The 288,358-nt window shown below is 38.1% G+C and overlaps 5 protein-coding genes and 1 non-coding gene across 7 annotated transcripts; 3 read left to right on the forward strand and 3 right to left on the reverse strand.

Annotated features, from left to right (window-relative positions):
- The first annotated feature begins 9,072 nt into the window (after positions 1-9,072).
- LOC149840471 (glucose-6-phosphate 1-dehydrogenase, chloroplastic-like) lies at positions 9,073-20,732 on the forward strand. The gene is made up of 10 exons (XM_090003169.1): positions 9,073-9,400; positions 9,770-10,002; positions 10,171-10,265; positions 10,473-10,587; positions 18,305-18,510; positions 18,584-18,733; positions 18,824-18,944; positions 19,040-19,269; positions 19,389-19,589; positions 20,188-20,732. Exons 1-10 carry the CDS (start codon positions 9,211-9,213, stop codon positions 20,444-20,446), a joined length of 1,800 nt encoding a protein of 599 aa, XP_089859295.1. The 5' UTR covers positions 9,073-9,210; the 3' UTR covers positions 20,447-20,732.
- A 1,520-nt stretch (positions 20,733-22,252) lies between these two features.
- TRNAS-AGA (transfer RNA serine (anticodon AGA)) lies at positions 22,253-22,334 on the forward strand. The gene has a single exon. It is a non-coding gene; the product is annotated as a tRNA-Ser (tRNA).
- A 3,046-nt stretch (positions 22,335-25,380) lies between these two features.
- On the reverse strand, positions 25,381-43,897 carry LOC149840473 (large ribosomal subunit protein bL27c-like). The gene is made up of 3 exons (XM_090003170.1): positions 43,455-43,897; positions 25,685-25,786; positions 25,381-25,604 (listed from the first exon to the last, which is right to left on the reverse strand). The coding sequence occupies exons 1-3, from the start codon at positions 43,749-43,751 to the stop codon at positions 25,428-25,430; spliced, it is 576 nt and encodes a 191-aa protein (XP_089859296.1). The 5' UTR covers positions 43,752-43,897; the 3' UTR covers positions 25,381-25,427.
- A 3,094-nt stretch (positions 43,898-46,991) lies between these two features.
- PTAC12 (plastid transcriptionally active 12) lies at positions 46,992-138,963 on the reverse strand. Its single transcript, XM_090003171.1, has 9 exons — positions 138,518-138,963; positions 104,940-105,608; positions 104,510-104,622; positions 65,414-65,673; positions 65,170-65,291; positions 48,096-48,164; positions 47,914-47,970; positions 47,677-47,775; positions 46,992-47,320 (listed from the first exon to the last, which is right to left on the reverse strand). Exons 1-9 carry the CDS (start codon positions 138,749-138,751, stop codon positions 47,219-47,221), a joined length of 1,725 nt encoding a protein of 574 aa, XP_089859297.1. The 5' UTR covers positions 138,752-138,963; the 3' UTR covers positions 46,992-47,218.
- Positions 138,964-191,922: 52,959 nt separating this feature from the next.
- Positions 191,923-197,638, forward strand: LOC149840475 (F-box only protein 6-like). 2 transcript variants are annotated; one of them, XM_090004447.1, is made up of 3 exons: positions 192,052-192,186; positions 194,438-194,501; positions 196,305-197,638. In XM_090004447.1, the coding sequence occupies exon 3, from the start codon at positions 196,384-196,386 to the stop codon at positions 197,518-197,520; it is 1,137 nt and encodes a 378-aa protein (XP_089860573.1). In that variant the 5' UTR covers positions 192,052-192,186; positions 194,438-194,501; positions 196,305-196,383; the 3' UTR covers positions 197,521-197,638. The 2 variants fall into 2 exon arrangements, with proteins under 2 accessions (XP_089860572.1, XP_089860573.1); XM_090004446.1 differs by lacking the exon at positions 194,438-194,501 and having other exon boundaries at positions 191,923-192,186.
- Positions 197,639-254,815: 57,177 nt separating this feature from the next.
- Positions 254,816-257,230, reverse strand: LOC149840476 (acetolactate synthase 3, chloroplastic-like). Its single transcript, XM_090003172.1, has one exon. It carries the CDS (start codon positions 257,139-257,141, stop codon positions 255,153-255,155), a length of 1,989 nt encoding a protein of 662 aa, XP_089859298.1. The 5' UTR covers positions 257,142-257,230; the 3' UTR covers positions 254,816-255,152.
- Between the last annotated feature and the right edge of the window lie 31,128 nt (positions 257,231-288,358).

The following is a 288,358-nucleotide window of genomic DNA, read 5'->3' on the forward strand; positions in this document are numbered from 1 at the left end:
AATTAGATTTTTGAGTAACACATGTATTTCAATTTTTTATTGAAAAAGGAATTCTTATTTAATGGAAATGATTAAGAAACATATGGAAAACATGTTTTCCAAATATGGGAATCAAGTTTCCCATATTAAGTGAGTAGGTTTCCCATGTGATGTGAAACAAGTTTATTGGTTGATGGAAAATAGGTTTTTCATACATTTTTAGGAGTTTCTCACAAGTTTTAAAAACCTAGCTTTCCAATTTAGAGAACAGTTTCCCACAAGTAGAGATTTTGGCCCACACCTCATTGAAAAATTGTAAATGAAAAGGGGGATGAGATATGCGTGCGACAGGGGTGATGGGAGGTGAGTGGCAGGCCGCTGATGTTGCGGCGATGGGATTAGGTTAGGTGGGAGCAGTGTGACAAATATCGTGAGATTTACGAAAATCTCACTATAATATCGCGAGAAATTGCTTGAGAGTTTAAAACAACAATTTCTCACGAGATTTTCAAAATATCGCAAGATTTATGAAAAAAACATAAATATCGTGAATTAAACACGATATTTATGTTTTATCACAAAAAATGTGTATTTTTTATTAATATTTTCTTATAAAAAATAATTTTTATATTTTTTAATTTATTTTTTTATTGCCAAGATTTTGCCAAAAAATGTGAGATTTATGATTTTTTTTTTTCAATTTCTTGCGAGTTTTTGAAAAACGAGAAATTGTCGATAAAAACATTTGTCACTATGGGTGGGAGGGGGTTTTGGGTCTTGGGCTGGATTCCATTGGATCCAACCCACATGGGTTGCATATGGTGGAGTTGTGGGTTGGATCCAACCCCAACTCATTTGGTTTAGGGGTGATTTGGGTCTTGGGTTTAGTGAGATATATTTGGGTCTCATTAAGCCAAAAACCAATCTATTACTTTATATTATATATATACATATATAATTAGATTCATTTGGGTAAATAGATCCAAAATCCTATTTTACTTAGTGGAATCCATTTGAATCTTCATGTAGATTTAAATCTCATTTTACTTAGTGGGATCTATTTGGGTCTCCAAATAGATCCAAAATCCTATTTAATTTACTTAGTGGAATCCATTTAGGTCTTCAAGTAGATCTGAATCTCATTTTACTTAGCAAGATCTATTTGGGTCTTTAAATGGATCTAGAATACTAATGAGATCCATTTGGATCTTCCAAATGAATTCAAATCTTATTATGCTTTGTGGGATCCATTTGGGTTCTAAATAGATCCAAGTCTCTTTGATGTCTAGTTTAAACCCTGATATGGGTCTAAACTCTACCTAAATTTATTTGGATCGATACAAATTATATGAAGATTCATATATCCAAAATATCGAAACTCACAATGGATTTGTTTGAGTTTTGGATCTTCTCTCATGTCTAAACTCAATAATTCAACTTCGGATTAGGTTCACCAACTGGATCTAGTCTCGAACCCATGGGTTGATCAATCTGGATCTCTATTGAGATCTAGATCTAAATATTTCATAAATTCTTAACTAAATGCCAGATAATCTAAATAAATCTTTAAAAAAATTGCTTTCATTGGATATTATCTGAAGCTAGAATCACTTTTCACAAATCATGAAGTTAGTCAGATTTTTCATAACTAGCAACAAGTGTATAATATGCAGCCGATCAAGTTAAGACGAGTCTTTCACATTTTTTTTTTGTTGATGTTGATGTTCCCTTCTTACCTACCACGGAAATTATGTATATGTCCTATGTGTGCATTTTTCTTTCTTTGTAAATGTGGCATGTATTTCTTAATCCTAGCACTAAAAAACATGCATATACTTTCCAGTGCATTAGTTAAAACAGAAAGTAAGGGTAGGGTAGCTGTACCTAATAGAGTTAGATTTATTTTGTTATCAATTTCCTAACCTTAAAAGCAATCCTAATGAGATGGGCAACCCCGTGTTTATCTGCACTTAAGCTAGGGCTTTCTTTGGATTTCTCGAGTACGGATCCCTCTCTTTGTTCACATTTTCACCTCTTTTTTTTTTATGACGAGAAACCCTTTCCAAGGCAAGAGAAAACCTCGGATGGGGCCCCACGACTACCCTGCCTATGTGTAGGGATGGCAGTGGACAGGGGGAAAGTGGGGCCCCACCTCGCCTCGTTTGAACCGGGGACGAAGGGTATGAAACGGGGATGGAGGCGGGGACGAAGGTTAAAATCCATCCCCGTTCGGGGATGAAGGCGGGGATGGACTTACACTTTTCCCCACCCCATCCCTGCCTACCCCCGCCCTGCCTCATCCCTGTTTGAACCGGGGATGGAGGACATGAAACGGGGATGAAGGCGGGGGTGGAGGTTAAAATCCATCCCCGTAAGGGGATGGAGGTTTTAATCTTTAAGACGGGGTGGGGGTGGAGACCCTGTCCCCCGCCCCGGTCCATTGCCATCCCTACTTATGTAAGTCACCTCTGAAAGCTACAGACATACCTGTGCGCCAGCAGGGTTTGATCCGGAGTCTTCAACTCAACACCTTCACAGAACCCGCGGTGGTCTGATGCTAGCCGTCAGTTGGACGTGGGAGGGAACCCATACTAAGTCAAAAGGATGGGATCTTTTTTGGGGATTTCTTGGGCCAGATGGTCTTCTGTGTTATGAAAAGAAAATGCAGAAAGGAGTATTATAAATAAGAGCAGGCAGATTCAGGTTTCAAGTTCTAACAATGTTGGATTGAGTGAAGCCAATGGGGGTGGGGATTCCTTGGTCTGTCAACGGTTCGGTACCTGACCTATTAGGCTATGCCCGAACCTGCTCAAATAACCAATAGCTGGGATCGGGTTTTGTCGGGTTACAAAAATGAAACCCCAGAAACAAATCCGTATCATTTCAAACAAAATTTTATTAAAAATACATATAAAATACTTGGGTTGTTTACTCGACAAAAATCATGACCCAAACCCGGCCCTGAGTCAACCTTGATAGTATTCGGGTCGGTGTCCATAGCCAAGAGTTTGAGTTTGGGTAGGATTGGATACCTGATACAAACCCCACTTGTTGACAACCAAGGGATGTCAACAAACAACTATATGGCTGGATGCATGCCACCTTTACTATTGTTTTTTTTTTTTGCTAAGCAAGCTGAGGTTAGGCAGCCGCCGCCATTGGGTTTTGAACTTGCAACTTCCCAACACAAGACAACGTGCACTAACAGCTCTTACCAAACAAGCATAGCCCCTTTTGGTTGTACCATTGTTAATATACTGGATCCAACCCTTCTCGGATCAATTTGGATGCAAGTTTGGTAATAAAGAAAGAGACCCAATTAACACTCCAGGTCAAGCACATAAGATCTGATTAGAATATAGAGCCGGGTATCATTTATGAAAGTACACATCAGACCCAGGTTGGGCCCAAGTTCCAAATTCACAAATTTTATATGTAAAAACATCCAAGCCTAGTGTTTGACCGAGTCTGGTTTATTTTGTCATTCTAGGACCTGGGCATGATTTTGGGTAGGATAGGTTCAGTCAGACTTAAACATAAATTGGGTTTGGGTCCAAATCCACCAACATCTGGTAAAGGTCTGACCCATTGACACCCCCTGCTTGTTAGCCTCATGCACTTTCCAAAAGTGGGGCCAGTGTCATGCACACACCATTGTTAGGAATAACAGTGGACCGGGGCGGGGGACAAGGTCTCCACCCCCGCCCTGTTTCAAAATCTGAACCTTCATCCCCGCCTCCATTCCCGCACAGGAATGGATTTTAACCTCCACCCCCGCCTCCATCCATGGTCCAAACGGGGGTGAGGCGGGGGCCCGTTTCATCTCAATCTATAGTCATCTCTTAAAGGATTGGGGGCGGGGCAGAGGAAAGTGTAAGTCCATCCCTGCACGAGGATAGATTTTAACCTTCATCCCCGCCTCCATCCCCGTTTCATGCCCTTCATCCCTGGTCCAAAACGGGGCGAAGCGGGGTGGGGCCTCATTGTCCCCCGGTCCACTGCCATCCCTAGCCCTTGTTGGGAAGAGATTTTGAAGTATCCCAACGAAGGGCGTAGCTAGGATTCATGTGTGTGTGTGTGGGGGGGGGGGGGGGGGGGTGGGGGCAAACAGGTGTGTAGCAAAAAAAAAAAATTTTGTGTGATAGTTGGGGGCGCCCCCAAAAATTTTTTTTGAGATAAAATAAAAAATGGCTATAATTATTAATAAAAATATATTTCTTATGGACGAATCAAACTATTTGCTGAGTCAGGGCTGGGCTACAAAATGGATAAAAATCTATTTCATATGGAATCAGGAGGCTTTAAAAAAAAAAAAAAATTTAATTCCACTGGCGTTTGGATGTTGATTGGTTTCTAAAAATGGAGACTCCTTCCTCTTTTAAATAAGACCATGGAAAGTTGAGTTCTTCGGTCAAGATGCAACGGTATGTCTCACACGTGGGGCGCAACTGTCATCATAACTACTAACAAGGATTAAAATATACTTCAATTATTTTTTAACACAAGCCGAACAGACCTAACAGAGCATGTTTATATATATATAAGAAAATGGGTATGTACTAAACTCATTTGGGCTAAATGGGTTTTTCGGGTTTCTCCGGTGCTTTTTATGCGGTTCCGGCCTCATAAATGTGTTGGGCATGGTTGATTTACTAAGAATCCACACCTGGATCATGTGTTTTGGACAAAAAAAAATGATGTTTGGAGCCTCAAAAATTTACAAAGATTTTGGACCGTTGATTTTTCAAACTTTATAAAAAACCCACCCATGTGTTGGAATCAAACGCTTCAAGATCTGATCCCTCTAAAATCAAGTACATAGATAACATCTGTACTGTTAAAATTTAAAAATAAAATAAAAAAAGCCCAAAAAACTCATTTAGCACACCGTTGATCATCAAATGAGTTTTGCACCGACTCATTATATATATATATATATATATATAAAGTAAGTGGTAGCGGCCTACCACTTTTCTGGCCTACTGTAAGTTTGTGGGGCTTTTAAATGATTTTTTATATTTTCTTTAAATCATCAGGTTTGGTTTGACTAAGATCCAACCTGTACCAAACCCTATAGGGTTAGGGTTTGGTGATAAATAAGGTCCCACTACAATTCGGTCCCATTAATATATGGAGCCAGGTATGGTTTGTAAAATTTCATACCAGACTCCGTTTTGACCTGAGTTTCCACTAAGATCTGCAATTTTTCAATGTAAAAAAGATAAAATATTATTTTATCGGGTATGGTTTCTTTTATGGTGGGTCTGACTGGACCTCAGTTCGGACCCAATACCAACATCTCAAATCAGGTTCGGGTCCACCTGAATCCAAACCAAACCAAACCTTTTGACACCCCATACATAGAATCAATTTATTCAAAGCACGTTTTGCTTACCCTCAAGAGAAAGGCACGTTTTCCTTGCATCTCATGTGATATGAAATTATATCATACAAATCATAGAATGGACAGCATTATTTGAAATCACATGAGAAGTGAGTACAAGGGTTGTAAACGAGTTGGATTTGATTCGCATCTAGGCATTGCTGAGTTTGACCTAATTGGTTTCTCATTCAAATTCAGAGTTAAATGAGGATCAGCTAAAATTGCATCCAAATCTATCTTGATATCCAATGCTTACCTGTATTCAAACTTAGATTTCAATTGTATTTGAATTTTATTCGGAGTCGGGTACAAAACTTGATACTGAAATCCAATAATTAACCAAAGCCAGTTTTGCTACAAAATCCCACTAAACGGATTCGGATTCTGTTGGATCTCCAACTTGAATCCGAACCATTTGCATATGTAAGTGAGTAAAATGTGTCCTATTTTCCCACGTTTCCTTGCACGTGAGAAATGGGACAAAATGAGAATGGTGAGAGAACTATTCTCATTTGTGGCCAAGGTGGCTCTTTCCTTTGTCTTCTCCTCCATTTTCACCCTTTCAGTTAACTATTAGTTACTTCTGATCCTAAGGACCCTTGATGTGGCAAATACCATATCCAATTAATCTGATGTGGGCTAAACGGATTCAAATTCAGATTCAGATTAATTAGGATGGTAAAAAGTGTTAGGTGTAAGAAGGAAGGGAGAGAAAATTCAAAGGAGAAACTGGGTTGTTTAGAGGAAGTGGTCTTGATGAGGTGGAATAGTTCCATATTGGTTTTGCTTGAGTTTTTTGTGGGCTTTATAAGCAACTAGTGAACTCATACACTTGTTCCTGAGAACAAGGGAGTGGGATGACCACCACACACACGCGCGCGCCCGCCTGCCGTGCCGGTTCAGTTCGGGTCATTCAATTATAATTGGACATGATTTTGGCATACCAAACACAACTAAGGGGAATCAAATTCGGGTAAATATCGGATAAAATCATATTTATTGACATAAAAAACGATGCAAACAAATTGTTCAAACTTTTCTCTCCTATTTGTGTGTGTGTGTGTGTGAGGGAGAGAGAGAGGTGTTCATTTGATAGTGTTTTGAGTGTTCATCTTGAGGATGAACCGCATTCACCATTCAGAGTTTTTTGGACATTACTAATTTTAACTTTTTTTTAGTTGTAGATATAAAGATGTGTTCTAAATGGTTGAATTAAGGGTTGAAATCAGCGGTTCACAATTTTGCAAATTTTAAGCATTATAAGATCTTTTTTTTTTTAGTTTTTAGATATAAAGATGTGTTATAGATGGTTGAATTAGTTATATATATATATATTTACACTGAGAAACCACTCTCAAGATCAGAGACTAAGCAGAGCTGGCTTTGCCGGATGTACTTGCGGTCGTTGTCTTGGCAGCGTAAAACTCTGTGAGCTTATCTCTTGTCCCCAAGGAGTCGCCACACTTCGACTTGCACAAGGAGTGACACCCATGAGATGGTTGAATTAGTTGGAATCCACTTTTGAATTATCCAATAACCCTTAAGTAGGTCTTTTAAAAGGATGAATTTGAAGGGTCCGATTATTATATGGAGCCAAGTATGGTTTGTGAAATTTCATGCCAGACTCGAGCCCTACACAAGTTGATTAAGATCCACAAATTTTCAATGTAAAAAAAAAATAAAATGTATTATTTTCATGAGTATGATCAAGGTCTGATTCATATAATCCTTATAATAATTGGGTATGGTTTCTCTTATGGTAGATTCGTTTGAACCCCATGCCAAGCTGATATCAGTACCATCAATCTGATCTGGGTTTGGTCTTACCTGGGTCTGAACCAGATCCAACCCATTGATGCCCCTATTCATGCGTGCAAACCCATCCCCTCTCTCCTAGAGGGAGATGTCCATTGGGAGCCTGAAGGGTTAGCATGTCCATATGAGGCACAAGAGTGGCCATTGGGTGAGGGCTAGGGTGGTTTTGTACTCAACCTTAACAAAAAGTGAGAGAGGGCCCACCTCTCTATTTTCTTATTTGACCATTGGAAGGAATAAAGAGCTACCACCTACTTACCTACATACTTGAAATGACCATAGAAGCATTTATTGTAAGCACAACCATATTGTGAATATTAAAACATATAAATCATCTTTCAAATTATATGAAAAAGCCCAACCAGTTGCAAAACCATGCAAAAGAGGTCACTTGAAGGGCTTTTTAAGTAGGGGTGTCAACGGGTCGGGTTTGATTCTAACTCAGTCAGAACAATTGGGTCCGGGCCTCGGGTCTAATCAAACTCATCATAAGAGAAATCATACTTGAATCTTATAAGGATTACATGAAACAGACCCAGATGATACATGGTAAAATAATATTCTTTTACACTGAAAATTTGCCGATCTTAATTGGAGCCTGGTATGAAATTTCACAAACCATATCTGGCTCCATATAATAATCGGACCCTTTGAGTCCAACCCAAATTATAATCGGACTTTCTTATTTATCACCAAACCTTGACCGTATAGGGATTGGTACCGATTGAGTCCCAATCAAACCTGACTCATTGACAATTAGGACTGCACAACAAGCCAAGCTAGCTCGAGCTCGGCTCAGGATAGACTCATTTAAACCTGATTGGGACTCGTTTGAGTAAGTAAACAAGTCGAGCTTGATCAGGCATTCAAGCATGATTAAGCTCGATTAACCCAATTAAGCTCGTTTAACTGTACCATATGGCGACTATTTTTAGAATATGTATTGTTTTTGTTGACTTATAATCATAAAACCTTTTTTTAGCTAAGTGGGTAAAGTATGCATGCGTGAGGTATTGGGTTCAAATCCCACCCTCTATGCAATTGTTTTTTTTTAAACGTAAGTTAATGCAACTTGGGCCAAAGTGACCCAGGCTCGTGCTCAAGCTTGAACTTGAGTGGAGTTTGTATACAACTTTTCAAGCTCCGCTCAATCTGAGCTGAGTTTTTTTTTGAGCCTGAGCTCGTTCGAGTCCGGCTCGTGTGCACCCTATACTTTTTAAGGCTGCTCTTTACCATTTGACTTACTCAAGTTCAAGCTGCTCGTTCGAGTCCGGCTCCTGCGCGTGGAAGGCCAACACGAAACCTCGTGTACGGATGTGATCTACACAAGCGAGATTTTTGAAAGCTTTCAAATCAACTGCTCAAAATCTTTATAAATAATCAAGCATCCCAAAAATCATATTTTTTTCATCGAAAATATACTACCAAAGAGTCAATTCTTAACACATCTGCATGACTGAGTTTGCGGAGGAGTTAGAAATGCCCATATTTTTAGTAGCCCTACTGTTGATTTGGTTTGATTGAAATTATAGTAAAAGTCATTCATTTTATTGCAAAAAAAAAACGTTATTAACTTAAATGAACCTTTCACCAAGAAAACAACAACAAAAATCAATAGTCAGGAGAAGTGGGACGTTTTGCGTTTGCTCAACAACCCGACCTGACCGACCTCTGCCCTAAATCTAGTCCGTTATAAAAAGAATTATTCTCTTAATCAGATTTATTAAGCAGTTAATCACAATCTTAATAGGCATGGCTCTCTTTCTCAGAAGGGACAGGGTCAGAACAGAAGCCACAAGTGGGTTGCCTTTTACGACTCGGAAAGTAGTGAGAGACAAGGAATCATCTTATTATATTCCAGAGTCACCTATAAAGAGGGGACCCATCTTTTTTGCGTTTTCTTTTAAGCCCCAACCAGTTTGCTGGAATTCCATCGGTGGTGCTCGATGTTTCCGATGCTCTCATCCATATAGTTTCTCTCCCCCATTTTTCTTCGCTCCCCTCTTCTGGTTTATCGCTAAAATAAGCTGAAAATGGCGTCCCTTGCCTCAGATTGCTCGTCTCTGTGCGGTATTCCTTCGTCTTCTTCGACACCATTTTCGCGGAAGCAATGGTGGAGGACGATTACCGGGATTTCTTATCGTCGGAGCGCGTTTTTCACGAAGAAGAACGGTGTCAGATCTGGAATTCCTCCTTGTATTAATGCTCTGTTCATGCAAGAAGGTGGGTGTCTTTAGTTTGTTTGTTTTTTTCTTATTTTCTTGGGTTTTTTTTTTTGTTATGTTTTTCATATTTAGAATGATTGATTGTGAGTTTTTTAGTTTGTGGGGACTCTGGATTTTGAAGGAATTTTGGTTGGTTTAATCTGATTTTTTTTTATTCCTTTTGTTCTTTTAGAATATTCTTTTGATTTAGGCATATTTTCACAGAGATTTGTGGGGAATTGTTCTTTAGATATTGTACCATGGTTCCTCTTCTGGCTTTTATTTATTGTTTATCCCTTTCATATCTTTCATGTTTTACATTTATTGGTCTCTCTCTCTCTCTCTGCGGCTGGTAAGATTGAAAAATAGGTTGGGTGTTTGGTTATAGGAGTGGCCGCGATTGCACCAGAAAAAGCAAACAGTTTGAATAAATCGAATGATGGTGATGGTGCATTTCCTCTCAAACCTTTGGAGCGCAGCCGAGACGCGGTGGCCACCTCGGGTAAGAAGGAGAACGAGCCCACCGTTAGCATCACCGTAGTTGGAGCATCCGGAGACCTTGCAAAGAAAAAAATCTACCCCGCACTCTTCGCTCTTTTCTATGAGGGATGCCTTCCTGAGGTTTCATTTCGTTTCCCATTGCCTTCATTCGATTTCGTTTCTTTCGGTTTCCTTTCGATAAAATCTGCTGTTCTGTTCGCGTCTGTTGGGATGGACCGAGAACAGGAGCTTTTTATTGAATCCTGAGTCTAAAAATGGGATTAAGGTTTTCAATTTGTATGCTGGCAGCATTTTACGATCTTCGGTTATGCTCGTAGTAAGATGACGGATGAAGAACTTAGAACAATGGTTAACCAGACACTTACTTGCAGAATCGATAAGAGGTGCTTATTTGTTCTAACATTGACTATTATTCATGGTGTGGTGTTTCAAAATTTTTATATTGCAGAGTACTGGTATTGCATTAGTTATGATTTATTTTTCAAGCGTTTGATTTTTACGCTCATTTCATCGGATTAATTGTCGGTTTATGTGTGGTTTGAAATTTTGTTCACCAATAGTGACATTTTTGTTTTTGGCTGTTTTACCAGGGAGAACTGCAATGACAAGATGAATCAGTTCTTGAAAAGATGCTTCTACCACTCGGGTCAGTATGGTTCAGTGGATAATTTTGCAGAGCTGGACAAGAAGCTGAAAGAGCATGAGGTAAGCTTTGAGAATTCGTAGTGAAAATTTCTCTGCTTGACCAAAGTCCTTTAGCTTGACTTTTAAGTTTGCGGCAATGAAGTTATTGGATTAAGTTTAAACATTTCTTCGTAATGTTTCATTATGAAATTTGTATAGTGTTATGCTGTAGCATGGTTTGTGCAACAACTAGCTTTAGGAGCAGTTATTATTAGAAAGTTTCTTATGATACATGTGGAATTAATGTTATCCATCACAATGATTTAGGTTAATAGAGAAACTCTTAAAATCTCATGTTGATGGAAATTCCTATGTTTTCCTTTATCGCTTTTACCTTCAAGAAAACAAGATTTACTTTTCATGTGAAAGCTATATTGCGTTCTTCACTGAAAGAATCGGACATTTGTTGTTGTTGTTACACACACACACACACACACACACACACACACACACACACACACACACACACACACACACACACATATATATATATATATATAGATAGATAGATAGATAGATAGAGAGAGAGAGAGAGAGAGAGAGAGAGAGAGAGAGAGAGAGAGAGAGAGAGAGAGAGAGAGAGAGAGTAGGTGGTAGATGCTAACCACTTTTCTTGGATCATGTTTTTTTCATGTTTTCCTCAAATCTGACCTTATGTGTTCTACATGCTTGATTTTATGGGAATAAACTCTTGGATCATTCGATTCCACTACATAGGTAGGTTTTTATAAGGTTTAAAAAATCGACGGTCTAAGATTTTCATAAATATTCAAGGCTTAAAAAAGCATGTTTTTTTATCCAAAAAACATGATCCAAGTGTCGTTTCCTAATAAATCGACCTTGCCGAACACATCTATACGGTCAGATTTAGGGAAAACATGGAAAAAATCAGAGTTGCTAGTCGGAAAAGCGAGAGCCGGAAGCGAGGCACTTCCAAAATTTTATGAAGCGGAAAGCGCGAGACGACTTAGAAGCGAACCAGGAATCATCTTGGAAGTGAGAAGAGAAGCGAACTGGAAGCGACCTAGGAAGCGAGGTGGAAGCGATGGAAAAGCGAGGGAGAAATGAAAAAGAGAAAAAAGAAAGAAAAACAAGAAGAAAAAACAAAAAAAAGGAAAAAAGAAGGGGAAGCGAGTTTTCCCTAAATTGGGAAGCGCACTTGCCAATTTTTTTGGCTCTTCCCAGCACATTTCGGAAGCGCCACATTTCGCGCTTCCGAAATGCGCTTCGGGAAAGCACACTTCAGGAAAGCGTGCTTTCCCAAGTCCTATGGCACTTCTGGTAACCCTAGGAAAAACCCTTCAAAAGCTTAGTTAACTAGGCGGTTAGCATCTCTCTCTCTCTCTCTCTCTCTAAAATCATTGAAACCAAAATCCGAAAGCAAAGAGAGACGAAATGGGGGTCTTTGTTGGCTGTCTTTGCACCACCTTCACTCTCATTGCCTACTTCTTCCTTGTCTTGTCATCTTCTTCTTGAACCTCAAATCCACCTCCACATCCATGTGAACCACCTCCAACAAGGCCTTCCTGGTGAAAGATCATTTTGGAAGGGGAAGGCACATTTAGACAAAACTGCATGCTTCTCTTTGTTATACAAAATCAGTCTTATTTAGCATGCATTAAAGCTATTCTGGATGGAAGCTAGGGACACAACTTATTAGCATATCATATGTTAGACAACTTGAAAAATTGATGACAAGATGGAGATAGTGTTAAGATGGATGTATTCTTTTGTACATATATATACATATATATTAATATAATATATATTTATATATATTATATAATATGTTTATATATAAATATATTATATATATGATTAGTCAACATATGTTTATTAAAGTTTGGATGACTTCTAGTCATTGGACCCTCTCCAACAACTAGAAGGGGCTCTCTCTTCTCCTTTTACTCTCTTCTCCCCTTTATAAATAAGTGGGTGTGTGCATATGTGAGGTTTGAGAGAGTGATGGGTAGTTTTTTATGTTTTGAGTGTCTTGAGTGTTGTAGTGAGGCTCTTTTGTAATTTTTCATTTCTTTTGTATTATTTGAATTTCATATTTAATGAAATTGTTTATTTTTAAGTTTTGTGTTCGATGTGTATTTTCATTGTGAATGAGTGTTTAACTACATTGTATTCTTGGCTCATGGGACGTATTCCAGAGTACATTGGGATCCGTACAATTTCGTAACATGGTATCAGAGCAAGGTATCTTGTTCGTATTTGTGCTTCGAAAGAAAGTTTTGAATTGATTAATGGACTCGAGACTCTTGTATTCCGATTTATATTTTCTTTGGATTCTTTACTTTAAATATTTATGGTATATATTAAAAAAATTATTTTTGAAATATAGTAGATATTTATTAATATGTTAAACATGAATATGTTTTCAAGTTAATTAAAATTAGAACTTGTAAAAAATTATTGACTTTTTGATATATGTTTTTGTGTAAGCATGTTTACATGAAATATATGTTTTGATTATGAGTATGTATATTTTTTAAAAAATGTCATCATGAAAATTATATTTTACAAGAGTATGTGTTTTGTTTAAAATCTTAAATACTATGCTTATATGTTTTTCATGTTGTTCGCAAAATACTAATTTTTTGTTGTATAAATTTTGTTTTATCGTAATGATCATTGGTGCCCTTAAGCATGTATCAAAACATGATTATTAGGTATATTATGTGAATTTTATGTTAAAAATGTGTTTCTTAACAAATTTAGATTCTTGTATAATGTATATCTTGAGTCATCATAATTTTAACATCTTGAGTCATCATAATTTTAACTCTTTGGTAATACCATGAATATCTTGTATGCTCTCATATCGACATGTTCATGTCCCATATTTTTGTGGCTTCAATGATTGACTTTAAGATATTGCTCTCATTGTGCTAAATTAATTCTTTGAAAAACATCCTTGATTGATTATGCTTGTGAATGATCTTGTATATTTTTATATATGACTTGTGTTCATTTCTCTTTGTCATTAGTATTACAAATGACTCTTGCATTGGATGCTTTGTTCACATATACTTGAATGCATTTTGTGTGTCATAATATTAACGTGTTTTCTTCTTATGGATTGTGTTTTGCCCTCTAGTGGGTTCTTGTGCTTGTGCCCTTTAGAAGGTTTATATTTGATGCATTGTGAGTGATATTTAATATGTAATATTAAAATTCATAGTTTTTGTATAGCCTATATGGCTATAAGCTATTAGATTATCTTATTGCTTTGAGTATTCATGATTAGTGATAATTATGTATGCTTTTGGGTTTATAAATAGTTCCTCGAGAATCTCTATATGTGTCATTTCCTTAATGTTACATGTCATTGTTGTCTCATAGTAGACTTATGATTTAAATCTAAAATGTTTCTTTTTTAGATCATATATATTGTTTTCGTCTTCTCTTTGAGAGTTATTGGATCATTTATATATGATGTGTCTTAGTGCACTTATTCCTTGATTGGTGGATTTATGAATTTATTTTTGAAGAATTGCTTATATTAAGTATGATTCTTGTTTGCTTATTAAAGATTGTAAAAATGGTTATGGGACATATTGTTGAGCATATGATTGCACTATATTCATTCTAAGATTTTATCTTTTTTATTGGATTTTTTGATTTGAAACTTTGTCTTTTCAAATCGGTTCTTTTTATGAACTCACTTATTTGGAAAATGATTTACGTGAGTATTTATTGTCTTCTTGTAGCATTTGTTGTGTCTATCACAGAATTTTTTATGATGCATCATTTCTCTTGGCCTTGTTAATTTTTATTTAGAGATGTTGTTAGGGTGAGTTGTATGCACCTCGTTTTATGCCGGTTTAGATTATCAACTTATGGTTTGACTTTAACTAACAGTTGTTTGATCTCTGGATTTGAATGTGTTGTATCACTCATTTGTTCTATGACCATTATTATGGATGATTGTAACTGTGTTTATCTGTGATGATTATCTATTTTTGAAATCATGGTGTTTCGAAATACGGTTAAAATTAATAATTTTATTGATAACATTAGTGTGGTTTCATTACAAGTCCTGTTACCTTTTTTGTTTTCTCCTATTATGTCTCTTATCTAAGTGTCATTATATGTAGACAAGAAATGTTTATTCACACCTTCGTGTGTGGTTTTAGCCCATTGTTGACATTATACTCTTGATCTAGTCGTTGATATACTTGATTTTTTGAGTGTCATTATATGTAGACAAAAGATATTTATTCACACTTTCGTGTGTGATTTTAGCTCATCGTTGGCATTATGCTCTTATTGTAGTCGTTGATACAGTTGTTTTTAAGTGTCATTATATATAGACAAGAGATGTTTATACACACCTTCGTGTGTGTCTTTGGCCCTTTAGTGACATGATGATTATGCTCTTGTTCTAGTTGTTGATACACTTGATGTTTGAGGTCTAGAGGCTTAGGAGGTGATTGCTTGTGGTAGTCAGACTAGTGTCTTAATTTGCAAAATTTATTCATTATGATGTATGAGATTTTTAAAAATCTCTTCATAATTTTTCTAAACTCATTTGCACTTTTATTAGAAATGGTTGAAATTTTTTTATGCATTTTGCATTGTATATGCTTTAGTTGCATGAGTTATTTCATGATTAATTGCTTTGCATAATTTGCATAAGGTTATGTTTTTTCAAGCATATATTCAATAAACAAATATGTTGAAATAATTGTATATGCTTTTGCACTTTATTTTTGTAATTCCGCATATTCCATTGCATGTTTTTTTAAGCATTTCATTAGTATGCTAATAGTGGCTATTGTGTGCACCTGATTGCTCTTGAGATTGATCTCACTTTGTATTACTTTTTGGTAAAGCTGGTGCTTGTACACTCCTATTGTATTTGTGTGGATCTTCATTGGGATCTCTTTTTTTTGCTTGTTTTCTAAGTATGTGTTATCTCTTAAAATTGGTCCATAAGTGTTTTTTTTGTTGTATTGCTAATATTGTTTCTAAAATTAAATTGATCTATGTGTATTTGATTTTTCTTAAATCTTTGATTGAGTAATTGAAATCATTTCTTATCTTCCGCTGTGTAAAAATGATTTTCTATTTAAATATCTTTGTGAGTTACTTCTTCATGATATTAATAATGTTGAAAATTCATGCTTGTTATGCAGTAATATATTTTTTGTGAGAGATATATGTGCGCATGATTTTCATGAATGATTAAAGTAATAAATAACTATCGTGTTTGAAATTAATGATTTTTTCTAAATTAATTCATCTTGTAAATGTTTTTGAAATTTTGTTAAATTGACTTATTTTCTATATATTATATATTTGTGTGTTTGGCCATCCTCTTTTTATAATATATATATAGCTATCTCTTGTTAGATTGTTCTTGTTTTGCTCTCTTTATAGGTTCTCCAAATTTTTGTGGTATTGATGATTCTAAAGACATTTCGAGCATATCGAGAATTAATGATTTTGAAGATCCTCTGTGTAATTGAGCATATGATTGAGCACCCTCTAAAGAAGCACCAAGTTTAAGAAATTACTCAAGTCTATGAAGACATTTTGTGTAATGGGTTTCTCATTTTGTAATTTCAAACTTACAGTGAGATACTATAAGTTTGAGGGAGGGTGTTAAGATGGATGTGTGTGTGTGTATATATATATATATATATACATATATATATATATATATATATATATGATTAGTCAACATATGTTGACTAAAATCAACATTGGTTGACTTTTAGCCGTTGGAGAAGGTGTCCAACGGCTAGATTTCTAGTTGTTGGACCCTCTCCAACGACTAGAATGAGCTCTCTTTTCTCCTTTTACTCTATTCTTCCTTTTATAAATAAGTAGGTGTGTGCATATGTGAGGTTTGAGAGAATGATGGGTAGTTTTCTAGGTTTTGAGTGTCTTGAGTGTTGCAGTGAGACTCTTTTGTAATTTTTCATTTTTTTTTTGTATTATTTGAATTTCATAGTTAATAAAATTCTTTATTTTCAAGTCTTGTATTCTATGGGTATTTTCATTGTGAATGAGTGTTTAACTACATTGTATTATTGGCTCATGGGACGTATTCCGGAGTGCATTTTGATCTGTACCATTGTGTGCATATGTGAGGTTTGAGAGAATGATGGGTAGTTTTCTAGGTTTTGAGTGTCTTGAGTGTTGCAGTGAGACTCTTTTGTAATTTTTCATTTTTTTTTGTATTATTTTAATTTCATAGTTAATAAAATTCTTTATTTTCAAGTCTTGTATTCTATGGGTATTTTCATTGTGAATGAGTGTTTAACTACATTGTATTATTGGCTCATGGGACGTATTCCGGAGTGCATTTTGATCTGTACCATTTTGTGACAGATAGTTGATTTGCAGATAAGGTCAAAATATGGAAGTATTAGTGACCCTGTTTATCTCTGGTTTATTAATTATCGTGGAGATCTCCGGTATGGAAGTTAACTGTGTGACAGTCTCAACATTTTGGGTTGATCACATTAGCAGCGAGTAGGGAAACAGAGAACCTAGAAGAGATTGGCTTTGTGCCGCTACATTGTTTTCGGAAATTGCAAAAATAAAAAGAAATCTGGATTTTTGCCAAGGATGTGATTTGGATGGTAGAAAAAGGTCGGAAGATTGATTTCGTATCGAGCTTTCACAGCCTTGTTGGATTGGCAGGCTCACAAGGTACAGATAAATACAGTCAATGGAATGTCTTCGACAGGGCTTTGGTGTTTTGTAATAGTTTGAGGGTGTTTATGGTTACAAGTTGTGTCCTACTGGTTCTACTGTTTCTGTTTCTATTCTTTTTTTTATTTGCAGGGTATTCTCGTCACCCTATTTTATGCTCTGTTTTGCAATGTTAGAAGCTTAGTTGTATCTTGATTACCTAATAATATTAATTTATTTCTCTCAAAAAACAAAATAAAAAAATTATATCATGCCCACACTGCAAACGACTGATTCTCAACTCCTTGTCTCAATTGTATTGGAAGTTTCTTCCCTATTTTATGCCCAACAACAGATGTTTCGTGATCTTTCACCACCATTTTGAGCAAAAAATTCTGTTGCCTTGTCGGTTATATACTACCACAAGGTGTATCATCATTGTGTTGCATCAGAGCAACATCTTGCTTTGGTTACGGCAGAATTTCGGTGATATTTTTGTGCTCTTAAAACATTAAGAAATAAACCCCTCTTATCAATGCGATGATGCATGGCGGAGTCGGTGCTGGTGGTGGTGTTGGTGGCAGGAGGGAAGAACATTGTGGACGTAACCCTCTTAGCTGTATGCTCTGGTTGTGTTGATACCTCGCATCTCCAAGCCACAACCTTCTTCAACTCATCCTCTCCCCACTTCATTTTTCGGGTGCATTCATGGTGGGTCTCACCCTGAGAGAGAGAGAGAGAGAGAGAGAGAGAGAGAGAGAGAGAGAGAGAGAGAGAGAGAGAGAGAGAGAGGTCGCCTTTTTCTGGCAGCAGACACGGTTCAACAGGTTGGTGCTGCCCACCTCAAGAAACAATGAGATGGGCGTTTGGGATCAGCAGTGCTGCAGGCTCAACCTGCTGAGTCGCCGCATAAAAAGTGCTGTCTTTGTGAAAAGCTGTCTATTATTTATAATTCTTATGATGTTTCTGGGTGTTTAAGCTAGAATGCAGTTTGTGGATGTTCAAAACATATTTCCAATTTTTTCATCAGTATTTTATTTTCATGATATACATCTGATAATAGTTTGCTAATGTATACTTACAGGGAGGCAGGGTTTCAAATCGTTTATTTTACTTATCGATTCCACCAAATGTATTCATAGATGCAGTAAAGTGTGCCAGTCTGTCAGCTTCTTCATCTAATGGGTGGACAAGAGTGATTGTTGAGAAACCTTTTGGACGCGACTCTGAATCATCTGCAGCACTTACAAGAGGCCTGAAGAAGTATCTAAAAGAAGAACAAATTTTCAGGTACATGCTGTTGATATTAGATGTTCACTTCAGAAACTTTACTTTTCTGATTATAGGTAATTGAAATTTGCAGAATTGACCACTATTTGGGAAAGGAATTGGTTGAGAATTTATCAGTGCTTCGCTTCTCAAACCTTATTTTTGAGCCACTATGGTCCAGGCAGTATATTCGAAATGTGCAGTTAATATTTTCTGAAGATTTTGGAACAGAAGGAAGAGGCGGGTAAGCTTGGTTGCTTGTTGAATATGCCTCCATAACACCGTGATCACTTTGAGGTTAATTCAGTGAGCTTAAAATTGTTCTATGGCACAGGTACTTTGACAGCTATGGGATCATCAGAGACATAATGCAAAATCATTTGCTCCAAATATTAGCATTGTTTGCTATGGAAACTCCTGTCAGCTTGGATGCAGAAGATATCAGGAACGAAAAGGTGCCAAATGTGGAAGCTTATGAACAGCTTATGCAAAAGTACTTTGCACAGCTGAAGATTATAGTGTTGCTGAATTATTTCTTTGAATGCATCAGGTAAAAGTTCTACGCTCAATGAAGCCTCTACAACTGGACAATGTGGTGATTGGTCAGTATAAGAGCCATACAAAAGGTGGCATTACTTATCCAGGATACCTTGATGATAAGACCGTGCCCAAGGGCAGTTTGGCACCAACATTTGCTGCAGCTGCTCTATTTATAGACAATGCTAGATGGGATGGAGTCCCATTTCTGATGAAAGCTGGCAAAGCCTTGCACACTAAGGGGTACGCAATTCTATTCCAACTTTTCTTAGTTCACAGAAGACTTCTTCTCATGATTTGTGGGTCAAGTGTGTTGTAAACTGATAATTCTTGTTTTGAAACTGATCACATTTTATTTCCAGGGCTGAAATCAGAGTACAGTTCAGACATGTTCCAGGTAATCTGTATAGGAGAAGCTTTGGTAGGGACCTTGACAGAGCAACAAATGAGCTTGTGATACGAGTTCAGCCCGATGAAGCCATCTATTTGAAGATCAACAACAAGATCCCTGGACTTGAGATGCGGTTGGATCGAAGTAATCTGAATCTTCATTATGCAGCTAGGTATGGGGTGTAGTGTCAATTGGCTATGCCATGTTTGAAGTCGAATGTTTGAATCTTAAGCTATTTTTCAAATATTAAATTATTTACAGTTTATGTAATGTACAATATGTTATGATACATAGTTCCTAAAGAGAAAATGTAACCTGTCAATTTAACCACAAGATCATAAATAAAACAATAACAATAATATTAATAATTTTAAAGGGCGTGTTTATTGTGTCTAAGATATGTTTCATTATGTCCATGAAGTTCTATTCCAATTTCATTGTTTCAATGTTGTTGGATTTTCTCAAGGCTGGTTGTGCATAGGTAGAGTTTTCCATGTCACACAAATCCTGCTAATTTGAGTCCAACTGTAATTCATTTCTTCAAGCTATTTGTCGCACATGTTTTTCCAAACTACTTTCTTCATTGTAACCATTTCTGTTGAAATTTTGTCAAATTAATGCTTTATTGCTGTGAGTTTACTTGTTTGCTATTGATTTGTTGAGTAAACAGAACCATTTTGCTGATCTTTTTCTGTAGCTTTATCATATTTGTTTGAAATGTCTTAGGCAATTAACTAACAATCATCTGAAAATTTTCTTTGTTCTACAAGGTACTCTAAGGAAATACCAGATGCTTATGAGCGGCTGCTGCTTGATGCCATTGAGGGAGAGCGGAGACTTTTCATCCGCAGTGATGAACTTGATGCTGCATGGTCACTCTTCACTCCACTTCTGAAAGAAATAGAAGAGAAAAAGATTGTGCCTGAGCTTTATCCATATGGTAGCCGAGGACCCATTGGTGCTCATTACCTTGCAGCAAAGTACAAAGTCCGGTGGGGTGATCTCAGTGCAGAGCATCAACCAGAGTGATGCTGTTGCCAAGGAAAGTTCTGATCGTATGCCGCATATACTACTACTACAATATTCTTCATGGAAGTGTTTGCAGATATCAGGAATAAAAGGATGAATTCTTTAAATGGGTTAAAGATAACATGAACACATTCACTAATGAGATGCGATTCATGAAAGTCTTGAGGCATTTCTTGTGATGTTTAGGTTAGTGTTATTATGTAATTTCCCATAACATGGTTCAACTGGAAATTCTGAATGCTAGATGAATGATGCTGAAGAATGCAGTTTGTGTTTCCTTATGTTTTTGCTTGTGTGTAGAGGCTCGTCTATGGCCTCCGTTGCACAGGGTAATGTGAATGTTCTACCATGTTCCATCAACACGGATCGTTTGGAGTGGGTACCACACTATTGGGTTAACAGTTTAGATTTGGATCTGGTGTGGTCGATACCAGATTCGACCGTTGGGATGTTGTTAAATGGATCCAGATTCATATTCGAATTCAGATGCCGAAGAGCTCATACCGGATCATGTTTTCTACATGGAATCTGATTCGGATATCAGATGATGGATATTCATTGGATTTAATGGCAAAAAAATGAAATTAGATCTGCATCTGATTATAATCAGATATGGTTTTGGCTTACCAAATCTGTCTAAAGGGTGTTGGTTTTGATCGAATATTGGATAAAATTACATCCATACGTACTATTGTGTTAAAAAGAAGGGCGAGGGGAATAGCTGCCTTGATTTTAGCTAAACAATATGGGAAAACAATTGAGAAACTTGATCCGGAGGATGGTGGGGAGGAAGAAAACACAGCTATATCCATCTACCTTATTTTCTGATCCATGAACCTGAATCTGGAAAAGAAGAATGAATAGTTGAATTAAAATGTGAATCTGACACAGCTATTACAATGTTATGGTATGCAACCAGAGCTGGTAAACAAGCTGAATGAACCAACAGAGGGTGTTCAAGCTTGGCTTATTTTTTTGGGATGAGCCAAGCCAAGCTCGAGCTCATGGCAAGCCCGAGTTAAGCGAGCTGAGTTCGAGCTGGCTCATATACAAATAAATTCTATTTTTTAATTAAAAAATAATAGAATTTGAACTATAAACCTATTGATTGAAGCTCAAACTGCATCATTTACAAAATAACTACATTATTTCAAAGTCGTAATTAACAGGATTTGAACTTAAAGCTTATTGCTTGCAAGCCAAATACTTCAACGATCTACCATTTGCATGCAATCATTTTTGAAATATAAACCTGTTTCATATGGATATACATGAATTGATCACCTATAAACAGTAAAGATTACAAAGAAAAAGCCTCCATGTCTTCTACATTAGTTTTTTGAGTGATATGTCATAATGTCTTCTACATTAGTTCACATAAAGCAAAGTCAAAGTAAGGTAGACTAATTATTCATCAACATATAAGATGCAATAAGGTAACCATGATACTGAAATTACACACAAGATGTCATAATGCCAGGCATTTTACAATGCGTATTTATATCAAGGCACAACTTGGTTCCGTGATCACTTGTTTTTTGTTTTTTTTTATGATGATAAGTATCCTTGCTGAAGCAAGGAAAACCCCCGGTAGGGCCCCACGACCACCCTGCCTTACGTGGCTCACTTATGAAGACACACTCATGTGCCAATGGGGTTTGATCCGATGCCTTCGTCTCAGCACCTTCACAACCACCCCGCTGGCCACTCGGACGAATGATCTTTGTTGATAACGGTAGTGGAGTAGGTCGGACCAGATGTTATATCTTAATTTAAATAAACTAAAGGAACATATCAGCATCACAAGTGGACGTGCCGGAGTGGTTATCGGGCATGACTAGAAATCATGTGGGCTCTGCCCGCGCAGGTTCGAATCCTGCCGTCCACGTAATTTTATGTCTCCTTGTCTTTTTTCGCTTTGTGTTTCTTCGTTGGACAGACTTGATGTGATGGTAGTGGCACAGCGACAGAAGTTTAAAATGACAATTAAATTCAGAAATTAATTTTTTCGTTTTTCTTGCATTTTGTCTCAAAATATTGAAAGAAACATAAACAAAAATTAGGAAGAAAATATGTCAAAAGAAACAAAACATTATTGAAAAAAATACAATAACCTGTTTTTCCCCGGCCAATTTAAGCACAAATATCTTGACAAAATCATGATATTTTCATTAAAATGATAATATTGTAATATTCTGACTCTCTAAAAGGACAACTGAAATATTGCATTTTTCCAAGATATTTAAAAAAGCCTTTTTTTTGTTTTTCTTGCATTTTGTCTCAAAATATTGAAAAAATAAATTAATAAAAAATTAGAAAGAAAATATGTCAAAAGAAACAAAAAAATTATAGAAAAAATACAATAACATGTTTTTCCCTTAAGCAAGGCCAATTTAAGCACAAATATCTTGTCAAAATCGTGATATTTACATTAAAATGATAATAATGTAAATTACTAAAGAGCTTGCACCACCTTAAAATTTGCGTTGGGAGGTAAATTACTAACTCAACAGAGGCTTCAAAGATTGGGGTTTCAATTGCCTAGTAGGTGTGCATTTTGCAAAAAAGAGGAGGAAACAGACAACCATTTATTTTTACAATGTGCATGAGCAGTTCACATTTGGAAGTGGGTTGCCAACTTATTTGGAAGACCTTGGAGGCCGGGATCCAATGTAAAAGATGATCGGGTCAGATGGACAGGGATGAAGTTCAAAGAAAAACAAATCCAAATAAGTTGGGATATTTCATTCCATAGTGTAGTATGGATGCTATGGAGGAAAAGGATCACCCCATATTGGCACCCATTGATTGAAGGGTGACTTCTGTATACCATTAAGATTTTAGTGAAATGAACTGGTAGGGGTCCCCCTAACCCCCAGCTTGACTATAAAAAAAAAAAATATTGTAATATTCTGACAGTCTAAAAGGACAACTGAAATATTGCATTTTTTAAAGATATTTAAAGAAGGCAAATATTTGTTATGAGAATATGCTTAGCTATGTGCAATTTAGTTGAGATCTCATGATGCAAGTCGTTTTGACTCGATCTGCACCATAGGTGTGTTCAGCATGTTTGATTTGTCAGAAATTTACCCTTGCGCCATATTTTTCAATAAAAAAGACAATTTTATGAGTCAATTTGTTCTTCTCTTACCTTTAGTAGGGCGACTTCAGATCTGCTAGTTTAATGGACAGTTGTGTGCCCCCTTTTAAGCAACCAAAGCAACAGTACAAGATTGTTCCTTTCTTATCCTTCAATTTGCAAATCTCAACGTTATTGGAGACTTTGGGGATTTTGCAAACAGGTTTTTATTTTTTTGTTCATGAGAAACGGAAAAACCGCCCTCAGTATAGTTGCGCTGGTTAACCCTGTCATTCTTATGACTGTTCTCTCGACAGTAAACCTGTTGGCACACCCCTTGCTCCTAGGGAGTCACCTTAATTCGAGCACCGGACATAATACCCTTGCTCCTTATATACAAGAAGCTGACGTTCGTGAGAATGAAACCTGACCACCCATCTAGAAGCCAAAGGCCCCCCTCCACTACACCAAACCCCTTGGGGCTAAACAGGTTTTGGTTTGAAGAAATAAGTCTTGACTGTTGGCAATCTCCTATGAGAATTGGAGGTTGTTGATTTTGGAAACCTTATAAAAACCTATTCATGCATAAGAATCAAATGCTCAGATACGTGATTCCTACAATAGATCACTTCTGTACAATCAGAATTTCAAAAAAATACCAAAAATCGAATATCATGTTTCATTGAGCACCTTGCTCATTTTGTAGGTTTTCATTTCCTTATATATATATATATATATATATATATATATATATATATATATATATATATATATATATATATATATATATATATATATATATATATATATATATATATATATATATATATATATATATAGATAGATAGATAGTAATTGGTAGCTGCTCACACATTAGGTGCGAAATGAACGTGCCACAAGTTTTTGCTTGAAACTAGGGCAGCCAATGGGTCGGGTGTCCCCGATCCATCAAACCCGCCCAATCAACAAGCAGCAATTTGTTAAAGCTCAAGTTATATTGGGTGGTGAATATGTGAAATTCAACCCATATAATTTAATGAGTACTTGAAGTACATATTTTTGGCAAGCCAGGCCAAATCAGGTACCTGGTAAAAATCATATAACACAATCCCAACCCACATGTTAGTTTGGATCGACTTCAAACAAATCTGAATAATTTTCAGGTCAGCATTTTTAAGCTCTGTTTGGGAGCCGACTGTTGGAAGGCAATGGAGCGGAAGTGTGGAAATCCCCAGGCATCCACGTGTTTGGGAGAATGGAAAAAATGTATCTGATGGTGTTGGGAGTGCATTTACGGGCTCCAAATTCCATAATCCGGCTACCACATTCACAACAATTTCTCTCTGTTTGGAAACTAGTAGCTGGAGAAGCAACTATGAAATTCACATTCATCCCAAAGAGCTTGAAAATGGATTTGGTAACTACAAGCCAGAATTTTGATGGTGCTTCAGAACAGGCAGGTGGTAAGTACTAAATCCACAGAAATTGTGGATTTCATAGTTCCTTCACTAGCTTACCTCCAACTGCTAGTCTTCAAACAGCCCATACCCAGACATTGAGTTTCGAATCAGGTGCTTGACAGAAGCAGATCCTTCAACATCACTACCTGAAATGGCCCTTACCATTTTTATGGACACTAAAAGCTCCTTTAGAGGGGCGTTTGAATCACACAGATCTCTGAACCAAGGGATCCAAAACTAGAGATCCGAGAATCTCTAATCCGACACTGCCCCTGTAATTGGACTAGAAATCCATGGATTTGGGAGAGGCATGCCTAAAAACCCCGTATGAGAGGGAGTCAGATCATGGATCTAAGAAACTGAAAGCATCATTAACTCGATAACAGATCGAATGCAGTAACAAGGAGAAACATCACCTTAATAAATCAAGTTTAAGTTACTAACAAACAGCCCCATCTTCAGAGGCCTCCTCTTTTGAAGCAAGGACAAGTTGTGGGGTTAAGGTGCCTTCTTTTCTAGCTTTCAGGCGCTCCCGTTGGAGACGGAAATACTCCCTGCGTCTTGCCTTGTAACTATTAGGGTTTTCAGGTTGAACAACACGCGGGTAAACGCTCACCTGTCACACACCATACCGAGTAAGAATGGCACAGAAATCAGTAATTATGTGTGATTTTCTTGATCTTTTATGCAATTTACCTTTTTCCTGTCTGGCCCAAATTTCTCAAATTTGACCAGTCCGTCAATCAAGGAAAAGATGGTATGGTCCTTCCCGATTCCAACATTTTTCCCTGGGTGGAACTGAATCGAATAGCGCATCAGCTAACTCTTAAATTGAATGAATTAAAAGATATTCACACTAAAATTAATGTGCAACAGAACAAAACGATTAACAAACTTTAAACATATTAGAATAATCCAGAAGTACCAACAGAACCATGAAGTTATGATGTGAAGAGGTATACAAGTCAAGAAATGAAGAATAAATACTTATAAACAAATAAGTAGACATTAATGGATAAGCTGAATACTGAAGCAATGCTAAAACTTGCTCACTGATCAAATTTATATACAACTTTAAAACCATAAGGAGCACAACTTCAAGGTTTTTGGTGACTTCATAATACAGGGTATCCCAAGAAAAATAAAGATCTCATTCATGTCGTAACCAGTGTAGTCTTATTTTACTTTCTGTTACCTGCCACAAGTGCACAGATGTAATATTGTTGTTTTTATGTTTAACAATAAGGGCCATGCGATCACTGCTTGCATTGCCCTGTTTTCTCTGTTCTCCTTCTGTTTGCAGTAAATGCTACACATTATGTATTCCTTTTTTCTACAAGGCATCAGAATCCAAATACCTAGTCTATGATTCTGAGATACATGAATATGTCCAGGTGGTTTGACTTGAACAATTTTTTTAGTACAGAACACAGAACTTATAGGCTACCTAAGCACCTTGTATCATCAATTGATGAGGGATCAGTTTCTGACTATGTCACATGGGTGCGGGTGCGGGTGTGCGGCAAAAAAAGAAATTTTATATATATATATATATAAAATTTGTGCAGGGGGGTCGAGCTGATGAGTTGTGGAGCCTGATTCAGAGTTTTTGCCCTTGCAGGGTCCCCCCGGCACGGGTCCCGCTGCGCGGTCAGTGGGCAGGGGTCCAGCGCCCCACAAAACATTTTTTTTTTTAAAAATAAAAAACTGGACACTTTTTTTTAATAAAAAAATTGGACACAAATGACCCTAGGTGCGGTCAACGCACCCAGGGTCGGGTTGACCGCACCCGGTGCCGCACCCGCACCCGCGTCGAGTCGCGTCGACGCGGGTGCAGCACCCTGCTAGCCGAATCCCTGTGACATAGGTTTCTGACAAGATTTAGGGACTGCAAAAGTTGGTCATCAGCACTGTAGGTAGCCTATTTCCTCACATAATCTTAAAAAAGTCTTTTCTTCTAATTAAAAAAATGGAAGTAGATACAGTATCCTAACAAGTGAAGGAACAATCCCATCTTTAGCTAAAACCCGCATGACCAGAGAATTCCCCTTTTTTTTTATGACAAGGAACCCTTGCCAAGAACTGAGTCGCTTAATGGGCCTGCCACCCTGCGAGGTAAACCCCGGGTGGGATCACCAACACCCAAGCCCTTACAGGGCCCACCAGTTAAGACACCTACACATCCAGTGGGAGTCGACCCTGGGTCGAAGCGGTCACCACCTTCGCCCCAGGTACTCCTCACAGCCACCAGACTTTTCATTGGCTCTTTTCTAACTTCTTTTTACTTGCATCATCAAACTTTATCAATACTGTGATAAAACTTTCTACCGCAAGTCAAAATCATCTAGACAACTGCTTAAATTTTCCATTTTTATCAATACTACTCACAAAAGTCTTCCAATATGTACTTCATTCTCTCCTACTTCATATGTCCATCTTAACATATGTGTTTCCTCTACATGCTCTCTCAAAGACACACTCACACACATCATAGAAAAAAGAGTTCTTTAGTTCAAAACTGGTTGTGTAATTTGTACATGTAGAGGTAGCCATCAAAGAGAAAAGAATTCCTTAGTACACAACTGGCAGTGTAATTTGTACATGTAGAGGCAGGCATCGAAGAAAACAAAATTCCTTAGTTCACAACTGGTTGTGTGATTTGTACATGTAGAGGTAGTATCCCCTAGAGCATATGGCTTATGGATAATTATTATTTCTGTCAGTAGCTAATCCACATTATTACTTGTCCTCCTGAACGGACTTCCAAAAAGTCTTGATTGCTCTTCCATCCAGAGATTTCAACTACTGTGGCATCACGCATCTCAAGCAAGTTGGCTTAGGTCTCCATGCTACAAGGTGAATAACATACATGATAATGATCATTCCTTTGTATCTCTTTTAACTTTCGAATTCTAATTCCATTCCTCCTCATTGCACTAGCAGTATGCCTTAACCTCCATATCTCCCCTACACTCGGTTCAGGGAAGAGCGCCAAACACAATTCTCGAATATTATTTCATGAAGTGTATGAAACATGTCATTATATACCATATTCAATAATAAACATTGAAGAGAACTCTTGAACAGTTGAACTTAAAATCCAACCTAGAATACAAGTATTCTAAATGGTCACCCTAAAACAGAGGCACTTCGACAGAAAGTAATAATCAAAATATAAGAATCTTGCGGGAACGATTATTGATCATGTGTATTTTACTCATATTTTTATACACTTTTATGCATGATCTTGTGCATATTCAATGTTTAAATGCCCATGTTTAGCTGATTGCCCATGTTTAGCTGATTTTGATGTGTTTCCATGCAGGAAAGCTTCGTTTCAAATTTCAGTGAAATCGAAGTTAAAATAAGCAATTTGATGGCTTTTGGATCGAATCCCGAAAAACGGATTGGGTAAAATTTTAAACTCAAGATTTGACCCACCTATGTTTTAGAAATAGTTTAGTTTCCAACATGGTCACGCAAGTTGACGATAAAAATTTGTTTGTGAGCAGATTTCATAAAACCGTGAAATTAGTTTTTTGTTAAACCGTGAAACCGAGTTTCACGTGATTTGCGAAAACAGTTTTGACAAAACCTGAAACTGAGTTTCACATGTTTTATGGAATCGTGTTTTGTCAAAATCTGAAACCAAGTTCCATGTGATTTATTAAATCACATTTTGTCAAAACCTGAAACCGAGTTCCACGTGATTTATAAAATTAGATTTTGTCAAAACCAAAACCATGTTTCACGTGTGTTATAAAATCAGCTTTTTAGCAAAACTGTGACAGTGTCCGTATCTGTGTCCTAGTTAAAGTTATTTCTTTTCTAAACTTTAGTCGTAGCAATATGTTATATTTAGATTCATTTTAATTATTGTGTTAGTGGAACTAACTGTAACTAGAATAGATAGTCTACTTTGCCTTTGTTTCCGTATTTGTTTTGTGTTTTGCAGGTGGGTCATGAACTTATTGATTTTAGGTGAAACGCGTATGTTGTAGACATATCTAAGGTCGTAACATTTGTAATAGGATTAATTGTGCATTTGTTTATTTTTGAGGCAATAAGGAGTGCATTTTGTTTGGAGTACAAAGTTTTATCCCGTTCCTTGAGTTCGACCCGAACTTCACCACTAGTGTGAGTCGGTTATTATAATTTGGTGCACGGTTTACACTGACAAATTTTCATAAAAAAATATATATGTTTTGAAAATACTTTTAAGAAAAGTTGCATCAAATTTTTGGCATCGTTGTCAGAGAACAACGATTTAAGACTAAGTACTCACCTTATTGCCTCTATTTTACATATATTTAGGATTGTTAGTTTGCTTTTGCAATTCTTTTTAGGATTGCCTAGTTTATTTTCTATTGATATCTAGGATTGTTTAGTTTGCTTTGGTTCATTAATTAGGATTGTTAGAACCACGTTGAGTGCAAACCATAGAGCCAGTTTAATTTTTCTGCCTGACCTACCTACTAGGGTACCATTTTAGGTAACCGAGCATGTAGTTTGTTTTCAAGTTCTATACTTGCACTTGGGTGGTGGTTGTTTATTTTGTTACTTTCTTGCTAGCTTCGTAGTGTGACTTGATTGTGATTGCACACTAGTGTAGGTAAAAAGCCCCTAAAATGAGTATTGTACTGGGTCTCAACTCAGCGGTGTACTCAAGGGCGATGCATTTCAGGCCCTGAACTTGTTGATCCTGTCGATAACTCTAAATTAATCCTCAGGAAATTTCGTAGAGTTAGACCCATGACGGAAGACCTCGCCCATGTCCATCTTTTGAGAGAGTACTTTGTTCCTACCGAGTACACTATCGTTTCTTGCATCGTGAGACCTGATGTAGGAGCCCCACAATATGAAATCAAGGTCAATGTCATCCAAATGCTATCATCCTTCTATGGCCTTAGTAACGAGGATCCCTACCGTCATCTCGATAAGTTCCTAGAGATCTGTTTCATTATTAGGATCAACAATTTTGGATATGACGCACTTAGGTTAACCTCATTCTCGTTCTACCTCAAAGACAGCCAAGCACTGGTTGAAGTCTTTTGATACGTTTCAAATTACTACTTATGATCGAATGCAAAGAGAATTTTTAAAAAAATATTTTTCAATTGATAAGACGAACCAATTCCGCAAGGCTATCACCAATTTCACTCAAATAGAGGGAGAACAATTCCATGAGACCTCAGAGAGGTTGAAAGATCTTCTCAGAAAGTGTCCCCACCACCAGGTGCCCAAATGACAACTGATGCAATACTTCTACGACGGGATGACAGAAAAAAATAAGCAAATGGTTGATGCAGCCTATGAGGGCACATTTATGCTCAAGAGTGAGGACGAAGTATAAACATTGTTCGATACTCTGAGTGAGAATTCTATACATCATGCTTCAACCTCAAGAGCAGAAAGGGCAACACCTGCCACTGGGGAGCTAAGAAAGCTAGTACGTACGAGCTGGGGACAAACCTTGAGTTGCAAAACAAGGTAGACCTTCTGACCCAAAAATTGGATCAGTTGTTGTCAAATCCCACCCCAGTTATGCAAGTGTGTGAGTTGTGTGCAAGCCCAACACACCATGTTATAGATTGTCCTGCTGCGCCACAATACCCTGAATTTGTGCAAGAACAAGTTCAAGTGGCGCAAGATTTCGCCAAACCCACGAACAACCCATTTTCCAACACGAAACCACCCCAACTTCTCGTGGAGAAATCCACAACAAGTCCCTGCTCCTCCCCATACCCAAGTTAGGTCAGGTAGTTATCAACCAAGTTACTAAAGACCCAATTTTCCTCAAGCTCAGCCTATGTTTAGCCAGCCTATTTTTCAAGAACCTACATCGAGTCAAACTTTTGAAGAGAAAATGTTTCATGCCATTGCAGACATAAAGGCAAATCTGAACTCCCACACACAAACAATAGCAAAGCTAGAGACTCAGATGAGACAGCTAGCTGAGGCGTTAAGTAGGCACAGTGAGGGGACGTGGTCAACCTATGGTCAATCCCAGGGAAAAGGAACCAATCAATGGCCTGCATATAACTAACTCACACCAAGAGCAGGCCAAGTCTATCACCACTCTTAGGAATTGATGCAGTGGTGGGCACGATGAAACCTTCACGGTGTTTTGAATCTAATGTGGCTGCTCTTTGCAGTCACGTGAGAACTCCCAAACAGCCACGTTAAGGGACTGTCACAGGGCAGACCTACCAACTGATGTTGTGTGGAAGGTTGGCTGCAATGTTCCTATTTGCTGAGATGGTTGGCGACGTTGGTGCTCTTTGAAACAACGATGGAATGGATGTTGTCCGCTCTTGGGGTTGACATTGATGTTGATTCTTCAATGCACAAGTAGTTGTGCAACAATAAATAACTTAATGGAAAACGCTGACGCAAAGGATCAATCGATCCGGTCAATAATTTATTATTTGATGAGAAAGACAATGATGAAGAAAGGTGTTTCTCTCAAGTACATTAGTATAATTAAAGATATGTATGAAGGAGTAGTAACCAATGTCCGCACTTGTGGAGGGGTGACAACCAATTTTCCGATAACGGTTGGGTTACATCAAGGATCTGCTTTAAGCCCTTTCCTATTTGCGATAGTGATGGATGAGCTTACGAGATCAATCCAAGAAAATGTACCGTGGTGTATGTTGTTTGCTGATGATATTGTTTTGATTGATGAGTCTAGAACTGGGGTTAATGCTAAGTTAGAATTATGGAGACAGACATTGGAAGCTAGAGGTTTTAAGTTGAGTAAGAGTAAGACTGAATATATGGAATGTCGGTTTAGTAAGCAACGAAGTAGTGATGGGAGTGTAGTGAAGCTTGGTGAGCAAGATATACCGGTGAATGATTATTTCAAATATTTGGGATCCATCATTCAAAAGTATGGAGAAATTGATGGAGATGTAAATCATAGGATAAAGGTTGGGTGGATGAAATGGAAAAGTGCTACTGGAGTGCTGTGCGATCGTAGAATGCCATTGCGGTTGAAGGGAAAGTTTTATAGGACGACTATTAGACCCGCTTTACTATATGGTACGGAATGTTGGGCTGCCAAGAGACATCATATTCAAAAAATGAGTGTAGCTGAGATGCGGATGCTTAGATGGATGTGTGGAAATACAATAAAAGATAAGATTCGGAACGAAGAGATACGTAAGAAGGTAGGTGTTGCACCAATTGAAAATAAGATGCGAGAGAATCGTTTACGGTGGTTTGGACATATTCGGCGAAGGCCTAATGATGCTCCAGTTAGAAGGTTGGAGAAATGGGAAAATATATTAGTTAAAAGAGGTCGGGGTAGGCCTAGGAAGACTTGGATGGAGATGATAGGAAAGGATATGAATGCTTTGAACCTCACCGAGGACATGGCGTTGGATAGAAATGATTGGAGGAAAAGGATTCATGTGGAAGACCCAAAATGAATTTCTTTTTTGGTTCATATCGCTGACCCCAATTGTTTTGGGATGAAGGCGTAGTTGTTGTTTGTTGTTGTTGTTGTTGATGAGAAAGACTACAACGAGTCAATACAACGTAACCAACAAGGAAAAATGAAAAAGTGTTGTATCAACTGGCAAGCAAACAAACAACTTAAATACAGTGGCCAAAAGGCTGCTGCCAAAGCTGACGTGAAACTGAAACAAGCAATGAAGAAAAACCAGTAGGAAAGCAAAGAAGGCAATGACAAAAACCAACAGAGGAATAATAAAATATTCAGGCTGACAAAAGAAAGAACTCAAACAAAAGTGACAAGAAACCAAACCATAAAGGATGTGCGGCTGAAGGAAATGAATAACAACGAAAACTAAAGAAAAAAACAGAAAACCCAAGGTTGCTGCAATCAAAACTGACAGATCTTTTAAGTAATGAAAAGGCTGACAGGAAAGTAATAAAAAAAACACAAAAAGGAAGACAAAAGTTGCTGCCGACTGTGCGTGAAAGAAAGAAACTCAGAAAAAAAAACATAAGGAAAAGGCTGCTGCAGTATTGATATTTTTCCTCCTTCTCACACAACCCTAGAATAGGGTATTTAAAAGGTTGCTAGCAGATCTGGATCTCGGGTCCAATCCTTGGACCTGAGACAAACCCGATGCTGCTGACGTGCTGAAATGTTGTCGAGCTGGAACATTGTTGACATGCGTGGGCATGCTTCAGACTTTCGTTCTGATGAGTCTCCACCGTCCCATTGGTGTTGGCCTGGGTCATTCTGTAGAGATCGGACCCGGTTCTACTCTGCATCATTCTCCCCTAGTTGAGAAGAAGTCGGCTCTTACGACTTATCACTACGATATGCATATAAATCAGACACATTGACGATAGGCAACATGTAGCGATATTCCTGGATGTCTCCAAATCAAACCCTGTAGGTTGGTTTGGAAATTGACCGTCTATACTATCTGCTATGGCACCCCATGGAGGCACAAGCTGAATTTTTGTTTCCCCAGCATGCGGCCTTAGGGTTCGTCCATAGAGAAATCTTTGGATCTCGTCCCCAAAAATAATCCCAAACGGATTCAAAAACTCATGTTAGCAGCTAAACCGAGCAATGTCTAGTGATCGCCCAACAAAACCAGATTTGTAAACCTTCACAAATGTTTGGTCAGGTGGGTTAAGTCCCGAATTTTGGAGAATGCCTAGTGAATCTACAAGACAACCATAACCACTTAGCATAGGATTCCGGAACCCAAAAGTAGTGAATTGCATGGCAGACATGTCAACATGGCCTCCAGCCATCGCAAGGTTGGAAACAACATTAGGGAGTATTAGTGACTGAAAATCAATGTTAGCACCAAACAAGGAATTCTGGCAGTCACGGGTGCAATTTTCTAGTTCCACTCTAGTTTCTTTATCATTTGAATCTGCAAATAGAGGCTTTTGGCATAAGGCAAACAAAAAGGACAATTATGGTTGTTGACTACTTGCAAGATGAAATGACTCACTATCGTTTTGCAACTGTCGTTGTTGTTGTTCACTGAATGGTTGAAACAATTGTTGATGCAAAAGGCGACTCTCAACCTGGTTATCAAACATTGCATGTGCCTCTTGCTGGAGCATCGTGCAGGCTCGCTTCGATGAACTCCGGTGGCACAGCTGATAGTTGGAGGTTCGCTGGGCATGGGTCGACTGCCACCATACTCGGAAGGCCAACAACATCGACGCCCAATCCACCACTCGCTTTCAACGTGGACGTTGGGTGCATCTCTACCGACGACTCGAGGACAACAAGCCGATCTTCGAATCCATCCACACGCTTCGACAGACCGGCTACCTCCTTTTCTAGGCATAGCATATCTTCCTGCATTTTCGTCAACATGTCGAGCATCCGCTTCATGATCTCCTCTCGCATCTTTTCGCTCGTAGGAACGTTCCTCGCTTCTTGCGTCATGCCATTGACGAAGGAGGAGGGGCTGGGCTCTGATACCATTTGATGCAGTGGTGGGCACGATGAAACCTTCACAGTGTTTTGAATCTAATGTGGTTGCTCTTTGCGGTCACGTGAGAACTCCCAAACAACCACGTTAAGGGACTGTCACAGGGCAGACCTACCAACTGATGCTGTGTGGAAGGTTGGCTGCAATGTTCCTATTTGCTGAGATGGTTGGCGACATTGGTGCTCTTTGAAACAACGACGGAATGGATGCTGTCCGCTCTTGGGGTTGATGTTGATTCTTCAATGCACAAGTAGTTGTGCAACAACAAATAACTTAATGGAAAACGCTGACGCAAAGGATCAATCGATCCGGTCAATAATTTATTATTTGATGAGAAAGACTACAACGAGTCAATACAACGTAACCAGCAAGGAAAAATGAAAAAGCGTTGTATCAACTGGCAAGCAAACAAACAACATAAATGCAGTGGCCAAAAGGCTGCAGCCAAAGCTGACGTGAAGCTAAAACAAGCAATGAAGAAAAACCAGTAGGAAAGCAAAGAAGGCAATGACAAAAACCAACAGAGAAATAATAAAATATTCAGGCTGACAAAAGAAAGAACTCAAACAAAAGTGACAAGAAACCAAACCATAAAGGATGTGCGGCTCAAGGAAATGAATAACAACGAAAACTAAAAAAAAACCAGAAAACCCAAGGCTGTTGCAATCAAAACTGACAGATCTTTTAAGTAATGAAAAGGTTGACAGGAAAGTAATAAAGAAAACACAAAAAGGAAGACAAAGGTTGTTGCCGACTGTGCGTGAAAGAAAGAAACTCAGAAAAAAAAAACATAAGGAAAAGGCTGCTGCAGTATTGATATTTCCCCCCTCCTCACGCAACCCTAGAATAGGGTATTTAAAAGGTTGCTAGCAGATCTAGATCTTGGGTCCAATCCTTGGACCCGAGACAAACCCGATGCTACTGACGTGCTGAAATGCTGTCGAGCTGGAACATTGTTGACATGCGTGGGCATGCTTCAGACCTTTGTTCTGATGAGTCTCCACCGTCCCATTGGTGTTGGCCTGGGTCATTCTGTAGAGATCGGACCTGGTTCTACTCTGCATCAGGAATGGAAAGGAATATCATGGTACCAAGGAGACGATTGAAGAGCCTCAAAGACAGAGGAGTGATCAGTCGGTCTCCTTAAATTCACCCTAAGAAAGTGGGAGGGCTCTACAACCTGAGCCTCCCAGATCATACATACCCAAAACCCTCTTTCCTGAAGCACTAGAGAAGTCGAAGTCTTTTGGCAAGCAAGAGGTGAAAATGCAAGAGATGCTTGAGTTATTCAAGCACATGCAAATAAACCTCCCCTTGTTGGATGTCATTCAACAGGTCCCTGCATATGCGAAGTTCTTGAAAGAACTTTGCACACAGAAGAGGAAGTTGAGGTCCAATGTACCTAAAAAAATATACTTGACTGAGCAAGTGCAGTGTTGCAACACCAAACTTCACCCAAGTTAAAGGACCCAGGAGCTCCTATTATATCATGCTTCATAGGAAACATTACTGCTGAACGCGCCTTACTCGACCTTGGGGCAAGTGTGAGCATCTTACTGGGTTTCTTTTATAACACATTTGGGTTAAAAGATATGAAACCCACACCTATGACCCTGCAGTTAGCAGATAGATCAATCAAGGTCCCGCGAGGGATTCTTGAAGGCATGTTGGTCAAAGTAGAGGATTTTTATTTTCCTATTGACTTCATTATTCTGGATATGAAGGGAGTTGACCACATCAGGAAAACGCCCATTATCTTGGGACGACCCTTCTTGGCTACAACCAATGCGTGCATCAATTGTCGCATGGGAGCCATGGACGCGTCCTTCGGCAATAGGAAGATGAGGTTGAACATTTTCAATGCTGCCATGGGCCCTGTTGGCGAGGATGCTTGATTCAAGACCTGGTAGAAGCATAGCCCCTTTAGACGTTAAGTGATCCACCTCAAGATGAGGATGATGAATCACTCAGAGAGGATAGCTTGGGATTAATAGATAGACTTTCAGGTGAGCTTAATTGAACCTGAAACTTCGAGTCTTTCCCGAATCTGGCAGAACAACCTGTCAAACCCTCAATTGAGAGTTCGCCTGAGCTTGAGTTGAAGCATTTACCAACTTCTCTCAAGTATGCCATCTTAGGAAAATAACAGACCTTGCCTGTTATTATTACATCAAACCTGATGAGCACCCAAGAGCGTCAACTTTTGCAGGTCTTGCAAGAGCACAAAGAGGCAATAGGATGGTCTGTGGTGGACCTAAAGGGGATAGATTCCTCCTTTTGCATGCACCAGATCATCATGGAAGAGGGTGTTAAACCCTTTAGGGAGTTGCAAAGGAGGTTAAACCCCCGCATGAAGGAGATAGTCAAGTGGTTAGATGCTGGGATCATATATCCTATCTCCGACAATCAATGGGTGAGTCCAACTCAGGTCGTTCCTAAGAAATCTAGCCTCAGTGTGACCATTAATGACAAAGGAGAAAGTGTCCCCACGAGGACTACCACAGGGTGGCGAGTATGCATTTACTATAAGAAGTTGAATAATGCAATGCGAAATGACCATTTTTCGTTGTCGTTCATCTATCAGATTCTAGAGCGACTCGCAGGTCAGAGATATTTTTGTTTCCTGGATGGATATTCAGGATATAATCAAGTGGTCGTTCATCCTGAGGACCAGGAGAAGACCACGTTCACCTGTCTATATGACACCTTCGCTTTTAGGCGTATGTCGTTCGGGCTCTGTAATGCCCTAACAACTTTTCAACGGTACATGATGGCTATCTTTTCAAATATGGTGGACGACATCCTAAAAATATTTATGGACGACTTCTCAGTGTATGGCTCATCTTTTGATGATTGTCGCCAAAAGCTATCTAGAGTACTCAAAAGATGCATGAAGACTAATCTTGTGCTTAGTTGGGAAAAGAGTCATTTCATCGTTAAACAAGGGATTGTTTTGGGACACATCGTGTCTGAGAAGGGGATTGAAGTCGACAAAGCAAAAGTGGAGTCCATTGCCAAACTTTCCCCGCCGACCTCAGTGCGACAGGTTAGATCGTTTCTTGGGCATGCGGGCTTTTACAAGCGGTTTATAAAGGATTTTAGCAAGATTTCACGACTGCTCTGTAACTTGTTAGCGAAGGATCAACCCTTCAAATTCGATGATGCTTGTATAAAGGCATTTCTTACTCTCAAGGAAGCCCTGACCTCAACGCCCATTTTGAGATCTCCCGACTGGTCATTATCTTTCGAAATCATGTGCGGTGCTTCAGATTATGCGACAAGAGCCATTTTATGCCAAAAGGTCGATTGAAAGTCGTACGTTATTTACTATGCCAGTAGAACCCTCTCTAATGCTCAGATGAATTACACTACTATAAAGAAGAAACTGTTGGTTATGGTGTTTGCGTTGTAGAAGTTTCGATCATATTTATTGGGCTCTAAGGTTGTGGTTTACTCATATCATACCGCCATACGATACCTGATGAGTAAGAAGAACACAAAACTGCATCTCATCTGATGGATTCTACTATTACAAGAGTTTGATCTCGAGATTCGAGATAAGAGTGGATGCGAGAATCTAGTAGCAAATCATTTGCCCAGACTGATAGCGGAGTTAGGGATGGCAGTGGGGTGGGGCGGGGCGGGGGACAAGGTCTCCACCCCCGCCCCGCCTCAAGATTAGAACCTCCATCCCCGGCGGGGATGGATTTGAACCTTCACCCCCGCCTTCATCCCTGTTTCACGTCCTCCAACCCCGGTTCAAACGGGGATGAGGCGGGGCTATTGCGAGGAAAAGTGGTGGGGACGGGGTTGGGGCGAGGATTAGGTGGGGATGAGGCGGGGCGGGGAAAAGTGTACGTCCATCCCCGCCTCCATCCCCGGACGGGGATGGATTTTAACCTTCGTCCCCTCCATCCCCATTTCATACCCTTCATCCCCGGTCCAAACGGGGCGAGGCGGGGCCCCACTTTCCCCCGGTCCACTGCCATCCCTAAGTGGAGTAATCCACTGATCAGGGACAAATAGATGACTCGTTCAGGATGAGCAGATCTTGCACGTTAAGTGTCTTCCTTGGTTCGCTGACATCATTAACTACTTGGTGACTGGAAAGCTCCCTGCGCATTGGAGCAAAAATGAGAGGGAACGGGTTTTGGCGTAGGTAAAACACTATTTCTGTGAGGACCCAGAGTTGTTTAAGTTATGCGCTGACCAGATGATTCGTAGGTGTGTCCCAGAAGAGGAGATTGAGTTAGTCTTGGCCTTTTGCCATTTCCTAGCCTGTGGAGGACATTTTTCAAGTCGGAAGACCGCAACAAAGGTCCTTCAATCTGGATTTTAGTGGCCTACACCGCATAGAGACTCGTATGAATTTTGCAAGCAATGCTTGCGGTGCCAGCAGACAGAGAACATCTCCAAGAGAGCCATGATGCCCCTGCTCCCCATCTTGGTGATAGAGATTTTTAATGTTTGGGGAATTGATTTTATGAGTCTCTTTCCACTATCGTTCGGATATATTTATATTCTGGTAGCGATGGATTATGTATCCAAATGGATCGAGGCCGTAGCCACCCGGACCAACGATCATAAAGAGGTGCTTAAGTTCATTAAGCACAATATCTTTAGCAAGTTCAGAGTTCCTAGAGCGGTAATTAGTGATGGGGTAAGCATTTTAAGAATGTACAATTTGCTGCCCTTCTTAGGAAGTACTCAGTGCATAATAGAATTGCTACACCCTGCCATCCACAAACCAGTGGCCAGGTCAAGGTCTATAACAGGGAGATCAAGCGAATTTTATAAAAGATACTCAGACCAGACTGCAAGGATTGGTCTCAACACTTTGATGATGTTTTATGGGCATACAAGACTGCCTTCAAGACCCCAATTGGCATGTCCCCCTACCGGTTGGTATTCGGGAAGCCATGCCACCTCCTTGTTGAGTTGGAACACAGGGCCTATTGAGCTATTAAGAAATTCAATTTTGACATAGCCCAAGTTGTCAAAGAACGCAAACTTCAGCTGAGCGAGCTCGAGGAGTTGCGTAATGATGCATACGAGAGTACCAAAATCTATAAAGCTTGAACCAAGGACTTTCATGACAAGCATATCTTGAAGAAGCAGTTTGAGCCTGAACAAAAAGTTTGGCTATTTAATTCACGACTCCAGCTTTTCCCAGGGAAGCTTAGGTCAAGATGGGACATCCCGTTTGCAGTTAATGAGGTATTTTCACACGATGCAGTTGATGTCCTGGACCCTCAAATGGGTGAGAGATTCAAAGTCAACGGGTAGAGGCTAAAGCCCTGTATTTCAGATGTCATAGTAAACTAGAACATTGAGGTTATTGACCTCGTTGATGTATAGAGTAACACACATTTGTACATTATATTAGGAGTATGGTGCATTTTTTGTAGTTAAGTAATTTTTGCTGCATTTTTTTTCTTTTCTTATATGAGCATGAATGATAGATCATGTATACATTTCACCACCCGGTTAGTATTTATGAGTTGCAGGTGACAGGACAGCTTGGAGCCTCTTGAGGAGAAACTTCAGAGCCAACTCAGCAGGAAATCATGCATCTGCGTGTGCATGGTGGTGGTGTACTGACGAGGCAGCGCATGCAGGGTTTCATCACATAAATCAAGTGGTATCTATTCATTCTCTCGTGTTTATTTTATTTCTCTGGTGTGCATTCATTCAATTTGCATATAAGCATAGGGGAGTGCCACTGAGGGTCGTGTCATTTAAGCATGGGGTAGAGTATAGTATGCACACCCAATTTTTTTCTGTCCATGTATCTGTTTTTGTAAAATTCATGAAAATAAGGCTTTGAGAAAACAAGTTTAGCATTATATTAGAGAATTCTATAAGACGACATTTTAGAGGATTCTTTTTAGCTCCATGTGGATTTTTTTTTTCTGAAACCAATCTAGAGCTAGTGATTATTTATGTGGAGTTCAATGAAAAGAAATGTACATGAATGTTAAAGTTTGTTTTGAACCATATGTATGCATATGCACATATTTTTTTTGTAAAGAAGAATGAAATAATGAATATATAAAGAAAGAAAAGAGCACACGTGTAGTTTGTTTTGATTGTCTTAGTTGATCCTTAGTAGCTGGGTTCAAATACAATGTAAATTGTTTGCGCTCACGCGAATAGGACAACTAAGATGGTCAAACTTATTGTCTAGTCAACACCTGTGGCCTTTTGGGTTCGAGCAATTAAGTTTGAGGGGTGTTCTACACTTGGTGCCCTAAAGCCACCTAGTTTAGAAGTCACTGGCCCAAAGCTCGCTACATGGACCCATTAGAAAGCTTAAGAGGTGTGGGCATTGCATACGATAGGGAAAAAACTATACGTAGCTATGAAAATCTAGGGCCTAGTAACTCGAGCGATTAAGTCTAAGAGATACTCTCTATCTAGTGCCCTAAGGTCGTCTGGCATGGGAGCCACTGACTCAAAGCTCGCTACATGAGTCAAGAAAGCTTAAAAATTGATATAGTATTCAGTAAAAAAAAGCCTAATGAAAATTCATTGCTTGGGGAAAAATGTGAAAACTGTGTAGAAAGCATATGTGTGAGGATAGATGGGCAATAACATGAATATGCATGATTTTCTGAGAGAAAAACATAAATAATTGCAAATTTTAGAAAGGTAGCAAGAAAAATTTTACTGTTGTGGCGGCGTGATTTGATTCTAATTTGCATGACTGCAATTTTATAAAATATGTGTTTAAGCTAGCTTTCTTGAATGTTTAATAGTTTTGAAAAAAAAAGAAAATTGAATGTATACATGATAGAGATGTTTGTAGGTAGCATCACTGCGAACCCTCACGAGACATCATTCATCCACTAGGTTAACCTAGGGGTTTAAAGGGCTTGTTGCGTATGTTAAATGCAACCGTGATTCCTACGAAAGTGAGTTAGGCTAATCAAGTATTGTACATTAGTTTTTGCATTTAGGCCTTTGGTTTGCATGTTTTATTTTGCTTCCGCTTAATTTAAGAATAAAGTTTGCTCGAGGACTATCAAACAATAAGCATGGGGGAATTTGATCATGTGTATTTTACTCATATTTTTTATACACTTTTATGCATGATCTTGCGCATATTCAATGTTTAAATGCCCATGTTTAGCTAATTTTGATGTGTTTCCATGCAAGAAAGCTTCATTTCAAATTTCATCGAAATCAGAGTTAAAATAAGTAATTTGGAGCAATTTGATGGCCTTTGGATTGAATCTTGAAAAATAAATTAGGTAAAATTTTAAACTCCAGATTTGACCCACCTATGTTTTAGAAATAGTTTAGTTTCTAACATGGTTTTTTAGAAATAATGTTTTAGTTGAGGCATTTTGAAAATTAATGAAATTAGGAGTTTTTTTAGAAATTTTCTAAAACCCTAAGCACCCATTATAAAAAGGAGTTTAAGAGAGAGAGGGACGTTTTTTCCTCCTTGGAATTCACGCTCCCCTCCCTCTCCCCTTATCTCTTCTCTTTCTGTCAGCCCCCCCCCACCCCCCCCTCTTCTTCTCTTTCTTCTTCTTCTATCTCTTCCCTTCTCCCTCCGCCGGCCAGCTGGGTTGGGTTCTTCTCATGATCGAAGGTCAACTCCGGCCACAACGTAGAGGAAAGGATGCTCTTCTTCTCCCCCAATCCGTCGGAGGCAATCCATAGGGTAAGTCTCTTCTCCCTTCTTTCTTTAGAGTAGGGTTTGCATGCATATAGGATTGTTGTTTTTATTTTCTTGCATAGTTTTTAGTGTAGGTTAATTTCTGATTTTTTATCTCCAGTTCAGCATGATTTAGGTTGTTAAAATTCTGGTTTTTTTATTTGGGCTAGATCCGAGTATCAATACCCTAACCGGTGGCCAAAACTGGCAGGTAGAGATAGTCGAAAAATATTCACGCAAGTTGATGATAAAAATTTGTTTGTTAGCAGATTTCATAAAAATGTGAAATTAGTTTTTTGTTAAACCGTGAAATCAAGTTTCACGTGATTTGCAAAATCAGTTTTGACAAAACCTGAAACTAAGTTTCACATGTTTTATGAAATCGTGTTTTGTCAAAACCTAAAACCGAGTTCCACGTGATTTATAAAATCAGATTTTGTCAAAATCGAAACCATGTTTCACGTGTGTTATAAAATGAGCTTTTTAGCAAAACCGTGACCATGACCGTGTCAGTGTCCGTGTCCTAATTAGAGTTATTTCTTTTCTAAACTTTAGTCGTAGCAATCTGTTATGTTTGGATTCATTTCAATTATTGTGTTAGTGGGACTAACTGTAACTAGAATAGATAGTCTAGTTTGCTTTTGTTTTTATATTTATTTTGTGTTTTGCAGGTGGGTCATGAGCTTATTAATTTTAAATGAAACACGGCTGCGGTAAACACATCAAGGTCGTGCATAAGAGGACAGCAAGAGCTAGTTCGCGAGCAGACGAACACCTGCTATTTTTGTTTTTATTTTTATTTTTTATTTTTTTAGGGCATTAAGCCAATTATTTATTCTGGGTTGTATTAATTTTTATTTTTGCTCAAACATTTGTAATAGGATTAATTGTACATTTGTTTATTTTTGAGGCAATAAGGAGTGTATTATGTTTGGAGTACAAAGTTTTAACCCGTTCCCCGAGTTCGACTTGGAATTCACCACTAGTGTGAGCAGGTTATTATAATTTTGACAAATTTTCATATATATATATATATATATTGAAAATACTTTTAATAAAAGTTGCATTAATTATGATAGAACTCAAGGTGTTGAGTTGCACGGAAACTAAACCACAATTCAATCAAAGCTGATATAATTAGGTCTGAGGAAGTGTTAAAACTTAAAAAGCACTCATTTCCACACTTTTAAGCTCTTTAGTTAAAAAAAATACTTTCTTGAAGGAAAAAAACGAATACCGAATTCAATCTAAAGTTTCTGGCAATATGTGTATTATCACGGACCAATTCACCCATATGGAATCCAGAACTTTGTTTCCTAATCTCAAAACCCTAAATCCTTCAAAGAACGAGTGCCGTTACCTTAGTTCCCCGCTGCCTAACGATGATCGCCCCCGGCTTGGCGGCCTGATCGCCGTAGATCTTCACTCCGAGCCTCTGCCCCCTCGAATCCCGGCCGTTCTTCGTGCTACCCGCTCCTTTCTTGTGAGCGGCCTCGATTGATAGCGGAGACTTCAGAGGAAATGAGACGCTGCATCTGTTGTTCAGAGAAGACGATCCGAATTCCCCTTTTAGATACGAAGACGAAGAGCTCGGGTTCACTGACAGCCCTCGGAAGGCTCCGGCCAAATTGAAGCTAATTGCTGCAACAGCACTCATCCTTCTCTTCCGCTTTTTTTTTTTACTATTTCTGCAGACCGATCAAGAACTAGAGCGAAAAAGAGATCGATTTCACCTTGCTAGAGAGAGAGAGAGAGAGAGAATTTCTAGGGTTTTCTTCTCTCCCTTCTTTCTGTATCCTCGAAGAAGAAGAAGAGGGAAAACGATAACCTTATCTCCAGCACTTGGTCCCACTGGACCAGTGAGGGCGAGTGGGCCCAGCCATAGGACACGTGTCAAGCTGAAAGAAACGTTGGGAACTTTAGTACACGTGGCAGCTAACGTAAGGTGATTTGGCCAGTTTTATGTGAGGAAGGGTTGCCAAAATTTGCTTAAAAATAAGGGTGTCAAGAGGTAGGTTGGGTTTGGTTGAGACTCAAGTGAAAAAGTAAACCCAAGCTTGAGTTGAGATCACGGTACCGGATCTGAATCTAAGTCTGATCGGATTCACCATTACAGAAACCATAGCCGGATCATATAACGATTACATGAATCAGACCTTAACCATACTCAGTAAAATAATATTTTTTTATCTTTTTTACATTGAAAAATTATGGATCTTAGTCGAGACTCAGGTCGGGCTTAGGTCTGGTATAAAATTTCACAAACCATACCCAGCTTCATATATGTAATCGGATCCTTTGAGTCCAATCCCGATTTTAATTGGACCTTCTCTTTTATTACTAAACCCTAAACTATATGGTTTGGTACGGGTCAGGTCAGAGTCAAATCCGATCCATTGATAACCCTACTCACAAAGGCTCTGCTCATGAAGAGACTTGTGAATGTCACAAAGTTAAGGAGATGTCACGAGTTGGAAACTCTTGGGGCAACCCTTTGTTATGCAAGGTCGAATCGAGTGTAGTATCGGGTAGGCAAGGAGGACTGGAGGGTTTTACCAACCAAAAGCCAGCCAATGTGCAATCAGTGATGAAGGGTTTTCCATTGACCTAATTAGGGAAGAACAAAAAACTTATCAACGGTTATCTAATTCATAGATTCTGACCAAATCTAAATTTTATTAAGCAAATATTATCCAATTAATGATCAGATTTAAATTCTATAAACATCTGGATCCAAACCTTAAGTTTGAATGATATTAAATCTGATCGAGTATTTGACCCGATTACATATAAAATATATCCAATTAGTTAATCCTATTCGAATTCACTAATACCTTTTCTCTTTTCTCCATCCAAATCTGATTAGGTTAGAACTCGCCTAGGTCTGACCCATTTCCGTACCTACTCCCGCCCTTCCAATGGGCTAGCAATGTCCACGTGCCTTACAGGAGCATGTGCACAAGTAAATAACAACAATTCGAAATTAAAATGATAAGAACATAGTAGGTGCCACTTGTGAATGTCAACAAGTTGACAGGACGTCACAAGTTGGAAACTCACGGGTGGCATCTCATGATACAATGTCAAGCTGGGTGTGTAGGGAAAACCTCATGTGTTTTACCAATCGGAGACAAGCCAATGTGCAGTCAGTGATGGGGGTGCGGGGTTCCCTTAGACTATCCAAATAAAATCGAAATTAACAAAGATCGAAGAAAACTTGAGGCTAGGGGTGCAAATGGGTCAGATTCCAGCAAAATTATGATAGACATGAATCTAAATCTGAATTGTGAACAGTAAATCCGACTAGAGTCTGTATCTAAATCAGATTCAATGAGGCAAGATTGAATCCGAACTCCAAAATTAATAGCAAATTGGATATGGTAAAGAAAGCAAGTTACATGTAGAAAAATGCATATGGATCCAAATTAGATTCAACATAAAATATTGATCTGTATCAAACCTGAATTGGCAAATAATTTGATTTAACAAATCTGAATTCGATTCAAATTCATTTTCAGATCTTATTTCAAAGTTCTGAATCTGAAAATAGCAACGTTTGTACTCATATTGGACAATCTTTGATCCAGCTTAGTCCAACTCATTTCATTTCATGAGGAACTATTTTCATCAACATTTCACATTTAGAGCGTAATTAACAAGAATCCATGATTAAAACCAGAGGTTGTGAAACTCAATAGATTAACATAATTAGATAATTATCAAAAAACAAAATAACATCAACATCGTAGGTAACTTCATTACATCTTCGCTATGATTGTAGAATGGATATTTTTATTATTTTCTGAACATATTTAATATACTCTGTCATTCTGTGACAGATTTAATTTAATCTTTGCTTTCCTTGATGTGCGCTTGACAAATATGTTATATTTTGAAAATTATATTTTTTTTAAATCTATTTTGTGGTGAATATCAAATATAGCAATACAAGCTAGTTTAGTTGAACGTGTTAAACCTACTAATTGATTTTTTTGTTACATGTGCCTAAATATGCCACTTAAATCAATACGGGTTCATTCTCATATTAATCCATTCTAGCAAGATCAGTTTTATATGCTTTGAATACCGACAAAACCCTACTTTGAATACCCACGAGTAGGGGTGTTAACAGGTCGGGTTTGACACATAACCGACCCGGGTAAGGTTTGGTGATAAATAAGAAGGTCCAACTGGGTCAGAGCCGAAGAATTTGATTATCATATGGAGATGGGTATGGTTTGTGAAATTTCATACCAGTAGTGGGACCAACCCGAGTTCCGACTAAGATCCATAATTTTTCAATGTAAAAATGATAAAAAAAATATTGTTTTATCGGAGTATGGTCCAAGTTTGGTTCATGTAATCCTTATAGGATCCAATATCCTATACCTTATGGTGGGTCCGATTAGACCGGGATCTGAACCCAATTCCATCATCTCAAATTAGATCTGAGTCTTGTTTCATCTGGGTCAGAACAAAACCCGAGCCGTTAACACCCCCCCCCCCCCACCCACCACCACCACCACCACCACCACACACACACACAGCCTCCTTTCATCTGGTTAGGGCGCAACTCTAATGTCACCGAGTCGAAAGATTGTCATGAGATTGGATTGGAGGGAAGAAGAGAAGAAAGCAGATCATGGGCAATTACATTGCACACTTTGAAGTGTGCCGCTGCACCTGACTGCCCTTCATTTCTGCGGTACAGCCTGTCAACTGTGGGACCCAACAGAAGATGAATAGCAGAACCACCCCCATCTCTCAAATGCATGTTTCCAAACAGCAGCAGAAGTGAGGTAGGTGGAATTCACTAAATCCTCATCTCCCCTCCGTTCTCTGCGCGCCCCTCCCCCCTCTCCAATGACCAACTTTTACACAAATTTTCAAGTGGATGAGATGAAATCCGTTGGAGATGGGATTGCACGTTTTTATGGATTGAACGAGATTCAAGCTGCTTGTATGCATGCGAGTGTCGGCCTGGGGGTGTGCATGTGCATTCAAAATGCTTGTCCAAGTAATTCTCAAATGAACAGGATTATACAAAGCTGATTTTTTTTTCACAACTTGCAACACTATTCACATTGTCCGGCTGCTGTTTCCCTCGCGAGAGGAGGGGGTCACTCATTCATCCTCGACGTCAAAATCCATTAGGAAGTCTGTCAGATTCTCAGAATCGTCTATAGCCTCTTCTAATGTCAACGCTTCATCCTTCTTCGCTCTATCCTGAAAACATGCAGCAATCTCCATTTCAGTTAAAAAAGAAAAAGAAAGATAGTAGGCATGTTTGCAATGCCCTGTGATTCTTGGATTTTCTCAATATCCTGGGATTGTAAATCACAATCACGACACCTTCTCGAGGTTTGTGAAACATGAAAAAAGTACAATCTATGGTTGTTTTTGCCTTGAATCTTGTGAAAGTTTGTCACAAGATCGACCTTGTGAGCAACAATCACATTCTACTTAGTTGTGATTGTTCATCCTCACCTGTGACCAAAGCAAACATGCCCCATATGTAGCACTCAGTGAATGTGCATAGAAATTAAGACAAATATATCAAATATCGGATAACCATAAAGCACCTTCGATTTACGGAGCTCCGGATTACTCTTCAGAACACTCCAATTTCGTGGAAGTTTCTCGTCGATCTCATCATCCCCATCAATTTCGCTATCCTCCTCCTAAAACAAGCATTGCAATGTTACCACTTAAATCGTACCAGTCACTTGGTAAAAGATCTATCGAAGCTTCAAGTGTTATGAAATAGATAAGATGACAAAAAGATGAAAGTTTCAGACATATCGTATATGCTAACTCACATCGTTTTCGCCTATGTCGACAGCTTGAGCCATTGCTTCATCCATATCGGTGATGCGCTTTTCAAGTAACATATGGCAACAACTCAGTGCTGGTTATAGAATGGAGCAAAATGTAGATTTGATCCATATATAAAGATGACATTTTGGGAACAAGTTCATTAGGTATTATATTTTTCTCATACCTCTAGTTCTTCAGTTTTTTCTTTGGCCAATATTTTCTCTAGTTCTTCTCGTGATATGACCTTTCCTTGCTGAAACATAATGCATGCATGACATTTAGATGATAAACTCTCAATAATAGAAACAGAATAATGATACAATTTGCGCACAAGGAAAATCAGAAGAAAAACTGAAACAAAATATTTAAACATGAGAATGAATTAAACTTAAGCTAACGATAACAAACTATCATCCCCTATGCCGCAAAAAGAAACATCATCAAAACTGTGTTCATAAACTCTTCATCATTAATTTAGTTATATTTTTAATATACACAGAATTAGCCGTGGACCCTTTTTTCTCTTTCTCTACATATTTTCCAAAGGGTGGTTTTCATTTTCTTTAATTTATTTCTTCCCTTCCTTTTATATGTGACATTTTTCTTTGAAGAAGCATGCAAAAGGCTCTTAAGTAACACATTAAGAGAGGGACAGAGACTTGATCCCATGACCTCATGCAGCACTAATCTAACTCTGGCAGTTTATCCCACTAATGAGAGCCCCAAGCCCACATAAAGGAGGGTGGCAACAGCAAAGAATACTTTAGCTTCATCTTATACAAGTGTCGAGAAATTTCGTCAATGTTGGGGTGTCTCTTTCACATGATGTTCTACAGCAAAACCTGGCCTTAGTGAGAAGCGAGAAAGAGTGGAGCATTCATTGCAACTGATGCAATATAGATGGAGACTAATCACAGTGAAAAATAAGCAATGACACATGGTGTTCATTGCAAGCAACACGCCATAATGGAATCCAACCATAGAGAAAAGTAGGAAAAGATACATGACATTCAACATAAGTGATGCAGCAAAAATTGAACATTGGGCATAATAAACAAAGGTCATCAAGCTCTCATGGATCTATGCAAAAAAAGTTTGTTAATAAGATATTAATAGTATCATGGAATATAGGGACATTGAAAACTAAGAGCATAGAATTAGTGAATATAAAGAACAGAAGAAAAATAAATATATTATGTCGATAAGAAGCAAAACGGAAAAGAAATAAAGCTCGAGATCCAAGAGGTGAATTCAAGCTATGATATGCAAAAAGAATAATTCAATAAATGAAGTAGGGATGTAGTTGATAGCGTTTTGCAAGACAAGGTTGTTGAGGCATGTAGAGTAGGTGATAGAAATTATTAGGTTGAAGATTGTCTTATGTAAGGATATCTTTAATGTACTTGGGGGTCGTTTGTTTAACCCAAATTTACACATGAAAATGGGGGTTTATGTACGAAACCCTCCATCTTCGTATCCAGGTGAAACAAACATGCTAACTCCATTTTCCTTTGGGGCCCACAGTCATCATGGGTTTCTTTTCACATTGACTAAATCAATACACACCATCCCCCGTGAATGGATTTAAGTATGCATTTTTTCACACAAGGGATGGCCTGTAATGAATCAAGGATGCACAAATAAAATGCCAAAAGAGCTCATACAAGCACAAGAACTGTGGTCTCTAATGAACCAATTACAATCTCATAAAAGAGAAGAAATACGAACTACAAAATATCAAAAAGGCACAAAAGCTTATTAGAATAAGAAGAGCTTTATAAATACCACAAAAATTCTTCTAAGAGCATTGTCTTACAATAGTAGAGTGAGGCTCTATTTATAGAGCCTCACTTGGAATAAGGGAGGCAGTCCAACAGTCGTTGGACTGCCTTCCAACAGTAAGATTTATGACCATTGGCTGGTAGTCCAACAACCAGACTGCCTCCCAACAGTCAAACTGGTATTAATTACAAAAAATAGAAAAAGAAAGAAAAAGAAAATTAACTCTGTGGAGCTTTAAAAAATATAAACACAGTTTATGAACAAAGGGGTCCTCTACTTCCATCAATGGAGCTTTATCTCTAAGTCAAATCGTGGAAGCTTTTCAACCATTTCTCAAGAGAGCAACTTCCGGGGACGCCATGTCAACATTCTCTCCTCCCGGTAAGACTTCTTGGCTTTTAGATTCGGGTACCGCCTTTCATATGACTCCAAACATTTTCTCTCTTTCTGAATATTCAAAAAATGTATCTTCATCTTTTGTTTCAACCGCGGATGGCACTTCTCTAAATCAAGGGATTAAAATTTTTTAAAATCAAGGTTTTTTTATTCGGCGAAGGCCTAATGATGCTCCAGTTAGAAGGTTGGAGAAATGGGAAAATATATTAGTTAAAAGAGGTCGGGGTAGGCCTAGGAAGACTTGGATGGAGATGATAGGAAAAGATATGAATGCTTTGAACCTCACCGAGGACATGGCATTGGATAGAAATGATTGGAGGAAAAGGATTCATGTGGAAGACCCCAAATGAATTTCTTTTTTGGTTCATATCGCTGACCCCAATGGTTTTGGGATGAAGGCGTAGTTGTTGTTGTTGTTGTTGTTGAAGGTTTTTTTATTCTTAAAATTAGATTTATACCAAAACTAAATTTAAATTTGATTTCAGTCTCTCAACTCTCGGACCATGGGTGTGATATAAAATTTCTATCTAACAAATGTTGGATACAGGATCGCCGGTCCGGGGAGTTGATTGGGGAAGGCTTTAGGAAGAAACATCTATACTATATGGATTTTCTTCAAATACCAAAGAACTCTTTTTGTAATATTGCCCAACATAAAGATATAAATGTTTAGCACAAAAGACTTGGGCATCCCAATGCCATCAAGCTTTCTTATTTACATTTTGTTAAAGATCTTTGTAAAAGTGATTTCAATTGTAATGATTGTATTTTTCGAAAAATGAGAAGTTTGTCTTTTGAACAAAGATCTATGTTTACAACCAAATCATTTGAACTTGTTCATTCGGACGTATGGGGACTGGCACCCGTTATATCAAAAAGAAGGTTTGCATATTATGTTATTTTTTTATGATTACTCTAGATATTGTTGGATATACTTTCTTAAACATAAACATGAGGTTTTGCATCATTTAAAGCATATCACATGATGATTAAGAATCAATTTAATGAAAACTTTAAGATTCTTAGAACTGACTCCGGAGGTATCTTTCAAATGAGTTCAAAAATTATCTTGAAAATTACGAAATTGTTCATCAAAAGTCATGTCCGAAAACACCTCAACAAAATGGTTTAGCTGAAAGAAAACATAAACATATTATTGAAACCACTAGAACCTTACTTATTTCTCAAAACATTCCAAAAAGATTTTGGGCTGAGGCAGCTCTTGCATCCATGTATCTTATAAATCGTCTTTCATCCAAAAATTTAAATAAAATTTCTCTTTTTAAAATATTATATCAAAAAAAATCCGACTATAATAGATTGAGAATTTTTTGATGCAAATGTTTTGTTCTTACGGATAAAAATGACAAACTCTCACCAAAAGTCATTTCATGTGCATTTATTGGATATTCCGAAACTTAAAAAGGGTTTTGATGTTATGATATTAAAAATGACAAATTATATGTGTCTAGAAATGTAACCTTCTTGGAAAACATTAGTGGTTTTGAAAAGTGTGACTATTCTTTCTTGTTTAAATTATTGTCTAGAAATGATGATGTTTCTAGTGATGATGAGTTCACATATAATGATCTTAGTGATAATGAAGTAAAAGAAAATAACAACTTTTCTCATCAATCTATTGATCATCATATTGAAGAAAGAACTAGTGATCCTATTACTTATACACATAGAGATAAAAGCATTTTTAGAAGTGCAATTAAAAAATATAGTGAACCTAGTGAATCTACCTCTTCACAAGAGATAAATCCTCGAAGAACTGAAAGGACTAGAAAAATTTATTCTAGGTTTATATCCTATGATTCAATTTCACCTAGATATAGAGTTTGTCTTAGCGTCACTCACTCATGTGTGGAACCTAAAAACTTTGAAGAAGCCAAGAAGAGTGTTGAATGGAGAGAAGCTATGGATAACGAATTTAAAGCTCTTAGGAAAGTTAAGACATGGGAATTTCAAAATCTCCCTAGTGGAAAGAAAACTATAGGGTGTAGATGGGTTTTCAAAGTGAAGACCAAGAGTGATGGATTTCTTGAAAGATACAAAGCACACTTAGTTGCCAAAGGGTATAGTCAAGAATATGGAATTGACTATGATGAGACATTTGCTCCTGTTGTGCGTATGGTTACAGTTAGATGTCTCATTATTATTGCTTTAATTAAAAAATAGAACATCTATCAAATGAATGCCAAAAATATTTTTTTGAATGGTGATCTTAACGAAGAAGTGTATATGAATGCTCCATCAGGTATGGAGATCCCTAAAGATAAAGTGTTTCGCCTACGTAAAGCTCTTTATGGTTTAAAACAAGCTCACAAGGCTTGGTATGATCGATTTACCAGCATTATGGTAGAAAATGATTTTGTCTCTTGCTACACTGACATTGCTTTATTTATCAAGAACTCTGCTACAGGTATTATAATTTTGTTATTATATGTTGATGATATGTTGATCACAAATGATGATGCAGTAGGAATCAAGAGTATTAAGTCTACTCTAACGAAAAAAATTGAAATGTCGGACTTAGGCTTTCTGACATATTTTTTGGGCATTGAAGTTGCCTATTCTCACAAGGGTTATTTTTTGTCCCAAACTAAACTTGCTTGTGAGGTCATTGACATGTCAGGCATTTCATATGACAAAACTTGTGAAACTCCTGAAGTAGTAGGGACAAAGATGAAGATTAATGATCGGATTCCTCTAGAAAATCCTACTTCCTACAAGCAACTGGTTGATTCATTGATGTATCTTAGCATCACCAGACCAGATATATCTCATGCAGTGCATGTTGCAAGCCAATTTCAACATGACCTACATCAGTTCATATGAGTATTGTTCTTCAGATCATCCGATATGTGCAAGGGTTCATAAATAAGGGAGTATTTTTACCCTTATCTTCTGAATTAAATTTAATTGCCTGTACTGACTCTAATTAAGGAGGTGACCCAAATAATTGCCACTCCACCACTGGTTTTTGTATTTTTCTAGGTGAATCTTTGGTTTCATGGCGAAGTAAAAAACAACAGAAGGTGTCCCTATCTTCTACGAAGGCTGAGTACAAAGTCATGGCAACTACAACCATGAAAATTGTTTGGATGCGACGATTATTGGAAGATATGGGAGTTTGTGTTCAAGAGCCTACCAAGTTATGCTGTGGCAACAAAACTGTAATATATATTGCTAAGAATCACATTTTTCATGAATGCACGAAGCATATAGAGATAGATGGTCACTATGTTAGAGAAGAATATCTAAAGAATGCCATTGATCTACCTTATATGACATCAGAATACCAATTGGCAGACTTTTTCACTAAGGCGCTCTGTTCCCCAAGATTTAAGTTTCTTCTTGGCAAACTTTCGGTCATCACACCGCAATTTTGAGGAGGGATGTTAAAATGTATCCTATATATATATATATAAATACTTGTAATATCCTATAAGGGTAAAATTGTCATTTCCAATTTTATGCATATTCCCCTTGGAATATATATGTAATTTTTCTTTTTCTTGTTTTTCTTTCTCTTTTTTTCTCTTTTTTTCTTTTTTTTACTTTTTGAGCCATTGGGGGGCCCACCATATAGACGTTGGGCTCCTCCAACGATCACAAGGGCTCCAACATCTATATGGAGCCCCTCCAAGGTCTCCTTTTTGTGTGTTATAAATAGGGGTGAACCCCCTTGTATTTCTTAAGCTTTGAGCCAAAGCTCTCACTTCTTCAATAAAGATTCATATTTTTTAAGCCTTTGTGCATTTGTGTTCTCTTGAATGTGTTGTGCCTTTGTGCACATTTGTTCCAAATATTCTTATTGTGCCTTTGTGCACGTATTTCTTATTAAGAACATAGTGTTCTTATGTATGTTGTCTCTTTGAAGACATTTTTACACACTCATGTCTGAAAGTAATGCTCTCATCCATACAACCTTGATGGATGTTGTAGCCATCGCCCTATACTCAGCTTCCGTGGAAGATAAAGATACTTTATGTTGCTTTTGCATCGCCAAGAAATGAGAAAATCACCTACAAACACAAAAACCTATAGTTGAGTGACAGTTATTGGGATCACCTCCCCAGTCAGAATCAGTATAAGCAAATAGATTTAAAGATGATGAAAAAGATAAGAATAGTCCTTTAGATATGGTTTTCTTGATATATCAAACTATTCTTAATACTGCACTCATGTGGACCATCATGGGCGCATGTTGAAATTGACTTGCAGTGTGTACAACATGCGCAATATCTGGCCTTGTAATGGACAGGTACATTAATGATCCAATAAGTTGTCTATAAGGAGTTGGATCATCTAACAACACTCCATCTTCAATTCTCATTTTTGCATTTATCACTTCAGGGTATCAACATATTTTGTGTTAGTGATTCTCGATCGTGTAATAATATCAACTGCAAACTTGATTTGAGATAAAATGTATCCTCTTGGTGAATAGGCTACTTCAATTCCTAAAAAATGTCTCAAAAAACCAAGGTTAGTCATATCAAAAGATTTTTAATCAAAATTTTAATATATATATAATTTTTTTTATCATTCTCAGTGATGATCATATCATCAACGTATAAAAGGAGAATGATAAATGAGATAGCTGTAGATCTAACAAAAAGAGCAATGTTAGTGTAACAGAATTTAAATCCAAGTTTTAACATAGTACTAGTAAATCGATCATACCATGCTTTAGGGGCTTGTTTAAGCCCATATAGAGCTTTTTGAAGACGAAGAACCATACCATTTTTAATAGCCAAACCAGGGGGAGGATTCATGTAAACTTTTTCCTTTAAGTTTCCATTTAAGAATACATTCTTAACATCTAACTGATATATAGGCCATTTTCTGATGGATGCTACTGCAACTAGATCCCTAACTGTGGTCATACGAGCCACTGGGGCAAAGGTTTCCTCGTAATCTGCTCCATATTCCTGAGAGTATCCTTTTGCAACAAGTCTTGCTTTATATCTTTCCAGGGGCCCGTCACTCTTTGTTTTAATTTTAAAAATCCATCTACACCCTATTGTCTTCTTTCCTATGGGAAGGGGTTGAATTGCCCAAGTATGAGCCTTGTGTAATGCATCTAATTCTATTTTCATGGCTTCAACCCATTCTTTTATGTTTTTAGCTTTGTTGCAGTTAGATGGTTCGTGATAGGAATGAATGGCTAGAAGACAAGCCATATAGTTTGAAGAGAAGGATTCGTATGAGACAAACCTATTTGGAGGCCTATGTGTTTGTTTCGATCTTCTAACACTAGTTTCTTCAACATTTGTTAGTTGATTATATCTTTTAAGTGCATATGGATGCTCCCCATTATCTCGCTTAGAGTATTGAAAAAGATTATAAGATGGTTCTCTTTCTTCACTTGAGTTATAAATAAACTCAAAATTTCTAATATCATTACCAACAATTTCATTATTTGATTTGGGTAGTAAATCAAATAAGAAGGCATACTCGGATTCTTCCTTAGGTATTTCAAAATCAAATCCATTATCATTTTCCAAAAAGGTAACATTTCTAAAAACATAAAGTTTATCATTTGTTTGTGTTAGAATGGACCACCGTACACGTGAAGTGCAAGAAGGAAGGAAGCAGGATGAAAAGAAGGGTTGCGGCAGCAAAGGGAGACTCCTTTCACTTAGGAGTCGTGCCATATTCCATGTATGTATTTATATACAAAAAACAGAAAGTGGGTTGGATCAATTATGATTTGGATCCATACCCGAATACATTAAAATTACATATTACATCAGAAACAGAAAACCTGATCCATATTAAAGACCCAACTTCAGTTTTATGATACAATCTTAATACCCTCCCTCAAGTTGTGCATGGTCCAGTACCATGGACAACTTGCCTTTGAGATACCAAAACTGCGCACTCGTAAGTCCTTTGGTAATAAGGTCAACAACCTGATCTCCTGTTGGTATATAAGTTGGGATAATTTCTTTGTCCTCAACTTTCTGTCGAACAAAATGTTGATTGATCTCTATGTGTTTTGTTCGACCATGATGGATAGGATTGAAGGCAATTTGTATGGCACTTTGATTATCGCAAAACAGATTTGCAGTGTTCACCCTCTCTCCTATTTCGGTTAATAAATGTCTTAACCATGTAACTTCAGCAGTAGCGGATGCCATGGATCGGTACTCAGCTTCTGTACTGAAACGCGCAATAGCACGCTTCCGACTACTCCATGCTATTAAGTTTCCATCAACATAAACACAATACCCGGAAACTGATTTTCTATCGTCTGGATCTCCTGCCCAAGTCTGCATCTGCATACACTTCAAGTTGTCCATGTTCTCCTTTTGTCTTTGATTGATGATAAACAAGTCCATCTCCAAGAGTACCCTTCAAGTACCTAAGAATTCTTTTAACAGCATTCATGTGTTCTGTATATGGATCATGCATGAACTGAAAGACTTGATTAACTATATACACAATATCCGGCCTTGTAAAAGTAAGATATTGAAGCATCCCAACTAATCAACGATAATACTTTGGGTCTTTATATGCCTCCCCATCCTGAGCACTGAGTTTATGGTTTAACACGCTAGGAGTATTCAATGGCTTGCAATTCTTCATTCCTGATTTTTCCAAAAGATCCAGAGCATACTTGTGTTGGGTCAACAAGAGACTATTATTTTGTTGATCCACTTCACCCCCCAAGAAATATTGTAGAACACCCAGATCCTTCATTTTAAACTTCTGACTCAATAGGACCTTTGTGGTCTCTATATGCTTACAAGAATTTCCTGTAATAATTATGTCATCTACATATATGAGGAGTAAGATGCTGACCTGGTGTTCTCGAAGGATAAACAATGAATGATCAAGTTGAGATCGAATGAATCCATATTGTTGTACTTCAATGGAGAAATTGTCAAACCATGAACGTGATGCTTGCTTCAGTCCATAGATGGCTCGTCGCAACCTACAAACATGTGTCTCAGGATTGTGTTCTGCATAACCAAGAGGTTGCTCCATGTAGACTTCTTCTTTTAGATCACCATGTAAGAATGCATTTTTAACATCAAATTGTCTTAGAAGCCATCCATGTTGAACCACTAAGGATAACACAAGTCGTATGGTTCCCATTTTTACAACTGGACTAAAAGTCTCGTTATAGTCTTCTCCATATGCTTGTGTGAAGCCTTTAGCGACAAGTCTTGCCTTATATCTTTCAATGGATCCGTCAGGTTTGTACTTGATCTTATATACCCATTTAGACCCTACAACATTCTTATCCGGCGGCCTAGGAACTATTTCCTAGGTCCTACATTCATGCAAGGCTCCCATTTCTTCATTCATAGCATCTGCCCATTTTGATGACAAGGAGGCTTGAGAAAAATCAATGGGTTCTTCCTGTTTTTCAACCTGCGCAACATATAACTGCATTTATGTGGAAAAGTTCTCGTAACTTACCCATCTTTCAATTGGATGTCTAATCATCTCTGAGCGTCTGACCTGCACAGTTGTGTGGGGTGTATCTCTTCTCCTGGCATATACTATCCCTTTAAACCTCCTGTCATCTGCAGTGGGAGACATAACAGATTCCTGAGCAGCTGTCAACATGTTCCCTCTAGATCCTGCATTGGTTTCCATGGGTTCACACTCATTTATCACTGTATGACATGGAGCAGAGTTATCCATCTCCAGTTGATCAAATAACTCATTTGTAAGCCACGGTTGATAGCCTTCTTCTTCCTTAGTGGCCTTTCCTTTCTTGTTTGAGTCTTGAACATTGTTCTCATCAAAAACAATATTTCGTGAGACTTTAATGCGTTGAGTGTCTGGATCATAGCATTGATATCCTTTATATTCATCAGCATACCCAACAAACTTGGATCTACAAGCTTTATCCTGAAATTTGTTACGTTGGGAACTATCAATATGAACATAGCATACACATCCAAACACTCGCAGTTGACTGTATTGAGGCTGGGTACCAAACAATACGAAATAAGGAGTTAAATTATTTAACAACCTCATTGGTAACCGATTTATTACATAAACCGTAGTGTGAAATGCTTCTGTCCAAGGACTTAAAGGAATTTGAGTGTCATGCAACATGCTTAGGGCACTTTCGACGATATGACGATGTTTTCTTTCCGCGACCCCATTTTGTTGTGGCGTATGTGGACAAGATATTCTATGCCTTATCCCATTATTTTGAAGAAATTCAGTAAATTCTTTTGATAAATACTCTCCCCCTCCATCACACTGAAAATGTTGAATATTTGTCGAGAATTGATTGACAACAAGAGCATGGAATAAACAAAAGAATTTGAATACCTCAGATTTGTATTTCATAAAATAAATCCAAGTGTATCTGGTATAACTATCAATGAATGTGACATAGTAACGACTACCAGACAAAGAGGATTGTGGAGCAGGTCCCCAAACATCAGAATGAACAAGTTCAAAAGGAAAAGAAGCTCTTTCATTTATTGAATTAAAAGGAAGCACATGACTCTTACACGACTGACAACTAGAACAAAGGAAACCATCAACCTTATTACACTAACTTGACTTTGAAATAAGACCACTCGACACTAATTTCTCAAAAGAGGAATTATTACAATGACCCAAACAACGATGCCAAATATTTGACTTATTATACAAGGACAGACTTAAACAATCTTTAGATGAATCCAACTTGAATGGTTGACCAATGGACGATTTTGGTCCAGCTCTACGAACAAAAGAAGGAGCTTCTTTTAGGATATACATGTTTCCCTTTCGTTCTCCCTCAACGAGCGTCTTCTTCCTGAGCGGATCCTTGACACAGACAGAAGGAGTAAATTCGATGCAAGAATGAATGTCATCAACTAGTTTAGAAACATAAATGATGTTTTTGACAATATTAGGAGAATGAAAAACATTGGACAATTTTAGGGAACCATCGGAAAGAGGAATATTCACATTTCCAGTGTAAGTTGTTGGATGGAGAGCTCCATCTCTAGTTTTAATACTTGCATTTCCATGATAAGGGATGGGTTTCAAAATCTTACCAATATCGCCTGTCACATGTGCTGCAGCTCCAGAATCAATATACCAAGTTCCTTGATCACCCTGTTTAAAATTTAATCCTGACAAAGCTGATATCAAAAGATTCTTGACACTGTCTTCATCCCATTGATTTCCTCCAGCTCTTCCCCTGCTTGACGATCCTGTCGTATTCATTTTACCTTTGTTTTGAGGGTTGTGCCAACAATTTGCCTTGATATGTCCTTTTTTGTTGCACAAATAACATGTTGGAACATTTTTAAAATTTTGATTTCCAGAAAAGCTCGGTGTGCTAGGCGTGGGTAACAATCCACGCCCCCCTTGATTATTCCTTATTTGTCCATGTCCTCCTCGGAAGTAACCACATCCTCTCCCTGAATTTGTCCCTGCAAACAGTACTTCTTGGTTTCCTGAATTGTTGCCTACATCTTTGCCTTTGATGGAAATTTCATATTGTAGTAATTTCGCCCGAAGATCCTCCAAGTTAGGAAGTGAAGAAAGACACAAGAGAGATGTAACCAGCATGTGATAATCTGACCCAAGCCCGTTTAGCACTTGTTGAACTTTATCCTTATCAGAAATCATACAACCCACCATAACCAATTGGTCTGTGATGATCTTCACCTTGTTCATATACTCTGTAACAGTCATGCTCCCCTTTCTTAGGAGCTGAAACTCCCTCTTCAAATGCATAATTCTTGCTTCTGAAATTTGTGAATATGTCTTTGCAAGTTGTTCCCACAGCTCCACCGCTGAACACTCATCTGGAATACCTACAAGAACCTCTTGTGAAAGAGTAGAGGTAATGTAGGCTACAACAGCCTGATCTCGTTTTCTCCAAGCAGTAAATTCAGGGTTTTGAATCAGCCTGTCAGAAGCCTCTCCTTTATCATCCATAACTTCCTGCACAATAAATTCTGGTGGTGCAGAAATCATTCCATCTAGGTGTCCATAGAGGTCGAGACTCTTAATAAAAGGCAGTATCTGCCTTTTCCAGGTCAAGTAGTTGTTGTTATTCAATTTTTCAGAGATAAGTTGACCTAGAAAACTAGATGGCAGGGTAGGAGAATCCATGAAAACTGAAATTGAATCAAGGAAAATATGACAAATGAACATGTCTGACTGCTGCCAAATACTCAAGGATTAACGTCAGATCTAAGATAGATTCTAACGGATGGAATATGAATGCAGGAGAAGTTTGGAAGGAAAACTCAAGCTGGATTGTAACAAAGGTAGAAGGAATAGAACTAGAAGAAAGAATTCAGATCTGAATTTGGGTTCAGATCTAAACAAAATGAGAATATTTAAACTAACGAAAGAAATCATACCTGGACAAATTTAGGCATCGGGAATCTTCAGATCCAAGACTGATAAAAAAAATCACACACGATCTGATCTAACGATCAGATCTAGAGTCAGATATGCAGTCAAGCAAGATTTGGGTTCAAATCTAAACAAACGAGAATGTTCAAAACTGATAAAAGAAATCACGCCTGGACAGATTCAGGCCTCGGGAGTCTTCAGATCCAAAACTAATAAAGGTAATCACGCACGATCTGATCTAATCGATCAGATCTGGAGTCAGATCTGCAGTCACGCAAGATCTGATTCTAGGATCAAATCTGGAATTGAACAACGCTCAAATCTGTGAACAGACCTACAGTCACACAGGGTCTGATCTAATGATCAGATCTGGGATCAAATCTGTCCCGATCGAGGGTACAAAAATCTATATTGAGATAAGAGAATAACAAGACCTTAAACAGAAAAATATTGGTGAGAAATAGGATTGGGGAAGGATTCAGATAGTAGAAGAGAGAGGAAGAAGAAAACTGGAAGGCACTACTCACCTGGAACGTCGGTCTCACTGGACACCTTCTTTGGAGACGATTCAATGCACAGAGGCCTGGTGCTCTGATACCATGTTAGAATGGACCACCGTACATGTGAAGTGCAAGAAGGAAGGAGGCAGGATGAAAAGAAGGGTTGCGACAGCAAAGGGAGACTCCTTTTACTTAGGAGTCATGCCCTATTCCATGTATGTATTTATATACAAAAAACAAAAAGTGGGTTGGATCAATTATGATTTGGATCAATACCCGAATACATTAAAATTACATATTATATCAGAAACAGAAAACCCAATCCATATTAGAGACTGAACTTCAGTTTTATGATACAGTCTTAATAGTTTGATCATAAGATCGATATCCTTTTTTATTATCAGCATATCCAAGAAAGACACTTTTTATAGCTTTAGGAGAGAGTTTGTTATATTTTCAAGAAGCACAAAACATTTACAACCAAATACCCTTAGCCTTTTCAAATCAGAAGAAATTTTAAAGAGCTTTTCAATAGGAGATTTGTTTTCCAATATTTGAGAAGGCATTCTATTTATTAGATATACTATGATTAGGGTGGCTTCCACCCAAAATTGTTTCGGAATTTCTTTTGAAATAAGTAAAGTTCTAGTAGTTTCAATAATATGACGATGTTTTCTTTCAGAAATCATATTTTGTTGAGGGGTCCTAGGACATGATTTTTTATGAACAATTCTATGATTTTTTAGATATAGTAGAAATTCATTTGAAAGAAACTCTTCCCCAGAGTCGGAGCGGAAGACTTTAATATTTATTTTAAATTGATTTTTAACAAGATTATGAAAGTTTTTAAAACACGAAAAAACTTTGGATTTGAGTTTTAGGAAGTAAATTCAAGTATATCTACTAAAGCCATCTATGAATATAACATAATATGAATAACCACTTTTTGACATAACGGGAGTGTGACCCCCATACATCCGAATGCACTAATTCAAAATTTTCATGTGACAGAGGTTCTAGTTCCAAAAGGTGTCATTTGCATTTTTCCAAGTATAAAATCTTCATATACAAAATTTTTATCTTTACAAAAAAAATTCAAAAATGGAAAATGAAATAATTTGGATATACTTGATTGTATGCCAAAGATCTAAATCAATGTCATTACAAAATGAGTTTTTTGGTAAACATAAGAAATCCATGTAGTAAAGGTCTCTTCCCTGACTGGAGATCCTGCACCCAACAAGCCTTAGATGAGAAGAATACTTTACAATCGTAGTAAAAAATTTGATAGACCAAAAAAAATGCAAATCGAATTTGGAAATAACTCACTTTTAGAACAATTTTTTTTTTAGATATTGTCGAGGATTGCTATGCTTTTGACTTTTAAAGAGGCACCGTCGGCAGTTGACACACATGAAAAATATGATTTAGTGCAATCGGATAAGAGAGACTCATTATGAGTCATGTGAAAAGAAGCACCCGAATCTAAAATCCAAGAAGATTTACCTAGAGGAGAAGAAGAGGAGATGACAACACCAGATGTAGGAGTGGCTTTAAGAATTTGTAAGACGACCTCTACTATTTGAGCAATGTTCAATTCATTGAAGTTGCTCCCTTTCCTTAATTCTTGAGGTTCTTCACTTAAAGCGGACACCTTTTTAAATTTGGGACAATCCGGTCTTATATGTCCTGATTCCTTACAATGATGACAAACAATTTTACCTTTGTATCCTCCTCCATTACGTCATTCCCCGTTGAATTTCTTCTCAAAGTAAGGTGGTTTATATGTTTTTACAAAAAATTTGGGTCTTGCCATGGCACGAACCTCATTATTAGACTTGTGCATTCCAAGTCTTGTTTCCTCTTGACAAATTTGAGCAAAGGCCTCACTTATAGAGGGAGTTGAGGTCCTATGGAATAAGGAATATCTCACTTGCTCAAATTTCAGCTGAAGGCCATAAAGGAAAGAGAAAAGATTTTTTCTTTCAACTTGAGATCTTCTCATTTCAAAAGCCAAACCTTCTCATTTTGGTTCTAACATGGTCAATTCATCCCAAATAGGAGATAAAATACCGTAAAAATCTCTTACACTTTTATCTCCTTGTTTTGAATTACGTACCTTGTCTTGAGGATAATAAAGTCTAGCCATATGTTTTTGGATAAAGGTACTTTTTAGAAAGTTTCATGCCTTCTTGAACTTGATGATGTTGGTGGCGATTTTAAACTCTATGGTATTCATAAATTATGAGAGTATTTGTGCATTGCTTGCTTCCCAATCTTCCATCTTATTTTGATATTCTTGCAAAGTTTTTTCCTTTTCTTCTTCGGACAAGGCTTTGACTTGATTTCCTTCTCTTCTTGTCAATTTGAGTTGTGGTTCACTAGTAGAACCACTAATAAAACCTCACAATTTTTTACCTTTGATGTGATTCTCCATCGCTGTCGCCTACGTCAAGTAATTATTTTCATTGAGCTTGTAAGTGATGAAGGTGGCAGACTCTCTTTCTCCCATAATGAATACTTGGATTTTTTAGTAGAGGAGTTAGAGGAAGACCAAGGATCGAAGTGCACTTCTTCGTGTGGAATAGTCACGTGATTCACCTTCTTCAAGAGCCAAGCTCTGATACCATGTAATGAATCAAGTACAAGAATTGTGGTCTCTAATGGACCGATTACAATCTCATAAAAGATATAAGAAATACGAACTGCAAAATAGCAAAAAGGCACAAAAGCCTATTAGAATAAGAAGAGCTTTATAAATACCACAAAAATGCTTCTAAGAGCATTGTCTTACAATAGTAGAGTGAGGCTCTATTTATAGAGCCTCACTTGGAATAAGGGAGGCAGTCCAACTAGTCGTTGGACTGCCTCCCAACAGTCAAACTGGTATTAATTACAAAAAATAGAAAAAGAAAATTACATCTCAGTCCCTAATGGACTGTACTAAATGCAAATATTTAAAAGACCAAAATACCCCTGACTGATATATGTATATCAGTCAGGTATACAACAAACAACAACAACAACTACGCCTTCATCCCAAAACAACAGTCAGGTATATATACAGTATTTTAACATGGCCTTCCCATCATGGGATGAATTTCCCATGGAGTCTTTTCTTATTGGTGGGAATGAAACAAACAACCCCTTAGTGTCCATGAACCTCAAATGATGGAATTATTAAGCTGATGGAATTATTAAGCTGAAGACTATCTTATATAAGGACACCCTTTAATGTATTTGGTATCCATGCAGCTGAAGCAAGATTAAGTGAAACAGTTAAGACAGAAATTCTGGAACTTGATAGAAGAGGCAATTAGACAAACTCCAAATAATGAAAGCATGTTTATAAGCAGAGACTTGACTGGACATGTAGAAAAAGTAAAAAGTGAATTTGTGAAAATACATGGAGGGTGTGAATTTATAGAAAGAAAGGATATAAGGGAAACGATTCTTGTGTTTGCAATCACATTTGACCCTGTAATAGCAAACTAAAAAAATAATAATCGCCTAATAACACACAAGAAAGGACCTAAAGTGACATGAATAGGTTACTTTCTCTTACAACAAAGAGAATTGGAGTTTTGCAGTAATTGGGAGCATGTCTCACTAAACATACATTACGCTGCTGATTAAACATGGGTTGGACCCAGTTCAATGTTGCAATGTGTCAACAAGGGTAGGTTGGGTCTTCAGAAGCACCTACATGGGAAGTGATCATTTGAAGTTTAAAAAGATTCAAGTAGCGAGAAGCGAAAGGGAAACTACAAAGAGATGTCCAGAAGCAAAATAAGTTTTTTGTGTGAAGTTTGGATAAGGCTCATGATGATGATACTGTAGCATTTATTTCTTCAAAGATAATTACATTAAATTTTTGAAAATACACTTTACAAGTTGAATACATAATTATCTTGTTTGAGCTTGTATACATGATACTTTATGAAAATTGTTCATTTGTCATATAAAGTTGGTTGAACAATCTATTCCTAAATATTTACCTGTGATTTATTTCTTACTTTTTAATAACTTAAATACTCAAAGAAAATATCACAAAAATGAGAACTGCATGAACAGGATTTCAAGATCCTTCAGTCCAAAAGGAACATCAACATGCCAAAAGGACCTGTGGTGCATATGCAAAAAGCTCTAGCACAAACGACATTTTGATGCCCAGAAAATTGTGACAACTATTACCATAGACAATAATGACAAATAAAAAAGTGGGATTACCTCCATAAGATATGCTAACATGTTAGGTGTTGGCTCATGAAATTCTGGACCCCTGTAGTCAATTACTTCATTTGGATCTTGGATGTAATTTATAGTAGGATAAACTGGATCACCTCCCCATACTGCAAAGCAAAACTAAATGATGATATTACATCCTTAAGATTGCATCACACACACACACACACACACACACACACACACACAGAACCAATAAAAACTTGAAGACTGAAAAGAAGGTACATACTCTGTTTGATCTGATCTTCTCTCATTCTCATTGCCAGAGGATCACGGCGGGTACGGATATCAGTTCCCATCATGATTCGATATTCTCTGTCTGTTTGGTACTGGAACATAGTCAACAGTTGTGTGTTCTCATCCTCGCCAGTCTCTTCATAATGTTTCTGAACTGCTTCATGGGATGTGTCTGCCTTCCATGCTTTAACCCATTCTGAATAGTATGCAATAGGACCAATTCTCTCCAATCTTTCGTGTTCAGCTTGTAGCCTGGATTAAGGTCATACATTAATGCTATATGCCAATTGTTTGATGGTTGAACATTATTTTTGCAAAAAGTAGGGTGGAGAAAAGATATCTGAGGAAGTACAGTACTGACGTGTGATTTTTACTGAAAATGTGCACTGGAAATAAACCGACTGAAAACTAAACTCTACGGGTATTAGCAAGCTATGTCACACAAACACTTCGCCTGTTTATTATCAATGCAAAGAGAATATATGGAGCACAAGAGAAGACAAATGAGAGAGCAACAATAAGGCTTTCATTGAGAAGAATTGAAAAGAATACCTCTTTAAAGGGGTGTGCCCTTAGCTATACTACAAGACAAAACTTGCTCATTCTACAACTAACTAAAGTAAAAATACATAAGTGCCCCTATAAATAAAGATATGTACACTTATGAGGGGTAGCACAAAAGAGACATGAAAAACTATATTACATTTCAACACTCCCTCAAACTTGAGATGATGCTAACAGAATCATTCCATGTTTGGAAAGAAATGTTCTAAAGTGAAAAGGAGAAAGGCTCTTTGTGAACACATCGGCAACTTGTTATTTAGTTCCCACATGCATAAGAGAGATAATTTCATCCTCATAGCACATCTTTTAAAATGACAATCAGTTTTTATGTGTTTTGTCCTCTCATAAAACTCTAGATTTTTGCAATATGAACGACACTCATATTGTCACAATAGAGAGGAGTTTTCTCATGAATGTCCATACCAAGATCTTTTAATAACCACCTGATCTATATAAGTTCAGCTGTCACCTGAGCCATAGACCTATACTCAGTTTCAGCTGTGGATAGAGCTACTCTTTGTTGTTACTTGCTCTTCCATGAAATCAATGAGCTTCCAAGAAACACACAAAATCTGAATGTAGATAATCTGTCTTTGGTGGATCCTCCAAAATCAGCATCACAATATGCTTCAAGTTCACATGAAGCAGATGATAAGAATAACATACCATATTGCATGGTGTTTGTAACATACTTAACTATCCTTAGAACTGCGCCCAGATGAATTGATTTTGGTGAGCACATAAACTAACTAACAACATGCACAACATATGATATATTTGGCCTGGCAATGGTTAGGTAAACCAAGCTCCCAACCAATTGTCTATATATCCTAGGATCTTCCAAATTTTCTCCATCTGATGCTCTTAGCTTTGCATTTGCTTCCATAAGAGAATCCACTCTTTGTATCCTCAGCAAGCCTTGCCTTAGTTTCCAATTCAATGGCATATTTATGTTAAGCCAAGTAAATCCCACACCTTGAGTAAGCAACTTTAAGGCCAAGAAAGCATTTCAAAATCCTCAAATCCTTCATTTCAAATATTTTAGCCAGCTTCGCTTTTGTCTTTGCAATCTTTTGAACATCATCACTTGTAACAATCATGTCATCCACAAACAAAAGTACACATTTCTCATGATATGATGATGAGACAAATAAAGCAGGGTCATGATGACTTTGTTCAAAACTCAATGATCTCACAACTGAGCTAAATTTCTCAAACCACACTCTTTGAGCTTGTTTGAGCACATATAATGCCCTCTTTAGCTTCACTCTATCCTCTGAATCAGTCATATAAAGTTCATCTAAATCTCCATTCAAAAAGGCAGATTTCATGTCTAGTTGTCATAATTTTCATGCCTTAAGAGCAGCTACTGCAAGAAGAGTTATAATGGAAGTCATATGTATCATTGGAGCAAATGTTTCTGCATCTATGTCACATAGGTGAGGGTACGGGTGCGGGTGCGGCGATGCGGCACTTTAAAAAAACTTGGGTGCGGGGGTGCGGGGAGGGTATATATATATTGTAATGGAATATTGCGGAAATATAAAGAGTGCTTATAAGCACTTACAATAATGAATAAAAGAGACAATATCACAAATCCACTAAGGGACAATACAAGCACAAGCCTTTAAGAAGGCAACAATATAAAAAGCCTCTTATTGAAAGAGAGAGAGCTCTCAAGAACAAGAAATATACAAGGGGTTCACCCCTATTTATACAAGAGGGAGAGGAGAGAAGGGATGGCCAAAAGGCCTCAAAAGGAGAGCCCAAAAGGGGGCTCCCATAGAGTCGTTGGGAGCCCCAACGGTCACATTTGTGACCGTTGGGGGCTCCAACGACTCTAAGGTTGGAGCCCCTTTTAGTCCTCAAAAGAAATAAAAAAAAGAATTAAAAAATAAAAAATAAAATTATATTTTATCAAAACTCGAAAATAGTTGTTTTCTAAAACAACTATGTGAAATTACAAAAATACCCCTATCGGGTATTGATGTAATATATATATATATATATATATATATATATATATATATATATATATATATATATATATATATATATATATATATAACGCCCCAAAATTACGAACCTTATAATTTCCTTGAAATAGTTGGAAAATTCCTTTTCTTTACAAAGTTTATTTCTAAAATCAGCAGAAACGATTTCTTTAAAAGAAAAAGGACAGGTTTGGCAACCTTGGGCACGTTAGCGAGAAAACAAAGATTTACAATGGACGATCTGCAATAATACTTAGGAAACCATTTCTTCTATTTAAAGAGAGTATCAAGTTTGTACAAAATTTGGGTTTCCTCAAGGGAAAACCGTATCAAAAACCAAAATGTCCAGGAGAAGAACTACGAGCAGAAAGATTGGATCCTTAAATCATCTCGCAGTCGCGCCATCGCCTGATGCACCTAATCGTCACCTGTACCCATGAAATGGGTTAGTTTTGCGAAAAACTAGCATGAGAGTACAAAGACAGAAAGAACTAAATTAGGCATAGATAATTTATGCAGCAGGTAGTAACGAGCAAACTAAGCAGATAGACTAGAGGAATAAGCTAAGTACAACAAACTCAAAAGGGTGTGCATGCTCAATTTAGTTATTACTTGATAACCGGCCATGCGGGTACATACATGACACGTGAGTCGAAACAGTTGAGTCCAAGCCGAGTGTTCATTATGTTAAATATTTTAATATACCTCGGTTGTCTGACTGAATCCTATTCCTATGGAGACGACCGATGGTCGAGAGAGTAAGTCCCCAAGGCCTGATAGGGATGCATCCAACTTCTGCAGAAGTGTTAGGCTAACTTATGTAGCTCCTATCCCTCCCCCTAACCTCCGATGACTGGGGAAAAACGGGTTTTTTGCCCTTTTAAAAAGCCATAAATAGTCTGTCCATCGGAGATGGTACCCTTCGTCCTCTCTCTTGACGAAGCCAGGTTGAATTGAGCGCGACGGGGTTTCTTAGCCGTTACCTCATTCTTCATGCTCTGGTCCATTAGACCGAAACGAGCATCTTGCCTATGAAGGCGATCCCATTTTTTTATATGTGTTTTCAACAACGCGCACAAGGCACTAATCGAGGTCATAAGACTCTCTCATCCAATCGTCGTAGTACTAACATGCATCGCATGTTCAAGAGTATACTTACGAGGAAAGGGATACAGGTCCTTAATAGGAGCCTCGGGAGTGTGTTTCGCAAAATATAATGTTTTTAAAAAGCTATTTTAACATTTCAAATATTTCGAAACGACACACAACTTGCCAACATATGGTATGTGATTTCCTCGAATCTGACAACTGATGATGCAGTGTCTAGGTGCTATGCAAGTCACGACACTGGTTTTGGTAAATGGGCTTCACAAATGAACCCATCACCCAACAACTTGATCTTGCCCCAGATCAAGGGTTTTCCAAAAACATATCGGGTAAAAAGTGGAATAGGTATTCCTCCCGAATACGCTGAGTCTATGGTAAGGCAAAAACGAGAGACAGTAATGCGAAAAGCAAGAGCCTGGGCACGAAGCGCGACGACAAAACGGAAACAGGAAATGCAAAAGCAAAGGACAAGGATCGCGAACCCGCGTCCTTGAATTAAAAGACAGTAAGCAGTAATACGAAAGTAAAAGCCTGGCGCAAAGCGCGACGACAAACTGAAACTGGAAATGAGAAAGCAAAGGACAAGGATCGCGAAACCGCCTCCTTGAATTAAAGACAGTAAGTAGTAATCGCTAAAACAAAAGCCTGGGCATAAAGCGCGACGGCAACAGAAATAGGAAATGCGAAAGCAAGGACAAGGATCGCGAAACCGCGTCCTTTAATTAAAAATGTACTTATATACGTATATGTATATAAATATATCATTAAGTCCTTTCGATCTTTAATTATTTAAGCTTGATTTAATTATTTAAGTCCTTGTGCAACTTCTCCTACCTTGGGGTATTGTGAGAATGAAGTCGTCTACGAGCATAGGTGATCGTCGGCTTAGTTCGCGGGGCGCGAACGGGCTCCGTTGCGTAACACTGCAAAAGTACGTAGTTTAGCATGCATAAAATGAAAATAGGTAGGGAGAAAACTCGGTTTCTCCGCAATCCACTGCAGGGGTCATCGGTCCCTACAGTTGCGAAAGAGAACGGGGTAGGGTCCAATGACCCATGCCGTTAAAAGTGATGGGTGCAGGGGCCATCGGCCCTTGCCGGGTATCTAAAGGAGGGCAGGGGCCATCGGCCCCTGCCGTGATAATAGTAAAAGGGGCAGCACAGGGGCCAAAGGCCCCTGTCGAGCCTCTGCTCGACAGAAAAAGAGACAGGGGCCTCTGGCCCCTGTCGGTTAAAAGAGGGGCAGGGGCCAAATGGCCCCTGCTTGGTTTCCGAGGGGTGAGGTAGGAGCCTTCGGCTCCTACCTCCTTTCTTAAGGAGAAGGGTAGGGGCCATCGGCCCCTACATGGAAAGGGAAGGGCAGGGGCCATGGCCCCTGCCAGAATATTAAAAAGGGCAAGGGGCTCTGCCCCCTGCCTGCTAAGAAGAGGAAAGCAAGGGGGGCGGAGCCCCCTTGCTTGTCGAAAAAGATGAAGGCAAGGGGGGTGGAGCCCCTTGCCTGTCGAGAAAAGGAGGAAGGCTCGGCAGGGGCCACCTACCGGCCTTCCGGCGAATCTACGGAAGAAAAGACGGGGGGGGGGGTGTTTACCTGGGCTGCCGAGGGGAATGAGGTCGCCGGGAAGGTGGTTGCCGAGAAGGGAGCTTGCCGGAGAGGGGAGTGAGGGAACGAGGGAGAGATGGAGTCGGGGAGGGGAGAGACGAGAGAATGAGAGAAAGAGTCGGGGGAGCTTCGCAAGCCATCCCCTCTCGTCTTTTTATAGGGAGGGGCGCACACAGGGCCGGCCCCCTGTGTCGCCGGAGAAACCCCTCCCTCTGCTGGCTGCCAGCCCCTCTGAAAAGGGGTTTTCGAGGGGCTGGCACGGGTTGGATCCGGGTCGGGTCTGGACCCGACCCGGGTCCGATCTCTTTTTTAAATTTTTTTTTTAACTGGTTTTTACAATATATATATTAGATACATTTTAACACCCTCCTTCAAACTTTACGGGGAAATGACGAAAAGTTTGCCAAGAAGAAACATGAAGTGAGGAGCCGGAAGAGCTTTAGTGAAGAAGTCCGCCAACTGATATTCTGAAGTGACATATGTTAGAGCAATGGTTTCTCGTAAGAATTCGTCACGAACATAGTGGCAATCTATTTCGATATGTTTTGTACGCTCATGAAAGGTATGATTGCTCGCAATATAGATGGCACTCTTGTTGTCGCAACATAATTTTGAGGCTTCGGTAATATCAACTCACGTATCTTTAAGCAGACTGCGAAGCCATACAAGTTCCATTGTCGTGGTTGCCATAGTCCGGTACTCAGCTTCAGTAGATGATATTGAAACTTTCTGTTGCTTCTTGCATCGCCAGGCAATCAAAGAGTCCCCTAAAAAGACACAAAAACCAGTAGTTGAGACTCGATCATTGGGATTACCTCTTCAATCTGCATCAATATAAGCAAGAAGATTCAAGGAAGAAGAGGAGGATAGAAATAGCCCTTTATTGATGGTATTCCGAATGTAGCGGATGATTCGGAGAACAACACTCATATGTACAGTTGTAGGAGCATGCTGAAATTGGCTAACTGAGTGAACCACATAGGCGATATCTGGTCTGGTGATGGTTAAATAGGTAAGAGACCCAATGAGTTATCTGTAAGGTGTGGGATCTTCCAGAAGAACCCTATCCTCCAACCATAATTTGGCATTAATAACCTCGGGAATCTCTACTTTCTTGTCATCAGAAATCCCAGACTTAGAACATATATCTGCAGCAAGCTTCATCTGTGACAAAATATATCCTCTAGGAGAATATGCAACTTCAATTCCAAGAAAATATCTAAGAAAACCTAAATCAGACATATCAAAATTATTTTTTAACATATTTTTAACATCAATAATATTATTTTGATCATTCTCAGTGATAATCATATCATCAATATAAAGCAACAAAATTACGATACTAGAACCTGCATTTTTAACAAAAAGAGCAGTGTCAGTATAACAAGAGTGAAATCCTAACTTTATCATGATATCACTGAAATGATCATACCAAGCCTTAGGAGGTTATTTAAGGCCATACAATGCCTTTAAAAGCCGAAGTGTTTGGCCTTGCTTAATATTAATTCCAGGTGGTGGATCCATGTATACTTCTTCACTTAAATTTTCATTTAAAAAAGCATTTTTTACATCAAGTTGATAAATAGGCCATTTTTTGGTTGATGCGACAGCTATTAAGGTCCTGGCACTGGTCATTCGAGCTACGAGAGCAAATGTTTCTTCATAATCAATGTCATATTCTTGGGAGTATCCCTTAGCAACTAATCTAGCTTTATATCGTTCCAAAGAGCCATCGCTTTTAGTTTTCACTTTGAAGACCCAGCGGCAACCAATAGGTTTTTTGTGAAAGGGTAGATTAACTATTTCCCAAGTATTAGCCTTTTTTAAAGCATTTAGTTCAACTTGCATTGCCTCAACCCAATGTGGTATAGATTTGGCTTGATTATAGTGAGCAGGTTCAAAATAAGAATGTAGGGTTATTAAGCACGCCCGATAGTTGGGGGTTAAGGAATCATAGGATACAAACCTATTTGGGGGTATTGATATTCTAGAAGAATGTCTAACTTGTGGTTCTTCAGTAGATTACGAAATTTGAGAGTATTTTTCGAGGGCACTAATAGGATTTTCTTGATTTCTTCTTGAGTAAACATTTATATTTGTATTACTATCATAGACATTTATATTTGAATCACTATCATTTGCAGGTGTTATATCAAGATGGGACACCTCACGAGTATCTTCTATGTTTTCAAGAAAATCTTTTTGTATGTCATCAATAAGATCATATAGGAATATATAATCAATTTCATTTGTTTCTTGTTTTTTATCAAAGTCGTTTTCTTCTTCTAGAAATGTTACATCTTTTGAAACATATAGTTTATTATTCTTAAAATCATAACATTTATACCTTTTTTTATTCTCACCATATCCTAGAAAAACACATTCAATTGCTTTTGGAGATAACTTATCCCTTTTGTGTAATAGGACAAAACATTTGCAACAAAAAATACGAAGACGATTGAAATTGGGTGAAAATTTAAAAAGTTTTTCATAGGGAGAAACATTTTTTAATTTAGAAGAAGGCATTCTATTGATTAGATAAGTTGAGGTTAGAACGGCTTCGGCCCAAAACTTCTTTGGAGTATTCCTAAAAACAAGTAATGTTCTAGCGGTTTCTATAATGTGCCTATGTTTCCTTTCCGCTAGGTCATTTTGTTGAGGAGTCCTAGGACATGACTTTTGATGGCAAATTTCATTTTGGGTTAAATAGTTTTGAAATTCATGAGATAAGTATTCACCACCAGAATCGGATCTTAAAATAGATATGTTATTTTGAAATTGATTTTGAATCTTTTTATGAAAATCTTTAAAGAAAGTAAATACTTCTGATTTATGATTAAGAAAGTAAATCCAAACATACCGAGTAAAATCATCAATAAAAGTAACATAATATGAATAGCCCCCTTTAGACATAACCGGAGAAGGCCCCCAAACATCCGAATGCACCAATTTAAAAGGTCTTGATGAAAGAAAAGTTCTAGTTGGAAATGGAATAGACTTCATTTTTCCAAAAATGCAATCTTTGCAATTAATTTTTTTTTCTTACAAAATTTGTTTCCAAAAGGAAATAGATACATTTTGGAATAACTTGGATGACCAAGTCTTTTATGCCAAGTTTCCATGTTTTTTTCTTAGACATAAGAACAAAAATGATTTGTAGGGAGATCGAGATGGTCCATATAATAGAGGTCTCCATTTCTATGGCCTTGTCCAATCCGCTTCCCGGACCGGAGATCCTGCACAAAGCAACCATTAGATGAGAAAGATATTTCACATCCATGGTCGGCAATTTGAGAGACCGAAAAAAGGTTTAAGTTTAGTTTGGGAACAACTCTTACTTTTGGAACACAAAAATTTTGAGAATCTTTAAAAGAGCCAATACTTGAATTTTTTAAAAAGGTTTCATCGGCCGTAGAGACACAAGAGTCCTTTGTATTGGTGCAAACATCAATAAGTGCATTTTCATAGGGAGGCATATGAAAAGAGGCTCCAGAGTCAAGGATCCAAGAATACGTACCGGGTGATGATGTCGAAGCAATAACCGCACCCGATGTGGAGGAAGAAACTTTTAGAATTTGTTGGAGAGCCATAGATATTTGTCCAAGAGTTTCTTGGATGTCATTGTTCTTGCCTTCATCTTCTTTGGTGGTAGTTTCTTCAAGAGAGGCCACCTTAGGCTTGAAAGTTTCGTTAAGCTTTGGGCAAGCGGGTTTAATGTGACCCGGCTCATAGCAATGATGACAAACAATCATTTTTCTTCCTCCATTGTAGTTTCCTTGTTTTCCAAAATGAGGAGGTTTATAGGTTCTAACATTATTACCCGGTTTTGATACGGCAAGTACTTCATCAACATGTTTACTCATGCCAAGCCTTGTCTCCTCTTGAGTGATTTCGGCAATAGCATCCTCAATAGGAGGAAAAATAGATCTATGGAGAAGTGAGGATCTCACTTGCTCAAATTCGGGACGTAGCCCAAAAAGAAATTGAAACAATCGTTCTTGTTCCATTTGTTTTTGTCTTAAATCAATATCTTCCATAGAAACCCATTTTGGCTCTAAAAGAGACAATTCATCCCATAGTGGGTTTAGAGCACTATAATAGTCTTGAATGCTAGAATCACCTTGTTTGGTGGTTCTAATCTTTTCTTGCAAGAAATATGCTCTTGCAAGATCCTTTTGGGTATACATACCCTTCATAAAGGACCAAGTTGTTAAAATGTATCTCCTAAAATTCGTTATCATTATTGTAGATATAAATATATATATTTATATACATAGAGATATATTTACATATAATATATTATATGTACATATATCTCTATATATATAAATATATATATTTATATACTTTTACCCGAAAGGGTATTTTCGTCATTTCCTGTTTTGCACATATTCCCTTTTGGAATATGTTGTAACTTTCTTTTTATTTTTATTTTTGTAATTCTTTTTTTTTCTTTTTATTTTTTCACATTATTCAATGTGCATTGGGGGTCCCCCAATAGAGTCGTTGGGGGCTCCCAACGACTCTTTGGGAGCCCCCCTTTGCACCTTCTTGCATTTGTATAAATAGGGGTGTTCCCCCCTTGTATTTCTCAAGCTTGAGTCTCAAGCATTTCGTTCTTTCTATGAAATACATTTTCACATGGTATCAGAGCAAGGTTGATTATTGAAGATCGCGAGATTCTCCATTTTTCGAGTGCCTCGAAAAACGTGCCTTCCGATCTTTGAAGTTTGAAGTGGTGGATCTTTCTTCTCAAATATTTTAGAAGAATCTTGTGCAAAGTTGGTGTTGGAAATATTATGTTGGTACGCTTTTTTCTCTACCTCTTTACTCTCTAATGGGGGAAAAAGAGTCTCATTTTGCTCTTGGTTTCAAATTGAATGGGTCCAACTATCATGTTTGGGCCAGAAATATGGAGGCTCATATAAAAGGGAAGGGCCTATGGGGATATGTACTTGGTACAATTCCGGAACCGGAACCCAAGATTACCGTGGTAAATAGAAGCGAAATCAAGGTTCTCGAGGGAGAAGAAAGAATCAAAGCCCTTGAAGAATACTCCAAGAAGCACGATGAATGGGAAATGAAGAATTTCAAGATTCTTTCATGGTTTTTCTCATCCGTGGAGACTAAGATCAATGCCAACATTATTAAATTCAAAAAGGCATCGGAAGCTTAGCATTATCTTGAAAAAATGTACACATCAAGGGATCTCTCTCATAAATACTACCTTCAAAAGAAGGCTATTTCCCTTACCCAAGGTGAAATGACGATTAGGGAATACTTTGCCGATCTTTCCTCTATTTGGGATGAGCTTGCAATGCTTGAACCAAAATGGAGTGGAGAGGTAATTGAGCTTCGTCACAAACAACTTGAAGAAGATCGGTTCTTCAACTTTTTGAATGGGCTAAGGCCCGAATTTGAACAAATAAGGTCATCTCTTCTTTCCTCCTTTTCTCCTCCTTCTCTTGAAGATGTTCTCACCAAATTAAGTGGTGAAGAGACTCGTATGAATTTATGTAAACAAGGACCAAATGTTCTTGCGGTTCCTTATAGTATTGAAGAAAATAGTGAGGTTAATGCCGTGTCAAGACCCAGAAACAATGTAAGAACCTATCGTCCCCCTCACTTTAAATTTCAAAATCAAGGAGAAAATGGTGGACAAAGAGGGAAAAGGGACTATAGCAAAACTATTTGTCATTTTTGTAAAGAACCGGGGCATATCAAACTTGTTTGTCCCAAATGGAAGAAGCTCCTAGCCATGGCTACCACTGGTGTACCACAGAAAGAGGAGGCATCTTCAAGTGGGACCTTCTCTATAAATCAATTAGTGGAAGCTCTTCAACCTCTCCTCAAGGGATCTACCTCCGGTGCGGCCGTGTCCACTTCTTCTTCTCCAGGTAAAATATCTTGGCTTTTGGACTCCGGTGCATCCTTTCATATGTCCCCAAACATTTTTTCACTCTCCGATTATTCTAAAAATGGTTCCCCATCTTATGTTTCCACTGCGGATGGAACCTCTCTTGAAATTAAGGGAATAGGTAATTTTGAAACTCAAGAGTTCTTTATTCCAAAAATCAGATTTATACCTAAACTAAACTTAAATCTCCTCTCTGTTTCTCAACTCACGGACCATGGCTGTGATATTAAATTCTCTTGTGATAAATGTTTAATACAGGATCGCCAGTTCGGGAAATTGATTGGGGAAGGCTTTAGAAGAGGAGATTTATATTATATGGAATCTCTTCAAGTTCCAAAAGTTTTGTGTAATGTTGTCCGACATAAAGATATAAATGTGTGGCACAAAAGGCTTGGTCATCCTAATATCACCAAGTTATCATACTTACATTTTGCAAAAGACCTATGTAAAAGCTTCTTTTCTTGTAATGACTGTATTCTTGGAAAAATGCGAAGTTTACCTTTTGAGCAAAGAACTATGTTCTCTTCTAAAATTTTCGAAATTGTTCATTCGGATGTTTGGGGACCTGCACCTGTTGTTTCAAAAGGAGGTTTTTCTTATTACGTAATATTTGTGGATGATTTCTCCAGATATTCGTGGATATATTTTCTTAAGTTTAAACATGAAGTGTTTTCATGTTTTAAAATTTTTTATTCAATGATTAAGAACCAATTCAACAGTAACATAAAGATTTTTAGAAGTGACTCTAGAGGAGAATATCTCTCTAATCAATTTAAGGTATATCTTGAGGATCAGGGTATTGTTCACCAAAGATCATGTCCTAAGACACCTCAACAGAATGGGTTAGCTGAAAGAAAACATAGGCACATTATCGAGATCACTAGGACTCTCCTTATATCTCAAAATATTCCTAAAATTTTTTTGACTGAAGCAGCTCTTGCTTCTGTTTATTTGATAAATCGCTTACCATCTAGGATATTAGGTAAAATATCTCCCTTCGAGGTGTTATATAAGATCGAACCTGATTATAATAGGTTAAGAGTCTTTGGATGTAAGTGTTTCATACTTACGGATAAGAATGACAAACTCTCTCCCAAGGCTATTCCTTGTGCCTTTCTTGGTTATTCCGAAACTCAAAAAGGTTTTCGGTGTTATGACCTTCGAGATGATAAACTATATGTCTCTAGAAATGTAACTTTTTTAGAAAATGAAAGTGGTTTTGAAAAAAATGTTTCTCAACAAGAAAATTTTGACTACTCCTTATTCGACTTATTGTCTAGTAATGATGACATATCTAGTGATGATGATGTATCATTAAACCATGATGAGGAGAATGATGGAGACATTGGTGAACATAATGAACCTGAAAGTAGAATTCCAAGTGATCCTATAACCTACTCTCGTAGAAACCAAGACACCTTTAGAAGTGCTATTGATCAATATAGTGAGCTTTCCACCCCTCTTGACCATAGAAGATCTTAAAGGAATAGAAGACCTCCAACTCGTTTTGTCTCTTTTGATTCTTTTTCACCCCGATATAGGGCTTGTCTAAGTGCCATTCACTCTTATTTTGAGCCAAGAAATTTTGAAGCTAAAAAATGTATAGAATGGCAAGAGGCCATGCAAAGTGAACTTGATGCTCTTAAAAAAGCCGAAACTTGGGTTTTTCAATCTCTACCTATAGGAAAGAAAACTATAGGTTGTCGATGGGTCTTTAAAGTTAAAACCAAGAGCGATGGTTCCCTAGAAAGGTATAAAGCTCGCTTAGTTGCTAAAGGATATGGGCAAGAGTATGGGATTGATTACGAAGAAACCTTTGCCCCTGTAGCTCGGATGGTTACCGTTAGGTGCCTCATTACTATTGCATCTATTAAAAATTGGAACATTTTTCAAATGGATGTTAAAAATGCCTTCTTAAATGGTGATCTCAACGAAGAAGTATATATGGATGCCCCACCAGGCATGATAATTCCTAAAGATAAAGTTCTTCGTCTTCGAAAGGCTCTCTATGGTTTAAAGCAGGCACCCAAAGCCTGGTATGACAGGTTTACCAGTGTAATGCTGGAAAATGGATTTTCCTCATGTTATACTGACACTGCTTTGTTTACTAGAAAAACTAATGCAGGGATTGTAATTTTATTGCTCTATGTTGATGATATGTTAATCACAGGTGATGATATTCAAGGAGTCAAGGGTATTAAGTCCGTTTTGACTTCAAAATTTGAGATGTCAGATTTGGGTTTTCTGACATATTTTCTTGGAATTGAGGTTGCCTATTCGCAACGTGGTTATTTTCTATCTCAATCTAAACTTGCTTGTGAGATTATTGACAGATCCGGGATTTCTGATGACAAAGTATGCGAAACTCCTGAAGTTGTGGGAGCAAAAATGAAAATTGACGATGGTGTTCCCTTAACTGATCCTACCCCTTACAGGCAGTTGGTAGGTTTGTTAATGTATCTTAGTATTACTCGACCTGACTTATCACATGCTATACACATCGCCAGTCAGTTTCAGCACGCTCCCACAACCGTTCATATGAGTGTTGTTTTTCGCATCATCCGATACTTGAAGGGCACGGTAAACAAGGGAGTATTTCTATCTTCTTCTTCTGATTTAAAATTACTTGCTTATACTGACTCAGATTGGGGAGGTGACCCTAGTAACCGTCACTCCACCACTGGTTTTTGTATTTTCTTAGGAGAATCTTTGATTTCATGGCGATGTAAAAAGCAACAGAAGGTCTCTCTGTCATCCACTGAAGCCGAATACAGAGCCATGGCATCCACTATAATGGAAATTGTATGGATTCGACGTCTTTTGGAAGATATGGGAGTAGTTGTCAAAGAACCAACAAAGTTATGCTGCGACAATAAAAGTGCAATCTACATTGCCAAGAACCACACCTTTCACGAGCGAACCAACCATATAGAGATGGATTGTCATTATGTCCGAGAAGAGTACTTGAAGAAGGTCATTGATCTACCATATGTGACATCTGAGTATCAACTTGCCGACTTCTTCACAAAAGCTCTATGTTCGCCCAGATTTCATTTCCTTCTTGACAAACTTGTGGTTATCACACCGTAAGTTTGAGGGGGGGTGTTAAAATGTATCTCCTAAAATTCGTTATCATTATTGTAAATATAAATATATATATTTATATACATAGAGATATATTTACATATAATATATTATATGTACATATATCTCTATATATATAAATATATATATATATATATATATTTATATACTTTTACCCGAAAGGGTATTTTCGTCATTTCCTGTTTTGCGCATATTCCCTTTTGGAATATGTTGTAACTTTCTTTTTATTTTTATTTTTGTAATTCTTTTTTTTTCTTTTTATTTTTTCACATTATTCAATGTGCATTGGGGGTCCCCCAATAGAGTCGTTGGGGGCCCCCAACGATCACAAATGTGACCGTTGGGGGCTCCCAACGACTCCTTTGGGAGCCCCCCTTTGCACCTTCCTGCATTTGTATAAATAGGGGTGTTCCCCCCTTGTATTTCTCAAGCTTGAGAGTCTCAAGCATTCCGTTCTTTCTATGAAATACATGCCATTGTGCATGTTTATTATTTTTACGCTTTTGCATACTTTGTTCAAGTGTTGTGAGAGTGCCTTCGTGCACATATTTTCTATATTATTTATGCTCGTATGCGTATTGTCTTATCATAGACATTTTCACACAAGTCTCATTGGCTCTACGAAATTTAGCTATATTAGCACATACCTTAAGCTCAACATTGTTCATAAACCACGCAAGGATTTTTGCGTGATTGCTTTCCCAATCTTCCACCTCTTTTTGATGATTTTCAATGGCCTTGAGGCGAGCATCCCCTTCAAGAACCTTTTCTTGACCTTCTTCGTCCTTTGTGAGCATAAGCTTAGGTTCCGGAACGGTACCCATGACATAACCTCAAAGTTTCTTTCCTTTGAGATTATTTTCCATTGCCGATGCCCACATCATATAATTCTTTCCATTGAGCTTGAAGGATAGGTCAATCTTTGCCTCCATGATGTTGCCAAGAAGTGAGAAGAGATCCACCAAATATGAAATACACGAACCACACCTTTCCTTCAAGAATCGAGTGGCTTTGATACCATGTAATGAGATATTGCGGAAATATAAAGAGTGCTTATAAGCACTTACAATAATGAATAAAAGAGACAATATCACAAATTCACTAAGGGACAATACAAGCACAAGCTTTTAAGAAGGCAACAATATAAAAAGCCTCTTATTGAAAGAGAGAGAGCTCTCAAGAACAAGAAATATACAAGGGGTTCACCCCTATTTATACAAGAGGGAGAGGAGAGAAAGGATGGCCAAAAGGCCTCAAAAGGAGAGCCCAAAAGGGGGCTCCCATAGAGTCGTTGGGAGCCCCCAACGGTCACATTTGTGACCGTTGAAGGCTCCAACGACTCTAAGGTTGGAGCCCCTTTTAGTCCTCAAAAGAAATAAAAAAAGAATTAAAAAATAAAAAATAAAATTACATTTTATCAAAACTCGAAAATAGTTGTTTTCTAAAACAACTATGTGAAATTACAAAAATACCCCCATCGGGTATTGATGTAATATATATATATATAAATGGACTTGATTAGGGTTAACTGAATCTACTTTTGGATAGAAATGGACCTCAATATGGTTGACTTCACCTAACACAAAGGAAGTTGTGTCCAAGTGTCGCACCTGCCTGGGTGCGGGTGCGGTGCCCTGTTAGAAGAGTCTGTGTGACATAGTTATGCATAGTTTATACCATATTGTTGACTGTAGTGCTTGGCAACTAATTTGGCTTTATATCTTTCCACTGAGCCATCTGCCTTAGTCTTAGTTTTGTAAACGCATTTGCACCCTACTACATTCTTTCCATGCAGTAATTTCACCGGTTCCCAAGTTTGCATTCTTTCCAAAGCATCCAACTATCCAACTCTTCAGTCATTGCCCTTTGCCATTCTTCCTTTGAAGTTACCTCTGCATAATTGAACTTATCATTATAATGAATCAAGAGCCTTCAATCGAGAACAAAAGTGTCCACCAAAGATCCAAGTGGTCCACTAAGGGCACACCAATAAAGCCCACAAAAGGGAATACACAAGAAGACTCATATAAAATAAATATTTTATTCATTCAACAAAATGCAAGAAGCATTGTTACAAGATGAGGGGGATCACCCTTATTCATATACAAGAGGGAATTGAAAGGAGAGTCTCAAATAGAGTCGTTGGAGCTAGTCCAACGGCTCTATTTGTAGCCATTGGAATAGCTCCAATGGCTATCAAACTAGTCAACAATGTGTTGTTTAGTTTGAATCTAGTTCAAATAGAACTAGACAAAAAGAAAATAAAAAGAATAAAAGAAAAAATATATAAATACATATATAATACATATATATACACACATATATATATATACATATGTATATATGTATATAATACATGTACATACATTGGTATGTACACATATATACCTATATATTATATATATATTATATATATATATACACCACATATATAGATATATATATACAATTTTAATAATCATAAGAATGGATTAAGGCTAAGAATGCATGATGTTTTGAAGAAAAATACTCATATGAAACAAATCAAGTGGGAAGAACATAAACACGAGAACTACAATGTAACTCAGGAATAAGAGAGAGAGTAACTTGAGCTGCATTATCAGAATCAACTGGAAGGAGATCAGGATTGGCCTATGAAGATTCAACCTCTTCTTGCTCTACTCTCTTTAAAAAGGGTACAATCACAACTCCTTATCTCCTTTGATAGATTTGTTCAAATCTGTCAAGTGGCACTTTATTATTATCCTAGGGATCCATTATTACCTCCCTGCCTTCTTTCTCAGGATAAGACATCAAAAAGGATATATCTTTCTTGCTTTTCCTCCTATCTCCAACCTAGTCAAAATATAGAACATGTTCCAAAAACTCAACATGTCTAGAAATCCAGATTTTCTTAATAACACTTGTATCCTTTTTATCCGTCAGAGAAACCCAAGAACCAACATTTCATAGCTCTAGGAGAGAGTTTATCTTTAAATCTTTCAGGCAACATTATATAGCATGTATAACCAAAGACTTTTATCATGTCATAGTTAGGAGAAACTCCACACAATTTTTGGAATGGAGATATAACTTTTAGCACACCTGAAGGCATACAATTTATTTGATATACCGCTATACAAGTAGCATCTCCCCAATGTACATTAGGTATACGACTAGCAAACAAAAGAGCTCTAGTAGTCTCAAGCATATGCCTGTTTTTCCTTTCAACAACACTATTTTGCTCTTGAATGTAAGGACATGACTTTTGATGTACTATGCCCTTTTCTATAAGAAATTTCAAACATGTGACTAATATATTCTCTTCCTGAATATGAGTGGAGAATTTTAAGTCTTGATGAGAATTGAGCTTCAATCATCACACAAAATTTTCTGAATAAATAAAAAAGTTCACTTATATTCTTTATAAAGTAAATCCAAGTGTATCTAGTACTTGCTCCAAGGGGGTTTGGCGTAGTGGGGTGGGAACTTGGCTGCTAGAGGGGCAGTCAAGGTTTGATTCCCATGGCCCTCGCCCCTCTGCGCAAGCCAATGCATAGCATGGTTTTAAAACCCGGTGACTCGTGACTCGGCCAGGTCAACTCAATAACTTTGTTGGGTCATGTTAAGTTTATATTTTATATAAAATATATATATATACTATGTATATTTCTATCACAGGGATTCGGCCAACAAGGTGTCACACCCACATCGAAGCGACGCGACTCGGGTGAAGGTGCATGAGCGGCACCCGGTGCAGTCAACACACCTAGGGTTATAAATGTCCAAATCTGGTCTTAAAAAAAATATGATGACAGGGGTTGGGTGGGGGATTAGGGCAAAAAATTTACACCCCCCCCTTCTCCTCTGAGTCCTCTCCTACTCCTCTTCTCCTCAGGTGACTGCATCCGACAACTACACGTGCAAGGTCTCTCTCTCTCTCTCTCTCTCTCTCTCTCTCTCTCTCTCTCGCTCTCTCTCTCTCTGGGTTTTGCGCAAGTCGGCAACCCAGCCCTACAAGGTTGGGTTTTGCACCGACAAACCCAACCCAGCAAGCTAGGTTCTGCTCACTGTGGAACCCAGCCCTGCAGAGGTGAGTTATGAGTTGGGTTTGGCTCCCATCCCTAGGCTTTCGAATTCAGCCCTTCTGATATGAATTTTATTTTAATATAATATTTTTTTGTTTTAAGAACAAAAATTATGGATAAAAAGAAAAGACTTGTGCCATCCTCATCCCCAAATGTAAGTTCTGCTATTATTGTTGCTAGTAGTGATAGTGGGAGTGTTGATTCAAGTTTGTTAGTTGCATCATGAGATGATGGAAGACCACTATGGGCACATGTGGATAAGCTTGAAAAAGCTGAAGGAGGTGGTGAAAATAAGAGATTTTGATGCAAGCTTTGTAAGAGAGATTATGCTGGGTCTTACATAAGAGTTAAGGCTCATTTGTTGAAGATATTAGGACATGGCATTTCAGGATGTAAAAGAGTTGATGAGGCAATGCGAAGATAATACAAAAAATACAAGATGAACATGAGAAGAGGAAGACAATGAGTGATTCTTGTGCAATTAGTGTACAATTTTTAAGCCACCAAGAAGATGAAAAAAAAGGTGGATACAGGAGGTACAGGAAGAGGAACGGTACAATAATCATTCAATATATATGGAAGGAAGGAGATGGATAGCAAAGTAGGTAGGTATTTTTATTCTAATTCACTTCCATTTAATGCAACTAAAAATCCTTATTGAAAGAATTTAGTTAATTCACTAGCAATTTGTAACTTGAGTGGCTATATACTTCCAAACTCAAAAAAACTATGAACGACAATTCTTGTAGAAGAGAGGGCAAATGTTGAGAGATTGTTAGAGATTAAAAAATTTTCATGAGAACAAAATGGAGTTTTCATTGTTTCTGATGGGTGGACAGATATTCAAAGGCGTCCACTGATTAATTTCATTGCTTCTTCGCTTAGTGACCCAGTATTCTTGAAAGTAGTTGATGCATCTGGGCAATATAAAAATGTTGAGTATTTGAAGGGGTTGTTTATAGAAGTAATAAAAGAAGTGGGTGATCAGAAAGTAATGCAATCATCACAAACAATGCTCCAATTTATAAAAGTGCGGCATTGAGTTTGAAGAGTGAGTATCCACATACTTTTTGAACTCCATGTGTAACACACAGCTTGAATCTGACCTTCAAGAGCATCTGCAAGCCCAAAGAAGAAAAAAATTCACAAGCATATGCTCTATGTTCATGGATTGAGGAATATAAAAAAATGTCAAAAGCATTAAGAATTTTATTATCAACTACCATTATGTTAATGTCATATTTAATAGACATTGTAATCTGAAATTGTTGAAGGTTGTTAAAACACGTTTTGCGTCCATCATTATGATAGTGAAAAGAATTAAGGAAGTCGAGAATGCTTTGGTTAACATGGTGACTAATTAGAATTGGACATTTTATCGTGTTGATACTGTTGTCAATGATCAAAAAATTAAGAAATTCATTATTGATGATGAGTTTTGGGATAGAATGGTATGCTTCCTTAAGTTTACGCAACCTATTTGTGAAATGTTGAGAGAAGTTCATAAAGATGAGTCCATGCTTCACAAAATTTATGAAATATGGGATAATATGATTGAAAAAATACAAGATGTAGTTTTCAAGCATGAGGAAAAAATCTTGCATTGGATGATTCAGAATTTTTTAACCATATTCATTCAATTTTAGTTAGAAGATGGGATAAGAGCAACACTCCTTTGCATTGCATAGCATATTCTCTCAATCCCAAATATTATATAAAGAAGTGGCAAGAAGGTGGTGTTAGTCGTGTCCCTCCAAATTTAGACCCAGAGCTATCAAGGTATAGAAATATGTGTATGGAAAGACTTTATCGAGAATCACATATTCTAAATCAAGTCACACAAGAGTTTGAAAATTTTTCATCTTCGAGGTTATATGGACAAGCATTAATAGCGAGAGAGGAGGAGAATATAGATCCTATCACATGGTGGTCAAGATATGGATCAAAAGCACCTCTTCTCCAACGTATTTCATTGAGATTACTATCCCAGCCTACTAGCTCATCTTGTGAAAGAAATTTGAGCACATATGCTCAAATCCACAACATGAAGATAAACAAACTCGCTAGCAAGTGTGTAGACGATTTAGTCTATGTTCATTCTAATCTTCGATTACTTTCGCGAACCAATAAGAAATACAAGTATTAATTGCTCTTTTAGTTATTTGACTATTTCTTAGTTTTTTCATTTAAATATAAAAATATTTAACATTTTCAAATTAAGTTTGTAATGCAGATAAGGATCATCCAAATTTTGAGATATAAACCCAGAAGAGTGTGACTTAGAAGGAGAACATGATTTCAATATTACAAACATGGACTTATCTGAGTCTACTCTTCTTATGATGAATTTGATGATAAAACAAAAAATTATTAGGATCATTACCTCATCATCATATACATTGTATAGGATATACTTTTGGTGTCTAATTATGCATTGTTTGCTTCTTTTATTAGTATACCTAATAATTTACTTCTTTTCTGCTTTACTTTGTTTGATTGTTTTCATAATATATTTAAGTTGATTTAATCGTGGTGTTAGTTTGTATGATGAAGAATAGAATTGATTTATTGCATGCATGATGAATTGATGATATGATAATTGTTTTTTATTTCATTAGTATTACTGTTAACTGTTAAAAATTATATATATACCCTCTCGCACCCCCACCCCACCCACCCAAGTTTTTTTAAAGTGTCGTATCGCCGCACCCGCACCTGTGACATAGGTATATTTTATAATATGTTATCAATATATTATATATAATATGCATTATATGATATTTTTTATAATATTTTAATGTATAATATTATTAATGCATGTAGAACTACATTTTTATATATAATATACATAATATTTATATTATATTTCATATAATATATGTAATTATATTTATAATATATAATATATGTATATATATATATATGCGACTAGGCTGAGTCATGGCCAAACTCGACTGAGTCATGCTAAAACTCGGCTGACTCGGCCAAGTCAGCCCATGACTCCGCCGAGTTTTGTACACAGACGAGTTGTACTGGATTTTGACCCGGTACTTGGACAATTCAGGCCGAGTCACCGGGTTAACCCAGCGAGTTTTCAAACTATGATGCGCAGCATAGGCCCCGGGGGTAGGGGTCCAAGCCTCGGAGTTTTACGCTACCAGCACGACGACCGTAGACATGGCAGGCTGAGCCAGCGTGACCAGGTCTTCGTGTCAGGTGTAGTTTCTTCGGGTTATAAATCCAAAAAAAGGTGTATCTAGTATAATCATCAATGAAAGTACCAAACTAAATCCCCTCTTTGACAACTCTGGAGATGGCCCCCAAACATCTTAGTGAACAAGATAAAAAGGATAAACTGACTCTACTGCCCTAGGCCCAAAAGGTAAAGCATGACTCTTAGTCAACTTGCAACTTTCACAATTTTTGACATATTTAAAAAAAACACTTTGAAACCTTTCAAGCTATTTGAAGATACAAGATACTGAAGTCTAGAACTAGATATATGCCCAAGCCGCAAATGCTAAAGCATAGAATCATCCAAAATTGTAGCTCCTAGACTGACTTTTGTAAGAAGATGAGTTCTTCGATCATCACCAATCGAAACTTCAAATAGCTCCAACCAAAGTGTTGAGAAAGATCATTTACAAGAACCACAAAGGTTCATACAAAATACCCAAAAAAGGATATACAACGATAAGAAATAAAAAATATATTATTGAAAGAGAATCACCCTTGAGAAAAGCTTACATTGTAAGGGGGCAAAGCCCTCTATTTATATTATATTGAGAGAGGGTAGAAGAGAGAGTCGTTGGACTCCCAATGGCCTAACGACTCTTTTACTTTTTGACTAAGTCAAATGTTGATTAGTCAAAAGGGCTAAAAAGTACAAAATAAAAAGAAGAAAAATCCTATTCTAACTAAACTAAAAAAAAAACAATTCTTAGTTAGCCTAGGATATTACATATTATTTAACACTCTCCCTCAAACTTACGGTTGAATAACCGAAAGTTTGTCCAAGAGAAAGTGAAATCGAGGAGCAACGAGAGGTTTGGTAAAGATATCTGTCAGTTGATATTCTGAAGAAACATAGGGAAGATCAATAGAGACGTATAGAAATTTTTCTCGTACGTAGTGACAATCCATCTCAAATATGTTTGGTCCGTTCATGGAATGTCTGGTTGCTGGCAATATAAATAGAACTTTTGTTGTTGCAGCATAGTCGCGATGCTCCTGTACTCTCACACCCATGTCATGAAGCAAGCGCCTTAGCCAGACTACTTTCAGAAAAATAAATAAATAAATAATTTCAAAAAAAATGGGTTAAATTTCAGGGCGTTATATCTCACTCTCAAAAAAACTTTCCTTTTCTAAGAAGGATACATTCCTTGATACATATAACTTTTTAGTTTTAAGGTCAAAGCATCTATAGCCTTTTTGGTTATTTGCATATCCTAAAAAAACACAAGGAATAGCACGAGGAGAGAGTTTGTCATTTTTGTCAGAAAAAACAAAATATTTGCAGCAAAAAACCCTTAACCTAGAATAATCCGGAATTTGCTTTAAAAGTTTTTCAACAAGAGATATATTGTTTAATGAAGAGGATGGCATTCTGTTAATAAGATAAACTGTAGTTAGAGTGAATTCGGCCCAAAAAGTCTTTGGTACTTGATGTGTAATGAGTAAAGTTCTTTTTGTTTCTATAATATGGCTATGCTTTCTTTCTGCTAAACCATTGTGTTGAGGAGTATAGGGACATGATCTTTGCGTGTAATACCATATAGATTCAAATAATCTTTAAATTCTTTTGATAAAAACTCTCCCCATGAATCGGTGCAAAAGATTGAAATATCATTCTTAAATTGATTTTTGACTAGATTATGAAATATTTGAAAATATGAGAAAACTTCGGATTTATGCTTAAGAAAATAGATCTAACTATGTCTTGTAAAGTCATCTACGAAAATTACACAATACATAAAACCACCTTCTGATAAAACAGGTGCGGGTCTCCACACATCCGAATGTACTAACTCAAGTGGTCGAGAAGAAACAAAGGTTCTTTCTTGAAAAGGTAATCTCTTCATTTTTTCAAGAATACATTTTTCACATATAAAGGTTTCAAAATTACAAAAAAATCATCTTTGAAAAAAAACTGGATCTTGGATACACTAGGATGGCCAAGTCTCTTGTGCCATAAATCCAAATTCATTTTCTAGACATTACAACATAATGTATTTTTGGGTATTTCCAAAAAATCCATATAGTACAAGCCTCTTTCTTTATGGCCTTCCTCAAGCAGCTTCCCTGACTGGTGATCTTGCACTCGACAACCACGAGAGGAGAAGGAAACATTACATCCATGGTAAGATAATTGAGAGACAGATAAAAGATTTAGGTTAAGTTTAAGAATATATCTAATTTGTAGAATACAAAATCTATTTGAGTTTTGATAAATATTTTCAAAATTTCTCATACTTTTGATTTCAAGAGATGTTCCATCAACGGTAAAACATTTGACCCATTTGAGTTATGACATTCAGATAACATATCAATGTTTGGTATCATATGAAAAGAAGCACCTGAGTTAAGAAGCCAAAGAGATTTACTAGGATCAGAGATGCCAACGGAAGAGACTGCAGCTTCAGTGGATGAAGATGCGCCTTTGAGTAGTGGTTGAAGTTGTTAAAATATATGTAATTCATATATATATATATATATATATATATATATATATATATATATATATATATATATATATATTTATATATATATATATAATACCTGATAGGGGTATTTTTGTCATTTCACAAGTACCCGATAGGGGTACTTGTTTTTCTTATTTTATTTTTCTCTTTATTTTTTGTAAAATCTATTTTTTATTTTTTGTTTTTTGCTCACACAAAAGGGGCCCCACCATGTAGTCGATGGGGCCCCCAACGGTCACATTTGTGACCGTTGGGGGCTCCCAACGACTACATGGGGAGCCCCCTAGGTGGCTCTCCTTTTAAGGCCTCTTGGCCCTCTCCCTCTCCTTCTCTTGTGTATAAATAGGGGTGAACCCCTCTTGTATTCCTCACTCTTGAGAGCTCTCTCTCTTTCAATAAGAGGCATTTATATTTTTATGTTGTGTTGTCTCTTGTGGGTTTGGGTATTAGCCCTTCTTTGTTTGTTCATTAGTAGATGTTGTAAGTGCTTAGTGCACTCTTTGTTTTTCCGCATATTTCATTACATGGTATCAGAGCCTTGTGTATGCTCTTCTTCTTAATATAGCTAGTGGTGTAGCTATATTTGTTTTTTTGTTTCTCTCTCTCCTTGGTATCCTCTTGTGAGTGGTTATTATGGAAGGAGAACAAAAGATTGATCTCTCCTTCAAGCTCAATGGCTCCAACTACATGATGTGGGCCGCCGCCATGGAAAACAACCTCAAAGGGAAAAAGCTTTGGGGATACGTTATGGGCACCATTCCGGAACCACAACTCCAACTAACTAAGATGGAAGGCGATCAAGAAAAAGCTCTTGAAGGAGATGCCCGCATGAAGGCCATTGAAGATCACCAATCTAAAATAGAAGATTGGAAAAGTAAGCATGCCAAGATTCTTGCTTGGTTCATGAACAATGTGGAGCTCAAGATTTGCGCCAACATTGCCAAATTTCAGATGGCAAATGAAGCATGGTTCTTCATGAAAGGTATGTTTACACAAAAAGACCTTGCTCGTCAATTCTTTCTTCAAGAAAAAATCCGGACTATCAAGCAAGGAGAAATGAGTGTTAGGGACTACTTTAGCACTCTTGGCCCTCTATGGGATGAGCTATCCTTACTAGAACCAAAATGGGTTTCTAGTATAGATGTGGAATTAAGGAGAGAACAAATGGAAAAAGAACACTTTTTCCAATTTTTACATGGGCTTAGGCCCGAATATGAACAAGTTAGATCCTCCCTCCTACATAGATCAAAGCCTCTTCCCTTGGAAGATGCCATAGCCGAAATATGCCAAGAAGAAACCCGTCTTGGCATGATTAAAGGAGGAAATGATGTCTTGGCCGTATCAAAACCCGGCAACCATATGAAAACCTACAAACCTCCACATTTTGGAAGGCAAAATAACTATAATGGCAACTATAGAAAAGCCATTTGCCATCATTGTCAAGAACCGGGTCATATAAGACCTAATTGCCCTAAGTTGAATGAAGCACCAAAAAATAAAGTTGCTTCCGTTGAAGAAGCTAATCAAAAGAAAGAGGAAGCAATCAAAGGAACGGACTCTTTTTCTCTTGCTCAACTATCGGAGGCACTACAAACTCTACTCAAGATTCCATCAACTTCGGGTGCCGCCGTAGCTTCCTCCTCTCCTCCAGGTATGTCGTCTTGGATCCTTGACTCTGGAGCTTCCTTTCATATGACCCCCCTTGAAAATGAGCTTTCCGATTTATGTAATAATTATAAAAACTCCTATGTTTCAACTGCCGATGGTACATCTTTACAAGTAAAAATTTTTGGAACCTTAAACTTTTCAAAAGACTTCTTTGTGCCAAACGTGAGAGTTGTACCTCAACTTAATTTAAATCTCCTCTCTGTTGCTCAAATATGCGATCATGGATGTAAAATCTCCTTCTCAACTAAGGATTGCTCTATACAGGATCTCCGGTCCGGGAAGCTGATTGGGCAAGGCCATAGAAGGGGAGATCTCTATTACATGAGCAACTTGAAACTCCCCATTGACTCTTTTTGTAACCATGTCCAAGATAAAAATATTGATATTTGGCATCAAAGACTTGGACATCCAAGTTTCTAAAAAATGTACTCCTTTCCATTTGGAAAGAAATTTTGTAATGAGAAACATTTTGTTTGTAAGAATTGTATTTTTGGCAAAATGAAATATACTCCTTTTCCAAACCGAACTTTTGTGTCCAAAAGACCTTTTGAGTTAGTCCATTCGGATGTTTGGGGTTCTTCCCCCGTCATGTCTAAATGAGGGTACTCCTATTATGTCACTTTCATCGATGACTACACTAGGTATGTATGGATCTACTTTCTCAATTTAAAATCCGAAGTCTTTGATTTTTTCAAAAAATTTCATATGATAGTTAAAAATCAATTTTCAAGTAATATCTGTACTCTTAGATCCGATTCGGGTGGAGAATATTTATCAAATGAATTTCAAAACTATTTAGAAGTAAATCGAATTTGTCATCAAAGATCGTGTTCTAGGACTCCCCAACAAAACGGCTTGGCCGAAAGAAAGCATAGACATATCATGGAAACCACTAGGACACTCCTTATTTCCAAAGAAATTCCAAGGAATTTTTGGGCCGAAGCGGCCTTAACCTCAACTTATTTAATAAATAGAATGATATCTTCTTCCTTACAAAATACATCTCCATACGAAAAACTATTTGAAAGAACACCAGACTTCAATAGATTAAGAGTTTTTGGATGTAAATGTTTTGTCCTTAATCATAAACGGGACAAATTATCTCCTAAAGCTATTGAATGCGTTTTCTTGGGTTATGGAGAAAATCAAAAGGGTTTTAGATGTTTTGACTTGAAAAATAACAAACTCTATATATCCAAAGATGTAACATTTTTGGAAAATGAAAATGGTTTTGTGAAAACTAAAGATATTGACGAAAGTGAATATACTTTTTTATTTGATCTTCTATCTCAAGAAGATGAGACTCCTCAAGAAGAGGAAATCTCTAATGAGTCTTTGAATGACCTAGAGGAAATTCCTCTTGATAATGCTATAGATGAGAATAATAGACCAATCCAAACATATGTTAGGCGTGGTCAACAAACTCAGATAAGTGCCTTACAAAAATACTCTCAAGGATCCGACATTGAAGAAACATCTTTAAGGAGATCCAGTCGGATCTCCAATCCTCCAAATAGGTTTGTTTCCTATGAGTCCCTAACTCCTAGATATAGAGCATGTCTAATTGCGTTGCATTCATTTCATGAACCTTCACACTATAATGAGGCCAAAAATATTCCCCAATGGGTTGAAGCCATGAACTTAGAGCTTAGTGCCCTTGAAAAAGCTAAAACTTGGGAAATAACTTCGTTACCCATTGGAAACAAATCTATAGGATGTAGATGGGTCTTCAAAATTAAAACCAAGAGTGATGGTTCATTAGAACGTTATAAACCACGGTTAGTAGCTAAAGGATATGCTCAGGAATATGGTATAGATTATGAAGAAACCTTCGCACCTGTTGCTAGAATGACTAGTGTTAGGACTCTTATTGCTATTGCGTCTGTGAAGAAATGGCCTATCTATCAACTCGATGTTAAGAATGCATTTCTAAATGGCGAATTAAATGAAGAAGTTTACATGGATCCCCCACCAGGAGTATGTATTGGTAAAAATAAAATTCTTAAACTTAAAAAGGCATTATATGGTTTAAAACAAGCTCCAAAGGCTTGGCATGATAGATTTAGTAATGTAATGACAAGTTTAAATTTTCGTTCATGTTATACTGACACTGCTTTATTTATGAAAAGTGCAGGGTCTTCAGTAGTTATTTTACTACTTTATGTTGATGATATGATCATCACAGGAAGTGATGAGCAAGGCATTAAGGATATTAAAAAGGTTTTGAAAGAAAATTTTGATATGTCTGACCTTGGTTTCTTAAGATATTTTTTAGGAATTGAAGTGGCGTACTCTCCTCGAGGGTACATTCTCTCTCAGATGAAACTTGCTGCTGACATCTGTTCCAAATCGTGTATCTCCGATGATAAGAAGACAGAAACCCCAGAAGTCATCAATGCAAAATTAAGGTTGGAAGATGGAACACCTCTCGAGGATCCTACTCCCTACCGGCAACTTGTTGGGTCTCTAACCTACTTATCCATCACACGGCCAGACATAGCTCATGCCGTCCACTCTGTCAGTCAGTTTCAACATGCAACTACAACTGTGCACATGAGTGCAGTCTTAAGGATCGTCAGATATATCAAAAATACCATAACTAAGGGAGTTTTTCTTTCTTCTGCCTCGTCACTTGACTTAATTGCTTATACTGATGCAGATTGGGGAGGAAATCCCAATGACCGAGTCTCAACTACCGGTTTTTGTGTTTTCTTAGGTGACTATGATTTCGTGGAGATGCAAGAAGCAACACAAAGTATCATTGTCCTCGACGGAAGCAAAATATCGTGCTATGGCCACTACAACCATGGAACTTGTGTGGCTAAGAAGCCTCCTCAGTGATATGGGCATTGTCATCTCTACTCCTTCGAAGATGTGTTGTGACAACAAAAGCGCAATCTATATTGCAAGCAATCACACCTTCCATGAGCGTACTAAACATATTGAGATGGACTGCCATTACGTTCGGGATGAATACCTAAGAGGAACTATAGCACTGCCTTACGTCACATCAGAGTACCAGTTCGCGGACTTCTTCACTAAGGCTCTTGCGGCTCCTCGGTTTTTGTTTCTCCTTAACAAGCTTTCGGTTATATCCCCGTAAAGCTTGAGGGAGGGTGTTAAAATATATGTAATTCATATATATATATATATATAATACCCGATAGGGGTATTTTTGTCATTTCACAAGTACCCGATAGGGGTACTTGTTTTTCTTATTTTATTTTTCTCTTTATTTTTTGTAAAATCTATTTTTTGTTTTTTGTTTTTTGCTCACACAAAAGGGGCCCCACCATGTAGTCGATGGGGCCCCCAACGGTCACATTTGTGACCGTTGGGGGCTCCCAACGACTACATGGGGAGCCACCTAGGTGGCTCTCCTTTTAAGGCCTCTTGGCCCTCTCCCTCTCCTTCTCTTGTGTATAAATAGGGGTGAACCCCTCTTGTATTCCTCACTCTTGAGAGCTCTCTCTCTTTCAATAAGAGGCATTTATATTTTTATGTTGTGTTGTCTCTTGTGGGTTTGGGTATTAGCCCTTCTTTGTTTGTTCATTAGTAGATGTTGTAAGTGCTTAGTGCACTCTTTGCTTTTCCGCATATTTCATTACAGAAGTGTCTCCACTAATTGTGTTAAGAACATGCTTCCAATTGATAGTTAACTTGATTCTTGTGGAGGTCCGACAGAGGCAACCTTCTTTTCATAAGGTTTCTTCAATTTTGGACAATAAGTTTTCACATGTCTCGGTTTTCGGCAATAGTAACAAATGGCTTTCCTTTTTTCAAATTTATTTCCTTGTTTCTCATCATTTGTCCTCCTATAGTGTGGGGGTTTGTATGTACGAAAATGGTTTCCCAATCTAGATACTGCTAGAACTGAGTCATTATCACGCTTGGGAGATTCTCTTCTTAAGCCTATTCTCTTCCATGCTTAATTCTTCTATTATGTCTTCTATTGAAGGAACCTTTCCTCGATGAAGAAGAATGAATTTGGTTGATTCAAATTCTGATCTTAATCTACTAATAAATTGAAAGAAATGCTCTGTATTTATTTGGTTTTGACGGAGTTTTATGTTTTGTGGACAATGTCATTTTAGTTCAAGGAGAGCCAACTCTTCTCATAATTTAGACAAGCTATTATAGTACTCTCTAATGCTCTTGTCTCCTTGAACCATATTTCGAACTTTGTCTTGTAAGTTGCACACATGTGCAATGTCTTTAAGAGAATACATTCTCTTAAGATAGTCCCAATCATCGTTTGCATGTTCAAATTTTGCAAGACTTGAACATTTTTTGATATCGACACTACTTATGAGCCAAGACATAATCTTGGCATGTCCCATTCTCCATTTCTTCCACCTTTTTTCGTAAGTGGTAATGGCTTTGTTTTTCTCAACCTCCGTAAGAGGTATTTCTTTCTCACCTTCTACCTTTGTAAGGATTAGTTTAGGTTCCAAATCAGTTCCATCAACTAATCCCCACAACCCTTTTTCTCATATAAGGTGCTTCATAATTGAAGCCCATGTAACATACTTAGAGTCATTGAGCTTTATGGGTTTAATGGTGACATTATCATTGTCATCCATTTTACAACGCTTGAGAAGGAAAATAAAGAAAAAGGAAGAATGAAGAAGAATAGAAAAGAAGAAGAGAAGAGATGAAAAAGAGGATAATGAGTACACCACCGATAATGAGTATGAGTGTGTGAAAATCTCTACAAAAAGAGATTGTGTGTAACACCACAATACAAGAAATACAAAGAGTGCACAAAGGCACAAAGGAGAACACTCACAAGTGCACGAAGGCACGGATACACATGCACAAAAGCATGAAACAAAATGAACTTCAATTCATAAGTTCCCAAGAGGGGCTTTACAAAAGCATTGTTATTGCATATGCACTTACAAAAAAGGATGAGTTTACAAGGGCCACTAAGGCCTATTTATAATGAAAAAAGAAGCCATAGGGTGCAGCTCAATATGACTGTTGGAGCTGCACCCAACGGTCACATTTGTGACTGTTGGGGCAGCTCCAACAGCTATATGGAGTTGTCCCTTTCACAACAGTCAAAAAGAAAAAAAAAAGTGTAAAAAGAAAAAGGTGTAAAAGGCAAAAATAAATAAAAAAAAGAAAAAGTAAAAATGTTAGCCCATTAGGGTGGCTGACACCTATTGAGTAAAAGGACTGAAATACCCCTAATGGGTATTTCAGTTTACAGTTAAAAGAAACATAATATTTTAACACTCCCCCTCAAACTTAGGGTATCACGACCGAAATTTGCCAAGAAGGAAGTTAAATCTTGGAGAACACAACGCCTTGGTGAAGAAGTCTGTCAGTTGATATTCTGATGTAACATAAGGAAGGTCAATGGTTTTTCTTAAATATTCTTCACGAACATAGTGGCAGTCCATCTCGATATGCTTCGTGCGCTCAAGAAATGTGTGATTTTTGACAATGTAGATTGCACTTTTATTATCACAACATAATTTTGTGGGCCCTTGAACTTGAATATTCATATCTTCCAACAAGTTGCGAATCCAAACAATCTCCATGGTAGTAGATGCCATGTCTCTATACTCAGCTTCGGTGGATGAAAGTGATACTTTTTGTTGCTTCTTACATCTCCAAGAGATTAATGATTCACCTAAAAAAATACAGAAACCAATGGTCGAGTGACGGTTATTTGTGTTACCTCCCCAATCAGAGTCAGTATAAGCAATTAAACTTAATTCAGACGTAGAAGATAGAAATACTCCCTTGTTTAGTGTACCCTTTATGTATCTGATGATGCGAAGGATGACGCTCATATGGACTGTAGTAGGTGCATGTTGAAATTGACTAGCAACATGTACTGCATGAGAAATATCAGGCCTAGTAATGTTCAGATACGTTAGGGATCCAACCAGTTGCCGGTAAGGTGTGGGATCTTTTAGGAGAATCCCATCATCAATCTTCATCTTTGAACCTACTATTTCAGGAGTTTCGCAGACCTTGTCATCTGTGATTCCTGATCTATCAAGAATCTCACAAGCAAGTTTAGTTTGAGACAAAAAATAGCCTCTCTGAGAATAGGCAACCTCAATTCTCAAAAAATATGTCAGAAATCCTAAGTATGACATTTCAAATCTTGAAGTCAAAATAAATTTAATATTCTTGATTCCTTTGATATCATCATTTGTTATTAACATATCATCAACATATAACAATAATATAACAATCGCCGCATCAGATTTCTTAACAAACAATGCAGTGTCAGTATAGCATGAAGTGAAACCATTTTCAGTCATTACATTGTTAAACCTATCGTGCCAAGCCTTGGGTGTTTGTTTTAGTCCATAAAGAGCTTTACGAAGACGAAGAACTTTATTTTTAGGGATTTCCATACCAGGTGGAGCATCCATGTAAACTTCTTCATTAAGATCTCCATTTAAAAAGGCATTTTTGACATCCATTTGGTAAATATTCCATTTTCGAATTGAAGCAATGGTGATAAAACATCTGACAGTAAGCATACGAGCTACTGGAGCAAATGTCTCTTCATAATCAATCCCATATTCTTGACTGTACCCTTTAGCTACAAGACGAGCCTTATACCTTTCAAGAGAACCATCACTATTAGTCTTGACCGTGAACACTCATCGACATCCTATAGTTTTCTTGTCATTGGGAAGAGATTGAAATTCCCAAGTGTTAGCTTTCTTAAGAGTTTTGAGTTCACTCTCCATGGCTTCTCTCCATTCAGTACATTGTTTGGCTTCTCCAAAAATTTTTGGTTCAAAATAAGAGTGAATGGCACTCAAACAAGCTCGATATTTAGGAGAGAAAGAATCAAAAGATACGAATCTAGAGGGAGTCCTTCTAGTTCTTTCAGTTCTCCTAGGATGAGAATCATGAGTGAAAATAGTCTCACTAGGTTCACTATATAGTTCATTAGCACTCCTAAAGGTGCTTCTATCTCTATGAGAATAAGTGATGGGTTCTCTAGATACATTTTCTTCTTGAGGAGTAGAAGGGTTCCAGTTATTGTTGATCACAACCATTTCATTTTCACTATTATATGTTGATTCATCATCACTAGAGATATCATCATCCTTAGATAAAAGGTCAAAAAGAAAGGAGTAATCGGCATTTTCTAAATGAGATTCATTTTTTTCAAAACCACTATTATTTTCCAAAAAAGTTACATTTCTTGAAACATATAATTTATCATTCTTAGAGTCATAACATCGAAATCCTTTTTGAGTTTCCGAATAGCCAAGGAAAGCACAAGGAATGGCTTTTGGTGAGAGTTTATCATTTTTATCGGTAAGAACAAAGCACTTACAACCAAAAACTCTCAACCTATTATAATCGGGTTCTTTTTTATATAAAATCTCAAAGGGAGAAATTTTATCTAAATTTTTGGATGGAAGTCGGTTGATAAGATAGACGGAAGCAAGAGCCACTTCGGCCCAAAAATTTTTAGGAATATTTTGGGAAATGAGAAGGGTTCTATTGGTTTCAATGATATGCCTATGCTTTCTTTCGGCCAAACCATTTTGTTGTGGGGTCTTAGGACACGATCTTCGATGGACAATGCCACAATCCTCAAGATATTTCTTAAACTCATTAGAGAGATATTCACCTCCGGAATCGGTCCTAAATATCTTTAAATTACTATTAAATTGATTTTTTATCATCATATGATATGTTTTAAAACATGAAAAAACTTCATGCTTATGTTTGAGAAAATATATCCAACAATATCGTGAGAAATCATCCACAAAAATCACATAGTAAGCAAAACCACCTTTGGATATGACAGGTGTCGGTCCCCAAACATCTGAGTGAATAATTTCAAAAGGTTTAGTACTAAACATAGTTATTGGTTCAAAAGGTATACTTCTCATTTTTCCAAGAATACAATCGTTACAAGAGAAAGTATTTTTACAAAGATCTTTAACAAAATGTAGATAGGATAACTTGGTAATGTTGAGATGACCAAGTCTCTTGTGCCAAACATTTATGTCTTTATGTTGGGCCACATTACAAAAGGTGTTTTTAGGAATTTGAAGAAAGTCCACATAGTACAAGTCTCCTTTTCTAGAGTCTTCCCCAATCGATCTCTCGGACCGGTGATCCTGTATTAAACATTTATTAGATGAGAATTGAATGTTACACCCAAGGTCCGTGAGTTGAGAAACGGAAACAAGTTTAAATTTAATTTTGGTATAAGTCTAATTTTTGGAATAAAGAAGTTTTGGGTTTTAAAATTTTCAATTCCCTTAATTTCGAGAGAAGTATCATCCGCGGTTGAAACAAAAGAAGGTGACACATTTTTAGAATACTCGGAGAGAGATGAAATGTTTGGGGTCATATGAAAGGATGCATCCGAATCTAAGAGCCAAGAAGTTTTACCTGGAGGAGAAGAGGTAGATACGGCGGCACCGGAAATAGCTCCCTTTAGAAGAGGTTGAAGAGCCTCCAGAATTTGATTGAGAGATAGAGCTTCTTTTGAAGATTTCTCTTTGGATGGTTGAGATGTAGTTGCCATTGCTAGAAGTTTCTTCCACTTTGGGCAAACCGGTTTGATATGACCCGGTTCTTTGCAAAAGTGACATGAGATTTTGCTATAATCTCTTCTTCCTCCTTGATTACCTTGATTTTGATTCTTAAAATGAGGAGGTCTATATGTTCTTAAATTATTACCGGGTCTAGAAACGGCATTACCACCATCACATTCTTCTTGATTTGTGGACATTGCAAGAACACTAGGATTTTGCTTGCTAATACCCATACGGGTTTCCTCTCCACTTAATTTAGTTAAGACATCTTCAAGAGAGGGAGAGGTAAAAGAGGATAGGAGAGAAGATCTTATTTGATCAAACTCGGGCCTTAGCCCATTCAAAAAATTGAAAAATCGGTCTTCTTCTAATTGCTTATGACGAAGTTCTATGGCTTCTCCACTCCACTTGGGTTCAAGCATGGCAAGCTCATCCCAAATTGAAGAGAGTTCTGCAAAATACTCTCTTATAGACATATCACCTTGAACAAGAGTTAACGCTCTCTTTTGAAGATAATACTTATGGGACAAGTCCCTAGAAGTATACATCTTCTCAAGATACTCCCACGCTTGAGAAGCCTTTTTAAACTTTATAATGTTGGCATTAATCCTTGTCTCAACGGAAGAGAAAATCCAAGACAAGATCTTGAAATTCTTCATTTCTCATTTCTCATGTTTCCTACTATATTCCTCAAGAGCATTAGTTTTTTCATCTCCCTCAAGGATTTTGATTTCCCCTTCTTTAACCAAAGTAATTTTAGGCTCCGGTTCCGGAATCGAGCCTTGAATGTAACCCCAAAGCCCTTTCCCTTTGATGTGAGCTTCCATATTTCCGGCCCACACGTGATAATTTGAGCCATTTAGCTTGAAACCAAGAGAAAATGGGAGTCTTTCTCACCCATTAGAGAGGAAAGAAGAAAGAAAAGAATATGTACCACAATAAGATTTTAAATCTTTCTTGTTGTAGTAATCTTCTAAAATATTGAATGAAGAAGTGTCTTCACTCCAATCACCAAAAAGTTGAAGGCATGTTTTCCGAGGCACTTGATATTGAGAAGAATCACACCAATTTCTTTCTCCAAACAACCTTGCTCTGATACCATGTGAAAATCTCTACAAAAAGAGATTGTGTGTAACACCACAATACAAGAAATACAAAGAGTGCACAAAGGCACAAAGGAGAACACTCACAAGTGCACGAAGGCACGGATACACATGCACAAAAGCATGAAACAAAATGAACTTCAATTCATAAGTTCCCAAGAGGGGCTTTACAAAAGCATTGTTATTGCATATGCACTCACAAAAAAGGATGAGTTTACAAGGGCCACTAAGGTCTATTTATAATGCAAAAAGAAGCCACAGGGTGCAGCTCAATATGACTGTTGGAGCTGCACCCAACGGTCACATTTGTGATTGTTGGGGCAGCTCCAACAACTATATGGAGTTGTCCCTTTCACAACAGTCAAAATGAAAAAAAAAAGTGTAAAAAGAAAAAGGTGTAAAAGGCAAAAGTAAATAAAAAAAGAAAAAGTAAAAATGTTAGCCCATTAGGGTGGCTGACACCTATTGAGTAAAAAGACTGAAATACCCCTAATGGGTATTTCAGTTTACAGTTAAAAGAGACATAATATTTTAACAGAGTGCTCCTCCAAGCTTTTTACATGATCACGATTTCACATACACTTGAAAAGAACACTTCTTTTCCAAACTTTGAATGTCACATTTCCCGATGCACCAAAAATAAACTTAGCTTGATCACCAAGCTTTGATACCATGTAAGAAGATGAGTTCTTAAATCATCACCAATCGAAACTTTAAATAGCTCCAACCAAAGAAAGATCATTCACAAGAACTACAAAGGTTCATACAAAATACCCAAAAAAGGGTATGCAACAATAAGCAAGGAAAAATATATTATTGAATGGGAATCACCCTTGAGAAAAACTTACATTGTAAGGGGGCAAAGCCCCCTATTTATATTACATTGAGAGAGGGTAGAAAAGAGAGTCGTTGGGCTCCCAACGGCTCAACGACTCTTTTACTTTTTGACTAAGTCAAATATTGACTAGTCAAAAAGGCTAAAAAAGTACAAAATAAAAAGAAGAAAAATCCTATTCTAACTAAACTAAAAAGAAAAAAAACAATTCCTAGTTAGCCTAGTATGTTACATATTATTTAACAACTTTTGATCTTCTCTACAACCCCATGTCCAGCCAATCCAAGTAATAGAGGCCTCCTCTTTTATGATCTTCTCTATAACCCCATGTCCAACCGATCCAAATAATAGAGGCCGCCTCTTCTATGGTCAATCACAATCTTCCTCCTGATAGTTGATCCTGCACAACACAACCAAGAGGAGAGAAAATGACATAACAATTTAGTTTGGTCAATTGGCCAACTGAAATAAAGTTCATAGCAAGAGAGGGTACACGACGAACTTGAGAGATATTTAATATACTCCCAGGATAAGAAAAAGGAGTAATGGATCCAATTTTTGAAATTGGTTTAAAAGAATCATCTGCAGTAGGAACAAAACCAATACAAGGAACACAATTTGCTAGAATGAATTCATGGGTTGTCATATGACATGATGCCCCTAAATCTATTAGTCAATCGAAGGAACTATTCAGAATACCAGCAAGGGCAATACCAAAGGAAGAAGAATGAGCAGAGGAGAGTGGAACAATGGCTGACTGAGCTATAATTTGTTGAATCTCTTGTTGAATGTGCTCAAGATCCTACGTCTGACCATCATATGCACTCTAACAACAATAGAAGGAGAGGATTGAGAACCACTAGGTATCTGCGCTCTTTTTGGTTTCACATCATCTTCCCCAGAAGAAGCAACAAAGGCATTTGCCTTCTTCTTAAGAGCTGGACATATATGCTTCATGTGTTCAAGCTCTTTGTAATGCTGACATCTAACTGAGCTTATGTCTCCTCTCAAACTTCCAGATCTACAACCACTTCTGCCTCTTCTACCACCCTGTTGCCTAAAAGTCACAAGTGCAGTTTCCTCGGTGAAGCGTGACCCAAGCGACTTGTTCTTAGTATCTTCTGCTTGCCATCAACTCTCCTATGGTTTGGATAAGAGTAGGAAAAGAAGCTCTATGCAGGATTCCATTCCAAAATCAGAACGCATATCCATTAGTAAATCTATAACTTGTTAATCTTTAGCTTATGCTTCAAGCTTCTTACATTTCTCCACACTTCTTGAACTTTGCACATTTTACATTTTGAAGCATAGGAGTGAAGGTATCCCAAAGTTGTTGAAATTTGGCACAAAATTTCTGAATTGATTCACCCTACTGCCTCAAGGTTTTAAGATCTTGAGATAGTTGGTACCTGCGAGCCCAATTACACTGCTCATAAACTTGCTTCAAATACTCCCAACATCCTCTAGCTTCTTCAATCTTCACTATGTTCAGTGCAATATTTTGCTCCAACGAGCTTAGAAGCCAGGACTTAACTTTAGCATTATCTTTATCTCACTCATCAAAAGTCTTATCAAAGTCTTCATCATCACTTTCGGGCTTCCCTTTTGAACCATCCAGGTATCCTCCATATCCAAGTCCCTTGACAACTGTTCTTACATACTCAGACCAGTATACATAGTTAGTTCTAACTTCTATCCAACTTAATAGGAATAATATGGATTGACTCCTTCTCCATACTTCTCCAACCTCCAAACTACAATAATATGATGCTGCACAAAAGAGAAATCCCAGCAATACAGAGGAATAATATGTTGTAAATGGCAGTAATCTAGTCAACAATAACCCTAATGAAGTCCAGTAACAATAATGCTCAGCAATAGGCAAAAAAAACTAGACAGACGATTCTTAGTCCCAACACAAGAAACCTACATTAACAAAGTAACCATGTGAGAAATCACTCTCAACAGCTACAACAACTATCAATAGTGCAGAAGATAACAAATATTCTCAACCCAATACAATCCTACAAGCGGATTGTATTGAAAAGTATGAAAACAGATTACCGCCTCTTATATTCTCCCAAGAAAATCAACACAAATGATCAACTACTCAATAAACCTTCATCAAACAGGTTTCCATAGTCATCTATCCCAAAAACAACTAGATTAGATCCAAGTCCATACTTATTTAACCAAAAACCAAGGCAGAATCTATTGATTTCCCAAACTGGTCAAGAAACCACCACAATATCCAGAAAATATTGGAAAAATGATCGCAGAAATTCCAATACTTACCCAAAAGACCTCAAATTTGATTTGATAGATTTCTAAAATCACAAGCTACAAAAGCCCCAAATCAATTTGATGATCCAAGCTCTCCAAACCAGGTGCTGACCTCACTGCTGATGTCAGCACTGCGACTCCCAAGTCTGCAACTCGATGATCTTGCAGTGATGAATCTGAACCTTATCGCCTTCTGAAATTGCTTTAATCTCTATTGCAATGATGTGGCTCTGATACCATATCAATGCAAAGAGAAGATATGGAGCACAAGAGAAGAGAAATGAGAGAGCAACAATAAGGCTTTCATTGAGAACAATGAAAAGAATACATCTCTTTAAAGGGACATGCCCTTAGCTACACTACAAGACAAAACTTGTTGACTTTACAACTGAAGTAAAAATAAGTAAGTACCCCTATAAATAGAGATATGTACACTTATGAGGGGTAGCACAAAAGAGACATGAAAAACTATATTACATTTCAGCATTTGAGCTATCTCCACACACACACACGCATACATATATATAGACATGCAAAAGTAAGAAAGTAGTCACAGCTAGGACTAACAATCTAATAATGAACAAATTTTAAAAGTTATGACCTTTCTTCTTTGAAGAGATGTCGTCTTGCCCTATAGATAGAGGTTTCTGTGAGTGTTGGGGTGTCTCCATAAATCTTTATCTGCCCAATCTCTGCCATTGCCTTGGTAAATACCTGCAAAAGCTTAGGAAGCTTTATCATATGATACAACAAGGTGCTACAAATGAATGTTTCTATTTATGCCAAACATCAGCAGCAACTCCAAAATAATGCTGCTGAAAAAAAAGACGAGCTAAACAGTCCTTTATGAAATCCACAATAGTTTGGACTCAAGAATCCATGATATTATAAAGCAAAGATGAGGAAAAGAAGTGCAGCACAATTGGCAAAGCACCAGCAGAAAGACTGAGGCAGATATATCTCATAGATATGGCATTTCAAAAATGCATTTTCAAGGAGAATGTTGCAATATTTCATGGATCTGAACCCACTGTTTCAACATCAGGGCGCCTTCGCTGCCACCTAGACCACATTTCCTTAGGTTTTCGCCAATTCCACCATAGCTCTTCACTTGTGAGAGGTTCTTCTATTTGTCTCTTCTTATCTGGGTCAATTAATGGATGAGGACGACCGTATCTCTTGTCTAACTCATAAGGAGTACTCTTTTCTTCCTCTTCTTCTGTTTGATAAACAACAAATTCTGTTGACATGTCCTTTGGGTCTTCAGAAACAATATCTGAAGTTTCCAGAGCAGGCAGATCACTTGAATCAACTTTCTCCTCAGAAGGTTCTGCTTCCCCATTCTTTTCCTTAAACTTCTTCCTTCTACTTCCAGGATTTTTTCCATATGAAGGCTCCCCTTCAGAATTGCCTGTTGGTTCAGGAGCCCTTGCAGCTCTTACACGGCTCACTGTACCCTCAGGCCAGTATTCCTGCCCAGGAATACTTGCACGCGCACCCGATGCTGGTTCAATCTCACCAGAAGTAGAATCCACATAACTGTAATAAGGTGGACGCTCAACAGATAATGGATCCACATACTCATCCTTCTTTGCATACTTTATAGATGGAAGAGAATTGACTTTCCTTTCAGTCAGATAACTGCTCAATTCAGAAGCATGCTTCTTCCTTTGCAGTCGAATTGAAGGCATACATTTAACCTAAAAAAGAACCAAAAAAAATTCTTTACTGTATGAAGAAGGTATGAAACAGTCAAAGCAAGGGAAAAAATAGATGAACTATGTTATGAAATAGTGAAAATATTGATTGATTTTGTCCACACTAAATATCAAGTGAATAAGCAAAAAGTCACACAGAGGTTCTTTCTTGAACAAAATATTCAACAAAATTAGCAAAAGCATGGATTAAACTTAACAAAAAGATCCAAGGAGTGCAGCACATAAAGATCGACTGGTATATCCCAGATAAAGGTCACATTATGCATCAGACAGTAAAAGACAGCAGGATCCACTTAACAGTGTACGAATGCAGACAGTTCAAGAGATGTTAGGTTTGGAGGGATGTAGGAATTTATTTATTTCTTAACTACCTAGAAGGCACAGTTATCACAGTTATCTGAAAATCAAACAGCATTAAAGCAAGGAAACAATAACCTAAAGTGATCCCAGTCTTGCTCAACAGTAAATTTTACCACAGGAAGATGGCTCACAAAGTTATGGCCTTAAAAGCTTTCCAAAAGACGCGATCCACTTATTTCCCCTCAAGCCACTTGTTGCCTTACTGCCAAAACAGTGATATATGTTGGTTTTCATGTGAAACTTGTTAAAAATAAAATTGTATCCAAATACCCAATAAGGGTATTTTTGTCTTTTATCATATAGTACAGTCCACTAGGGACTGAAATGTAATTTAACATTATAATAAATAAATAAACTGTCATACAGCTTAGGCACAACAGTCAAAATATGACTGTTGGGCAGCAGTCCAACTAGACGTTGGACTGCCACCCAACAGTCATAATAATGATTGTTGGAAGGCAGTCCAAAGAGCTGGACTGCCTCCCATGTGTTGGAGTGAGGCTCTATAAATAGAGCCTCACTCCCTTGTTATTCTTCAATGCTTTTAGAAGCATTTGAGGGTTTTCTCTAGAGTTTTTTCCCATCTTATAGGCTTGTATGCCTCTTGTGCTGTTTGGTATTTTTATCTCTTTTGAGATTGTATTTGGTCCATTAGTGACCAACTTTAAGTGAGTTTATTAAAGCCCTTTGTTGGCATTGTGTTTGTTTCCTTATTGTTCTATTGTACCTTGTTTCATTACAAAACTAACCTGCAATTCTGTTATTGGCATTGTGGGATAATGTTTGTCAAGGTATAATGCAAGCAAATTTTTGTAAAAAAAAAATGTATTCAAGTGTAACTTAGCCAAAGAAAGATGAAGTCATCAAAAATTTTTAAAAGCATCAGCTATTGAAGTACAAAGCATGGCTGATTGTTGGTTGGAGATGCATTACTCTTGGAATCACGTGTTGAAATATCTGAATCCAGGTTCTATCCTATTACAGTCCATGACCCAACCATGAAACATCCACTCATTCCTTTAATCCTGTTAAATAATCTAGACTATCTTACAGATTTATGTTGACAAACTCAAAAATCATCTCTAGACAAGTATCTCTCAGCAGGTCAAGTAGATCAACTATCTCAAGAATATTTGCCATCTTTGTGAACATCTCTAGTTAACCATCACCCGTTGGCAAATGCATTGTGTAGGTCCTTTACCTGTACCAATTCTAACCAAACCCTCAAATGCTTTATGAGGTCGGCTATAGGTCAACTAATAAGTTCCTTTTCTCTACCATTTAGGCGCATTTTGGTCATTTCAGGTAAATTATAGAATTTAGTTTGATTCTGAAACTCCAATCAGTTCAGATAATTGACAAATTTGAACTGGTTAAGTAAGCTCCCTCACAAGTGTGGACCTTCTCATAGCTACATAAGATTCCATTTAAGAGAAGCAATTTGCATATCCCCAAAACATCATTTTGCTATTGCATTCTAGGCTCCAAGAGTGTGCTTCTTTATGCACAAAACAATAACCTATGTCAAATCAGGACAAAGACAAAGACCGATTGCCTGAATATATATGGCATGTAACGATCTTCTAACATTATGTTTTAGTAAAGGAACGGAGTGTTTCTCCCACAACCGATGCATGAGACAGCTTCAAGAGCATAATATGGAGGCATGAACTTCACAGCCCTAAACATCACATGGAGCAACAAAAAGAAAAACTGCACAATTTTTTATGAAAATGGCATATTATTGATAGGGATGCATGCCCCAAATCAATTACGGGCTGAAGCATTTATCTTTATGCATATTTAATTAAAAGAATGCCGTTGATGCCTTTATCAAAACTGTTGAATCCATTGAGACTTCTAACTTCTAAAATAAACTGAATTAAGACATTGGGATAATCCACTAAATTTTGGGATGACTCATGACTGTGAATCATCGTCGACCTCTAAATAACCATGCTCCCTCCCACATTCACATTATTTCTTATTTTTTATATTTTCATTCCATCATTTCTGAAAGTCAGTCAGGTTACACCAAAGCTATGTTACCGCGACACGGTACTTAGGGTGTCATACCCATGTCGACACGGGTACTGGTACCTGGACATGGCATTTGCCATATCCTATATATTATATATTATATTTTCAATCTATGTCACCTGGGTACGGGTGCGGGTACAGGTACGAAGGCTATGACACGACAATTCCAAAAAATGTGGGTACGGGGACACAACTAAATATATACTGAAAATATATATTATATATCTAAAATATATACTGAAAATATATATTATATATCTAAAATATATATTATATATTGAAAATATAATAGATAATATAATATAATATAGGACATGGCAAATGTTGTGTCCAAGTACCAGTACCTGCGTCGACACGTGTCTGTAAGGAAATATGCAAAAACATAAGACACAAGCTACTAAGAGCTCACAAGATCACAATCATACAAGTGCATATACATAAGTCCACTATGAAACAATACAAAAGCCTAACAAGGCAACAACAACAACAACAACAATATAAAAAATATAACACTTTATTCATCAAAATGCTTAACACAAGCATTGAAGAAACAAGAGGGGTTCGACCCCAAAAACCCCTCTGAGGGGAGACCATTTGGGAGCTCCCAACAGTCATAAATATGAGCGTTGGGCAGCCTTCCAACAACTCTTTGGTCAAGTACAAAAAAATAAAAAATAAAAAAGGGCTACACAATACCTAGTGATTATTTTATTACAAGAAAAAAGACCAAAATACCCCTGAGTCAAAAAGTAAAATACATGTCATAAATAGTATATATATATATATATATATATTATTTTAACACTCTCCCCACAAACTTACGGTGTAAACACCGAAAGTTTGTTGAGAAGGAACAAAAAACGTGAAGCAGCAAGAGCTTTAGTAAAGAAGTCTGCAAGCTAAAATTCTAAAGTGACAAAAGGCAACTCAATAGTTCCTTTCAAGAATTTGTCACGAACATAATGGCAATCCATCTCGATGTGCTTGGTGCGCTCATGAAAAGTATGGTTGTTGGCAATGTAAATTGCACTTTTATTATCGCAACACATCTTCGAAGATTTGGAGATGTCAATACTCATATCTTTGAGAAGATTTCTTAACCATACAAGTTTCATAGTTGTAGTTGTCATAGCCCTGTATTCTACTTCAGTAGAGGATAATGAAACCTTTTATTGTTTTTTGCATCTCCAGGCAATTATCAGAGAATCTCCTATAAAAATACAAAAAACAGTAGTTAAGATTTTATTATTGGGATTTTCTCTCCAACCAGGATCAATATAAGCAAGTAAATCTAAAGATGAGGGTGAGGATATAAAGAGCCCTTTAGTTATGGTATTCTTGATATATCTAACGATTCTTAGTACAACACTCATGTGTATAGTTATTGGAGTATGTTGAAACTAATTAGCAGAGTGAACTGCATGAGCTATATCTGGTCTAGTGATAGATAGATAAGTGAGAGACTCAATTAGTTGTTTATAAGGTATGGGGTCTTCAAGAAGAGTCTCATCTTCAAGTTTTAATTTAGCATTCATCACTTCATGAGTTTTTGCTTTCTTATCATCTAAAATACCAGATTTAGCACATGTATTTGTAACAAATTTTATTTGAGAAAGCATGTACCCTCTGGGAGAATATGCAACTTCAATTCCTAAAAAATATCTTATGAATCCTAGGTTAGACGTATCAAAATTATCTTTTAAAACATTTTTAACATTACCAACTCTCTTTTTGTCATTCCCTGTTAATATCATATCATCTACATAAAGTAGAAGGATAACTATGTCAGTAACTGTACTTTTCACAAAGAGAGCAGTGTCCGTATAGCATGAATGAAGATCCAAATTAATCATAATATTATTGAATCTATCATACCAAGCCTTGGGGCCTATTTAAGACCATACAAAGCTTTTTAAAGTTTAAGAGATTTTTCTTTTTCAATATCAAATCCTGACGGAAGATTCATATAAATTTCTTTGTTTAGTTCTCCATTAAGAAATGCATTTTTAACATCTAATTGATATATAGGTCATTTTTTATTTGATGCAACGGCTACTAGAGTCCTAACACTAGTCATTTTAACTACGGGTGCAAAAGTTTTTTCATAGTCAATTTCATATTCTTGAAAGTATTATTTAGCTACTAACCAAGCTTTATATCTTTCTAGAGTTCCATCACTCTTGGTTTTAACTTTAAAGACTCATTTACATCCAATGAGTTTCTTATTTGAAGGTAACTCAACTACTTCCCAAGTTTTTGCTTTCCTAAGGACATCTAGTTATATGTTCATGGCTTCAATCCAATGAGGAGCATTTTTAGCTTCATTATAATGCAAAGGCTCATGGTATGAATGTAATGCTATTAGGCAAGTCTTATAATTGGGAGATAATGACTCATAAGAGACAAACCTATTTTGTGGAATAGATTCTCTACTAGATATTCTAAGAGGAGTTTCTTCTATAGGCTCACTATATTGAGAACAATTTTCTAAGGCACTAGTAGGATTATTTTGCTCACGCCGGGTATAAACTTGAATATTTTTAAGAGAACTATTAATAACGTCACCACTACTCGATGATGTCTCAATAATAGAATATTCATGGTTGATATCATCTATAATTTCATGATGATTCAAAGAGTCATCATTAGTATGTATATCTTCTCTTGGAGAGAGATCATACAAAAACATATAGTCTATTTTCTCCCTTTTATCATACTCTTCAAAACCATTTTCATCTTTTAAGAATGTCACATCTTGGAAATATAAAGTTTATTATTTTTTTAAATCAAAGCATCTATATCCTTTTTTATTTTTACCATATTCAATGAAAACGCATTCAATTGCTTTTGGTGATAACTTATCTCTTTTGTTAAAAAGCACAAAACATTTACAACCAAAAATTCGTAAACAATTGAAATCAGGTGTTATTTTGAGAAGTTTTTCATAAGGAAAAACATTTTTTAAGTGGATGATGGCATTCGATTTATCAAATAAGTGGAAGTTAAAACAGCTTCGGCCCAAAAACTTTTGAAAATATTTTTATAAGTAAAGTTCTAGCGGCTTTTATTATATGTTTATGTTTTCTTTCCACTAGTCCATTTTGTTATAGTATCTTAGGGCAAGATCTTTGATGGCAAACCCCATTTTGTTTTAGATAGTTTTGAAATTCATTGGATAGATATTCCCCATCCACATCTGATCTAAGATAGATATATCGCTTTGAAATTGATGCTTAACTTTTATGTGAAATTTTTTCAAGGAAAAGACTTCTGACTTAAAATCAAGAAACTAAACTCAAACATATCTAGTAAAGTCATCAATAAAAGTCACATAATACGAGTAACCGCTTTTAGATATAACCGGAGAAGGACCCCATACATCCGAATGCGTTAATTCAAAAGGTCTTGTGGAAACAAAGGTTCTATTCAGAAATGGGATAGTTTTCATTTTGTCAAGAATAAAATCTTTGCAAGTCTTTATTACAAAAATTATCCCCCAAAAAAATACATTTTAGAATAGCTTGGATGTTCAAATCTTTAAAGGAAGAGACAATGAGTCCATAAAGTAAAGATCTCACTTCCTATGGCCTTACTTAATCATCTTCCCAGACTATAGATCTTGCACAAAGCAACCGTTAGATGAAAAAGATATTTCACATCCATAGTCGGTAATTTGAGAAAAAGATTTAAATTTAGTTTGAGAACAATTCTAACTTTTGGAATAAACAAATTTTGAAAATCTTTAGAATCTAATGTTCTTATGCTCTTGATTTTCAAAATAGTTCCATTTCGGCCGTAGAAACACAAGACAAGTTTGAGTTGGTGCATATATTAGATAAGGCATTCCCATAAAGAGACATATGGAAAGATGCTCCCGAATCTAGAATTCAAGAATACGTACCGATGGTGGCTTTGTAAAAGTATCTCCACCAAGATACTAAGATCAAGACCTTAATATTCTTGATAATAAACCCACCACGAATGCACAATACGAACACTTAAGAACACTTGTGCACAAAGGCACAACTCACAAATAACCCACAAATGCACAAAGGCATAAAAACAATGGAATAAATTTATTAAACACTTGGGCTTTGACTCAAAGCCATGAAGAAATACAAAGGGGAGAGCCCCTATTTATAACCACAAAAAGGAGCCTTGGAAGGGCTCCACTCATAGACGTTGGAGCCCCTCCAACGGTCACAAATGTGACCGTTGGAGGGGCAAAACGTCTATTTGAGTGGGCCCCCCAAGGTACCTTTTGGTACTAGAATTAAAAGAAATAAAAAAAGAAAAAGAAAAAGAAAAATAAACTAAATTACAATCACATTCATAAATTGAATGTGCATAAAACAGGGGAAAAGACTAAACTACCCCTACGGCTTAAACAAAGTAGAAATATATATTTTATATATATAATAAGTAGATACATATACATATATATTAATATATGTATATGTATTACCTTATATATATAAAATATATAAATTACATTAAATGATTAGGTACATATTTTAACAGGCTTATAGGTACAAACATAGTTTTCCGGTCTAGATACAGCTAAAACTGAGTCATCATCACTCTTATTGATTCGCTTTTCAAGTCTATTCTCTTTTACACTCAATTCTTCTATAGTGTCTTCTATTGAAAGAACTTTCCCTCTATAAAGAAGAGCGGATTTAGTGGATTAAAATTTCGATCTCAAACCATTGATAAATTGGTAAAAATGCTCTGCATTTATTTGATTTTGGCAGAGTTCAATATCTTCAGGACAATATTACTTTGGTTCAAGAAGAGTCAACTCTTCTCATAATTCGGACAATCTATAATAGTATTATCTAATACTCTTGTTTCCTTGAGTCATATTTCGTATCTTGTCTTGCAAGTTGCACACATGTGCAATATCTTTAAGAGAATACAATCTCTTAAGGTAATCTCATGCATCGTTTGCATATTCGAATTTAGCAAGACTAAGCATTTCTTAATGTTTATACTACTAATTAGGCAAGACATAATCTTGGCATGCCCTATTCTTCATTCCTTCCACTTTTTCTCATAAGTGGTCATTGTCTTATTTTTCTCACCCGCTGTAAGAGGCACATTTTTCTCTCCTACTTTGGTGAGGATTAGCTTGGGTTCCGAATTGGTCCCATCTACTAATCCCTACAACCCTTTTCTCCATGTGTTGTGCTTCATAATTGAAGCTCATGTTACAGAGTTTGAATCATTGAGCTTAATGGGTTTTATGGTGACATTTTCATTGTCAAGGGTATAAACAAAATAAAATAATAAAGAGAAATAGAGAAATAAGAGAGTAAAGGCGAAAGTCACGAGCACTCTTTCCACCAAGCAAACACCACCAATCATGAGCACTTTGAATAAACCTTCAACACTTTCAAATTTGGAGTGACACGCTTCCCAATATACCGGTGGAAAACACGAACACTCCACCACCAAGTAAACGCCACCAATCACGAGCACTTTGAATAGAGATCGCAAGAGAGCTTCAACACTTTCAAATTTAGAGTGGCAGGCTTCCCAATATACTAAAAACAATGTAAGTTGTTAAATTATGTATATATAAATATATATATATATATATACGTATATATAAGTATATATATACATATATGTATATATATACAGTTTTTTCTTTTTTGATTCTCAAAATACCCGATAGGGGTATTTTGGTAAAACCCCATGTAACCTCTTTTTCCCTTTTTCTATTTTTCCTTTCTTCCTTTTTTCTTTTTTTCTTTTCTTTTTTCTTTTTTATTTTTTACCTTTTTGTAAGACCACAAGGGCCCCACACATGTAGTCGTTGGGGCCCCAACGGTCATATTTATGACCGTTGGGGCTCCCAATGACTACATGGGAGCCCCTTGTGGTCCCTTCTACATGGCTCCCTCCTCTATAAATAGAGGAGGTTTTCCTCTTGTATTGCAAGGGGTTGTTTACCCTATTTTTTCCTTCTTTAATAATATCCAACTTATGACTTTTGGTCATTTTTCCCTTTTGTGGGTTTTTGTATACACTTTTAGTGTTTGTGTTCTTGGCTCTTGGAATCACTCTTGAAGAGTGATTTGCTTTATTGGTGCTTCCGCCGCTCCTCCCCTTTTCTTGAGCCTAAATGGGTGGCTCTGAAAGATATTGAGTTAAGAAGAGAACAAATTGAAAAGGAGCACTTTTTCCAATTTCTTCATGGTCTACGACCGAAATATGAACAAGTGAGGGCATCCCTTCTCCATAGAAGTAAAGCCTTACCCATTGAAGACGCCCTTGCCAAAGTATGCCAAGAAGAAACTCGACTTGGCTTAAGTATCAAGAATGATGAAGTTTTGGCCGTTTCTAGGCCCGGATCTAATGTAAAAGCATATAGACCTCTCCACTTTAACAAAAATAATGGATATAGAAAGGGGGTAATTTGCCACTATTGTAATGAACCGGGTCACATTAAACCGGTTTGCCCAAAGCTTAAAGGAAAAGTGGCCGCGGTTGGAGAAAATTCTCCAAAGAAGGAAGAATAAAGTGTCAAAGAGGGAGATATCAAAGAAACTCTTAATCATATCTCTAAAGTTCTCCAACATCTTCTCAAGACTTCTTCATCTTCAACATCCGGAGCCGCCATCGCGTACTCTTCATCACCTCCAGGTACGTGGATACTAGACTCTGGTGCTTCTTTTCACATGACATCTCATAAAAACTCGCTTTCTAATGTTTTTTCCGAACCCATATCTTCTTATGTTTCAACGGCCGATGGGACATCTTTAAAAATTAAAAGTATTGGAACACTTGATTTTAAAACTTCCCAATCCTTCTTTGTTCCTAAAGTAAGAGTCATTCCAAAAATTAATCTAAATCTTTTTTCCGTTTCCCAAATCACCGATCATGGATGCCAAGTCTCTTTCTCACCTAAAGATTGCACCGTGCAGGATCTCCAGTCAGGGAAGCTGATTGGGCAAGCCCATAGAAGGGGTGATCTCTATTTTATGGATTTTTTGACTCTTCCATCTAAGTCATCTTGCAATCTTGTAAAGGACAAAAGTATTGGAATTTGGCATGAGAGAATTGGTCATCCAAATTTTGTAAAAATGTCTTTTCCCTTTTTGAACAATACTTGTAAAGACAATCACATGACTTGTAAAGATTGCATTTTTGGGAAATCTAAAGCTACTCCATTTCCTCAAAGAAATTATTTCACCACTCTGCCTTTTGCACTTGTTCATTCCGATGTATGGGGACCTTCCCCTATTTTGTCCAAAGGAGGATTTTCGTACTATGGGGTCTTTATTGATGACTTCACTCGATTTACATGAATTTACCTCTTAAGTCGCAAATCCGAAGTTTTCTCTTTCTTTAAATAATTTCATACGATAGTTAAAAATATATTTTTAGGAAATCTATCAATTCTTAGGTCCGACTCGGGAGGTGAATACATGTCCAATGAATTTCAAAACTATTTAAAAGAAAACGGAATTTGCCACCAACGTTTTTGTCCAAACACTCCGCAACAAAATGGACTTGCAGAAAGAAAGCATAGATACATAATAGAAACCACAAGAACCTTATTAATCTCAAAAAATATTCCAAAATCTTTTTGGGCCGAAGCGGTTCTAACCTCAACGTATCTTATCAATAGAACTCCTTCATCTTATTTAAAAAATCTTTCTCCATTTGAGAAACTTTACAATATGTTTCCCGATTATAAAAGGCTAAGAATTTTCGGATGTAAATGCTTTGTTTTAACTCACAAAAATGATAAACTTTCTTCTAGAGCTATTGAATGCATTTTCTTAGGATATGGCGAAAAACAAAAAGGTTATTGATATTTTGACATATCAAATAATAAACTTTATATCTCAAAAGATGTCACATTCTTAGAACAAGAAAATGGTTTTTCACATAGACCAAATAAAGATATTGATTATTCCTTTTTATTTGACTTATTGCCTCAAGAAAAGGTCATTGATGATAATGTTGAATCTAGTGAATCGCTCATAGACGAGTTTGAACCTCCAAATGATGACCAAAATGTACAAGAAAATGTACAAAGGCAAATACAAGTCTACTCTAGAAGAAATGAAAGTAATCCTCCTTGTGCCCTTGAAAAATTCTCTCAAAATGAGTCAACCGAAGAAACCTCTCAAAAAAGATCAAATCGTATTTCAAAAATACCAAATAGATTTGTATCTTATGATTCTTTTTCTCCAAATTTTCGGGCATGTCCGCTTGCTCTTCACTCAATTCATGAACTAACTCATTATAATGAGGCTAGACAATATGCTCATTGGAATGAAACAATGGAACTGGAACTTAATGCACTTAAGAGGGCTCAAACTTGGAAAATCGTTGATCCACCCATTGGTAAGAAACCCATTGGATGTCGATGGGTTTTTAAAGTTAAAACTAAGTGCGATGGATCTTTAGAAAGATATAAGGTCAGGTTAGTGGCCAAGGGATATGCCCAAGAGTATGGGGTAGATTATGATGAAACCTTTGCCCCTGTTGCTCAAATGACTAGTGTTCGAGCTCTTATTGCAATAGCCTTTGCTAAAAAATGGCTAATTTTTCAACTAGATGTCAAAAATGCATTTTTAAATGAAATTTTAAATGAAGAAGTTTACATGGAACCACCTCCGGGCATGAATTTAAATGATAAATTTTTGAAATTAAAAAAGGCCTTATATGGACTTAAGCAAGCTCCTAAAGCTTGGTATGATAAGTTTAGTAATGTATTAATCAATTTAGGATTTACTTCTTTTTATACTGACACTGCTCTTTTTGTTAAGAAAACAAGTGATTTCATTGTTATTCTTCTGTTATATGTTGATGATATGATCATCACTGGGAATGACAAAAAGGGGGTAAACGATGTGAAGACTATGTTAAAAGAAACTTCTGATATGTCTGACCTTGGATTCTTGAGATATTTTTTAGAAATTGAAGTAGCTTACTCCCCGCGAGGATACATTTTATCTCAGATGAAATTGGCCGCAGACATTTGTACCAAATCTGGAATATCTGATGAAAAGATAGTTGAGACTCCCGAAGTTATCAATGCAAAACTCAAACTTGAGGATGGTGTTCTTCTTGAGGATCCAACTCCCTATCGTCAATTAATTGGATCTCTCACCTACTTATCCATCACCCGTCCAGACATAGCTCATGTGATTCATGCTGCAAGCCAGTTTCAGCATGCACCTACTACAGTTCATATGGCGGCTGTAATGAGAATTGTGCGATATTGTAAAACCCGAAAATTTTTGTTACAAAATATTTTAAAATATGCAAATTGGGCCTAGATCCAAATTGCAGATCCAGGACCCATAAAGGGGTATTCCGCATACATTTACCTCGTAAATTTGATATGTGCGTATAAGTATAATAATTTTTAATTAATTTAATAATTCGGAGAATAATTATTCAATAGGGGTGCGTAGATGGGTATGGGATCCATATACCGGATCCATATACATATATATATATATATTTATATATCTATATATATATATATGTATAATCATAAATAAATAATACTAATGTTAGTAATAAAATAGAAATATACATAAATATATATATGTATAGAGCGAATTCAAGGATCCACAGTTGGATCCACTTGGATCCAACTTGCGGATCCATATTGATAGGGGTTAAAATTTTTGTATAATGTGAAATTCAAATTTTATAAAATTTAATTTTTTTTTAAACTTATCCGAGGATCCACAGTTGGATCCATTCGGATCCAACTTGTGGATCCATATCGATTGGGGCCAGGTTACGGGTCTCGGATCCGGACCCGAGCCGCGCCCCTGTGTAACAGCCCTTTTAAAGAAAGGGGCAACCCGATAAGGGTTGCCCGATAGGTTTGTTACAGAAAAGGAAAGGGGGGCAGGAGGGGGGTTACGCAAGGCGTAACCAACCCCTCCCATCTCGGCATGGAGAGGGCCGATAAAAGGAGTGGAGAGGGGGGTTTTCCCTCTTCACTCGGGCTCTCTCTCCTCCCCCATCTCTTTTCCCCCGTCTCTTTGTCTCTGTCAGTGTGTATCGGAGAGGAGGAGTTCGCCGGCGAGCTGCGGCAACCAGCAGCCATCAGCGACTGCAGCGAGTACCCCCCTGTCACGGCAGCAACAAGGAGTGTCAGCCGCGGCCCTACCTTCGCGTCCCCAGCCTTCGATCGCCGGGAAACCCATCAGAAACAGGTATGGTGCTTCTTGGATTTCGGGAAAGGAATCAAACAAGGGTTCGATTCTGTGCGATGATTTGAGATGGGTTCTTGGGAAACCCTTTCCTGGGGCTATTCTTTTTCTCAAAAATCATGGGTTTTCAGTTTTTTCGATTACTGGGGAGAATACCTTTGATTTCGTGAAAATCCAAATACGTTATGGGGTGTTTGGATTTGTTATTGAAAAAGGGGTTTGGGTAATAACCATACCCAGGTTTCAGATTTCTGTCTTTCTATGTATTAGATGCTTGGCTCTGTTAGAATAGGCGTGAACAAATCTTTTTTTTTTAACTGATGTTGTCGATGGGTAGGGTGCTAATGAGATACGTAAATTTCTGGTAATAAGTTTCTGTTGAATGTGCATGTTTTGTGGGACAAAAGAAATCCGTGGTTCTATAACTAAAAGCTAATGTATGCATACTTCATTGACACTTTTGGTTTAGTATTGCGACCTGTGAGCAGGAACTGTACAACAATTCTCATTCGGGTGTACTGAGTTTTTAGAAATAATCTAGAAGTGTGCTCTAAGACAGGCTGATATGGTTGCTCATGTATATAATACTTAACCTGTATTATATACATACTTTTAAATTGTAGATTTGGCAGTGGAAATACATTTTAAATTTTTCAGCTCTAGCACGATCTTAACATTTACTGTTGGTGGTTTGAGTTTTGACAGCAGCTAGTAAGGATTGAGTTCAATGACAGTGAAATTTTTCATGCACTGATCGTAATCAAGTTCTGTTTTGAACCCAAGAAATGCAGGGAGTCTTGTTCTGTTGAGCACAGGGCAGAAAATCCTTCGGTTCCTTTCCTCTTTCCTTGATGATATTAAATAGCATTGTTAATGTAAATAGCCAGAAAGATGTTGATAGGGCTGCAAAGCCCATTCTGTTCTTTAACCTCCTGCAGGATTGTGAGGATCCGTAGCACATACTGCTACTGCTATCATGCTTTGGCCTTATGTTTATGTAATGAAATATGCGGAAAAGCAAAGAGTGCACTAAGCACTTACAACATCTACTAATGAACAAACAAAGAAGGGCTAATACCCAAACCCACAAGAGACAACACAACATAAAAATATAAATGCCTCTTATTGAAAGAGAGAGAGCTCTCAAGAGTGAGAAATACAAGAGGGGTTCACCCCTATTTATACACAAGAGAAGGAGAGGGAAAGGACCAAGAGGCCTTAAAAGGAGAGCCACCTAGGGAGCTCCCCATGTAGTCGTTGGGAGCCCCCAACGGTCACAAATGTGACCGTTGGGGGCCCCATCGACTACATGGTGGGGCCCCTTTTGTGTGAGCAAAAAACAAAAAATAAAAAAATAGATTTTACAAAAAATAAAGAGAAAAATAAAATAAGAAAAACAAGTACCCCTATCGGGTACTTGTGAAATGACAAAAATACCCCTATCGGGTATTTTATATATATATATATATATATATATATATATGAATTACATATATTTTAACACCCTCCCTCAAGCTTTACGGGGATATAACCGAAAGCTTGTTAAGGAGAAACAAAAACCGAGGAGCCGCAAGAGCCTTAGTGAAGAAGTCCGCCAACTGGTACTCTGATGTGACGTAAGGTAGTGCTATAGTTCCTCTTAGGTATTCATCCCGAACGTAATGGCAGTCCATCTCAATATGTTTGGTACGCTCATGGAAGGTGTGATTGCTTGCAATATAGATTGCGCTTTTGTTGTCACAACACATCTTCGAAGGAGTAGAGATGACAATGCCCATATCACTGAGGAGGCTTCTTAGCCACACAAGTTCCATGGTTGTAGTGGCCATAGCACGATATTTTGCTTCCGTCGAGGACAATGATACTTTGTGTTGCTTCTTGCATCTCCACGAAATCATAGAGTCACCTAAGAAAACACAAAAACCGGTAGTTGAGACTCGGTCATTGGGATTTCCTCCCCAATCTGCATCAGTATAAGCAATTAAGTCAAGTGACGAGGCAGAAGAAAGAAAAACTCCCTTAGTTATGGTATTTTTGATATATCTGACGATCCTTAAGACTGCACTCATGTGCACAGTTGTAGTTGCATGTTGAAACTGACTGACAGAGTGGACGGCATGAGCTATGTCTGGCCGTGTGATGGATAAGTAGGTTAGAGACCCAACAAGTTGCCGGTAGGGAGTAGGATCCTCGAGAGGTGTTCCATCTTCCAACCTTAATTTTGCATTGATGACTTCTGGGGTTTCTGTCTTCTTATCATCGGAGATACACGATTTGGAACAGATGTCAGCAGCAAGTTTCATCTGAGAGAGAATGTACCCTCGAGGAGAGTACGCCACTTCAATTCCTAAAAAATATCTTAAGAAACCAAGGTCAGACATATCAAAATTTTCTTTCAAAACCTTTTTAATATCCTTAATGCCTTGCTCATCACTTCCTGTGATGATCATATCATCAACATAAAGTAGTAAAATAACTACTGAAGACCCTGCACTTTTCATAAATAAAGCAGTGTCAGTATAACATGAACGAAAATTTAAACTTGTCATTACATTACTAAATCTATCATGCCAAGCCTTTGGAGCTTGTTTTAAACCATATAATGCCTTTTTAAGTTTAAGAATTTTATTTTTACCAATACATACTCCTGGTGGGGGATCCATGTAAACTTCTTCATTTAATTCGCCATTTAGAAATGCATTCTTAACATCGAGTTGATAGATAGGCCATTTCTTCACAGACGCAATAGCAATAAGAGTCCTAACACTAGTCATTCTAGCAACAGGTGCGAAGGTTTCTTCATAATCTATACCATATTCCTGAGCATATCCTTTAGCTACTAACCGTGGTTTATAACGTTCTAATGAACCATCACTCTTGGTTTTAATTTTGAAGACCCATCTACATCCTATAGATTTGTTTCCAATGGGTAACGAAGTTATTTCCCAAGTTTTAGCTTTTTCAAGGGCACTAAGCTCTAAGTTCATGGCTTCAACCCATTGGGGAATATTTTTGGCCTCATTATAGTGTGAAGGTTCATGAAATGAATGCAACGCAATTAGACATGCTCTATATCTAGGAGTTAGGGACTCATAGGAAACAAACCTATTTGGAGGATTGGAGATCCGACTGGATCTCCTTAAAGATGTTTCTTCAATGTCGGATCCTTGAGAGTATTTTTGTAAGGCACTTATCTGAGTTTGTTGACCACGCCTAACATATGTTTGGATTGGTCTATTATTCTCATCTATAGCATTATCAAGAGGAATTTCCTCTAGGTCATTCAAAGACTCATTAGAGATTTCCTCTTCTTGAGGAGTCTCATCTTCTTGAGATAGAAGATCAAATAAAAAAGTATATTCACTTTCGTCAATATCTTTAGTTTTCACAAAACCATTTTCATTTTCCAAAAATGTTACATCTTTGGATATATAGAGTTTGTTATTTTTCAAGTCAAAACATCTAAAACCCTTTTGATTTTCTCCATAACCCAAGAAAACGCATTCAATAGCTTTAGGAGATAATTTGTCCCGTTTATGATTAAGGACAAAACATTTACATCCAAAAACTCTTAATCTATTGAAGTCTGGTGTTCTTTCAAATAGTTTTTCGTATGGAGATGTATTTTGTAAGGAAGAAGATATCATTCTATTTATTAAATAAGTTGAGGTTAAGGCCGCTTCGGCCCAAAAATTCCTTGGAATTTCTTTGGAAATAAGGAGTGTCCTAGTGGTTTCCATGATATGTCTATGCTTTCTTTCGGCCAAGCCGTTTTGTTGGGGAGTCCTAGAACACGATCTTTGATGACAAATTCGATTTACTTCTAAATAGTTTTGAAATTCATTTGATAAATATTCTCCACCCGAATCGGATCTAAGAGTACAGATATTACTTGAAAATTGATTTTTAACTATCATATGAAATTTTTTGAAAAAATCAAAGACTTCGGATTTTAAATTGAGAAAGTAGATCCATACATACCTAGTGTAGTCATCGATGAAAGTGACATAATAGGAGTACCCTCATTTAGACATGACGGGGGAAGAACCCCAAACATCCGAATGGACTAACTCAAAAGGTCTTTTGGACACAAAAGTTCGGTTTGGAAAAGGAGTATATTTCATTTTGCCAAAAATACAATTCTTACAAACAAAATGTTTCTCATTACAAAATTTCTTTCCAAATGGAAAGGAGTACATTTTTTAGAAACTTGGATGTCCAAGTCTTTGATGCCAAATATCAATATTTTTATCTTGGACATGGTTACAAAAAGAGTCAATGGGGAGTTTCAAGTTGCTCATGTAATAGAGATCTCCCCTTCTATGGCCTTGCCCAATCAGCTTCCCGGACCGGAGATCCTGTATAGAGCAATCCTTAGTTGAGAAGGAGATTTTACATCCATGATCGCATATTTGAGCAACAGAGAGGAGATTTAAATTAAGTTGAGGTACAACTCTCACGTTTGGCACAAAGAAGTCTTTTGAAAAGTTTAAGGTTCCAAAAATTTTTACTTGTAAAGATGTACCATCGGCAGTTGAAACATAGGAGTTTTTATAATTATTACATAAATCGGAAAGCTCATTTTCAAGGGGGGTCATATGAAAGGAAGCTCCAGAGTCAAGGATCCAAGACGACATACCTGGAGGAGAGGAGGAAGCTACGGCGGCACCCGAAGTTGATGGAATCTTGAGTAGAGTTTGTAGTGCCTCCGATAGTTGAGCAAGAGAAAAAGAGTCCGTTCCTTTGATTGCTTCCTCTTTCTTTTGATTAGCTTCTTCAACGGAAGCAACTTTATTTTTTGGTGCTTCATTCAACTTAGGGCAATTAGGTCTTATATGACCCGGTTCTTGACAATGATGGCAAATGGCTTTTCTATAGTTGCCATTATAGTTATTTTGCCTTCCAAAATGTGGAGGTTTGTAGGTTTTCATATGGTTGCCGGGTTTTGATACGGCCAAGACATCATTTCCTCCTTTAATCATGCCAAGACGGGTTTCTTCTTGGCATATTTCGGCTATGGCATCTTCCAAGGGAAGAGGCTTTGATCTATGTAGGAGGGAGGATCTAACTTGTTCATATTCGGGCCTAAGCCCATGTAAAAATTGGAAAAAGTGTTCTTTTTCCATTTGTTCTCTCCTTAATTCCACATCTATACTAGAAACCCATTTTGGTTCTAGTAAGGATAGCTCATCCCATAGAGGGCCAAGAGTGCTAAAGTAGTCCCTAACACTCATTTCTCCTTGCTTGATAGTCCGGATTTTTTCTTGAAGAAAGAATTGACGAGCAAGGTCTTTTTGTGTAAACATACCTTTCATGAAGAACCATGCTTCATTTGCCATCTGAAATTTGGCAATGTTGGCGCAAATCTTGAGCTCCACATTGTTCATGAACCAAGCAAGAATCTTGGCATGCTTATTTTTCCAATCTTCTATTTTAGATTGGTGATCTTCAATGGCCTTCATGCGGGCATCTCCTTCAAGAGCTTTTTCTTGATCGCCTTCCATCTTAGTTAGTTGGAGTTGTGGTTCCGGAATGGTGCCCATAACGTATCCCCAAAGCTTTTTCCCTTTGAGGTTGTTTTCCATGGCGGCGGCCCACATCATGTAGTTGGAGCCATTGAGCTTGAAGGAGAGATCAATCTTTTGTTCTCCTTCCATAATAACCACTCACAAGAGGATACCAAGGAGAGAGAGAAACAAAAAAACAAATATAGCTACACCACTAGCTATATTAAGAAGAAGAGCATACACAAGGCTCTGATACCATGTAATGAAATATGCGGAAAAACAAAGAGTGCACTAAGCACTTACAACATCTACTAATGAACAAACAAAGAAGGGCTAATACCCAAACCCACAAGAGACAACACAACATAAAAATATAAATGCCTCTTATTGAAAGAGAGAGAGCTCTCAAGAGTGAGGAATACAAGAGGGGTTCACCCCTATTTATACACAAGAGAAGGAGAGGGAGAGGGCCAAGAGGCCTTAAAAGGAGAGCCACCTAGGGGGCTCCCCATGTAGTCGTTGAAAGCCCCCAACGGTCACAAATGTGACCGTTGGGGGCCCCATCGACTACATGGTGGGGCCCCTTTTGTGTGAGCAAAAAACAAAAAATAAAAAATAGATTTTACAAAAAAGAAAGAGAAAAATAAAATAAGAAAAACAAGTACCCCTATCGGGTACTTGTGAAATGACAAAAATACCCCTATCAGGTATTATATATATATATATATATAAATATATATGAATTACATATATTTTAACAGTTTACATATAGTTTTCTGGTCTTATATAATAATTCCATTTGTGTCTTGAGATGGTATATTCATGATGATAAGAGTCTGATTCTTAAGATGAACTTGAACTACAAATCAGGTTGTTGGGAACTGCATTGTGTACCCCCCTAAATTAAACAACTTGTTTAAGATAATAAGATGCTAGATCGATGTCGAGCTAAATGTATCACAGGTTCCATTCTGTTTTAAATTCAGAATTTGGGTATAAATCATTCTAAGAAACTCTGGGTTCTGTCATTAAACCAGAATTTGTATTATAATAGAAAGACTATGCTAATGTATCAGTTATATCAAATATATTCCTGTGTGATTATTAATTGATATTCAACCTGAATACATATGTCTTAGTTACCTGTTATCAGACTTGAGTTCTATTCATTTTCTTAACTATTGGAATCAAGTTAATCCAAGTTCATGTGGTCATGTATGGTCTTACACAGTCTTATATCATTGAAAGCATGTATATTTTTGAAGAATGTCCTGATTTCTATTAGAAGGGCTGATTTCCATATGTTTCCATAAGTTAGCTAAATGATGTTATTCAGACTTCCTATTCTCATAAATGAATATACAAAATCCTAAACCATTAAAACATGAATAGTGTAATACACTGCTGCTAGGTTCATGAACAGTTAAAGTCCGATAGAATCTTGCATGCACTACCTAATGTGATGTTGTAGGCTGTCTATTGACATAAGATGGTGCTTGAGTGTGGTTAAGCTCAAAGTTTGTAAGATGTAGCGTGGGATCATTGCAACATAGCCTGAAAATTTCAGTTATGTGTAATAGTGCTCATGTCACACGGTTTAGGGAGGATGGACACCTAAAACTGAAATGTTATGTATCTTGCTTGGATGTCTCTAGCTGAACATTATATTTTTGTCTAGAATCCATGTGTTACTTAAAAGCTGGTGTATTGGATTGTATGGAAACACTTGTCGTGGAGGTTTATGTTTTCATTTGACTGTTATGATTATGGTACTTATGGGTGTGAGCATGATTCAGTTATTAATAACTCTTCTTGAACCTGTACGCTTGATTATTGTGTGCATTGGTACATGTACACTCACACACTTAAAGAAACCATGAATTTGGTTAAATATGTGATCTAGGTAACACACACATATTGAAAATGCATATGAATGAATTATGACATGCATATGTTTGGGTTTATATTTGCACGAATATATATATGCTTTTGGCATTTTGGCCAAGTGTTGTAAATGAGACACTACTTGGTTTTATTATGTGATGCACCGATGGCTTATGGGACCATCACCGGCCTGGAGAGCCGTGGGTTGGGTTTTCTTTTATATATGTTTTTAGATGCATCACTGAAACCACATAAGATGGTTTGCACTTTGCTACACTGTTCTAGTGGTTTATACGGGCTGGAGTCCCGAATGGGTCCCCGCAAGGGAGAATGCGGGTTTTTCACTTTTCTTTTGCATATGGTGTTGCAAACTTAAAGAATGAACTTTAAATAAAAATAATGAATAAGAACAGTGTAATATACATTCTGGGATATCTCATCTGGAGTATGAGAATCTTAGTTATCCGGTCTTGGGGAGACTGTGAGGATACAAAAACTCCGTGTGCGTTGTTGCCCCTGAACCCGATATTGAGGTTCTTCTCCTGGCCACGGTTTTAAGGAGAACCCGCCACTTTACCCGGGAGTGGTGTGTTAGTCACAGCTGTGAGTTTATGGTACCAAGGAAGTGGCACTTATGGGCGTGGGGTGTCCCTTGTGTCCCCGACATTAGATGTGGAGGTCTAATGTTCCGATGGATGGTGTTGTTTCCTGATATCGGTCGAGGGCTAAGTTGGAAACCAATAATAAAATACAAATTGTGTGTTAAGCTACCCTGGGAACCTACTTGACCTTGGGGTTTGTACCCGTTTGGTGTATCCGCGGGCCACGGTAATTAAAAAAGAGGAACTTAAGGATGTGTGCATCTAATAGGGCATGCATATAGAAAGATGGAACTTAAATAAAAGATAACCGAAGAAAGCATACATTGCACATAATCATGCATTTTTCTGTTATGCATTAGATCATGCATGTTTGAATCATTCTTGATATCATGACATCATTTGGTGGTAGCATATAAATTACTTTGTGAAATCATGCTGAAAGGTTTGATTATTTAGTTATTGATATATGACACTGTTTACTGTTCTTGACTGGTAAGTATATGCACTGTTGGTAGTTATAGATATTCAAATGTTGCAAATTTTATATCTGCACTCACTCAAATCACTGCATGAAATCTTATCCATGTTCTTTTTCTCACCTGGTTTCTTTAGAAGTAGCTGTGCTCAGAATTTTGGTTCTGACACCCTACTTTGTTGGTTTTTCACAGGAAATGGTGAACAGTGAAGTTGGACATTGCATCTGGGGATGGATGAGTTATACTTGGGCTTGTCAGCTTCAGTAGAGGACATAATGGCTCTTTCTTCTGTCTTTCAGTTCTTTTAAATTCTGCAATTGTTACTTTACTTCAGTTGAAGAAAACCTTGTCTTTGAAATTTTCTTACTCATTAATAAAAGAGTTTTAGTTGGTTGATATGGATGATAATTGCAAATTCGTTTGTGGTGGATGGGTTATCCAATGGAAAGTGGAACTGTGAGGACCCCAGATCTTTGGGAAGGTTTTCGCAACTCTTAGAAAAAAAAATATTTCGCATTTTAAAAGGGTCTGGATTGGGGTCGTTACAGATATATCAAAAATACCATCTCCAAAGGACTCTTCTTATCCTCTTCCTCATCTCTTGAATTAACTGCTTTTACTGATGCTGACTGGGGAGGAAATCCCAATGGTCGTATCTCAACTACTGGTATTTGCATTTTTTTAGGTGAATCTTTCATCTCGTGGAGGTGCAAGAAGCAGCAAAAGGTCTCGCTATCATCCACTGAAGCTGAATATCGGGCTATGACAATGACAATAATGGAAATTGTGTGGCTCAGAGGACTCCTTGGTGACATGGGTGTCCTCATTTCCTCACCCACCAAGTTTCGTTGTGATAACAAAAGTGCGATCTACATTGCAAGCAACCATACGTTTCACGAACGGACCAAGCATGTCGAGATGGATTGCCACTATGTTCGAGATGAATACCTCAGAGGAACCATCACATTACCATACGTCACTTCAGAATATCAACTGGCTGACTTCTTCACCAAGGCGCTCCCAACTCCACGATTTATGTTTCTTCTTGGCAAACTTTCGGTCTTCTCCCCGTAAAGTTTGAGGGGGCGTGTTAAATTATGTATATATAAGTATATATATATATATATATATACTTATATATACATACGTATATATATATATAAGTATATATATATATATACATATATGTATATATATATATACATTTTTTTCTTTTTTGATTCTCAAAATACCTGATAGGGGTATTTTGGTAAAACCCCATGTAACCTCTTTTTTCCTTTTTCTATTTTTCCTTTCTTACTTTTTCCTTTTTTTTCTTTTCTTTTTTATTTTTTATTTTTTACCTTTTTGTAAGACCACAAGGGCCTCACACATGTAGTCGTTGGGGCCCCAACGGTCATATTTATGACTGTTGGGGCTCCCAACGACTACATGGGAGCCCCTTTATCAGATTTGATTTCGTATGTATCTGGTTCAGCTTCCACAGGAAACAAGGAGAGAGAGAGAGAGGGATGCACAATGGCTGGGGCGGCACTCAATAGCTCGACCTCCAAAACCCTAAACTTTATAAAGTAAAACAGATATACAATGATATTACAAGAATGCCATTAATGAGGTTATATTGAGCATGTGTTTCATTTAACATGCGTATGGATCTGGATCCAGATCCATACGCAAACTGTATTTTAACACCCTCCCTCAAGTTATACGTGATTTTGGAGCATGTACAACTTGCTCTTCAATAGCCAAAATTGATGTCCCGTTAATCCCTTGGTAAACAGGTCTGCCACTTGATCTTCTGTTCGAACATGACGTAGTTCTATCTCCTTCATCTTGACTTTCTGCCGTATAAAATGTTGATCAATCTCAATGTGCTTCGTTCTGCTATGCTGGATAGGATTACATGCAATGTTTATTGCGCTTTGATTGTCACATAAAAGAAATGATCGAATAATTGTCTCCCCAAGATCACTCAATAAGTGTCTAATCCATGTGGCTTTTGCCGTGCCTGCAGCCATCGATCTGTATTCAGCCTTTTGTACTCGATCGTGCCACTGCCTTTTGTTTTCTACTGCTCCAGGACACTAAATTGTGCCCAATATATACACAATATCCAGAGACAGATCGTCTCTCATCTGGATCCCCTGCCCAATCTGCGTCTGTATAAGTGATGAGTTCATGTCCTCTATGCAGATTATCGTTCTTACGATAAACAAGTCTGTCTCTTATAGTTCCTTTTAAATAGCGTAGAATGCGCTTCACAGCTTCCATATGACCCTCCGTTGGAGCATGCATAAACTGGGATACCTGATTGACAGCATAAACTATATCAGGTCTGGTAAAAGTCAAGTACTGTAACATCCCCACGAGACTTTTATACGTTGTAGGGTTGACACAAAGATGACCATCTTCAGAGCTCAGCCTTTGATGTAATACACTAGGAGTGCTGACTGGTTTGCAATTCGTCATCCCGGCTCTTTCCAGAAGGTCAAGAGTGTATTTTTGTTGCATGAGTGTCAATGTGTCTTGTTGTCTGTCAACTTCCACACCAAGAAAGTACCGCAACTCTCCTAAATCTTCATCTTGAAAGTTTTCATTAAAAACTGCTTCACGTCTTGCACATGATTATCTGAGCTCCCAGTGATCACAATGTCATCAACATATATAAGAAGAAGTATAACAATGTCTGCCTTTTGGTAAATAAAGAGTGAGTGATCCAGAGAGCATCTTCTAAAACCATAACTCTGAATTTGCATAGAGAAACTTTCAAACCAGGAACGGGACGCCTGTTTCAACCCATACAGAGATTTCCTTAGTTTGCACACCCAGGCAGTAGGATCCTTCTCGGCATAACCAGGTGGTTGCTCCATATACACTTCTTCCTTTAAAGTTCCATGCAAAAATGCATTTTCAACATCCATCTGGCTAAGGCTCCAACCTCGATCGACTGCTAGGGATATGATGATACGAATAGTACCCATTTTGACTACCGAACTAAAGGTTTCATCGTAGTCTTCACCATATTGTTGTGTGAATCCTCGAGCAACAAGTCGCGCCTTATATCTGTCAATACTTCCTTTAGGCTTATACTTTATTTTATAAACCCATTTTGAGCCAACTACATTCTTTCCTTCTGGCCGAGGGACTATTTCCCAAGTCTGGCATTCATGAAGAGCTTCCATTTCTTCATTCATAGCTTCAGTCCAATGACGGGATTGAAGAGCTTGATTAAAACAAGTGGGTACATCCTGTTTTGGATCTGAGACAAACAACTGGAAATCAAGGGAGAAGGTATCATAACTCACCCATCGTTGAATAGGATGCTTAATGCGTGACGGCCTTTGAGCTGAATCATTGGCGATGCTTTCCATATTCCTCGGCTCTGTATTTTTGTCACGTCTAGTGTATATCTGTCCAGAGAAGCGTTCTACTGGGGGTGGCTCAACTGGAGATAATTCAACATGCATCTGTGAGTCATTCAACTCCCTACTCAAGCCGAAGGAAGGACAATTTGTTTGGCATGTTTCTCCTGTATTAGCAAAAAGATCTGCGCTCATCCATGGATCATATACTTCTAATTCTCGAGGTGGCAACGCTGCAGAGTCATTGACCTGAAAATTTCATTCGTCAAAAACAACATTTCTGGAGGTCCTAATACGTTTTGTAGTAGGGTCATAGCATCGATAACCTTTGTATTCATCTGCATACCCAACAAATCTGCACTTGACAGCTTTGTCCTAAAACTTATTTCCTAAAACTTATTTCGCAGAGATGAATCAATATGTACATAACATACACAACCAAAAACACGCAGCTCATCGTAAGAGGGATGTTGCCCATACACTGCCGGTCCCAAGCCCGGATAAAGGAGGAGGGTTGCGGTAGGCCTGTGACAGCCAGCATAAAAACTTTGTCATATCCTATGAAAATGAACCAATATGAGAATTTCGTTGGGGCGTTCCCTACTGAGCGACGCGCTGTACTCTCTAGGCCCGGAGGCAGTGATAAATGTGCAAGGGTTGCTAGGTCGTCGCCCAGAAGCGACGCGTCACACCGGCGCCCGGGTGTGGTGTCAAATAGGCAAGGGTTCCCTCACTTTGTTGGACGGGTGGGGGTAAAGAAGTTAGTCCAAGACCATAAAATTAGGTTAGCCACTTGGAACATAGGGTCTTTAACTGGTAAGTTGGTAGAGTTAGTAGATGTTATGTGTAGGAGAAAGATTGATATTTTATGTCTTCAAGAGACCAAATGGGTAGGGGAGAAAGCTAAAGTGATAGAACCTTGGGGATATAAGATTTGGTATACAGGAATAAATAGGAATAGGAATGGAGTAGGGATTGTTATGAGTCGTCAGTTTATAGATAATGTAGTTGAGGTCCGTAGGAAGGGTGATAGAATTTTACTTATTAAATTAGTATTAGGTACGGATATTATTAATATTATTAGTGTTTATGCACCTTAAGTAGGTTTAGATGATTCCATTAAGCATCAATTTTGGGAAGATTTAGATGGAGTAGTACAAGAGACATCTTATGGAGAAAAGCTTTTCATCGGCGGTGACCTTAATGGACATGTAGGCATTAGTAGGGAGGGATTTGAGAATATCCATGGAGGATATGGTATAGGAGAAAGAAATGAAAGTGGAGAAAGGATTTTAGATTTTTGTTTGTCCTATGATATGATCTTAGCAAACACTTGGTTTAGGAAGAGGGAGTCTCACCTAGTAACATTTAAAAGTGGGGTTAATACGAGTCAGATAGATTTTTTCCTACTTAGAAAGAGAGATAGGGGTTGTTGCATCGATTGTAAGGTTATACCAGGAGAAAGTGTAGCTACACAACATAGAGTCTTAATTTTAGATCTTAGAATTAGACAATGCCGCAAAAGGGATAGACATAGGATAGATCCTAGAATTAAGTGGTGGGCACTGAAAGGAGCTAAACAAGGAATGTTTGTAGAGCAGGTAGTTAAGGAAGTTGATTGGTGTCTCGAGGAGGATTCAGAATCAATGTGGAATAAGATAGCGGGTGGTATGAGAAAAGTAGCTAAGGAGGTATTGGGTGAGTCTAAAGGCGGTGCACCACTAGGTAAGGATACATCATGGTGGAACGAGGATGTCAAATTAGCTATTAAGGTTAAAAGAGAGTGTTATAGAAATCTAAGTAAGAGTCGTGATAATGAGAATTTGGAGAAGTATATGATAGCAAAGAAGGAAGCTAAAAAAGTTGTTCGAAACGCGAGGGCTAAGGTATATAAGGAGGTTTATGACAAGTTGGATACCAAAGAAGGCGAGAAGGATATTTATAGGCTTGCAAAGATGAGAGATAGGAAATCGAAGGATTTGGGTATGGTTAGATGTATCAAAGATGAAACGCAAAGGGTTTTAGTCAAAGATGAGGAGATTAAGGAGAGATGGAAAGATTATTTTGATAAGCTATTTAATGATAGTCATGCTCAAGATCTTGGAGACTTCTCCATTCCTTTTCATGAGATAAATCGTGACTTCATGCGCAAGATTCAAAAGAAAGAAATTGCAGAGGCTTTGAAGAAAATGAAATCAAGAAGGGCAGTTGGCCCAGATGGTATACCTATCGAGGCTTGGAAATGCTTGGGAGAGAAAGGTTTAGAATGGTTGACAAATCTTTTTAACTTGATTTGGCGAACAAATAAGATGCCTAATGAGTGGAGGAAAAGTACTTTGGTGCCTTTATATAAGAATAAGGGTGATATACAAGATTGCACAAACTATCGTGGTATAAAACTCATGAGTCATACTATGAAACTTTGGGAGAGGGTGATTGAGTCTAGGTTGAGGAAGGTTGTCATGATATCGGAGAATCAATTTGGTTTTATGCCTGGAAGATCAACTATGGAAGCTATACATCTTCTTAGACAACTTATTGAAAGATATAGAGAGAGGAACAAAGATTTGCATATGGTTTTTATTGATTTAGAGAAGGCATACGATAGAGTACCTAGGGACGTTCTCTGGTGGACAATGATGAAGAAAGGTGTTTCTCTCAAGTACATTAGTATAATTAAAGATATGTATGAAGGAGTAGTAACCAATGTCCGCACTTGTGGAGGGGTGACAACCAATTTTCCGATAACGGTTGGGTTACATCAAGGATCTGCTTTAAGCCCTTTCCTATTTGCGATAGTGATGGATGAGCTTACGAGATCAATTCAAGAAAATGTACCGTGGTGTATGTTGTTTGCTGATGATATTGTTTTGATTGATGAGTCTAGAGCTGGGGTTAATGCTAAGTTAGAATTATGGAGACAGACATTGGAAGCTAGAGGTTTTAAGTTGAGTAAGAGTAAGACTGAATATATGGAATGTCGGTTTAGTAAGCAACGAAGTAGGGATGGGAGTGTAGTGAAGCTTGGTGAGCAAGATATACCGGTGAATGATTATTTCAAATATTTGGGATCCATCATTCAAAAGTATGGAGAAATTGATGGAGATGTAAATCATAGGATAAAGGTTGGGTGGATGAAATGGAAAAGTGCTACTGGAGTGCTGTGCGATCGTAGAATGCCATTGCGGTTGAAGGGAAAGTTTTATAGGACGACTATTAGACCCGCTTTACTATATGGTACGGAATGTTGGGCTGCCAAGAGACATCATATTCAAAAAATGAGTGTAGCTGAGATGCGGATGCTTAGATGGATGTGTGGAAATACAATAAAAGATAAGATTCGGAACGAAGAGATACGTAAGAAGGTAGGTGTTGCACCCATTGAAAATAAGATGCGAGAGAATCGTTTACGGTGGTTTGGACATATTCGGCGAAGGCCTAATGATGCTCCAGTTAGAAGGTTGGAGAAATGGGAAAATATATTAGTTAAAAGAGGTCGGGGTAGGCCTAGGAAGACTTGGATGGAGATGATAGGAAAGGATATGAATGCTTTGAACCTCACCGAGGACATGGCGTTGGATAGAAATGATTGGAGGAAAATGATTCATGTGGAAGACCCAAAATGAATTTCTTTTTTGGTTCATATCGCTGACCCCAATTGTTTTGGGATGAAGGCGTAGTTGTTGTAGGGAGATTTCCGATCCAAAAGTGCCATAGGAAGACGATTTATGATATGAACAGATGTGTGAAAAACTTCTGTCTAGAGACTAACGAGCACATTGCTATCATGTAACATGCTCATCGCGCTCTCAACAATATGCTTGTGTTTCCTCTCCGCAACCCCATTTTGTTGAGGAGTATGAGGGCAAGAAACCTGTCGACTTATTCCTTTATCCCGAAGAAAAGCAATAAACTCGTTCGATGAATACTCTCCTCCACCATCACATTGTAAATGCACAATATCACAAGCAAACTTTGTTTTGACCATCGAATGGAATTCCCGAAATATTTGAAAAACTTCATGCTTGTGTTTTAAGAAATATATCCAAGTATAACGGGAATAGGAATCAATAAAGACAACATAGTAACGACTGCCAGAAAGTGAAGGAATAGGTGTGGGTCCCCAAACATCGGAACAAATAATCTCAAATGGCTTTGAAGCTCTTTTATTTATAATATGAAAAGGAAGAACATGGCTTTTGCAGAGTTCGCATGAAGAACATTTATTATTATTATCAAAAAATGAACATAAACTAGACTCTGGAAGGAGACCATCAGATACAAGATTTTCAATGAAACCCCGACTACAATGTCCCAAACGACTATGCTAAATATCTGGCTTATTACAATGAGATGAATTAAAAACTTCCAATGAAGGAAAAAGCAAAGACTCTGAAGGCGAAGACACTGAAGAATGCTTGGACGACTTCAACTGGAGGACTGGGACTGAGGGCAAAGACACTGAAGGAATCTCCTTGAAGACGTACATGTTTCTTTGTCGCTCCCCCTTAGCGAACGTCTCCTTCGTTCGTAGATCCTTAACATAAACAGAAGAGGGAGTAAATTCGACGAAAGAATTCATATCGTCAACAAGTTTAGCTACAGAAACAATGTTCTTTTTAATATTAGGAGCAAGAAGGACATTGGACAAGTGAAGTGAGGACTTTGACATACGGATATGTGCATTGCCAATATGACTAATGGAGTGATAAGTTCTATCTCCCGTAACTATACTACCTTTTTCAAAATAAGGCAATAAGTGAGATAACTTACCCGCATTACCCGTAACATGTGTGGCGGCACCAGAATCAACATACCATTCACCTTGTTCATTTTGCTTGATCGTCATCTGTGACAATGCTGATAACAAAAGTTGTTGCACATCTGTGGATGGTACTTTTGTGTCCACAACAGTAGCTGATTTATTCTCAATTTTGTTTATTTTTTCCCCTATTCTGTAGATTGAACCAACAATCAGCTTTCACATGTCCTCTTTTGTTACATAAGAAACAAGTGGGCACTCTCCTCTGATTCCCTGTATTAAAAACCCCTGAAATATTAGGTGTAGGCAAGATACCATGCCCTCCCTGCCCAAAACGTCCACGGCCTCTGCCTCCTTGATGCCCTCCATTCCCTCGTCCAAAACCTACAGAAGTGTCCATGGCCAAAACTGAATGAGGACGAGCTGATTTATTTCCTTCTGCCCATTGTTTCATAATCATCTCATGCTGGAGAAGTTTCGCTTGGAGGTCGTCAAAAGTGGGCAAGTGAGGAAGGCATGATAAAGTTGTGGTAAACATGTCAAAATCAGGACCCAATCCACTGAGAAGTTGTTGAACTTTATCTTTATCTGCAATAGCACTTCCAACAACATCCAATTGATCAGTAATACTCTTCAAGCGGCCTATGTATTCCATGACTGTCATGGAGCCTTTCTTCAAACTTTGAAATTCATTTTTTAAGTACATAACTCGGGCTTCTGATATCTGAGAGTATGTCTGAGACAGCTTACTCCACAGATCCGCCGCAGTGCAATCATCTGAAAGAGTAACCAACACTTCTTGAGAAAGTGTTGACGTAATATAAGCAACCAAAGACTGATCCCGCTTCCTCCAAGCTGTATACTCTGGATTCTTAATAGAAATGGTAATTGTGTCACCCTTTTCATCCTTGGTTTCCTGCAAAATAAGCCGTGGTGGTATAGGAACTAAACCATCCAAATGTTCATCGAGATCCTGACTCTGTATAAAAGGAAGGATTTACCTCTTCCAGGTCAAAAAATTAGAATGAGTAAAGTTTTTCTGTAACGAGCTTACTCAAGAAATTTGCAGAGGGACCGGATGACGAAGAGTAATCCATATCAGTGGAACAATGAATAAGCAAACAAGATGAATGAAAAGAAATAAACAGATTTGAGATCACTTAATCAATCAGTAAAACTTTAATAAGGCATATACCTGTACTACCAAAAGCGTTGCACAAAGAACACTAAAGCAGCAATAAAGGAAAGGAAAAACTTGTGGAATCAAAAAAGCTGGTTTGAAATAAAAAAGGGGACTGCAGTCGGTTTGTCTGCAATTCAAGGATGCAGTCGTTGATGTTGAGGAAAAGATGAAACCAACACAGACGATGGAATGAAGAAGATAAACAGATACCAATGAACGAGAATAACAAAAAAAAATGAGTAACAGAAGATAGACAGATGATAAAAAATATGTCTGCAATTCAAGGATGCAGTCGTTAATGTTGAGGAAAAGATGGAACCAACACATACAATGGAATGAAGAAGATAAACATATACCAATAAAGGAGAATATCAAAAAAAAATGAGTAACAGAAGATGGACAGATGGTGGGATTGCTAATTGCTTCAATCAGGAAAAGAACGAGTAGTAGAGAAGATTAGGAGAGGAGAATAAAAGAGGGGAAGGATGAATCCAAAACCTTTTTCTTCAAATCTCGCTGAACACACCTTTGATACGATTCCGATGATACCATGGTGGGATTGCTAATTGCTTCAATCAGGAAAAGAACGAGTAGTAGAGAAGATTAGAAGAGGAGAATAAAAGAGGGGAAGGATGAATCCAAAACCTTTTTCTTCAGATCTCGCTGAACACACCTTTGATACGATTCCGCGGCCATGAGCTTTGATACCATATTAGATTTGATTTCGTATGTATCTGGTTCAGCTTCCACAGGAAACAAGGAGAGAGAGAGAGGGATGCACAATGGCTGGGGCGGCACTCAATAGCTCGACCTCCAAAACCCTAAACTTTATAAAGTAAAACAGATATACAATGATATTACAAGAATGCCATTAATGAGGTTATATTGAGCATGTGTTCCATTTAACATGCGTATGGATCTGGATCCAGATCCATACGCAAATTGTATTTTAACACCCTTGTGGTCCCTTCTGCATGGCTCCCTCCTCTATAAATAGAGAGGTTTTCCTCTTGTATTGCAAGGGGTTGTTTACCCTCTTTTTTCCTTCTTCAATAATATCCAACTTATGACTTTTGGTCATTTTTCCTTTTTGTGGGTTTTTGTATACACTTTTAGTGTTTGTGTTCTTGGCTCTTGGAATCACTCTTGAAGAGTGATTTGCTTTATTGGTGCTTCCGCCGCTCCTCCCCTTTTCATTACATAAGCTTGATCACCAAGCTTTGATACCATATAAGGAAATGAGTTCCTCTAAGGATATCAATAAATCACCAAAAGTGGACACTCAAAAGAGTTTCACCAAAATACCAAAATGAACACATAAAGAACCACAAATGGGTTCGCTCACAAACACCCACTAAAGAGCACATGAACAAGGAATAAAAAATAATATATTTATTGATCTCAACCCATGAAAGTGAAAAGAAGTCATTTACGGATCTGGATTCAATCCAGACCCGTACCCATTTAGAAGGCATGTTATGCTGTAATTATAACTGTTCATTAAAGGGTATTTTTGTACCCTAATTTTTTGTAATCACTTTATATACGTATTACTGAATAGATCAGTCACGTATGAACGATTTCAGTCGTGACCTTCTGCAGCCCCTTTTCTCTATCACTTGTTTTCCTTCTTGCGCAGGTAAATCTGGAGTTCATTTTTTAACAGAAAGAACCTTACATTTGAGAGGGGGGTTTCACCCTTATTTATACACACACAAGAGAAACAAGGAGAAACATCACCTTAATAAATCAAGTTTAAATTATTAACAAACAGCCCCATCTTCAGAGGCCCCTCTTTTGAAGCAAGGACAAGTTGTGGGGTCAAGGTGCCTTCTTTTCTAGCTTTCAGGAGCTGCCGTTGGAGACGGAAATACTCCGTATCTTGCCTTGTAACTATTAGGGTTTATGCGACTGATAAACTACCGTTAGCCTACTGAATTCTAATTCCATTCTTCCTCATTGCACTAGAAGAATGCCCTAACCTCCATATCGCCCCAACATACACTCGGTTCAGGGAAATCCTAGAGCTCCAAACACAATTCCCTAATATTATGTCATGAAGTGTATGAAACATGTCATTATATACCATAAGATTCAATAATAAACATTGAAGAGAACTCTTGAACTTAAAATGCAACCTAGAATATAAGTAATTCTAAATGTTCACCCTAAAACAGAGGCACTTCGATAGAAAGTAATAATCAAAATATAAGAATCTTGCAGACACGATTATGATAGAACTCAAGGTGTTGAGTTGCACGGAAGCTAAACCAGAATTCAATCAAAACGGATATAATCAGATCTGACGAAGTGTTAAAATGCACTCATTTCCACACTTTTAAGCTCTTTAGTTAAAAAGAAATACTTTCTTGAAGGAAAAAGACGAATATCGAATTCAATCTAAAGTTTCAGGCAATATGTTTATTATCACGGACAAATTCACGCGTACGGAATCCAGAACTTTGTTTCCCCAAAGTCAAACCCTAAATCCTTCAAACTTCAAAGAACTAGCGCGTTACCTTAGTTCCACGATGCCTAACGATGATCGCCCCCGGATTGGCGGCCTGAACGCCGTTGATTTTCACTCCGAGCCTCTGCCCCCTAGAATCCCGGCCGTTCTTCGTGCTACTCGCTCCTTTCTTGTGAGCGGCCTCGATCGATAGCGGAGACATCAGAGGAAACGAGACGCTGCATCTGTTGTTCAGAGAAGACGATCCGGCCAAATTGAAGCTAATTGCTGCAGCAGCATTCATCCTTCTCTTTCGTTTTTTTTCACTATTTCTGCAGACCGATCAAGAACTAGGGCAAAAGAAAAAAAAAGAGATCGATTTCACCTCCTTGCTATAGACAGAGAGAGAGAGAGAGAGAGAGAGTTTATAGGGTTCTCTTCTCTCCCTTCTTTCTGTATCCTTGAAGAAGAATAACCGAGAGTAAGAAGAAGAGGGAAAACTTAAAAAAAATAAAAGAGGGAAAACGATAACCTTATCTCCAGAACTCAGCCCATCAGGAGGAGGATGGGGCCCAGCCATATGACACGTGGCAAAACGGTGGTCTTTTAAGCCACGTGGCAGTTAATGCATGGTGATTTGGCCAGTTTACGTGAGGAGGGTGGCCCCAGTCAAATTTAAGACACGTGGCAGCCCTCTGATTCGCTAACAAAAGCTCGACTCATGAATGTCACAAAGTTGTTGAGACGTCACCAGTTCGAAACTCATGGGAGCATCCTTTATGACAATGTAAAATCCATGATTTTTCTAAGTTTTTCATAAATGATACAAAATTATTCTCAGTACTTTTATGATAAACTCATCAATCATGATTGAATCGATGAACTTTTGAATGTTTGCAAGGTTTCATTGATTAAACAACACCATCAAGATCTGAATCTTGATGGGGGTATCCAATCGAGGCTCAAAATAGGTCTTACGTAAGATAACTAGGAGTTTGGGTTCATTCGGATTCAACCCAACAAAGAAACCAGCCTAATTGCATTAAAACTGGATTTGGATACATTCCAATCTTAATCTCTTGTAATTTACCTTAAAATAATGTTTTTATGAGAATTTGCGTCTCTAAAATCCAAACCGGCAGTCATACACTATAACTATATATATTTTTACATTGAGTTGCGCCCAAATGGACCCAACTCAATCACTCCCTAAACCAAATCTTTTAGGACGGATTCAAGTTGGATCCAGCCGAATCCAAACAGGGATGTCGACATCCCCTCTCTTTTTCCTTATTTAACCCCACTAGGGAGGGTTTCTTTTTATGTTGCTCTCTCTCTCTTTTTGAACTCTTACGCTCTCCATTTCTCTAATTTCTCTCTCTTCTCTATTCCTACTTCCCTCCCGATGAGCCACATCGGACGCCGACCTCCATAGGTAAGCTCTCTCTTCGTTGTTTTCCGGCAAGGAGGCACTCCTGCCCTCCCTCCTCCCCTTCTGCCTCTTCTTCACTGCAAACTCAGGTGGCTGGTGCCACCGCCAGTCACTTGACTGCCCTTTTTTGTTGTGAACCCCCCCCCCCCCTCGTGTTTGTTGGCTAGTGACCGTGGTTAGAACCACTGTCACCGCCATCTGAGAGTTGTTGGAGTCTGCCCCTGTTGAACCACCTCCTCTCTGCAACTCTCCTATGTTTTCCATCTGACACCAGCAGATGCCCTTCTGTAACGACCCGATCCGGGGCCTCTCGAGCCCGGGTTCGTGGACGTTAGTTCCCAGAGGGAAATTTCTCCATAATCTCAAAAACAACTCAAAATCGTGCCAGAAAATTTTTTTTTCTTTTATTCAATACTTGAAGGTCCATACATCCATTTACAATAGCATAACCATCCAAAGACAAAAGCAGAATAAAAAGTAAAGGAAAATCATACTTCTGATGTGGCTGATGTGGCAGAATCGTACTAAGTCCTGAGAGTGGTGGCAGCAGTCCCTGAACCTACAATTGTAACCAAAAGAAGGGGGGTGAGTCTACAACCCAGTAAGATTCCATTTACAAATAGACACGACCGTTGCAACTGTAGTGAGCTCTAAGCTCCTAGTCTTAGTTTAGTTTGCTACTTATGCACACATGTTAGTTATAAGTTTTACCCCCTTTACCGCATCTCTATTATCATTTTCAGACAACTCTTCTACTCTAATCGGCTATTCCGGACATAGCCTCCTCGGGCGTAGCAACCCATGTAGACAACTCAGAGTCTACAATGTTGGCCAGACTTATGAACCACTCACAAACAACGTAGTCCAAACCGGCCTAGACTACGGACACAGGTGCTGCAGCAGCTCGCCGGTTGCAAGCCGGGAGCGAAGGGACTCAAACGGTAGCTAGCCGAAGAGCCAGGGTGGCTATACCTGCCCCCAAGGTGTCTCAAGGAGCTATACCGGCCCCCAAGGTTTTGTGGTTCATGCTACGTCCTACATGTGTCTAGTGGGCAATGTTTTAACCCCTAAGGGTTACCTAGAAACGTCTGAGATATTTCTAGGTTGCTTAAGAGGTACACACCTCAACATTTCCCCAGACCATGCCTCCTAGTAGAGTTCCCATCATACATTTGGTGATCATCCTATAGACAACTTTTATTCGACATTCACACCTTGAATTTTGTGTGTTATACAATCCTCAATGTATATCCACTAATTACTTTTTAACCCATGTTTACATGTCTGAACTGTTAAGGATGGTAACCCACCATAGATTAATTCACGACCCTTACAATGCCCCTCCCAAGGCATAAGCGTGACATATCCCCAAGGTAATACCTACCTTGAGACTTCGGAACTCTACCTTCAATTTTCACTTAATACATCAATCTCATACATGCAATCATGTCATGCCACATTTATTTCATCACTCAGAAAATATGCATGATCAGGTTTAAGCATCACACTTGAACTTTATAGATTCCTAAGCATGAAAAACAGTGTCTATCCTCAATAACAGAACTAGCATACTTGAAGCATTGGAATCACATTAAAGAATGCATAAACTAGCTAGCATGTGTTTTAATTAACTAAGGAGGAATTTGCAAATGTTCACTTACCTGGAACGCTTAAATTTCAATCGCAACCCTTGATCTGAAAACAACGAATACCTCATATCATCAAAATTACCAAAACACCCTTAAACTTAATTGTCGACTCTGACTCCATTCTTTCAGAGTTTGTTCACACATCCCCTACTAATAGACTCTACCCAAGCAGTAGAATCCATGGATTCAAGAATCACATAGATCTGACTTCGGGCACTTAGCTATGCCTTGTATATTTTGTGTAGACGTATCAAGGGTAAAATGGTCTTTTTGCTCTTTCAATGACTCCTATGTCCTCTTTACATCATGTTATATTAAGATCCACATCCATAATAGAATTTGACCACTTAGGTCATCAACTCAACTATGATTTGGATCATGGATTCGGTATTCTTGATCCAAATTTGCTTGAAAAGGGTTTGTATGGATCTAAACCAGGTCGTCTAATTGAATCCAATCTGAGTTTTGGGTACAACTGAGATCCAAACCCAAATCCAATTTGTAATGGAAAAATCGAGTCTTCGCTACTTCGATTTCTCCACCGCACTCGATAAACCAATCGCACACGCATCCGATTTGTCTCGGTCTAGACTTAGTCGGTCTGACCCATATTGGGTCTACCTTTGGTTTGGACCGAATCTATCCCCCATCACAAACCCGATTCCATCTGCTTACTAGTCAGGACCCCACTTGATCCGAATAGACTGAAACAGTCTGTCACGGTATATAGACCCGACTTGGTTCGTTAAGACCGAGTCAGTCTGTCAGAGTACTCAGACCCTAGCTCGGTTTGCGTCGATCTGGCTCGATTCGGTCATGCTCAAACCGGGCAAAATTGCTTACTTAGTCTGCAGAAAATGCATACTGATTCTGCTCTGCATAAATTCTGCAAAAGTACTGGCAACACCATTGTTGCCGAACTGTTGCATCTTCTGCAAATGGTCGGTGCACGTGGTGATGAGGGCGGCGATCGGACATACTGCCTCCATGCGACAACCGATCCTCTCCTCCCCATTTCTGTCACCAACGAGAGGCAACGACAGAGGGGAAATCCCTCTGTCGTTCTCCTTCTTCTATTGCAAGGCTAGGACAGGGTTCTCCCTGTCCCTGTTTTTTTTTTTCTTCAACTCACCGACAACAGAGAGGTTGTCGGTGACCCCTCCCCCTGCATTCGGACAAAGCACGAGAAAAGGAGACTCACCTGACGGCGATCAGCGATGTCTGCTCCTGTTTCTCCTACGTGCTTCCTCTCTGCTCCTCTGGTAATCGAATGGGGAGATGAGAGGAGCCCCCCCCCATGGCTTTTATAGCCATGGGGGTTGCTCGGTTAGCCCCTCCCACCTTCAGAATTAAATGGGGGCAGCCCGCTTCCTCTCCCACGATCTGATTTGTGGGAGAGGAAGGGGTGTCGCCCCCTTCTCCTTCCGTAACCCCCCCACGATGGGGGGAGCGTTACAATTTCACCCTCCTTACAAAAAGATTCGTCCCGAATCTTTCTCGAAAATAATTGGGGAAATTGTGCGTGCATATCTGCCTCATTCTCCCATGTAGCTTCATCTTTACTATGATGCTTCCATCTCACTAGGACCATTGGGACAACCTTGTTTCTTAGCTTATGCTTCTTAAATTCAATTAGTTCAATTGGTTCTTCCCGAATACTTAAATCTTCTTGGATGTCTAACACCGACTCCACTGTATCCAGTATATGCGAAGGATCTGGCACGTACTTTCTTAACATGGATACATGAAATACATTATGTATTCTGGAAAGCGATGGGGGTAATGCCAACTGATAGGCTGTAGAACCTATTCTTTTCAAAATCTCAAATGGTTTGATATATCTTGGACTTAGTTTGCCCTTCTTTCCAAACCTCATTACCCCTTTAAACGGTGATATCCTTAAGAAGACGTGATCACCTAACTCAAACTCCAACTCACGTCGCCTCTTATCTGCATAACTTTTCTGACGACTTTGGGCTGCTTGGAGTCTTTCACGAATGAATCTGATTTGCTCCTCCATTTGTTGAACCAATTCCGATCCTAAGGTTTTTCTTTCACCAACTTGGTCCCAGCATAGCGGCGTCCTACAACGTCTCCCATATAAGGCTTCATATGGAGCCATCCTAATACTAGCTTGGAAGCTGTTATTATAGGCAAATTCAATTAGCGGCAGAATATCGTGCCATGAGTTGCGATACTCTAGTGTACATGCTCTCAACATATCCTCCAACGTTTGGATGGTTCTTTCTGACTGCCCATCCGTCGGTGGGTGGAAAGTTGTGCTCATTTTCAACTGAGTTCCCAATGCTTCTTGAAAGTTTTGCCAAAACTTGGAGGTAAATTTCGAATCTCTATCAGAAACAATAGAGTCTGGCACTCCGTGCAATCTCACTATCTCTTTTATGAAAAGACGAGCTAATTGTTCAAAGGAACACGTTGTCTTGCATGCGAGAAAATATGCAGACTTGGTCAGTCTATCAACAATTACCCAAATCACATTCATTCCCTCTCTGGTCTTAGGAAATCCTATAACAAAATCCATCGTTATATCTGCCCATTTCCATACAGGAATAGGTAGTGGTTGCAATAGGCCATCCGGCCTCTGATGTTCAATCTTTACTTGCTGACATATTAGACACTTACTAACATACTCAGCAATATCTCTCTTCATTCCATTCCACCAGAAATTATTCTTCAAATCCCTATACATCTTTGTACTTCCAGGGTGAATGGAATACTTTGAATGATGTGCCTCTGCAAGCAATTGTTTCCTAAGTTCCTCATCCTTAGGAATACATATCCGATCCCGAAATCTCAGCATACCTTGGTCGTCTACTTTGAAATTTTGATCTTCACCATCGTTTGTTGTTGACCTGATTCTTTCTAACTCTTGATCTAGGAGTTGCTTTTCTTTGATTTTGTCCCAAATTTCTGACCCTAAGGTTGTTTGGACAAACATCAGTCAACCCGAAAGGCATTGTACTTCTGCTTTTTGATCTACAATGCTCACCAGCAGACTTGATATGGATAGTCTTGTGACTGATTTTGCTTTTCGACTGAGTGCATCAGCTACTACATTAGCTTTCCCCGGGTGATACTTCAGCTCAAAATCATAATCTTTTAATAATTCTAGACATCGACGTTGCCTCATATTCAGTTCCTTTTGGGAGAACAAATATTTTAAACTTTGATGATCAGTGAATACCTCAAATTGTTCTCCATATAAGTAATGTCGCCATATTTTGAGTGCAAATACTACTGCAGCCAATTCTAGGTCATGAGTTGGATAATTTATCTCATGCACCTTTAGTTGTCTTGAAGCATATGTGATAACCCTGCCATGTTGCATCAGAACGCAACCCAATCCTTTATGTGATGCATCGCTATAAATGGTAAAACCTCCAGTGCCAGAAGGCAAAACTAACACTGGTGTCGTGGTCAATCGCTTCTTGATTTCTTGAAAGCTTTTCTCGCACTTCTCATTCCACTCGAACTTCATTTCTTTCTTTGTGAGCTTAGTCATGGGAGCTGCCAATATAGAAAATCCTTCTACAAAGCGTCTGTAGTAACCAGCTAACCCAAGAAAACTTCGAATTTCTGTGGCATTCTTGGGTGTAGGCCAGTTGGTTACCGCTTCAACTTTTGTTGTGTCTACCATCACTCCCTCTTTACTGATAATATGTCCCAAAAATGACACTTGATCAAGCCAGAATGCACACTTAGAGAATTTAGCATATAGCTTTTGATCTCTCTAAGTATTTGCAAAACGATTCTCAAATGTTCTGCATGTTGTTCCTTATTGGCCGAATATATGAGGATGTCATCCACGAACACCACCACGAACTTATCCAAGAATGGTTTGAATACTCGGTTCATTAAATCCATGAATGCAGCTGGTGCATTCGTCAGCCCAAAGGGCATGACTAGAAATTCATAATGACCATATCTTGAACGAAACACTGTCTTGGCAACATCTTCTTCCCGAATCTTTAGTTGATGATATCCAGAACGTAGATCCAACTTAGAAAAACAGGCTGCACCTTGCAGTTGATCAAATAAATCATCTATCCTTGGCAGAGGATACTTGTTCTTTATTGTCACCGCATTTAATTTCCTGTAGTCGATACACATACGCAATGACCCATCTTTCTTTTTCACGAACAAGATCGGTGCGCCCCAAGGTGATACTGATGGTCGGATAAATCCGATATCCAACAATTCCTGTAGTTGATCCTTGAGTTCTTTGAGTTCAGCAGGTCCCATCCTATATGGAGGAATAGAAATGGGCGTTGTACCTGGAGCTAGATCTATCTGGAATTCGACTTCCCTATCCGGTGGAAGTCCTGGAAGTTCTTCCGGAAAAACATCCACGAATTCCCGTACAATCTCTACTTCTGTGACTGAAAGTTTATCATCATCCTCAGTTTTCATATAAGCCAAGTATCTAATCCAGCCCTTCTGTAGATACCGGTTGGCTTGAAGACATGATATGATTGTCGGTTTTGCAAGTTTTCTAACGCCTTGAAAAGTGATAGTTGAAGTTCCAGGGTGTTGAAAACTGACACTTTTTCCTCGACAATTAATCGTTGCATGATGGTTAGATAACCAATCCATGCTTAAGATAACGTCCACTCCCTTAAAGTCCAGTATTAGAAGGTCTACCGACAGTAGACGTCCTTCGACTTGTACCATGCATCCTTGGATGACTTCATCTATATACGCCGACTTTCCTACTGGTGTCTCTACTTGATATTTTATTTTTAGAGGTAGCAGTGAAACAGGTAATAGTGCAGCAAAAATAGGGGTGACAAAACTATGTGTAGCACCTGAATCAATTAGAACATGTGCACTAACACCAGAAATTTGGAGTGTACCTTCCACCACGTCAGGGCTAGTCAAAGCTTCTTGCAGAGTTGCTGCATAAACTCGTCCTGGAGCAACTGGTTTCTCCCTGGGTTTTGTTCCTTCTCCCTGTACGGCCTGGGGACATTTCCTTGCAATGTGTCCCATTTGACCGCAATTGTAGCATTTAATATTCTTATCATCACAACGACCTTCATGTTTGAAGCCGCAAGTCCTACAGTTGTTGCCCTTGGAAGGCGCTCCTCGGTATCGAGGTTTCTTTGCTTCAGGTTGTTCAGGCTTCTTCCCCTGCTGCTTATTGTTGTTTTCTGCACTACTTCCCTCATGTGGCTTCGAAGATCTGTCGTTGCCTTGCCTCTTCTTGAAAAACCTTCGGGACGACGAACTAGTTTGTCCTTGTTGTACTTGCTTTGGTTTCTCTTGTATCTCCGATTTTGTTGTTCGAGCATCCCAAAACTCGTACCGAGATGCCATCTCCACCAACCTGTCGAACCTCCAAATTTGCAGAGGTCCCACCATCCTCAGAACTTTAGGTTTTAATCCGCGCTCATATAGCTTGCATTTTTGCTTCTCAGAAGATACTAAAGCCTTCACAAATCTGGATAATGAATTGAACTTTGCGGTGTAGGCTGCTACACTCATACTTCCCTGTTTGAGCTTTCTAAATTCTTCTTCTTTTTCCATCCTCTCGATCTTGGGAAAGAATTGTCTGTAGAACTTGTTCCTAAAGGTAATCCAGGAAACAAACTCTCCACTTCCCAGGACATCTCTGATGGATCGCCACCAGTACTCAGCGTCCCCAATTAAGTTTGATGCTGCGACCCATGCTTTCTGGTCCTCTGGGCACTGTATCGCATCTAGTGCTTTCTCCGCTTGCATCATCCATTTCTCTGCTGGTACTCCTCCAGAAGTTCCGTCGAATGTGGGCACTCTCATATTCTTGAACTTCTCAGCCCAAGAATTGCTTTCTGATGCTACTTGGTTTTGACTTTGATGTAATGAATTTTGTAATAGCTCATACAAAATTCTTTCTGTGGTATAACCGGGAGGCACATCACTACCAACTGTAGCACGTTCGTGTCGAGGTGAAACTGGTGAGGCACCTCCACCTTCTGCTCCCATGCTTCTTGGAGGTAGACTATCCAATGCTTGTGGAGACACAGGACCAATGGGGCTTGCCACACTTATCCTTGCAGAGCCCTCACTCACATGCCTTGCTTGAGAAGGGCTTGCCTGTCTCTTGCTTACTTAAGAACCTCTTGACTGGTACGATGTTCCCTGACGAGTCCTCATACTGCAATATGAATAAAGTGATTACTAAAATTCATGCTTGCTCCCACACAGGTTTGCACATTTGACGTAAGAACTTACTATTTATTAATAATAACAACGTTTTTACAACTTTTCACGGGTTCTTCCGTAATACAACCCGTTACTTACTACTATCACTAGGCAACCATAGGCCTTTATTACACGATTTAAACAAAACAAACACTAAGGTGTCAGGGTACGAGGGGTGTAAGTAGGTTCTTCTTCTTCCTCGAAGTCTGATGGAACCTTAACCGGTGTTGGCACTGCCATGTTGCTAAGAGCACGTAAGTATGTGTGCCTATTCATATGTCCCCTGCCTCTCCTCAGTAAGGCTATTCCTCGAATAGGTTGCACTGATTCTCTTATTTGTTCATTCTCCATGACATTAGTGCCTCTACCTTGTTGCGCCATCGACTCTTGTACACCCTCATGACCGGATGCACCGGGTTGCTCCTGACTTCTCCCGCTACTGGTAGTATTGCTCGGTTCTGCCCTATATTGGCCGAAACGAGACCTGTCGCAGCCCGAGCAACATGCTGCAGCTCCCCTACCACCTCGATTTGCCAATGAACCTCTTCGGACGTGCCTATATGGAGGACGTCCTCGTGACCCTGGCGATTCTCCAACGGATGGTTGGGGTGGTGCTACCTCTTCCTCTCGATCATTGTACCCCCAGTTGTTGATTATGACTGAAACTGGGGCTGGAGAAAGAACGGGAGGTGTCATACTCCCCATTGCCCAGGTGACGTCCATCATGGCTATCACGAAGAGCGAAAGAACGGCAACCATCTGATCCGTTTGGATCACATCAGGATGCCTCTGCCTCCCAGAGTTCCTACCGCCTCTACGGTCGCTCTCGTTGCCACTATCGTTGTTAATATTCATTCCTGCTAACAAGAGACACTCATAAGTTCAGGACCTTCCTATGACTCTTTTGCCACATATTCCTTTGGATGGTTGTAATTATCGTTCTTTTAGGACCTTCAACTTAATTTAAATTCTAACCAAATCTTCCTCTATAATTCAATTTTTCTCATTGAAACCTGACTCTGATACCACTTGTAACGACCCGATCCGGGGCCTCTCGAGCCCGGGTTCGTGGACGTTAGTTCCGAGAGGGAAATTTTTCCATAATCTCAAAAACAACTCAAAATCGTGCCAGAAATTTTTTTTTCTTTTATTCAATACTTGAAGGTCCATACATCCATTTACAATAGCATAACCATCCAAAGACAAAAGCAAAATAAAAAGTAAAGAAAAACCATACTTCTGATGTGGCTGATGTGGCAGAATCGTACTAAGTCCTGAGAGTGGTGGCAGCAGTCCCTGAACCTACAATTGTAACCAAAAGAAGGGGGGTGAGTCTACAACCCAGTAAGATTCCATTTACAAATAGACACGACCGTTGCAACTGTAGTGAGCTCTAAGCTCCTAGTCTTAGTTTAGTTTGTTACTTATGCACACATGTTAGTTATGAGTTTTACCCCCTTTACCGCATCTCTATTATCATTTTCAGACAATTATTCTACTCTAATCGGCTATTCCGGACATAGCCTCCTCGGGCGTAGCAACCCATGTAGACAACTCAGAGTCTACAATGTTGGCCAGACTTATGAACCACTCACAAACAACGTAGTCCAAACCGACCCAGACTACGGACACAGGTGCTGCAGCAGCTCGCCGGTTGCAAGCCGGGAGCGAAGGGACTCAAACGGTAGCTAGCCGAAGAGCCAGGGTGGCTATATTTGCCCCCAAGGTGTCTCAAGGAGCTATACCTGCCCCCAAGGTTTTGTGGTTCATGTTACATCCTACATGTGTCTAGTGGGCAATGTTTTAACCCCTAAGGGTTACCTAGAAACGTCTGAGATATTTCTAGGTTGCTTAAGAGGTACACACTTCAACATTTCCCCAGACCATGCCTCCTAGTAGAGTTCCCATCATACATTTGGTGATCATCCTATAGACAACTTTTATTCGACATTCACACCTTGAATTTTGTGTGTTATACAATCCTCAATGTATATCCACTAATTACTTTTTAACCCATGTTTACATGTCTGAACTGTTAAGGATGATAACCCACCATAGATTAATTCACGACCCTTACAATGCCCCTCCCAAGGCATAAGCGTGATATATCCCCAAGGTAATACCTACCTTGAGACTTCGGAACTCTACCTTCAATTTTCACTTAATACATCAATCTCATACATGCAATCATGTCATGCCACATTTATTTCATCACTCAGAAAATATGCATGATCAGGTTTAAGCATCACACTTGAACTTTATAGATTCCTAAGCATGAAAAACAGTGTCTATCCTCAATAACAGAACTAGCATACTTGAAGCATTGGAATCACATTAAAGAATGCATAAACTAGCTAGCATGTGTTTTAATTAACTAAGGAGGAATTTGCAAATGTTCACTTACCTGGAACGCTTAAATTTCAATCGCAACCCTTGATCTGAAAACAACGAATACCTCATATCATCAAAATTACCAAAACACCCTTAAACTTAATTGTCGACTCTGACTCCATTCTTTCAGAGTTTGTTCACACATCCCCTACTAATAGACTCTACCCAAGCAGTAGAATCCATGGATTCAAGAATCACATAGATCTGACTTCGGGCACTTAGCTATGCCTTGTATATTTTGTGTAGACGTATCAAGAGTAAAATGGTCTTTTTGCTCTTTCAATGACTCCTATGTCCTCTTTACATCATGTTATATTAAGATCCACATCCATAATAGAACTTGACCACTTAGGTCATCAACTCAACTATGATTTGGATCATGGATTCGGTATTCTTGATCCAAACCTGCTTGAAAAGGGTTTGTATGGATCTAAACCAGGTCGTCTAATTGAATCCAATCTGAGTTTTGGGTACAACTGAGATCCAAACCCAAATGCAATTTGTAATGGAAAAATCGAGTCTTCGCTACTTCGATTTTTCCACCGCACTCGATAAACCAATCGCACACGCATCCGATTTGTCTCGGTCTAGACTTAGTCGGTCTGACCCATATTGGGTCTACCTTTGGTTTGGACCGAATCTATCCCCCATCACAAACCCGATTCCATCTCCTTACTAGTCAGGACCCCACTTGATCCGAATAGACTGAAACAGTCTGTCACGGTATATAGACCCGACTTGGTTCGTTAAGACCGAGTCAGTCTGTCAGAGTACTCAGACCCTAGCTCGGTTTGCGTCGATCTGGCTCGATCCGGTCATGCTCAAACCGGGCAAAATTGCTGACTTAGTCTGCAGAAAATGCATACCGATTCTGCCCTGCATAAATTCTGCAAAAGTACTGGCAACACCATTGTTGTCGAACTGTTGCATCTTCTGCAAATGGTCGGTGCACGTGGTGATGAGGGCGGCGATCGGACATACTGCCTCCATGCGACAGCCGATCCTCTCCTCCCCATTTCTGTCACCAACGAGAGGCAACGACAGAGGGGAAATCCCTCTGTCGTTCTCCTTCTTCTATTGCAAGGCTGGGACAGGGTTCTCCCTGTCCCTGTTTTTTTTTTCTTCAACTCACCGACAACAGAGAGGTTGCCGGTGACCCCTTCCCCTGCATTACAAAGCACGAGAAAGGGAGACTCACCTGACGGCGATCAACGATGTCTGCTCCTATTTCTCCTACGTGCTTCCTCTCTGCTCCTCTGGTGATCGAATGGGGAGATGAGAGGAGCCCCCCCATGGCTTTTATAGCCATGGGGGTTGCTCGGTTACCCCCTCCCACCTTCAGAATTAAATGGGGGCAGCCTGCTTCCTCTCCCACGATCTGATTCATGGGAGAGGAAGGGGCGTCGCCCTCTTCTCCTTCCGTAACCCCCCCCCCCCACGATGGGGGGAGCGTTACACCTTCCCTCTTCCCTTTCTATTTTCCGGCAAGAAGGATGAGACAGATGGCTCTTTCCCCCTGTCGTGGTACCCTCAGCAAGTGAAAGGTTAAGCCTCACTTTCCCTTCTCTCTCGTCTCCCACTTTTCGGCAAGAGGGTGCCGCCCGTCTCAATGCTCTCATCTCTCCATGTTTTCGACAGAAGGCCGCCCTCTTGCCTCTATCGTCTCTCCCTATCGTGTTGCCAGGGGCGGGCAGTGGCATGGTCACCGGCCTTGCCCCCTTCCCCTGGGCTTACCGAGGTTAACTCGATTCCCTCTGTAAGATGATTAAGCCCAGACTTGAACCTGTCTCAATAGGGGCCAGGTTTGGTCACTGAGTCGACCCTGTTCGCACGAGCAACAACAACTGCTGCTGCATATTTGGCTCTATCGAGCTCAGCTCGGTCCATGTTTGTCTTTGACCCTTGGCCTAAGCCCAGTTCGATCTTCTTAAACCGAGACTGGCTCAGTCAAGAGGCAGCAGCAGGCTGCCTCTTTCTTGGCTCAGCTAAGTTGAGTTTGGCAAAGGCCGAACTCAGCTCGATCCATTTTTCCTACCAAGCCTGGCTCGGTTAAACATAGTCAACACGGTTTGTTACTAAACATAACCAACTCTTTTTATGCCTCATCTTCCCGACTCGGTCCGATCAACCCGAACTAGGATTGGATTTGACTTCTGCGGCACGATCGTCGCCTCATCTACTAGAATAAAAGATTTAACCCCGTTCCTTACTTAGCACGATAAAATCTTTTAACTGAATGGTTTAGAAAAGAAATGAATTGATATTAGAACCAGTGTTGTGAGAGGCGTACGCCTCAGAGGCGAGGCGCACGCTCAAGGTACTGAGGCATTGCTGTGATGCGCCCCTCATCAACCTCCGACCAGTTGTGACCACCGACCACCGGAGTTGCTGTGCTGCAGCTGCTGCTCAGTCTTCTTCGACCATCGGACGACCGACATATCCCTCGCTTCCGTACCAGCTGGGTGCGTGGTCCTTCTCTTACTGCCTCCCCTCCCACCGCTTCACTTCCATACCAGTTGTGAGACATGAGGCGTACGCCTCAGAGGCGAAGAAGCGCAGGCTCAACGCCTCGCTTCGCCTCATCACATTTAACAACCTTGATTAGAACCCTCATCTAAAACCCAACAACAAACTATGCAAAACATCACTCGTAGGGTGAGAGAATATATTATGGTAATTCTTAAAAACTCGTTGGCTCTCATGCAGATGGCAAAATATGCGAGCATGAGATTCGCCACCCTTGGGGTGGGTGAAAGTTACATAAACAATATCTATAAAGTAAGATGGCATGCTGGGATGCTTCTCTAAGGAAGGAAAGTTGAAAGACAAAGAATGAAGTACTTGGATGGATGTGATAAATGATTCGAGTATTATATGGAAAATTGTTGTTGAAACTGGCTGAGCAGATTTGGTTAGCAATACTAAGCAAATTTTGGAGGGGCAGGGACCCAAACAAAGCACTCCAGTACCCCTTATACAGTTTTGAAAAATTACAAGTTGATTTCAATTACTGTAAATCTGATTTTTTTAATAGATACTTACCTAGATCACCCCCACATTGGCAAACCTTGTTGGATTGGTGATTTTGTAAACTGGTAATATTCTTAGATTTTAAAAGAATTAGTAAGGGTCTGTGCAGTGTGACAAATATCGCGAGATTTATGAAAATCTCGTGATAATGTCGTGAGAAATTGCCTGAAAGTTTAAGACAGCAATTTATCGTGAGATTTACAAAATATCACGAGATTTATGAAAAAACATAAATACCAAGATTTAAACGTGATATTTATGTTTTAAACGGCTATTTATCACACAAAAAAGAACAAAGAAAAGATCATGTACTTTTATTTTTAAATAATTTTTATTAATATTTTCTTATAAAAAAATATTTTATATTTTTTAATTATTTTTTTATTGCCGAGATTTTGCTGAAAATGCAGGATTTATGGATTTTTTTCAATTTCTCGTGAGTTTTTGAAAAATGAGAAATTGCCAAAATTTTATAAACCATAAATAAATCGATAAACTTTTCAATGTTAAAAAGGTATAGAGCTTAATTAGATTCATTATGGATCTGGGTCTCGATAGAGAATCCACACAGATCGACATCCATGAAACCTGGTTCCAACAGTACTTTTGACACTTGTGAGATTCACTGAATCTCTTAGTTTATTAAGTTTGGATCTAGTGTGAATCCGAGCTTATAGAGCCGTATAACAAGGACTCATATCCATTTAGTGAACAGGGCTCGGGTTTAGAGTATTTTAGAAAAATGAAACTCTGGGAAGATCCAAATCACTCAAAACTTTTTAAACATAAGTCTGGATCCATTAGATGGATCGAACCTCAAAACAATTTGGAGCCAAAAGAGATCCATATTGATAAACATTTGGAGTCTAGAATTGGACCCAAAAATAGAGAACAATTCTTAAAACACGTGATGACCAAATTATATATATATATATATATATATATATATATATATATATATATATATATATATAAAATCAAAACTAATACATACATATGTGTGTTTGGATCCAAAATACAAACGAGACAAATATGGGCCTCACATAAAATATTTGGGGTTTGAGTCCATTTGAACCCAAACTGATTTAAAAACACAAGCACCAATACATGAGTTGGAATCAGAATCCAATTTAGATCTGATCCAACTACAAACCATTTCATAAAGTTCTAGTTTTAAGGTTGTTTTTTATTTGGATCTTTATAAGATCCAAATCCAAACACAACCTGCATTAAAACTAAAACTAACTACATATGTCAAGTTAAAACTAATTAACTAGCTAAATCTGGAACAAACTTTAAAGCCACAACAATTTACTAATTAACAGAAATATTCTATACTATTCTAACAAATGACAATTGCAACAAATGGAAATTCGGCTAAACTAATTAAATGATTTCTATACTAATTGATCTAAATTAATTTCTAACTACTTACTTTGATCTAGCTGACGTAAAAACCAGACTTGACAACATTTAGAACTAACTAATTAGAAAAAAAAGTGATAACTCGCTATTCCTAAATCGACTAAATTAAACTACTTAACTAAAAACGATAATTGAATTAAAACAACTATTTCTAATCTAATTTCTAAAAAGTAATTTCTAGAAATAAATATTAATTTTAACTAACTAATAAAAACAATAATTAACTCTAATATATTTAGCTGAATTAAAATAAATAAAGATTTCTACTACTGATTTCTAATTCAAGCTAGTAATTAAATTAAACTAATTAAAATTAACAAAAACTAATTGACGTGCAAGAAAAGTAACAAGAACGTGATTCAATCAATAAAGAACTAATCTATTAATAAAAATAATCAAGAAACATTCAGATCTAATTACCAAAAATTAAAAAGAAACGAAAATCTATAAAAAAATCCTAAATTGGCTACTTTTATTTTATTCTAAATAATTAATTTAACAAATACTGAAAATAAAGAACCTATTCTAAATTAATTATACACTAAATTTGAACCTAAACTAAATAAAAATATAACGTGATTAAGGGAAAACATCTAACTACATGCAGCAATTCACTTAAAATAATATGATTGGGCACAAAAATTGAGAAAATCGACTAAAACTAAATTAATCTATTTTATTGTTTTTTTTTCTTTTGCAGTTTATAAAAACAAAACTCATCTAAACTATATGCAGTGATTAAACTATGCTATATGCAATGGTGAAATACTATTCATGTATTTTACGAAAAAAAACTAATCTAAATAATAAACTATGGAGAGACGGGAGAGAATAAGCAAACCTCACGATTCGCCTCTGATGGAGAGGTTGAGAAGAAGAAACGGTCTTTTCTTCAAGTTGCATGTACCTTTATCGATGGGGATAAGAAGAATCGATGCCAGAAGATATTAGAAACAAGAAGAAAATGGGGGAGAGAAAGAGCAAAAGGGAGAACCTGTTGGGAACGAAAGGGAGATGGAAGAGAAGAGAGAGAAGGAGGAGCGCACATTTTTTTTCTAGAGTGATACACCCCCCTATGGCTGGAAATTGGTTTTTATACTAAAAAATTAGGTCAAAAATATGTTTTCTAAAAACCTTAATTAATTTTTAGAAATTCTAAAACACACTAAAAAAATGTATTTTATAAAAAGGATACTTCTAAATCAAATATTATTTAAAAACTTCTAAACTAATTAGACTAATAATTAAAAAGTCCTAAACTAATCAGTCTACTAATTAAAAAGTCCTAAACTAATCAAAACACTAAAAAATGCAGGAAAAGGTTTAAAAATATGATTTTACCTTTATTTTGAATTAAAGCAGATTCTCAAAAAACACTGATAAGAATGAGTTTTTAATACAATTTTCTGATGAATCATGTATAAAAATACATGTATAAGATGCAAAATATATGCATGCCCTTACTTATTTGTGGGTATATATATATACTAGAATAAAATATTGTGTTTGGTCCAACTGGACCCAACCCAATTCGAAACAACCCAAACCTTTACGGTGGGATTTAGGTTGGATCGTATCGGATCCAACCAAGAATGTCAACATCCCCTAAACTGACCCCCCTTCTTCCCTATTTAAACCTCTATGGGGTTTCATTTTTTTAAAACTCTCTCACTCTCTCTCTCTCTGCTCACCTTTCGATGAGCCACTGTCAGCGGTGATTGCCCCCTACCTGAGGTTGTCAGCTCCCTGTCTCCATGTGTCTTCTCTCTTTCCTGTGTCTTGATGGGCCTCAGTTGCAGAAGGTAAGGCCTCTGCCCCCCTTCTTCTTCTTCTTCTTTGGTTCACAATGTCGCTATTACGATATTGTTGACCTCTGCCACTTTTTTGACAACCACGATAGTAGCACCCATGGCTACTATCAATGGCCACTGACCGAAGAAGGGATCAAGTTCCTTGTCGTGCCCTTGCGTTACGGCAGGGACCCTTCCTCCCTTCTTATCTTTTTCAAAATTCACTAGAGCGCAAGAGCCACCTGCATCTGCCTACTCTACACTCGGAGGCACTGCTTGTGCCACTGTCACCTCCTCCCTCTTCCCCCCCCTTTTTTTCTTAATGATAGTAGTAGCAGTCTGCTGCTACTGCTACTTGGGTCAGCCTACCGAGTTAAGCTCTGTTTAAAATGAGCCCAGCTCGGTTCCCCTCTAAAGGAGGATCGAGCCTAGTCTCGATCCTATCTTGGATAGGGACCAGGCCTGATCGCCAAGCCCTCACTCCCTCTTTGAGTTTATGGCAGCAGCAAGTGCAACTTGATGTTGCTCCCTCTTGGCGTTTTCAACCGAGCGCAGCTCAGCTTTGTCAAAATCTAGATCGAGCATGGCTCGGTTGGCAACCGAGTCCAACTTTGTTAACCTTTCCTAATCAAGACATGGCTTAGTTAGACCTTAATCGAGCCATAGCTTGGTTAGTTCTCCCAGCTTGGTCAAGAGGTAGCCTCAGGCTGCCTTTTGCTTGGCCTAGCCAAACTCGGCTCGATCCCTTATTGGGACACCAAGTCTAGCTCGGTTAGTTTCTGCAAACCTGGATCGGTTATGCCTTAGCCAGACCATGTATCAGCTTGCGATCGTGTTCAAGCCAACTCGATCATTCCTTTAACTGGGTCACTCATAGTAACCACATTGGGTTCAACTCAGTCCGGTCAGCTCAAACTAGGTTCATGTTCGACCTCTGCGATGCAAGCATTGCTTCCTTCACAAAAATATAAGAATTTAACCTCGTTCTTTATGCAGCACGACAAAAACCTTTTGACACACTACTTCGGTGCAACAGACGAGACTTCGTACCTCCAACACATATACTGAGGCACAAACAAGTTAAAAACTTATGTTCAGAATCGTCAATGATTCAAACCTTCTCCAAGGTAGGGGAAAGTTGCATACAATGATGGCGGTTGAACATTTCTAATATATATGTTTTTATATTTACGTTAAATATAGGTATGCATTTAACTCAAGGCTGAAATTTTGTGTATTCTTATACTATTTAAAATTGTGATTTTTTTCAAGTATGCGGTTTCACATACTTTCACTTTATTTACGATGGCCTTTTGGTAGATGCTGCTTTAATATATAGGTATTATACATATGTATACAATTATTCAAAATACAGTTTTGCATATTCTTGTCCTATTTAAATTATGATTTATTTTAAGTACACGATTTCACATATTTTTGTTTTATTTATGATGACCTTTTGGTGAACGCTACTTTAATATATATGTATTATATATACATAATTATTCAAAGTATGCAATTTTATGTACTCGTGCTCTATTTCAATTACAAGCTCATTTATTTAAAGTATGTTGTTTTGCATGCTTTCTGCTTACTTTAAATTATGAGTATTTATTTAAAGTCGTCGATTTGTGCCCCTACTTTAATTCAATTTCAAAAGAGTTTTCATGTAAGATTTCAAGTTTGCATGTCCCTATTGTTTCATAAAATAAAATTCGGGTTTTACGTTCGCACGTTCATGATATTGGGCGTACATAAGAGCCGCTTATCCTATAAATAAAATAATACTTGCATGCATCAAAGTTGTTGCGTCTGTTTTGATCAGACAATTTTCAAGTGCTATATAGTGTTCTTCGAAACACCATTCGTACCGGGTATGAACTTTAAAATAATACAAGATTAGCATGACTGAGGCATTCACAACTGAGTCTTTTCTTTGAACTAATAAAACACAAAGACTTTGACTATGTAGACTTTGGTCATACTTACGTCAGGTCCTTCCTTTTTGCATCCGGAATGACCTGGATATGCCCCTGGCCTAAGACGCAGAAAAACATGATTTTTCAAAGCTGTGATTGGTCTTTTTTATAAGAAACCAATATTGTTCTCATTGTTGATATATTATCAGACATGCTAGCATGCCGATGAATCGTTTTGAGATTTATGAGAAACCTTGTTGTGCGATAATGCACCATATTATAGAAAAATTACATAAATATTGATGATATTGAAATATCAGAGGATATGCTCGATTTGGTTTAAAAGATCAGAGGATATTGAATAGGCTATTGGATAAAAAAAGACCCAATACAATAACAATAATTCATCATTTAGTTCCATTAAGAGAGAAAATAGGAGGTACAAACTATAATGGACAATATTGTTAACAAGTACATTCCTCGAGTGGCAATGACTCGATGTCCCCGATCATCGGACTTAGGAGACAGGGCTACCAAATATTATCCTAGGTGGTAGATCCTATAAACTTCTATAGAAGTTCAAATACATCCCCGTTTATTCATGTATCTGGGAAATACTCTCTAAGTCTCTAAAATGATCCTCATTGGAGTGGACTCAGCTAGTCGTTCGAACTATAAATTTATATAAAATAATAAACCCTTAAATAGTCTCAATTGTTTCTATGTTTTGTCATGTGAGTACCCAGAGGTTGATAATTATTGAAACAAGATTATGATGTTTACTCTGCTTCTTCGAAACTAAATGTTGTGAAATATGATAATGCATACGTTAGTCTTGTTCTCTTGTCTGATGACATTGCACTTACTAGGCTTTCATGAATCTGACCCATTTTATGGGATTCACGTGACGAATAGACAGATCTTGCAAGAGATTGCGCAATGACGCGGTGACATCAAAAATCTACTTTTTGTTGTTCGCTCCTGAGTACATTTTGTAATTTTGTATAAAGACTTTTGTATAACACTATTTCTATCTAAGATCTTATTTTAAATCTTTATGATTTTGAATGGATGTATGAAAATGCATACCCAAATTTGAAACATTTGGGGAACTAATTTGTTGGTTGAAAATTTTGCTTGTAATCTGCCCAAGGTTCGCTGACTTGTTCTTTTCAAATAATTTTTTTGTTGAACTATCGTTTTTAACTCTGAAAAAGGATTGATTATTAAAATTTTATTTTTTTCCTAAAATTTACAAGTTCAAGATTTTGGGGCGTTAAAGTCAGCCTAACCCCAACTGGACTATTAAAAAAACACCTTCATCAGAGACCACACATTAGTTGACTTTTAGGTGGTAAAACCCTTGAGTCCTCCCTATCGAGCTAATAGTACACTCAATTTTGACCTTGTGTGTAACGCCCCGAAATCCCAAACTTGTAAATTTTAAGAAAATTTTGAAATTTTAACAATCAATCCTTTTTCAGAGTTTGAAATAATAATTTGGCGAACCTTGGACGGATTACAGGCAAAATTCTTATTGAACAAATTGGGTTTGTATCTCCATACATTCATTCAAAACCATGAAGATTAAAAACAAGGTTTTAGATAGAAAGAGTTATTACAAAAGAACCCTTATACAAGATTACAAAAATTGTGCTTAGGAGCGAATAACAGAGAAAGTGGATTCTTGATATCATCGCGTCATCGCACCATCGCCTATAACATTTGTCTATTCATCACTTATATCTCATAAAATGGGTCACTCATGAAAGCCTGGTAGGTGCATCGATATCAGACAAGACTAACATATGCATTATCATATTTCATAATATTTAGTTTCAAGAGAAGCAAAGTAAACATGATAATCTTGTTTCGATAATTAACGACATGTGGGTACTCACAAGACAATACGTAAAAACAGTTGAGACTATTTAGGGGTTTATTATTTCATGTATTGTGATACCCTAGCTGACTTAGTCAATCTGCTCCAAAGGGGACAATATAATGATCAATAGAGAATTCTCCATAGGCCACTAGTAAATGGGGGATGCATCTAAACTTCTGCAGAAGTTAATAGGATCTACCATTTAAGATAATATTTGGTAGCTCAGTCCCCTAACTCTGATAACCACGGATATCGAGCTATTAACATTCGAGTATCATAGTTCTTTACAACTTATCCATCACAATTTGTACCTCCTATCCTCTCTCTTGACAGAATTAAAGGATGAATGAGTACGTAGGTTTTATTTTATCTAACAATTCATTAAATATGCTATGATATTTTAAACTAAATCGAGCATCTTGCTTGTGAAGGCGATCATCTCTGTTTACATGATTTTTCTATAAAGTGGTGTATTGTCACACAATGAGGTTTGTCATAAACCTCCTATCCATTCATCATCGTACGAGCATATTGTGCATGTTTGGTAGTACTACAACGATGAGAATGATATTGGTTTCTTAAAAAGAACCCCAAATTACAACACTAAAAACCATGATTTCTCACATCTTAGGTTGTGAGAATATCCGAGTCATTTTGGATACAAAAAAGGACCTCACGTACATATGATTGAAGGCTACGTAGTCAAAGTCTTTTTGTTATATTGGTTCGAAGAGAAAACTCAGTTGCAAATGCTCGAGTCATGAAAATCTCAACTTATTTTAAAGTTCGAGTCAGGTTAAAAATGTGTTTTGAAGAACACTTCAACACTAGAGAATTGCCCAATAAGAATAGACGCAACAACCTTGATGCATGAGAGCATATGAGCCTTATTTTATTCATAGGATAAGCAGCGCATGTGTATGCTGAATATCATGAACATAGAACAGAAACCACTAGTTTTATTTTATAAGACATCGGAGTATGCAAACTCAAAATCTCGCATGAAAATTCTTTTGAGGTTTAAAGCAGGGATGCACAAATTTGTGTATTTAAATAAATACTGGCATAATTTAAAGTAAGCAAGTATACACAAATTTGTGTAATATAAACAAATATGTGCATAATTGAAATAGAGCAATAATACACAAAACTATGTACTCTGTATAATTATATATGTATATAGGATGCATATATATTAAAATAGAAGCTAGTGCACATAATAGCTCAACGCAAATATTTTTTTCATGAGGTTCAAATTTATTTACGTGAGAACAACATCCTTCACCTACACAATTGTGTAGCAACACCACAAAAGAAAGCATAAGCATTTGTTGGAAATCACAAGACCTTTATGATTTTAAGTAAACCTACCTATCAAATTTTAGAGAGAATGTGTTCTCACTGTTGCCTATTTGATAAATAGGTTACCTCTTGAAATTTTGGATAATAAAAGTCCTCATGAAATATTTTAGGATTTGAAGCCTAACTATAAGCATCTAAGGGTTTTTGGATGCTTATGTTATGCTCATAATATTAATTACAAACATAAATTTGATTCTCGTTCTAGCAAATATATTTTTGTAGGATATCTTTTTGATATAAACTTTTTTATCTTGAAAACAAATCGATATTTGTTAGCCATGATATGGTTTTTCATGAAGACATATTTCCTTTTAAATCGTGCTTGAATGAATTCTCTCAAAACTATGTTATGCCAAAACCAATTATCGAGAACCATGAGGTTGAAATCCAAGCACAACCCAATGAACAAGAGTCCATTCCCACCAACTCGTCTCCCACTTATCAAAATATTCCCTAAGCCAATCCAATCCGAGAATGATTCTACCTTGACTTTTGAACAAAGTCCTACCACCTCTCCAAGTTAAAACCAGCTCAAACAATCCAAATGAAACTAGACCAAACCGAGATATCTTGAAGATTATCAATGTTCATATGATGCATAATATGCCCACGCCAAACCATCCCTTGTGTCATTATATCTCATTCTCTTGATTTTTGAAAGTGCATTTCGCTTTTCTTATTTTCATTTCATCCCACGATGAACCACGAGGAGTGACCAGTGGATTGAAGCTATATGATAGTCGAAACTAAGGTCTTAGAGGAGAACAACGCATAGACTCTTACCAAATTACCTAAAAAAAAAAGTCAATTGGTTTGAAATGGATATACAAAATCAAATACAACTCTGATGGTTCCATTGAAAGGTATAAGGCACATTTGGTTGCAAAGGGATACACCCAACATGAAGGGCTGAATTATCATGATACCTTTGCCTCTGTTGCAAAATTTGTTACCATGCAATCCATACTTGCTCTTGCTTCTATTTTTATTAGCCCCTGCATCAACTTTACGTCAATAATGCCCTTTTACATGGCGACTTGGGTGAGAAAATTTACACAAAAATTCCTCTGAGGTATTCAACTAAGGAGGAACATTATGTATGCCGCCTAAATAAATCTCTATATGGGATCAAGCAATCCTCTAGAGAGTGGTTTGCAAATTTTTCTCAAGCCTTTAGACATGTGGGTTTCACTCAATACTTTGTGGACTACTCTTTATTCTCTTTTATAAATGTGGACAAACAAACCTTTGTCCTCATGTACATTGATGACATCATTGTCACTGAAGATGACAATGTGACAGTCGAAAAGCTGAAACAATTCTTTCACCAACATTTTTGAATTAAGGATTTGAAAAAACTAAAATATTTTCTCAAAATCTAAGTGGCAAGATCAAAAGAAGAAATATTTTTGAATCAAAGAAAATGCACTTTAGAAATTTTGAAGGATGCAAGTTACCTAGGATCACGTCCTAGTGATGTTCCTATGGAACAAAGATTGAAACTAGATCACAGTGGAGCAGTTCTAAAAGATCCAACTCCTAAAAGACTTGTGGGACAACTTATTTATCTCATCATCACTCATCCCGACATTACTTATTTAGTGAATATTCTAAGTCACTTTATGCATGAACCTCACCAATTTATTGGGAGACAACCATACGACTTCTTAGTTATCTCAAGAGTACATCGGGGCAATGAATCTTACTAAGCTCAAGAAGTATCATTCAACTTTCATGCTACTTAGACTCCGATTGGGCCAATTGTTAGTTCACCAAACGATTCACTATTGGTTTTTGTAGTTTTTCTCAAGCAAAGTCCAATATCTTGGAAGACAAAAAAGCAGGTCACCATATCTCGCTCTTCAGCCGAAGCAGAATATCGATCAATGACAGCCGCAACAAGTGAGATCACATGATTAAAATATCTATTAAATGATCTTGGTTTTTTTCACCCACAATCAGCTCACTTATATTGTGATAATCAATCTATCTTACAGCTAGCAACCGACCCAGTTTTTTATGAGCGAACTAAACATATCAAACTAGATTGACACTTTATTCAAGAGAAAATTCAAAATGGCATGCTATATACTAAATTTGTTCCAAGCAAGCATCAAAGGACTGACGTCTTAACCAAAGTCATTGGAAAAGAGCAATTCAAATTTTTAGTCACCAAGTTGGCATCTTAAATCCACATACCCCAACTAGAGGGAAAATGTTACCGATAAGGTGGATTTACAAAGGATGTAGTCATATAAGGCTGTAATTTTTTTCAAGATGACAATACATACTATTTTTTGCTCTTTGCTTTGCTCTAAATTTCTCTACCACCACACATGACTTTCTTTAATGCTCCTTTAAAAAGGAAAAGGCCTAAGTATCTTTGGGGGTCATTTTTTACCTGCCATCCACTAAGTTGTTGAATTTGTGAGATCCTTGCCGGGGAGAGGTTGAAAGGGGTAAATATAGTTTTTTTTTCTTAACTATTTGAAGCCTTAACTGCTTTTCAAATTTACCCTTGTAATCTGTATAAAGAAAAGAGCATCATTTGCATAGAAACTGCGGTGTCATCTGAAATCATTTACCTTCGCTGGGGATAATCGACCTTTCCTTCATGATTCATCATGAAGCGCATTAACCTTTCCATTACTAGCAGAAAAAGATAGAGAGACATGAGATCTTCTTGCCTGATGCCTCTGCTAATAGCTAATAGAGAAGAGGACACTTGTTTTTCCATTCATGAGAACCCCAAACATAGGGGTCTTAACACACAGCATGATGAGGTCGACCCATTTTTATCATCGAAGTTAAAACTCAATCAATGTTTTCTCTATGATTAACCCCTCCCTTCTTATTTTGTTTTGTGAGTGGAGGAGTCAGGGTCGAGGGAGGAGGGAGCTGAAATGCCTTAACCCCTCCCTTCTTATTTTATTTTTTTTTGAGCCTATGAACACACTGGGTGCAGCACCCGCACCTACATCACGCCTCATCGACGTTGGGTGGGGCACCCGGTTAACCGAGTCCCTGTGACTTCGGTTAGCCGAATCCCTGGAGTAAATGGTATTGGCGACATGTAGAATTTGACTATCCCTAAAAAATGAAAATTAACAAACATTGGAGAAAACTTGAAGCTAGGGGTGCAAATGGATCAGATTCCAGCCAGTTTATGATAGACCTGAATCTAAATCTGAAACGTGAACAGTAAATCGGACTTAGAATAGGTATCTAAATCAGATTCAATGAGTTTAGATTGAATCCTATCTCCAAAATTAATAGCAAATTGAATCTAGTAAAGAAAGCAAGTTGCATGCAGAAAAATGCATATGGATCCAAATTAGATTCAACAAAAAATATTGATCTGAATCCAATCTAAATTGGCAAATAATTTGATTTAACAAATCTGAATTCGATTCAAATGCATATTCAGATCTTATTTCCAAGGCCTGGATCTGAAAATAGCAATGTTGTACTCATATTGGATATTCGACCATCCTTGATCCAGCTTAGTCCAACTCATTTGATTTCATGAAGAACTATTTTCATCAACCATTTCACATTTAGAACGTATTTAACAAGAATCCATGATTAAAATCAGAGGTTGTGAAACTCAATAGATTAACATAATTAGATATTTACCAAAAAATAAAATAACATCAACATCGTAGGTTTACCTCTTACATGTTCGCTATGATTGTAGAATGGATATTTTTATTATTTTCTGAACATATTTAATATACTCTGTCATTCTGTGACAGATTTAATTTAATCTTTGCTTTCCTTGATGCGCAATTGACAAATATGTTATATTTTGAAAATTATATTTTTTAAATCTATTTTGTGGTGAATATCAAATATAGCAATACAAGCTAGTTTAATATCAAGGCCTAAATTTAGTTGAACGTGTTAAATCTAATAGTTGATTTTTTTTATCGCATGTGCCTAGATATGTCACTTAAATCAATACGATTTCATTCTCATATTAATCCATTCTAGCAAGATCAGTTTCATATGCTTTGGATACCGATAAAACCCTACTTTGAATACCCACGAGTAGGGGTGTCAACGGATCGGGTTTGACACAGACCCGACCCGGCCCATACCAAACCCTATAGGGTCAGGGTTTGGTGATAAATAAGAAAGGCCGATTAGATTCTGGGTCCAATTAGTATATAGAGTAGGGTATGGTTTGTGAAATTTCATACTAGACCCGAGACCTACTCAAGTCCCTACTAAGATCCATACTTTTTCAATGTAAAAATGATAAAAAATATTATTTTATCGAGTATGGTCTGGGTCTGGTTCATGTAATCCTTATAGGATTCGGTATGGTTTCTCTTATGATGGGTCCGAACCCAATTCCATCATCCCAAATCAGGTCTAAGTCTGGTTTCACCTGGGTCTGAACTAAACCCGACCCGTTGACACCCAAGAGCCTCCTGTCATTGGGTTCGGGTGCAACTCTTATGTCACCAAGTTGAAAGATTGTCATGAGATTTGATTGGAGGAAATAAGAAAAGAAGGCAGATCAGGTGCAATTACATTGCACACTTTGAAGTGTGCTGCTGCACCTGACTGTCTGCCGTACAGACTGCCAGCTGTGGGACCCAATAGAAGATGAGAAGCAGAACATGTGTGGCGGCACGCTCAAAGTGTGTGCAATGTGATTGAACATGACCTACCTTTATAAGAGAATGGGTGATGAGACTAGAGTTGTTTGCCCATCTCCCAAATGCATTCTTCCAAACAGCAGCAGAAGTGGGGTAGGTGGAATTCACTAAATCCCCATCTCCCCTACCATGGAGGTGGTATCCCATGTGCTAAGCCGGGTCATGTGTCAAGCTGAAGGCCCAGGATCGAATATCTCTGTCACGTAGGGACAACTGTTGTTTTGGTAGAGGTTCGCCTGACCCGAGCTTGCCTTTCAAAAAAAAAATTCCCATCTATCCTCTGTTATAACCAACTTTTACATGAATTTTCAAGTGGATGAGATCGGTTGGAGATAGTATTGCACATTTTTATGGACTGAGCAAGATTCAAGCTGTTTGTGTGCATGTGAGCATTGGTGTGGGCGTGTGCATTCAAAATGCTTCTACAAGTAATTCTCAAATGAACATGATCATAGTGACAAAAGTTAAAAGCACGTTTGTTTGTTTTTTGCAGTAAAAAATGCGAGATTTTTTATTTTTTTAAATCTTGCATTTTTGGCAAAATCTTGGCAATAAAAAATAAATTAAAATATATAATATTTTTTATAAAAAATATTAAAAAATAAACCGCACAATTTTTTCACAATTGTAAATATCATGTTCGAATTGCGATATTTATGTGTTACCAAAAAAATTGCGATATTTTTTAAATTCTCACAAGAAATGGCCATTTTTAACTTTCGTGCAATTTCTCACATTATTATCGCGAGATTTTCATAAATCTCCAGATATTTGTGACTATGAACAGGATTATTCAAAGCGGATTTTTTTTTTCACAACTTGGAGCACTTTTCACATCGTCTAGTCGCTGGTTCCCTCACCAGAGAAGGGGGTCACTCATTCATCATCGACATCAAAATCCATTAGTAAGTCCGTCACTCCATCCTGAAAACATGCAGCAATCTCCATTTCAGTTTAAAAAGAAAAAGAAAGATAGTAGGCATGTCTGCAAATCTGACCTTATAGATGGATTCAGCATGTTCGATTAAATAAAAATCGACTCCAATCGTATCTTTTCAACAAAAAATATGACTTTAAATCGGAAAATTGTGTGTTTTGTCAACCATTGATTCTTGAATCGCCAAAAAATCCCGGCACATAGATCGGATTTCGGCAATTTAAGTGTTGATCCTCTCTAAATGAATGATGTTGATCATAACATCTTGCAGCAATGAAATCCCAAGGGTATGAAGATAGGGATGACATAGGGCCGGGATTAAGTAGAACCAATTTGTTTCTCCTCCACGAACGACGAAGACAAACACTGTCAAAGGCAGTTAGTTATGGGTCAATACGGATCCAGATCCGGCTTGGTAGCATGTAACAACTTGGGTTTTCCTCAATCATGATCCGAGAACAAGACGATGCTAGTTGGAGAATGGGATCACATGTAGGGCTGGGAAATAAATGCAAGCAACTCGCAATTCCACTCGGCTTGGCTTGTGAAATGATCAGTGCAACTCGAGAACTGGGCTCGACAAGCCCAGCTACGAGCCAGCTCGTTTAGGTATTCCAGTCGAGTGTAAACATGAGGAGCTCATTTTATATATTATATATTTTATACATATATTATATACATTATATGTGTTTTGTACATGTATTATGTATATTATATAGAAACCATATTTGTTACAGTGGGTACAAATGATTTTTTTTTTCATTTGCTTCATTTTTTTTGTTTATTGTGAAACTAACCTTACAAATATAATCTATATGTTTTTCTTAGTGAGAATCGGCTCTTAAATCATGTAATTAGGACATGTAGGTAGGTTTTTACAAGGCTTCAAAAATCAACTTTGTACAATATTCGATACTTTCTCATGTCATAAAATCATGTTTTTCATAAAAAAACATGATTCAAAAGCCAATCTGTACAATTTTGGATATGCTGAATTCATTCATGGCGTCTCATTGGATCAAAATAACCCACGCCATAGAGATCTAGAAACATTTTTACCTGCAAATGATTGTAATAATACTTTTTTTTTAAATAATGAAAATGACTTATTTAATTAAGAGGTGAAAATGAGGTATATTATTCTCTCAGAAAATAACCATATTGTTCTTGTAAAATGGCATGATTTCAGAAATGCCTCACAATTTGTCAAAATCCTCCTCATACTCAAAATTATGAATTTTGACTTTTTATGACATTTTTACCTTTTACACAAGCGAAACCAAATGATGTTCACACGATAGATACATACATTATTCGAAGGTCGCAACATCTCAATAAAAAGAAAATTTGCATGGACATTTTGTTGACTAGATGAAATTGGCATAAAATATTCGCGAACGTGGCTAACTTGAATTCAACATAGGAGATTTGCATATGAAATGCAAATAACTTTTGAGATTCGCAAGCTTGATGCAAACCTTCTAGAATTTAAAAGTTTCAGCTCGGCAAGTTTGCTCTATACATTTGTAGCAGTCTTGATAGTCGCGTAGACATTATGATAACCTCTATTAACTAAAAATGTGCTTAAAGTCAGGACGTACGTCCACAGATGTATGACCAACCTTTGCAAATGTCATTTGTGAATGCCTTTACCTTCACATGTTTTCTTATTTGAGTTCGACACATTCACGTCACATATTTGCAAATGTTACAATATTTGGGTAAATATTATGCAAACCTCATTTAACTAAAAACTCGTGCAGATACATCGAATTGGGATATTATGTGAGTTTTTAGTTAAAGGAGGTTTGCACGGTATTTGCACGAAAGTCATGACAGTCACAAACGTGTGATGTGGAGTTAAGGATATTCATAACATATATTTGCGAATCTTTAACACACATTTGTGGATGCACATCTAGACTTTATGTGAGTTTTTAGTTAAATAAGGTTCACATGATATCTTTATGAAGGTTGTGTCCATAGTGACAAAAGTTTAAAATGACAATTTGTCGGCAGTGAATTTCTCGAGCGATTTTCAACTTTTTGAATATTTCTCAAGTTTTTTTTAGCAAAATCTTAGGGAAAAAATTAAAAAATCAAATAAATTTTTAAGAAATTTTAAAAATAAAAAATCACATAAAATAAACTAATTTAATTTTACATGAAAAAATATATAAAATATATTTTCAATCCCACTAACCATATCTAAAAGGTATCAAACATCAAATAAGTACCAAGCATGTGCATCAAATGTACTTCCATTCAAATAAGTATCAAGCATAAACTAAATCATCATACATTAAGTATCAATAATCAAGTATAAAAAACAAAAACAAAATGAACACAAGTTCATGAGAAAACAAACATCATAATGATTCAAGTTTATACAAAAAGACTATTCACTTGCTATTAACTATGAAATCAAAAGTGGAATAAAAAGTGTCTCAATCAATTCCTTGGCCGTCAATGCTTTCATCCTCCACTTTTTTATCTTTTGTTTTCTCTTCTTCATTCCTTTCTTCAATTGAGCTATATGCAAATGCATCAATGCCATCATATACAATAGGTCAAGAATCTTTTGCTTCTTTTTCATCTGAAGTCTTCTGCATGTGCATGTGCATGTTCATGTGCACATAAACTAAATCAGTAAGAGTTGTTGACTCAAGACAGTTTCTTTTTTTGGTATGTGCCGCTTTAAATGCACTTCAATTTCTTTTACATGCACATGCAATGCATGGTTGACTGAGTATTTTAATTGCTATATTTTGCAAAATAGAGACATTTTCTCCACTCAAAAAGTATGCTTGACACTTTATATTTTTTCTTTTGGTTTGTTTGGTTTTGGAAGAAGGCACTTAAGATTCTGTTCTTTCCTGATTGACATTATCCAAGCATTTTTGCTTGATGGCCAAAATATTTTGACTTACCATAGATGCGTATAAGTTCTCAAATGTCTCCAAATAGGTGGTAAAAATTTAAAGTTATATAATTTGTGATCACCACTATTTGGATGATAATTATTTCTTTGGAAGGCTGACTTGTACAATCCATCCTATATTAGTGTTATATTATGTTACAAAGACACACTACAAGAAAAATGTTAATTAACGACGAAAATTTGCAACAAAAATAATCTATCACCAATTTGCGATGGATTAACTAGAGAAAACTAGTCGTCCTTAAAATTGGAATTAGTTGTAGAATTAGAGACGAAAATTTTTTGTCTCAAAATCTATCGCTAATTAGTGATGGATTAGCGACGAAAATATTCCGTCTCAAACTCTGTCGCAACTTTGAGACGGATATGCGACAACATTTTTTTGTCACTACGCCGTCGCTAATTTGTGATGAATTTTAAGACGAAATGTTTCTGTCACTAATCCATTGCTAATTTCTCCCATAAAACCTTAATATGAGCCCCTTTCTTTCCCTTTCTGTTTCAGCCCTCGCACACAGCCGCCGCCCACCCCTTGAGTTCTCTCCTTCACCTCCTCTTTCTTCCCTCACTCCATCTCTTGCTGCCGAGAGCCTCGTCTGCGGTGCCACTTCCTCCCTCTTCGCTTTTGCCGATCGGACAGAGCATCCTCCTTCCTTCCCCGTTTGCTGATCGGTCGGAGCTGCGATGCCACCGTGACCACCACCGTCTGCATGGCGGAGATCTCCTCCCTCTCCTTCTTCTGTTGTCTGCACCTGACGTCAGTGCTCTCCCTCTCGCCGACCCCTTTTTAGGTAACCTCTCACACCCTCTCTCTTTCTCCTCTGTCTTCTTCTTCTTCTCCTTCTCTATAAGGATGGCAATTGACTAGGGTAGAGGGTGAGACAAGGTTTCTACCGTCGCCTCCTATCAAAATTTTGCCCTCCATCTCCGCCTTCGTCTTCACATGGGTTTTTATTTTAACATCCATCTTCACTCTATTCTCTTTTCATGTTTTGATTTAAACTTTCATCCTCATCGCTAATTCTCTCTTGCTGCCAACCTTAATGGTATTTTAGTTATTTTGTTAATGAGAATAGGGGCCAGGAAGGGTGGAACGTTAATTCATCTCTGTCGCCTTCATTCCTGCACGAGTTTTGATTTTAAATCTTCATTCTTGTTCAATCTTGGTTTTGTGTCCTCCATCCTTGGTTCAAACGGTGTGAGGTGGGGTGGGCTCCATTTTCCTCCGGTTCACCGCCATCCCTACATGTTGAGCTGTTTCTCTCTGGTCCATTGCCATCCCTACATGTTGCTATGTTTCTCTTGGGTATTTTAGTTATTTTACTAATAGTGATCTAAGTTGAGGTGGGGGGAAACGTAAGTCTATCTCCGCCTTCATTCCCACACGGGTTTTGATTTTAACCTTCATTTTGGTCTCCATCTCGGTTTTATGTCCTCCATCCTTGGTTCAAACGGGGGTGAGGTGGGGCGTGCCTGGTTTTCCTCCTATTCGCCGCCATCCCTACAGTTGAGCCAAAAATTGGACGTCTTTTTACTAAAATTTCACCACCACTGACCGTTCCTCTGAGTAGAAACTTTGTCAAAAAAAGTTACTGACACTGCACAGAAGGAAAAATTACGGCTAAAAAATTCCTATGGCGACTATAGAAATGATACCAAATAAAAAGGTTATTTTTCTCTCTAAGAAAAAATATGTGTCTTTTATTTTTAAAAGCAAGGTGGGATTAGGGCATGTCCCCCCCCCCCCGCCCATTTGGCAGGGTTAGGCTCGGGTTGGGCTCAACAAGGTTGTCGAGCCCACCCCAGCTCTGGGCCCTGTCGCTTGGTCGGGCTCAGACAAGCCCACCCCCTCGCTTTCTCCCTCTTCATTGCATTGTATTGCCTATATAAATGTGTATTGCAGGTGCGTAGCAGAGCAAAATATGCGATACTTAATGCTAAGAATCACATGTGGCTTAAAATGCCATGCAAAAAAGAAACAAATAAAATGTAAATGCAAAAGCATGCAAATAAGGTAAATACCCGTGGTGAGTAAGTGATGCAATCACATCACATGTTATTTACTTTCTTGCATGCAACACTTTCCTGCTCACACACTCACTTAGTTGTGGATATCTAGGACTATTTTGCTGAAGTTAGGAGATCATGTTGAGCATGATTTGAATGTATGGGAATACAAGTGCTCTTATTTTTGTAGTTTGGATTCAATGTTAGTCATGATAGTAGTTAGTGGAATATTGGAGTGTTTTGCTGCAGGTACATGTTTGACATTATTGTGATATGAATGATTGAATGTATTGCAATATTTGACATGACTATCCATGCTTGTATGAAGTTATTTTTTATTTGATTATGCATTTCATATAAAATTATATCATGAAAACATGCTTAAATTGAATGTATCGTGTTTGTGAATGTGATTTCATCTTTCTAAATATCCTTGTGATGTGTGTAAATATGATGTGATGGTGTTACACAAGAAACTATTGAATTATTAATGCATGCATAATAGTTCATGAAATTGCATTTTATGTTAAGCATGTTTGTGGTAGAGAGAGAAAGAAAATTTACGCATTAACTGAAACAAAAAAAATGCTCACTAACAATTACCAAACAAGAATTATTAGATAAATTAGATATTTTCTTCATCATAGCATTATTATGTTTCTCTTTTAACTGGTGAAGATAATATCTGTAACATTATAGGACAAAATGACTGTAAACTGTGAATGAATGTACCGTATGATAGTTGATAATGAGGTGTCGCTTGAATATATGGATGGTGTTGACAATTTTATTAAATTTGCAATGACAAGTGTCAGTACAGTGGATCCCACCGGTCGAATAAGGTGCCTCTGCACGATGTGTAAGAACAATTGATTTGTAAAACCTCATGGCGTTAGACATCACCTATACATGAAAGGTTTTGTGAGTGGTTATCAGAATTGGACGCTTCATAGTGAAGAATTTTGAAACAATTTTGATGCATGGGTGGATATGGTACACAATAATCTATATGTAGATTTGACATTTGATGCCGCATGACCATAACTGGGTTCTGTTATGGATCCTAGTGATGTACCAATTGGAGTAGAAGAAGAAGCAACAAACAATGCAACTAGTAGATTTTATGACTTAGAAATGTTGATGAGTCACTGTGGAATGGTTGCGAGAGTCATACTATCTTGTCTATAGTTCTTCAACTACTGAATTTAAAGTCAGAGTATAATTTGATCCAATCATGTTTTGACCGTCTGTGCTCTATTATGAAGAGTATGTTGCCCAAAGATGAGAAATTGTCATAAAATTTCTACTATGCGAAGGTTATGGTCAACGCTCTAGGTATGAGGTACCAAAAGATAGATGCTTATCCAAATCACTGCATATTGTATTTTAAAAATTAAGAAAATAGCAAATCATGTCCGTCATGTGGGCATCATCAATTCAAGCCAAAGACAAGGGGCAATGCTAGCACGAGGTCAAAAGAAGTGTCATACAAGTCATTCTACTACTTCTATTTCACCCCTAAATTACAACGATTATATATGTCTTTGAGGACAGCTAAACACATGAAATGACATGCAAATAAAGTTCGACATGATAAAGAAAAGATCACGCATTCTGTTGACGCGGAAGCTTGAAAGCACTTTGATCGTACTTATCAAACCTTCGCAATGGTAGTGAGAAATGTTAGGCTCGATTTATGTACATATAGATTTAATCCATTTGGGGGTAGATCAACCCCATAATCGTGTTGGCTGATATTTGTCACCCCATACAATCTTCCTCCAAGCTTGTGTATGAAGCGTCAAAATCTTTTCTTGTCTCTATTGATCCCTGGTTCAACGTCTTCGGACCAAAATCTTGATGTATATTTAAGGTCATTGATTGATGAACTGAAAATACTGTGGGATGATGATGTTCTCACATACGATGCCCACAAAAAACAAAACTTAAATATGAAGGTTATTGTTCTATGGACAATTAGTGACTTCCTTGCATATGGTATGTTATCCAGTTAGAGTACACATGGGAGGTTGGCATGTTCGTACTGCATGGAGAATACAAAATCTTTTAGATGGATACATGGAAGAAAGTCATGTTGGTTTGATTGTCATCGTCGATTTTTACCCAGCGACCATCCATTCCGACGACAAAGAAATGTGTTTTGTGCAGGCACAATTGAAATAGAAGGTTCACCTACACGGTTGTCTAGCATAGAAATTTTAAGATAATTGCGATACTTTCCATATAGACTGACAGATGCCCGTAGTTCGACGCCCTTTCTTGGATTTGAGAAGGATCACAATTGGACAAAGAAATCTATATTTTGGGAACTACCATATTGGTCGACCTTATTGATACGATATAATTTAGATGTGATGCATGTAGAGAAAAATGTGTTTGATAATATATTCAATACGGTAATGAATATCAAAGAGAAAACAAAGGTTTGAGTCACAAAAAATAATTCAAAAAATTAGAAAGTCACTAATTCAGCATCTTCCAAGACTGGTCGCTCAATGAAAAGAGTACCCGAAGGAGGTGTTGGACAAATTATGGTCCTCATTCATGGTATATAATTGTTTATCATAGTTAATGTGTTTCATATTTAATTTTTTGTTATAGTCACGTGTACTAACTTTTTGAAATTATTTGTAGGCTTCGAATTGCTTCACAATTGCGAAGGAGGAGCAGGACGCGAGGCTAGTGTAACAGGAGGTGGATGTCAGTCGATTTGCCAACATACTTCACAATATGAAGATTGCAACAATAAAAACAGTTGGTGGGATAGATGATCCACAACAATGGAAGGGCTATGACCCTTCTACTATCAGGTTAGATTATTGGGATGCAATATGCGACAAGTGGGCAAGCCATGAATTTCGAAACTGCTCAGCAAAGGCTGTACAAAACCGAAAGAAGATGCCCGATGCCCATCTACACACAGGTGGTTCTAGGACTTTTGGGTGATACCAGAAGAAAATGGTAATTCACTAATATATATATATATATTATAAAATTTATAAGTATTTATGCATACTTTCTAATTAAATTTTTTATCATTTAACCTTACAGGAAACCAAAAAAGGAGGCATTGTGCCTTACAAGGATGTGTTTGTTGAAACACATAAACGTAAGAGCACGGAAGAGTTTGTATGAGCGAAGGTGAGAGCGACAACGATATGTATTTATTGTATTAATAAACATTATAATATACAAGTTACCATGAATTATATTATCATAAACATTATAATTTATAATTATTAATTTACACTGTAATCATTACTTTGTAGGAGTCATACGAGCAATAGATGGTAGAGCGATATGGTGATGACTCCACTCAGCATCCTTCTTTTGATCTTGCAGCATGGGTGACTGCAACCAATGAACCCAAAAAAGGTTGTGTGTTTGGGTTGGGAGTAATATGAACACCACACCTGTCATTGACTCCTGCAGCCAGAACTCTCGGAGTTCTTCTGCTAGCATCAACTCCCAGCGTTCGATTGACCCTGCTATTTCTTGGGATGGTGTCCGCCAGCTTCTTTAGGCCATAATGCATGACTTTTTACATGAAGTCATTCCCAACCTTGTCCACAATGAGTTGTGCAACTTTTTTTGGGACAGGGAAACTTCGTCTGCATTCAACATGAGCTCTGGTGCCCGTCAGATATAAAGTTTCATGTTATTAGTTTTATGTCGTTAGATTTCAAGCTAGTATATGCATGATTGAATACATATATGCATGATTGAATCACTATGAAATTTTATTGATAGCATTAAAACACATGTATGCATGATTGAATCAGTATGAAATTTTTTTGACAGCCTTATAACACATATATGCATGATTGAATCATTATAAATTTTTTTGACAGCCTAAGAACACATATATAAATAATTGAATCAGTATGAATTTTTTTTGACAACCTTAGAACTCATATATGCATGATTGAATCACTATTGAATTTTTTGACTGCCTTATAACACATATATGCATGATTGAATCACTATAAAAGTTTTTTGACAACTTTAAAACACATATAAGTATGATTTCATCACTATGAAATTATTTTGACAACCTTAGAACACATATATGCATGATTAAATCACTATAAATTTTTTTGACAAAATTATAACATATATGTGCATGATTGAATCACTATGAACTTTTATTAACAACCTTAGAACACATATATGCATGATTGAATCACTATAAATTTTTTTGACAACCTTAGAACACATATATGCATGATTGAATCACTATAAATTTTTTTGACACTTTTTGAACACATATATGCATAATTAAATCACTATAATTTTTTTATGGCACCCTTAAAACACATATATGCATGATTGAATCATTATTGATTTTTTTTGACAACCTTAGAACACATATATGCATGATTGAATCACTATGTATTTTTTTTGACAACCTTATAACACATAAATGCATGATCGAATCACTATGAGCTTTTATTGACAACCTTAGAACACATATATGCATGATTGAATCACTATGAAATTTATTTGACAGCCTTAAAAAATATATATGCATGCTTGAATTACTATGATATTTTTTTGACAACCTTAGAACACATATCTGCATGATTGAATTACTATAAAAATTTTTTGTCAGCCTTAGAACAAATATATAAATGATTGAATCAGTATGAATTTTTTTGCGAGCCTTAGAACACATATATGCATGATTGAATCATTATGATTTTTTTTGACAACCTTAGAACACATATATGCATGATTAAATCACTATGAATTTTTTTGACAACCTTAGAACACATATAAGCATGATTTTATCACTATAAATTTTTTTGACAACCTTTGAATTCTGTTAATGTCTTTCACTTTATTGCTAGTCTATGTGTCATTCAGCCTTGTTACTTTGATTGCCTTAGATTAGGTGCATTGTATATAATTCATTTCATTATATTTTGTTTATCAATATTAACATTTCGGTTCTCTTGTACGATGCTGAAGATGATCAACGTAGAGGAGTTGATGGAGGCATGAATAGAGGAACAGATTGAGACAATGAAGAGGATGATGCTCTGAATCTTGGCGAGGATTAGCTTCATGCGTTTAATTTATTTCATGTACTTGTTGTTTCAAACGAAACTCTTTGTATATGTTCACTTGTAACTAATTTGAATTTATCAAGGATTATACTGGGTTGTTAAATTTGTTTCACTTATATTTTGTGTTAAATTTGTTTCACCTGCTTTGTATATGTATTTTTTATGTGTACTTTATTTTTTATACATAGGTTATATAAATTATATAAGGAGAAATTTTTTCTCGATATTTATATTTCAAACAATTTTTTTTTTTTTTTTAAAATTTTGCAATGGATTAGCGATGGATATTATTCGTTGCTAATATCCCTCACCAATTTAGCGATGGATTAGGGATACATATTTATCTGTCTTAAAAACTGAATCAGCCGATGTTTTGCGACAGAATGTATTCCATCACTAATCCATCGCTAAATTGGCGACAAATATTAGAGACGGATACATATTCGTCATTAAATTTTAGCGATGGATTATCGACGGATATGTATATGTCACAAAACCAAATCAGTGCTTATTTAGCGACAAATTAACGACAGATCATGAAATTTCCTAATCCGTAGCGAATTAGCGACGGAAGTAACAACAGATCAGTTCTGTCTCTAATTAGCGACCAGGAAATTACGATGGATGTTATCCATCGCTAAGCCATCACCGATATGTCGCTAAACAGTTCAGCGATGGATTTGCGATGAATTAGCATCGGATAGCGTTCATCGCTAATCTGCAGAATTCTTGTAGTGACATTTTATCTAGAAGATCAATATTGTTTGTTATTATTTAAATATTATATCTTTTTCTCTACATGTTTTTTTTAGTCTGATTGATAGATTTGGTTACACTTATTTTCACTTCTATGATAATGAGTAACATGATCATATTTGCTCATTGTTCTTACCTAACATCAAAGTTATAATCCTGAAGCATACAAAGAGCTGATGGAATTTGCAGACATCTTCTGTCTATAGTAGGATTTAAAATCTTGTTGTATCGTTGCACATGAACAATGTCACGAGTAGTGATTTGCATTTGCAAACCCAAACAAGGGAAGAAATAATTTTCTATTTTTTGATAAGCATATAATTAACTTCAAAAATACTTTCATTTGTTGGTGCAAAAATAAATTATTGCAGTACCAAATATATATTACAAGAATGATGAAGGACATTTTTGCAGATTAGAACTAACATGGATAGCAAGATTATTAGAGCACTATCTGTCAAAGGATGCTTGGTGCTAGCTTTTGTCTAGTGTTGCACCTGACGGTTGTATATTTTGTTGCAAGGAATAAGTATTCGCAAAACAGAATTATGCAGCAATTATATTGGAATAGGGCTATCTATAGCTAATTTCAAATGGCTTCTACCAATTCTGATTGATCTGAAATAAGCTACGATATTGCTGAGGATCCAACATAAAGTGTTTTGCAAACTATCTACAGAGCATCAGGTCTGTACACAATTGGTTTGCATTGACAATGGATTTATTGTTTGGCACAAGTGGAGCTTGGGTGAGCAGGTAAGATAAGTGTCTTGTAGTAGCTTTTACAATATCAAGATCTGTCACTTTTTTTTTTCTTTTTTGGGTTACAGCTACCTCTCATAGATATTGATTGGGAGTTGTATTTTCAGCCCAAGAAAAGAGACTATCTCTCCATCTGTAATGCCTGCTATGATCCTGATGCATGCTATGAGCCTAGACTGCAATGCCTGCTATGATACTAATGTGAAGCAAGAGCATGATGCTTTCTGTAACACCTGAAAGTCTCAAAGCATAGTTTAGATTCTACATTTTATGTTAAGAGTATTGGTGGCAGTGTGGTGGCTTGTGATATTATATAAAATAGATTTCAAAGTTCATACTTCTAGCTGTCTTGTGTCATCTGTAGAAGTTGACATGCAATAATAGTTTTGATGGTGGTTGCATGGTTATCTGATGATGGTTGTAGTTGTAGCCTGACTATAAATGTTGTGATAATGAAGAGTATTTGTTTGTAAGCCAAAGGTAGAGTAATATTGAAGTAGAAAGAAAGGAAAAAAGGAAAAGGACATCCAACATTCTAATATTAAGATAGATTCACCTGCACTTAGAAATAGGTCCATATTATTCAAAGAATATGAGTGAAGCTTCAGTTCTATCAATAGACCTTTCTAAATGGGATTTTTGAAGCACACTTTTCCGGGTAAACTGGACCTATATTAGTTTGCCTAATCTTGATTAAGATATTAGCATAAAATAGATTAATCTTGGGGCCCAAGGATTTAATTCTTTTTTGTGTTCCTGCTCTATTCTGCATTCAATACTGGGTCACTACTCATCCTGCTCTTGGAAGTTCGACAAATTTTTTAGCAGCATTTGCTGAGCATGAGAGATCTTCTTGTAGTTTACTCAGTGTGTAAAGACTGCTGATTTAATGTTGTACTGATTCAGCTACCAACAACCACAAATGCACAGTGATGCCCAAAACAAAGAACAGACAAACAATCATTTGTTACATACACCTCTGGCCCATCAACGAAAAAAACACACCTGTAGTATAGAAAAGAGGACTTAAGAGAAAGGAAGAGAGAAAGAGAGAGATGAACCGGTTGCAGTTGACTCTGTTGCAGTCACCAGCTGTCATCCAGCTTAGAACAGAGTTTTTTTGTGGTTTTTGCAAACCAGTGGGGACTTAGGGTTTCAAGGATTTTGAAAGAATTGTAAAAAAAAAAGGTGCGACAAACATATCGCCAGATTTAGTAAATCTCGCGATAATATCATGAGAAATTGTCACAAAAAAAAAATCTCGTGAGATTTAACCGTTTAAAACTTTTATGGTTTATGTCACATTTTTTTTTTTGCGAGATTTTTGTAAATATCACAATATTTGTCATCATGGTCCTAATATCTGCAAATATGTGACTCATAAAAAACATGCAAAAGATCAGAACATTCACTATCAACATTTGTGAAGGTCAGTCATACATTTGTGATCGTATGTCCTAACTTTAAGTGAGTTTTAATTAAGAACGGTTTGTATGATGTTTACACAAATGTCAAGAGTCAGAACTATCACAAATGTATGGAGTGAATCTGCAAAGCTGAAACTTTTAAATGGTAAAAGGTTTACATCGGGTTTGCGAATATAAAAAAATCTGCTCATTTCAAATGTGAAACTCGTGTGTTCAAGTTAGCTATGTTGGCAAGTACTTTATACAAATTTCATATGGTCGGCGAAATGTTCATGTGAATCTTTTTTTTATTGAGATGTTGCGTACATATCTATTGCTTAAACATTATCAGTTTGCTTGTGTGAAGGATAAAAATATTCTAAAAAAAGTTGAGAATAAAAAATTTGGGCATGAAGAGAATTTTAGCAAATTATGAGTCATTTCTGAAATCACATTATTTTAAATAGTACAATCATTTTTTGTTATTCTATTATATATTACTCTATTATACATTACTTTATTATATATTATATACATTATTAAAATTTACAATCACGATTTTCTTTATAAAAAAAAGGAGTGATTGGCTCGTAATGGGCTTGTGCTCCACTCAGCACATGACCTGAGCCCAGGCAGGGGTTTACCAACAAGTCGAGCCTAGACAGCCCGAGCTCAATTTGTTCAACTTTGTTTTTTTTATAAGGTTTTTTTTCATAGGTCAATTCGTTCAACTTGTTTAGCAACCCTAGTCACACCACATCTATCCACTTTTTTTTATAGGCAAGCTAACGGATAACTCTGTAACATTCAATCCCAAGACGGTGTTAATGGGTCAGGTTTAACCCGGACTCAACCCATACCAAAACTCTATAGGATCAGAGTTTGGTGATAAATAAGATCTGATTAGAATCCGAGTCTGACCCAGAGGGTCCAATTAATATATGGAGTCGGGTATGGTTTGTGAAATTTCATAGGATTCAGGTATGGTTTCTCTTATGGTGAGTTCGATTGAACCCGGGTCCAGACATATCAAATCAGGTCTGATCTTGGTTCTATTTGAGTCCGAACCAAACCTGACCCATTGACATTTATTGTTATGATAGTACCATCTAACCACCCAGCTATCCCATTCAACCCTTATCGGTACAATTTTTTTAAGAGATTGGTTTTACCTATCTAACAAATATCAATGATATATGTCTTAAAAAAATCATGATATTTGTTAACATCACTTATTTAAAAAGTATTGCAATAAAATCATGATAGCAATGCAAAGAAAGCATTTTAGATTTTTTATATTGATCTCTCCTAATCAGGCCCAGATTAATATTATTGTTGTCAGTATCCACGTGAATCGGCCGATTTGTATCGTATCAGCTCAAAAAACTCGATAAGGGCCGATTCAGCCCCCAAGAGTTTTTTTATTAAATTAATATTTTTTAAAATATTTTAATGTTAATAATCTCTTTAATTTGTGTGATTTTTTATATCAAGAAAGTAAAAAATGGCTGATTCAGCTGATTGGTTTGAAAGGCCGGACTCTTTTAAACCTGAACTTTATAAGACTGTGTGGGTTGAGCTCATCAGGTGGGCCTGAGCCGACCCTATTTTTAGTTGGGAGTAATGTTGTCAGAAAATCGATACAATACTAACCTGAATTCGCTAATTTTTAATAAATGTAAAAAAAAAACATAAATTTATTTTTTTAATATTATTTTTATGGTTGTAACACGGGTCATGTTCTGATTGATGCAAAATATTTTTTAGCGGATTCAGAATGATTCGGCCCGATTCACCTGAATCGTTGGCCAAACCATTCAGGGCCGATACCGATACTGACAACATTGGTCAAGAGAGTGTGGGTCAGCTCACAACTTTGTCCTCAAGCAGGTTTTGTTCTTTGGTTTCAATGGGCCTTTAATAATCTCATTTCCTCTAGGTTTGAGGGGTTAGATTTTGTGTAAGCCCTAGGGGTTAACAGCTAGGATCTGGGTGGCTCTGAACCCGGATCTGACTTTGAGGTGCTGATACCAGATCCGAATTCTGGTTCGATCGTACAACTAAAAAAACCCCATACCCCCGAGTCTTATAAGAATTCTATGAACCAAACCCCAGTTCATAACAATAAAACTATGATTTTATCTTTTTTACATTAAAAATTTGCATATCTTAATCTGAATTCTTGAGGGACTCGGGTCTGGTATGAAATTTTACAAAGGTATGCTCCAGGCTCGATTGCCCCCCAGAGCCCTATGCAAGATCCACCACGAGTAGGGATGTCAATGGGTTGGCTGCAACCAGATATCCAACCCGAATTCAAATCTTATATTTTGATTCGGTAGCTAAATCTGGATCCAATTAAAAATAGAATTCTGTATTATTTTCACATTGAAAATCCAATCTCAATCTGATTAAAAAACCTGAATCCGATTTTGTATAAATATCGTGTTTAGACTAGTCAGATTCGGATTTGATTTTATCTTCTTTCTTTTCATCCTACTCCATATCCAATTAGGTCAGATCAGATCCGATTAAGTTGGATTGAAATAATGCCTAAATCTAATAATCTAAATCCGACCCATTGACAACCCTAAGTTCCACCTCTAGCCAACAGATCTGATGATTTCCAGCAATCAAAACCCGTCCATTGATCCCATTTGCTATGGATGACTACAGAGCAGTGTTGTCCGTATCGGTGCGTATTATGTAGAAAATAGACACAACACTTGATCTGAATCGGTTATTTTTAATAAAATATAAAAAATAGCTTAAATAAATTTCTAATATTATTTACTATTATTTTAATAGCTTTAACATGTGTCACTTTTTTTTTTATTGAAAATTGATATGTAATATTTTTTATTTATTTTTTGATCGATTCATATTTCTTCCTGCATGCGTTTTATTTTAACTTCAATTCCTGTCCTCATCCTTGTTAATTTCATGTCCTCCATGTCCGGTCCAACCAAGTCGAGGCTGGTGAGGCCCGTTACACTTACCCCCGGTCCACTGCATGTCAACCCCGTTTAGATAGGTACTCATTATGATGATGTATGACTGACTGACTGTCTAATGATTGGGTCAAGCTACTTGTTAGCTAAAACACATCAGAACAGAACGTTAATGATGATGGGGGCTCAACTCAAGCGCCATGATGCGTACAAAGCATGGGGACCCTATGGTATGGCACCGTGTGCATGATACATGGGGGCCATCATGATCATCATATTGGATCTATGAATAAGGGTACCATCCAGTCATGATTAGGTGAACAAGGCCATCATTGTCTTGGACGAACCAAAGGCCAAAGATGGCACTCGTGAGCCTGCACCCATCATTTCTTCTAAAAGCCGTCTTTTTTATACCCAGGTTGGGCCCCACTAACTGATGCCATTCATACTAAGGGGGCGTCAAAGGGTCTGGTTTGGTTCGGACCCTGATAGAATCAGACTTTGATCATACGGTATTGAGTCCGGACCTGAGTCTAATCGAGTTCACTATAAGAAAAATCATACCTGAAACCCATAAAAACTGCAGGAACCAAACCAAGCAAAACCATATTTTTACATTAGAAATTTTCGGGTCTAGTATAAAATTTCACAAACTATACCCGGGTCTATATATTAATCGGACCTTTGAGTCCAGACCCAAGTTTTTTTATTTATCACCATATCCAGACCCTATAGGCTTCGGGTCCAGGTAAACCTGGCCCGTTGACACCCTTAATTCATACCCAGATGGGGCACAAAAAACATGATGGCTCAAATTGAAGTAATGTCTCTGGCTTGTCACTGACTAATAAAATCCTTCCACGTGTCTTTTTTTTATAGCCGTTGATAGAAGATGAAGATCCGGTATACTGATTGAAAACTTTCAATGTGCTGCTGGTTGTGGATCAGGTGCAAACACATTGCACATTTTACTGTGCGGCTGCACCTGAGCTGCCATTCATCTTTCGTTGGGACCACACCCTACAGCTGACGCCTCATAGATGGAGGGTAGTCAATGACACGTTTGGAAGCGAGAAAGATGTAGTAAAAGTGACGCAAAATGGAAAATTCTTATAGCTTTTTCGACCCTTTTAAATGTAGAGAAATGTTTTTTCCTCTATAGAGGGATATGGTAAAATGTTTTCTACCAATAGAAAAATTATTTTTCACCCTCCACCGCATCTAACACCACTATCACCACGGATCATCTCATTATCACCACCACCATCCATCTCACCACCACCCTCCTCTCTCTCATTTGGAATAGAGAAAAACTCTTATAAAAAAATGAAAGTTTTGCCCATGAGAATTTTTGATATGAGAAGTTTTTAAAACAAAAAAAACTCTTGTAATATATTTTATGTATAATTACATGTATTATATAAAATATAATATAAATATTATGTATATTATATATAAAAATGTGATTATATATGTAAATCTATTATAAAAAATATCATATAATATATTGGTAAAGTACTATAAAAAATATATAATAATCATAATATATACATATATTTATGTATTTTATATAAAATATAAAGTTAACATGACCTGGCTGAGTCATGAGTCACTTAAGGATGAGGCGAGTGACGAGTCACCTGGTTTTAAAACCTTGCATTACACACCAATTTACACCTGAAACAAAATCTGAATCAGCCAGATTAGGACCGTTTTACAGCCCCACACTACTGAGTTTCTTCATTCTCAAAGACCATAACATATTTCCATGGGAATTTTTTTCCAATGGAAACTGTTTACTTTCATTGGTATAAAGTGGAAGCACTTGACTTTGGAGCTACTGGTCCAAGTTGTTCACTATACAAGCTTGGTCTCGCATTCAAATACTGAATACATTGTTTGAAAGGTCTCGCATTCAAAAAGATGACTGAAGAAAATGGCATAAAAGAACGAGTCACAAAAAAACCGGCAAACAATACTTACGAGTTTAATTTGATTTTAATTTTAATAAAACGGGGTAAAAAAAATGGACATATATATGAGATTTTTTTTATGAAAAAATAAGTATGATATAAGAACAATGAGATTCGGAATCATGAATCATTATGATTGGGTCAGTAATTGAGGCTTTTTGAAAAATATTTTACTTAAATATAAGTTTGTGTTTTAAACGCTTCTCTCAAACTAAAGCGTTTTTTTGACGATTTTTTGAAGAAGATGGAGTTTCAATTTTTTGAAAGTTTTATGAAAAGGAACTTGTTTAAACGAGTTTTGCTAATTATGAACGAGACTTGTCTCTCTCAAGCCTAGGTCACATTATTGATAGGGATGGCTGAGCCCAGCTTGAACACTAACAAACAAACACATCGAGGTGTAGGTCAAAGTTGCCCAAGTACATCCAGCTGAACTTGGACTGGGGTTGCAAATGGATCCGGTATTTGGTCAGATCTAGGAACTATGCTCAGATCCATATCTTAAAATAAGAACCTAACGTGCAGTCCTGATGCAATTGGATTCTTCCAATCCGACGTTTTGGGTTTGATTCCGGATCGGGATCATAGGTTAGATCTATTTGGATCAAGATTCAAGCCCATGAGGAGGACCCATCAGTTGGACCCACATGTGTAAAGAATCCGAACCGTGTCACTGTGAAGCTTGATGGAAAGATTAAACATTGCCCATCAGCTACTTGTGAATCATTGCAACGACGACTTGCATCTCTTGTGGTTGTGAAGCAACCAAAAAACCACACTTTGTGGTGCAAGTTGTTCAATCCAAGGCAAGTTTCATGAATTAACTACCAAACAGATATTGCCCTTTCAACCTTCATTGCTTTGGCAAGTGGAAATGGGGTTAAGCAGGAAATGGATCAGTGTCAAAGTTAAATGGATCCAGAACAAGATCCAACATTTTTTAGGGCTTAATGAGGTCTACATATGGATACTGGATGCCCTACTCTGTGGGTGCTGTGCACTGGATCTATTCACTGAAGGTCCATGGATAAAGAAAACATGGTAAAGATATGAAAACAACATTCAAACATTTCCAGTGCTTGTTCAATTCAAGTTGGTGTAAGATATGATCTGACCATGCTCAAATACGGATCGGATTGGATCCTACTCAGGACTAACATACTTCGTGTTACGACAACCAATGGATCATATACTTGATCCAAGTCCAACTGCAAACACCATTTTTTCGGGTCTGGGATAGCACCCACATATCTGATCATCACCATCCTGCTCCAACACCTTTCTTAAACTCCTTTGCATCTACTTAGGTCCATACCAGGTCCAGATCCACATTCTTAGACCTGATCATAATCATCTAGATCATTTTGGACCATCTATCTGGTTTATAAAATCCGCTTCCGTCTGACCTGGTCGCATTTATAGACCTTTATCCGTGTATGTAGGGGTGTCAATCGGCCAGGTTTGACTCGAACCAGACCAGTACCATAACCTATGGGGCCAGGTTTTGGTGATAAACAAGAAGGTTCAATTAGAATCTGGGTCAGACCCAAAGGGTCCAATTAGTATATGAATCCGAGTATGGTTTGTGAAATTTTATAATAGACCCAGGTCCGACCGATCGGAGTTCCAACTAAGATCCACAAATTTTCAATGTAAAAAAGATGAAAAGTATTATTTTATAGGGTCCTGTTCATAGAATCCTTATAGGCTCTGGGTATGGTTTCTCTTATCTGATTTCAATTAGACTCGGGTCCAGAGCTGGTACCATCATCTCAAATCCGGTCTGGGTTTGGTTACAACTGTGCCGAACCAAACCTGAGCCATTGACACCCCTACGGATATGAATCCAACCTAAATCCGACTGAAAGGGAACCAGAGAGTGACAGGCATGATTCAGATGCACAAACATTAAGGGCCAAGGGATCATGATGGTTAACACCAAAAGAAAAGCAAACAGCTAACATCAAATTCGTGATATCTTTAATTGCTATGTATTTCCCTTTTTTTTACCTTTCTTTTTCAGCAACATGGATGATAATAACACATTAGGTGCACCCACTTATTGGTGTAGAGGTAAGATTCAACCATAATCATGTCATGCAACTATAGCCTGGGTCCCACATGCATACACACCCCTTGATGGTCTGTTTGGCTTCCACTGAAATCCTAGAAAATATGATGATTTCCCATTGTCTGGATCTTGCCAAGTCCAGCCCAACACACACACACTTTGGCAGTACATGTGATTAGCAATCAACAGTTAAAAAACACCATAAAATTCAAAACAAACACCAAACTTGAAAAGATTAGGTCCACCTACTTAGTTGTAACGATATAAAAGTCCTTGTATACAAAATTTGACAACTAGGCTCAGTCGAGACACACTTGTATTGAGCCTTGTCCTAGTCTAGCTATGATCAACTAGACCAAGTTAATACTTAAACCTAGTGTGGACCTTGGCATTTGAGGTTCAAACCCAATGTCTTAGGAATACTATAATTTATTTTTGTGTCGTGTCATCTTTTGTATATGTTTTTTTCTTTATTTATTACATAGATAAACTGTAACTTAGAATGGAGACCTGGCGGCGATAAATTTTTTTTTTTTTTTGGATAATCCAAGTAAAAACCCCATCACCGACTGCACCTTGGGAATACACCCAGCTTCGACCTTGCGGCAAAGGATGCCACCCATAAGTTTCAAACTTGTGACGTTCTTTTAACTTGGTGACAGTCACAAGTCAGCCCTACCAGATGAGCAGAGCTTGTTCGGCCTTGCGAAAGATCACACTCATATAAAGGCTTAAACTTAGGATAGGAGAGACCTCCTTACTTGGGAGCCTAAGACCATGTGAGCAACTCTTAGAGGTCATTGTAGGGATGCAAACTGTTCGGATTAGAAAAAGCTAAAAATGCATGAAGATTTGGATCAAAATTGGATCCAAAACAGCCAAAAATTGCAAGACCTCGACGCATTTGAATCCCCGAGTCATTGTATTATGTTCTCTTGTATACAATTCTTAATGAAAATTCACACAATAAGGGCGACGGGCGTGTCTTGAGTCATTTGCAGTGTCCTTGTGACATGGGTGCAGGGTTGAGGACCCCTTGTGCTTGGATAAGTAATAAATGTCAAGTCAGTACAAGTGAAGCTAAAGGTGGAAAAAAAGTACAATGCTAGTCCAAGTTTTTCAGTGGTTAATGGTTGGAATGCATTAATTATGAGTTTGGCAAAAATATTAAATCAGATTAAAGTTGGTTGAGTAATTGATAGAAAGGTAAGAAGGAGAGCTTTCTTTATTAGCAAAATTACCATAACAACCCTGGCCCATTAAAAGATTTATCAATTTCCAACTGCTTGCCTTGCTGCTTAGAATAAGAAAATATCACTAATACCCTCAATGTAGTCAGGATATTACCAAAAGAAATGATGGATTCTTTTTCTCATTTATCATCAATGGCCTTCATTCTAAGGAAACAATTCCAACCCAGCCCTTTAAATCATCCCTTAATTTTTATAGAAAACTACGAGTCAAGCCTTATTTTTCGGTTTTCCTTTTCTAAGTGAAAAGGAAAGATACGAAAGATAATTAATTAGCAAAAATAGTGATATAAGTTAACACATTATGCCTGGATGACAGTGGACCGAGAGGAAACGGGCCCACCTTGCCTCGCCCCATTTGAACCCGAGAAGGAGGACATGAAACGAGGGTGGAGGTGGGGATGGAGTTTAAAATCAAAACTTGTGTAGGGATGAATACGGGGATGAACTTATGCTTTCTCCCGCCCTGCCCCATCATCATCATTGATTCCTGCCTTGCCCTACCCCTCCCCGATCCTTTTTTAGAGATGACAATGGACCGAGGAAAAGCGGGGCCTGTCCTGCCTAGTTTGAACCGGACATGAAACGGGGATGGAGGTTAAAATCAAAACCCGCTCAAGGATAAAAGCAAGGATGGAGGATAGGATTTTGAGACGGGATGGGGGTGGAGACCTTGTCCCCCGCCCCGGCCTACTGCCATCCCTAGTTATTGACTAACAACACAAAAACAAAGCATTATATTCAAAGATAGTCGCAAAAAAGTAAAAGAGATGAACGTATTCTTTTCATCGTAGTGCTATGGAGTTTTATGGACTTTGGTGGAGTTACCATGTTACGTAGCCAATCAAAAAGGGTCAAAGATTGTTTTGTTCAAAAATACATTGAATATATAAACATGTAATGTAATTTCAATAAGTAACAAACCAAGTGAATATAAAAAAAAGGCACATATGGTTTTCATCGTTTAAACTAGGGCTAGTAAATGAGCCGAGCTTGAAGTGTTTAGGTTTGGCTCATTCTTGTGGCAAGCCAAGCAAGTTGGAACTCATAATGAGCCCAAGTTAAAACAAGCCGAGTTGGTACTGACTTGTTTATAAACAAAAACATTATTTTAGAACCGGGAAAAATAGAAATATAAAAAATACATGTAAAATATGTATAAAATATATCTAAAATATATCTCTTACTACTTAATAAGCTTTTAAGAGTCCAGCAGAGCCCAGTACCTATTGTTCATGCTTATCCCAACCTACAAGTTGAACGACCAACAACTCGGCTTGTTTTTGAGCCTTAGTTTAAATTCTCTTTCTCATTGCATGTGCATAATAAGGTTACCAAATAATGAGTACATGGTCACAATTTAAAACAAATAGAGGCAAGAGAGGGTTATTAGGATGGTGTTCCTTCTCTATTAATCAAGTAGTTTTTCATTGATTGGACTTTACATATTGGATTTTCATCGTTCATTTATTTAGTGAACAATATGTTTTAGATTATAAATTTTCAATGCTTAGATGCTTTTTTGAAAGCGATAAAATCAGCTTGCAAAGTTTTTTTTAAAGGCAAGTTGGGGTTAGTTAGACAATTACTTGTTATACAACTATACCATTGGGTTTTGAACCTGCAACGTCCCAACACAAGGTGACTTGAAATATCTTCTCCTACCAGACAAGTGGATCCCCTGTTGGTTGAATTGTAAAGTCTTAAATACCTTGTGAACCATCGATTTTTCATATTTTTTGAAAAATCTGCCTCTATGCCGTAAAGTCTTCGTGTAATACATATTTCTAACAAGAGCACCGTCCGATAGTCATTAATTATAGATTTTCAACCATCCTTTGGTTGAACGGCCTCCTTTCCCCATCACACAAAGGTGTAGACAAATTAAAGATGTTTGACTAAAATAGCTGAACTAATAAACACCTACTGTCAAATACTACAAGTTAACGTTCCCCACCTTCACTATTCGAATAAACAAATAGATAAATTATGCAAATCAATTTTATTGATTTAAAAGTATATAATCCCAACAATTATATATAATGTAAGATAATATAAAGTCAAGGGCTACCTCATTCCCTACATTATGCATAAAACAAATAGAGAGAAAGAAAAGGTGCACTTTATGTATAATAAATAAATATAATCGAAAAAATATATACAAACACGGTTTGTTTCCATCAATTCCTCACCTCTCTATCGCTATCTTTATAAATAAATAGATTATATATATATATAGATAGATAGAGAGAGAGAGAGAGAGAGAGAGTAATGGGTAGGTGAAAATGATAGGTGATAAATGATATATGTTAAATGAGTTTTTCAAAGTTTTTTAGTTTTATTTTAAATTTTGACCATACAAATGTGATCTATGAACTTGATTTTATAGGGATATGCTCTTAAAGTGTTTGATTCCAACACATGGGTGGGTTTTTATAAGGTTCAAAAAATGAAGGTCCAAAATCTTTGTAAAATTTTGAGGCTCCAAATATCATTTTTTCATTGAAAACATATGATCAAGCTATGGATTTCTCATAAATTGATCATGCCCAACACATTTATGGGGTTGAAACTGCTAAAAAATACAGAAAAAGCAGAAAAACCCATTTAACACATATCAATTTCCCACCTACCTGATACTATACACACATATATATATATATATATGAGTTAATATTTGCTACAAATAATTGTATTTACAAATGACTTATAAACAATATTTTATTCTCACGTCTAACATCATAAATGTGATTTATATATTTTTATTAGTGAGAACTGACTTTTGTAATGCCGGAATCCCATTTGACAATTTAAAAATCAACAGTTATAAATGCATTGATTTGTTCGGACTCATAAAAACTTGATTGAATTAAAACAAGTGGCGTCATGAGATTATTTTGTAGGTACAATTGATTATAGCAAAATACATATGTATAAAAGATTATAAGACAAAGAAACAAACATACAAGGTAAGGTTTCCAAGGTGTGGCTGGGAGGTGGGAGTGGGGAATAGTAGGGTATAAAGTATGGGAAGCTTCTTTCCTTCCAAAGAATCACTTTGGAGGGAAAGTGCTTCCCATGGAAGGAGGTAGAAACAAGGAACTAATTTTGACAAAAAAAAGAGTTATTTTTTTTGTGTTTATTATGTAGGTCCCACCATATATATATATATATATATATTTTATAGACATGCTTGCTTAACCCTTTATAATAAAAAAACCATATCTCCCGTGAAAATACAGCATAAAACAAACACCCTTGAAGAAGATATACCTGCCCTCCCCCAAAGACCAAACAATCACAACAAAGGTGAAAAACGAAAAAACACAAAGTTCACCTAGTAAACTAAAACCATGCCCTTTTCCGTCCAATCTCCAGTTTGACCAACTATCCCTCTGTCTCCTGAGAGGAAGAGTCAAAGATGTTCCCAAACTCCAAAGCATCAGCCTTTGCTTCACGGAACAACCAAGGTCGAAGACAAGAATGGCACCCCAGTAATTAACCCTAAACCCCAGCGTCAAACAGAAGACCCTCTGTACGCAAACTATTATTACTACCGTCTTCCTCCTCCCGCCGAGAGTCGACTCAGAGAGAGAGAGAGAGAGAGAGAGAGATGGAAGGGATGAGTCGGAAGCACGAGCAGGCCGAAGAGTAACCGGAGGAGAGAGTAGAGAGAGAGAGAGAGGAGGAAGAAGGAAGAGGGAATGGAGAGCCTTGCTATGCTCAGGCAAATCATCTCGCACCTCCACCCTCACGTTCTCTGTGAGCTTTACAACGTCGACTCGGCGACGCGCTCTTTTCCCTCTCCCTTCGCCTCCTCTTCTCGCGCCAACCCCGAAAGGCAAGCCCCCTCTTTTTATTCCCTTCCCGTCTTGCTTCTACTCTTGTTGTTGTTAATTGGCGAGTTTCGTTACGCCCCCCCCCCCCTTTGTTGTTTTTTGGTTGTTTTTGAGTGTGGTCTCTCTCTTTTCTTGGTTGCGGATAATTTGGTGGTGGTTTTGGTGAACCCCACTACCTGTATACCTGGTTGGGATAAGTTAGAGTTTTGTATTAGGATCTATAATGCGATATCCTGTCTTCTCCCAATTTTCCTAGATAAGTTGGAGCGTGCGGTTTTATGCAGCTTTCTCCCCCCTCTTACTTGTAAACCTGGTTGGGAGAAGTTGGTGTTTTGTATTTTGTTCTATAATGCAATATCCAGAATCGTCCGAGTTTTCTGGATAAGTTGGAGCATCCGGCTAAGGGGTGTTTGTATGTGTATCTTTGTCCTCTTGTTTTGTTGTTCTTTGATCTTGTTTCTGTGCTAAATGGAGAGTTTGGTTAGTTTTTTAATTTGTTTTTTGGTTGTGTTAATTTTTTTTGGTTGCGGAAGCTTTGATGGGGGTTTTGGTGCACTCCCCACTTGTATATGGGGGTTGGGAGAAGTTGGTGTTTTGTGTTTTCCTCTATAATGAGATATCCTGACTTCACCCAATTTTTCTGGATCAGTGGAGCGTGCAGTTTTATGCAGCTCTCTCCACCCTCTTACTTGTAAACCTGGTTGGCAGAAGTTGGTGATTTGTATTTTATTTTTATAATGCAATATCCCGACTTGTCCGAGTTTCTGGATAAGTCGGAGTATCCCAACTCCGGCTAAGGGGGTGTTTAGATGTCTATCTTCGTCGTCCTCTCCTATTGGCCTTCTTTGACCTTGTTGTTGTCCTAATTGGTTGGCTGGTTCTGAGTTTTCTTGGTTTGATTTTGTTCGTTCTTTTGGTTTCAGACACTTTCATGGTGGGTTTGGTGTAACCCTTACCTACCCACCTAGCTGTGAGAAGTTGGTGTTTTGTAATGTGTGCTGTAATGCGATATCCCATCTTCCCAGTTTTCTGGATAAGTTGGAGGTGTGAATCCCTGTTTGTCCGGAAACGTGGGATGGAGTGGTTTTCTTGCGCTCGACAAGGCAATTTCATTGGCTGTTCCAGTTTTCTGGATCAGTGGGTTGATTCTAAATAAACGCCCCTTGCAGTGGCAATCTTTTGCTTTTTTGAGGCAAATTTCTTAATTAGTTCTTTTGACGGATTTTCTTTTTAATATTTTTATTATGACTTGTTGATGCGTTTTATTTGCAGGATTTTTTTCTCGTGACAGCGGTTCCTTTTGTTTTGTAATTTTTCGGTCTTGCCTTTTGTTGAAAAGAAAATCTTTTTGAAGTTGTTTCTGCGGTTAGATGCTAATATTCCGCGAGCTATCTTTCATAATGATAGTGATATTGAGCTTCTGGAGCTATCTATTTATTTGCTTACTTCTTTTGACAAGGGATTTTGCGGTTCAGAGATTAATGGCAAAAATTTTCACGTTTTTTGTTAAATGGTTGTGTTTTTTTTGGCGGCTTTAGGTTATGAGGGCTTTCATAAAGGCTTTTCCCTTGACCAAGTGATATATATATGTATACTTTTAGGGGATTGAAGATTGAATACGTTGAGTTTTTTTTTTTTCTAAAAAAAAATTCTTGGTATAATTTGGTGAATGCTTGTGATTTCTGCGCTTTTCTTTTATTACTTTTGGAACTACTTAGGTTTTCCTGTGTATCTGAACCATTTTTTTGTTGTTTTTGTTTTCAAGGTTTTATGTCATGCTGAAATGCGTTTTTGTTCTTTTTTTTTTGAAATCTTGAAAACACTAATGGACAACTTTTGCGGATGTTAGTTTCTCAAAACATTTGTGATTCGTTTAAAAAAGTGGGAAGAATGAACTTTGTGCATGCCTTTACAATTAAAGCCTGAATTTAGAAAATTCTGTTAAAGGCATAGTGAGCATTGTTGTTTTGTTTCCATTATCCTCATTGGTAGAATTATTTACTCTTCCTTGGGTGTTTTTGTTGGTTTTAGGGGGGGGTGTTTGATGGGTTGAGTTGCTCCTTCAATTATGTAGGTTCTGTGTCCGCAACTATGGTTTTCTGTGGATCAGACCATTTATTTCCACATAATTTAATATGTTCTTTGTTCTGTTGCTGATTTTTCCGATAATGATAAAGAACAAATATGTATACTGTGATGGATGATTCACTTCGGTATAAATTTGTAATTGGTGGGATTTCTTGATGGCAATAGAGTTATCTGTTGATGTCCTGCTCAGTTGAGAAGAAAGGAAGGGAACACACTTTTCAATTTGAAGGTATTGTTTGATCTAGCAGATTCAGTAACTTCTTCTCTTTTCCCCACTGGGTTCTAGTAGCATAGTTGTAAGAGTTCTTCTCTACATATTCTTTTTTCATATATTAAGCTGCACGTATTTGTTAGTATTTTCGAATGGTTGTATGGGGTGTCCTGAATTCTATGTTACAATATTTGTTCTGGTATGGAAAATTTTGAGACCGTTAGAACAGAGCATGAGGCTTGAAGGACATTGATCAAATGTGCAATGGATTAGTGGAATATAATGAGGTTGAAATCCAATATTTGAACACAGATTGTTGTTAAAACTTGACTAAGATTCTTATTTGTTAACTTGTAGATACTTGTTTAACACCATCAGCGCTTTGTGTACCAGCTGTCATTATAGCTGCCAATTTTAGTAGTCTATTCTCTTTAGCAATTATTGCATTTTATTGTAATGAGAACATATCTTAAAACAAGTGTCATGTCTCTCTGAATCAACTAGTTCCTTCTTGCTAATCTCATGCCACCTGTGATCGGTTACTGCTCTTAATAGCAGCCAGGATTACGGAATCTTTAACCATCTTGAAACCCATGACTTTGTATGCTGAAGTCTTGCACTAATCTATGTTGTCATGACAGATATTATTAGCATCTTAGTCTCTTTGAGCCTCTAGAATTAAGTATTTAGACAGAAAACACATCAAATTGAACAAGGAACACCTAGATGATACATGGAGAATAGGAGTGTGTTATGGACCAGTATTAGGATGATGCTACTAAGCTTCAAATCTAACAAGTTCTAGGGTCGGGAGGGTGTGTGTGTTGGGGAGTAAGAATCCCTGTTGGTGATTATATTCACTCATACTTTTGATACCATTTTTGTATTTGAATGTCGTTTGCACTTCGTAGTAGCATACGAGGAAGCATGTGGATATTGCTCTTACAGAGAAAGAGGGAGTGGGAGGTTGGGGATGGTGGTTGAGAGGATCATATAGTTATGATGGTGGACAATTTCCTGTCAACCAACATGATGTTCAGAAATAGGGCCATATAATCAAACCTTAAAATAAATGCTAAAAACCACCTCTTCAGAAATAGGCTTTCAACCTGCTTTCCAAAAAAATGTTGTGTGATTCCTCCTTGTTGGAGTAACTCTTTTTTATCTTTCTTTGGCTTTGCCATGGCCTTTAATAGTGAATTTCACCAGACCTACTCTATGGCATGATCCTACCAGTTGCTTGACGACCCATGCTAGAATGTTGCTGTTCAAAGGGAAAAGCTTTGATTGTTCAGGTTCTAAAATGGACCGAACTTTAATACCCCTGTAAAATTATTGAGAGATTGATGTGAGGTTGCTGATTAAAAGGGAATGCAGGAAGTAAAGGCAAGCCTAGCAGGTGATAATCCTGTTGCATTTTCATTGAAATGAGAAGGTTTGGTGCTAGAGGAATTACTTTTGGAGGAGAAATGTTGAAATTTGGAAGTCCTTGTTCATAGCTATTGGTTTTCTCAACATTGCTCGATTGCTTGTCTGCCATTGATGGTCTAACAAATATTAGAGTTAGTAGCTGGTGGTCTTCAATCTGGTTTGTGGTTATTGATAGTGGGCAGTGTTCTTCTCCTTCTTGCTTATTGAGCTGCATTGTTTTCAAAATCAACAAATTATTCATTTTTACGGTTGGCTAAAACTGTTACTTGTTTCATTTGTACACTTCGAAAGTTTGCCTGATACTATTGGATTACATTTCTATAATCCATGCTTCTCAGGACCATTGAACTCAAACTAGAATCACTAATTGTGGATTGATCTCCTATGCAGATGGTGTTTTATCAACCTTGACAGTGGTTCAAATAGTGACAATCGCCATAGTATTATAAAAGGAGTGAAGTCTGACACAATGAAGCTGGGTGAAGCAAAGTGCCCACCCTCCAAGAAACAACGGAGAGACAAGAACCACGAGATAGTTATGGAAGAGAATATCTGGAAAGAATTTCCGGAGGATTTGTTTGAGGTTGTTATTGCTAGATTGCCTGTTGCCACCTTTTTCCGCTTCCGTTCTGTCTGTCGCAAGTGGAACTCCTTGTTGTCATCACATAGTTTCTCACAGCAGTGTGCCCAAGTCCAGCAACCTTGTCCTTGGTTTTACACCATAACTCATGAGAACACTAACAGTGGAGCCATGTACAATCCTTTGCTGAAGAAATGGCATCACCCTTTGATGCCTCCCTTCCCTGCAAAGGGCATTGTTCTCCCGGTGACTTCAGCTGGTGGTCTGGTTTGCTTTCTTGATATTGGGCACAGGAACTTCTTTGTCTGCAATCCTCTCACACAGGCTTTCAAGGCTTTGCCTTCAAGATCTGTTCGTGATTGGTCACGTATTGCGGTTGGGATGACTCTGACAGCAGAATCTACTGGGAGTGGATACAAGATAATATGGTTAGAAGCTAATGGAGATTATGAGGTTTATGATTCTGTTTGTAACAGTTGGACTCGTCCAGGAAATTTGCCTTCTTGTATCAAGCTTCCTCTTGACTTGAACTTCCGCTCTCAGACTGTTTCTGTTGGCAGAGTGCTGTATTTTATGCATGCTAATCCGGACGGCCTCATCACCTACAACATGGAGAGCCATGTGTGGCGGCAATTTAGCATACCGCTCCCGCCCCACTCAAATGACCACACACTGGCAGAGTGTAGCAGTCGCATCATGCTTGTTGGCTTGCTCACTAAGAATGCTGCCACATGCGTATGCATATGGGAGCTCCAGAAGATGACTCTCTTGTGGAAGGAGGTTGACAGAATGCCAAATATGATGTGCTTAGAGTTCTATGGTAAGCAGGTGCGTATGACGTGCTTGGGTAACAGGGGCCTGCTTTTGTTGTCGCTGCGCTCTAAGCAGATGAATCGCCTGGTTCTTTATGAGATATCAAGCAAAAAGTGGCATAAAGTGCCAGGCTGCATGCTTCCTCGTGGTCGGAAGAGGCAGTGGATAGCATGTGGTACTTCATTTGTTCCATGCATAACTGCTTCTGCCTGATCTGCGTTAATGTTTCTGGTTTCACATTTTTATCCGTTTGTAAGGTAACCTTTTTATGGTTTATACGTGTAGCTTGTAGATTTTAAGCTTTCTTTTAATCAAATTTTGTCCAGTGATATACCCATGGTTGTGGTGGTGGTATAATGCTGATGCTAATGATAATCATTGTAGTTGTACTTCAAATGTATGAAATATCGTGTATGAATACAACATAGTTTTGAAATCTAATATGCTTCCTTTTCAAGTAGAAAGTATGTTTTTCACAGTTTCTGGTGCTTAATGCTAATTTAGCTGAATATTGTTTCTTCGCGTAGTGATGTCTACTAAGGATAACCGGAGGAAATTGGACGGGGAACTTATTTTTCCACCTAGTAATATTAGCCCACAGTCAATGAGACTAAGGGCATGTTTGGTAATGTCTCATGGGATTCAATTTCATTTGGAGTTTGTTTGATTTTCTACTTCTGATAAAATGTAAAGGACTGAAGGTTTCAGCATTTGGTTCTATTTAGCTTTGCAACCATACTGTGATTTCTAGATCTGCTGGCCTTATCAGGTTTGAATTTGTCATTGATGATCTTTCTTCCTGCAGCCACAGTTCAGATGGGCCTTCAAAATTGATGTCTACATGCAAACAAAGGAAAAATACAACTGGCCTATTTTGTTTCCATCTGAATCCTTTTCGTCTGCTTTGCTTGTCAAATGTGTAAACAGTATTTGGGTAATTTATCTTTTGTCTGTAACTCCAATAGAAAAACCATTGACTAATTCCAATGTAGCAGTACACTCAATATGGGCTCTCCCTGTCTGACTGAAGACTAATTGCAATGAGAGAACCCTAGGGAGAGAAATTTATTTATATAAATCACAATCTATTGTTGGTGAGGAAAGCAGTGTCTTTTTCCTTCTCTCTAAAATATCTTTCCCACCTAATAATGGATAATCTGCCCAACTGATACAAGGTTGCTGGAAAGATTAGTTGAAGTTTTGGGTATTTGTGTTGTTTCAAGAAGTCAAAAAAGGATAAACAAAATTGGAAACTTAAGCTTGACCCAAAAGAGAACCCCCTCCCCCCAAAAAAGAAAGAAAGCATAGATCCTTTGCTTTTAATGCATCACACCCAGATAATTACCCGTTAATTTTAATTTTAACTTATTAATCTTGATAAGATCTTATTTGAGCCACTATAAAGCACCACTTGGATGAAGGCGTAGTTGTTGTTGTTGTGTTGTTGTGAATCTTGATAAGATCTTATTTGAGCCTATGTAACAGGCTATATTTTAATAATATTGTGATAAAATCATATGATAATTTTAGAGAACGCCTTAATTTCAAAAAAGTGTTATAATAGCTCCACAATATTGCCTAATTTAAAATATTATGATATTAACTTGATGTTTATGTGATAAATCACTTTATTTTTTACTTTTTTATTATCTTTTGTATATTTTATATATTTTTTATTGTTTATCTTTGACAATATTTTCTTGGGAGTTTCTCATGATTTTTTTTTCATGTATCGCAGTATATTCCCACATTGAGGAAGTCCTGGTCTCAAGTTTTGTAGCTGGTTTAAACTCACATGGTTTAGATTTATACACCCAAACCAGGTGCGGATCCGATAATTGATCAAGTCCTATAAATTTATGTAACCCGACCTACTTTAGTGAGTCCACTCCCTATAAAGAAGTCTCTAGAAAAACCTAACCGCTATAAAGCACCACTTGGAAGGAATTGGGGAATTGGAAAAGTGAAGCCCTAACCAGGGATTCCAACGGTTCGGATCTGGAACAGCTAAATACATTGGAGAGTCGGATCTGGTCGGATCCGGAACCATTGAAATTTGCAAAAACCTGCATCTTGGATGCAACTAAAAACAAACAGACACATAATAGCTCCTCAAATACCACCAAAACACCCTTCTCTCAAACTGACCAACACCCACCAAAATCCTCAACTCCAGTCCTACCTCAGCTACCAGTTCTCAAAGAGCTTAAAACCCTTACAACCAGGCTAGAATGGATTGGACCCATGAAATTTCTCATGTTTAATTTCCTTTGCTTTTGATATGGCACATTTTGGATAAGAGTGACAAGGCGGCAAAATCTAAAGGTCAAGCCAATGGCATTCTCACCAGTCGAGGCACAAATGGATCAGATTCAACTTTTTCACATATGGATCTGATGTAAAATTGGGAGGCTTGATTTACGAGAAATATCTAACCAACTATGAATAATTTAGGGAAACATGAAATAAATCTAAAAATAACAAGAAATAAAAATTTTATATAGAAAATTATTGGAAATTAACTAGATACAAAAAACAACTGTAATAAAATAGAAATAACAATTTATGAAACCTAATTATAGTCACCCTAATCCTAGATCTTCTCTATATTTACAGAAAAGGAATCCTAATTTAAGTAAATCCAACCTACCAATTTTGAAAAACATTAAGAAACTTGCTAATCCTAATGAACTATTAAGTTGGAGTATGGATCAAGTATTTAGATCTTAAATTTATTACAAGAGATTTAAGTAAACGAAAAATATTCAAAATCTAAAATGAATCCAAATGAACCTTGTAGACCCAAAATTTTGTCGCTATGCTCCTGCATCATTATTTTTGAGTTGGAAAAAGACTCAACCTTGAGTATGGTACACTTTCTTTTCTTCCAGTTTCACTCAACTTATAAGAACCATGAGGGTGACACAATCTCTAACGGGTATGGATTGATGCACTGATTAAAAAAAATCAACCACGATAAGATCCATAATGTCAACAATCCAAATAAAGAGAACATATGAATCATGTTGCTTCCTAATGGTTAGTGTAACACAATATTAAATGGATTCACTTGCCATATTTGAATCAAAGTAGAGAGGTCCAAATGCAAAGGCTTTTTGTAACACCTCGATCTGAGACCTCAAGAGTTCGAGTTCGGTTGGTATTACTTCCCAGAGGAAAAGAGTACAAGCTTATACAGAGAAAACGTGGCAAAAAAAAACTTTTCATTTTATTCTCATAATAAACTTTTTCTTACAATGTTCATCATTCATAACAGAATAAAAGCAATTACATTTTATTTAATGACAAGGAAAAGAAATTATACCAAATGCTCTGCTGAAGAAAGAGAAGCTTGGTCTAATGTCTGGAACCTACAATTGTAATTAAACATGAGGGGGTGAGTCTACAACCCAATAAGAAATAATTATAAGCAAATAACAATTAAACTTACAACTGTAATGGGCTTTAAGCCCCTAATCTTAGTTTAGTTTTCGACACACCACACAAGTTTGTGTATTTTAATTAATCCCCCATTAACTCTTTCAACACTCTCTCACAACAAACTATCACTAGGTCGGCTATACCAGTCATAGCCGTCTATGGGCGTCGCAACCCCGTAGAACACCCCAATTCTACATGTTGGCCAGACAATGAACCATACACTCCCAGTGGTCCCCGGACCACCAGGCACTGCAGTGAACCACCACGGGGACCCCACCGGTAGCTAACCGGAAGATCAAGCTCTCAATCTTGGTATGATTCATGCTATATCCTAACCATGATGTTTATCAACCATCCATGGTTCCCCAGAGTCCCAAACCAGTGTGAGTGAAATCCTAAGTCATAACTAAGTTCACACATTGAACCACATTCACAAATTCGTAATGCACTCATTCTTTCACGAGTGATGTTGTGACTGATCACAAAAATCTCATTCTTAATCTCATGTTGACCTTAGGACTCACACATTCTCTTACTTAGCATGCAATGATGTAGTGTCCCTACATCGTTAAATCACCAGCGGCCCACTCTCCGTGGTGGCTGCACTCTAGCCGCGAACCAGGTTGCCCTTGCCACAGGTCGCCACTTTCAGGATTTAAGGGGTCCTGCATGCTGATCTTACAATATCCATTCATACCACATGAATGAACTAAATGAGACTCTAATCTAAACTTAGTCTCATCACAATGCATGATATTAATGATCATATAGACATGCTATTGAAATACAATTTCTTTCTATCATGCATGACATATCACAATTAATATGCATATCAATACAAATATGTATATAAATCAACTCATAATGTCAAGCATGAAAGTTTTATGCATGTCATGGTCTCATTCTAAACTATCATGCTAATCACATAACATCTATAACATTACAAATACATGCAACGTAAAAATGTTTATTTATTTCTAAGAATTGCTCATAATATCCCTTACCTCAAGTGCCAACAATGTACTTTCACCGAAAGTGAGTCTCAAGATGCTCTAACAATAGGATCTGATCATTAAAGCAACATATTTGAATTAATTTATAAAACCTCTTACCAAATTACCAAAATACCCCTCTCAAATCTTACTCAAGAAACCACGATTTCTACATCACTAATTTGGCTGAATTTCATGGACCAATGAATTCCCCTCTTCAATATAAATCCAACGCACCAAACCTCACTCGATTATGAGTTCGGAGTGGGAAGATATGTCCATTTTACTGAAATGGATTTCAGGTATCCAATTGGATATTTTGGTCATTTCGGATTTCGAGACAACTTGAGACTATCATATGATCCGATCCGAATCCAATTCTGATCTAGATCCAAACCATGCCTACTTGGATCTAGATCCAATACATATCCAGATCCAAAACTGTTTGACTGGATCAAGAAAAGTCTGACTGGATCTAGAATATTCTAACTAGATCCAGAATAGCTTGACTGGATCCAGAACAAGATCCATACCCTCTTACTGAATCCAATACAGTTTGACTGGATCCCAAATTATCTGACTGGATCCAAAACAGTCTGATCTAGACCCAGTTCTGAAATAGATCTAGGACTGATCCAATCGGATTTAGAACAATCAGTCTAGATTCAGAACAGGTTCAGATCCAATTGGATCCAAGCTGAGAACCCAGATCCAGTTAGATTGAACCGGTTCGGCCTGACTCGGGTTCGTCCAAACTGGTTCAGTTCAGACCCGATTCGGTCTGAATCGATTCCACTGGAACTGCTTCCATCCAAACCGGTTTGGTCTGAACCGGTCCGACCCGAATCGGTTCACCCAACCTAAATTTTTTTATTTTATTTATATTTATATTATAATTTTTTTCCGACTCGTCTCAGTTCGGTTTGGGTGCGATCTGGACCGACCCGGTTCGGTTTGGGTCGCACCCAGGCCGAACCGGCCCCTTTTATATATATAAGGGCTCGGTCTGGGCGTGACCCAGACCGACGGGCTCGGTCTGGGTCGCACCTGGACCGACCCGGTCCCCCCCGTTAAAACCCTCACAAGGGGCAGAAAAAGGGCATCACCCCCTTTTCGTCCCCCTTCTTCTTACAAAGAGGGGCCAGCTGCCGGAGCCGACCCTTCTCTATCTATTTCTCCGACAGGAGGAGTCGGCCACCGACATCGACCAACCCCCTCCTCCTCTTTCTCTCTCTTTCTCTCTCAGAATCTTTTTTTTTTCCATTTCCTGCAACTCACCGACAACAATGGCTGCTGCTCCCCTTTTGTGCTCGGATCATAAAAGAAGAACGAAGAAGAAGATGAGGAGGGTGGAGGCTTACCTCGCCGCCGTCACCATCGTCGCCGGTAAGTGCCTCTCTCTCTCTCTCTCTCTCGATGCATGGTGCGGAAGGAGGACCTGCGTGAGGGTTTTTATAACATTCACGCAGGGTGAGGGGCTGAGGATAAACCTCGCCCCCTCCCGCAGATTTTGGGGGTGAGGTTTATCCTCACCCCTTCTCGAACCCTCGAAACGGTTTTTCCTCAATTGGGAAACCATTTTTTTTTTACGCTTATCCCCTCCGGCGACTTTGCCGGAGGGTTTTTTTATAATTTTACCCCCCTTAAAAGAACATTTGTCCCGAATCTTACCTGGAAACAAATGTGGAAATTGCTCACGAATGTCAGATTCACGCTCCCAAGTAGCCTCTGTATTGCTCTGGTGACTCAATCTAACCAATACCAGGGATAACTCTTTATTTCTTAGCTTTTGTACTTTCGTATCTAGAATCTCTATGGGCTTTTCTTTCATACTCAAGTCCTCTTGTAAATCCAATACAGTCTCGACAGTATCCAAAATGTGGGAGGGATCTAGTACATACTTCCGCAACATGGAAACATGAAACATGAAACACGTTGTGAATTCGAGATAAGGAAGATGGTAGGGCTAAACGGCATGCTGCCTGACCAACCCTCGCGAGTATCTCAAATGGTCCAATATATCTGAGATTCAACTTTCCTTTTCAACCAAAACACATCACTCCTTTAAACGGAGATATCTTCAAAAATACGTGGTTGCCTTGCTTAAATTCCAACTCACGACGTCTTTGGTCCGCATAACTCTTCTGTCAACTTTGCACTGTGAGAAGATTCTCTCGAATGAATCTCACTTGGTCTGCCATCCGTTGAACCATCTCAGGCCCTAACAATCTCCTTTCTCCGACCCCATCCCAACACAATGGAGTTCGAGTCTACCATACAATGCCTCAAATGGAGCCATGCCTATACTATCTTGAAAGCTGTTGTTGTAAGCAAACTCCATCAATGATAGAATATCATTCCATGAGTCACTATATTCCAAACTGCATGCCTGAAGCATGTCTTCTAAGGTTTGAATGGTTCGCTCTGACTGCCCATCTAACTGAGGGTGAAAAGCTGTACTCATTTTTAATTGTGTTCCCATTGCTTCTTGAGAACTTTGCCAAAATCGAGATGTGAACTTCGAGTATCTATCTGAAACAATTGAATCAGGTACTCCATGAAGTCTAACTATCTCTCTAATAAACAATTGAGCCAATTGGTCACACGAGTGAGTTGTCTTACAAGTAAAAAAGTGAGCTGACTTAGTTAGCTTGTCAACAATCACCCGCACTGAATCCATCCCATTCTTCATCTTTGGAAGCCTCGAAACGAAGTCCATTGAGTAATCCACCTATTTCCACTCGGCTATGGGAAGTGGTTGCAAAAGACCACCTGGTCTTTGGTGCTCAATCTTTACCTGCTGACATACTAGAAATTTGTTAACAAACTCAACAATGTCTCTCTTCATACCACTCCACCAAAAAGTATCTTTCAGATCTCGATACATTTTGGTGCTGCCAGGATGGATGACATATCTAGAATGATGTGCCTCTTCCAATACTTGATTTCTAAGTTGATCGTCCTTAGGAATGCACACTCTCTGACGAAATCTAAGAAGTACTTGATCATCAACTTTGAATTCTGACTCTTCATTTTCTGAAATTTTCTTTATTATGTGGGCCAATTCTGGATCTAAGGGTTGCTTTTCCTTAATTTGATCCGACAATTCTGACTTCAATGTGGTTTGCACGAATAATAACCGACCTGGTAAGCATTGAGCTTCTGCCTTTTGATGAGCCACCGAGGAAAATAACTCCCAATCTGTGAGTCTGGTTAGCGCTCTTGTCTTTCGGCTAAGGTTATCAGCGACTACATTCGCTTTACCCGGATGATATTTTATCTCAAAATCATAATCTTTCAGAAATTCCAACCATCTCCTTTGCCTCAAGTTCAAATCTCGCCTGCAAAAATAAATACTTAAGGCTTTGATGATCGGTAAATACCTCAAATTGCTCGCCATAGAGATAATGCCTCCATATCTTAAGGGCAAATACCACCGCTGCTAGCTCCAGATCATGCGTCAGATAGTTGACTTCATGAGTTTTAAGCTGACGAGATGCATAAGCTATCACTTTTTCATGTTGCATCAGAATACAACCCAATCATTTGTGGGAGACATCGCTATAAATAGTGAACCCTCCGGATCCAGAAGGTAAGACCAACACTGGGGCAGTGGTCAAACACTTCTTTATCTCTTGAAAACTCTGCTCACATTTATCGTTTCATTCAAACTTTACGTTCTTCTTTGTGAGTTTTGTTATAGGAGCCGCCAACAAGGAAAATCCTTCTACGAATCATTGATAGTACCCAGCTAATCTCAAAAAGTTGCGAATCTCAGTAGGATTCTTGAGTCTAGACCAATTGGTGACTGCTTCTATCTTTGTAGGGTCTACCATAATCCCGTCTTTAGAAAAGATGTGCCCAAGGAAGGACACTTGTTATAACAAAAAAGCACACTTAGAGAATTTGGCATAGAGCTGATGTTCTCTAAGTGTATGCAAAACTATCCTCAGATGCTCTTCATGTTGCTCCTTCGAGGTAGAGTATATGAGGATGTCATCGACAAATATCATTACGAATTTATCCAAATAGGGTCTGAAGACTCTATTCATCATATCCATGAAGGCAGCTGGTGCGTTAGTCAAACCAAAAGTCATGACCAAGAATTCGTAATGGCCATATCTTGATCTGAATACTGTCTTAGCCACATCCTCTTTCTTGATCCTCAGTTGATGATAACCTGATCTCAAATCTAACTTTGAGAAGCATGCCGCTCCTTGTAGTTAATCAAACAAATCATCAATTCTTGGCAATGGGTATTTATTCTTTATGGTTACTGCATTCAATTGACGATAGTCTATACACATGCGCAATGATCCGTCTTCCTTTTTAACGAATAGGATCGGAGCACCCCAAGGAGATACTGACGGAAGAATAAAACCTTTCTCTAATAATTCTTGCAGCTGCTCCTTGATCTCCTAAAGTTTCGCAGGTCCCATCCGATAGGGAGCCTTCAAAATGGGTGTTGTTCCCGGAACTAGATCGATTTGAAATTCAATCTCACGATCAGGAGGGAGACTTGGTAGATCTTCTGAAAAAACATTATCATATTCACGAATTATGTCTACCTCTGATATTGTGAGGCCTTTTTTCTCTTCAGTTTTCATGTAAGCCAGGAATCCCATGCATCCCTTTTTAATATATATATTGGCCTTTAGACAAGATATGATAGCTGGCTTGGGTAGTTTCCTAACACCCTAATATGTGAAAGTAGAAGTATGGGATATTTGAAAGCTGACACACTTTCTTCTACAATCGATAGTGGCATGATGGTCCGACAACCAATCCATGCCCAGAACAACGTCTATATCTTTGAAGTCGAGTTGCAACAAGTTCATAGGCAACTCGCAATCTTCGTTTTTTACTACACAGTTAGAATACATAGTATCCACAATGGTGATTGCTCCTATAGGTGTCTCTATTAAGTAAGAAACACTCAATCAAGAAGGTGTCACTGACAACCATTTTCCAAAAGCTGAAGAAGTGAAACTATGTGTGGCTCCTGAGTCGAATAATACACGAGCAAGAACACCAGAAATAAGAAGTGTACCTTCAACCACTTCAGGATTGACAAGAGCTTCTTGAAGAGCAGTCGCATAGGCGCGGCCTGGTACCGCCGGCTTTGGCTTCGGTGGGGCGTTGCTTCTTCAATCAGGTTGTGGACAATCATTGGCATAATGACCCATCTGCTGACAGTTGAAACATTTCATGTTCCTCAAGTCACATTTACCCTCGTGCCTCTGGAGACCACAAGTCCTACAAGCATTGTCTGACTGGGTCGGCTTTTGGATCTTCTGTCGCTTGGCTTGTTGATTGCCTGCATACTTGACTTGCTTACCCTGGTTCTGACCAGAGGTTTGTTCTCCGTACTGCCTCCTGTTGTCTCGCTGGAATCTTCCTTTACAATTAAACTTCGTCCGTGAGGACTCTACCACATTGCCACCACTATGCTGGGTCTTATCTTCCGTCTTGGCTTTTTCTTTCGCTTGAGGCTTCTCTGTTGTCCTTATCTCCCAAAACTCATACCTGGAAGCATAGTCTACGAGTCAGCTGTATTTCTTTATTTGCTGTGACCCGACCAACCTCAAAATTTTGGGCCTCAAACCCCTCTCAAACCTCTTGCACTTCTCTTTCTCGTTTGCCACTAAGGACTTGGCAAAACGGGAGAGAGAGTTGAAACGAGCGGTATATTGGGCGACCGTCATGTCACCCTGCTTTAATTTCCTGAATTCTTCTTTCTTTTCTACCCTAACATTTTGGAAAGAATTGTCTGTAAAATCTCCTCACGAATGTGGACCAAGGCAAGTACGTATCCGACTCCAAGGTGTCCCTGATGGACCTCCACCAGTGCTCCGCATCGTTGGTCAGATTGGATACAACTATCTATACCATCTGATCCTCTGGACATTGGATGACATCCAATGCCTTCTCGACTTGCATCAACCAATTTTCTACCACGACACCGTCAGGAGTGCCATCAAAGAGCGGAGGCTGCATGTTTTTGAACCTCTCCGCCCATGAGGTGATACCAGAAATCACCATCTGAGGTTGACTTTGTTGGGCTTGGGTCATTTGCAGAAGCTCATACAATATGCGGTTGGTGGTGTACTCTAGCAGTATCCTCGTACTTTAACTTATTGGGGATCCAGGTGGAATCTCCATACTTTCTTCTGTACCTTCTCGGGGAGTATATCTCTCCGGTGTGCGTATTGTCGCGTGGCTTCCCTAGACTTGTGCCCCTTCCGTAGTAGGGAATGATGAGGGTGCCCTTCGCGATGGTCCGCCAAGGAGCTCCCATTCCCGCCTAGTTGCTAAAGTGTCCTTTGAGATGTAAGATGTTTCTCTGCGAGTGACCATTTGTACTGCAGAAAAATTATCACTTAACATCACATGGTTCAATGGATTCGTACAAGATTTTATCATATCTCACGCAATATATATAAAATCATTCATTTTATTTCATTCAAAAAGTCTCATACACGCACGAGAAACATCATTAGCAAGCAAAAAGAAAGAACAATGCAATTTAAACAATGCGACTCTACTAAGCAACTAACTAATCCTAATCACTCTTCAATCCATCCGAAGTAGGGCCTGTTCCTTGTACTCACTTGAGTATGATGCTGATGAGTCTCAGAAGGAGCGTTCAGGTCGTACTGAGGCGAAATAGAAGATGTGTGGGTACGTGTGACAAAAGTGTATGTAGGTGAGGCAGGATCATCACTCGGGTCTTCATCATCGCCTCCCTCTTCTGAACTTCCCGAAATTGCTCGTCCTTGCCCAAACCCTGGGTCGCTTCGGTTAGCTTCCGCTGCCCGTCGAGATGCTTCGGCTACCTGGAATGCAGCTCTCCGAGTTTCTTCAGACAGAAACTCTTGGAATTGAGGTGAAAACCTCTGATTTCCCCCACTCATGGCAGCCACATATCTAGCTCGGGACATATGTCGTCCCCGTGCGCTGGTCATACGAGACCCTCTCCGAGGCACAAAGTTTGTGTTCAGAGATGCTCTTCTCCTGATTTCTCCTCGAGCCGCCATCCGATTTCCCCCCATCCGCCCACATGCAGACCTCACTTTCTGACAATTGCACTGGTGATTCCTTCTTTCGTAAGGTGGTGGATGTTACCCCTGGGTAGTGTAGGGGTAGTTCTGATGGTAAGAATTTCGATCTCCGATTATGATGTAGACCGGAGGAGGCTGTGGTGTCAGATCTCTAATCACTTGAGTCATGCTTGTGATGACTCCAGTAACTACTGCCATTGCAGCGAAGAATTCTTCTCTCCCTACCATGGGAGGCTCAGTAGAGTCTTGAGCCCGTAAAACTTCGTTGTTTCTTTGTTTGTTAGCCATTCCTAGTCACGCAATAATCTAATCACTAACATGTCTTATTCGAGAAGAGACTTACATCTTGTCATTGAATCTTGTTATGAATGATGAACCATTTTTGTGTGTAAACCTAACTCTGATACCACTTTGTAACACCCCGATCTAGGACCTCAAGAGTACGAGTTCGGTTGGTATTACTTCAAAGAGGGAAAGAGTACAAGCTTACACAGAGAAAACGTGGTAAAAAAAACTTTTCATTTTATTCTCATAATAAACTTTTTCTTACAATGTTCATCATTCATAACAGAATAAAAGCAATTAATCTTGTTTAATGACACGGAAAATAAATTATACCAAATGCTCTGCTGAAGAAAGAGAAGCTGCTCACAACCTGATTGGTCTAATGTCTGGAACCTACAGTTGTAATTAAACATAAGGGGGTGAGTCTACAACCCAATAAGGAATAATTATAAGCAAATAACAATTAAACTTACAACTGTAATGAGCTTTAAGCCCCTAATCTTAGTTTAGTTTTCGACACACCACACAAGTTTGTGTATTTTAAGTAATCCCCCATTAACTCTTTCAACACTCTCTCACAACAAACTATCACTAGGTCCGCTATACCAGTCATAGCCGTCTATGGGCGTAGCAACCTCGTAGAATACCCAAATTCTATATGTTGGCCAGACAATGAACCATACACTCCTAGTGCTCCTCGGACCACCAGGCACTGCAGTGAACCACCACGGAGACCCCACCGGTAGCTAGCCGGGAGATCAAGCTCTCAATCTCGGTATGGTTCATGCTACATCCTAACCATGATGTTTATCAACCATCCATGGTTCTCCAGAGTCTCAAACCAGTGTGAGTGAAATCCTAAGTCATAACTAAGTTCACACATTGAACCACATTCACAAATTCGTAATGCACTCGTTCTCTCATGAGTGATGTTGTGACTGATCACAAAAATCTCATTCTTAATCTCATGCTGACCTTAGGACTCACACATTCTCTTACTTAGCATGCAATGATATAATGTCCTTATATCGTTTAATCACCGACGACCCACTCTCCGTGGTGGCTGCACTCTAGCCGCAAACCAGATAGCTTTTGCCACAGGTCATCACTTTCGGGATTTAAGGGGTCCTGCATGCTGATCTTACAATATCCATTCATACCACATGAATGAACTAAATGAGACTCTAATCTAAACTTAGTCTCATCACAATGCATGATATTAATGATCATATAGACATGCTATTGAAATACAATTTCTTTCTATCATGCATTACATATCACAATTAATATGCATATCAATACAAATATGTATATAAATCAACTCATAATGTCAAGCATGAAAGTTTTATGCATGTCATGGTCTCATTCTAAACTATCATGCTAATCACATAACATCTATAACATTACAAATACATGCAACGTAAAAATGTTTATTTATTTCTAAGAATTGCTCATAATATCCCTTATCTCAAGTGAGAACACTGTACTTTCATCAAAAGTGAGTCTCAAGATGCTCTAACAATAGGATCTGGTCATTAAAGCAACATATTTGATTTAATTTATAAAACCTCTTACCAAATTACCAAAATACCTCTCTCAAATCTTACTCAAGAAACCACGATTTCTACATCACTAATTTAGCTGAATTTCATGGACCAATGAATTCCCCTCTTCAATACAAATCCAACGCACCAAACCTCACTCGATTATGAGTTCGGAGTGGGAAGATATGTCCATTTTACTGAAATGGATTTCGGGTATCCAATTAGATATTTTGGTCATTTCGGATTTCGAGACAACTTGAGACTATCATATGATCTGATCCGAATCCAATTCTGATCTAGATCCAAACCCTGCCTACTTGGATCTAGATCCAATACATATCCAGATCCAAAACTGTTTGACTGGATCAAGAAAAGTCTGACTGGATCCAGAATATTCTAACTAGATCCAGAATAGCTTGACTGGATCCAGAACAGGATCCATACCCTCTTACTAAATCCAATACAGTCTGACTGGATCCCGAATTGTCTGACTGGATCCAGAACAGTCTGATCTAGACCCAGTTCTGAAATAGATCTAGGATTGATCCAATCAGATCCAGAACAATCAGTCTAGATTCAAAACAGGTTCAGATCCAACTGGATCCACGCTGAGAACCCAGATCCAGTTAGATTGAACTGGTTCGGCCTGACTCGGGTTCGTCCAAACTGGTTCAGTTCAGACCCGATTCGGTCTGAATCGATTCCACTGGAGTTGCTTCCATCCGAACCGGTTTGGTCTGAACCGGTCTGGCCCGAACCGGTTCACCCAACCTAAATTTTTTTATTTTATTTATATTTATATTGTTACTTTTTTTTTCTGACTCATGTCGGTTCAGTCTGGGTGCAACCCGGTTCGGTTTGGGTTGCACCCAGGCCGAACCGGCCCTTTATATATATATATATATATACAAGAACTCGGTCTGGGCACGACCCAGACCGGCGGGCTCGATCTGGGTCGCACCTGACCGACTCGGTTCGGTCCGGTCACCCCAGACCGACCCGGTCCCCCCTGTTAAAACCCTCACAGGGGGCGGAAAAAGGGCATCGCTTCCTTTCTGTCCCCCTTCTTCTTACAGAGAGGAGCCGGCCCTTCTCTGTCTATTTCTCTGACAGGAGGGGTCGACCACCGACATCGGCCGGCGCCCTCCTCCTCTTTCTCTCTCAGAATCATTTTTTTTTACGTTTCCTGCAACTCGCCGACAGCAATGGCTGCCGGCCCCCTTTTTTGCTCGGATCAGAAAAGAAGAACGAAGAAGAAGATGAGAAGGGTGGAGGCTTACCTCGCCGTCGTCACCGCTGTCTTCACCGTCGTCGGTAAGTGCCTCACTCTCTCTCTTTCTCTTGATCTCTCTCGATGCAGGGTGCGGAAGGAGGACCTGCGTGAGGGTTTTTATAACTCTCACGCAGGGTGAGAGGCTGAGGATAAACCTCGCCCCCCTCCCGCAGATTTTGGGGGTGAGGTTTATCCTCACCCCTTCTCGAACCCTCGAAACGGTTTTTCCTCAATTGGGAAACCGTTTTTTTTTTACGCTTATCCCCTCCGCCGACTTTGCCGAAGGGGGGTTTTACACTTTTGGATCCAAATATAAATTATCAGATCGAAAGCAGTTCCTCCTAAGTCAAATGCGTAATTCAAGGGTTGTCTAGGCAATGGATATCTGTGCATGTGTAATGGTGGGTTTTAGATAGCATTTAGGTTGGTGTAGGGCTATTTAAGAGATTGAGTTAATTTTGACTTTTGGATTGCGATCGAATTATAAGGATATTGAATTATTAAACCCAGATTGGTGTATGTCAAATTTTGGATCGAGCTTTGAAGATAAAGGTCTGGCCAAGACCTCATCTATATCCAAAATTATACTGGGTTTAGTTTTAACCCTGTCCAAATTAAAACTAGAGCTTCGTTCAAGTCAGATTAAGTCTAGTTTGAGTTTGGATCTAAGAATTAAGACCAAAATTAAGGGTTTGAGCTTAATAAAAAGGTTGGGCACCTTGGACCGAACACATATAAACCAGAACTAGTGGAAACTGGGCCAAACTCGGACAAAAAAAGCTTGGAACCGGTTTTTGAACATGTAAACCAGGTTGAGACCCGGTTATGGTACTGAACCGGTTCAATCGGTTTCGGCCACCAGTGGAAGGAACTCACGGGTGGGTTTCCTGGCATCCCTGGGGCAGGCGGTGGCCCTTATCCACCGCCAGCAGGTATAGAGCCACCGTAGGCAGGGGGTCCCTGCCGGACGGTGGCTGGCTGTCAGTGGGAGCTCCCACTGTAGGCTCTATTACCCAACCCGCAGCGGGTGGGGCGGTGAACCGAGGTCCACCACCGGCCACTGCCGCCGGCCTAAGCCCTAGGGTAGGGTGAGATCTCAAAATAGAATCTGGATGTGATTTTCATCGCATTCAGATTTACATGGTCAGATGATCAGATCTTTTAAAAATTCATTTCAGATCTGTCTGGGACCTTATGCTTAAAATTCAGACGTGGATTTGAGCCAACCATGAACCGTACTGTATCCAATATGATTACCGACATTTTTTTTCCTCTACGAGCTTTGCAATAATTCCTGACAAACCAGTTCCATGCTTAGAAGTTACGTTCACACGGGTGCTGGGTACAAGGCAGATACCACCTCGCAGTGCGTTTTTGGCCGAGTTGGATCTGGATCCATCCTACTGACCCGATATATATATATATATATATATATATATATATATATATATATATATATATTAATTTGCCACGTTGGAATCTTGAACCCACAACAGTAGCGGAACACACACCTTGTACCCATGTGACATAGCTTAGAAGGTTTCACATTTTTACCTTACAATAGCTCCCAGTTGGTGCATTCGAGGCCACCCATACAATGAGGTAACGATGTGGGTGTGGATACTCCTAGAGGTGTAACTGGGTTGGATCCAGTTGGGTTTGGGTTGGGTCTTGTGAGACCTGATTCTGAATTGGATTTAATAGTGAGCCCCAAACACGATTGAATCTAATTTGGATCTAGGTTTGGGTCTTGGTACATTTGAAAATTATGAATCCGTATAAGTTAATGGGTTGGGGTATGTAGCGGATCATGTTTGATCAGGTTGGGTTCTATGAATTAGACTCAGACCTGACTTATATTGACTTGTGTCCGTGTTTGGATCTGGGTATCTTTTGAAAAATATAAACCCACATGAGTTGATGGTTTTGGGTAGACACAATTATCCACCTGATTCAGTGATGTTTCCCTCACTATTCATTCTCTTACGTCATTCATGGTTTGGTACTGCACCCACATGACTACAAACTTTATGAAAATAGAGAAGTAACATTACAAAAGGAAACTTCTTTTGTTTTTTTTAAAGGTGAGGAGGTTCTCATTAGAAATAGGAAACCCATTGAAACAAGAAGCTCATTGGAAATAGAAAACCCATTGAGACGAGTGCAAAACAGGCTTTGAACCAATTCTAATGGTGGGCCGGTTCTCAATAAGTCTAGGTTTGGATTAATTCGGGCATGAAACGTGTTTGAGTATATGCCAGGTTCGGGTTCAGATTGGGCTTGTGTATAGATTACCTTAAAACTTTTTGGGTCTCGTATAAAAAAGAGCTGGGTCTACATTCATCATACCCAAGAACCTACCTGTTTTTTTCAATAGGACAATTTTTGGACCCAACCCGAGCCCATGGGTCTGCAACTATTGAGGTCAGGTCTAATCGGTTCTGGAAGTTGTACCAGGCTGGGTATACCTCACCCAGTTACACCTCTAGATATTCCATACCACTTCAATAGATAACAGTGGCTATAAATGTGGGATTCTAGATCCACAATCAAATCTTAGCATTGGTTACGGGTAAGAGATTCCCATGAAAATGAAGCCCGAGAATCTCCGCGATTTGGGAGCCACATTCCTTCACCCATTTCTGCGCTTTTACAACAGAAAAGGTGCTGTTTCCACAGGCCTACAAACGCCCCATCTACAAGCTACACTGTTTTTCATGACTTGGTGAAACCAATGAATAGACGAGGAAATGAAACAGTAAGTTAATCCAATAGCACTGACTAATGTGCATGAGATAACAGGGAGCGACCTTTTTAATTTCCAAGCAAACAGGGAGCACAAACAGAAGTTGGGAGACTCGTAACTAGGGATGGCAGTAGACCAGGCGAGGGACAAGGTCTCCACCTCCACTCTGTCTCAAAATTTTGGCCTTCATCCTCGCACAAGTTTTGATTTTAACCTCCATCCTCGCCTCCATAGAGATGATACAAATCGAGAATGGGAGAAAGATCAATAGGCCTATTGAATATGAGAGCTATGTAAAATTCTGCAAGGTATGCGGCTCGCCCTATCACTCGGATGCAACATGTTCTAAGCAAGCAAAAGAGCAGCGACCATCTCCTGAAGCAGATGATGGGTGGACGCTAGTGAAGATGACGAAGAAAAATCGAAAACGGAGGTTCGCACCAGAGTCGAATGAAACTTCAAACAGATTTCAAAATTTTATCCCCGGACCCTCAAGATGATGGTTCTATCCTAGTGAATGCAGAACCTAAATTCAAATTCAAATACTTTATCCAACTCCATGTGATCTATATATAGTGTATATGTCAACTGAGCCACCTTTGAGGCGTGCAGCGCTTCCAACTCTTCTCTCGCAAACATTAAACTCGCGGCATCCTGCCTTGTTATAGGGTGACTTCAATGCGATGCACAGCCATCATGACAAAACCGGTGGGCCTCTGCTTTTCAGCTCTTGCTCCCAGTTCAACCAATTCTTTACCTGTGGAGGTTTAACAGAAGCTGCAGATGGTCAAATCACATAAAAGGCCTATACCAGATTTTTTGTAAGCTGGATTGGGGTTTCATTAACCAGCAATGGATCGACTCTTTGGGATCCAACCACTCCTTAGTGGTGTTGCCCCCCACTACGTCGGATCACTCTCTTCTTTACACTCTCCTCCACTTCCATTCTGTTTCTTTAGACTGTGTTTATTGAAAGGTGCTGGCGTGTTCAGCATCGGGGGTGCCCCCATGGAGTGTGTCCACATGTGGAATCATCAGTTTATTGGTGTAGAAAAGAAGGTAGCAACCATCAGGGACGTATTGATGCTAACACTGTTGACATGGGTAATGGTAATAGTGAGGCCTTTGCCAGGGAACCGTAGTTGCGTCAAGAGCTGACCATTGCTCTAAAAGAAGATGAGAGTTACTGGAGACAAAAGTATCGGATGTCATGGGCGATGCCAACACAGCCTATTTTCACTCCTCAGTGAAAGGAAGAAGGACCCAAAACACTGTCCATGCAATGGATGCAGGAGGAGAAACCATCACTGCTTTGATGATATGCAAAGAGCGGGGAAGGCTTTTTTTCATAATATCCTCTAGAAGGAATCAGCCATCTGGAGGTATGTTCTCTAGCCTTGCCTCCCATTCTAAGGTTAGCTCTTTTGAAAATCATGGCCTTGGCCAACATGTAACCAAAGAAGACATAAAAGTTACAATCTTTCAAATAAAAGTGGACAAGGCACGGGGCCCAAGATAGGTTCCCAGCCTGTTTTTACAAAGCAGGTTATATGTCCCCCCCCCCAACAGGGCAGTTAGCTACATCTCATGTTCGGGGTCCCAAAGAGCACCACGTATGTAAGCATGTGTGTCTCGTATCCCCATGTTTGTCAGCATTAATTAGCGTTGGAGTTTGATGCGATTGCAAAGACTTAAGTACCCTCTCCTCCATTGGTGCAAAAAAAAATGACGATTCTTGAAAAGGAGTGGTTATAAAGACTTAAGTGCCCCGAAGATGATTATTTGAGACACAGTCTCTGCACTGCAGGATTATCTGAGAAAGAAATCTCCCCTGGAGGAGGCCATGAACATCAACCCTCTCACTCTCTCTCTCCCTTCTATTTCTGCTTCTATGCACATCCAACAGAAGATCTTACATTGCTCCATCAAGCACCGGTTGACCTGCACATTGACTGTTGTGGAGCCTGATTCAGAGTTTTTACCCTTACAGGAATAGGGTTTGGGGGTTCATCCCAGCGTGGGTAGCATCATTCAACTAAATGAGTTGTAGATCCTGATTCAGAGTTTTTACCCTTATAGGAGAGGGGTCTGGGGGCTCCTCCCAACGCGGGTAGCATCATTCAACTTGAAGAGTTGTGGAGTCTGATTCAAAGTTTTTACCGTTACAGAAAAGGGGGGTCTGAGGGCTCCTCCCAGCGTGGGTAGCATCATTCAACTTGAAGAGTTATGGAGTCTGATTCAGAGTTTTTACCCTTACAGAAGGGGGGTCTGAGGACGCCTCTTAGCGTGGGTAGCATCATTCAACTTGATGAGTTGTGGAGTCTGATTCACAGTTTTTACCCTTATAGGAGGAGGGTTTGAGGGCTCCTCCCAATGTGGATAGCATTGTTCAACTTGATTTGTTGTGGAGCCTGATTCAGAGTTTTTGCCCTTACAGGAGAAGGGTTTGGGGGCTCCTCCCGATGGTCATCTGACGAAACAAACCTGAGCCATCAAAAATGTCTGTTTGAACTTTTCATCATCATCTTCTTCTTCTTCCTTCTCCGTAAAACACTGTAAAACCCTCTCTCTCTCTAGAGAAGAAATCAAGGGAGGCAAAGAGTTCCCCCTGAAGAAGGCCATGAACATCAACCATCTCACTCTCTCTCCCTTCTCTCTCTACTTCTGTGCACATCCAACAAACAATCCTACATTTCTCCATCAAACACTGACTGACCTGCACACGGACTGTAGCATCGTTCAACTTGATGAGTTGTGGAGCCTGATTTAGAGTTTTTGCCCTTACAGGAGGGGGGTTTGGGGGCTCCTCCCAGCGTGGGTAGCATCATTCAACTTGAAAAGTTGTGGAGTCTGATTCAAAGTTTTTACCCATTCATATTTTAAGCCATTAGATTTCATGTTTGAACATCCACGCATGTGCAGTTTGCTTTCATCATGTTCAATTGCTTTTTAGATTATACTTTGAATTCTGGTGCATTTTAGATCTATCGATTTGTATGTAACCAGAGCTCATTTTAATCTGAATTTTTTACTGCAACTTTATGCATATGTTTTTATGATCTCCACCAAAAATCAGATCATTCTAAGTTTGTTTGACCCACTTTAAAAATCGAGATTCAGAACCTGTTATTTTGCACCGTCAGGATTTTAGCAGAATCAGGATCAACTTGCGGGAGTGATTTCTCCCTAACCAGAGATGATCTTTCTGATCCGTAACAAGGGTTGTTTTCTAAATTGAATCTAGTTTTTTCATACCAAATTTCAGAGATTTATATGGTGTTTTCATACCATTTTTGGGTCAAAAACCATAACCCTGTCACCTTGTGTCATTTTAACGGCTCAGATTTTGATCCATTTTGTTTGAATTTTATTTCCCTAATGGGAGACCATTTTTCAATTCTGTGAAACGAGTTCTCTTTGTTTATGTGTCTAGTTCATTCTTGTAAATTTTCAAAATTTTTCATGGTCAATTACTATTTTATTTTGATTAAATACCAAAACCTTGTATCCAGATTTTATAAATGTTCTGATTTTGGCCCCCATATCATGATTGTTGTAGCACTTATTCAACAAATCGCTATTTGATTGACAATATTCTTCAGCAAATCGTTGTTATGATTTTTTTGGGTCTCTAATGAGTCCCTACTATGATTTGTAGTATTTTTGGGTCTCCAACGAGCCTCACAATGATTTATAGTGTTGTCCGGTCTTTTAACTATGATTTATAGTGTTTTGGGGTCTCCAACGAGCCCCACAGCGATTTGTAGTGTTTTTTGGTCTTTTAACTATGATTTATAGTGTTTTCGGGTCTCTAACGAGACCCACAATGATTTATAGTGTTGCTGGACCTCGCTATAGTGATTTGTAGTGTTTCTCGCTAAACACTACAGTGATTTGTGATACAAATCGCTATCCGAATCAGGACCAACTTGTCAGGGCCATATCTCCCTAACCAGAAATCGGATTTCAAATCTGTAAAAAATGGTGTCTTCGTTATGAAGTCTAGTTTATTTTTATAAAATTTCAGCAATTTATATGGTCATTTGTACCCCATTTAGATCTAAAACCGGACCCCTATCAGTCTGCTTTATTTGAGTGACATAGGTTTTTATTTCATTTTGTAAGAGTCATATCTCCCCAACGGAAGATCATTTTCGAAATCCGTAAAAAGGGTTTTCTTCCTCTATGTGTCTAGTTTACATCTGAAAAGTTTTATAACTTTCTATGCTCATTTGATATTTCAAACATGTTAAAAACCGAGACATGTCTCCAACAAGTTATAATTAACTTTCATCCACTCAGTTAAAAGGGAATAATAACATGTCTCGGTTTTTAACAGGTTTGAAATATTAAATAAGCATAAAAAGTTATAAAACTTTTCAGATATAAACTAGACACATAGAGGAAGAAAACCCTTTTTACGAATTTGGAAAATGATCTTCTGTTGGGGAGATATGACTCTTACAAAATGAACTAAAAACCTATGTCACTCAAATAAGGCAGACTGATAGGGGTCTGGTTTTAGATCCAAATAGGATATCAAATGACTATATAAATCGCTGAAAATTTACAGGAATAAACTAAAATTCATAACAAAGACACCACTTTTTACAGATTTGAAATCTGATCTCTGGTTAGGGAGATATGACCCTGACAAGTTGGTCCTGATTCGGATAGCGATTTGTATAACAAATCGCTGTAGTGTTTAGCGAGAAACACTACAAATCGCTATAGCGAGGTCCAACAACACTATAAATCGCTGTGGGTCTTGTTAGAGACCCGAAAACACTATAAATCATAGTTAAAAGATCGAAAAACACTACAAATCATTGTGGTGCTCGTTGGAGACCCCAAAATACTATAAATCATAGTTAAAAGACCAGACAACACTATAAATCATTGTGAGGCTCGTTGGAGACCCAAAAATACTACAAATCATAGTAGAGACTCATTAGAGACCCAAAAAAATCTTAACAATGATTTGCTAAAGAATATTGCCAATCAAATAGCGATTTGTTGAAGAAGTGCTACAATAGTCATGACATGGGGGCCAAAATCAGAATATTTATAAAATATGGATACAAGGTTCTGGTATTTAATCAAAATAAAATAGTAATTGACCATAAAAAATTCTAAAAAATTACACGAATGAACTAGACACATAAACAAATAGAACCCATTTTACAGAATTGAAAAATGATCTCTCATTAGGGAAATAAAATTCAAACAAAATGGATCAAAATTGAGCCATTAAAATGACACAGGGTGACAGGGTTATGGTTTTTGACCAAAAACTGGTATGAAAACACCATAAAAATCGCTGACATTGAGTATGAACAAACTAGATTCAATTTAGAAAACAACCCTTTTTACGGATCGGAAAGATCATATCTGGTTAGGGAGAAATCACTCTCGCAAGTTGGTCCTGATTCTACTAAAATCCTGATGGTGCAAAATAACAGGTTATGAATCTTGATTTTTAAAATAGGTCAAACAAACTCAGAATGATTTGATTTTTGGTGGAGAGTATGAAGATACATGCATAAAGTTGCAGTAAAAAATTCAGATTAAAATGCGCTCTGGTTACATACAAATCGATAGATCTAAAATGCACCAGAATTCAAAGTATAATCTAGAAAGCAACTGAACATGATGAAAGCAAACTGCACATGCGTGGATGTTCAAACATGAGATCTAATGCCTTAAAGTATGAATGAGTAAAAACTTTGAATCAGACTCCACAACTCTTCAAGTTGAATGATGCTACCCACACTAGGAGGAGCCCCCAAACCCCCCTCCTGTAAGGGCAAAAACTCTAAATCAAGCTCCACAACTCATCAAGTTGAACGATGCTACAGTCAGTGTGCAGGTCAGTCGGTGTTTGATGGAGAAATGTTGGATCATTTGTTGGACGTGCACAGAAGTAGAGAGAGAAGGGAGAGAGAGTGAAATGAGGTTTTACCCCTCTCCTGTAAGGGTAAAAACTCTGAATCAGGATCTACAACTCATTTAGTTGAATGATGCTACCCACGCTGGGAGGAGACCCCAAACCCTCCTCCTGTAAGGGTAAAAACTCTGAATCAGGCTCCACAACAGTCAATGTGCAGGTCAGTCGGTGCTTGATGGAGCAATGTAGTATCTTCTGCTGGATGTGCACAGAAGCAGAAAGAGAAGGGAGAGAGTGAGTGAGAGGGTTGATGTTCATGGCCTCCTCCAGGGGAGATTTCTTTCTCGGATAATCCTGCAGTGCAAAGACTGGGTCTTAAATAATCATCTTTGGGGCACTTAAGTCTTTTCAAGAATCCTCCCTTGATTTCTTCTCTAGAGAGAGAGAGAGGGTTTTACAGTGTTTTACGGAGAAAGAAGAAGAAGACTTTGAAGAGTCAACATCATCCTCGACTTTCTGGATGGAGGACATGTTTATCCTTTTTTTGAACTGTTTGTTTTTTCTTTTTTGAATGAAGGGCATTTTTGTCATTTTCTCAAACCATCACTTTATGAGAAGAATAGCAAGAAAGGGTACTTAAGTCTTTGCAACAACACCAGAGTCCGATGCAAAGTTATGTCAACATACACGGGAATACGAGCCCCATGTGCTTGTATACGTGGTGCTCATTCAAAGCCCCGAACACAGACGTGGGATTCAGTGAATCATCGGGGGGGAACATACACCACCCTCTCCTGTTTTTACCATGCTTTCTGGGATATTATGGGCAACGACATTACCAAAGCCATCCAGGACTTCTTTATAAAAGGCTGGATCATTCCAAAAATCAATGACACCCATTTAGTTCTCATTCTTAAATCTCCCGATGCAGCTTCTTTCAGTGAATATAGACCTATAGACCTATTGCACTTTGCAATGTCCTGTACAAAATCATTTTTAAAGTCATGGTCAATTGAAAGAGGTCCATCCTCACACCAATTATATCCCAAAACCAATAGGCATTCCTCGAGGGTAAGACTATTTATGAGAGTATTTTGCTTGCCCATGAATCTATTGACTCTCTTATGCACTATGCACTATTAAGTTCCTGTAATTTGTATGAATCTTGATATGACCATGATCCAGTGGATTGGGATTTCCTTAAAAATGGGCTGCTTCATCTTGGATTCAACAATGACTGGATCCATAAGGTTATGACCAATGTTACAATGGCAAGTTTTGCGGTTCTCATTAATGGCTCCCTAGGAGAGAGATTCTCCAACTCTAGATGACTTCGACAGGGCGACCTGCTATCCCCGTACCTCTTCTTGGTGGTGGAGTGCTTGGATCAACAAATTCAAGCAGATATATATGCAAACAACATCCAGAGACTGGCTATTCCCCAATGCTGGGATCCAATGTCTTTCCTCATGTTTGTCAATGATGTTTTGTTTTTTTGTAAAGCTAACACATCCTCTCACTACAAGAATTTTGTGGATTAGCGACAAACGCTATCCGATGATAATTCGTCGCTAATCCGTTTAGCGATAGATTGGCGATAGCTTAGCGATGGATAACGTCCGTCGCAATTAATTTTCTGGTCGCTAATTAGCGACATAACTGATCCGTCGTTACTTCCATTGCTAATTCATGACAGATTAACGAATGTCCTGATTCATCGCTAATCCGTCGCTAAATAAGGATTGATTTAGTTTTACGACAGATACATATCAGTCGATAAATAAGGACTGATTTAGTTTTACGACAGATACATATCCGTCGATAATTCGTCGCTAAATAAGGACTGATTTAGTTTTATGACAGATACATATCCGTCGCTAAAATTTAACAATGAATACATTTTCATCGCTAAATTTTGTCGCCAATTTATCACGGATTCACGACAGATTACATTCCATCGCAAAACATCAACTGGTTTAGTTTTTGAGACAGATAAATATATGTCCCTAATTCATCGCTAAATTCGTGATAGATATTAGCGACGGATATCCATCGCAAAATAAAAAAAATAAATTTTTTTATTTGAAATATAAATATCAAGATTTTTTTTTTCGTTATACAATTCATATAACCAGTGTATAAAAAATAAAGTACACATAAAAAATACATATACAAAGTAGGTGAAACAAATTTAACAACCCACTATAATCCTCTCCAAGTTCTAATTAGTTACAAGTGAACATATACAAAGAGTTTTGTTTGAAATAACAAGTATGTGAAACAAATTCAACACATGAATCTAATCATCGCCAAGATTCGGAGCATCATCCTCTTCATTGTCTTGATCTGCCCCTTCATCCATGCCTCAATCAGCTCCTCTACGCTGATTATCTCCAGAATCCTACAAGAGAACTGAAATGGTAATATTGATAAACAAAATATAATGAAATAAATTATATGCAATGCACCTAATCTAAGACAATCAAAGTAACATGGGTGAATAACACATAGACTAGCAATAAAGTGAATGACATTAACATAATTCAGATATGTGTTCTAAGGCTGACAAAAAAAATTTATAGTAATTCAATCATGCATATATGTGTTCTAAGGTTGTCAAAAAAATGTCATAGTGATTCAAGCATGCATACATGGTTTATAAGGCTATCAAATAAATGTGTCATGTATCACAATCATGCATATATGTGTTATAAGGCAGTCAAAAAACTTTCATAGTAATGAAATCATGCTTATATACGTTCTAAGGTTGTAAAAAAACTTTCATAGTAATTTAATCATGCATATATGTGTTATAAGGCAGTCAAAAAACTTTCATAGTGATGGAATCATGCTTATATGTGTTCTAAGGTTGTCAAAAAACTTTTTTAGTAATTCAATCATGTATGTATGTGTTATAAGGCAGTAAATTTTTTTTCATAATGATGAAATCATGCTTATATGTGTTCTAAGGTTGTCAAAAAACTTTCATAGTGATTCAATCATGCATATATGTGTTATAAGGCAATCAAAAAGCTTTCATAGTGATGAAATCATGCTTATATGTGTTCTAAGATTGTTAAAAAACTTTTATAGTAATTCAATCATGCATATGTGTTATAAGGCAGTAAAAAAACTTTCATAGTAATGAAATCATGCTTATATGTGTTCTAAGGTTGTCAAAAAACTTTCATAGTAATTCAATCATGCATATATGTGTTATAAGGCAGTCAAAAAACTTCCATAGTGATGAAATAATGCTTATATTTGTTCTAAGGTTGTAAAAAAACTTTCATAGTAATTCAATCATGCATATATGTGTTATAAGGCAGTCAAAAAACTTTCATAGTGATGAAATCATGCTTATATGTGTTCTAAGGTTGTAAAAAAACTTTCATAGTAATTCAATCATGTATGTATGTGTTATAAGACAGTAAAAAAACCTTCATAATGATGAAATCATGCTTATATGTGTTCTAAGGTTGTCAAAAAACTTTCATAGTAATTTAATCATGCATATATGTGTTATAAGGCAGTCAAAAAACTTTCATAGTGATGAAATCATGCTTATATGTGTTCTAAGGTTGTCAAAAAACTTTTTTAGTAATTCAATCATGTATGTATGTGTTATAAGGCAGTAAAAAATTTTTCATAATGATGAAATCATGCTTATATGTGTTCTAAGGTTGTCAAAAAACTTTCATAGTGATTCAATCATGCATATATGTGTTATAAGTCAATCAAAAAGCTTTCATAGTGATGAAATCATGCTTATATGTGTTCTAAGATTGTTAAAAAACTTTTATAGTAATTCAATCATGCATATGTGTTATAAGGCAGTAAAAAAACTTTCATAGTAATGAAATCATGCTTATATGTGTTCTAAGGTTGTCAAAAAACTTTCATAGTGATTCAATCATGCATATATGTGTTATAAGGCAGTCAAATTTTTTTTTATAGTGATTCAATCATTCATACATGTGTTCTAATGCTAGCAATAAAAAATCATAGTGATTCAATCATTCATACCTGACAGGTACCAGAGCTCATGTTGAATGCAGACAAAGTTCTCCTGTCCTAAAAAAAGTTGCACAACTCATTATGGACAAGGTTGTGAATGACTTTATGTAAAAAGTCACACATTGTGTATTGAAGAAGCTGGCGGACACCATCCCAAGAAACAACAGGGTCAATCAGATGGTGTGAGTTGATGCTGGCGGGAGAACTCTGAGAGCCCTAGCTGCATAAGGCAACGATTGGTGAGGTGTTCATGTTACTCCCAAACCTGAACACACGAACCTTTTGGGGTTCATCGGTTGTAGTCACCCATGCTGCAGAATCAAAGGGCGGATGCTGAGTGGAGTCATCGTCATATCGCTCTACCATCTGCTGCTCGTATGACTCTTATAAAGTAATGATTACAACATGAATTAATAATTAAGAATTATAATGATTATGTTAATGTAATTCATGATAACTTGTATATTATAATATTTATTAATCCAATAAATACATACCATTGTCTCTCTCGCCTTCTCTGATACGAACTCTCTCGTGCTCTTATGTTTATGTGTTTTAACAAACACATCTTTGTAAGACACAATGCCTCATTTTTTGGCTTCCTGCAAGGTTAAATGATAAAAAAATCAATTAGAAAGTATGCAAAAATACTTATAAATTTGACTATATATATATTAATGAGTTACCATTTTCTTCTGGTGGCTCCCAGAAGTCCTATAACCACCTGTGTGTAGATGGGCATCGAACATCTTCGCAACCATTCCATAGTTGCTCACCAACATCTCTAAGTAAGTCATAAAATCTACTAGCTGCATCGTTTGCTGTTTCTTCCTCTACCCCAGTTGGTACATCACTGGGACCCATAGCAGAACTTAGTTCTGGTCCTATGGTATCAAATATCAAATCCACATATGGATTATCGTGCACCACATCCACTCGTGTATCAAAATTGTTCTAAAATTCTTCACCATAAAGCGTCCAATTCTGATAACCACTTACAAAACCCTTCCTGTATAGGTGATGTCTAACGCCATGAGATTCTATAAATCGATTGTTCTTATATATCATGCAGGAGCACCTGATCCGACCGCTGAGATCCACTATATTGACACTTACCGTTGCAAATTCAATAAAACTGTCAACACCATCCATATATTCAAGCGACACCTCATTATCAACTATCCTACAGTACATTCATTCACGATTTGCACCTATTTTATCCTATAATATTATGGATATTATCTTCACCAGTTAAAAGAGATTCATAATAATACGTCGATGAATAAAATATCTAATTTATCATGTATTGATGGTGGATGTAATGATTTGATATATATATATATATCACAATGATATTTAGAAAGATGAAATTACATTCACAAACATGATACATTCAATTTAAGCATGTTTTCATGATACAATTTTACATGAAATGTATAATCAAATCGAAAATAACTTCATGCAAGTATGGATAGTCATGTTAAATATGACAATATATTCAATCATTCATATCACAACAATTTCAAACATGTACCTACAACAAACACACTCCAATATCCCGCTAACTACTACCATGACTAGCGTGAAATCCGAACTAAAAAAATAAGAGCACTTCTATTTTCATACATTCAAAACATGCTCAGCATGATCTCCAAACTCCAACAAAACAGTCCTAGAGATCTACAATTAAGTGAGTGTGTGAGCAGGAAAGTGTTGCATCAAAGAAAGTAAATAACATGTGATGCGCTTGCATCTCTTACTCACCACGGGTATTTACCCGATTTGCATGCTTTTGCATTTGCATTTTTCTTGTTTCTTTTCGCATGGCATTTTAAGTCGCATGCGATGCTTAGCATTAAGCATCAGGCATTTTTTTTCTGCTACGCACCTGCAATGCACATTTATATATGAGCTAAAGGTGCACATTTTGCTTAGCATTCTTGTATCCACTTTTCTCTACTTTGGGGGTTTCGGGGGTTGCACACGTCTCGAGTATACGAGCTAAAGGTCTCAAGGGGGGAAGTTGCGAAGGCTAGCATGCTAAATAATAAAAATAAAAGAAGAAGAAGGGACAAGAGACACACCCTTGTCGGATAGGGAAATAAAAAGGGGCAAGGGGGGAAGCCCTCGTGCCGGAAACCCAAACGCAGTAGGGGGCCTCGCCCCTGCGTGTCAAAGGGATAACAGGGGCATTTGCTATTGTTGCATGCCACATTGTGCATCATTCACGAGAGCAACCCATCAAGAGGCAGCAGGGGCTCCGCCCTCACCTGGCAGAGAGAGAGAGGCGGTATACATGCATACTCATCGACGAAGGGGATCCGACCGCGGGTCGGCTGCAGAGCGAGGCTACCAGAACAGGAGGACGACCGACGACAAGGTCATCGACATGGATCAAGAGAGAAGAGAGCAATCGAGAAGGTTGTGGAGGGGGAAATACGAGAGGGGGAGGAAGAAGAGGAGGTCGGTGGGACGCTGGAGAGCGAGGTCTCCAGAGGAAGCTATCGGTGGAACACCGTAGAGTGGGTGCGAAGATGACGAGCAACGATGGGGCGATTGACGGAAGAGGGGAGAGAGAGAGCAGAGTTAATTTCGTGCCTTAGATGAGCCGTTTTACATAAAAAATTAGCGATGGATTAGCGACAAAAAAATTGTCTCAAAATCCATAGCTAATTAGCGACAGAAAAATTCTGTCGTTCATCCACCGTGAAGTTGCGACGGAGTTTGAGACATAACGTATTTGTCGCTGATTAGCGACGGATTTTGAAACAGAATTTTTTTGTCGCAAATTCCGCAACTAATTCCAATTTTAAGAACGACTAATTTTCTCTCGCTAATCCATCGCAAAATTGCAACAAATTATTTTCATCGTAAATTGCCGTCACTAATTAACATTTTTCTTGTGGGCCACTTCAAGGACATTCTAACATAATGTGAGCATGTTGCAGGCATCAAAGTGAACCCCACCAAGTCCCAAATTATCTATCTTAATGTGGATCAGGCCACAGGAGAACAATTGTGTGCTATTATGATATGGAGTCCCAGTGATCTTCCTTTCAAATATCTCGGTCTCCCTCTCTTTGCAGGAAATCTCCAAGTTGAATGGTGCACAGATCTTTTTGACCAAAGTAAACAAAAAACTAGATGGGTGGCAATATAGAAACCTTTCTTATGCAGGAAGAGTATGTCTCATCAAATAGTGCTAGCCAGCATCCCTCTTTATTGATTGCTGGCATCCAAACTCCCCTCGTCCATCATCAAAGGCCTGGAGTGATTTTTTAGCAATTTCTTATGGTCAACTAAGTTTCATCTCCTGAATTGAAACCAGATATGCCAACCAATATTAGGAGGAATAGGCCTCAAAAACATCAAAGAGGTGAACCAGGCAAACCTAGCCTTCCTAGGGATACAGTGCATTATTGTTAAATCCAGATGGGCCCGGTTCATGCATAATAAGTATCTCAAATAAAAGTGGCAGATGGTCCCACGCCTGGAAATCTATTGAATCTAAAATGAAACGATAGACTGGAAATGGGGCTTCTGCAAAATTCTGGACGTACCCTTTCCTCCAACATTGCATTGTGCAGCACGTTACCACAGAACAATATGGCAAGGTATTATGACTTGCATCTTTCAGTTTTTGAAGCGTCATCCTCGAAACCGTGAAGATATTTGTAGTTGGTTACCACCATGGGTTCCTAGCACCCCCCATCTATATTTGCTTCACCTGATGTGCTTAGATGGCACAACAAAGAATGCTCTCAAATTTCTAGGAAGATTATATGAGAAGGGTAGAGAGGAATGAAGGCATCATATTTGGCCCAAACAACACCTCCGGCGTGCAGCATGAACCTTGTATTTAGCTTGCAAAAACAGGCTCCTAACTTTCGATAGGTTTAAGAAGATGGGCATCCACCGTGCCAACGGATGCCCTCTATGTGGTAATCAAGAGGAGAGCAACACCCACAGTTCTTTCAGTGCTCTTTCACATCTAAGTTGTGGGATAATATCACATGCAAATTTGGGAGATCGAAGTGAAAAGCCTCATCACTGATCCACATGCTGAAGTGGTGGTTCAAGGTCAAGGTCAAGCAGAAATGGCTGTCAATCTGCTGGAAACAAACTTTTCATATAGTTGTGTGGCATGTCTGGAAGATGAAAATAGTGTAGAGAAAAATGAGTTCACAAAGTCTGGACCTCCTGTAAAGAGAACTACATGATGCTGTCGTGGAAGGAGGAAGAGCGTGAGATGATAGTATGCTGGGACAAATTTAGCATCATACCATGTCAATGGGATACCCTCCAGACAATATCGCTGACAAACAGCTAGCTAAGGATCAAAGGGGGGGCCATGCCAGAGTAGCCTTGGCTATGAGGAATGGTTCTGGCCATTTTCTTGCGGTGGGATATAGCATGTTCAGCGCACCCAGAAAACCGAGTTCTAGAAGAACTGTCAATGGTGAAAAGGTCTCACCAACAGGTTTGGATTCATTGCAAAAGAGGAGCAAGGGGGTTGCAGGGAGGAAGAGGCATCACCAGAGATTTCAACTGAATTCTATGCATACTGTAAACCAAATGTTTGATCCTCCACCGATTGCCTGATCCTCGGATATGTTTTCTTTTGAACTACTCTTTGGTAGATGAGGGCAGTGCAATGTACAAGGACAAACCTCCAGATTGAAGAATAATTGATCAGCCTCAGTAGGTCATGTCTACTGTTGGTTAAGGTGGGGAGCCTTTATCTCCCAGCTTGAATATAAAAAAAATATGAATTGCGAAATCTGATTAATGTTGAGAACTTCTATGGTTCAACATATATTACCTCTCTCTCTGCTTCCAAAATATTACGTTTTTTCTGTCCAAAGAGAAGGATAATTTCCTCTGCCTGCTAAGTGGCCTTTGCTGTGGCAACTGACAGCGTGTTTCGATCAGCTGGATTTTATCCTCAAGGTAAACCATTGTAACCTTATGAGATGACTAGAACCTCAAGTGAATCAATTTTCTGAATATAGAGACACTGAAGTGCTGCTCAGACTCAATAACAGTACTAGTTCAGTTGGTTAATTTATTTATGGCTTCATGAATTCTTTTATGGCCCTGTTTGGAAACTGCCTGTCGGAGGAAGCTAGGGATGCAAATATGGAATCCTCATAATTTGTGGTTTTGACAAAGCCACATGGTTATTTGGGATAAGTGGAACGGGTCAGCTGAGGATTTACCACTTCCACTCCTGTCACTTTTTGGAATGCAGTTGGGAAGCTGAAATGAAAACTAGGAAGACTGTTGGGAAGGTCGTCGGAGCAGTTGGAATGTTCACTGGTGTGGGAACTGGTGCAGAACTTGGTAAGTACCACCTCATCCAGGTGGGAAATGAAATGAACTGTGGTCAGCAAACACCACTCCAGTTCCTTCATTTCCCATAACAGTATCCATCCCAACTGGTTTTGGTAGCTGGGTATTCCCCAGCACCACTCTGGCTGCGACAGGCAGTTACCAAACAGAGCCTATATGTAATGGGCTAAACATTTGTGGAATAGGCTCGGTCAAATGCCCCAATGTCCATCTTTGATAGACAATGCACATGATCCAATCCTCTTGAGGCTAAAGTCTCAGTTTGGTTCTTCTCTAAAGTTCTAGCATGTGTTGTTTTTTCTTTTTTGCCATTTATTCACTAGTTTATGTTTCCAAGGTCTGTGGCTCTAAAATGAGCTAGTTTATTGTATGCCTCTAACGCAAAGATAAACAATCCATAGAGTTTTGAAGTAAATAACGAGGTTAGAGAAAAGATGAATAGCAATGAACTGAAGAAAAGATGTCTGACTATCCAACATTAAATGGAAACACCTACATCATGGACTGATCGGCAGAAACATCTTTGACAATGACCACTAAGCTGAAATAAGATGCATATCTGAATTTGATTCTTCAAAAATCAAGAAACTGTCTAATAGAGATAAACAAAGGAGAAATTTCCAGCAGCAAGTTTAATTAGTTTCAGTAGGATTCAAAGTTAGACATAGTTAAGCTGCGAATCATTTACATGGGTGCAGCCTTGGTTGATTTCAGTTCAAGGAAAATCTGATTTCCCAAATTGGAAATTTGATCGAATCTACTGTGTCCAAGAAATGAACCTTAGAAAGTTTCTGAATTGAGACAACACCATGTTGACTAAGCTCCTAACTGACTGAGCCTAGACTACCTTGTTTGATAGTTTCGAAATTGTATTTAATTTTTGAACAATTATGGACATTTAATTCAAGTCATGAATGTTTGAATTTTCAATTCCAATGTGTATGGTTATGATTGTATATTGGAAGTAGCACGCCAAATTTTAGTCTTGATAGATTTTTCTGCTGCTATTTTGTTAAAGTAATTTAAAAGTATTGCAAAATAAAAAATTTCACCATTTTTGAGATTTAAAAATTGGGGTGTTACACTTGGTATACAAACTAGTTAAACCATTAAACACATAATCAATTACAACTTTATTTCAATGATTTACAAAACAGTCGAAAACAAAAATCATTGCCCTAGATCCCTTAGTCGTGCTTATAGCTGCTCATTCATTTTATGATCGCAACTTGATATTGTATAATGGTCGGAGACATTGCAACAAGTGTTTCCTTTAGCATATTGATTTCGGCCTCCTTTTCAGTAAGTGTATCCTTCAATTGCTTGATCACTATCAGCACAAGAGACAATCGAGTATCTGCTTCACTTGCATTTTTTCTACACTTTTGGCTATGCTCTTCCTTCTTCTCCCCCTCCCTCTCGGCTTTCCTTTCGGAGGATTTGCCTGCATTATGATGAAAAGCTACATGATTGTCATCACCGTCAACTACCATGGAGGACAAGCAGATATCTTGGCCACCCACATACCAGTCAACAAATTCTAATTGAAATATGGTCGGGTAATAATTTTACTTATCCATGATCGTCATCAGAACAATTTTGCCAATTGTGCCAGGGTGATTGATTCGTTGCTGAACATAGAAAAATTACTAGACCAATCAATTGGCCATTTGGTGGTCCACTTCATTCATGTTGTGCAACTAAATGTTCTTTCTTGCCATAGCCTTTACTTGTATAATGACATCCTAATTCTCCTCATCTTCACCCCATTTTCATAGGGGCACCAATTTACCTATGTAATAAAGTTTCATTCATGATTAGTCTTATATTACACTACTTCAAAACACACCTAACATGTTAACAAAAAAAGATACTTACATTTGCCCTGATCAGTTTTTGCAATTTCTTGAAATACTGCTCACACCCCATATGATGACAAGAGTTCCTTTCATGAGATGTATCTTCAATGATATTTTGTTTTCACATTGCGGGACATAAAAATTCATGGACAACCTGATCTCTTGGGAGTCTTCCAAGAGATATGTGTCCCCATAACCAAACCTACAAGGATTCGTACAAGGATTAATACATAACAACATAAAAAATTACATAAAAAATATAAAACATGACCAACATGGTAAATTACATACAAATATTTTAGATTAAATCAATAGTTTAAGTACAATAAAGGAGTAACTACCTCCAACAAGACAAACATGTCGATCAAGTTTACTTTTTTGACCTTCACACTATTCAAAAAGGCATAAAGATGTATAAGTGAATCTGCCCTCATGCATATTCGTTGATGTGATCCAAGATTGTCACCATATTAACATAGAAACTATAGATTGACTTCTCACCATTGTCAATGAATAGGCATGTGCCAAAGAAGTATAACAAGAATACTCTATGATCCTTCTCTTAAGTACTATCGACCTTTCCTCCAGCACATGGTAGTTTGTCTTTCATCCTCCGCGCCGCTGTGGGGATCATGATAATTCCTCAACTATGCTAACTTTGGTCTTTCTCTTTTGAGGGCACCATTTGTTACTCCCAAAACCATGGTAGTCAATTGCTTATGATTTCTTCACCGATGACCATTCACTAGCATCACGTGACACTTCAATCTGGTGATTCGTGTCACGTCCTCCAACATGATGGACATCTTCATATCTTCAAATCGAAAGGTGTTGGTTTTTGGATCCCAAAACTTCACCACGACCTCTATGAGAGGGTGGTTGTTCTTCCATGGTGAGATATCGAAGAAACTTCAGAAATGCGTACCATTCTTTGAGAAAGCTTGGAACCATTGCTATGCTTGAAAATAGTAGAAGTGGTGCATGAGGCTGTCATCAACTTGTGTCTTTTATCCAGGAGCGTCAGGCCTTCTTCTACTCTTTGAAAAAATTCTTGAAGCTTGCACTTTCTTTTCGGCGTCCGTCCCTTGATGAGTTGACTTCTCCCTATGTTGAGAAGTGTCATGTTGCACATCTGCCTCAAACCTTGACTGAGAAGCATCCGACTATTGTGCAACTCAGTTCTCCCTTTGCTGAGCTACTTTCTCCCTTTGTTGAGAAGCATCCACCCATTACATGATTGCCTCCAACCCTAGCTGAGAAGCATTTGATCGTTATGCAATTTAGTCCTCCCCTTACTAAGGTTCATCCTCTACTCTTCTATCATCTACATCCGCAACAAGGGTAGGAGGTAGCTCAAGTATGTCTCCAATAACCTTCGAGTGAGCGCATGGCTCTAATAAATGCACTTTCGCTAAGTCCTCCCCCACCTCCCCCTCCTTAGATGCTTCGAGAATAGGAGACATCATTGTGACAACCCCTTTGTCTAGTTTTTGACTGGTTTTTACGGTTGCTTTTTATAGAGTGACAAAAATTTCAGCTTTTATTTTTTATGGTAAACGTCAAAAAACCTTTATTTCTACCATTGTTGATGCAAAGACTACGAGGGTCTGGCCCCCTCTCTCCAAGTTTCAAGACATTCACATACTTCATAGTACAATGGTTTAAGGATGACGTAGTTCACGAACACAGGGTTCTTAGTCACTATAATACCAAAAAAAAGTCGTTCAAACACCAGAAATATATGTCAAATTATTTTAGTGGAGACCACAAAAAAGACCCTAGATTATGCAAGAATAGCGCTAGAATGCAAGCTCTAGAATATGTAATGTCTTTGTCGTTACTATTTATATAACACAGAGGAGCCTAAGAGTCAATTCGAGTTTAAAAGATAGTTCACATACTTTTTATGCAAATTGCCTATATTTTTTATGCAAAGTTAAATATTTGTGATGTTTGGAGGTTCAAGTTTAAAAGAAAGTCTACTCGCACATATTTTATGCGAATTTAATATTTTTTTATGCGAGGTAACTCAACTATTGTGAGGTTTAGAGGTTTGAGTTTAAAAGAAATTTTGCAGTTTTTTATGCATATTTTTGAATTTTTTATGCAAAGTAACTTAGCTATTTACGCAGTTTGTCGGTTCGAGTTTAAAAAAAAAGTTCACATATTTATTATGCATAGTTGAGTTACCTCACATTAATATTTTTAGAAATGTGCATAAAAAATATGCAAAATTTCTTTTAAACTCGAACCAACAAACTGCATAAATACTTGAGTTACTTTGCGTAAAAAAGATAATAACTTCACAAAAAAACAATAAAATTTCTTTTAAAATCGAACCTCAAAACATCCCATATAGAGAAAATTTACACCGAAAATGATAGGTGCAAGGGATAAAAAGGTCATAAAAATAATAATAATTGTGATTTTATACAACAAACAAATTTAAAAATTTTGAAGGTATTTCAGGAAACATGTCATTTTTGTCATACAATACAATCATTTTTCGAACAAAATAAATATGAAAAGTAATGCATGAAGCAGAAGCAATAAAGCGAGAAGTGGGATACGGTTGTGAAGTGATTGTTTAAGCACATAAAAAATGAAAAAAATACACATAGAAAGCAATATGAAGTGTGGGCAAAAGCAAATAAAAAATGATACAAAGATCAGTACAAATCATATAAAATCATAAACTTGGTATAAAATTATTATTTTTAATGTAGAAAAACCTAAAAACATAAAAAGTTAAGAGAAAATGAGTGGAAAGTGACAAGAATCAAGAGGCAAACATTAAAAAAAACAAATCAGTTTCCAAAAGTTTTCTCTCATTTCAAGGAAGCGAGGAGTTTCCCGCTTCTCCATGCAGCAAGAAGGTTTTGGTAAGTATGGTTCTGACTTGACCCAACCTCATAGATGTGTTCAGCATGCTCGGTTAAGTAGGAATCTACCATTGAATCATTTTTTTACAAAAAAAACATGTTTTAACAAGTTGGAAAAAATTGATGCATTCATCGCAGTTGATTTTTGGATCACTAGAAAAACTTGTATACAAGTCGGATTTCAGCGATCCAAATGCTGGTTTTTGTTAAATAAAACATGTAGATCACATCTAGACTATTAGATGTATAAAAAAATGTGGTATTTGTTAAGTTGGTTGTATTTACAATTGATTATAGCTTATTATATATTTTTAGTGTTTTTATCATATTTTTTATACATTTAATTAGTGTCACAAGAATATGAGAACTATCTTGTGAACTGAGCATTTCCAACACCTTTTTTACAAACCCAACCTCGTAGATGAGTTCAACATGGTGAATTTTCTTGGAATAAACTGTTAGATCGATGAAAAAATACAAATTTTGGATGATTGAAAATTTATGAAGTTTATGAGCCATTGATTTTGAAGCTTTAAAAACTTTTGTTTATGCATCATGTTCTGATGATTCAAGAGCTGGTCCTTATAAAACCAAGTATATAGATCACATCCATATGGTTAGATTTAAGAGAAGAACAAAAGTTCCATGAAAATTGTGGTTTACATGGTAGTTTTTATATTCTAGAAATAATTTTTTTATATAGTTTTAGAACTTAAAAACTTTTTTTTTTTGGAAATGAGAAGAGAACTTGAAAACTACCACTCTAGTATTTTCCTTTGAAAGGTGAGATTCTACCCAATTCACATCGGATCAAACTAAATAAGTTGATGCCAATGAATAGGATTTTATCCCATATCCAACCAAATTTGGTTTGGTTTAGTTGCATTTGGTAAGTCAAAGCCATATCCGATTGTAACCAGATGTGGATATAGTTTTTTATTTTTTTGTAACCAAATCCAATAAATATCTGAATTTGACAGATATTCGAAATCTGTTTACATGTAAAAAGTGGGTCTGGTATGATCTTTTTACCAACTCAATCTGAATTGAAATCCACTAAGCCAACATGCGATTAGTCGAATATGGTATTGGCTACATCTTGACTAGTGGGACGTGGCCGGGCATGGATCCACCGTTTTCTGCCTGGGTGCTGTCCTGTGTTTACTAAACAGGGCCTGCAGTGTCGGGTACAGGACACAGTGCGTCATGTGACGCTTTACATTTAAAACTTATTGATCTGCCCAATGACTCGTGATGCAACATACTTAGCCTATGTTTGGGAGCCTTGTGTTGGGATGGAAACATGGTTTTCATGTCTTGCCAATACATGGACTTGAGATTCAACTCCACAAGATGTTTGGGACCTCATCATGAATTTCAGGTGGATTTTCCAAACATGGGCATCTTTGGAGTAATACTTTTAACATAGTTGTAGGTTATGAGAGTCAAAACTGAAGTAAAATTTGGACAAATTTAACCAGTTTTTCTTGATGATGTAGATGATTGGGACCATATCAAAAAATAGTTAAAGCATTCTTGTGGAGTTGGCAATACAATGATCTATATCATCAAGAAAAATTATTAAATTTGTCCAAATTCTACTTTAGTTTTGACTCTCATAACCTCCAACTATGTTAAATTGTTGATTATTTTTAATTCCAAGAATACACACCTGTTTGAAAGTCAACACCAATTCATGAAAATGTCAATACCACCTGAAATTCATGATGAGGTCCCAAGCATTTTGTGGAGTTGGCAATACGATGAATCCCAACTCCATGTGTTGGCAAGACAATGAAACCATGTTTTCATCCCAACACAAGGCTCCCAAACATAGCATAAAATAAACATTTTAGTGGTTTTAGAGTCCAGGCAAACCTTCAAAATGTTCATCCACCTTCCTTGATGAAGGGTGTAAATATAAAGAATGTAATCATGAATCTCAATGCTTATCTATCAAAATCCTACAAAAACTGCCTCATCTAGGCTTGCTCTACAACTTTCGAGGGCCCAATTAGCATATATGTTTTCATAAGAAAGAATCATAGCCTTGGTTCAAATGGTACATGCTTAACATTGTAATGCACATTGACCGTCCAAAGTGTCATCATTGACTTAGAATGGAGGACCCCACAATCATCCACATCACCCCAGGCATGCCTGCAGCATAGGTGTAGAAGTTTCTGCCAACCTCTATGCTCCTTCAACTAAGGCCTTCATCTAGATCATTTAAATGATGGATACTATTGAGTTTTTTCAGGTCGTGAATGATGATGATTTTCTAAGGTTACAACAATGTTTGCATAGATGAAACTAAAGGGCAATGAGCTAATCAAAATCAAGATACTGAATCTCCTAAACACATAGTTTTCACCCTGAATGAATATCCGGATATGAGTTCAAATTAATTACACGAATTTCAAACGATCAAGAGTGAAAATATATTCCTGTACAAATATCCAGATATGAATTTCAAATGAGCTACAGACAAGAATGTCAAATGATCGAGTGATTAACAAAAAGACCATGTCACCACCCTGCGTGCTGCCACGCAGATGAAATAACACAAGCAAGCTATTTCTAATGACGATTCTCTTGGTAGGGCTGAAAAGGAAAAATCTCTCTTATCCTGCAATTAGATATCTTAGTAGATAGGAAGAAGTCTTCTTGATTTATTTTGCTTGTAACCATTTCTAGCCTTCTTCTTCATCAGGATTTTGTTACAGTTAGTGCTACAAATAAGTATATATTATATGCTAGCATCATCTTGCATTGTTTCATGCATTTGTAACTATTCTTGTCAACGTAGCTTCACACTTGAAACTGCAGTATCCAACTCGCAACCAGGACTCATTGGTTGAAATTTGCACACCATGCAACATGGATTTCAAATGAACATGAGTTTTAAGACGGGGCAACAAAGCTAAAACATGTCAAGTACAAACCGATAATATTTAAGTTAAGAAAGCTCTATTTACTATTTAGTACTGACATATCCAAGAATAAAAACAGCCACTGTTCAGTGAATTCAGCAAGCTACAGTTTGAGAATTGAAGCCAGGTAGTTGAAGATGAAGATAAAGAACTGGATTCGTGATAGTGTTGGACATTTGGGTTTGGGTTCAACCCGTTTGACACTATGAGTGAGTTAGTGGGGCTGGCAGTGGGCACTAAATGTGTGTTAGTGGGGGTGGAGGTTACATGAATGGGAAGACAGTCAGTAACCACCCCCTATCTTCCATTATAAATGGAGCGTTGGTCTGTATGATGAGAGCAGTTATAAACGATAGCCTTTAGCCTATTGCCCGTAACTAGGGTCTTGCTCACCATCGACTTCAAGGCCTGGGCTCTGGGCGTTGATAGGCTGAGGAGACACCCCCACACACACGTCGCATCGACTATGGCATCTACTGTACATGCGTATTTTGTATTCCGATTTTAATTTATGCGAATACGCCAACAACGGGTTATGAGCCCACGATCATCGTGCATTCTGCTACGCGTGGTCAGTTTAAGCTCGTCGATGTCGGCATATCCGGTTGTTGCTGTTGACACATACTAGGGCCTGCTGTCGTATTCCCGCATCAACAACGGTAGCGGTTGAAGACGACAGATAGCAGAATCGGGGTGGGCATGTGTGTATGCCCGTTCTGCTACCAGTGACCGGCGACGTTCTGGACGTGATTCACCGACAGTGAGTGTCCTACTACTCCTGTCTTCCCCCTTCGCATAAACGGTTTCAGCCGGGAAGGAAGGGGGAGACGGTTGACGCGTTCACTGTAGCCTTCGTGTAAAGAAATTAAGCTAACAAAAATATGCGGAAGCAATATAGGATCTAACAAAGGCACAATCAAATCACAACACAAGGGTTTACGTGGTTCGGTCAACACGACCTACATCCACGGGGCACGGAGAGAATAATCCACTATAATGAAAGTAGAGAGTACAATGTAGAGAGTACAACGTCCAATAGCTTGCCCAAAGCTAAAGATAATAACAACAAAGAAATGACAGGAAGAAATGAATACAAGATTACCTCTCGGGTGCACAACCCGAGTCAAAGCCCACACCACAACCAACACCTCTCTCTGAAGATCAATGCGTGGTGACGAACCTTCTTCCTTCCTTTACTTCTTTCTACTCTCTCTCTCTTACTCATTCTCTCTCTGCACACTTCACACAGCCACTCTACCCTTCTCTTCTAGCACACAACCTCTACACCCCTATTTATAGATGGCATAGAGTCTTCTAGATATGAACCTCCTAGAAGTGAGCCTTCTAGACTCATTCCAGAAACCGAAGAGGTTTTAACTCTTCAACTTCCTGCATTAATAGGAGTTAGGTGGCTATTCCACTTCCCCACATCATTAAATGAGGGGATAGGGCTAACCCTTCAACTTCTTCTACATTAATGACAAGTGGGTGGCTAATCCACTTCCCCATACCATTAATGAGGGATAGGGCTGGACCCAACAATCTCCCCCTCCAGCCCTAGGGGATACTTCAATTCAACTAATCAATTGAAGTTCATGTCGGCCAGTTGCCGACATGTATTTTGTTTCTCCATCGGTAAGGCCTTTGTCAGCATATCTGCACCATTATCATTTGTGGAGATCTTTGCAAGATGAAGCAAAATTTTCTCAAACACATCTCGGATCCAATGGTACCTGATATCTATATGCTTTGACTTTGAGTGAAAACTCAAGTTCTTGGCGAGATGAATGGCACTCTGACTGTCGCAGTACACCAAGTACTTGTCTTGCTCAAAACCCAACTCCATCAAGAATCTTTTCATCCACAACATCTCTTTGCAAGCTTCTGTAAGAGCAATGTACTCTGCCTCAGTAGTAGACAAAGCAATACACCTTTGCAATTTTGACTGCCATGACACAGCTTCCCCTGCAAAAGTGAGTACAAAACCAGATGTGGACTTCCTCGTATCAATATCTCCAGCCATATCTGCATCTGTGTAACCTGTCAAGACAGGCGATCCACCACCAAAGCTTAAACAAACTTTGGAGCTCCCTTTGAGATATCTGAAGATCCACTTTACTGCTGCCCAATGCTCTTTTCCTGGATTTGCAAGGAATCTACTAGCAACACCTACTACATATGCGATGTCTGGTCTTGTACATACCATCGCGTACATCAAGCTTCCGACTGCTGAAGCATAAGAAACTTTCTTCATTTTCTCCTTCTCCTCGTCACTTGATGGACTCTGCTCCGAGTTCAGCTTAAAGTGACTTGCAAAAGGAGAACCAACTGGCTTTGCATTGTTCATATTGAACCTGTCCAACACCTTTTCGATGTATTTCTCCTGTGATAACCATATCTTCTTGGTTTTTCTATCACGAGAGATCTGCATGCCCAATATTTCCTTTGCTGGCCTCATGTCCTTCATTGCAAAGGTCTTACTCAGTTCCTTCTTAAGCCTGTCAATTATAGACATATCTTTTCCAAGGATAAGCATATCATCAACATATAACAAGAGAATAATAAAATTCTCACCGAACCATTTTATGTAAACACAATGATCTGCAGTCGATCTATTGTATCCATTTTCAGCCATAAATGAATCAAATTTCTTGTACCACTGTCTTGGAGCTTGCTTCAGCCCATACAAGCTCTTTTTCAACCTGCATACAAGATTTTCTTTACCTTTGACTTTAAAGCCTTCTGGTTGCTCCATGTATATCTCCTTCTTCAAATCACCATGGAGGAAAGCAGTCTTCACATCTAGCTGCTCAATCTCCAAGTCTAGGCTAGCAGCAATACCTAGAGCAACACGAATAGAAGACATTTTAACAACAGGAGAGAAAATCTCATCAAAGTCAATACCTTGCTTTTGACCAAAGCCTTTCACAACCAATCTAGCTTTGTACTTTGGTTGAGAGCATTGTTCTTGAGTCTTCAACCTGAAAACCCATTTGTTCTTCAAGGCCTTTCTGCCTTCTGGTAGTTCCACCAAATCATAAGTGTGGTTCTTCTGCAATGCATCCATCTCATCGTGCATAGCTATTAGCCATTGCTCTTTCTGCTCACACTCTTGTGCTTCCTGGTAACTCTCTGGTTCACCTGCATCAGTAAGCATCACATACTCATGTGGAGAATACTTTCTGGAAGGTTGTGACTCTCTGAAAGATCTTCTCAATTGGGGTTCTGAAAGAGGTTGTTCTCTAACTTCTTCATGCTCAACATGGCCTGCGGGTAAATCAACATCCGCCTCTGCATCATCTTCCTTCACTGTTCTTCCTTCAACTTGTGCCACTGGAGGAGTAACTGGATCTAAGTCGATAGATCCACCTGCAGAAGTCTGAATTGACACCTCTTTCTTGATATCTTCAAGTGTTTGGTCTTCAAAGAATACCACGTCTTTGGATCTGAATACCTTCTGCTTCTCTGGATCCCATAGCCTGTAGCCGAATTCGGCATCACCATATCCCAGAAAAATGCATTGTCTCGTCTTATCATCAAGCTTGGACCTCTCCTCCTTGGGGATATGTGCAAATGCCCTGCATCCAAATACCCTTAGGTGCTTGTAAGACACATCTTTTCCTGACCATACCTTATCTGCAACATCATTTGCTAAGGCATGAGCAGGAGACAAGTTGATCACATCAACTGTTGTCCTTAAGGCCTCATCCCAGAATTTCTTTGGCAACTTGGATTATGCAAGCATACACCTGATTCTTTCTGCAATTGTACGATTCATCCTTTCTGCAATTGCATTGTGATGTGGGGTACCTGGAACTGTCAACTCATGGCGAATTCCATGAATTTTACAATATTCATGGAATGGACCTGTGTACTCGCCACCATTATCTGATCTGATGCATTTCAGTTGTTTTCCTGTTTCTCGCTAAACCATGGCATGGAATTGCTTGAATACATCAAGAACCTGATCCTTGGTTTTCAGAGGGTATGCCCAAACCTTCCTGGAGAAGTCATCTATAAAAGTAACAAAATAGAGTACACCACTGAAAGTTTTCACATCAGTAAAACCATTAACAGTTTTTGTTCTCAAAGGACCACAAACATCAGTATAAACTCGCTCCAGAATGTGAGATTTTCTATGAAAGGCATTTCTAACAAAGGATACTATATGTTGCTTACCAGCTAAGCAATGAACACACGGGTTTAGACGTGTACCTTTTAACTCTGGGAGTTGCTCCCTCTTAGCAAGAATCTGCAAGCCCTTCTCACTCATATGGCCTAATCGACTGTGCCACAAATCATTAGAAGAGTCCTCAGTTGTATTCAACTGTCCCTTGCATACCTTGCCTTGCATCTTGTAAAGAGTACAACATCTCTTTCCTCTGGCCTGAACCAATGACCCGCTGCTGAGTTTCCATTGTCTTTGGCTAAAAACACTGTTTCTGCCATCTTCATCAAGCTTTCCTACTGAAAGCAAATTCAACCTCAAGTCTGGAACATGTCTGACATCCTTGAGCACCAACATGTACCCAAGATTGGTCTGGAGATGAATATCTCCAATACCTACAATTTCTGACGTTCCTGTGTTTCCCATTCAGACAACACCAAAATTACCGGTCTTGTATGTACTGAAATATTCTCTCTGTGGTGTGGCATGGTACGAGGCTCCTGTGTCTATGACCCAATCTGTATCCTGACATACACAGATACATGGATCATTAGTAGTAGACAAAATCACAAGCTCACCTTCAACTGTGGCTGTGGTATCTTCTTTGGTTTCTGATGATTCTGTCTCTTTCTCTTTTTTCTGATTTTTCTTTGGCTCTTTGCACTGATTCTGGAAGTGCCCTTTCTTTCCACAATTGTAGCAAGTGATGTCCTTCCTTGACCTGGACTTGCTCCTATATCTGCGGTCATTTTTTCTGTCCTTTGACCGACCCCTGCCTTTGGATGAACTCACCATCAATCCTTCACCAGAATCCTCATTCGGTGATGGTCTTCTCCTAATTTCATTGGAAATGAGCGTACCTGTGACCTCTTCCATATCCAATGTTTCTTTTCCATAAATTATGGTTGTCACAAGATGCTCATAAGATGGTGACAATGAGGTTAGTAACAACAAAGCTTTATCCTCATCTTCAAGTTTAACATCCAGACTAAACAGACCAGCAATAATCTTATTAAACACACTAAGATGGTCAAGAATGAGAGTACCTTCCTTCATACGAATACTATAAAGTTGTTTCTTGAGGTGTAACTTGTTGGACAAGTTCTTGGTCATGTAGAGGCTCTCTAGCCGCAACCACAATCCCGCTGTTGTCCTCTCTTCCATCACGTTACACATGACTTCATCTGATAGACACAACTCAATCACACCAGTAGCCCTCAAGTCAATATCATCCCATTCATCATCGGTCATGCTTTCTGGCTTATTCGCCTTCCCGACAAGAGCCTTGTGCAACCCTTGCTGTGCAAGTAGAGCTTTCACCCTTCTTTGCCATAAGGAAAAGTTTCCTTTGCCATCAAACCTCTCCACCTCAAACTTAGAGCTAACTGATTTAGAAGACATGATTTTCCACGAACCAGCTCTGATACCACTTGTAGAGAAATTAAGCTAACAAAAATATGCGGAAGCAATATAGGATCTAACAAAGGCACAATCAAATCACAACACAAGGGTTTACGTGGTTCGGTCAACACGACCTATATCCACGGGGCACGAAGAGAATAATCCACTATAATGAAAGTAGAGAGTACAATGTAGAGAGTACAACGTCCAATAGCTTGCCCAAAGCTAAAGATAATAACAACAAAGAAATGACAGGAAGAAATGAATACAAGATTACCTCTCGGGTGCACAACCCGAGTCAAAGCCCACACCACAACCAACACCTCTCTCTGAGGATCAATGCGTGGTGACGAACCTTCTTCCTTCCTTTACTTCTTTCTACTCTCTCTCTCTTACTCATTCTCTCTCTGCACACTTCACACAACCACTCTACCCTTCTCTTCTAGCACACAACCTCTACACCCCTATTTATAGATGTCATAGAGTCTTCTAGATATGAACCTCCTAGAAGTGAGCCTTCTAGACTCATTCCAGAAACCAAAGAGGTTTTAACTCTTCAACTTCCTGCATTAATGGGAGTTAGGTGGCTATTCCACTTCCCCACATCATTAAATGAGGGGATAGGGCTAACCCTTCAACTTCTTCTACATTAATGACAAGTGGGTGGCTAATCCACTTCCCCATACCATTAATGAGGGATAGAGCTGGACCCAACACTTCGCTGATGGAATCACTACCGCCGGTGGCTGCCTGGCGTCAAGAGTGTCTTTTCATTTTTTTTCGGCTGATCCCTGTTGCCGATGAGGCCGGGATTGGATCCCCATCACTGGCGACCTTGTCGGTTGGTCGCTGGTGGTAACAGCCAGCCCCGACGACAGGTGTTTCCACCGGCGACATATCTGTATATTTAAAAAAAAGGTCAGAAACTATTACCTACTGATGGATTTCTTCGGGGAGGTGAGGGGACTGAAGATAGCCGACGGCCTCGCCGGCACCGCTAGCTGCATTAAGCCGTCGCCATATTTTCGCCGTCGCTGAACCGTCGTGCTGGTTCAAACGCCAAATCCCTTGTTGGATGGGTCTCTTTCAGAGGGGTTTTGGCCATGGGTCATCGCTGGGGAGCAGGTGATGTCTTTTGTCGCCGGGCGTCACAGTTTCACCGGCATCATCGCCGGTGACTTTTCCTACAACCAGGAGGCCGAAGGGACATTTGCCCTCTTCGATGATGATCGGATTGAGGCCATTTCCGCCAGGGTTGTCGCCAGAGATCGTCAGGCAGAGTGGCGGCCACCGTCGCCGGCAGGCCTTTCGGCTGGTTGCCAAGGGGCGATGCCGGTCGCTAAGGGGCGATGTGGGTCACCGTCAGGTTTTTGTTTTTATGCTGCGTACCGGGTCAGATCGGGTGTACTGACCCAGTGGCTGGCCCGATCCAAACCCGTTTTGGGTGGATTGGGTCTGCCTCACATTCTTGGACCGGGCCCGATCCTAGTATCGGATCCGCGGTGTGGGTTCAGACTAGACTCAGACCCATTATGGTCTAAGGTCTAGGTCTGATCCGAACATTGGGTCGGATCTGACCTAGTTGGATCAGAACTAGACCCACTTGGATTTCAAATATGGTCCAATCTGGCTGTACCGGGTCATGAACGAGAACCAATCGAACCAGGTATGGTTTGGGTCTGATCTAATCCATTTGGACCGGGTCTCAATCTAGCTTCAACCCGATCAAAGTATGAACCAGATTTGTATTGATTCAGTTATATCGGGTCAAGATCCAAACCCAACTAGATTCAGGCCTGGATCGGCTTCGGCTTCTGAACCTGTCCCGGTTCCTATTTCAGACCAAATCTGGGTTCGGATTGGGTTTTGGATCTAATTTGGGACCCAATCATTATGGGTCTGGATCCATATTGGATCCGAACCAGAGGTATTTAGTTCAGGATCCATTTTAACTGGATTTGGATTCAAATTGTATCATATTAGATCCAAAACAGGTCTATATACTATTTATATCTTAACCAAATCAATGACTGATACGACCCTTTTCAGGACCTGTTCGGAGTCATTTTTGATCGGTTCCTATCAAATTTTCATCTATTTCGAGATATAGAGACCGTTTTCATGAAAGTACATCATTTTTTTTATACAGTTACAGGGTTTTGTGAGCTTTTGTTCACATTTTATATTGGTTCATTAAGTTCAGAACTGGTTCAAACCCTTAGATGACCGGTTCAGGGCCGTTTCAGACCGGTTCGAGGTGTTTTTAGACCTGTTCAAGCTTGAGAACCATGAGTTTTACCTATATGAGTATGTTTTATCATTTTTTCATGCTTTATAAGCGTTTATTGTTAAGAAAGATGACTTATACATGTTAATATATGTGTTTTTATGTTGGTTAAGTTATTAATCATGATTATGACTAAATTCATGATATTTTTTAATAAGTTATCATAAATAAATAGTTTATGCATATATGTTGAAGCATGAACTTGTATTTTGATGATATAATGCATATTTCATCATGAATATACTTTCATTAATATGTGTACATAGGCATGCTCTATAATATAAATATGATTTAAGTAAAAGATCTTGATTGATTGGCTCATTCAATCACCAAAGTGATCTGAATTGCATTGATTGAGGATTCTTTGGACCGTATTAAGATTCAATATTATGATTGTGTGTGACTTTATAAAATAACGATTCTACCCAAAGGTAGGTTGTTGTATTCTAAATTTACACATGGTGTAATAGTAGATGTGTATTCCAGCCTATGAAGCATGTTCGTACCTAAATGTACAATGCTGAATTGTCTCTGATTATATGATCTGCTAGTTTCATCAACTGAAGTCAATTCCTTGTGAATTGAGGAGACAGAGCAACTATAAATATTGTTATTTCCATTAAAGTGGAACAATAATGACTCAATTATGCTTGTCTCAAAAAGGTAAACAATAAAGGGTCTCAATGTTTACCTTTTCATCATAAGTCTCGTCTGAGCAATAATAAAATTTTCTCTTTCATTCCTTATTGTATCATGTTCTTTTCTTATTGACGGTTCTAGTAATATTCTCATATTAGACGGATTTGATTTCTCGAACTGAAAATAAATAATATTGTTCACTCTCGGATACATGACTGAGATTTGGCCCCTAGGACCGATGAACCTCCCGCTCTTACAAAGTAAAGTATAGTCTAATAGAAGGTTGTATATGAGAAGTGAGAGCGCTCGAACAGACTTAGCCTGTTGCTTTTGTAATCTCGAGTAACTAAGAACATTCAAGGCGCTATTCCTCACTGTAGGACAGTGAAAGAATTTTTAGGAGCCATTGAGGCTCAATTTGTCAATTCTAATAAGGCAATGGCTAGTACACTAATGTCCAAACTAGTATCTATGAAATATACTAGTGATAGTCACATCCAATAACACATTTTAGAAACAAGAAACATTGCATCTCAGTTGAATGACATGAAATTCACCATTTCCGGTTCTTTCTTGATTCATCTGATTTTTGACCTCATTGCCTATTGAATATGGATATTTCAAAATCTCTTACAATATACATAACGATGAATGATATTTTAATGACTTCTTGACCAAGTGTGTTGAAGAGGAAGAAAAACTTAAGGGTGAGAGGGTGCCGAGTACACATATGACCTTTCATAAGAAAAAATATACGCCGAGGTCAAAGAAAGATTCTTTCAAAAGAAAGAATAAGAAGAAAACCTATGGGGAGAGTTCAAACTCTCAGGTGAAAGTCAGATACCATGTAGAAGAATCTTCTATAAAGTGTTTCTTCTGCAAGAAGAAAAGACATAAGAAGGTGGATTGCTTGAAGCATAAGAAATGACTAAAAAATAAAGGAAATAAGTCATTTATTTCTCATGAGTGCAATTTGATTTATGTTTTACTGCATAATTGGTGGATTGATTCCGGTACCACAATGCACATTGCCAACTCCTTGCAGGCATTTTTGAATAAAAGGGAACGAATAGAGCATAAAAAAAGCATCTTCTTAGGAAATAAGATGCGTTCGCATGTCAAGAACGTTGGGACCTGCAAAGTTGTGTTGGAATCATGATTCATTTTGGATTTGCTTGATACATTTTATGTTTCATCCTATAGTTGGAACCTGATTTCAATTTCAAAACTTGATAAGTTTGGTTTTAGTTTTAAATTTGAAAACTTCAAGCTTGTTATTATAAATTTTTTTATTAATGTAGGTTCTGCATATGTGTGTGATGATTTGTATCGGTTAAAAATTGAATTTCAAATTCAGGAATCTCATTCTATTGAGAACACAATGATTGACAATAAATGTGATCTAAAGAAAGATCAATCCAATTTGTTTTGGCATTGAAGGTTATGACATATCTTGAAAGATAGAGTCCAAAGACTTATGAAAGAAAGAATTTTTGGATCCCTTGATTTCACAGATATAGAGTCATGTATTGACTGCATAAAGGCTAAGCAGTCTAACACATATAAGAAAGATGCCAAACACAATAATAAAAAGTTGAAGATAGTGCATACAGATGTTTACAAACTTTTTTACCGTGTGATACAGGTGAAAAGTATTGTGCCACCTTTATAGATGATTACTCACAGTATATATATCTCTACTTATAATTTAAAAAATGAGAAGTCTTTCAGGTTTTTAAAGATTTTAAGAAAGAAGTAGAGAAACAAATTAATGAAGTTATTAAGGTTGTCAGGTCTGATAGAGGTGACAAATATTATGGTCGTTTTACTGAGATGTGATAAAAGGAAGAGCTATTAGTGTGATTTATAAAAGAAGAAGGTATTGTACCTTAATATACCATAACTGATAGTGCTTACCAGAATGGTGTAGTTGAAAGAAGAAATTGTACCTTTAAAGAAATGGTTCAAGCGATATTGGATCACTTAAACCTTCCATTGACCTTGTGGAGTGAAGCTCTTAGGATAATAGTGAATATTTTGAAAAAGGTTCCTATGAAGAATATTCAAAAGACTTCTTATGAGTTATGGACTGGTAGAAAGCCTTCTTTGTCATATATGCGTATATGAGGATGTCCAACAGAAGCTAAACTGTATAACCCATATATAAAAGCCTTTGATCCTAAGATGACTAGTGAATTTTTTATTAGTTATCTAGAAAGATCAAAGGGCTTTATGTTTTATTGTTCATTTCATACACCATAGATAGCAGAAATAGATAAAGCGAGATTTCTTGAAAATAATTCTATTGGGATAAATGCATTTCAAAGTATTAAATTTGAGAAAATACAAGAATCAATTTTCATACCTGTAAAGGATAAACACCATTTTTTCTTGTCATTGTCCCTTTGGATAATGTCAGAAAAAGTTCGATCAATAAACATTAATTCCAAATAGAGCAAGTTGTTGATAAGGATATATAAAAACAACAAGGTATAAAAGTTCATTTTGAACCACCTGTAAGACCTGTATAGAGGTCTACAAAGACTAGAAAATTCGCTATCCATCCAAACTATGTGGTATATTTACAAGAACCTAATAATTTCATAGATATTAATGATGATCTCTTAACCTTTGCAGAAGCTATTGAAAGTGAAAGATCAACACATTGGATCAATGTCATGAAGAAAGAACTTGACTCTATGGCAAAGAATAAAGTGTGAGATCTTGTACCTCGACCTGATGGAGTTAGACCTGTTGGTTGTAAATGAGTCTTTAAGACTAAGACAAACTCTAAAGGTCAAGTGGAGAGGTACAAGGCTAGTCTTGTTACAAAAGGTTTCACACAGATAGAGGGCATTGATTTTAATGAGACTTTTTTTCTGTCTCAACTAAGGAATCATTGAGGGTAATCATGACCCTCATAACTCATTTTGATTTAGAGCTATATCAAATGGATGTGAAAACTGCATTCCTGAATGGGGATCTGGAATAGGAAGTATACATGTAACAACCTCCTCGTTTCAATGTTGATGAATCAAATAATTTAGTTTGCAAATTGAAGAAGTCAACTTATGGACTTAAACAAGCCTCCCGTGAGTGATATAAAAAGTTCAATCAGATAATTATAAACTTTGAATTCACTAAAAATATTGTTGATCAGTGCATTTGCATTAAGACTAGTGGGAGTAAGTTTATAATTTTGGTTTTATATGTTGATGACATTCTTCTCGCAATTAATGATTTGAGTCTACTATATGAGACAAAAGATTTTCTTTCCCCTTATTTCGATGTGAAGGACATGGGTGATGCCACATATGTCCTTAGAATTAATATTCATCGTGATAGAACTAAGAATATCCTTAGTCTCTCTTAGAAATCCAATATCCTAAAAGTTATTAAAAGATATGAGATGGAAGACTATTCTCTTGGTTCGACACCTATAGTGAAAGGAGATAAATTGAGTCTAAAAAACTGTCATCATGATGATAATAAAAAAGCTCAGATGACAACTGTCACATATGCTTTAGCAGTTAGGAGTTTGTAGTATGCGCAAACCTGCACATGACCTGATATCGCATTTGCTGTGAGAATGTTTAGTAGATATTAGTCAAATTTAGACATTGTACACTGGAAGGCAACAAAGAAGGTCATGTGTTATTTGTAAGAAACAAATGACTACATGTTGACCTACATAAATGTTGACCACCTAGAGATCATTAGATACTCTGATGCAGATTTAGGAGGATGTCTCGACAGTAAAAAGTCTACTATTGAATATATTTTTCTACAAGCAGGTAGTGCCGTCTCATGAAAAAGTAGAAAACAATCTACAATTGTTGCTCATACCATGAAGGAAAAATTTATTGCTCTATATGAGATTTCATCTCAAGCCATTTGAATAAGAAACTTCATTATGATTCTTGGGATTATGAACTTTATTGAGAGATGACTAAAGATCTTTTGTGATAATGAAGCCGTTGTGTCTTTCTCAAATAACAATAAGAGCTCAACCTCGTGTCGACACATGAAGTTAAAATACTTTGTTGTTAAAAAAATGACTGAGAATCATCCAGTATGTATTAATACAATTGATATGAATGAAATGACTGCAAATCTCGTTACTAAAGGGCTAACACCGAGATTATATTTTCAACATGTAAAGGGGATGTGTCTTTTTTATTTCTTATGATGTATGACAATATATTATGTAATCACATTTGTAAAAATGAATTGATTGTCTATGACTTTGTGTATTGCTGATTTTTCATAAAGGATCCCTTATTTGGTTAAATAAAATAGCAGAATAACAATATTAAAAGACCAATAGAATAGGCTAGAGACCAACCTATTCGTAAAAGTAATTTTAACATATTAAAGCACTGAAAATAAGTTGTACTGTAATACATAAAAATATGATATTTTATAAAGAAATGATCATCTCTATGACTCATATGATTCATTTATGTGATATAGGATGGTATGCGAACTCACATAAAGAATTAAGTTGAGATAATAATATAAACCTCGATTTAGTACCTTTTTAGTGTCAATGGGTCAAGTAGGAGAATATTAGACATTTGGGTTTGGGTCTAACTCATAGTGTAACCCACTTTGATACTATGAGTGGGTTAGTGGGTACTAAATGAGTGTTAGTGGGGTGGAGGTTACGTGAATGTGAAGAGCTCACATTCTGTAATCACCTTCTATCTTTCATTATAATGGAAGGCTAGTGGACTGTATGATGTGATCAGTTATAAATGATAGCCTATTGTAATTGTCATTGGGTTCATGGTCTTGCTCACCATCGACTTCAAGGCTTGAGCTCATCATGAGCATTGATAGGCTAAGGAGAACGCCATGCACCCGCATGTCTCATCGACTATGGTGTCTACCGGTACATGCTTATTTTGTATTCTGATGGTACATGCTTATTTTGTATTTCAGTTTTAATGCTTATTTTGTATTTCAGTTTTAATTTATGCAAATACTACGCCAACGGATAGAACATCTAAAAAAAAGATAACTAGCAATATAACTTTTCCCATGTACACATTCTAATTTCCCTCATCTTTAATGCCAAATTTTTCCTGATATATATAATCTGATCCGAATGGTGAATAATGACTAACACAGGTTATTAAATGCTTTTTCTATTAAAGTTTATTACTATACATACTTCCATAAGTTCTAAAAAGTGATGATTATAAACTTATTGCCAGAGTTGGTTATTATTAGACGTAGGGAGAGAGGATGGCTGCAAATGGAGAATTGGCAATTCACAATGAAGCTTCCCCTCCTGGGGCATGCAGCCTATATGTTCTCTTTTTTGTGTGTGCATGTGTGTGCACGCACTCGTGTGTGAGAGAGAATTCCACATGCGCTGATGCCATTTCTACGATGGAATCATCACCCATCATTCCACTGACGATGCACAAATATAAACAACTCCACGAGGGGGAAGAAAACAGAAATTTCTTACATGAGGTCATGTTCAAATAGATTATGCCCTTCGCTGCAGGCTCATGTCAAAGACAACTTCTTTCTCTCTCTCATTGTATATTTTATAATCAATTGCAAAACCAGGTGTAACGATGACGATGAAAGTTATCATATTATACAGAAGCACAAAAGCAAGGCATATTATATATTTATATTACTAATATGGAGACCCCATATGAGAGGCGAAGCAGGTTATATGTTCCCCCGAACAGGGCAGTTAGCTACATCTCATGATCGGGGTCCCAAAGAGCACCACGTATGTAAGCATGTGCGTCTCGTATCCCCATGTTTGTCAGCATTAATTAGCGTTGGAGTTTGATGCGATTGCAAAGACTTAAGTACCCTCTCCTCCATTGGTGCAAAAAAAATGACGGCTCTTGAAAATGAGTGGTTGTAAAGACTTAAGTGCACCGACTGACCTGCACATTGACTGTTGTGGAGCCTGATTCAAAGTTTTTACCCTTACAGGAGGAGGGTTTGGGGGCTCATCTCAGCGTGGGTAGAATCATTCAACTCTCACTCTCTCTCTCTCTCCCTTCTATTTCTGCTTCTGTGCACATCCATTAGAAGATCATACATTGCTCCATCAAGCACCGACTGACCTGCACATTTACTGTTGTCGAGCCTGATTCAAAGTTTTTACCCTTACAGGAGGAGGGTCTGGGGGCTCCTCCCAGCGTGGGTAGCATCATTCAACTTGAAGAGTTGTGGAGTCTGATTTAGACTTTTTACCCTTACAGAAAGGGGGGTCTGAGAGCTCCTCCCAGTGTGGGTAGCATCATTCAACTTGAAGAGTTATGGAGTCTGATTCAGAGCTTTTACCCTTACAGAAGGGGGGTCTGAGGGCTCCTCCCAGCGTGTTTATAGCCTTTTGCCCTTACAGAAGAGGGGATTTACATTTCGTAGAACACCCGTCACCGGAACGAGATGAACACCCGTCACCGGAACGACGGCTCCGCTGAGACCTCCTCGCTAGGGAGAGGAAGACGACGTGGTGAAGCTTCTGCTGGCCATCCTCAGCGCGACTGCACCGACTGGGTTGCTGTCGAGGAGGAGGGCGAGAACAGTGACTCTTAGCTTGGGCAATCTTTCTTTTGATGATTGTGGTTGTAATGTATCGTTGAAGTTAAAATGGGAAATGAAATGACAATAGAAATTGCTGAAAATTTACAAAAATAAACTAGACTCAATAACAAAGACACTACTTTTTACGGATTTGGAATATGACCTCCGGTTAGGGAGATATGGCTCTGACAAGTTGGTCCTAATTTGTCGAAGACACTACAAATCGCTATACGATTTGCGGAAGACACTACAAATCGCTATAGCGATTTGCGGAAGACACTACAAATCGCTATAGCGATTTACGAAAGACACTACAAATCGCTATAGCGTTTCGCGATTTATGGAAGACACTACAAATACTACAAATTGTTGTAGGAAAGCCCGATAATACTACAAATCATTGTTGGAAGACCCAAAAAAAATTTGGTCCGGAGGGCGCTGCCCCCCCTGGACCCCCGCCCGCTGACCTCAGCGCCGGGGGGAGCCCCCGGACCCCCCTCCTGTAAGGGCAAAAACTCTAAATCAGGCACATAAGTAGAGAGAGAAGGGAGAGAGAGTGAGAGGGTTGGTGTTCATGGCCTTCTCCAGGAGGAACCCTTTACCTCCCTTGATTTCTTCTCTACAGAGAGAGAGGGTTTTACAGTGTTTTACGAAAAAAGAAGAAGAAGAAGATGACGATGGAGCAATGTAGGATCGTCTGTTAGATGTGCACAGAAGTAGAGAGAGAAGGGAGAGAGAGTGAGAGGGTTGATGTTCATGGCCTTCTCCAGGAAGAACTCTTTGTTTCCCTTGATTTCTTCTCTAGAGAGAGAAAGGGTTTTACAGTGTTTTACGGAGAAAGAAGAAGAAGACATGTTTGTTCTTTTTTTGAACAGAAAAAGAAAAAGACTTTGAAGAGTCAACATCATCCTCGACTTTCTGGATGGAGGACATGTTTGTCCTTTTTTTGAACTATTTGTTTTTTCTTTTTTGAATGAAGGGCATTTTTGTTATTTTCTCAAACCATCACTTTATGAGAAGAATAGCAATAAAGGGTACTTAAGTCTTTGCAACAACACCAGAGTCCGATGCAAAGTTATGTCAACATACACAGGAATACGAGCCCCATGTGCTTGTATACGTGGTGCTCATTCAAAGCCCCGAACACAGGCGTGGGATTCACTGAATCATCGGGGGCGAACATACACAACCCTCTCCCAGATAGGATACGAAAATAAGCCACCAATCGAGTGCTACAGCGCATACACAGTGAGATAGGCCAGGTGGCAGATGGATGATTGGAGAAAATTCAATGGCTGTGATACTAGAATCTACTTTAGTAAGACCACATAATATACAAAGCATGCCCGGTTATTGACTACCAAGAACAAGACAAACATGAATTCTGGGACACATCCCAATCAGATGATGCATGCGAGTCGAAGAAAGCCGCCACAGGGCTCAAGTTTTGTTTTCATAAAAAAGCCTCATAATTGAATAGCAATAGATTCTGGCAGAACAGTGCAAGATGATGATAGCAAATAATATAATACAAAGGAGAGTAGGGTGGTTTTTACTTGTGAGGGTGCTGATAGGAAAGGTGTAGGATCAAACCCCACGAGAGCAGATCAAATGATTTGGCATCCTCACCGTCCACAATGTACACAAGGATCATGAGGTCTTGTGGACAAAGCAATGGACGGTGAAGATGTCAAATCACTTTCTTAAAGTGATTCGATATAGATCGCTTGATCTGCTCTTAAGTCCCACTGTGGAGTGTGTCTGTAGCTTTCAAAGGTGGGCCACCCAAGGGAACATCCGGGGTTTACCTTGCTTCAGTGAGGACTCCTCGTCATAAAAAAAAGATTCTATTAGCGACCAAAAACCATGGGCTCAACAAAGGTAGTATTGGTCTCAGATACCTATGAAAGAAAAAACAAAAGACTAAATTGAAATGTGCTACAAATAAGTCACCACATAAAGCGTCAGAAAATATTCGCCATTCAGATCTAATGTCGGAGTTCCTCGTTTCTTACATCACTAGATCAACAATTCGCATGAACCATGGTCTAAATTTAAGAGATCTCGAGATATGGTTTCTTTATCTATAACTCACTGAATATCTTTGTCAAGAACGACTAATGGTTCATTGATTGCTCCATCAACCATCGTCTAGCACAGCAATAACAACAACAACCTTGTCAAGAAAACCTCATTATTCATCAATTACTCGATTAACCATCGTCTAGTACAACAGCAGAGATCCGTTCAATAGCGTTCAGCAACTTCATTTCAGATTGAAGAAGAAACAAAGTAGCAGAGGCAAATACATTACGCATAACTTGGCGCCTTTCTGACTATAATCTGAACTAAATAATTAGCAGACGCTAAGTCATAATCATCAACTTACTGCAAATCATAAATAGATTGCAAACAACCAGCAAGAAAGCCAAATTTCATCCAACCAAGAAAAAAGATACTCGTGCAGCTTATGTACAGACGATACCCTGTTTCGCTTGAGGCGCCGAACCTACTTCAGTAACTTATTCTGCCATCGCCCTCTGTGATCACATCCTTGAAAGACCCTCCGCTCGGAATCATCGGCAATACGTGCTCCTGATGAGGAACGATCACATCCAGCAAATAAGGCCCCGGTGTATCCAACATCTTCTGGATAGCCGCCTTCAGCTCCGATAAGCGAGTTACTCGAGCGGCCGGAATATCACAAGCCTCTGCAAATTTCAACATGTTTGGGAATATTTCCGATTCTTTTGATGGATTTCCAAGATACGTGTGTGCTCTGTTCGCCTTGTAAAACCGGTCTTCCCACTGTACCACCATGCCCAAATGCTGGTTATTCAATACCATGATCTTCACAGGGAGGTTGGAAGCTCTAACTGTGGCCAATTCTTGCACATTCATGATGAAGCTACCATCCCCATCGATATCAACCACTACGGTGCCGGGATTGCCTACTGCAGCGCCTATTGCGGCCGGTAGACCGAAACCCATCGCTCCCAATCCACCAGAAGTCAGCCATTGGCGCGGCCTCTTGTACTTATACCACTGAGCTGCCCACATCTGATGCTGCCCGACCCCGGTGCTGATTATGGCTTCCCCATCAGTCAATTCATCGAGCACTTTGATTGCATACTGCGGAGGGATCGCTTCGCCGAATGTCTGGTAGCTCAACGGCCACTTCTTCTTTTGCTCTTCCAATTCATCCCTCCACGATGCGAAATCCAGACGCCGGAGAACCTCTTCCTTCTCCTCCAGCATCCCATTGAGCCCCTCCAATGCCGGCCGGATATCCGTGCAGAGCGATACATGGGGCTGCTTGTTCTTCCCGATCTCGGCCGGATCGATGTCGATATGAACAATGCTCGCCCGGCTCGCGAAAGCCTCCAGCTTCCCTGTCACTCTGTCGTCGAACCTCACCCCGAAAGCGAGCAACAGATCGGCATGATCGACCGCGTAGTTCGCATAAACAGTGCCGTGCATCCCCAACATCTGCAGGCTCAGCTGGTCTGAAGAGGAGAAGGTGCCGAGACCCATCAGAGTGCTCGCGACGGGGATGCCGGTGAGCTCGACGAACCGGCGGAGCTCCTCGCTGGAGTTCACGCAGCCGCCGCCGACGTAGAGGACGGGCTTCTTCGACCGGGCGATCAAATTGACGATGAGCTCGAGCTGGGAGTCGACAGGGGGCTTGGGCAGCCTGTGGATGTAGCCATGGAGCTTCATCTCCAGGAACCAATTCGGCACGGCGAACTGCTGCTGGACGTCCTTGGGGATGTCGACGAGGACGGGGCCGGGGCGGCCTGAGGCGGCGAGGAAGAAGGCCTCGCGGACGACGCGGGGGATGTCGTCGACGTCGAGGACGAGGTAGTTGTGCTTGGTGATGGAGCGGGTGACCTCGACGATGGGGGTCTCCTGGAAGGCGTCGGTGCCGATCATCCGGCGGGGGACCTGGCCGGTGATGGCGACGAGAGGCACGCTGTCGAGGAGGGCGTCGGCGAGCCCGCTAACGAGGTTGGTAGCGCCAGGGCCGGAGGTGGCGATGCAGACGCCGACGCGGCCGGTGGAGCGGGCGTAGCCCTCGGCGGCGAACACCTCCCCTTGCTCGTGCCGGCAGAGGACGTTCTGGATGGCGGAGGAGCGCGTCAGCGCCTGGTGGATCTCCATGGAGGCTCCCCCGGGGTAGGCGAAGACGTGGGAGACGCCCTCCCGCTCGAGCGCCTCCACGAGTATGTCCGCTCCCTTGCGCGGCTCGCCGGAAGCGAAGCGGGACGGGAAGGGCGGCGGGATCGGGTGGTGGAGGTGGGTCTGGACGGCCGGTTTGATGCTGCTGGGGTTCGGTTGGGGAGGAGAGATGGCATTTCTGATGAGCAGAGTGGTGGCTCCGCGAGAGGGGTAAGGTGGGGACGAGATGATTGAATGGTGGTGGTGGTGGTGGTGGTGGTTGGGTCGCTTCAGGAAGGGTCTGGTGGTGGAGAATGTAGTTGCAGAGGTGGACGCCGACGCCATGAGAGATGTTGGGGAAGCTCTCTCTCTCTCTCTCTCTCTCTCTCTCTCTCTCTTTTGTTACTCTTGTAACAGCGCGCGCACACACACACACTCTCTTCTTGAGTAGGGTTTTTTAGTGCAAGAACATAATTACGAAATTGGTCATGGATTTTGGGGTCTTGTACAATACAGGGTGTTGCAAACTTTGAAAAGAACAATGACTCGTATGTATAGAGGTGATAAACGAGCGGAACGAATCCAACAAACTCGGTTTGTTCCTACCGCCGGCCGAACCGAGTTCGAGTTTATGACAAGCCCGAGTTAAGCAAGCCCAGCTTGAGCTGGCTCGTCGAAGTAAAGTCCTTTTAAATTGAACTTATAAAAATAAAAGCCTGCTTATAAGCCTAGCACTTCAATATCTAAAATCTATGATATAAAAATATATGTAAATGCATGAATATTACCGGTTAGCAAGCCAACTAGAGTTGAATACAAACACTTATATGCTTATTTTACAAGTTTGAACAAGCTCTTTATAAGTCAAACATGTGTCGCCAATAGATCATCTGGATCAAGTAAGGGGCATGGAGTTTTACACGTTCACGACAGTGATTGTAAGTACTGCAGGTATCATCAAAACACCAAACCATCCAAAGATGATTTTCAGTGCTGGTTATCCAGTTGCATAAGCGACCCTAAGCTTGTGCTTTAGCGTCTCTCTAAAATTGTAGTCATAGTAAGATCTTGGTTTATTCAATAGTCAGGATCTTCACACACATTATCTATAAACAAGTAACATGCCTTATATGCCTGTGTCCAATATCATTAAACTTCTTTCTATTCTTTCCATATGGATAGATCCATTTGTAAGTAAGATAGGAAGAGCCAGTGCAATTAAGTCTTTGATCTTGTAAATATAAAAAAAGTAGCTTTATTTGGGCTTGAGTTGGTGTTTACCCCTACTAGGTTTACAGCACGGACTCGAGCCTACATGGTCTTTGGACGAGCTCGATGTTCAAGTGGTTTAAGGTCCGAGTTGTATCCGAGTCAGAAGTCATAGCACTTACTGGTTCGGCTCTAAGGTCAAGCCAAGTCCTTCCTAAAGATTCTTAATTGGGGGGCATTTTGGTGGCTCAAAAAATGTGAACCTGGATGCTGATTGGTGGAGGGGTGATAAAGTGTGATAAGGATTGAGATGGTATGTGTGTGGAAGGCACTGAACGTATGAGATGGGATCGGGTGATATTAAATTCACCATTGATTGTGATTTTCAATATCCACCACCCATCTCCATCTCGGTGGATCAAGGGTCGGATGCCAAATCCTTCATTCAACTTTTTTTTGTTTTTTTTAAAGAATTTGGCATCCGTACAAAAGAATCCAATGGTGATTTTCCAATATCATTTGATCCAAACCCCCCTGGCCCACCTCTCAAATTGGGGTTATCGGGGTTTAGGGATCCTCGGCCACATAATGAATGTATTTGATTGGACCTTTTCATCGTATCCCTTATTTTTTTTGTCTAGCCATGTGCAACCATGAGAATGTACCATTTCACATTCATACACTTTTTTTTGTTATTTTTTTGAAAACATATTATATCTAAGCATAATTTACATATGAGATTATAGCAAATTTATGTTTATCCAAACTCAGTTTTCAAAAGCTCACCATAAAGACATAGATGGCACTAGCTTTTAGGCACAATACCGCGATTAGGGGTGTCAACAAGTCGTATGGTGATAAATAAGACCTGATTAAGACTCGAGTCTAGACTCAAAAGTTTGATTAATACATGAACCCAAGTATAGTTTGTGAAATTTTATATTATACCCAAGCTCGACCCGAGTCCCAATTAAGACCCACAAATTTTAAATGTAAAAATCATAAAAAATATTGTTTTACCAAGTATGGCTTGGGTATGGTTCATGTAGGTTTTATCAGGTTTGAGTATGGTTTCTCTTGTGGTGAGTCTAATTAGATTGGGATCCAAACTCAATACCATACCCAAAAATCGAGGTCAGGTTTGGTTTCACCTGGGTCTGAACCAAACCCGACCCGTTGACACCCATAACCATGATTGACTGTGAATTAAAAAATTGACAAATCTGATTTATTATTATTATTTTTCATGTTTTTTCCCTTTTGTGACTTGAAAAATAAAGTGCCTTCATCAAACTATTTGTTTAAGTTTTTGACTTTAAGAAATCAGGCACCATGTAAGTTGTTGCCACCATGATTTCAACCAAGATGTCTATTTTTTCATGCAACAAAAGCCCAAAACTATAAAAAATAGAAAATTGATTGTCTTCACCATATTTTCTAGTTTACGTTCAGTTATGGTATTATGCCAAAAATTAGTGCCATTTAGGGGTGGCAAAATCTGACACGACCCGCCAACCCGCTTCTTGGTCGGGTTCGAGTTTGGCTTAAACGGGTTCATGTCATAAACAGGTCGACCCGCCTAACCCGTTTATTAAATGGGTTGGGTTTGTGTTAGGGGTATGCCAACCCGCCTACCTGGCTGACCCGTTTAATAAATGGGTTAGGTGGGCGGGTCAGCCCGTTTACCCAAACCCGACCTGCCAACCCGTTTACCCGACCCGCCCGCCAACCCATTCACCCGAACCCGACCTGCCAACCCGTTTACCCAAACCCGACCCGCCAACCCTCCCGCCAACCCGCCAACCCGTTTACCCGACCCGACCCGACCCGTTTATTAAACAAGTTAACCGTGTCGTGTCGGGTTACCCGTTTAATAAATGGGTCGGATTCGTGTTTGCCACAGCCGACCCGTTTAATAAATGGGTCGGGTTTGTGTTGAGGTATGCTGACCTGATTGCCACCCCTAGTGCCATTTATGTCATTGTCTCAAAAGTTAAAGAAAAAAGCCTACGTTTTCAAGCTCGGTATCACTTCAGTTATATTTGGTATGTATCACGTAAGTGGTTATAGATAGTTAACTTGTTAAAAGAGCACATTTTAGCCTTTATCTTTTCTTTTGATATTTACATGGAATCGCCCTAGAATAAATGACTTAGTTGCCCTCTATTTTCTGTAAGGGCACATTTAGAAGAGAGAAAGACATAGAAAAAGTGGTGCAAAATAGAAAATTTCGACAGATTTTTTGACCCTTCCAAACCAAAGAGTCTTTTTCCTTGAAAGAGTTTTTTTAAAAAGTACACTTTTTTTATAATAATCATTCCTTCATTAGGGGTGGTGGAGAAATGTTTCCTACCAAGATAAAATTTATTTTTACACTCTCCACCACCCATCTCACCACATCTCACCACCATCCAACATCTCACTATCACTACCACCATCTATCTGACCATCACCACCACCTTCTTTGTAACACACCAAAATTTAAACCAAATTTTTAGGATTTTTTTTTTAAATACAGGGCGAAAACAATTGTATGAAGTTGAAAAATCTTGAAAAATTACAGATCAATGCATCTTGGATCAAGTTACAAAAAATAAAACCATTCCATCAAGTTTTTATAATTATTGAATAAAAAAAGTTTTTATTTAATAAGAATCATCAAATCAATAAAGGTGGATTTCCAGATCAGCAAGGAAGATGTGAACACCATGACTCCAATTCTAAGACCTTGCAAGAGTTTCCAATCATTCCACTTGACTTGTAAATTGGTAATATTGAGGATCAGAAACTATAAACTCAAGTAGAAAATCTCTTCCCAAGGCATACAAGTAAATGTCACTACATAAGAGCATAATAGAGTTCTAACAAACCAATAATACATTGAATTTTATAAGAATAATATTTAACATGGACATAATAGTAATTATTGTCATTTATGTAAACATTGTCATTTGCAAAAAATAAAATTATGCAGTAATAATTACATTTTACTTGATTAACCCCTGCGGGTACGCAGGGTTCAATTACGTTGATATAGATGAGATCAATTAGAGTTTATTATTCTTTGAGTAATTTAATACCCCAATTGACTATCTGAATCGGATTTCAAAAAGAAAGGTATAATGATCGAGAGAAAACTCCTAAAGACTGAGAGAACATGATGCATCCGACTTCTGCAAAAGTTTTAGGACCTACTCACCTAGGATTTAATTTTGGTAGTTCGGGTCATCTAACTCTTGTGGGCTAAGAACCATCAAGTCATTGTCGCTCGTAATATAATAAGAAACATTGTATATTTCAACAACAACAACAACACACAAAGTTTGTGCTATGTACCCTCTCCAAGGTAGCATCGGGGTTGGATGAATATTAATCTTATCAATTTAGTATTTATAACATTATTGTACCTACCTCTTTGAACAACCAGGGCTTCGAGAGTTCACGTACCACACCAGGGCACACAAAAGTCTGCCCTTCTAGCCTAAACACGAATGACACTAGTGTGATAGTCAATACATTAATTAATGGTACATTATGATCACCCATCTAGTATACTCATGGTGTTGGAACATCGACGAGGTTTAGAAACAAACACCGGTACGAAACCGGCCAAGCCTTAATTTATTTTTATGTTCATGAACATATTTATTAATACTATCTTGGGCATACATAGAGTACCCCGTTAGTCTAATTCGACCACAAACTCAGCACGTGGGTGGTCACATAGGTGCACTCATGACATCATCACAACATAGTATTGGCTTGACACACAAACAAAATCTCAAGTACTTGTGTGACACTATAGAGGTTCTACTGAATCCATTTTACTCATTTTTGAGCTTTCACATAATCATGAACCACCACATCCATACAATTTATCAAACACATGCATTCAATAATATGCATTCTATATTCGGAAAGATGGTCATGACATTCACATGCGAAAAATATATAATCTCATATATTTGATAGAAAAAGAGTCTGTGAGACTCAACAATGCCAAATAAATTTTGAAATATTTACAAAAGACTAAGCATCACAATTCTCATAATATATATTCCAAAAAACCATTTAAGAAAATAATTTAGTCCCTTGATCATGAAATAGTAAATATATCCAACTTTGTGAAAATACATCTACACTTATTGTTTCACATGAAATGACGGTCAAAATCATTTGTTTTTCATTTTTCTTTGTGCTACCGTCTAGAACAAGATTCATACGTAATCAAATTTATGCATTTTCGATCATTAAACATGTACATACAACTAATCGACATCCACATCACATATCTATATGTTTTCTTTTCTTTTGAACACATTATTTACAGACATTATTTACAGTCATTTAATACAATATATATATATATATATATATATATATATATATATATATATATATATATATATATATATATATATATATATATATATATATATAAGTGCATATGTAACCCATATATATAAGTAGGTGCATAGATAACCCATAAAAGTGCATATGTAACCCATTTGGTTATGCGAATGTTACAAATATATATAAATATAATTTTGTACTACTGCAGTTCAGTTGTGGCGGTTCATATCACGACACACCATCAGGGTGACTCATCCTTCTAGTGACCCAAAACCAATAAGGAGGCTGAGGTCTTCAGACCTAGCTGCTGCATACCAAGAGAGCAGCAACGGCTGCCACACTGCTAAACACAACAAACTTAGTCTGTTGTGTTCAACAAGGTTCAACAGGGGCCGAACAACCATAAAAAAGGCAGTCAGCTAGGCCAATCGACCCTACTGTTGGTGTTCTTTATTTTTACAGGTTTGGCAGACTGCCAACAACACTGTGGTTGTGTTGTAACTACAACATCAAGTCGCAGCTGAGGTCAACGTGACCCCAGCTGACTGTGCTGCGGTGCACAGTGGCTGTTAGCCATAGCAACGTACGGAAGCAGGTTGGGAATTCAGAAATTCCCAATCTGCTGCACCTGCACTGAATTCTGGCACTCTCACCTCCGTCACTCAGTTCACACCAAGCCACATTGAGCCATGCTTGATGGGGTTGGGTCTGATCGGATTAGACCAAGTCAGATCCGGTCAGTTCGGCCACGCTGGTCCGGTTTGTCCCGCGATACAGAAGTACCAAAGGAACGTGGGCTTGGGGTCAAGCCCCGTTCCAGATTTCCTCTTCGTAACTAAAACACACACACACACACACACACACACACACACACATATATATATATATATATATATATATATATATATATATATATATATATATATATATATATATATATATATATATATATATATATATAGTAACAAAGGGTATATGCAAAGTGCGTGTGTGCACGCAATAAAGTGTAAGGACCATATATCAAACATGGATGCATTACATTTTCATAAAAAAAATAGATCTTTTCATGATGCTATTCTAATATCACGTATCTAGAGAAGTGCATAGGCGAATCCATGATATCTTGTCAAAAGAATAATGCTCATGAATTATGCATAAATAATCACTCTTCTTCATTTTTGAAATGATGATTAGAAAGAGAATTGAATTCATTATATGAGGAATCATAAATACATATATGTATCTCATTTCAAGGTTCTGAGTCCTAAATGTTGTAGGATTCAAATGCACTAAATATGTCATCGAACCCACCATAAAAGGAATGATCGACTATCATATTGGAGTGCGGTTCAGAATGGTCTTATATGCTGGCCCGATACTCACACACTCTTGAGAAGAGATCCTACCTTGGTGTTCAAAAAGAGCTAATGAATTTGGTTTTAGAAACGTGCACGAATTTGAATAACACCCCAAGCTCCAACAATAGAGTCTTTCCTCTAGCCGTCCAGTATAGAAGAAAATCAAGAGAGAGATAAAATCGTTGGGTAGAGTGAGGATTTGAGAGAAAAGAGAGTTATAGAAAGAGAGAGATATAGGAGGGAGGGGGGTCACCCTCTTTCCCTTTCGGATTCTAACTTATCTTATTTAATTCTCTCATTTTGATTTCTTTTCTCTCTTCCACTTTTCTAAGTTCCTTCGTTCTTCTTTTATATTATGATATGTATATTTAACCATTATAATTCCTTTCTTATTATTATTAGTTTTTTTGAAATATAAATAAAGAGAGGAGGTTGATCATCTCTTTGAAGGTAAGTGGGTCCCACGGGGGGAGACCCACACTTTCATTTACCACATTTTATTCTCTTTTTGTTTTTAAAAAATGGATTAGGTAAGTGTTCTTTCCTAATCTAGGGTTTTAGGAAATTGTGATCCTATCACATATACTATAATATCTAATATATATATATATTAATGTTTTTGAAGTTATTATTTATTTAATAAGGTAGGTGGGTCCCAAAGGGGGGCAAGCCACCTTACCTTTCTCTCTCTCTCTCTCTCTATATATATATATATATCTCTTATTCTTATTATTCTCAATATTTTAATCCTCATCTTTCTTATTTGGATCTTGATCCAAATTAGATCCATCTCATTTAGGATTGGGACCACTCCATATCCAGTCATGGGTTGGACTCTGGATCCACCTGAGATCCAAATCCACACACTAGACCCAATGACTTTTGGTATTGGATCACAGATCACTTCAGATTTAGATCCAATTTATAACCCAATCACCAATTTAAGCACGAAATTCGAATTTCAAGTTTTGAATTCCTTAACACCTTCAATTTTACTCGGTCCTTATGATATTTAATAAGAATAATATTTCAAAATGTTGAATAATTTCTCAATTACAATTTTACAAAAATGACAGGTCTTACACTCTCTCTTCTCTTTCATTTCCCCACACTATTTTTTTCATGCTACATAAACAAGTGAAAATCTTTCTTTTGGAGAACTTCTCATATAAAAACTCTCATAGGCAAATCTTTCTTTTCCTACGAGAGTTTCTCTTCCAAACATGCCCTAAATGGTTGAGTCATCAAAAAAGTGACTAAAAGAGTCATTTATGCATTTTCTTGAAAATAAACACATTTTAAATATTTAAAACTGAGGTGGCTAAACGTATACACTATGCAATTATATACAAATTACGTTTTTTTCATACCAAAAGCTGAGGAAAGAGCCCCATACCCCTTTATTTATACAAATTACCTTAATTGTTATTTAAGCAAATTAAAGTATATACAAATTACCTTAATTGTTATTTATGCAAAGGAAATTGCATTGGTAAGGTAATTTTGGTTGGATTTCATTAGATCTTGGGGAGCACCATAATCAACAATAGGTAAGACGAATGTTGTCAGTATCGGTATCGACCATAATCATTTGGCCAATGATTAAGGTGAATTGGCTTATTCTGATTCTCAAATGAATCATTCTGAATAGGCTAAAAATATTTCGTGTCCATCATAACGTGACACATGTTAAGACCATTTAAATAATATTAAAATATAATTTTAAGTATTTTTTCATTTATTTAAAAATAGTCGATTTAGATTAGCATCGTATCAATTTTCTGCCGATAAGGACAACATTGAGTGAGACCACAAAATTTTGCTAAAGAATGAATTACGTTAATAAAATTGTTTTGAACTCAAAAAGGTCTATGAGAAGCCCTCAAGGGCACTATCTTTCTGGTCAGGGGCAACTATGGTTTGTCCCTTCACATGAAATAACCATGATTCGAAACTCACAGAAGGTGCCTTTTACTGCAAGCCTCAAACTGGGTATACCCTCCTGTGTATAAGGGTCATGTCAAGGGTTTCATCAACCAGAGGCCTACCAATATGCAGTCAAAATGGTGATTTCTCGTGGTCTAATAAAAAAAAGTATACAAAAAAGTGTAAAAATGAGTTTAAGAAAAAAATATAATGAAGTTTAATTTATCCTTAATTTTACAAAACGATGACAACAAATTGGTGCACATAAAACATTGTTCCTGAAAAATCAATAGGGATGGCAGTGGAACCGGGAAAAATAAGCCCCACCCCACCTTGCCCCGTTTGGACTAAGGATGAAGGACATGAAACGGGGATGGAGACGGGGATAGACTTATGCTTTTTCCCACCCCGCCTTGTCCTGCCCCGTCTCCGATCCTTCTTTAGGGATGGCAGTGGACCGAGGAGAAACCTCGCTCGCCCCACCTCACCCCATTTAAACCAAGGATGGAGGACATGAAACGGGGATGAAGGTTAAAATTAAGACCCGTGTGGGGATAGAGGCGGGGATGGAGGGTAGAATTTTGAGAGAGGGCGGGGATGAAGACCTTGTCCCCCACCCCGCCTTGGTCCACTGCCATCCCTAAAAATCAAGTTAAGGTATATGTGGTTCACAATGGAAGTTGAGATTTCCTGAAAGAGAACACACAAATGGGTTTATCAAGTTTTGCTGGATTGGTTTGCCTGTTAGGAAATTGCCTTGCACGGTGTCAAAATTGCAGCAGGATGAAGGCCTCGCAGTTACGCTCGAAATCACCAGAAGAGTCCAAACTCTCAACTCTCTTCTTCTATGCTATGAATTGTTGTGTATCATATGATATCTTGTGTTCTTGTTTCATACACTGTTCCACTTGCATTTATAGACTACAAAGAGGAGTTCAAGCTTTGAGATACAACCCCTGGGAGAAATCCCTTCATCTCTCAAGAGTCTCTTCTCTTGAAATGTGTCTGTTCAAGAGACACTTCTCTTGAAACATGACGGTTGGAATAGTCACTCCAAGAGTCACTTATGGCCATATGACCTTACATCTCCCACTTGGCCATAAGGGACTTCATGTGTTTATATGCTTGTTCTCAACTGAAACCTTGCATACACACTATTTGAGTAATCTTTACTCACCCTTGTGTTTATATGCTTGTTTTCAACCGGAACCTTGCATATACACTTTCTGAGTAATCTTTACTTATTTACCACTTAGACATATTTGAGTCCCATCTGACTTACATGTCTAGTGAAAACATCCTCAGTGACTGCCTTGGTTAGATGGTCTGCTACCATGTCACTTGAAGGAACATAGTCCACTGCTATTTCCTTTTTCATAAGCATATCATGAATATATTGATACTTAACTTCAATATGCTTACTTTTAGAACTATCTACTTCTGTTTGTATTAGTTTTATAGCAGCTTTATTGTCACAATATAGTTGAACTGGATCTTTTGGAATGTCCAATTTCAACTCATTTAAGAAACAATTTATCCACACACCAAATGTGGCCACTATGTTACATGCTATATACTCAGCTTCCTGGGTATGTTGCGCCACACACCCTTGTTTCTTGCAAGGACATGCAATTGTCCCACCTCCTAACATAAATACATAACCAGAGGTAGACTTTGCTTCATCCCTATCACCAGCAAAGTCAGCATCTAAGTATCCTACAAGTTTTAAACTATCTGACTGATAGCATAGCTTAAGTTTCTTAGTTCCCTTTAGATATCAAAAAATTCTCTTCACTGCTTCCCAGTGAGAGAGCCCAGGGTTACTTTGGTATCTACTTACTAGACTTACATCAAAGCTTAAGTCAGGTATAGTACAAAGCATTGCATACATCAGACTTCCAATTGCCTAAGCATAGGGAACATTCAACTTTTCTTGTCCATCTTTTGAGCAGTCATTCTTACTTAGTTTTTGGCCTTTTACTACAAGAGTACCTTTTGCCTTGGTACTTTCCATTCTAAATTTCTTTAGAATGTAGTCAAAATATCTTCCTTGACTCAGACATAGCAATCTCATTTTTTTTATCTCTGTGGATTTTAATTTCAAGGATATAAGAAGCCTCACCCATATCCTTCATTTCAAATCGAGAACTTAACCATGATTTAGTCAAACTTATCATGTCTATGTCATTCACAGCAATTAATATATCATCAACATAGAGGGATAACACCGTAAACTTACTCTCACTTTTCTTTGCATATACACAGTGATCAAGACTATTTGCCTCATAACCCATTTTGGTTATAGCATTATGAAAAGTCAAATACCACTGTCTTGGTGACTGCTTAAGTCCATACAAGGATTTATTTAACTTATATACTTTATCTTCTTGACCTTTAATTTCAAAACCTTCTGGTTGTTGCATGAAAATAATTCCATTTAATTCATCATTTAAGAAGGTCGCTTTCACATCCATTTGATATAGGTCAAGATCAAAATAAGCTACCAATGCTAAAATAATACAAATAGATGTCATTTTGGCTACAGGAGAGAAAGTTTCTTCATAATCAATCCCTTCTTATTGAGTATAGCCTTTTGCTACTAATCTAGCCTTGAATTTATCAATAGATCCATCTGCCTTGAGTTTCTTCTTGAGAACCCATTTGCTACTAATTACCCTATATCCATTAGGCAAAGTATATAGTTCCCAAACTCCATTCTTTTCTATGGAGTCTGATCATGCATATATTTTAGGGATATTTCATATAAAAATATGCATGATTCCATGAGAAAATGATTTAAAAACCTAATTTTATGTTAGTTTCGAGTAAATGTGCTAAAATAATATAAGAATAGAAAATGCATGAAAAATAGTGTTATTTTACATTTTAATGCATATTTTAGTGTTTGACATAATTGTAGTAGTTTAGTTTTTGAAAATCATAAAAAAATTAGAGCTAAAATAGACTTAGTTTTACAATTTCTAAAACATAGTCATTTTGAGTTGTTTTGCAAATAAGTTTTCTTTAGGAGAAGATTTAAAATGGAATTCTTTGAAATAAGATGGACTTATGGAAAAACTTTCAAAATTATAAATACCATACGTAGGGGAAGATAAGCTTGTCTTCTCTTTCTTGCTTAAGCCCTCTCTTCTTCCCCTTCTTCTCCACCTCTTCTTACCTCTTCTTCTCCTTCTCCCTATTTTCCCCTCTTTTTCTCATCCTCTTTCTGGTGGAGAATTTTGACAACGGCTGAAGCAAGAGAGAGGATTCCAACCTCTCTTCTAACCCCTCAAGTTACAGTAAGTCTTTCATCTTCATCTTATTCTTTCTTCTTCTTCCTCTTCTTCTCTTCTTCTTTTAATCTTTTCTCTGGTTGTTTGAGTTAGCATATATACTTTTGATTTCTGTAATAGCATCATCATCATCATAGTTATTTGTTTTCACGATTTCATTAGCTTCAACTCTGTTTTTTTTAGCAGCAGCAACATCTAATTCCTTTAATCTGCTTATAGATAGGCATTTTAAATTCATGTCTGATTAATTTTTGTTAAAACATCAATGCATTGTTTGAATAAGTATTCGATCAGATGATGGTTTCTAACTCAGAAATTGATCGAACTGTGTTTTTTTTCTTCTGTTTGTTTCATTGCATTAACAATTTTTCTTTAGCATTAGCATTTTTATTTCCTTTTTTTAGTTTTTGTCGTTCATCATAATATCAGTGATCTGCATAGCATCTAGCCAATTCAAATCTGAACAGGAATTCAGATCACGCTCAAATCCACTGGTGTCCTCCTGCCGTAAATCACATTGCAATTGCTGCCATCAATACAATCGCCAGAATCACCTTCAGCTGACCAAAATCGCACTTCAATCTCTCTTCATCTGAAGGATCCTGTAATCCACCGTGAAGATGTTCATAAGAATAGCATTTGGCCCAACATCTTTGCATCCATTGGAATAGAGTTGATCAGATCTGAATCAAGAGAGATCAGATCTATTTGATCGTTTTCTTCTTCTTGCCGGAATCCACTCTGCTTTGCCAGAATTTTTTGTCTTCACTGTGAAAATCTGTTTCACGGTGGAATGGTTTGATTCTTTGATTTCTGAATTGAATATATGATTTCAATCGATCGATTATCGTTAACAGCATCCGGCTATTCATTTCTGTGAAAGCCAATGTCTGAGTTGGTACACAAAAGATACATTTTTCCGCCGGAATTCCTCTGATTGAGGTCAGAATCTGCTCCAATCCACCGGATTAGCACCTCAAAGTTGATCGGCACCTCATAGTCACCGTGAAATGGCATTCTGGTGTGTTCTACAACAAAAGTCGGTTGTGTGAAGAATTATCTTTGCATTTGATCGATTTTCATCAGTTTCTGGCAATAATTTGATCATTCGGTTATCGGTTGTGTTGTGGATCGGTTAAACTGGATATCTGATCCAATTTAAGTGTTGAGCTAATATTTCTATTGATGTTACTATTTTTCGGAATAAATTTGATTCCGGGTGTGATTTTCAGTTGATTGGATCAGTGTGATTCACTGATTGTTGATCTTTAACTACTACTTTTACTGATTTTCACTGGTTTTTATTGTTTTTAGTAGTAGTTTTAGATGTTAGCTAGGTAACTAGTTAAGTTGTTAGTTAATTGAAATAATTACCATTAACTTAGTGAGTTGTAAATAGTTAGCATATGGTTACTTAGGTGTTTAGTATTAGATCTTTACATTAGTGTTTGGCAAATTAGTTTAGTAGCATTTGATTCATTAGCATATGCTTGATTTAACATTTTGCAATTAGACTACTTAATTGAATTGAAATAATTCAAAATTAATAGAGTTTTACTTGTCATTTAGAGTTCTTTCATAATTTTTAGCATTTAGTTAGTATGTTTTGTTTAGTATAGTTTCTACTTCTTTCTCTTGTACTGCTCGAGTTCTTTTGACTTGTGCAGGATAGCACAGGAGTGAAGCTGAAGCGATTAAGTGACACGAAGTACGAAGATAGAAGATTTTTACTTTTCAATTTAGAATTAGGAATTTGATTATGGGTTTGTAAATATTGTTTTTTTACGCCCTCTGCGAAGGGTATTCATTTGTTGTAATAGATAGTTGTTTTTACTTTTCTCGAACATTTTCCATTTAATAATTCGGCAATAAAGAAATAGTTTAGACTTGTGTGTTTAAATACGAAATATTCCCGTTCCCTGAGTTCGACCCGGTCTCATCCACTAGTGAGAACCGGTTTTTATTATTTGATGTCTGGTTTTCACATGTTTTACATATAAAAATCTTTTCAAAATTACAACGATTATAAAAAAGACATCAAATTTTTGGCACCGTTGCCTGGGAACGGCGTAATATTAGTATTCACTTTATTGCCTAGTGTTTATTGCATTTAGGAGTAGAACCACGTATGTGCATATCTTAGAGACGAACTTACTTTTCTGCATAGCCACCTACTAGGATTCCCTTAGAGGTGACTGTGTACGATTGGTACCGTACACATAGATTTTATATTTTCTTTGCATAATCTCTGTTATGTGTAACTGCGTGGTGTTTGTTTAGTTTTGTTGTTTTTAGTTTACTCGCTTTGTGGTTTGCGTGGTTTGACCACTTAGTGCATTAGTTAGGTAGAAACCCCAAAGTTAGGACATGTGCTACACCGATCTACTCCAAGGTGTATGTAATGGCTGACGATCATCATTTGATCCGTCCTTTGAGGGAGTACTTCATGCCAAATACGTATACTCCCGCCTCCTGCATCACGAGACCTGATATATGAGTGAGCTATTTTGAGATTAAGGCCAGTGTGATTCAAATGTTACCCTCGTTTTATGGCCTTAGCAATGAAGACCGATATCGTCATCTCGACGAATTCCTTGAGATTTGCTCGACTGTGCGAATCAATAACTTTGGAGACGACGCTATGAGGTTGACTTTGTTTCCATTCTCTCTCAAAGATAAAGCCAAGCACTGGCTAAAATCTCTTGAGATGGTTCGTATTACTACTTGGGAGGGAATGCAACACGAATTCCTTAAAAAGTACTTCCCAATTGGTAAAACAAATCAGTTTTGTAAAGCTATAACCAGTTTTTCTCAAATTGAGGGAGAACAATTTCACGAGTCTTGGGAGAGATTGAAAGATCTTCTCCGCAAGTGTCCCCATCACCAGGTGCCTCGTTGGCAGTTGGTGCAATATTTTTATGACGGGCTTACTGAGAAGCATCGTCAAATGGTTGATTCGTCTTGTGGGGGCACTTTTATGCTCAAAAGTGAGGACGAGGCGTGGTCTCTATTCGAGACCTTGAGTGAAAACACGATGCATCATACCTTGTCTTCACGGCTCGATAGGACTACATCTCTGTCTAGTGGTCCTAGGAAAATAGGGATTTTCGAAGTTGGGTCTGAGTTAGAATTACGTACCAAGGTTTACCAGTTGACTAGGAAGTTAGATCAATTCCTAGCCAATTCTTCGAGAAGTCCAATAGAAAGAGTGTGCGAGCTATGTGCTAACCCTGCACACTGTGTTGCGGATTGTCCGGCAGCACCATTATATCCTGAATTCGTTCAAGAGCAGGTGAAGGTTGTCCAAAGTTTTGCTAAACTCATGCCTAATTCATTTACACCATCATATAACCCAGGTTGGCGAAACCAATCCATTTTTCCATCCCATCAGCCCTCCCAGACACAGTATAGACACAGTAACCCTTCACAAGGTTACTCACATCCTATATTTCCACAGGTTCATCCCCAGTATCGTCTACCTTCTCCTCAGGAGTCCATTCCAAGTTCATCATTTCAAGAGAAGATGTTAGAAGCCTTTTCTGATATCAAGGACACTCTTTGCTCCCACACGCAGTCAATAGCCAAGCTAGAGACTCAAATGGGACAGTTAGCTCAGACATTGAGTAGACAAAGCCAGGGGAACCTTCATAGTCAGTCTGTTGTCACATCTAAGGGAGAGGAGGCCATGTCATTTGACTTGCAACCCACAGATTCACACCCTGTGCAAGTCAAATCTGTTACATCCCTTCAGTATGGGAAGACGTGCCACTCCACTCGAGAATCGACTCATGAGCCCCATATCATTTCTATTGATGAGTCGATCTCCATGATACCTCAGCAGAACGGGTCAGGCACACAACATGCATTATCATCACATATTCATAAAGCCCCATTCTCTCAGCTTTTAGGATCACCGATTGTTTTTAGTAAGCAAGAGGTACAGATGCAAAAGGTGCTTGACCAAGTCAAGCCAGATCATATTCACCACTTGTCTGAAGTTGCATTCATTGATACTCGGTCGGTCCTAGACTCTCATTTCTTGACTAGTCTCTCAGATGAGACTAATCTCCGTTCTTCATGTCGAGGGAGTCATGATATTACATTTAGAGGTAAACTGGATGGCAACACAGTGCGTAGTGTCACATATGACACTCTTTTCTTCATAGAGCCTCATTGAGCGATACTTATGTCCATTGATCTCATGGATGATGAAGGTTTGTCCAGGGATCCGTCTGGCTGGGGACATCAAACTTAGCGCTTTATGGGAGGCAACCCATATTATGTACAGTATTACATTCGTTGTTAGGATTTGTAGATTTTATTTGGTTTTATTTTTGGCTTTTTATCTCTTTTTATTAATTTAATGTTTTGTCATATATACATTGCATTCATTAGATTCATAGAACGTACATTTTTAATTCATGTCAGGTCATTCTACTCTTTTCCCTCATTTATTTTCTCTCATGTGCATTCACTTAGTTTCATATAAGCATGGGGGAGTGCCACTGGGACAGTGTCATTCAAGCATGGGGGAGGGTGTAGTTTGCACACCTTGGTATTTCTGTTTACGTTCTTGCACATGTTTACACATCTCTCATGAAAAGTAGATTTTTAAAGAAAGAGTTTGAACTTATATGAATGTTATTTCAAATCTGATGTTTTTAGAGGATTTTTAAGCCCCACGATTTTTTTTTCAGACATAGATCTAAAAATTATGGTTGTTTATGTGGATTTCGAAGAAATGATGATAATTATATGTTAGAGTTTATTTTGAATCATAAATATGAATATGCACAGTTGTATTTTTGAAAAACTAAGCAAATGAACAAAAGCGTAAAAAAAGAGCTTAAAAGCGAAAAAAAAGCATGCGTTAGGTTGTTTGGATAATTCCACAATCCTTAGTAGATGGAACTTAGATGTAAGTTGAAACTTTTAATTCCATTTCGAAAAAGAGAGTGGAAAACTTTGTGATCCTAAGTAGCTGAGAACATATACAAGTTGAAATGTTTGACTCTCACGTTATAAAGGTGAATGAAGGAAGTTACTTTTATGTCTTAGTTGATATCTTTTGATATGCATTGAAAAAGTGTAGAAGATAGTGACATTGCACAAGGCATAAAAGCAGACCACACACAAGCTATAAGAGAAGAATGAATACGCAAAAAGAAAAAGCGTGAAAAAATGAAAAAATCGAGAAAAGAGCTGAAAAAGAAAGAAAAGTTCAGTGCTTAGAAGTGTGATTGAGAAAACCTGTGTAGAAAACATATGAGTGAGGATAAGTAATTAATAATATGTTTTTATTGGATTTTTTAAGAATAAAACATAAATAATTGTGATATTTAGAAAAGTAAAAGAAATTCTTTTTCTGTGGTGGTATATAAAAGACTCTAATTATATTGTGATTTTGAAATAACATAAAATATTTGTGAAAATAAAGTCTTTAATTACCTACTGATTATGAGGATGTGTAATATTATGCATACATGGCAGAGATGTTTGTGGGTAGCATTACTGCAAACCCTCACGAGACCTTACTCGTCCACTGGGGTAACCCAGGGGTTGAAAGAGCTTGTTGCATGAGCTAAATGCAACCATGATTCCTACAAAAGTGAGTTAGTTGATAGTTTTGATTTCGTGCATTTGTCTAGTTTGCTCGAGGACTAGCAAAACATAAGCATGGGGGTATTTGATCATGCATATATTTTAGGGATATTTCATATAAAAATATGCATGATTCCATGAGAAAATGATTTAAAAACCCAATTTTATGTTAGTTTCGAGTAAATGTGCTAAAATAATATAAGAATAGAAAATGCATGAAAAATAGTGTTATTTTACATTTTAATGCATATTTTAGTGTTTGACATAATTGTAGTAGTTTAGTTTTTGAAAATCATAAAAAAATTAGAGCTAAAATAGACATAGTTTTACAATTTTTAAAACATAGTCATTTTGAGTTGTTTTGCAAATAAGTTTTCTTTAGGAGAAGATTTAAAATGGAATTCTTTGAAATAAGATGGACTTATGAAAAAACTTTCAAAATTATAAATACCATACGTAGGGGGAAGAGAAGCTTGTCTTCTCTTTCTTGCTTAAGCCCTCTCTTCTTCCCCTTCTTCTCCACCTCTTCTTACCTCATTTTCTCCTTCTCCCTATTTTCCCCTCTTTTTCTCATCCTCTTTCTGGTGGAGAATTCCGACAACGGCTGAAGCAAGAGAGAGGATTCCAACCTCTCTTCTAACCCCTCAAGTTACAGTAAGTCTTTCATCTTCATCTTATTCTTTCTTCTTCTTCCTCTTCTTCTCTTCTTCTTTTAATCTTTTCTCTGGTTGTTTGAGTTAGCATATATACTTTTGATTTCTGTAATAGCATCATCATCATCATAGTTATTTGTTTTCACGATTTCATTAGCTTCAACTCTGTTTTTTTTAGCAGCAGCAACATCTAATTCCTTTAATCTGCTTATAGATAGGCATTTTAAATTCATGTCTGATTAATTTTTGTTAAAACATCAATGCATTGTTTGAATAAGTATTCGATCAGATGATGGTTTCTAACTCAGAAATTGATCGAACTGTGTTTTTTTTCTTCTGTTTGTTTCATTGCATTAACAATTTTTCTTTAGCATTAGCATTTTTATTTCCTTTTTTTAGTTTTTGTCGTTCATCATAATATCAGTGATCTGCATAGCATCTAGCCAATTCAAATCTGAACAGGAATTCAGATCACGCTCAAATCCACTGGTGTCCTCCTGCCGTAAATCACATTGCAATTGCTGCCATCAATACAATCGCCAGAATCACCTTCAGCTGACCAAAATCGCACTTCAATCTCTCTTCATCTGAAGGATCCTGTAATCCACCGTGAAGATGTTCATAAGAATAGCATTTGGCCCAACATCTTTGCATCCATTGGAATAGAGTTGATCAGATCTGAATCAAGAGAGATCAGATCTATTTGATCGTTCTCTTCTTCTTGTCGGAATCCACTCTGCTTTGCCAGAATTTTTTGTCTTCACTGTGAAAATCTGTTTCACGGTGGAATGGTTTGATTCTTTGATTTCTGAATTGAATATATGATTTCAATCGATCGATTATCGTTAACAGCATCCGGCTATTCATTTCTGTGAAAGCCAATGTCTGAGTTGGTACACAAAAGAAACATTTTTCCGCCGGAATTCCTCTGATTGAGGTCAGAATCTGCTCCAATCCACCGGATTAGCACCTCAAAGTTGATCGGCACCTCATAGTCACCGTGAAATGGCATTCTGGTGTGTTCTACAACAGAAGTCGGTTGTGTGAAGGATTATCATTGCATTTGATCGATTTTCATCAGTTTCTGGCAATAATTCGATCATTCGGTTATCGGTTGTGTTGTGGATCGGTTAAACTGGATATCTGATCCAATTTAAGTGTTGAGCTAATATTTCTATTGATGTTACTATTTTTCGGAATAAATTTGATTCCGGGTGTGATTTTCAGTTGATTGGATCAGTGTGATTCACTGATTGTTGATCTTTAACTACTACTTTTACTGATTTTCACTGGTTTTTATTGTTTTTAGTAGTAGTTTTAGATGTTAGCTAGGTAACTAGTTAAGTTTTTAGTTAATTGAAATAATTACCATTAACTTAGTGAGTTGTAAATAGTTAACATATGGTTACTTAGGTGTTTAGTATTAGATCTTTACATTAGTGTTTGGCAAATTAGTTTAGTAGCATTTGATTCATTAGCATATGCTTGATTTAACATTTTGCAATTAGACTACTTAATTGAATTGAAATAATTTAAAATTAATAGAGTTTTACTTGTCATTTAGAGTTCTTTCATAATTTTTAGCATTTTGTTAGTATGTTTTGTTTAGTATAGTTTCTACTTCTTCCTCTTATACTGCTCGTGTTCTTTTGACTTGTGCAGGATAGCACAGGAGTGGAGCTGAAGCGATTACGTGACACGAAGTACGAAGATAGAAGATTTTTACTTTTCAGTTTAGAATTAGGAATTTGATTATGGGTTTGTAAATATTGTTTTTTACGCCCTCTGCGAAGGGTATTCATTTGTTGTAATAGATAGTTGTTTTTACTTTTCTCGAACATTTTCCATTTAATAATTCGGCAATAAAGAAATAGTTTAGACTTGTGTGTTTAAATTCAAAATATTCCCGTTCCCTGAGTTTGACCCGGTCTCATCCACTAGTGAGAACCGATTTTTATTATTTGATGTCTGGTTTTCACATGTTTTACATATAAAAATCTTTTCAAAATTACAACGATTATAAAAAAGACATCAAAGTCCAACGCATCTTTCATTGCTTCCTTCTAGAGTTCAGACTCAGTAGAAGCAATCGCATCTTCAAAACTCAAGTTATCAAGAGCTTTATCCAAATCCATCGAATAACATAATTCTTCACCCAAGAATGTATAATAATCATTCAAATACAATGGAAAAGTTCTTGTTCTTTTTTGTCTAGTTATTGGTTGTAAAGTTTGTTATTATTCACAACTGGATCATTATGCTCTAAATCTTGTATGGGTATCCCAGAATCATTTATGATATCTAGAAAGACATCATCATCTTCAGGATTGAAAATGCTTTCTTGAGTTTCCAAGAATTCTATATCTCTACTCTCTATAAATCCTTTTACAGGATTATATAGACGATATCCCTTTGATCTCTTTGGGTATCCTATGAAGATGCAATTGATTGTTTTACTATCTAACTTGTCTCTTATTTGACTAGGAATTAGGACATGAGCATGTGACCCCCACTTTCGTAAATGACTCAAGTCTGACTTTCTACCAGTACATAATTCATGGGGAGTAAGCTCTACAACTTTGGAAGGAACCTTATTTTTTTTCTACTTAAATTTCAAACACAATTAAACTACCTTTGGGTCGTTTATCATTTCACGAATCTAAGTATAATATTGATATTGGCTTAAACTGTATGATAGTATTGAAATTCTTTGATGGCATATCACCACAACAAAGCAGTGGATTAGCGACGACCACATTCCGTCGCTAACCGGCTTAGCGACAGATTAGCGACGACGAGGCGACGATATGCTTACGTCGCAAATTTTTCGATGCTAACTGGCGCCAGAATAAATTCGTCGCTCGGTCCGTCGCTACTTGCGACAGAATAACGAGCGATGTATTCCGTCGCCAATCCGTCGGTACTAAACGGCGACCTCGGCTTGGCGACGACTTTACGTCCGTCGCTAAGCCGTCACTAGATTCATATGCATAGCGACGACTGTTTCCGTCGCTACGCCGTCACTTGGTTTATATCCATAGCGACGGATGTTTCCGTCGCTAATCCGTCGCAAACACGAAAAAAAATTAAAAAAATTATTTGAAAATTAAATACCGAAAATGATACAATTTATATTTCCTGTATAATTTATATTTCCTATAAATAAAAAGCAAACTACACAAAAATTTCCATATAAAAGGAATCTACAAACAATTAATCGTTCCACCTTAAAATTAACAAGTTTAATTATTTACAATTCAACAATTACAATTAGGAAACAAAAAACTTCTTCAACACAGTTCTATAATCATTGCCAAGATTTTGTGCGTCTTCTTGTTAATTGCCTTTATCTGTCCCTTCAGCTCCGCTATGCTGATTATCGCTAGCAGCCTACACAAGAAAAGAACAGTTAGTATTGATAAACAAAATATAATGAAATAAATTACATACTACATGTGATTCTATCACGTGCTCATATGTATTCTAAGGCAATAAAAATTTTTTATATGTGATTATAGCATGCTCATATGTGCTCTAAGGCAAGCAAAAAACTCTATATGTGATTCTATCATGAATTATATGTGTTTTAAGGCATTAAAATTTTTTTATATGCCATTATATCATGCTCAGATGAGTTCTAAGGCAACTAGAAAAACTCTATATGTGATTCTACCATTCTCATATGTGCTTTAAGGCAGGCAAAAAGCTATATATGTGATTCGATCATGCTCGTATGTGTGTTAAGGCAGTCAAAAAATTGAATATGTGATTATAGCATGCTCATATGTGTTCTAAGGCAAACAAAAAAACTCTATATGTGATTCTATCATGCTCATATGTGCTCTAAGGCAGGCAAAGCAAAAAAACTTTATATGTAATTCTATCATGAATGATATATGTTCTAAGGCAGTAAAAAAACTCTATATGTGATTTTGGCATGCTCATATGTGTTTTAAAGTAGTCAAAAAACTGAATATGTGATTATAACATGCTCATATGTGTTCTCAGGCAGTCAAAAAAATGAATATGTGATTATAGCATGCTCATATGTGTTCTAAGGCAGTCAAAAAAACTTTATATGTGATTCTATCATGCTCATATGTGCTCTAAGGCAGATAAAAAACTTTATATGTGATTATAACATGCTCATATGTGCTCTAAGGCAGGCAAAAAACTCTATATGTGATTTTATCATGCTCATATGTGCTTTAAGGCAGACAAAAAGTTATATATGTGATTCGATTATGCTCATATGTGTTCTAAGGCAGACAAAAAACTGAATATGTGATTATACCTGAGAGGGACATGGAATCGAAGATCCCCTGTTCAGAACAAGATTGTTGATCTCATTTCGGAGAAAGGGGGCGATAGTGTCATGGAAGTAGTTATTCAGTGATTCTGTAATGATCTGGGGTATATCATCACCGGAAAGAATAGTCTGCTGCTTGGAGCTTATGTCAGCGCAAGAAGTCGGTGAGCCGTAACTGGAAGAAGCAATAACTGGTGAAGTGTTCATATTACTCCCAAACCCGAACACGCGACCTTTTTTGGGTTCACCTGCTGCAGTCACCCATGCTGTAGGATCAAATGATGGATGCTGAGTAGCGTCATCGCCATATCGCTCTACCATCTGTTGCTCATATGCCTCCTACAAAATAATGTTTAAAGTATGCATTAATAATTAATGATAACATTATGATAACTTGCATATATATTGCAATGATTATTAATAGAATAAATACATACTGTTGTCGTTCTCGCCTTCTCTGATACGAAGACTCCCGTGGTCTTCTGTTTATGTGTTTCAACAAACACGTCCTTATATGGTACAATGCCTCCTTTTTCTGCTTCCTGCGAAGTTAAAGGACAAAAAATTTAGTTCACAAGTTTGCAACAATATTTATAAAATTAATATTATATATTGATGAGTTAGCATTTTCTTCAAGTGGCTCCCAAATGTCTTAGATCCACCTGTGTGTATATGGGCTTCGGGCATTTTCGCTCGATTTTGTGCAGCCTTCGCAGAGCGATTTCGAAATGCATCTTCCGCTCACTTATCACACATTTCATCCCAATAATCTCTCCTGATAGTAATAGGGCCATGGCCCTTCCACTGTAGTGGATCATCTATTACGTTAGATGTTTTTTTTGCTACAGTCTTCATAGTGTGCAACATGTCTGCAAATCGATTGGCAGCCACCTTCTGCCACACCTTCCTTGCATCATTTTCTTCTACCGTAGTTGTGAAGCGATTCGAAGCCTACAAATATTTTCAGAAAGTTAGTAGACATTACTTAAAAAAATTAAATATGAAACACATTAACTATGAGGAACAACTGTATACCGTGAATGAGGACCACAATCTGTCTAACACCTCCTTTGGGTACTCTTTCCATTGAGCAACCGGTCCTGGTAGATGTTGAAGAAGTGAATTCCTAATCTCTCGTACTACTTCTTGTGGCTCAAACCTCATGCTGCACATGAATTGTTACACAGTAAATATCAATATAAAATATTTATAAGATATGCAATAATTGAAAATGAAATAATTACGGTCGATTATCGATATACACTATTTGAATGAGTCTTCTTGTGTCAGACTGAGAAGACCCTGCTTCCTGTGTTGGCTCCTGACTTGTGTGGTCAACTGGTGTAGGTGGGTCGTGTATAGGCGAAACATCATCTGTAAAAAAATACGTTAGAAGTTCTCAAAATGCACATTTGAACTAATCAAGCATCCAATTAGTTAATCAATATACCTATCACAGGAGCCTGTGAAGATGAAGGTTGGGCCTGGCTACTATTGGATGAACGACCACTGTAACCTCCACAAACCATATTCTAACAAATAACATATGTCATACAATACAATCAAATAATTCACATCGAGTATTACAATACATTCAAGTCATTCGCATCAAGTATTACAATAATTCAAATCATTCATATCAGGTACTGCAATGCATTCAAGTCATTCACATCAAGCATTGCAATGCATTCAAATCATTCGCATCAAGTATTACAATGCATTCAAATAATTCAAATCATTCACATCAAGTATTGCAATAATTCAAATCATTCGTTGCATAAATTACAATACATTCAAATAATTTAAATCATTCACATCAAGTATTACAATGCATTCGAATCATTCGTATCAAGTATTACAATACATTCAAATAATTCAAATCATTCACATCAAGTATTACAATGCATTCGAATCATTCGCATCAAGTATTACAATACATTCAAATAATTCAAATCATTCACATCAAGTATTACAATGCATTCAAATAATTCGTATCAAGTATTACAATACATTCAAATAAAATTTTTAATCATTCACATCAAGTGTTGCAATACAACTCATACACTCGCATCAAGTATTACAATACATTCAAATAATTCAAATCATTCACATCAAGTATTGCAATGCATTCGAATCATTCGTATCAAGTATTACAATACATTCAAATAAAAATTTTAATCATTCACACCAAGTATTGCAATACAACTCATTCATTCGCATCAAGTATTATGATACATTCAAATAATTCAAATCATTCACATCAAGTACTGCAATGCATTTAAATAGAGGTTTGTTGTACAAGATTTTGCTCACTAGCTTGAGAATTCTTCCTCGTCACCAGTTTGACTTTCTTCTTCTTCTTCTTATTCATTGTTTGCCCATCCACTTGGTACATCATTTGGATCACATTTCTCTATGAATGTTTCATCGGCCAATGGAGATATGACATGCATATCATGCGCAACATCGTGACTAAACGAAGTCATAGACATCATCTGATTGATAGTAATCGTTGTCTTCAGCTAACTCATCTTCCTGTAACTGATCATACTCGGGGTATAATTTAGACTTCACCTTGCAAACTGCCCACCATTCATTTCTATCTGACTTTTTTATACTCATATATGAAGTGTAATAAACTTGTTGAGCTTGCGAGGCTAATATGAATGGTTCATATGTTCCAAACCTGGATTTATGATTCACCTCCACAATGCCTGAAACTTTGTCGAGTCTTGTTGCAGTTGAATCAAACCAATGACACTTGAATAAAGTTACCCTGTTATTTATGCCTAAGTAAGTCAACTCCATTATTTCCTCTATAATACCGTAGTAATCATGCTCATTTTCACCGTAGTTGCTACCCTTGACACACACGCCACTATTTATCGTTGATTTGTTTATACCGTAATCTTTTGTATGGAATCGATAACCATTTACGATATACCCGTTGTAGCATTGCACAACTTTGGTCGAACCATTTTCTAAATCACATATTCCTTGATCTTTAACATCACCATGGCGGACCTACGCACAGACATAAACAATGATTGTGATCACGATCAATTAAGTAACTTAGTGTTGTTTATAAGTACAAAATTTATGTTAGCTTCTTTACCAACAGTTTCAACCACTCCACAAACTTAGTTTCACGTTCTTTTTGTACTTCTGCATCAGTGAGATGTGAAACTTCTCTTTGCAACTCCAGATCAAATCGTCTGCAAACCACAAATACTTATATTACCGAGCCATGTATCCACATATAGAACATAAAGGGATTTATAATTGTGTTGCATCTACATATACTTACTCGATGTATGGGTCGATCACTGAGCAATTAAAAAGAATATAGATGTGTGCTGCGTCTTGCTCTCGATCTGTCAATAGCCTTGATCGGCAACTACCAAATGCATGCTCAAGTGGTTGAAATATCGACAACTTGTCAGCTACAGTTACTTGTTTTCCATCATCGTTACAGGGCAGACATGTGTAATGTGTTGGAATATGAGGTTCGAAGTACATAGATGAGAAATTTGAAATCTCTTCTAAAGTGTACGCCTCACAAATAGAGCCTTCTACTCTTGCTTTATTACGAACCTTTTTTTTAGGTCGAACATGCATCTGACAAGAATATACATTTCAAATTTTAAATATCTGTCATTAAAAAGACAAATATAAAAAAACATATACCTTTCAAATGGGTACATCCATCGATATTGCACAGGGCCACCAACCCTTAGTTCATATGGCAGATGTATGATCAAATGTTCTATAACATCGAAAAATGCTGGCGAAAATATCTTTTCTAGCAGACAAACAGCGGTGATGACAAAGTCCTCGAGATTCTTTACATCTGATACTACGACCTCCGATGCGCACAATGTTATGAAAAATCCACTCAACTCAGACAACACCCCCCATATAGGTTTGTCTAACATATCATGGAATGCTAGGGGTATCAATCGTTGCATAAAGATATGACAATCATGGCTCTTCAACCCATATAACTGTCCATCGTCAATCTTCACAGCCTGAGCAATGTTAGAGACATATCCATCTGGAAATCTCAGTTGTCTCAACCATTGACATACATGTTTTATTTGATCAGGTCTGCGCACGTACTTTGCCTTTGGTTTCAGTACTTTGCCAAGGATTAACAGAGACAAGAAAAGATTTGGACGTTTCATACACAAGCTTGGTGGAAGGTTGTATAGAGTTATAAATACTGGCCAGCATGAGTATGGAGTTGATCTACCCCCAAATGGATTAAATCCATCTGTACATAGACCGAGTCTAACATTTCGCACTTCCATTGCGAAGTTCTGATGAGTACGATTAAAGTGCTTCCAAGCTTTAGCGTCAACAGAATGCGTGATCTTGTTTTCATCGTGTCGAACTTTATTTGCATGTCATCTCATGTGTTTAGCTGTCCTTGAAGACATATACAATAGCTGCAATCTAGGAGTGATAGGAAAGTAGCAGAGCGACTTGTATGAAACTTCCTTTGATCTCGTGCTACCATTGCCTCTTGTCTTTGGCTTGAACCGAGGATGCCCACATGACGGGCATGATATGTTGTTTTCCTGCTCCTTGAAATACAACATGCAGTGATTTGGACAAGCATCAATCTTTTTGTAACCCATACCTAGAGCGTTGACCATAACTTTCGCACGATAGAAATTTTGTGGCAATTTCTCATCTTTGGGCCACATATTCTTCACAATCATGCACAAACAGTCAAAACATGATTGACTCAAATTATACTCGGACTTCAAATTCATTAGTTGAAGAACTGCAGACAAGATAGTGTGACTCTCACAACCGTTCTAAAGTGGCTCATCAGCATCTCTAAGTAAATCATAAAATCTACTAGCTTCATCTACAACTGTTCTTACATCACTAGAACTCATAGCAGAACCCAGTTCTGTTCCTACGACATCAAATATCAAATCCGTATATGGATTATCGTGCACCATATTCACCCGTGCATCAAAATCGTTTCTAAATTCTTCTCCATGAAACGTCCAGTTCTGATAATCACTCACAAAACCCTTCCTGTATAGGTGATGTTTAACGCTATGAGGTTCTACAAATCGATTATTCTTACAAATCTTGTAGGGACACCTAATCTGACCTGTGGGATCCACTGTACTGACACTTGCCGTTGCAAATTCAATAAAACTATCAACACCATCCATATATTCATACGATAACTCATTGCCCACTATCCTACGATACATCCATTCACGGTTTGCAGTCATTTTTTTATGAAGTTACGAATAATAGCCTAACGAATTAAAAGAGAACAATCAGAATGCTACAATAAAGAACATATCAAATTTATCATGCAATATATAATGTCATACAATAACAAGAATTTTGATGCATGCATTGATAACTTAATATTTTCATGTGCAAACTATTAATGACACAATACAATCATTTGAAGCATGCTTTCATTATACAATTTCACATGAATGTCATAATCAAATTGAAACTAACTACATGCAAGCATGGATACAATTACATCAAACATTGCAATACATTGTAATCATTCATATCAAACAAATAGCAAACATGTACCTGCAGCAAACACACTTCAATATCTCACTAACTACTACCATGCCTAGCATGGACTCCGTACTCCAAAAATAAGAACACTTCAATATTCATATATTAAAATCATGCTCAGCATGATCTCCGAACTCCAACAAAGCAACCCTAAATATTAACAACTAAGTGAGTGTGTGAACAATAAAGTGTTACATCTAATAAATTAAATAACATGTGATACGCTTGCATCACTTACTCACCACAGGTATTTACCCGATTTGCATTGTTTTTGTCCCTTACTTACCACAAGTGGTTGAGCAGGAGCTGGTTCCGTTGAAAAATCTGCACAAAAAAATGTTGTTTTAAAATGAAGTCACCACGAAAAAAACCCGAAGCAAACAAAAACATCTTGCATCGGGCTTGAGAAGCCTAGTACCTAATGACCTACCGAAACCGCAGGGGGTCGACCCCCTGTAGGAACACAGGGGGTCGACCATCTGCCGAAACATAGGGGGTTAACCCCCTACCATAATAGCAGGGGGTTGACCCCCTGCCGGAAACCCCAGGGGGTTGACCCGCGACCGGAAATCATTTTCGGCAGCGGGTCGACCCCCTACAGGACACGACAGGGGGTCAACCCTCTGCCGGGGTCGACCCTCTGCCATACACGGCAGGTGGTCGACCCCCTGCCATACACGGCAGAGGGTTGACCCGCTGCCGGAAACGACAGGGGGTCAACCCTCTGTCGGGGTCGACCCCCTACTGGACACGGCAAGGGGTCGACCCCCTGCCGAAACCGCTGGGGGTCGACCCCTTGCCGAGGTCGACCCTTTGTCGGGGTCGACCCCCTACCGGACACGGCAAGGGGTCGAACCCCTGCCAGAACCGTAGGGGGTCGACCCCTTGCCGGGGTCGACCCCCTGACGGGGTCGAGCGCTTGCCGGGGTCGACCCTCTACCGGGGTCGACCCCCTGCCGGACATGACAAGGGGTTGACCCCCTGCGAAGGTTAACCCTCTGCCAGACACGGCAGGAGGTCGACCCCCTACCGATGTCGAGCGCATGGCGAAGTCGACCGTCTGCCAAAAAACGCAGAGGGTCGACCCCCAATCTATTTAACGATGGGGCCCGGAAATACCTACGCTTCCTCCGGGCGACGGCGGCGGAAGGTTGACGAAGATCGACTTCCGACGAATGGTGGGGGCCGGCAGAGAGGTCGACGAGATGGATAGGGCGGCCGAAGGAAGAGGGCGGCAGGAGGGAGAGGGCAGCGGGCGGGAGCGGGAGCAGCGAAAGAAGAAAGGAAAAAGAGGGTTGGGATTAGGGGTTATGCGACATTTAGCGACGACTTAGCGACAGATTAATTCTGTCGCTAAGCCATTGTAATTCAAAACACGAAAAAGGCAACATAATATATTCTGTCGCCCAGGCCGTCGCTAAATAGCGACGAAATATATTCCGTCGCAATTTCATCGCTAAATGTCATATTTATTACGATAAAATATTCTCTCGCAAAATCCGTCGCTACTTAGCACAGATTTTGCGAGGGAATATAATATGTCGCTATTTTCGTAAAATTCTCCAATTATAGCGACGGATGCATTTCTCTCGTTAATCCGTCGCTAAGTAGCGACAGAATAATGCCGTCGCTAAATTCCGTCACTAATCAACTCTTTTTTTGTACTGTATGTGTATTCAATCACTTAGGTGACGTAAATACATTAAGTCATCTAACTATCCTTAATGCCAATATGAGATAATGCCTTGAATCAGTCTCAAAATGCAAGGAACCAGTCAAATAACCCCTAAAACGGTTCAAAAACAGGATGAACAGGCCATATGACCCATGAACCGATCCAAAAACTGGATAAACCGGCCATATAGACCCCATAACCGGTTCCAAACATGGATGAACCAGCTAAATGACCCGAGGACCGGTCCTAAGACTAGATGAATCGGTCAAAACAAGCTATGAATCGGTTCAGAATACTCTAAACCGGTCTTTGCTACAATGAACTGGTCTCTGTTATCTGAGAACCAGTTCCAGAGAGACCCAGACCGGTTCAGAAATAGGTCGAATCGGCTGAACCAGTTCGGACCTTGTTACAGATCATTCGGATCCGGTTTTGTTATACTGATGGATCCATAACCATATAATCCGGTTTTGAACGGATCTTGGATCAGTCACTGAAAGAACCGGGTCTGGATTACCCGGATCTAATCCAGAGAATATTTTTCGGATTCGACATCTGAGACCCAAATATCTGATTTCGCATCTGACCTGATTCAACATCATGGGTCGGTACAGATCATCAGATATGGATATGAATTTCTACCCAATCCAAATGAACTTAATGAACCAAATGTGGTTCCAAAGATCCAAAGAAAATCTCACAGACCCAACCCAAATCCTAAATCACAACGTGTCGGGGTTAAAAAGATTTTGGATCCTTTACCCGAGAACCGGATCTGATCCAAGGAAGCTTTTATGGATCAGATCGGGTAATAAGGATCAGATCGAATCGCTGACTCGATCAGAACGGGTCCTCCACTCGAATGCGGATCCAATCCAAATAATTTTTTTTATTAATTTAAACCTTACAAACGAAGAGGAACCCGATTAGGGTTCCCTTTTGTTAAAACAATTTTTTTTGATAAAGCACAGAGAGTCTGCCGCTGCTCGCCGCAGCGACATTGGAATCTACGACAAGGGTTCCTCCAGCAGCTTCCTTCGGCCCGTCCGATGAGGCGCATGTAAGTCTCTACCATTCCCCTTCTTCTTCCACCTTTTTTCTTTTTTGTTTTTGTTTGTCGCTACAGATGGACCAATGCGTCGGTCAGGCAACAACTCACGATGTCCACCTCCGACGTCTTTTTCCAGCTTGTCCAGCCACACTAAACTCGACTTTCAGTCGGCGGCAAGATATCGCAACAGACTGGGTGACCAACGGCCGCCTGTCTGAAGACCTCCATCAGTGAGGGTTTTAAGTAGTTTCGAAAAAAACAAACAAACCCGGCCAACAATCCCTAGCAACGGTGCACCACAGTTGGCACCTTTGGTGACAAATCTGGTCACCAAACTGGTCGAATAAGAGATGAGCAAAAACGACTCAGCCGCTGCCTCTTATAAGCCGATGCAGAGCGAGAGGAAAGAGGGAGACGAGCCCTCTTTCCCTTACAATTTTTTTCCCTTTTTTGGGGTGTTTCTAAAATCCCTGAATTCTTGTGATTTGTCCCCTTCACCCTTTCCGACGACAAATTTTCTCCACAGGTGGTCGGCGGTTTGAGCCCTTCACAAAACTGACTATTGC

Source organism: Nuphar pumila, chromosome 4, assembly GCF_984573655.1.
Source record: "Nuphar pumila chromosome 4, dmNupPumi1.hap1.1, whole genome shotgun sequence".
In the NCBI taxonomy this organism is placed as follows: domain Eukaryota; kingdom Viridiplantae; phylum Streptophyta; class Magnoliopsida; order Nymphaeales; family Nymphaeaceae; genus Nuphar; species Nuphar pumila.

What these genes read in the sequence shown, in the direction of transcription:
- LOC149840475 (XM_090004446.1), top strand. Translation starts at nt 192,050, where the DNA reads ATGGAGAGCCTTGCTATGCTCAGGCAAATCATCTCGCACCTCCACCCT. An exon ending in TCTCGCGCCAACCCCGAAAG is followed by an intron (nt 192,187 to 196,304) that starts GCAAGCCCCCTC and finishes TCTCCTATGCAG; the next exon opens with ATGGTGTTTTATCAACCTTG.
- LOC149840471 (XM_090003169.1), top strand. Translation starts at nt 9,211, where the DNA reads ATGGCGTCCCTTGCCTCAGATTGCTCGTCTCTGTGCGGTATTCCTTCG. An exon ending in ACTTGCAGAATCGATAAGAG is followed by an intron (nt 10,266 to 10,472) that starts GTGCTTATTTGT and finishes CTGTTTTACCAG; the next exon opens with GGAGAACTGCAATGACAAGA. An exon ending in AAGATATCAGGAACGAAAAG is followed by an intron (nt 18,945 to 19,039) that starts GTGCCAAATGTG and finishes TGAATGCATCAG; the next exon opens with GTAAAAGTTCTACGCTCAAT.
- LOC149840473 (XM_090003170.1), bottom strand. Translation starts at nt 43,751, where the DNA reads ATGAGTGCTGTTGCAGCAATTAGCTTCAATTTGGCCGGAGCCTTCCGA. An exon ending in TTAGGCAGCGGGGAACTAAG is followed by an intron (nt 25,787 to 43,454) that starts GTAACGGCACTC and finishes TATTCGATTCAG; the next exon opens with TTCCACCCAGGGAAAAATGT. An exon ending in TTGGGCCAGACAGGAAAAAG is followed by an intron (nt 25,605 to 25,684) that starts GTAAATTGCATA and finishes GGTGTGTGACAG; the next exon opens with GTGAGCGTTTACCCGCGTGT.
- PTAC12 (XM_090003171.1), bottom strand. Translation starts at nt 138,751, where the DNA reads ATGAATGCTGCTGCAGCAATTAGCTTCAATTTGGCCGGATCGTCTTCT. An exon ending in TTAGGCATCGTGGAACTAAG is followed by an intron (nt 105,609 to 138,517) that starts GTAACGCGCTAG and finishes GTTCTTTTTTAG; the next exon opens with GTTAAATGTATGCCTTCAAT. An exon ending in TGTTAGCATATCTTATGGAG is followed by an intron (nt 48,165 to 65,169) that starts GTAATCCCACTT and finishes ATTATGTTTCAG; the next exon opens with CAAGGAAAGGTCATATCACG.
- LOC149840476 (XM_090003172.1), bottom strand. Translation starts at nt 257,141, where the DNA reads ATGGCGTCGGCGTCCACCTCTGCAACTACATTCTCCACCACCAGACCC.